The sequence below is a fragment of the Pelodiscus sinensis genome, chromosome 28, assembly GCF_052426305.1.
Source record: "Pelodiscus sinensis isolate ZL-2025 chromosome 28, ASM5242630v1, whole genome shotgun sequence".
Classification (NCBI taxonomy): Eukaryota; Metazoa; Chordata; order Testudines; family Trionychidae; genus Pelodiscus; species Pelodiscus sinensis.
Window position 1 is genome coordinate 12,916,853 of NC_143079.1, and position 274,429 is coordinate 13,191,281.

General features: G+C 62.4%; 5 protein-coding genes across 39 annotated transcripts in view; 4 read left to right on the top strand and 1 right to left on the bottom strand.

The window, feature by feature from the left end:
* Positions 1-18,453: 18,453 nt before the first annotated feature.
* On the top strand, positions 18,454-22,711 carry PGAM2 (phosphoglycerate mutase 2). Of its 2 annotated transcripts, XM_075910900.2 has the most exons (4): positions 18,454-18,477; positions 19,906-20,361; positions 21,045-21,225; positions 22,503-22,711. In XM_075910900.2, exons 2-4 carry the CDS (start codon positions 19,948-19,950, stop codon positions 22,670-22,672), a joined length of 765 nt encoding a protein of 254 aa, XP_075767015.1. In that variant the 5' UTR covers positions 18,454-18,477; positions 19,906-19,947; the 3' UTR covers positions 22,673-22,711. The 2 variants fall into 2 exon arrangements, with proteins under 2 accessions (XP_075767015.1, XP_075767014.1); XM_075910899.2 differs by lacking the exon at positions 18,454-18,477 and having other exon boundaries at positions 19,875-20,361.
* Positions 22,712-30,396: 7,685 nt separating this feature from the next.
* Positions 30,397-97,550, top strand: NUDCD3 (NudC domain containing 3). 3 transcript variants are annotated; one of them, XM_075910896.2, is made up of 7 exons: positions 30,401-30,707; positions 38,804-39,111; positions 48,118-48,171; positions 70,638-70,770; positions 78,831-78,974; positions 92,594-92,782; positions 95,105-97,550. In XM_075910896.2, the coding sequence occupies exons 1-7, from the start codon at positions 30,510-30,512 to the stop codon at positions 95,213-95,215; spliced, it is 1,137 nt and encodes a 378-aa protein (XP_075767011.1). In that variant the 5' UTR covers positions 30,401-30,509; the 3' UTR covers positions 95,216-97,550. The 3 variants fall into 3 exon arrangements, with proteins under 3 accessions (XP_075767013.1, XP_075767011.1, XP_075767012.1); XM_075910898.2 differs by lacking the exon at positions 78,831-78,974 and having other exon boundaries at positions 30,397-30,707; XM_075910897.2 differs by lacking the exon at positions 48,118-48,171 and having other exon boundaries at positions 30,405-30,707.
* Positions 97,551-108,393: 10,843 nt separating this feature from the next.
* On the top strand, positions 108,394-230,661 carry CAMK2B (calcium/calmodulin dependent protein kinase II beta). Of its 31 annotated transcripts, none has more exons than XM_089773865.1 (26): positions 108,396-108,629; positions 125,108-125,202; positions 156,169-156,228; positions 159,231-159,285; positions 162,278-162,343; positions 166,222-166,294; positions 174,036-174,108; positions 179,208-179,310; positions 179,393-179,476; positions 181,090-181,184; positions 183,019-183,140; positions 183,989-184,111; positions 184,555-184,638; positions 185,405-185,447; positions 192,223-192,297; positions 205,153-205,193; positions 206,200-206,271; positions 215,009-215,053; positions 218,580-218,628; positions 221,530-221,658; positions 222,341-222,469; positions 222,865-222,972; positions 227,233-227,308; positions 227,595-227,689; positions 228,649-228,883; positions 230,106-230,661. In XM_089773865.1, exons 1-25 carry the CDS (start codon positions 108,565-108,567, stop codon positions 228,879-228,881), a joined length of 2,193 nt encoding a protein of 730 aa, XP_089629991.1. In that variant the 5' UTR covers positions 108,396-108,564; the 3' UTR covers positions 228,882-228,883; positions 230,106-230,661. The 31 variants fall into 31 exon arrangements, with proteins under 31 accessions (XP_089629996.1, XP_089629995.1, XP_089629991.1 ...); XM_089773866.1 differs by having other exon boundaries at positions 108,398-108,629; positions 205,156-205,193; XM_089773870.1 differs by lacking the exon at positions 192,223-192,297 and having other exon boundaries at positions 108,394-108,629; positions 205,156-205,193.
* A 7,809-nt stretch (positions 230,662-238,470) lies between these two features.
* On the bottom strand, positions 238,471-253,127 carry YKT6 (YKT6 vesicular SNARE protein). Its single transcript, XM_075910653.2, has 8 exons — positions 252,969-253,127; positions 251,560-251,685; positions 244,469-244,551; positions 242,980-243,080; positions 242,018-242,122; positions 241,492-241,557; positions 240,826-240,927; positions 238,471-240,326 (listed from the first exon to the last, which is right to left on the bottom strand). The coding sequence occupies exons 2-8, from the start codon at positions 251,661-251,663 to the stop codon at positions 240,291-240,293; spliced, it is 597 nt and encodes a 198-aa protein (XP_075766768.1). The 5' UTR covers positions 251,664-251,685; positions 252,969-253,127; the 3' UTR covers positions 238,471-240,290.
* A 585-nt stretch (positions 253,128-253,712) lies between these two features.
* The window catches only part of GCK (glucokinase), a 38,065-nt gene continuing 17,348 nt past the window's right edge, over positions 253,713-274,429 (top strand). Inside the window, exons 1-2 of one of the 2 annotated variants that reach the window (XM_089773793.1) lie at positions 253,713-254,004; positions 261,066-262,353. In XM_089773793.1, the coding sequence (XP_089629919.1) occupies positions 262,309-262,353 (45 nt within the window). In that variant the 5' untranslated portion in view covers positions 253,713-254,004; positions 261,066-262,308. Of the gene's footprint in view, positions 254,005-261,065; positions 262,354-267,210; positions 267,449-274,429 lie in introns of those variants that run through there. The other variant, XM_075910755.2, reaches the window with a different exon arrangement.

The window sequence follows — 274,429 nt, forward strand, 5'->3', positions numbered from 1 at the left end:
ACTGTTTAGTTCTTGAATAGTTTCTCTAAATCTATTGGCCTTATATAGACCAATAAATCTTATGGATAACTTTGTAGCTAAATGGTAGGATCACATTGCTTTGCATCACTTCTGTTTGCTTAAGCAGGTGTTTACCTGCATCATCCTTTTGTGGTATGTCATTATAAAATGGAAACTGAGGGTTGATAGTCAAGTGACATAAATAATTTTCATGGTAAAAATAGATACTCTCTTCAGAGAGTGTCACTTCTGTTGCAGAGACAACTAGATGGTGGTCTATTTCCTCCTTTAAATCTGTTGGTAGTGTAGGTTGATTTGAAAAGGTACTAACAATGTCTGCAACAAAGCTGGTGTTCCTAGCTTTCTCTTTTTGCCATAGGCAGGATTCTCATGCCTGGTTTTAGCAACTAATGCTTGGAGGTATTCTCATCTTTGGCTTTCAGATTGCTAAACTCTTTTCAGTTACGGTTGCCCTGCATGTTGCAGTCCATTCTGTCAGCTTGCCACACTAGAAATGAGCATTACTCATGTCAGTGGCAGTAGTTGCGTAAGTGTGTTGATCCCAGGATTAGAGGCAATATCTTATGCTATCTAATGGGGTTCCATAGAATCTGTTCTTTGGGCTTTGTGCTCTATCCGTTGACTTGGAAGGGGAATTCCTGGTAAAATTTGATTGGGACAAGAGTTGGTAGAGTGCTGAATGACAGGTAAGCTTTAGAGATTTTTTTCAAATGTACCTAGCTTACCAGTGTTTTTAGTACAAAGGTATGACATCTAAGTAATGTAGGTCACACTTGCGGAATGGAGAACTGTATTTTGGAAAACTGAGCTGGGAAAAACTCGGGTCTTGGACAGCCACCTAATGTAAGCTCATAGCACCTTGCAGTGGCTAAGAGCAAATGTGATCCTTAGAATCCATTGTGTGCAGTGGCAGACCTATATTGGGTTAGCATCTGGTTCTGATCAGCTTTAAAAGGATTGCTGATTGAAAAGAATGGTTCAGACTAAAGAACTTGCCAGTGAGAGACTAGAAGCTCAAAACTATTGATCCAAGGAAGTCAACTTGATCAACATACAGATAGCTATGTAGGCAAGATACTTTGGCTAGTAGAGTGCTAGTTAATTAGCAGGCAAAAGCAGAGCAAGAGCCACTGGCTGAAGGTAAAATAGCTTAAAACTAGAAATGGAGTGCAGCTTTTTAAGAGTGGCTATCTAGGGATGTGAATTCCGTTGCAGCATGTTTCTAAACTGTTCTGCAGATCAGTTAGGAATTGTACCTGAAGCAAAAGTCTTAGTGAAAAATCTCTGGCCTTTTAGTGAGAATAGGGCCTTCATATGATCTGTGTCTACCACGGTGGAGATCTGTCCTGTGAGACTGGACATGCTTACCCAAGGAATTCCCCATCTCCCCTAGTCATACATTCCAGTGGAATCATGCAATTGATATCCATGCATGCAAGGAGACACCTCTTACCTAGGTCTGGATCTTGGGAATGCCGCTCTCCCTGCCAGAGGGGAAAACATCTTTCCCTGGATCTCTTCAGCTGTACGTAGGACATCTCCGGCGGGGTGGGGGGCCCTCCCCCTCCCCCCCCAGCAAACCAACATCCTAGTCCAAAATAGCTTTCTCCCACAGGCAGGAAAAAGTCCCTATTTTAAAATTAATGGGAGGGATTGATAGCCAGGCCCTGGTTTGCTAAACCTTCACCCATCTGTGGCCCTTCTGCAAAGCGGCTGTTGCCTGTTTGTTAGGATTTTCCTGTGCGTGGCCTGTCATGCAATATCTTTCATGGCTACATTTGCAGCACAGGGTATTGTTTTCTGGTTTGTGTTGTGACCTTTGTTCCTGTTTAATGTTGAGCGACCAGAACAAAGGGTTTTGGGTTAAGTGTTTGCTTCAGTATACTAGCTATTGTGCTTTCCTGGGATCAGCGAAGGGGGCAGCCTAGGGGAGTCCACTGATTTATTTCCTGGATAAAGCACCAGTGACCAAACTTGCATTCCCTTTGACACACTACCTGGGAGCACCAGGTTACATCTGAGCACCTGACCGTTACACTAACCCCTTCCCTAGCTGTATCCATGTAAAAGTCACACCCATTCCTCTGAGTGATTGGTCATGTGTGTTCCAATATAGGTGTGCATGCAGCATGCACGTGTCGTAGGAAGATTTTCTCATAGTATCCTTAGGGCCAGCAGGGAGCCCCGTGGAGTGGTGCCGGTATATCAGCCCATATATACCCCTGCTGGTCCCTATATCCACTCAGTTCCTTCTTACTGCCATGATGGTTGTTGGAACAACCCTCAGCTTGCCCTCGAGTTGTTTTCCTTGTTAATTCCTCTTCCTTGTTAACAGTCTTCAGTTAAGTACCTGTAAATCTGTCTGAAAAGTCTTTCCTTTGTGTTTACTCTTTCAACCTGAGGCGGTACCATGCTCCCATGGAAGGGCATGCCTGGCCCACAAGGCTTCAAGCCCTGTAGGAGGTGCAGCAAGTCTATGCCATGTAGTGTAGTGCCTGGGGGAATCTCATATAACATCCGCGTGCAAGATTTGCAAAGCGTTCATGGCCAGGATCAAAGGAGTGTGAATTGTGGCTTAAGGCGCTTCTAATGCAGGCGGCACTCTGGCTGGCACGGGGGCCCAGCAGCACATCGGGATGGGTGCGCAACACCTTGGCGCACCACGTCTCTCTGGGACCGATAGGGCCAGGTGCCATTCCCACTTGCCAGCACTGTCTAGGAAGAGGCAGCTTGATAGGGGTCAGTCCCTGCTCAGGCACATGCCCTCCATGCACTTTACAGGGGGGCATGTGGTGCCAGTCAGCCCACAACCCAGACCTTCTAGGTTGGGTGACTATCCTTGTCAACAGGGTGCCATCCCCCCAGACAACTTCCCAGACCCCTCCCGGAGACTTTAGAGGCACAAGAGTACTCATCGAGGAGTCTCCCCTCCACCCACCTTGCCACCCTCTAGACAGCACAGGGACGCTCGGCACCGCTCTCCCTCCAGGGCACCATGAGAGTCAGCACACAAGGTACGAAGCCACGTGCCCTATGCCCTGGCATCGTGGCAAGCCTGAAGCATCATGCTGCAGCACATTCGGCGTCTGCACCACCATGGTCTGCATCAGACTATTCTTCCGAATCTGAAACAGAATTGGCATGGTCATCAAGAGCTTTCAGGTCCCGCTCATGGCACCGCCCTTCTCCGCAGCGCTTCCAACAGCAGTGGGGCCGGCCGAGCCCGGTTCCAATGCTGCGACAGACTTGGCCTCCCCAACCCACCTGGGCGGTGGCCTTTTTGGACTTCCTGGGCTTACCATCAGAGCCAGGGCTCCAATCTTCCCAGACCAGCCTCCGTTGCTTCAGGCCCGTGGGTCCCTCCATTGGCTACTCCTCTGGTCTGATCTCCCACGTTGACGCACTCATTGCCTCTGGGCCAGTCGTCCTCGGGCCCAGAGGGGAGTACGGCCCCTTTAAGGGACCTACTCTGCTGCCTGGTTCAGAGTCTGGGGTCCAGGCAGACAAGATCACAGAGGACTCTCATGGAACCGTCGACAGCTTGCAGGCCGATACCTCATCCAGAGTGGCGTTGCCTATTGACAAGATGGTCGCCAAAATTTCAGCAGCCCTATGGCAGACCTCGGCTTCCATCCCGTCCACAGATAAGCATGCAGAGCGGAGGTACTCATCCCTCAGGAGGGTAACGAGCACCTCTTCTCCCACCCTCCCCTGGCTCTCTGGTCGTACGGCGATTAACCAGAGAGAGAGAGGCGGGCAACCCGTGGCTACCCCAAAAAACAGACACACCAAGACGACAGACTTATTGGGCAGGAAGGTCTACGCCTCTGGGGGCATCCAATACTGGATTGCCAACCGGCAGGTCCTTCTGTCCAGATATGGCTATAACACCTGGATGTTGATGGCCAAATTCGTGGACTTACTTCCCCGGGACTCCCGGGCTGAATATAAGACCCTTCAAGAAGAGGGGAGGGCGATTTCTCGAGCAGCATTGCAAGCAGTGCTTGATGTGGCTGATGCAGCTTCTTAGGTCATGGCCACCGGGGTTGTCCTACACCACAGTTCAGGGCTGCAGGGCTCAGCGGTGCTGCTGGAGGTCCAAAATACACTCCTAGACCTTCCTTTGGAAGGCTCCTCACTCTTCTCAGAGCAAACCGACCAGCGGCTACATGGCCTGAAGGACACGAGAGCCACATTGAAGTCCTTAGGCCTACGCATTCCTGCCACTCAGAGGCGTTCGTATGTTAACAGGAATGCTCCTAGAATGCCCCCGCAAGGCCTACACCCTGATTACACCCAACGTAGGGGCAGGGGTAATAACGGCAGGAACAACTGACACCGCTCACGCCCAGTCCAGGGTTCCAACCAGGGGCCCCCCAGCAAAGCCCCTGGACTCCGACGGGTTTTGGCGGGACCCCCTAGGGCCTTGTTCCAGTCTCCTCATTTGCCTTCCGGGACCTCTTATCCTGCTTCCTCCAGGCCTGGCAGTCAGTTACATCAGACCGCTGCATCCTGGAGATAGTGGACTCGGGCTATGCTATTCCCTTCCTCTCGCCCCCACCTTCCCAGGCCCCTACCCTCTCTCTTTTCAGGGATCCCTCTCTTGAGCCTCTGTTACAGGAGGAAGTAATTCACCTCCCCTCGTTACGGGCGGTGGAATGTGTTCCCCCGAGTTTCGGAACAGGGGCTTTTATTCCTGCTACTTCCTGGTCCCAAAAGCAAAAGAGAGTCTCCACCCTATCCTGGACCTCCGAGCCCTAAACCTTTTCATCGTCAAGAAAACATTCAATATGGTGACTCTGGTGTCCATTATCCCCTGCCTAGCACCCAGAATTGGTACGCTGCCCTCAGCTTGAAGGATGCTTACTTCCACGTTTCGATTGCGCTCTTCCACCGCAGGTTTCTACGGTTCACCGTGGGTCAGGACCACTACCAATTCACGGCCCTTCCTTTTGGCATTTCTATGGCTCCCTGGTTCTTCACCAAATGCATGGTGGTCGCCAAGTGGCCGCCAAGCTCAGAAAAAGGGGAGTCCAAATTTTCCCTTATCTGGATGATTGGATCCTCGGGGGAGTCCGATACCCAGGTGAGAGACCACATCATCATAGTCTGCGAGCTCTTTCAAGAACTCTGTCTCCTCCTGAACCTGAACAAATCCACCTTAACTCCCACCCAGACAATAGAATTTGTGGGTGCCACCCTGGATTCCCGATCCCAGAAAGCCTCTCTACCCAGCGCCTGTTTTCTCACGTTGCAGTCAGCGGTCAAGTCACTTCAGAGCTTTCCGGTGACCACCGCCCGCACTTGCATGCACCTGTTGGGCCTAATGGCCACCTGCACCTATGTAGTGCAACATGCCAGGCTGCGCATGCGCCCACTGCAGACGTGGCTATCGCAGATCCACAGGCTGACTGTCCACTCCTGGGACACGGTGTTAACCGTCCCCGCACATGTTCTCCTTGCACTGGAGTGGTGGACCCATCAAGCGGAAGTCTGCTCAGGAGTCCTGTTCTCCCGCCCAGTCCCGTTGATCCAGCTTGTAACAGATGCGTTGGACGCTGGCTGGGGAGCCCACCTCGGAGAGCTGCACACCCAAGGCAGGTGGTTCCCCCCGCGAAACCCCCTGCAGATCAACGTCAGGGAACTCAGAGCAATCCGACTGGCTTGTGCGTTTCCCTTCCCCAGTTGAGGGGCAGGTCGGTCCTAATCCTGTCGGACAGCACTACGGCAGTAGCATATTTAAACAAGCAGTGTGGGGCCCGATCGCCCCCCCCTCCCCGCCTGTGCTCCGAGGCGGTCCGCCTCTGGGAGCTCGGTATAGGGGCTGACATCCACCCGATGGCCTCGAGCCTCCCGGGCTCGCAGAACGTTCTGGCGGACAGACTGAGCAGCTCATTTGTGAGCCACGAACGGTCTCTGCGCTGGGACATCCATTTTCCGCACCTGGGGCTTTCCCCACCTGGACCTGTTCCGCCAAGTGTCCTCGCTACTGCTCCCTCATGGGTCGCGGCCAGGGTTCCCTGGGGGATGCTCTCCTCCTTCGTTGGCCTCGGCCTCATACGCATTGCCCCCAGTCCACAGGGTCCTGTTGAAAGTGCAGGAGTTCAGAGCATTATTCATCCTAATCGCCCCAGCAACATTGGTTCTCGCCACTCCTCAGCCTCTCGTGCAAAAGCCCCATAGCCCTCCCAGTAGTACTGGACCTCATATCCCAGGAGTCAGGCAGACTTCACTGCCCAGACCTTCAGTCCCTTCCCTTGAAAGCATGGAAACTCCATGGCTAACGGCTCAGGCGCTCGCTCCAGTGCTCTCAACGATTCCAGGGAGTCCTACCGGGTAGCAGGAAACCCTCTACTAGATCCACGTACCGCGCTAAGTGGAAGCAGTTCTGCTCTTGGGCGTCCCGGAAGAGGGTACACCTGAGATGGACCCCGGTCCCCTTGGTCCTGGATTACCTGCTGGACCTCAGGTTCCAGCATCAATCTTCCTCCTCCATTAAGGTCCACCTGGCGGCCATCTCGGCCTTCCACCCAGGGGAAGGGGGCAACTAACCCGATTGTTACCAGGTTCTTGAAAGGTACGGACAGGCTCTACCCCATGTCAGACAACCCATTCCCCAGTGGGACCTGAACTTGGTCCTTTCCAAGCTAATGGGGCCCCGTTTGAGCCACTGGCCATGTGCTTACTCCTTCACCTATCATACAAGATTTTCCTCCTAGTGGCAATCACTTCCGCAAGGCGGGTATCTGAGCTTAGGGCACTGATGTCAGATCCCCCTTACACGGTGTTTTTTAAGGACAAGGTTCGGCTCCGCCCCCATACGGCTTTCCTGCCAAAGGTGGTCTCTTCGTTCCACGCTTCCCAGGATATTTTTCTGCCAATCTTTTACCCGAAACCGCATGCATCTGGGAAAGAACAAGCCTTACACGCGGTAGCTGTACGTAGGGCGTTCACCTTTCATTTAGACAGGACCAGATGTGACGGCGCGTTGGGGTTCCCCCGACTCCTGCACCCCCGTAATGGCACGAACAGACTCCACTAGCCAGTAAAACAGAGGGAGTTTATTGCTTCTCCAGGATACAGCACAGCACAGATGTAATTTGGTTCCAGGGCAGGCCTAGCCTAGGATGCCTCAGCCCCCCTTGATATGGGGGATACTGGGCCCCTAAATTCCAGCCCCCTTCCCTAGGCTGTCTCCTCCATGATCCCAGCCAGAAAACTAACTCTTTTCCAGCCCTGCCCCCCAGCCAGGGGCGGCATTCCACCTTCCTTTGTTTCTCCCCATGGGGGGTAGCTGGTCAGACAGGTTGACTCACCCCCTGCCCTGCTGGGTCGTGGTTCAGACAGCAGAGGTCGCCCCCTGCCCAGCGTAGCAACAAACAAGGCACCAGACTGTTCCAAAAATCACCACAGCTTTTTGTAGCCATCGCGGAACGTATGCGAGGCCAACCTGTATCCACCCAGGGAATCACCTCATGGATAACCGCCTGTAGCAGGGAGCGCTACTCCCTAGCAGGCATATCTGCCCCTTCCCTTAGGGCACATTCCACAAGCATCCATCACCTTCACAGTACAGATCCCCATCCTGCACATCTGCAGGGCTGCCACATGGCCCTCAGTCCACACGTTGGCCAGTCGCTATGCCCTCCCACGTCAGGCCAGGGAGGATGCTACCCTAGGAAGGGCGGTCCTTAACTCCGCCTAGTTGGGTTCTGCTTTGGAGTCACCTACATGGAATGCACGTGAGCAATCACTCGAAGAGGAAAGAACGGTCACTTTCCTCGTAACTGTGATTCTTCGAGATGTGTTGCTCATGTCCATTCCAAATCCCACCCACCACCCTTTCCGGAAATATACCGGTAGAAGGAACAGAGTGAGTGAGGGGTATATATGTGCTGATACACCGGCGCCACTCCACGGGGCTCCCTGCTGGCCCTAAGGATACTGCTGAGGGAAAACCTTCCGACGCCGCGTGCATGCTGCATACGCATACCTATATTGGAATGGACATGAGCAACACATCTCAAAGAATCACAGTTACAAGGTAAGTAACCGTTCTTTGCCTTCCCCCAGGTAGTATCTTTGGAGATAGCTGTATTATATTATGTGGCATATGCATTATTGTGCTTCACGAGATGGGGGATGATTAAGAAGAGCTACTTATAGGGATGAAAACAGAAGTGGGCTATTCTCCCTGGAATTGTAAACCATTCCAGAGATGTTCCACCTCCTTGGTGGTTTGCATATGCTGATTCAGCTGGGGTTTCCCCAGGCACAAAGAACAGGCTTTTGGCATAAAAGGCTGAATTGAAACTGACAGTGGGGTTTACCTGTTGAGTCGAGACAGGCTTGGAGCGCTAAGGAGACCTCCCGCCTTGCAAGACTGACCGTTACCACAGCCCTAGGAGTTGGAGTGACCTCAGGTAAGCTTTTATGAAGTCCTTGTGTTTTTAGTTCTTTCAAGTCACCATATACGTAAACAGTGGCTTGAGTGCAGTGGAATGTACTTCGTAGGCAGTGTTTGTACCCTGACTGTCCTTCTGGGTCACGGAGCAGCATCCCCTCTGTCTGGTCATCAATTAATTTTCCTAGTAGTAGAGGATCTTGTCCCAGAACCAGGGCAAATTGGAAAGGTTCTGAATGTTTTGGCCTGTTCACAACGCAGGGAGACGTGCACAAGTGAACATCTCAGCATTTTATCTCATTTACCCCTCTGTGTGTCCACAAGAAGAGGTTTGGAACATCATGCTCTCCTAGCTGACCTGCCTTTCGTGGGCATCTGCAAGGACAAGATTTCCCATGGGACTCGCACTACGTTTATACCCAGGACGTGACGCCGTTCCATCGAAGCCAAGGACTCACCTTCTGGTGTCTTTTTTTCTTAAAACCGTGTTCTTTTCAGATGGAGGGAGCACTCCATGGTTTGGATGTGGGAGGTTCCTTGTGCTTCAGGGCTTCCCCCAGGCTTCCTGGAGCCCATATGGAGAGGATTAAGGAGCAGCTAGCATCCTCAGCTAATTGCACATAGAATTGTGACTGCATTCAGCTCCGCTCCAACCTTGCCACGGACGCCTCACTGTGAATAATGGCTCAGTCGCTGCATGTGCTTCCCTCAGCAATGTTCCGCTAGCAGGTACCTGCAAGACAGCGAGGCTCTCGTCCCTGTGTTCCTCCCCCTCCTGCCAGCCCTCATCTCTGCCAGAAGCTGGGAACAGGTGATGGTCCGGGTCATGGTTCTTCCCTGTTGTGTTCGCTCCTCCTGGGGCCCCTGGCCTTGGCCGCTGGTGGAAGGCAGGGCATCGGCCTGGACCGACCTTTGGTATGACACAGCCTGACTGTTCTTACAGCAACACCAACCTTAGCAAATGGGCGTTAGCATCTTTGTCCAGCTGATCCAAAGTCCTACTGCTTGTAACGGGCCGAGGAACAGTGCGTGGCAGGGGCCTATACAGCCTTTCAACCCCCAAACAGAAGACCACACGTTGTTGGGCAGCACTGCAGATTAATAGACCCCTTCTCTCCCCTCCCATCCCCCCGGGTTTTTATTTCTATTGGTGATGCACATTTACACATGCCTCTGTGCACATAAACATTTATTCTGCACAAGGGACAAGTTCGCAGGAGCATGGGGCAGGTAACTGACATTTTGCTGTATATACTGAACACGGGCCACTGGCTGTGATTGCCCAAAGGCCTGCGCCCTTGCCAGACGTTCTTTCAGTTGTCATGTGGCTTCTCTCTCCGGGACCCCCGGAACACCCCTTTGCGTTCTTCCTGCTGTCTCCTGGGGCTGCTGAGTGCAGCTGTGGCCACAGCTCATCAGTTCCCCTGGTTCTACAGGCATTTCAGCTCACTCCAAGATTTCAAACGCTGGGTGAATTTATCAGGCCGTAGCATGCTGCAGAAAGCAGGCCCTGAGCTGGGCCCGCCCCAGTCTTTCCGGTAATGCCGGAGTGTGTTAGTCAGATGACTCTGGTGTGATTCACATGCCCCTGCCTATGGGCTTGAAGCAACTCGCCTGCATTCCTCTCTGGATCTTCTGCCTGCTGCTTGTTTACAGCCCTGGTGGGCAGTGGTCCGCTTGGAGCATCCCAGGAAGGGGTGCTGCCCGCTTCCCCACATGCCATCCTGCTGCTAGTGCATTTCAGCCCTGCCCTGGGGGTGGAGAGAGGGCGGCTGTGAGGTTTGCCAATGACCAGAGGCCCAAAGAGGGGTCCTTCAATCCAAGCATCGGTGCTGCAGCTTCACCTCCCACTGGGGCCTCCGGGCTCAGCTGTTCTCCCTGCACCAGCCTGTGCCCCCTGTGCCAGCCTGCCCCTCCCCTGTACAGAGGTGCACGTCACCAAGAGCTGCTTGCCAGAGACTGTTCCTCCAGACGAGTCGCGCTGGGAAGGAGGCAACACTGCGATGCGGCCGTTCTGCTGCAACCCTCGCGGGCTCCCTGCTTTTTGCTCCTCGGAGGGAGCCTGGTGCACCCAGCGAGTTCTTCCCTCTTCCTGATCTCTGAGCGCAGCCCGGCCAAGCGAGGTGCGGAGCGGACCCTCAGCTGGCTCTCGTGGGCCCTGCTGGGGGAGGAAAGCCTGGGTCTGTGAAAAGTGAGTCAGCCAGAAGACCCAGCGCAAGGGCTGCAGTAGCCAGCACCTCCAGCAAACGACTCACTCCGCTACGCCCTCTCGGGCCCCTGCATGGGGAGCCGTGGTTCCCGACAGCGGTATCGGCTTGGCCAGCTGCTCCCTGCACCGAAGGTGCCGCTGCAGAGTCAGCCCAGCATTGCCCCCACCTGCGCCAGGACTGCGCATCTTCCAGCCGGGCACGTGGGGTCCACTGGCCACCTCCCCCGCTATGCCCCCCTCACAGGGCTTGGGCCCTTCACCTGTGGGGCTCTCAGCTCCCCTCAGAGCGCAGGCCCCCGGCCCATGCTGCTTCCTGCTGCTGCAGCTGTTCCTAGCCGCTGCGCTAACGGGCCCTGCCGCCCTGCTCGGGCCGCCGCGGGGCTGGAGAGGTGTGATGGGAGCTGGGCACGTGCCAAGGCCACAGGGCTGTGGGGGTGAGTCACCGCGGGCTGGGCCCCTGGCGCTGCAGCGATGGAGCCTCCCTGGCCGGCTCTGGACATTCCTCCCTGGCCGCCTGTCAGACGCGTCCACGGCTCCGGGCTCACACTCCTGCCCTGCACCCGGGCCTGGGAGTGCGGGGGCGGGGCTTTGAAATCGGGGAACTCGACTGCGCCATCCTGCCTCAGCTGTTTTACCACTTGCTGGGGGGGGAGGGGGGGCTGCAGCCAGCCCCTCCCCCCCCTTTCCCCCCCTTCCCCCCCAAGAGTCCCAGGGCGCTTTTCCCCGTTCCCTTTCCGGACTGTAGGGCCGGGGGTCAGGACCCTCCTCCCTCAGCCTCCCTGGCCAGCTGCCGGTAGCGCAGGATGGCTCCCGGCCCCGCGGTTAAATGAGAGCCGCAGGCTTGTGCTTTGCCCCCTTTTCATTTTGGGGCAAGGCCTTGCCCCCTCCCCCGACAGCGGCCTGGGCTGCTTTGGGAGCAGCCGCGCGGGTGGGGCGGGTTTGCCGGGAGGACCCTGGCACCGGCGGGGGCTCCACGGGCCCAGGGGTCGGCCAGGGCTTCCTGTGTCCTGGGCCGCCTTAGTCCGAGGAGCCACAGAGGGGACACAACTAAGCAGGCTGGCACGCTGAGGCTGGCAGGCTCTCGGGGGCACAATGCTCGGGGGGGAGGCCCTGCAGCATCCTCAGGCGCGACCGGCCCCCACGCCTCCCAGAGAGCACACCAGAGCCAGTGCCCCCCCCACGCGTGTGTGAATAAACATGGCCCCTGGGCTCCGTTCCTTCCCCCCCCAGCACACTGAGGCTGGAGCCGTCCCATGGGCGGGGCGGGGGCTTGCCGGGGTGGGGGTTGCTGCTGCCCGAGCCAGGCCCCTCCAGACGCTGGTGGCTCTCCAGGCCTGTCGGCACCAAAGACTCCGCTGAGCCGTGGGGGGGAGGGGCTCGTGGGGGGGTTCCTCCCCTCCCTGAGGGCTGCAGGCTCCCCTCTGAGGGGTTCCCCCACAGGCTGGTCCAGGCAGGCGGTCAGAGGGTGGCTGTACGGGGTCTCAGCCCCTCGGCGCTGGCCTGGCCTCCTCTCCCTCTGGACACACGGGGGTGTCTGAACAGGGAAGGGGACAGGGTCCCTGCCTCGAGGGGCAAAGACCCCCCCTTCCCCGGAGAGGGGGCAGCTCTGCGATCGCGGTGCCTGGCTCTCAGTCAGCCCCGGGAATCAGGGCCCCAGGCCCCGCTGGCAGCCTGAGCCCCAGCAGAGACTAGAGCCCCTACCACAGGGTAGCCTGGCTCCCCCTCGGCTGGGACCCTGGGAGCGGGCCGCCTGGGGAGGCTGGACTGTTGCACGGGCAGCGGGAAGCCGTGTGCTGGACCTTTACACGGCTGTAGCCCCGGCTCTGTGGCTCTTGCTCCGGGTCTGTTCGCAAACCCGCCCCGGCCCGGCCTGCCAGGGCGCCGTGAGAAATGGCTCAGCCCCAGCGCTTGGCTGGACTCCCTCGGAGCAGACGGGCCGGAGGTCCCCTTGCACCCACCTGGAACAGCCTGCTGTGCCCCGGCACCTTCTCCGGGAGCCGATGCAGGGGGAGACCGCTTTGGGGAGGGGAGGGAAGCAGCCGGGGGAGGGATTTCGCGCACCAGGGACAGCTTCCTGGCTGCTGGAATAGAACCCTGAACGGCGGAGCCGGAGCCCGGGAGGCTGTGCGGGACTGGGGGACCCCTCCCCTCTCCGGCACAGGTGTGGTGGAAAGTCACAGCTTGGCCTGACATCATCCCTCTGCTAATCTGCCGCCCCCAGGCCTGCAGACACTGAGGCAGCTCAGCTGGATTCCTTCCTGTGTCTGCAGCAGAGGCCGGCTCCCATCCCAGCAGGGCACGGCGTGCGCCGGCCCCACACCCGGATCTCTCAGCCCTGCTCCAGAACCGTGGCTGGGAGGCCAAGGGCTGTCTCAGCAGGTCATGGGACAGGCTCATGTTTCCACGGGGGCCTGGGGAGAGAGCTCCCCCATCGTTCCCCAGTTAGCCCTGGGGTGCGGGAGCCCGAAACCAGCTCTGCTCCCTTTCCCTGCCCTGTGCCCATTGCGGGGCCTGGCGGAAGGGTGGCAAATGGCACCTTTCCTGCCTTGTTCACCGAGCGGGTGGCGAAGCCACAGCTGCCCGCAGGGCTCAGCGGCTCCCCGAGGGAGGACGGGGGCGGGGGGGGGGGTGATTGAAGGGCCGACGCTGGAGGCTATTGATGATTCTAGCCCTGCCACGGTGCCGCGCCAGCCCTCGTGTGACACGTGAAACGTAAGAAACCAGCTTGCTGCAGTGCTTGGGCACAGGCCCGGAAGCTCCAAAGTTAAGGGCAGAGAGGACGGGGTAGGGGCCGGCTGGCATGAGCCTGACAGGCACATGGACCCGTAATGCCTGGTCGGCACAGAGATCCTATCCACGGAGTGGACATTTTGGGGGCCTCGCTTTCCTTGCTTGCCTGGCACTGCAGTGCCCCAGTGCTTGGCTTGCTGCCCCACACAGCCTGGCACTGCAGTGCCCCAGTGCTTGGCTTGCTGCCCCACACTGCCTGGTGCTGCAGTGCCCCAGTGCCCCACACGCTGCCTGGCACTGCAGTGCCCCAGTGCTGGGCTTGCTGCCCCACACAGCCTGGTGCTCCAGTGCCCCAGTGCTGGGCTTGCTGCCCCACACAGCCTGGTGCTGCAGTGCCCCACACTGCCTGGCACTGCAGTGCCCCAGTGCTGGGCTTGCTGCCCTAGCATCAGACATAGCCACAGAGCCGTGTTTCCCAGGCCGGGTGCGACACAGATGCGGCTGCACTCGAAGGATGACATCAGCGCCGTGCCGGAGAGCAGCCCGCCCGGCGGGAGGGTACAGTTCGTGCCGAGAGTGGCTGTCTGCGTGCGCTGGCGCGGGGGTCTCTGGCTGCGGGGGAAGCTGGGGCGGGCTGGCGGAGGAGCCGGGAGCCTGCAGTGCCTCCTGCCCCGGGGGATTTTGGCTGTTTCACGCATGGGCGCGTCTGTCCCCATTGCTGCCTGCTGGCGCTGGGGCCCGGGCAGCCCTGCGAAGCGGTTTCCAGCTCCTGCTGTTGGATCCGGCGGCTCTGTCCAGGCCTGGAGAAGCCCCTGGCAGGAGGCAGTGGTGCAGAGCAGGCGGTGCGGGAATTGGCCGGGGCGGGGCAGGACATGCAGCTGCAGCAGTGGAAAAGTACCGCTCCCCCCAGGGGCTGGCGTTCTGCGGCGCAGTGGCGGGATGGCTCCGTGTGCTGCAGCGCGGCGGCCGGTGGAGCAGCGGCGCCATCGAGTGGCCGAAGAGGGTCCGTGTCCTCAGTGGGCGAGCTGGCAGGGCCCCTCTAGCCTGACCTGCGCCGCACAGGACCCGTGTGCAGACAAGGCCGTCCAGCGGGCTCACTGCAGGCCACTCCTGCCTGCCCGGAGCCTGCAACGCGCCATCCGGCGGGGTTAGCCTAGTGGGGACACCTGGCGCCTCCCCGCCCACCGGGCTCCTGTGTCCCCAGACACCCCCGCCCCACGCTGCCTCCCCGAAGCTCCGTTCACAGCAGCCATTGGCGCTGCTGAGGCTCTACACGACATAGCTGAGGTCGCAGGCATGCCCCGGCCTAGCTGGCGCTCTAACCACTGGGCCACCCTTCCTCTCACCAGCTTCCCAGGCTGAAAGGACTGATTCTTTGAGCTGTTTCAGAGAACGGGGGCAGAGGGTTTCCGTCGCAGGCGGAGCTGACTGCCAGCGCGGCCAGATCCCAAATCCCACCCCGGAAATCTGGAAATTAGGGGAAGAACGAGGAGATTAAAACGATCCATTCTGGCTCGGTTTCCGTCTGCCGGTTTCTGCGGCTGCCGGCGCCTTCGCGCTGCCTCTGCCACCGTAAGGAAACAGGCTTTAAACGCCTCTGGGCAATTCTGGGGCTCCGGGAGGTGGGGCCTTTAGAAGAGACTCACCAAACACCCCTACGGGCGGGGGGGCATGTGGCACCTTCGGGCTGCGTTAGCCGTTGCGGGCGACGCCGTCAGTTTCCACGAGCCGTGCAAGGAACGGCCACGTGTCTCGAGCCCCCACGTGCCCCGCCAGGCCGGAGGCAGGTTGGACGGCTGCCTCCCCGGAGAACGGCAGGGAGCACGCCTGGCTTGTGGGCTAGGTTAGCCGCTCAATGGGAGCCGGTTCAGAGCGCGATTAAAGGATTAAAAACCTGCCCGGCTGGGACAGCGGCCAGGAGCTGCAGCCCTTTCGCTTAAGAGCTGCTCGCAGGGGTGACTCGGGTCTGTGGGTCTCTGCCTGGGAGCAGTTCTTTCGCAGCGAGCTCCCCAGCCTACGGAAAGCCCGGGGCTGGGACATGGAGCTGGACTAATCCGGGCTGGGAGCGTGTTTTGAACGGGGGGTGGGGAGGGGGAATTAAGCCAGTGGGGAGTGTCGGTCAGTGACACCTGGTAAATGAACACAGGGTGTTTTTCTGAGCAGGAATCGTGGCCTGTGTGGGGCGGGAGATGGCAACGGTCCCTTCCCGTCCCTTGAGTGCAGGGTCGCTGACTCCCCTGGGTTGGGGGAGGTGAGAGAGGGGCCCTGGGACATTAAACCCAGGCAGGGCAGGATTCTGCACCTCCCTCGGCGCAGGGAGCAGCTGCGTGTTGCTGGAGGGTGCGCCTGGGCCAGGCCGGCTGGAGTTTTTTCATTTCAGTCCCCTGCTCACCCAAACACACGCCCCTTGGGCTGAAATTTGCCAGACTCGGCCTCTGCTTCTCAGGTCAGTTCCCACAGAAAGCGTGAGCCACCTTCCGGAGCGGTGGGGCATGCGCTGGGCTGCCTCGGTCCGGGAGCAACACCCCTAAGGGGCAAAGCGTGGCTCAGGGCTGGGTCTAGCGTGAGAACACTGCTGTTATGTGCAGGGGGTGGGAGGGGGGTTGCACCTGGGGCCCCCTTGGGCCGGATGCTGCACAAATGCAGCAGAGACGACTCCAGCCTGTCCCACCCTGGCACCAACAAGGCACGGGGCAGCATGTTGTGCACTCGGCTGCTGCCGCAGGACTGTAGCGGCTCTGCCAGCAACGCAGGGGCCCAGCGGGCCCTCCATCACCCGTCTGACCCTGCCTGGGTGTTAGAAAAAAACCTGCCCCCCCCCTCCCCAGTGAAAAAGTTTGGCCAGGCTGCTCTTGCTATAGTGGGCTGCAATACTCCTGGGGAGAAACCGGCCGCACCCGTCCTGCACACCATTGCCTTTAGAAAAGGGAAGGTGTGAGAAGGGGAAGATAGCCTCAGACTCTCCCACCCGTCACCTTGGCGTGAGAACTGCCGGGCTTACCTGGTCGCATGAAACCTGCACAGTTTCGACCCAACCCCCGGGACACAGACCCCCACTTGGTGACCGTTGGGCCGTATATGGTAACATGCAAGCGCGGGAAAGCGATGTGCAGGCTTGAGGATAAATACCCATCGCACGGTTCAATCGAGGAGGGCCTCGCAACACACGTACCACCGTGCGTGTGCCTTCCCGTATACTCCAAAGCGCTGCCGGCCTGATCAACCGACCAGCCACCTCCCCCGACTCTCGGGCGTAACCAAGGCCTCCGCAACCGAACCGATGTCTTTGAAATGTTCCGTGTGCTGTGCACGTTGGTATGTAGGATTTGATTTCTGTGTTGTATAAGCTTAGTGTTGTAGTTGTTTTGGGGTAGTACATAGAGTTTGTAGTTATCACTGTTATTTAATTAGTGTAGCTGGATATCTTTAGGATAGAGACTATTCCCCTTGCTGTTCCCATTCTTATATTTTTGACACATTTAACTAGAAATTGTAGAATAAATCTAATAAATACTGTAAATTCATCACTCTCGTAAATAAATATCTTTTATTTACTAAAATGGTCCACCTGGTTCTGTCCTTCCCCCCTTGGGCATGCGTCATCGGCCCTGTGGTTCTCGCAGCACAGGGGACCAGCGAGACGATGGGGGTAACAAGCTGCCGTCACAACACGCCGCTTGCTGGGTCACTGTTGACCTTCTCCCACCACGTCCGGCCTTTGTCTGCTGCAGGGAAATAATAGCCCTGCGCCGCCACCCAGACCCCTTCCAGTTCTTGCCTCTTGACCTTTCCGTCAGCTGGCTGACCCGAGCTCCTTGACCTTCGCGAGCTGGCACTGCAATCCTCTTCGGCAGCCCGTCTCCCGCTGCTCAGCCTCCGCTTGGAAGTGTGGGCACGTAACTACCACCGGGCGGATTTGAACCCAGGACTCCTGGCGCTTAGGGTAGGAGCCGCTACAGCTTGAACGGGGGCTGCAGAGCTTCCTTGCTCTTATCTCTGGCTGTGAGTGGTCTACGCGCCATTCCCTGGCACAGACACCCGCCCTCAGTGTGCGGTTACAGACGCTGTCTGGAGACGGGCTCAGCTGGTCTGGCTAGTGGAACCGAACCCGGGACCTCTGGCGCTCAGTGGCTCAGACTCGTTCTCGCAGTGCTGGGACAGGCCCACGCCAGCAGCGTGAGTGACCCTGGGCACGGGGGAACCGGAACCTCCTTGCTCCGTGTCCCCCTGCTTATCCGGCCCGGGGAGCTCACAGGAAGCTGATTATCCACCGGCTCCCGGCGCCTCGAGGCCTCGTTCCACCAGGCTCGCGGCCTGAGCTTGTACTTGAATGGCTCTGACCTGCCTCCGCCCTGCTTCCCTCCCGCCAGGCCCCGTGGCCTCTGCAGCCGGGACCGATTTCCCTGCCGCTCGCTGTTCCGAATCTCCCCGTGTCCCTGGCAGCAGCCAGGGCTGGTTTCCCTACTCCGGCCCCCCAGCCAAACCGGCCCCCCAGCCAGCGGGAGGAACTCAGCTCACTGGGCGCAGGGAAACATGGACCCGCAAAGGCCTTTTCTTGGGACCCCCACACCCAAGTGGGGCTCAGGCCAGGCCAGCCCGGTGCCGACAGCACAGGGGCTGGACGAACGATTCCTCCTCTGGGGAGGCGCATTCACCGCCTGGCCGGGAGAGCCCCTCCCATCGCTCCAGGGAGCGGTCACACGACTCGGTGCGGCTGCCGTGCAGACGTACCCTGATGTGTCGGGAGCAGGGTCAACGCCCCAGCCCCAGCTGTTAATCCCCTGCTTTCCAGAGCGCCCATGGCAACCGTCCGCAGCCCCTCCCGGCACGTCCCTTACCCAGCCCCGAGCCAGGCCGGGTCTGGTCCTCTCCCGCCAGCCTCCCGGGCCGGCGCTTCTAGCCTCCAGGTGCTGGTTCTGGGCTCGCTACGGGCGGCCGTGCAGCCCCGGGTCCCTGCGTGAGCCTTGCTTGGCGTGAACGTTGCTGGGCAGCGAATTCCGGGCTGTGGCCGAGATTCCGGGCAGAAGGGACCTTCGCGGGGGCGGCGCTGGATGCGCTGCGGCAGCGTATCCCTGATACAGGACCGGACCTCAGCTCGTGTGACAACAGCCAGGTACGTTGCTGCACCAGGATCAGTGTTGGGTTACGTGAGGCCCATAAACCTCCCAGCTCTTGGGGCCAGGAATAAACTTGGCCTGGCGCTACCACCGCGGACCACGAGGGGGCGCTCCGTCATCAGTGTCAGAGGCCCGATCCTGAGCGGGAGGGAGCCAGTCCATCAGTCCTTGTGCAACACAGCGTTTGTGCCAGGGCTTTTAGTGCAAGGTTCACCACTACGGCTCTGCGTGCGGCACAGTGCTGCTGGTGCCACACGTAGCCCAGCCCTACAGGAATAGCCGTATCAGCTCGGCACCTGCCTGCTGAGCTCCCCAGAAACCACCATGCAGCCCCCACGCTGACCCCCCAGCACCAGAACCTCCCTCCATCCCATGCCCCCGCCGTACCGTCCGGCGCACGCTCCCTCGGCCCTGCCCACTGACACCGCCTGGCTACCTCCACCCCACTCGGCATCCTTCAGCCGGCCGGACCCCCTCCGTGTCGGAGAAACCAGCCTTGCCCCTTTTCCTATGGGGCCGATGCCCATGGGGGGGCAGGTGCCCATGGGGGGAGGGCCCTGCCGAGCTCCGGGTCCCTGGCAATTCGAACCAGGGCACGTGGGGGGAGCCAAGACTCGGCTCTGGCTCATCTGGGGGTGCGTCCAGATTTGTCCTCACGCTGCCCGTGGGGCAGGCCAGGGTGGCGTCTCCGGTGGCCCCGAGAGGGTAAGTGACTTGCTCAGGCTCACACTCAGTCTGTAGCAGAGCAGGGACTAGGAACCCAGGCGCCTGATGTGCAAGACGAGTGCACTCACCATTGGGCCACGCTTCCCATCTTGTCCCCTCCCTCCGACACTGCGCTGCTGGGGAAGGAAGAAACCGGCCCCCTGCTACCTGCCCCCTGGGGAGGGAGAGCTGGTCCTTCGCGGCACAAACCCGGGCAGTGCTTAGGGTCACCGGCAGGAGGAGCTGGCTCAGCGTGGGGAGAGGCCAAGGGCCTAGGAGCGTGTCAGGCCGGGGCCCACGCGGGATCTGACAGCGATTACACTGCTCAGCCCCTTCCTCCACGGCCCCCCACACTCCCGGGACCCCCCCGTGGTGCGGCAGGGGGGGTGGCGGGCACCTCTGTGCAAGGCAGGCGTCCCTCGGCTCCCCCTGCCAGCTGCCCCCCCGTTCCCCTCCAAAGAGCCCCGGGGCCAGGCTGGGGGAGCCGCGGTGCCGTGAACCTTCAGCCAGGCGGCTCCGCCATCCAAGGCCTGGAAGCTGCCCAGCTCTGGGCTATTTCTGGCCTGGCCTGGCTGTCGCTGGGGGGGGGACCTGCCCACCCAGCAGCACCATAACTGGCTGCCTGCAGCTGTCCGTCTGCCCCGGGGGGGGGCCATTGGGCGGGCGGGTATAAAAGGGCGCCCGAGGCCGTGGGGTGGAGCTGTGGCCACCGCCAGCAGGGCACGGAGCTGGGCTCGGGCGCCGCCCTCCCTACCCCCGCGATGCCGCCCCACCGGCTGGTGATCGTGCGCCATGGCGAGAGCACCTGGAACCAGGAGAACCGCTTCTGCGGCTGGTTCGACGCCGACCTGAGCGAGAAGGGGGCGGAGGAGGCGCGGCGCGGCGCCCAGGCCCTGCGGGAGGCAGGCTACGAGTTCGACATCTGCTACACCTCGGTGCTCAAGCGGGCCATCCGCACCCTCTGGGCCATCCTGGACGGCATCGACCAGATGTGGCTGCCTGTGGTGCGCACCTGGCACCTCAACGAGCGCCACTACGGGGGCCTGACCGGGCTGAACAAGGCCGAGACGGCCGCCCGGCACGGCGAGGAGCAGGTGAAGATCTGGCGCCGCTCCTACGACATCCCCCCGCCCCCCATGGACGAGCAGCACCCCTACTACCGGCTCATCAGCAAGGTGAGGCCGGCCGGGTACCGGGAGGTGTGCTGGGGGGCGTGGCACCCGCGTCCTGGCAGGGTGACTTCCTGGCGGGGGGCTGCTGAGCCGGTGCGGGGGGGGGACACCGGGCTGTTTGCTAAGCACAGAAGGAGCTGGGGGGCGAAGGAGGGGGCGGGAGGGCACACGCTGGCCTGGGACTGGGTGGAGGCCAGGTCGGGGTGCGGAGAGACACTCAAGGCCCCCCCGAGCAGCTGGACCAGTGCAGCTGCTGCCCGCCCCGGGGTCTGTGGCACGAAGCCCCCAGCCGCTGCCTGGGATGGGCACGGGGCCTTCGGGGTGAGCGGCTGCCATAGGGCCAGGCATGGGGTCCCTGCGCTCGGCCCCCGCCAGCCTGGCCCTGCGGGGTGTCTGGCTAATCGCTGGGCGGGCGGGTGCCCGTGGAGCTGCATGGGGCACTTAGCGCTGGCCGGGGGCCCTGTGCCTGGGGTTTCGGGCAGCTCTCAAGCTGCGGGAGGGGGCCGGCAAGGGCGCCCTGGGGCTCCAGCCCCCCCGGCCACAGGCTCCCGCTGGCTTTGGGGCTGGGCCCAGCTCTGGTTCCGACCCGAGCAGCCGCCTCCCCACCCCCGCCGGCTGAGCCCCCAGGGCTCCTTGATACCCCGCGGGGCCCCTAGAGCTACCAGGGTCTCTGCCCTGCCCCCCAGGAGAGGCGCTACGCAGGCATGAAGCCCGGGGAGCTGCCCACGTGCGAGAGCCTCAAGGACACCATCGCCCGGGCCCTGCCCTTCTGGAACGAGCAGATCGCCCCCCAGATCAAGGCCGGCAAGCGGGTGCTGATCGCCGCCCACGGGAACAGCCTGCGCGGGATCGTCAAACACCTGGAGGGTACGCCCCCCCCGTGTGGCCCAGCCCCCCCCAGCGTGGCCCAGCCCCCCCCGTGTGGCCCAGCCCCCCCCAGCGTGGCCCAGCCCCCCCCCGTGTGGCCCAGCCCCCCCCCCGTGTGGCCCAGCCCCCCCCCAGCGTGGGGAGCCCCCCGGGGGAGCGGAGCCGGGAAGCAGCCTGTAGCAGCAGGGCCCAGGGCACTGCCCCCAGGAGGACCCTGGCAGCCCAGGGGGCAGCTGTGAGCCCAGGCCCTGGAGTAGAGCGATTGCTGAGGAGTGGCCTTTAGCTGGGCCGGGTGCCAGGCCGCATGTCCTCCCAGCTATGTCCCCCCCCCCCCCCCGTGCAAGGGCCCCGGGGCTCGCTCCTTCCAGTCTTGGCATCTGCTCCTGGGGACACGGGGGGGGGGGGAGGGAGTGGGCCCCGTTTGCTCCTGGGGACACGGGGGGGGGAGGGAGTGGGCCCCGTCTGCTCCTGGACAGTGGCTGCAGCGAGGGCTGCCCAGGGATGAGCGGGGAGGGGAGCTCCCCCTGCGGGGCTACCTGGCTCTTGTGTCAATGCTGGGGGCGCGTCCCGAGAACTCTCCCGTGTTCAGGGCATCGGGGGGGATGGGCGGGCAGGAGACTGCTCGGCCGAGCGGGGCGTGCCCCCAACCCATCCCCTCCCCCCCCGATTAGCAGCAGGGCTTATCCACCTTGAGACCTGTCACTAGAGATGGGCAGGGGGGAGCTAGGTCTAATAATGGGCATCAACTCCTCCGCCCCGTGCCTCGGTTTCCCCTGCTGCAACATGGGGCTGCTAGCCCAGGGCGGGGAGGCCTGACCAGCTGGCAGGTGAGCACCCTGGTGCATTGATCAGCTCCTCAGCTGGGAGTGGGGGGGGGGAGGCTAGGAGCGGGGGGGGGGGGGCTAGGAGCAGGGGGGGCGGTGACCCGCTGCCACTGAAGGTTGTTGCTATTTTGAGGCTGGCGTCACATTTCCAGGCTCTGGGAGAAGCCTGGTTCTGCGCAGACCAGCCGGGATCCTGTTTCCCCGGCCTCCCCGTGCCCCGGCCCTAAAGGTCACGGCAGGAATCCAGAGCCCCGACCCCTCCCCTCACACCTACCCCCCGCAGCCAGCTCCTGCCCTCCCCCACAGCGCCCCCTGCTGGGAGAGGCTGGGGCTGTGTTTCTGTCTGCGCTGTCCCAGTGGGAAAATGCCCGGGGTCCCTGCCCGGCGGGCGGGGGGGGGGGGGGTCAGCTGGAGCCAGAGGCCTGTCTGACCCCCCCCGCCCTGCTCCCCCAGGGATGTCTGATGCCGCCATCATGGAGCTGAACCTGCCAACCGGGATCCCCATCGTGTACGAGCTGGACGAGAAGCTGAAGCCCACGAAGCCCATGCAGTTCCTGGGCGACGAGGAGACCGTGCGCAAGGCCATGGAGGCCGTGGCTGCCCAGGGCAAAGTCAAGAAGTGAGGGGGGGGGCCAACCAGCGCAATAAACCGGTGAAAACCCGCCTGAGTGAGTGAGGGGGGGCTGGGCACATCCTGGGGACCCTCACCCGGCGGCAGAGGGGAAGGGTTGGTGCTTGGCAGGCCGGGGGGCTCAGGGCTGAGCAGGCTCCAGATGCAGGAAGGGCAGCTTGGGGGTCAGGCTGTGCTCTCCCTTCCCCAGCGGGAGGGGGAAGTAGGGCTGGCCCAGAGGCCCAGTGCGGATATGAAGTGCCCTTCCCCCCAGCTGGTCCCCTCCAGGCTCCAGGCTGGAAAAAGCAGGGAGCCCTTGGATGGGGCCTGGACCTGCCTCTCCTGGTGACTCTGTTGCTGGGCAGGAAGGCGGAGCCCCTGCCGGGGCTTGGCACCGCTACCGGGCCGGGGGATCGGAGCCTGTGTCCATAGGCCGCCTGCAGGGTTTGAACTCTGGGATCAGCACAAGCACAGAGCACAGCCTGGGAGCTGAAGGAAGAACCCCTGCGCCGGCACCAGTAGTAGGCTGTTCTCCATGGACCAGCCACCATAGAGGGCCCCAGACTGCACCTGAGTGGGGACAGCGAGAAGTGCTTGTCCCAGGGCGAGCAGGCAGTGGGTGTGTGGTGCCATGTGGGCAGGGCACGGCTTGGGGCATGCCACGCAGAGGGCCCTGCCACAGGAACCTTGTGGGACTGCAGCCTGGGCCAGAAGTGCGGGGCTGTGCCGGAGCCAGGGCCCTGCTGCCAGGGGGGTGCAGGATCTCTGCTCCCATGGCACCCAGCATCCAGCCGCAGCCCCGCCCGGGTCGGGGTTTGGGGCAGGACGGACCCTCCAGCCTTTACTGTCCCTGGCCACGCGGCTGCGGTCTCCGGCCTGGCCAGCAGGCGAGGCGGCAGCTGCTCGCACAAGGAGCTAGGACACAGCACCCGCCCCGGCTGTGCCGTTTGCTCCAAGCAAGTCAGGGTCAGCACAAACCCTGCTCCAGGGTCCCTGGCAGGGAGCCGGTTGGGGAGTGGGACATGGCTGCCCTCTCAGGGACAGACCTGGGCCTGCCAAGCTCTGTGTCACTGGCCCTGGCCTGCTGACGGCTCCTCCCTCGGCTCAGGTGAAGGACGGGGGCTGATGGAGTCGGGTCCTGTCCCCTGGACCACGTGCGGGGAGCAGCAGAGAGGAACTGCTTGTCCACCCATCCTGACATCCCGCCTCCCAGCTCCGCTCTGGCCTTGCTGCTGCCCTCATACTGCTGGGCACGGGGCAGAGGGGCCCGCTGGTCCCCATAGCATCCCCCTGACAGGGACCATGACACCAGGAGAAATCAGCAGAGCGCCCCCTCTTCCCCCCCCCCCCTGCATCTGCCTGGTTCTCTCCTTTCCCTTCCACCCTTCCCCTGCCTCATGCCACCTGCACCCCCCCCGGAGCACCCGGCCAGGCCCCTGGGCCCCTTCTCTCTGTGCGGGCAGCTGCCGAGCCGGGAGAAGGTGGGAGGCAGCGGTTCCGGCCTGCCGGCAGGGGGCATGCATTGGGCATGTGGCCACGGTGCTGGAGATGCTGTTCTGGAGCAGATCATGCACCGGTGTCCAGGGTCCCAGTCCCGGCTGGTGCCTCCCCACTGCGACGCTGGCACCTCCGCCATCCCAGCCCTCGGTCCCAGCGCAGACAGGCCCCGAGTCGTCATGATACAAACAGGGCGGCCAGCTGCTGAGCCGGAATTCCCCGTGCGGATTCGCCAACGCTTTGGCTTCCCTGCCGCCTCCTGGGGGTGGCTGAGACTCCGCCCCAGGCCTGCATCTAAACCACAGGCCACTGGGGACTGGAAATGAAACTGATTCCCGGGGGCAAGGCGGCCGTCGCATGTGTGGGGGCGTCCCTCCCCCGACGGTGCGCCAGTGTGACGGAGTGGGGATTTCGTCCACTCTTGTAGCCACTCTGGTTTTGTATTCACCAGTGGCTTTGTTGTGCCGTGTGCGATTCCGACTGTCCTGTGCTGTTCTGCAGAGAGAGAGAGTGTGTGTGTGTGTGCGTGTGCGCGTGTGCGTGTGCGCGTGTGCGTGCGCTCAGTGCCCAGCGGGGGACGGGGTCTCTGGGGGAGGGCTCCTGAGGGGAGGCCCGTAGGGAATGGCCCAGGCTGGCCTGACACCTGAGCTAGGTGGAGGATTCAGTCAGCTGATGCATGTGCCAGGGCTAGGGGAGGGAAGGCTGGATAGAGAGTGTCTGGGAATGGTTGGCTGGCTGGAGGGGGTGTCTGGGGATGGATAAACGGACAGAGGGGGTGTCCAGGGACGGGTGGCTGGCTGGGGATGGATGGAAGGACAGACAGAGGGGGTCTCCAGGGACAGCTGACTGGGTCACTCTATAGCCCCACCTCTCCAGCTCCCACAACACAGTGCTCCTCTTCCTTGGATTCTGCTCCTTTCGCTCTGCCAAGGGGCGGGGTGGCAGGCCTGGGCAGAGGGGGCCAGTGAGCGGAGGCCTGGCGAGGCTGGCGAGGCTGGCAGCGCCCTGGTTTATTCCCGCGGGGTGCTGTGCGGGGAGGACAGCAGAGCAGGAGCCCGCCGCACAGTGCCGCGGAGCCGTGTGGTTTCATCGCCAACTGCCGGAGAGACAAGTGACTTGGTTCTGGTGCCCAGGTTCCCTCGGCAGGAGAGATCAGCAGGGGCAGAGGAAAGCAGGAGCTGAGCCCTGGCCAATGCAAATGGGAAACAAGGCGCCTGTATTTATCCAGCGCTGGGGTGGGTTCCCCATCACAGATCAGGCTGGCTGACTTTCAGGGAGGTGCCTTCGTTAGATGATGGAAATTACTGGGCTCTCTGCAAGGCAGGAGGGCCGGGACAGGGTGGGGCATGGGGTCACGTCCTCCCCCCCCTTACTGGCTGTAGGTTGAGCCACAGAAGGGGGTAGAGGAAGACGCAGGGATGGGCCTTGGGGAAAGGACGATGCAAGGCAGGGCCACGAGGGGCCTGCACGAGACGCAGAGAAAGGGGGGGCAACGGTGGGGCCTTAAGGGGGCAGAGTGATGCAAAGGGGGGCCATGGTTCAGGCTTCTGTGGCCCCTGTTTTTAGGGTGCACCTGTCGCTCCTGCTACTGGGGTGAGTTAAATTCTATGGCCCATGGTACAGGAGCACATAGGGGGCTGCTGGGGGTCTGGGCAGCCAGGCAGGGCTCAGGTGGTTTGGGATTGTAAAAAAAAGCGCGTTATTTGGAGACTTCTGCCTAATCGATCAGCAGGGAAACAGCAGAGTGCGGACATCGAGATGAACGGGGCAGCTCGCGCCCCTGGGACAACTGACTCCGGTTGGCTGCCGGCTCAGGGCGATGCCGCTGCCTTGCTTTGTGTGTGTGTGTGTGTGTGTGCGTGTGTGTGCGTGTGTGTGTGTGTGTGTGCGTGTGTGTGTGTTCTGGGGGGTGTGTGTGTGTGTGTGTGTGTGTTCTGGGGTGTGTGTGTGTGTGTGCGTGTGCGTGTGTGTTCTGGGGTGTGTGTGTGTGTGCGCGTGTGTGTGCGCGTGTGTGTGCGCGTGTGTGTGTGTGTTCTGGGGTGTGTGTGTGTTCTGGGGTGTGTGTGTGTGTGTGCGTGTGTGTGTGTGTTCTGGGGTGTGTGTGTGTGTGTGTGTGTGTGTGTGTGTTCTGGGGTGTGTGTGTGTGTGTGTGTATGTGTGTGTGTGTGTGTGTGTGTGTTCTGGGGTGTGTGTGTGTGTGTGTGTTAAGGCGCTGGTTCGTGTGTGTGTGTGTGTTCTCTGTCAAATTCCTGCTACGAGATAACAGAATGTGTGGGACCCTCACCCTCATCTTGAGGCTCAGGAGTGCAGGCCTTCCCCAGCGCAGCCCCAAAACCACCTGGCCTTCCCTGCAGCTGTTGCTAGGTTGCATTGCAAGCAGACGGTCATCAGCTTTCACATTTCTCAGCTGTTTCCGTTCCCAGCGGCAGTTTCCTAATGCAGTGGTCCCCAGTGTGGTGCCTGCCAGCGCCATGGCGCCCGCCGGGCCATTTCTGTGCGCCCACTGAATGATCGGGGCTGGCCCCGCCCCTAGGCGCGCGGCGCATGGGCGGTGCTAGCCCCTGGGCGCATTGGCGGCGCCGGCCCTGGGCATGCAGCACATGGTCAGTGCCAGCCCCGGGCGCACGGCGGTTAGACGGCCCCATCCCCTGGTGCGCGGCGCGAGGTCTGTGCCGGCCCCGGGCCCGGGCTTGCAGCGTATGGGCGGCCCCACCACCGGGCGCGCGGCGCATGGGCGTGTGGCACAGGCGCCAGCTCCGGGCATGCAGCACGGCCCAGCCCCCAGGCACGCGGGACATGGGCTGTTCTGGCCCCGGGCGTGCAGCGTATGGGAGGCCCCACCCCTGGGCGTGCAGCACAGTTGCGGCGCCAGCCCCGGGAGAGTGGCGCATGGGTGGCGCCAGCTCCAGGCATGCAGCGTATGGATGGCCTCGCCTCAAGGCCCGTGCGCGGCCCCGCCCCCGGCTGCCCGGCATGTGACCAGCCCTGCCCCTGGGCGCCCGGCAGCCCCAAAAGGTTGGGGACCATTGGAATGCATCCCTTGGTTCCGGAGCCCCCTTCCTCCATGCCAGGGGGGTGGGCATCTCCCAGTTGCATTTCTCCCAGAAGAATCACACGTTTCACCCCACTGGGCTTGCCTGGCATTGTTTAAGATCGACTGGCTAACTCGTCCTAGAACTAGTGTAGACAGGCACCTTCTATTGGAACGGTAGCTGGTCCTGTTAAACCTTACATTGACCAGGGAACACGTCACTAAACACCTGCTCTAGGGCTATGTCTAGACTACGGAGTTTTTCTGGGATACCAAAGGGAGCCAGGGAATGCGTCTGCTCTTCCGACATTTTTTGCGGAAGAGCAGATGCGCTCTTTCGGAAGCCCTGTATTCCTCATGTTATGAGGAAGAAGGGCTCTTCCGAAAGAGGAGGTTTTTCCGACATTTGGCCCTGTGTAGAGGGGCGACATTTCGGAAAAGCCTCTTCCGAAAAACCAACTGGAAAAAGGTGCGCAAATGTGGAGCGCAATGTGCGAAACTTTTTCCGAAAAAAGCGGCAGTCTAGATGTAGCCTAGGACTCCTACACGTTAGCAAACGTTAAAACCAGACCTTTCTCCTGGGGCACCTATGGCCTGAGGCTCGGCTCAGCTGACGCATAAAGCTAACACTGTCCCTGCTCATTTTAAGAAATGCTGGCTCACAGGTTTTCAGTATAAACTTCTTTTACCCGTGCTGAGCTCAGAATGCCTCTGCTAGACATGCTGTCAGGGTAAGGCTGGTCAGCCAAGTTCTCTCAATGGCCCAAGCCTGACAGCTCGCAAGCTAACGCCGTCAGAAACCACAGCGCACGTCGGACATGCGACAGTGTCCCATGCTGGGACAAGATGCGTTCCAGTGCAACGGGGGTGCCCCGAGGCCAGTTTGGAGACACAGGCTCACAGGTGTGGGGACATGGAACCCCAATCCACAGAAGCCTTGAAGCTTGGGCTTTGCTGTCGGTTGTCACCTCCTGTGACGGCGCGTTGGGGTCCCCTGTCTCCTGCACCCCGAAATGGCACAAACAGACTCCACCAGCCAGTAGAATTGAGGGTGGTTTATTGCTCCTCCAGGATACAGCATAGCACAGATGTAATCTGGTTACAGGAACTGGGGGCTAAGAGGCCTCAGTGCCCCCCTTGAGATAGGGGAATCCCAGCCCTCTCCCCAGTTCCTTCTCCCCTGCTTTCCAGCCAGGAACTCACTCACTCTCCTCCAGCCCTGCCCCCCAGCCAGGGCAGCATTCCACCTTCCTTTGTTCCTCTCCATGGGGGTCAGCTGGCCAAACCAGTTGGGATACCCTCTTTGCATAGTGACTCATTACTTGTCTGCTCGGTGGTGCTACAGACAGCAGCCAGAGAGTTAGCAGGTTATCCCCCACTACGTCACACCTCCCCACACAAAACCATCCACGAATGGTATCAATGCGCTGCCAGGCTCCTCTCCAGGCCGCTCACAAAGGAACCAGCGAAAGCCAGGCCTGGTCAGATGCTCTAGTTTGCAGAGCTCCAGTTCACAGCAGTTGCTGTGCCTGGCAGGAGCAAGGTCTCACAGGCTCCCGTTCACATGCTTTAGTCCAGCCCCACCCAAAGCCACCCACTAGGTTTTGTTTAGTTTCTCAGGTTTGAGTCTATGAAACACAGGTGGACCCAGCTGGCCAGGTCAGATTTACCGTCAGAAAGGTGAGTTCCCTTAGCGCTTGGCAGCCCATGGGGCTTGCAAGCGATGCCGTTGGGTGAAAAGCCCCAGTGTGTAACACCCTTTTGCTCCCAGGCACAGTCATGCTCCAGCTTCTGGCAGCGTTCACTGCCTGTGTCTCGTGTGCCCCTCCCTCTGCCTGGACAGAGGCTAGAGGGTGCCACAGAACAGCATCTGCACCAACAGCAGCGCAGTGCTCTTGGGGCTGGGTTTCTCACGCGGCAAGGGGAGCGCAGTGCCGAAGAGCCAGAGGAATGTGATGGGCTCCAGTAGGGTCTGAGGAAGCCCAGCAGATGCAGGGGTGGGTGCCGAAAGGGAGGGGGGATCAGAGGTGGGAGGCCGAGGAAGGGAGAGGGTAAGAGACCTTGCTCCCTCTTCCTGTAGTATTTTTAAACTTGCCTGTGACAAGAAACTCAAAACCAGCTGGGTTGGCTAATCAGAAAATCACAAGGCCATGGCAAGATAGCCAGCCTGCAATGCCAGGGTGCACTCCAACGTTCTCCAGCTTCAAAGAGTTGAGGTAAGGGCAGTGGGGAACACAAGGCCCTGAGAGGCATCTGTATCTGCCACCTGGGTTGTCGTCTCTTTAGACCTTTTAAAGGGCTTGAGGGAGAGGGGTCCACATGGCCCCTATGACTGGGCAGGTCAAGCTCTAAGGCTAGAGAAGTCCTCCCAGAAGGCTAGAGTGGCTGTGGAGGAACCAGCCAATCAGGAGCCAGGAGGGTCTACATAAGAGGAGCTGGTGGACTAGCGGCAGATCAGTTGCAGCCTAGAAGAGAGGAGGTTGTGGTGGGCTAGTGGAACAAACGGGACAGCTCCCTGTGGAGACTGATGGACCTGATGTCTGGTCCTCAACCTCTAGGGAAGCCCATTGGCCTCCCCCAGCTGCACCAAACCAGCCCCCTTACAATGCCCATCCCCAATCCAGTCCCTTTACTATGTCCTAGGGTTGCCCGGTGTCCTGTTTCCGCCCGGACTGTCCGTTCTACCGGACGTGTGAAATGTCCAGTATTTCCTGTTTCCCTCGGACGGAAGCCGGCGGGGACCGTTTCCCCTGCTGCGTCTGGCGGGGCGGGGGCGTGCGGGACCATTTAAAGGCACAGCGCCTTTTTTTTTTTTGCTTAACAACTTTGGTCTCCCCCTTTCTTTTTTCTCAACGGAATTTTTTCCCGTTTTTGGGGGGATGGGGTGGGGGGGGTGTTCGGTATTTTTTGTTAAACCATCTGGCAACCCTACTATGCCCTGCCCCCGCCCCCAATCCTGCCCCCTTACTATACCCTGCCCCCCTCTTTACTACGCCCCGCCCCTAGCCCCTCAATCCCCGCCCCCTCTCGGGCAGGGAATCCCGGGAACCCCGCCCCCATTCTGCATCACATGACAAAATGGCGTCTGAATCCGTCACGTGATGCTGCGACGCTCTAGCTCCCTACCTCCTCCTTCTGGCCCGCCGCAGCGTCTCCATGGCAACGGCCCCTCTTTTACGGCCTCGGTTTCCGGCCGGAGCGTTGAGCCGCGCGGGACGAGCGGAAGTAGCCGGGGCCGTTGCGGGCCCGGGCCGGAAGTGCCTGTCGGGAGGTTGCCCTGGCAGCGGGAGAGTCCCGGCCTGAGGAGCCTCCCCCGGCCGCCATGGACCTGGCCGCGGCCATGACCGACACGTACGACCAGGCGCTGCTGGGCATCCTGCAGCACGTGGGCAACGTGCAGGGCTTCCTGCGGGTCCTCTTCGGCTTCCTCTACCGCAAGACCGACTTCTACCGCCTGCTGCGGCCGCCGCGGGGCCGCCTGGGCTTCCCGCCCGGCGCGGCGCAGGCCATGGCCCTCCAGGTAGCCCGCGCGGCGCGTGGGGGGGAGGCGGGTGGTGCGCATCCGCGCGGCCCTCCGGGCAAAACTTATTCCGCACGCGGCTGAGAGTGGTTAGCCGGGGGGAGCTGCAGCGGCCTGCAGGCAGGAGCAGCCCCTCTGCACGGTGGGGAGAGGCCGAGGGGGCACTTCCGACTGGAGCGCCTGCCCCTGTGCCCTCTCGAACGGCTTAGCCAGTTCGTTAACTCTGGAACCTACTGACGACGCGACATGGGTTAAAACGAGCGGTTTCACCGATGGGTTGGGTACCGAGGTCCAGCCGAAATGCTTTATCCCAGCCCCGCGCCCTGTTGCGAGTGCTCAGTCATCTCCATCCCGGCTGGCAGAACCTCCAGCTTCCCCATGACAGCTTCTCCAAACTGGTTCTGCATTGTTAGCCCGGGAGTAGCTGGGAGACCTGAAAGGGTGGGGACAGCATTGCATTCATTACTCCCTCACACCAGCATTGAAGTGGGCCAGCATTGATCCTTGTCGGCTTCCTTCACTGAGGATCATGCTGTTACTGTTCATGACACTGTCCCCTGAGGTCTTTGGGGGCTGGATCAGGCCCTCATCAGTTGTTCGACTGATGTATGATGGCATTCTTGTACCAGGGTCTGAGTGGGGCCAACTGTGTTACACGATTGGCTTGCATGTGGCCAGTAACTCCTTAGCTAAGGGTGGAGTTACTGTCTTTTTTTATTTTTTCAAGCTCCTAGAAATGTTTGCTATGCCACAACCAAGTAAAGACCCAGGCTTTGCTCTGAGGAATGGGTGTAGCATAACAAAGTGAGCAGTATAAACACCCTCTCCTCTTTCCTTTACACTCCTTCCCCTTTGGGTAAGATTGTGAGGTTGATCAGGTCACAGCTGCTTGTTTAATTCCTTTTGTTACTTGTTGGCTGCCTTACTCTCCTGTCATGTCTCAGAGATTGCACATCAAAGATGAGGTTTCTGGAGGAATTGGAATGAGGGGAGAAAGGTGTCCTGGCATATATATCAGTGAAGAAGAGATAAAGGGTGCCAAGGCATAATCTCCACTCTGGCATGATAAATGCAGTAGGTCTGCAAAAGTACCCAAAAAGTACCTTATCTTTCCAGGCTCTGGTATAAAGCTTCCCCCAAAAATCTTAAAAACCTAGATTTTGGGGATAAAAATCCGATGCCACCACTCAAGTAATGATAAGAAAGCCAGAGGAGAGATCACTCGGGAAATCTCAGCCCTATCGTAAAACCAGGACATAAAAATTAACCAATACCAGGTTAATAAAAAGGAAAGAGAGCTTTTATCTTCACCACAATACTCCTGATATAAGCATAATCATTAGATAAGTCACCAATTAATATACTCATGGGGGATTCCACCATGGGCCAAAACTTAGTTATAAAGTAGAGGAAAACCCATTTTTAAATGCACAGACATCAGATTCCTATTCCCAAACCATAAAACAATAAAACCTAACGGATTTATAGATAGTGAAGATTCTTTTTTTGGAGAGAGACATTTTGTCTGCCCCCCCCCCCCTTAGTAGCTGGAGAGAAACTGCTCTGGGACAAAGGAGGGAAAAACCAAAAATTCCTTTGTCCCCGTTTGAAATTTCTACCTACATTTCTGTTGGCTGCCTGCTACCTGGTTAAGTAAGTGATATAGTTAACTCCTTAGTCCCCAGGCTGCTGGCTAAACCTCATGGTCATGACAGATGGTAAGAGCAGATGAGCTGAGGGTGTATGAAGGAGCACTGCAGAGATGCAGGAAAGGGCAGCATGATGTAAGAGGACGGGAACTTTGTGGAGCACAATGCAGTGGGGAGTCAGTGGATGACAAATGGTGGGCAACTTCGTGAGAGGAATGGGTGTGAGAGCGAACTCTGACAGCAACGGTTTGAACATCATGGAGGGAATACGGTTGGTGCTAAAATGCCTGACAGGAAGTGATTGCAGTAGCCAAGGCAAAAGGAGCAGTCTGTGACAACGACAGAGAAGAAGGGGGTGGTTGAGAGACTGCAGCCTGACCTTAGCTTGGCCAAGAGGGTTGGGCTGAAGACCTCTCCTCCAAGTTTCTGTTTCTAAGCTTTGCTTTTCACTCAGAGCTTCTCAGCCTCTCGTTCTGGGTTGAAGCACACACTGTTGGCCTCAGCCTGTTGACTCTGCGGGCCTATGCTGCTGGACACATTGAGATAAGACTTTCTTTGGAATGCTTACAACTCAAAAATGGTCCAGTGGGTGATGTGTGTATGGGAGATGGGAAGTCCTGGTTAGTTTTTACAGTTTAGTTCCGCGAGGGGTAAGCAAGACTAGTGAGTGGGCCACATAAACGGCCCTCCTTTGTCTTGGAATGATTGCCAGTGGTGGGCAACCTATTCCCCCTGTGGCTTGTTCACCCTCACTCTGCCCCCTCCTTCCACACCTCACGCACTGGAGCCCCACAAAACCTACTCTTCCCCTCCCTCCCAGCTCTTTCAAAGTGCCATGAATCTGCTGGTTCTTTCTCATCCCTGCTTCTGCTCTGCCTCCTTCCCAGAGCATGAACCCCACAGATCAGCTAGTCTCTCTTAGGCCTTAGGCAAGCAGCATAGAATCGACTTGCAGAGAAGAGCAGAAATGGATTTGTGCCTTATTCCTGCGTTGTGATGGACAAAGGCAGCCTGGAATTTATCTTTTTTCTTTGTTTTTAACTTTGAAGTGTTGCCTTCCTTGCCTTTTGCCAGAGGACTCCTTGGAGGACCAGAGAACTGGAGCGGGAGTTTTCTCATTCTCATGTTATGTTTATAAAAAGCACATGGGATCTTTTTCAGGGGAAAAGGCAATACACTATGTTTATTGAAAATACGACATGAAAAGCAACCCCCCCCCCCCCGGTAGACTACGTTCGTATAGTTACCAAAATCTTCAGAGGGGAGGCTGAGTTAGTCTGTAAAACGTAAACAACAAATAGTCTAGTAGCACCTTAAAGACTAACAAAACATGTAGATGGTATCGTGAGTTTTTGTGGGCACAGCCCACTTCCAGTTACCAGTCTGTCGTTCGTGACTCAGGTCAGTCTAGTGACCTGTTAGATTGAACATGAGTGAGGAGCTGAGTTTTGTCTGAGGCACTACGCAGGACTGAGCCCAGAGAACCACCATACTTATACTTGTACGTTCCCATTGGCGTATACAGGTTTTGCAATGTCGTACTGCTGCAATCATCCTCCCTTAAATGGAGTTAGCCTCAGAGTTTTCCACAATTATCCTTTGATTGTTGTCGGGCTTCCCATCATTTTCCCTTGTTTGTCGTCTCACCTTTGGGAGTGTCTGCTCGTCTCCAAAGTTCCTCAGCTCTGCTAATTCATTTAGCCTAGGGCACAATGGATATTTTCTGATCCTCTCCAAGTTTCTCCCCCTGTTTGGACCATCTGGGCATCTGAGACATTTTTCATGCTTATCCTTAACTATGCACACAATCTCCGCTCATGCTAAAGAATTTTACAGAGAATTTCAGACAAGACTACATTTTAGAAAGGGTTATATAGTTTCTAAAGAAATAACAAAAGCTCTTACACAACTTAGTTTGCAATGCAGACGAGAAGAACAATTTAATTTGTAATGTTAACAAGAAGCAAGACTTTATAGCAAACATTGTAATAAAACCAGGTCCTAAGATCTAGAACTGACCTTCCTGCTAATCCTGGCAGGGTGAAACAGAAACATACAGAACTTATACATGCAAATTACTATCTAGGACTTATTTTCATCATTATACTTAGTCTTATACCAACGCTAAAAGACTACATTTTGGCTACACTCAGTAGAATGGACTTGCTGTTGTTTTCAGTAAGAGCTTTCACATCAGGTGTCTAGCAGCAGTCTGCGTTAAATGGGTGTGAACAAAAATTGAGCCAAACTGAAGAGTTATAAACAGTCTAACCATCCCTTTCCCCCAGGTGCTCATGTTAGAGGTCTCTTGTGATGTCAGTAATCTCATGAGTTCTCCAGGAAAACCAGGAAAGGCAACGTCTGGTATTTCTCATGTTCAAAAAAGACCGTTTAAAAACCCAGATAACTCTACCGTTTTGGGTGAAAAGAAGGCTTGCCAGGGCTTTATGCAGCATAAAGAAGCAAACAAAACACACATCTATTGTTTTATTTGCAGGCCATGTTTCAATAGAAAGGGGCCTAGCCTGGGCCAGGAGCCAGGCATGTGAAGGGACCACATAAGTGGGCTGATACTAGGGTGGGTGACGGGGCACTCAAGGAAGCTGTGTGAATAGCTCTGTGTCCCTCTGCCCAGCAGCAGTAGCGACTCTCTAGCCGTCCTCCTAATGCTGCTGCTGTTGACTCTCCCACTGCAGCAGCTTCACGCAGCATCCCAGGGGCAGCCACAGTTTCCATAAAGTGGAGCGGAGTGCAGCTGCTCTTGCTTTTGCTATAGCGTTGCGGTGTTCAGAAACCCTGGGCCCCGACATTGTGCACATGATATTGCATTATGGTGCTCAGATCCTGTCCGTGCTGCTCTGATGGCAGAAAGGGGGCAAAAGCCCTGGGGAATCTTTAGCACAGCACCGGCATGGACAGCCTCATACACCCCCATGTGCAGCACCTGCCAAAGAGATGGCTGGAGAGTAGCCAGAGATGGGAGAGGTAGTCATTGCAAGAATTCTTGAGCTTCAGAGAAGCCCATCAACAACTGGTGCCAGCTTCTGTAGGTTGGAGCAGCCCTTGGGGCTGTCCTCACTCATGCTAGGAGCTGTGTGTGATGGCGTGTCGAGGAGCCCCCCCACCCTGCACCCCTGTCCGCAGCCAGATGTGACTCTGTCAGGCTGTAGAATAGAAGGTTTATTTGCTTCTCAGGGATACAGCGCCGCACAGGCTCAATGTTGCCACAGGAGCCAGGGCAGGCCGCCTTAGTTCTCTTCGGGGGAAGGGGTTCACAGGCCCCTGAACCCCCCGCTCCTGGACTTAGTCTGCTTCTAGGGTTGCCAGATGGTTTCAGGAAAAAATACCGAAAAAACCCCATGCCAGGAAAAAGTTTATTGAGCAAAAAAAAAGGACCCCGAAAGTTAAGCCAAGCCCAAAAAACTGCCATCTTGCTCCCTGCGCCAGGCCAGACAGCTCCCCTGCGGAACCTGGTAATCACTAGGGCTGCCGGGCTGCCTCCACATTGAGTCAGACAGCCCGGGATTTTCGCCTCCTGGCTGGGAAAATATCAGAAAGTACCGGACAGTTTAGGTGTCCAGTATTTTCTGAATTTTTTTACCGGACAGGACGCAAAAATACCAGACACCTGACAACCCTATCTGCTTTCTTCATGCTTCCCTCCGCCAAGACTGCCCCAACCCCCAGCAGCTCAGCCCGCAGGTAGCCACACCCCTTGCTTTGTTTCAGGTTCCACCACCTAGGCCAGCTGTCAGGCTGCTGGGACATGTCTGCGTGCCTCCCCTCAGGGACCATCCCCCGCTGGATCCCTCACACCCAGAGTCTCTGCAGACCAGCACAGGCCAGTAGGGGTCACCCACAGCACAACACAGCAACCAGTGTGGATCCAGGGCCACAAGAGGGTACAGCACACCCACTACATCACATTGTGCTGCTTGCTGAGGCACCCCAGAATCCTGTGTGTGCGAAGGTGAGGGTGCACGCCGTGGTGAGACCCAAGGCGTGGTCAGAACGTGGCCCTTGGGGGGGACGGGTGCCTGCAGACCCCACTGCAGACCTCGTTAGCCTGCACTGGGAATGAGGTAAGTTGCTGTGCATGTGCAGCAGCCAGATGAGGTGACAGACCAGTAAGTGTTAGGGCCCGCTGAGGAGGGAGTGTGTATCTTCTAAATAAGAAACTGTCATGTTTCCCCTGGGGTGTAGTTGAGGTCTAATGACTGTGTGAAAACAAACCCCTGCACAGTAGCCTAAATAATTTCCCCAGAGAGAGGCCGTGCTGGGCTCTGGCTTCAGTCGCTCGCACGACGTGCTGTTTCTTCCCCCTAGCCACGGGCATCCGGAGCTGGGGCGCTGCTCCTAATGAGAATGTGCTGCAGACCAGTTCAGGGGGCGTCACTCTCCCTTTGCAGCCCAGCATTTGGGGCCATGTCCTCAGTTAAAGGGCACTGTCTGAGTCCCGTCTCTGGGCGCTCTGCCTGGGGCTGGTTTGTGTTTCATGGGTGAAATGCAGCTGGTCTCCATGAATAGTACGGTGAGTCACTCCCTCGGATTCTCGGGAGGGGCAGTGCCTGGTGTTAGGCTGTGCCTGCATTAAGGTGCCCTTTGCCCTGACGCTTCTCCCGAGGAGCTGCTGGTGGCAATGTCACTCCTTTGGAGAGAGCTCTGCCCTTCAGATGGAGCTTGCTTCTAGCTTGGCTCTGCTGCTGACTCCTCTAGAACTTTGCTGAGGGGCTCCTTAGCTTTCTACTGGCCTGACTGGGCAGCAGGACTGGATTGAGGAAGAAGAGCCCAGTGAGCGGGTGGAACCCACTGCAATGTTAGGGTGGGGGTGAAATGGGTGCAGCTGGCGAAGTAGTCAAGCCCATGGGGGCTGGGGAGTGGAGAAATTGCAGCTGAAGAGGAAGGCAGGCCTGGTGCAGTTAATTGCCCATCCCTAGGCCCCTCTCCTGATCGCCCATCCTCAGTGTCCTCCGGTTCTGCTTTCCACATGCAAAGAGCAACCCCAAATCTTTTCTAGTTTAGTCTAGCTTTGGGCTGTGTCCTAAATTAAAGCGCACGACCCGAGCCCTTTGAAAAAAGAAGGAACTAATGTTCTGCTCTGTGTGGGAGAAGCTCAGTGTCACTATAGAGCCATGGTGAGCTCCTTTGGCGCATTGATCTCAAGGAGGCTTCCTACTTAGCTACAGGCTGCAGAAAATGGAAGAATATATTTGCCCGTTCTTGTGTCCCCTACGAATCTCAGTTCTCCCTGCTCTAGGCATGCATGCTCGCTTTCACCTGCCTTTGCATCATGTGAGCCGTTTCCTGTTCAAAGCAGAGTTCTACTGAATTGGTGTCTCTTCTAGTCTCAGTGCCTCTTAGTCTGTTCTCTCACCCTGGTGCTTTTTGGCTGAGAAGCCAATTGCTGAAGCCATCTTAGGCTTTTTTTAACCTAATGTCAGGCTGCAAAGCCTACACCATGGCTGTGTCTACACTGGCGTGATCTTGCGCAAAAGCGGCCGCTCTTGCGCAAAAACTTGCTGCCTGTCTACTCTGGCCACGTGTTCTTGCGCAAGTAAACTGATGTTTACTGATGTTTACATATGTTCTTATGCTTCTTGCACCAGAACTCTGACGCTCCCGCTCAGGAATAAGCCCTTTTGCGCAACTGTTCTTGTGCAAGAGGCCAGTGTAGACAGGCAACATGAATTTCTTGCGCAAGAAAGCCCGATGGTTAAAATGGCCATCAGAGCTTTCTTGCGTAAGAGAGCATCCACACTGGCAAGGATGCTCTTGCGCAAAAGCACATGCCAGTGTAGACGTTCTCTTGCGCAACTACTTTAATGCAAGAACTCTTGCACTAAAGAGTTTTTGTGAAAGATCACACTAGTGTAGACATAGCCCATGTGTGACTACTTGACTAGTTGCTTTCCCTCTCCCCCTTTGCTTAAAAGCTGGTTCTCCCCAGCACCATCTCTGCCAGGGGAAAGGAGGGACAGGAGAGTTAGAGGCACAGCAGGGGACCTGGCATCAGCTGGGAATCAGCCCTTGGTCCCCCACTGCGCTTCTGCCTTTTAAATGTAGTAAGAGCCAGGTAGCTGTTACGACATTTAAAAGGCAGAGCTGCGGCGGGGTTAGCTCCCGGGGCCAGGAGCTAACTCCATGCAGCTCTGCATTTCTTCTCCTTATCAACTAATCGAACGGTCAATGGAAAGTCTACCGACTACTCGATTAGCTGATTAAACAAAATGTAACATCCCTAATGTGTGCTTCTGAGCAGGGATGTGGACAGGTAACCAGGAGCAGCCTCCCTCCTCCGTGGGATCCTGCCTAATCGGTTAAAAGGGTTTAACCAGTTAACGGATTAACCGGGCTTTTGCATCCCTACTTCTGAGACACACGCATGTAAGATGTAGATTGACGGCCTGGCGGCCTGCTCGGTTGCTTGATTTACTTTGTCTCTTTCAGGCATTCAAAAGCTTTGAACAACTGGCCCGTCAGGACGACGAGAGGAGGCAGCAGGAGCTTGTGGAGGAGATGAGGAAAAGGGAGGAGGCAGCAGCGGCAGCTGAGAGGACGCAAGTGCCCGCCGTGGCTCAGGAAATTGAGATTGACTCAGCAGCAGAGCCTGCCGCTGGCCCAGATGGTGGGGCAGCTGTCAGGCCTCAGGAGTCCACCGCAGCAGAGGAGCCAGCCGAAGCGGTGGGCAGCTCTCCGGTAGCAGAGCCCCCAGGAGCTGCTGCCCCCGTGGAGTCCCAGCCACCTGCAGTGCCCAAGTAAGGGTCTCTGTTAGTCCTTCCCTTGTGTCTGTTGCAAGCCTAATGGTGCATTCTGAGTAGGGGCAGGTGACGGGGTTAGTGGAGGCTGCTCACGCTCCTCCCCACAGAGAACGCTGCTTTGTTTGGGCTCAGGGCAGCGCCAGCAGCACACCGATTCAGAGAAGCATGGCAGAAGCCTTCAGTTTGGTTACCTTTGCCCCTTTCTGGGCACTTCAGTCTCTGCTCTCTCCTCTGTAAGCAGACGTGGCTGTTAGTGTCTCCCTGTTCACAACACTGCCGTGTGGTGTTGGCTTAGCAGGATCGCACGGCCTTCGTTCACCCAGAGTCTAGGGCCACACAGCAATGTGGGCATGGTCCTGTGCTGGTGCCTCTCCACTGACTCTGGTACTAAACTGCCTTTCAGTGCATTGGGGAAAATCTGAGCAGCTATCCCATAATGCCTGGGGGGGGTCTTAGATGCCCAGCTCTGATTTGCTGTCAAACTCCCCCAGTCCGCTGTGAGCACTCTGCAGCTGTGCCCGGAGAGCAGAGACACCGGAGTGGTGCACTTTGGGAAGTTACTGCACAGAGAGCTGGGAGCAGAGAGGATCAGCCCAAGTGGTTATACCAGCACAGGTAGGGCCCAGTTACTCAGCTAAATAAATTACCTTGTCCCAGCCAAGGCTGCAGGCACAGGTACCTGAGAGCTGATTTACCCTGTGGCCTGTTGCACAAGCCACGTATAAAGCTCACAAAACCCCTTGTGGGCTGCAGTGTCAGCACCAGCACATCAAGTTGTCTTCTGTTGTTCTGGGGTTTCTAACTGCCCTGTGGCATATTCCCTGGCTCCGGGCACGGCCAGTGCGTGCACTGCAGAGCAAAGCTGGACTCTTCCCCCCTTGCCGCCTTAAAACCTCTCTACAGGTGTGTCTTACTCCTGGGTGAGTGAGCTATAGTCTCCTGGCGTGGGCTCCCCTCAAACAATGGCAAGTGACGTTTTGCAAAGCTCAGTCAAAATGTCTCCCTGTTACCAGAAATGTTGTGGGGTGGAGCTGTGTCTATTGCAGCCGGCTCTGCTCCAAGCAATACCCCCCTGTCACTCCACAGGAGCTGTTCTAAGAACGTTGAGTGATCTGAGGTTCCCAGCAGTTGCTGTGCTGCCAGGGCATGTTCTGTGGGGAGCTGGCTGCCCTGCCCAGCCCACAAAGCCCAGGGGATGGGAGTGAGGATGGTTGGGACTGCAGGGCACAGATACTGACAAGACAAAGCATTTACTTCTACATCATCCATTCACATCTACAGCGGATTGAGTGAAAGTTGTTACCAGCTGGTGGCTCTTTAACTGTCTTTTTGAAATGAAATCACGTGATAAATAATGGACAGGAGCCCACTTCATAATGGGGCCTTGTGATCCTATTAATGTCCTCCTAAGGGATGCCAAGAATTGAACGGGCCGCCGAGATTCTAGTAACGTCATGCTGGTTAGGTGGGAGCAGTTTGCACTTCTGTTGCTGGGGCTGTTCTTGTGATGGGGGCTGTCTCTCTCGCTGGTATCTGTTCAGTGACGGGGGCTGTCTCTCTCTCTCTCTGGTATCTGTTCAGTACTTTTCAGCAGCACCAAGTTAACTGTAAACAGCAAAGATAAGGCAACACCCGGCTAGTGAAGTATTAAGAGCCAAACGCAGACTCTCTGGGCTGAATGTTTCCATGTAATCCTCAGTGACAGGGATGCTCCATGCCTCCCTGAGGAGGAGACAGTACCAGAAGAAAAGGATTACCTCAGCTCAGCAGGTTTTGGCTGTTGTGCTAGGGGAAGGGGAGGGGAGGGGATGGGTCGGGTCTCTGATTCATGATGTAGCTTTCCTGTGGGTCGAGAGAAATGCTGCCTGAGGGGTGGAGCCAAAATGTTTTGCCGCCTTGGCTGCTCCCGTTACTTTATTTTGGGTGGATTAAACATTGCCGTTTGAGGGAGTGGGAGGCAAATGAACAGCTCCGTCTGCCCCATGCCTCAGCGCAGAACGTGCACAGAACATCGTTCCTGTGAGTCTGTGGGTGCTAAGAGTTCAGAACTTAGCAGGCTGGGTTCTTTTCTAACCTTCTGGCATCCCTTAGAGCAGAACTGTCACCCAGAGGCAGCCCAAGGGTTGTGTGGCATTTGCAGGACCCCGAGATGGGTCCCTTCCCCTCCTCAAAAAAGTTTCTGTCCATTCTACAATGTGTGTTTGGCAGGGCCATCCCCTCATCAGATGAGTGTTGCAGGCAAAGGATTATGGGAAGTCCTTGCATCGTTTTCTCCAAACACTGTACCAATGATGGCTAGTGCTTGGGCCACATGAGTGGCCCTCCTTCATCTCAGTGGGTTGCAAGATTGTCGTATCCAGCACGGTCTCCCAGGATACGGTAGTTTTGCTCACTGTGCTTGTGTACCTAGAATTTGCAGGGTGTGAACTATAGTGGCTCTGATTGGATGCAGAGGCAGTGCACGGCCCCCACAGTCAATGTTGTGTGCAGTCAGCATGCACCTCGCTGCGTGGGCCTTTGCTTTAAGTGGGTCTCTTTAGCAGTACGGTAGGAAAAACACTGCTTGGACAGACACCAGTGGAATCTGGCAACCCTGTGCATGGGCAGTGGCAAACAAAATGTCGCACAGGCCACCCCAGGGCCCTGATGGGCCGCAGATTGCCCACCAGGACACCTTGGAGCGAGAAAAGGCTACGTAGGCATGAAAAGTTAGGGGTGTTGCATTACAGTAAAGACTCTCTCAGTCTACCAGCCCCGTTGACTGCACCTTCAGAAGTGGCTGGCCATGCACTGGCAGTAGTAGCGACCACTCTCCAGTGCAGCTGGCTGTACTCATTCCAGTCCCTTTCACAGGTTTACAACAGGGCTGGTGTGCATGCCGCGAGGCACAAGCTGAAAGGGCTGCTTGTCTTGAGGAATGCCTGGGGTGGCTTGCCTCGAGGTGCACAGCAAATGGGTCTCCTTTTCATGCTGCGGAATAGGGCGGTTGGTACCAGATGTCTTTGCCAGCACAGTCTAACTTGCTTGCATGCTGAGCTGGTGTGTCAGCAAGTGGAAAGATGGGAAGAGGCTGGAATAGAGCAATCCCTGGACTAGGAATCAAGTGGCTGAGTGGATTGTTGACAGCCAGCGAGCCTTCCACCTCCAGATTTCCAGCCACACGTGGTGTATGTCAGGAATGAATGAGGCCCGTGGGGGAAGAGGCCAGTGGAACGAGAGGCTGGTCATACTGATTCCTGTCAGGAGTCTGACCTAGACTGTCTTTGGTCCACCCAACAGAACCACGTGGCCTTCTGCCTCCCACTTGCTAGGACAGCAGATGTGACCCTACGGGTTTCTGGGTTATTCCCATGTGGGGCCAAATGTAGCGAGTGGGAAGATTGGAAGGAACAGGAGCTTCAGGGCAGTGGAAAGCAAGCAGGAGGAAAGGCTGATGTCCCGCTGCCTGGGCTGTAGTTGTCCTGTGGGTGAAACTTCATCCTCTCTGTCAGTCTGGCACCTTTCACTAGCATGACATGTACAAAAAACCCTGATCCCTTGAGCCTCCGTCCTTCCATGTAACCACAGCCTGGGCTAGCATGGCTTACACTGACATTTTGTAAGGCTAGGGTTGAAAAAACAAAACACCCCCCCACAAACCACCAAAAAATGAACAAACCCCTGAATGCAAACTATTAGCTCCCCAGGTTTCAATTCAGATTGATTATGTTCATAGACTGGGACTAAGGTTTGACTTGTTGAGTTGTCCCCTTGCTGTAGGGATAGTAGCTGCTGGGAATAACAAGTATTTAAGTTTGGGTACGGACACAGGGCACCTGCCCCGCACTGGCCCTTTAAGGGTTAAAACCCAGCACTGTGAGAGGGGTAGTGGTGGAGCCAGCCATGTCTCTGGCCTGGCAGCCAGGCCCCTCCTGCTCCCCAGCCAGAGCAAGAGTGAGTCTGTCTGTCTCTCCCCCTCCCCCCCCCCCCCAGGAGCCTTTTCTTATACTGCTCCAGCTGGGCCCTAATCTGCTCATACTGGCCACAGCTGCTGGCTGCACAGCTCCAGCCCTCTCCCAGGGCTAAGCTTTAACCCTTAAAGGGCCAGTGCAGGGCAGCTGCCCCATCACAGGTTCTTAAATCCCCATAAACAAAAGTCCTCTGAACAGATGTCTGGACTAGGGATGTTAAATATCGGTTAATTGAATAGTCAAGTAACCTCATGAATTCTTATTGGTTAGTCAACTATTCTATAGTCCCTGGGGGTACAGGCAGGGCCGGCAGCAGTGTGGGGTGCCAGGCAGGAGCTGGTCTGTGAGGGGAGCCAGTTTAAAACCCAGCTCCCCTTACGGACTGGCTGCTTGTCACCCTGCGCTGCTGCCTCTGATAAAGAGGCAGCAGTGAGGGGTGGCAGAAGCCCCTATCTGTGCGGGGCAGGTCTGAGCCACGCTGCCTGCCCATCCAGCTCCTAATTCACTTTAAATGCAGAGTCACAGTGGTGGTAGGTCCCAGACCCAGTGTGAGCCAGGACTGAGCCGGGCTGCTGGCCAGCCTGCTAAAAAATGTACTGGTTGAGGGGGAGTAATGCGTGTAGTCTATAGCATTCACCTATAAGCTTTTGCTTATCGATTAATTGACTGCACTATTCCATCCCTGGTCCGGACTGGGGAAAATAAGTAGAATGAGAAGTGATACTAAAGGAATGAGATTAGGACACATCTCAGTATCAACAATGTGTGAGCAGATGGGGACAGTGTCTGTTGGAGAGATGAAAAGAGCAGGTACATATCTGTGTAGCAGAAAGGGTACATCTGTGTTTTGTGAGCAGTGTTGAAAAGCAGACTTTGACTCCCTCAGAGAACTGATGGGTAGGGTCCCCTGGGACACTAACATGAAGGGGAAAGGAGTCCAGGAGAGCTGGCAGTATTTTCAAGACCTCTTATTGAAGGCCCAGGAACAAACCATCCCGATGTGCAGTAAGAAAAGAAAATATGGTAGGCGACCAGATTGGCTTACCGGGGAAATCCTCGGCGAGCTTAAACACAAAAAGGAAGCTGACAAGAAGTGGAAACTTGGACAGATGACTAGGGAGGAGTATCAATATATTGCTCGAGAATGCAGGGGAGTTATCATGAAGGCGAAAGCGCAATTGGAATTGTAGCTGGCAAGGGATGTGACCGGTAACAAGAGAGGTTTCTACAGGCATGTTAGCAGTAAGAGGGTGATCAGGGGGTGTGGAGCCCTTACTGGTTGAAGGAGGTAACCTAGTTACAGATGATGTGGGGAAAGCTGAAGTACCCAATGCTTTCTTTGCTTCTGTCTTCACAGACAAGGTCAGCTCCCAGACAAATGCGCTAGGCAATGCAGTATGGGAAGGAGGTGGGCGGCCCTCTATGGAGAAAGAACAGGTTAGGAACTATTTAGAAAAGCAAGACACACACAAATCCATGGGACCAGACTTAATGCATCCGAGGGTACCGAGGGAGTTGGCAAATGTCATTGCAGAGTCTTTGGCCATTATTTTTGAAAACTCGTGGAGATCGGGAGAGGTCCTGGATGATTGGAAAAAGGCAAATGTAGTGCCCATCTGTAAAAAAGGGAAGAAGGACAATCCAGGAAACTACAGACCAGTCAGCCTCACCTCAGTCCCTGGAAAAATCGTGGAGGGGATCCTTAAGGAATCCATTTTGAAGCACTTGGAAGAGGGGAAAGTGATCAGGAATAGTCATTCCTGACTCTTGGATTCACGAAGGGCAAGTTGAGTCTGACCAATCTGATTAGCTTTTCTGATGAGGTAACTGGCTCTGTGGACGTGGGAAAGTCAGTAGATGTGATATACCTTGACTTTAGCAAGGCTTTTGATATGGTCTCCCACAATATTCTTGCCAGCAAGTTAAGGAAGTATGGATTGGATACATGGACGGTAAGATGGAAAACTGGCGAGATTGTCGGGCCCACTGGGTAGTGATCAGTGGCTCGATGTCTGGTTGGCAGTCGGTTTCAAGTGGACTGTCCGAAGGATCGGTTCTAGGGCTGGTTTTGTTCAGCATCTTTATTAATGCCCCGTCAGAGGGGAGGGATTGCACCCTCAGCAAGTTTGCAGATGACACTAAGCTAAGGGGAGAGGTGGATACACTGGAGGGCAGGGATAGGGTCCAGAGTGACCTAGACACACTGGAGGATTGAGCCCCTGCTGGAGCTCTGCATTTAAAGCCTTTAAAGGATACAAAGGATTTACATGCAGAGCTGCAGCGATGCAGCTGCCGGGACCCGTCACGAGGTGCTAATCCTAATCAATTAATCATGTAACCAGCAAAATATTTGTCGACTCCACGCTTGACCAATTACATGCTTAACGTCCTTAATGGAAGCGCCAGGCCAGCTCTTGGACACAAACTGATCAAGGCAATTAAAGTGAGAGACCCAGCTGGTCTCGGACATCGTGAAGTTGCACAGGGAGAAAACGTGTCCCTAAATCCCACACAATACAGCTTCGAGAAATTAAATCCAACAACTTCAACTGCTCTTGGAAATCCTAGAATGCCAGGTCTGGTAGAGACCTCAGGAGTCATTGAGTCCAGCCCCTCCCCAAAGCAGGACCAACCCCAACTCAGTCATCCCAGCCAGGGCTTTGTCAAGCTGGGACTTAAAACCCCCTCCCTAGGGAACCCATCCCAGTACTTCACCACCCTCCAAGGGAAATAGTTTTTCCTAATCTCCTACCTAGACCTCACCCACTGCAACTTGAGACCATTGCTCCTCATTCTGCCATCCATCACCACTGGGAACAGCCTCTCTCCATCCTCTTTGGAACTCCCCATCAGAAGTTGAAGGCTGTTCTCAAATCCCCCCTCACTTTTCTCTTTTGCAGACTAAATAAGCCCAAATCCCTCAGCCTCTCCTCGTAGGTCATGTGCTCCAGCCCCCTCATCATTTTGGTCGCCTCCGCTGGACCCTCTCCAATGCATCCATATCCATTCTGTAGTGGGGTGGGAGGTGGGGGAGGGGGAGGGGGAAGCAGAACTGGACACAGTACTCCAGATGTGGCCTCACCGGTGCTGAATAAAGGGGAATAATAATTTCTCTAGATCTGCTGACAATGCTCCTCCTAATGCACCCTAATATGCCATTAGTCTTCTTGGCTACAAGGGCACCCTGCTGACTCATATCCAGCTTCTCATCCACTAGAAGTCCCAGGTCCTTTTTTGCAGAACTGCTACTTAGCCAGTCTGTCCCCAGCCTGTAACAATGCTTGGGATTCTTCCGGCCCAAGGGCAGGACTCTGCACTTGTCCTTGTTGAGTCTCATCAGTATGCCTTGTTGAACCCTGAGCCAGGATGCCTGCCCCCCCCCCCCCCCCCCGCTCCAGCTCCAAAAATACTTTAAATGCAGAGCAGGTAGGCGGGGTGGGGGGAGCTGGGGAGGTTGCATGTAGCCGGTAGTGTTAAGTGGATGCTGATGGGCAGGGCTCGCTGAACTGCGGCAAACCCTGCTTGCCAGCCGCGCTGTCCGGCGTTCTGCGCGTGCACAGATCGCCCGAACCCGGCTCTTCCGGGTTACAATCTACTCGCCAGGGGTGAGTAGATTGTATTATTTGTCCCCTGCAGCAGGGGACAGGTAAGCGATTAACTGATAACCCATCAGCAGGGCTCGACAAATAATACCTGATTAGATTAGATTGTATTTAAACAGCATGATTGAGCTAGGTATCCCGCACACTGGCTGGGCTCCCTAGTGAGTGCTGGAGGTTCAGTGCCTGTGGATCTGGATTGAGCCTTCTTACTCTTTAGGAAATGCTGCCGCAGAGCCAGTGAATCTCTCTGCAGCGCCTGGCTGGTGTGAGGTCTGCTTGGCTAGAGTCACTGCAGTGACTGCGCGTGGTTAAGCTTGGAAGGGAGCTGATCTGGGACGGCTTCTCCAGGGCTGTTTTCTGAGACTAGCTGTGGCGGGTGATGGGTACTGTTGTCTATGCTGCAGAACAGCTCAAAGCAAGGCCATGCAGAGACGCAGCGTCTTCCAGTACAGCTGGCCCCTCCGCAGGAGCCACACTGGGGCAATTGCACCACATGGCAAAGCGCACTCCTCTAGGTGTGGGGAAAACGCCTTCATCTGAAATCCTTTTAGCAGCCTGGATCCGCTAATCCTCTGTGGCATGTGACAGGAGACCCAGGAACAAGGCTGCCTTGTCGTGAGGCCCTTATGCTGTCTCTGGTCTGTGTAACTGGCTGGCAGTCAACTCTCTGAAGAGGCTGGGCTGTCATTCTTGAGGCTTTGCTGGACTTTGCTGAGCGAGAAGGGCCGCCTGGTGATGCGACAGCCCATCTGCTAAGTAGCCCATTCTCCTCCTCTTTCCATATCGAGCCATGAGCCAGTGCTGGGCCCTGTATTGATAACCCATGTGTGAGCTCCCTCGCCAGCCGTGTCATTGCAGGGACCAGCAGGACCAGCTGGGGAACGAGGGCTGTCAGGTCCAAAGTCCTCCATCCCATTTCAGCCAGACAAGGGTGTCTGCTCTGAGAGACTCTGGGCCTGCTTTAGGGCTGCTTTGCTGAGCTGATCAGCTCAAACTACTGTAGCGAGGGCTGTCTTCCTCTGGGTGGCGCTGCAGTCACTGAAAGCATGTCAGGGCTGGAACGTGCATTTAGGGCACTCGGAGAATGGCTATTAATAATTAAAGAGTGAGTTCTTCCTGCACAGCCCCCTCTGACAAAATTCAAGGCCACCAGCCTGGTTAGTAGGAGCTTATGAATAATGCGCATCCCCACCAGCTAACTGAATGCAAAAGGGAGATAAAACCAAAATATTTTTCTCTTCTCAGGGCAGGGGGTGGGGGGAGAGAAGAAGACCAAACATGTTCATTCCCCAGACTTCAGTGCCATGTAAATGTAGGGCCCTTAGCATCCCAGCTGCATCGAGCCCCAGCAGAGGCTGGGGGAGCTCTTGGTAGCTGGGTTTGTATCCTGCTGCCTCTGTAAACAGCATCAATATGCTTGTGGCTGCAGTGGGTTTGGTTCTGCTTTCTAGATGGTGCCAGCTGGTCACCTGGAGGGACTCTGGACACAAGAGGCTTGGATTTGGGTAAGTTGCTTAGGGTAATAGCTGTGCCCTGCCCCACAGGGGTACGTGGAAATCCGTATGTTAAAGATTGTGAGGTTCAGCTACTGTGGGAATGAGGGCCAGAGAAGTACCTTGATAGACTCTGTTAGGTGAAGGCTTTGTCAGTGTAACTCTTATCCAGGCCATTGCCAGCCCCATGGCAGGGCAGAAATTTCCCAGCTCTTCTGGCTGTCTGTGCCGCTGCTCCAGCCCACGGGGTATATCTTGAGCACAACCCATGTCCATTAGCTCTCCTGAATCTCACACCACTTGGTTCTCCCACCTGCTCCCTTTCTGTGGAGCGAGGAACGACCCCGTCGCAGGGAGCGTGGGCATAGATCGCTCCTGCGCAAATGAAGCACTTAGCTATGCATGCCCTGTCCACACTGCTTGTAGCAACAGGTGGGGGGGGGGGCCCAGCTGCAGCCTTCTCTCACTGGTCAGGGTCAGGCTCCCTTGTTTCCCACAGCCTCCTCATGTTCAGCAGTGAGCAGGGCCGTCTTAGGCTAACTCAGTGCAGGTGACAAAGCATGTCCATCGCCTCAGCTTGCCCTCTGTGGGCCTGCTGACTCCTGGGAGGCTTCCTCAGGCATATGGACACTGCCCAACCCGTAACAGGGTGCCTCCAGCTCCTGTAGGAGCATAGCAAGGAACGGATGCTCAGTGTACAGCCATGTGGCTTGCACAGGGCCGTGAATTCCCCCTCCCCCTTCTTTCCCAGCAATTCCCATATGCTCCGAGAAGCCGTTCTCTGCATCATTCATGCTGCCTGAGCTCAGCTCCTAATTTTGAGCATCTCCCTTCGCACCCAGCCCCCTTCTTGGATTTTGCTCTGCATACATTTGCCACATAGCATTCAAAATAGTGCCCGGCTTCCCACATGTGCCGCAGCGCAGTCTGGCCTTTGAGTTCTATTTATGCTTCTTGACTCTGTCTCTCAGTTCATCTCCAAGCGCTTCTCGCTGCAAGGCTGAACTTTCACACGGACCTAGCAGCTATTGAGAAGAAACTGCTTCCCAGCATTTGTTGGGAGTTAGCAAATTTCCAGAGCCACATCACTGCTTGGAAAGCCAGAGAGAACTGCCAATGGCAGGCGAATGAGTGAAGCGAACAAGTGATGTAAGAATGTAACTGGTTAACTGATAAGTCGGTGCTTATCTGTTCAGTTACCAGTTAAACTCCCATGGGGGGAGGGGGGAGGAGCCCATGGCACTAAGAGCCGGTGGGAGTCTGCAGTACCAGCAGCCCACAAGTTCAGCAGTGATCGACTGGAGTGTGATCAGTTACATGGGTAGTATTTGTAATGGGAGTCTAAGCAGAGTAGGTGTCTTCTCTTCTCTCTCCAGATAGTGACAGAAGAGCTGCCCCACTGGGTCAGACCAAAGGTCCATCTAGCCCAGTGTCCTGTCAGCCAGCAGTGACCAGTGCCAGGTGCCCCACAGGGAGGGAACATGACAGGGAATCCAGTGATCCCTCCCCTGTCGCCCATTCCCAGGGGCCAGGGATCCTGCCACTGTCGCCTCCAGACAAGGCACGTCCTCACCGCTGCCTGCAGAGGGGCAGCGCCTGTGTGGATCCTGCTCAGTTTCACAGTGCTCTTGCTGGGCCTGAGCCGCAGCAGCCGGTCTTGGGCGCGATCTCCCCCTGCTCCAAGCAGCAGCGGAGCAAGAGGCTGGCACTGGCTCTGCTCTTGCAGGGAGCACGTACCTCTGGCCTGGCGCCTGCGCGGAATAGAGAGCGTGTGGCGGGCCCCCTTCGCGGCGAGGAGCAGAAGCCCAGGGAAGGAGAGCCTGAGTGACCCGTGCAGGAGAGGCGGGCGCAGTAGGTCACCAGCAGGCAGAACTCGGGGTAAGCTTGCTGCATGGCGAGGGGAAGGGTGCAGAGCACCCTGCTCTGTCTGACGAGTGGAGCAGCAGCCGTCACTCTTGGTCACTGCGGGATCCCCGGGGGCTGGAAAGGCCCCTTTTAGAAAGGAAAGCGCTTAGAGCCAGCAGCAGCAAGGAGCTGCTGGGGGGCGGTTGATGTTCTGGGGGCAGGTGGCAATCAAGTCTGTCAGCTTCTGCTGCCATGGCCAAGTGAAGCTCAGAAATCCAGTCCCTACCCCTGCAGTTTGAAAGGGGTGGGTCATGGGCCCACCCCTTCCTTCTCCTGGCAGGCAGAGAGTATCCAGCCAAACTCTCTGTGCCCCAGTGGGAGACTCACCTGGGCAACCCATGGTTCCGGGCTGGCTCTGACAAGAGCCCGGTGGGAATGGGCTAAGCCTGCGCTGCATCTTGAGAGGTATCTGCCCTGGGGAGAAGAGGGGCAGGGCTGGTGGCAGCCTGTGTGGGTCTGGCAGGGAGAAGTACCTGACTCTCATAGACATAGTGGCAGCGGCAGGGAGAGGCCCTGAGCTGAGACCGGCCGGAGCATCTAATCACCAGTGAGCAGGACTCCTCAGGGGCACAGCCCATGGTGACTCCAGCCCAGCTGTTGCCTCCCTCTGGCAGCAGGGAGCACCAGAAGCCAGTGCGCTCTCTGCGGTAGTGGGACACGTGGCAAAGACTGGAACAAACCAGGCTGTTTGGAGCAGCCGAATCTCTGCACCTGTGACCCAGTTCTCACTCACTCCCTTTTGGAAGCTCCCACGTGGCTGGAAACTTTCCAGCCCCAGAATCAGAGCAGCAGAACGGACTCCCAGCGAGACTCCTGGCCGAAGCTACGGGAACGCTCCTGGCGCCTCGTTGCTTGGGACGGTTTTCCGGCTGCGCCCCAAGCACTTGTAATTCAGTGATGTGTTAATGTCGCTGATCCAGAGCAAGCCAGCTGTGTCAAATCCCTGCTCTCACGGTCCCAGTGGCCTGGCCTTTGCCTCTCTCCTGGGGATGCCTGCAGTACCACTCCTGGGGCAGGTGAAGTTCACTGCTGTAACTTCTCAGTAACTCGGTGTGTGGGAGCGGCGGTGACCTACAAAATGGCTCGTGTGCTTTCCAATACACTGTCCCTAGCGAGAGGCGTAGTCAAATGGAACTGAAATGTGTTAATGTGCGGAGCTCTCCCAGGAGTGTGCGCTTCTATTCCTGGAGGCATCTGCGTGACATGAGCGGTTTCCAGGGCACGAGGGTTTCAGTCCTGTAGAGTTTCTACGAGGATCTAGCCTGCTTCAGCTCAGGCACAGCCTGGCCTGCCCACGCTGATTGTCACAAGGCACGTGCAGCATCAGCAGCTCTAGAGGGGAGAATTGGTCCTTGTGGAGAAGAATCTGTTTCCATTCCTCCCTGTGCTCTTAACGAAAGGGCAGTGGGCGCCAGTCCTGGGACTAGCTTCCCACCCTGGTGCTCTTGGGGGAGTAGTGCACACGAGCTGGGTGTCCCATGGTGGTGGGGAGGGGAGGGAAATGAAGAGTTTTGCCTTGACTCATTTAGGAGAGGGATTGACTGCAGCTCTTTACCATTAACCCGTTCCAAAGGGGACTGGTGGTAAAAGCAGAGGGCTGCCCAGATGCTGTGTGGCACGTCCGGTTCTTGCTGTGGCATTGCATGGCACAGAAACTTATTTATTTCCCCCTCTGAAGTCCCTTTGGTATTTCAGATTCACCACCAGGATCCAGCTTGGCTCTCAAATACCAGGCCGGTACAGCTACAAACAAGGGGATATTTCAGTGGCTTCAGCTTGACCCGACAAAGTTGGGGGCCGCAGTCAGTACTGCAGGGCAATCTTTGTTTTCTCTTTGCTCTGTTCAGGGAGCGAGTCCCCTGGCTGAGGCTTCCTCCGACCTAGCCGTGTCCCCCTCTTGTATGGGGGGGTGGGGGGACTGCTGTGCCACTCTAGCCACCTTTCCTATGTCCCCCTGCTCTGTATGTGTGTGTGGGGGGGGAATAGCTGGAGTGCTCTGTGCTGGTGCATGGACACGTGGTGACACTGTGGTGTGGCCTGGACACTGTGGGCTGTGGCAGAGAATCGGGGAGCCACTGGTTCTGAGCGTCCCGTCCCATCCCTGGGTGCGCACGGAGGAAGAGGTGTCCTCTCTTGCCCGGTGCTCCCCCCGCTCAGCCTGAGCTGGTCAAGCTCCTCTCCTGCTCCCTGCAGGGAAGTAGCCCTTCTCTCCCATAGCCAACTGGGGGAAACTGCAGGGTGCAGCTCAGGGAGCCTGTTTCCAGCTCTCGCCCAACGCTCCTTGCTGCACTCCCCCTGCAAGGTTAGAGCCTCAGGGCCACCACTTGCGCCCAGGCCCCATCTTGGGCACCGCGGCGTCCAGCGTCAGCGGGTGATTTCTGGCCAGTGTTCCGTGAAGCAGGACGCTCCAGATGGGGGTAAGTTTGGCTAGGCCCTTCAGAACAATGGATCCGCTCTTCCCCCAGGCACCCTGTGTGCGGCCGTGAGTGGAGAGAGGCCCTCTCCTGGGATGGCGAAGTTCTGCTCCTAGTGAAGGGATAAACACTTCTTTCTAAGACAAGATTCTCTGTACGTTCTGCCTTAGCTCTGACTCGGGCCGGCTCTGCAATTTGCAGCCCTTCACAACTGCTGTGAAATAACAGGCGGGGCCCAGTTTCCAAACTGTGCCCCCTGAGAGCCTCACCGGAGTGTCAATCCCCTCGTCCTGGCCAGCCACGAAGGGATTTGGGTGCTCTGTGTAGGAGTCTGGCCTTAAAAATCAGGCCCTGACACAACCCACCTCCACCCTCTCCCAAATCTGTGAAATTTCTGGTGTGGTTTTTTTTTTTCCCCCTCTTTTTTTTCCTCTTAACAAGCAGAAAATCCCTGGGCTGGAGGCAGAAGGGAGAGTTGTACCTGATTTTAATAAAACATAAGTCTCCTTCTTAAAATATCAATGCTCATCAACATAGAGAAATTCAGTGTGGAAAATCACCCAGCAGAATCCAGACTTGTTAATACAATGTTACAACTTCATCCAGATGAGGACGCCTTGTGCATGGCATGCAGGTCTGAAAAGCCACATGTCCTTGGAGTTGTTGGTTTAAACCCCATCATGAATTGTTTGGTCCCTCATCCTTCAAGGTTACTACAGCTGAATCCAGTGCAGTTGACTGAGGGGGTTCTCGAAGGAGAGCTGTAAAGCCCAAGTGTGTGAACGCTGTGTGATCGATAAATGTCTCTGGGGACTTTTCCTAAAAGTAGCATGTCCTGCTCTCCTTGACCTAAATTCCCAGCAGTAGTGAAACCCAGCTTCTTGGTGACGACCAGGTGGAGTTTTTCTGCAAGCTGGCAGTAACATTTTAACTAGTCTAATCTCAGGAAAGTTGAGACTCGGCTGAGTCACTCCATAAATAACTTGAAATCCAAGCGGGGGGGGAAGAGAGTGTTTCAAAAGAGCAAATAACCGAGCAACGGACTTTGGGGGAGAAGAGGAAGATTCCTGGCACATGGAGGAAAAATCTGTCTCCTGAATCTTTGCCGAATATAAGAACCCCGCAAGGAAAAATACGAATCGGGGACCCCAACCCTTTGGAGGGCCCAGTGGCTGCGGAACAGAGCTGACAGATACAGCGTGAATTGAAGGGAGAAGGTGTACCTCCGGGGCAAACCTGCCTTGGGTGTGGTCGATTGCCCAGAATAGTCCTTGGCTTTGTAAGGCTGCGCCTGCCCCAGCTAACGTAGCTGTAATTCCGGTGTCCTACCGCAGGCTCATTGACCTTAGTGACATGATATTTAGACGTGCCTAAGTTCTGTTCACCCTACAGCTCCCATTGCTGTTGCTGCAGTAGTGGTGAGTTACGGCTTTGAAGTTTCCTAGTGCAGACAAGGTCTCGCAGCGTGCGGGCCACTAAGGGCCTGATGCAAAGCCCACTAAAGCCAGCAGGAATGCCATTGTACGGGGAGCTGAGCCGGTTATGGACAGTTTTTTGGCTGGTTCGTGTGGCCTGTTGTCTTTGGTTGGGCAGTGGAGCATTCGCAAAATGATGCCTGTCTCGTTTGTGGTGTGCACACAGATTGCCCAGGACTGCACAGGAAGGAGCAGTTAGGGAAGATTCTTGCCTCAGGGTAAATGTTGTTTTGGTGTTGGAAGGCAATAATGTGACCCTTGCACTGCATGGTGCTGGAATGTTATAAGCTCTTAGGGCACGTCTACACTGCAGGGCGAAACGCGAAACAGGCTACATGACTGGAGCTATGCTAATTGCAGCGCTGAGGTTGAAATAGCTTATTTTGACTTTTGGTGCTGTCTACACAGCAGTGATTTTGAAATCGAGCACTCTTCCCCGCCTTCGCTTACCCCTCGTACATCGAGGGCCACGGGAGTCGGCGTAAGAAGCTCATTCTTTCGAATGTATTTTGAAATAACGAGCTTGCTGTGTAGACGCGCACTGTGGTGTTCCGAAATAACGCTGCTGTGTAGACACAGCCTTAGTAATTTAGTTCAGCCCGTCTGAGTCTCAGGCTTGGGACCACGTGTAGATAGTCTTTGTGCAGATGACGGAGAGAGATGCCACAGAAGGGTTTGTGCAGAACAGGTCTTTGAGTTGGTGTTTATCTCCCTGCTTTTTCCCTTTTTCTGTCGGAGCCTCTGGTCCTGTCTGGGCTGGAAGACTCTGGTGCTGGTGAAAAAAGGGGAGCAGCACAGCCGACCAAGTGGGAGTTGAGCTGTGAACTGAGTAACACTTGGTTGTTCAAGACCTACTGAACTTCAGTGAATTGCGGACCTTTTGTTTGCATCTCTGAGCATTGCCAGCAGATCCAGAGATGTCCTCATTCCCCTTTATTTGCTAATGCTCGCCGTCCCTAGGGTACAGGTGTTCAGAGCTCCCAGTAAGCAACTCCTGGGCCTCCCAGTACAGCCTCTTCCCTACTTACGGACCAAGCAATTGGTCGTAACTCAGTTCATTCGTAAGTCGGACCCCATTGAATTACACACGACCGTGCTGTTCGTAAGTGTGGATTGCATTCGTAACTCGGGGTCCGCCACTTACGACAGCTATGGTCGTAAGTCGACCGTTCGCAACTCGGGGACCGGCTGTAGTTCTCCAACTAAATCCGGAAGGCCAAACTTTATATCTCTGTTTCTTAAAAAAAGGGTGAGTGGGAGGAGAATCCCTTCCGGGCCTTCTTGTCATCGTCAAGAAGCACAAGGGACCCACGCTCAATATTTTCAAACCCCTTTGTTGCTCCTCGTTAAAACATTACCTTTCCAGCAGGCTGAACTTTGAGCGGTTACTTTGTGTAGCTCCCCCTGGTGGACATTTAGGCTCAGGATGGCACAGAGCTGCCATAGCCAGGTTCTGAAACGATTTGCTGAGGCCTTTTAGGCTACGTCTACTCTGCATGTTTATTTCACAATAAGCTATTCCAGAATAATTTATTTCAAAATAGCACATCTACACTGCAGGGAAGCCTCAAAATGAGTCCAGGACAGGCTTCCCTAATGTAGACGTGCTATCTCGATTTAGAGCCCAGGGGGCACTGGCGGGGCGAGGGGGAGAAGGGAGAGGAGGAATAAGTTAGAAAGGCCGTGGTGAGGGGCTATTTTGAGATAGCAGAAGTGGAGCGTCTACACAGCCCCTATTCCGAAATAGCTGTAGTCGGAAGTCGGAACAAGCCTCCCGTTATTTCAAAATAACACTATTGCTGTGTAGATGCTCACATAGTTATTCCGGAATAACTTTGCTGTGTAGACACACCCTTAGACAGCTTTCTGAGGAGCATTGCCAGCCGATCCAGAGATGTCATCATTCCCCTTTATTCAGCTCTGGTAAGGCCACATCTGGAGTGTTGTGTCCAGTTCTGGGCCCCCACTACAAAAAGGATGTGGACACATTGGAGAGGGCCCAGTGCTGGGCAACCAAAATGATGAGGGGGCTGGAGCATATGACCTATGCGGAGCGGCTGAGGGAGTTGGGTCTGTTTAGTCTGCAGAAGCGAAGAGTGAGGGGGGATTTGAGAGCAGCCTTCAACTTCCTGAAGGGAGGTTCCAGAGAGGATGGAGAGAGGCTGTTCTCAGTAGTGACAGATGCAGAACAAGGAGCAATGGTCTCAAGTTACAGTGGGAGAGGTCCAGGTTGGATATTAGGAAAAACTATTTCCCTAGGAGGGTGGTGAGGCGCTGGAATGGGTTCCCTAGGGAAGTAGAACAGGACTGTGTAGCACTTTAAAGACTAACAAGGTGGTTTATTAGGTGATGAAAGTGCTACATAGTCCTGTTTTTTGTTTCAACTAGACCAGACTAACACGGCTACATCTCTATTACTAGGGAAGTAGTGGGCTGGACTTGACGACCTCCTGAGGTCTCTTCCAGCTCTGAGTCTGATTCTATTTGCTTGCCTGCTTTCTATTTGCTTTCAGGCAGGCAAGGACTGTGGCGGAAAAGGTCCGAGAGGAGTGCTTCCCCCGAAGGGTGTATCCTAGCGCTGCTAGCAGTGCGGACGGCTAGAGCTCTGCAGATCTGCCTGTGGGGGACGCATTTGCGCATGTGGATGCGGGTACCCGCGGACCATTTTTGTCCTGGTTTTGTATCTGCGCAGGGCTCTGCAGATGGCTGCTTCTTTCCAAGGCGCCCCTCTCCCAGGAGAGGCAGGAGAACGGGTTGCCTAGTTCACAATGATTTGCCTAAAGGGGCTGTTTCGATAGCGCAACTGGCAGCTGAACAAATCCTGGCAGTAGAGCAGAGCAGAGCCAGAATCAAGCCGGGCTCCAGACAGGAAAGCCTGTTGGTGAGAATTGAGGGGATTTCCGTTGCATGTGGAAGGATCCCAGTCGCTTGAGCAGTGGTGGATCAGCTCCCGCTGTGCTGGGATCTGCTAGTACACGGCCCCCTTTTGAGCAGTGTTTCAAATGACCAGATGACTGGTCCTGTCCCACCCGTCAGTGTGATGTGCTCTTGCTTCCCCAGGGTGGCAGGCAGCAGTGTGGGGAGCGGGACAGGCTGCTGCCTGGATCCTGCTCTCCCTGCCCCTGGCAGCGTGCTGCAAAGGGGGAGCTGGATCTGGGCAGCCGGCACAGCATTGAGGTGGATGGAGCCAGCAAGTGGGCAGTTAGCAGCCTGGCTGGGGCTGTAGGAGGAGCAGGGGTAACGGTGGGTCCCCAACAGCCAAGTGCCTTAGCACCAAGGCTGGGGACTCCTGCTCCAGAGCTGGCCAGTCAGTTCAGGTAAGGGTGTATTCGGGTTTGCAGCGTTTTCCTGTTGGAAACACCCTTCTCCCTGAGCGCAGTGGGTAGTATGTGACGGAATTGCAAGGACCAGAGATGAGGCCAGCTAGTGCCAGGGGAAGCTCAGTCCCCGCGCTGACCTTGCATGCAGGCTCTGTCCCCACAGCTCCCGCTGGATGGGAATCCAAAGGTGAATTCCAAATCCCCTCTGCTCTTGGAGGCATCCAGCTAGACTTGGGGTTAGCTGGCCTGGCAGCCAAAGGGCAGGTGAAGCTGCAAGTTAGCCTCCGTCTGTTGGAGGGCAGCTCCACCGCGGTCCTAGCTGCCTCTGCAACAGGGGGCAGGCGTATTGTGATCACAGTGTTTATGTAACGATGCAAAGGACCCTGGCCTCTGTGCCCCTGGGTGCTGTCACCTGGCCTCTCCCTGAATTGCTTCCAGTCCATCTAGCCTGGGCAGTACCTTGGGGACTAGCAAGGGGGCTGAGCTTCGTGGGTTTTTGCCTTGCTCAGCAGACGTAGTCCAGGGCCTTTAGAAAAGCAGCTCAGCCCAAGCCCTTCCGGGAAGAGGCTGCACAGGATAAGTGCTGACACGCCGAGCGTGGCTGAGCATAGCACGCGCCAAAGCCTGCCTGAGACGGGAACAATTGGGCTCCTTGACATTTACGGAGAGACCGCCGGGTGTGCCAGCTCCGCGCCAGCTGCCCAAGCTGGCTGGCATCAGGAATCCGCACTGGTAAGTGTCTGACTTGCCAGCCAATAGTTGGCTGCCACCTCCGTGGGTCACACCAGCGCCCGAGCGGAGGGAGTGTTTATGTTCAGGAGAGGGTTGCTGGGGAGGATCAAACTGGATCATCCAGAAGCTTTATAAATAGCAGGGCCGTTCTGGCATTCGGAACTGCAACATCATTTCGGTCTAGTGACAGCTACATTCCTGGACAGCCCCTTGCTGATGGGGGCAGAGCAGGGTTGTTTGCAAAGACTTTAAATGAGCTAATTCACTGTCTGGTTTGCTGCCTTTGCCACTCACTTGGGTGCCAAGTGCCTTGCTTAAGCCACATGATGCTGGCTATTCAATCATGCTAGTTGATTAACCGATAAGCAAAAGCTTATAGGTTCATGCTATAGACGACACGCATTTTCCTCCCCCCTGCCTCCACCAGTAAGTGGTTTTTTTTTTTAAAGCAGGCTGGCCAGCAGCCTGACTCAGTCCTGGCTTGCGATGGGTCCAGGATCTACCCCTGCTGTGGCTCTGCATTTAAAGTGTATTAGGAGCTGGGCAGGCAGGCAGGCAGCCTGGCTCAGTCCCAACTCTCGCCCGGTCCAGGAGCTCACCTCCCCTGGCAGGGGCTGCTGCCACCCCGCACTGCTGCCTCTGAATCAGAGGCAGCAGCGCAGGGTGACAGGCAGCTGGTCCGCAAGGGGAGCTGGTTTTTAAACTGATACAGAGGCAGCAAACGCAGTGTGGCAGGTGGCTCCTCAGGAGCGGGGCTGGAGCACACTGGCTTCTGGCCCCACCCCTGGGGACTATCGAGTAACCGATAAACATTATGAGGTTAATCGACTATTCAGTTAACGGATATTTTACATAGCCTTAGCCCACTGGGCGGAGGTGCTGCCCCATCTCCCCTGCCCTCATGAGCAAGAATTATTAGAGTGGTGTGTCTGGTGCCTTCCCTCAATCCCTCCCTTCCCTGGTGACGCTCTAGCCAGAGCATCCTTTCGCTGTGCTGGGGCTCTGCCATGGGGAGGCGCCAGCTTACTGAAAAGCCGTTGGTGCAGGGAGAGTGGCTGGCTGCCTTTCCAAATGCTGGTCGAGTCAAGTGCTCGCTGGCAAAGCCAGCAGATACCAGATGAAACTGTGGCTCCTTCCGGACGTGAGCCCTCGTCCTAGAACATGCCAACATGGCGAGTCCAGCGCTAACCCGGGCGTGCCTAACAGCTTCAGGAAGTCAGTTAACTTGGGCTTGATGCACTCCAGGCCTGCCTGCCAAAATGCCCCTCTGCCAGCAGAACCATCTCCTATAAAATGTGCCACCTCCTCCCGGATTCATCCCCTTGTCACAGTTCGGTGTTTGTGAACTCACAATTAATTACTTTGATGGATGCCTCTTGCTCCAGGCTGCCGTTGGGGAGAAGTGGCCTTTATTTGAATGTCTAATCAGTGAAATAAATGCTGGTCGCTTGTGCGTGGAGACTCTCAGGAATGCCACACTTCCTGCATCCTTATTTGGTAAGGCACACGGTGCATCGGGTGCTGTTTTCCTGCTTGCTCCTTGCTGCAGCAGTTCCTGCTGAAATTGTTCTCTTGGGCTTGAGAAAAGCTTCACTTTTCAAACAGGCCGCAGTCTAGTGCTTAGCCTCAGGCTAGCATTCCCCCGCCCCTGGCTCAGCCCCTGTGTGTGTGTGACACGTGGGACGGGACGCTTCACCTTACCAGTGCAACAGGGACAGTCCCTTACTGACGAGGCTTAATTCTTTGACTGTAAAGTAGGCTGGGGGCCAGGTATGAAAACTGTCGTTGATGGCAAGTGCCCAGAGGGTGTGAAAAGTGTCCCTGAAAGGACTCGACAGGTTTTTCTCAGAGTTTCCTAAATAATTCGCCTCTTGACTAAGAACAGAAATTTCAGCCCCGGAGGAAACCTGTGGAGAAAGCCAAGTGAGCGAACATGGTGTGAGCCAGAATTGCTCGATTGAGACGCAGGACACGTTGTGTTGACAATAACCCAGTTCTCTGATCTCAGTGCAGGCTCTTTCTAGTCCCTTGGCTAGGATCGTTCTTGACCCATCTTGGGCAGGGCCAGATTAAGAAAGGGGCTTTAGGGGCTGCAGCCCAGGGCTAAGGGGGATCCGCAGCAAGATCTCGGGACTGACAAACAGCCAGAGCTTTCTGCAGGGCTCCCTTAGCCAGGAGCCCTGGTCTGCAACCCCTAAAGCCCCTGCTTGTGATCTGGCCCTGCTGGGCGGGGGCAGCTCCACGCACTGCCATTCTACCCCCTTCCCCTCCAGGCTTGAGCGGTGTCACCATTAGTCCCTGCGCTGACCTTGCATGCAGGCTCTGCCCCTGCAGTTCTGCAGAGCCACCTGCTTCCCCTCCCCCACCAAAGGTAAGGGCCCTGCGCCCTCAACCCCCTGCATCAGCCCTGAGCCCTCTCCTGCCACCCAGATCCCTTACCCCTGCCTCAGCTCGGAGCCCTCTCCTGCACCAGCTCCACCCAGATCCCTTACCCCAGCCCCCTGCCTCAGCCTGGAGCCCCCTCCTGCACCAGCTCCACCCAGATCCCACACTCCAGCCCCCTGCCCAAGCCCCCTCCTGCACTCTAAATCTCTAATTCCCTCCTACACTTGAGCCCGTTCAGCACCTAGCTATCCTACCTGACTCCACAACTTCACCCCAGTCACCTGTCCTGAGCCCACGAGCCCCCTCCTGGACCCCTAGAGTCCTTACCCCTCCCTCACCCCCTGTCCTGCCTCAATCTGCAGCCCCCTTCTGCAATGTGAAACCCCCATTTTTGGCCCCACCCTGGAGCTTAGGGGTCCCATAACATCGAACAGCCCTGGGCCCCCCAGAGGAGTAATCCAGCCCTGATCTCTGAAGAAGCAAAAGAGCCAGCCTTGTGGCTGCACGGTGTGGGTCTTGACACTCCGAAGGGAAGCAGAACCGACCCAGTCGGGGCTGTCCTTGGCTTAGCACACGGAACGAGAGCGCTGAGTCCCCATCAGGCTGATTCCTGAGAAGTTGTGTTTGTGAGCAGCTGTCACACACTGGCCAGGAGGGCTCCAAATGGAGGTTTCACAGTTATCTGGGGAGTGGGGTGCTGGCATCCAGCTCCCTTAGGGTATGTCTACACTTGCAGCCTATTTCAGAATAGAGCTGCCAATGGAGGCATTCGGAATTGCAAATCAAGCCTGTGATTTAAATGTCCCACGCATGATTTGCATCTTCCAGGCTGGGCGCCATTTTGAAATTTACAAACACGGAATAACAGCCCACGTCTACACATGGCAGTGAAACAGGCGTTTGAAATAAAGCCCTATTTCGAACTACCTGTAAAACCTCATTGCAGGAGGAATAACAGGTAGTTCAAAATAGGGCTTTATTTCGAATGCCCGTTTCACTGCTACATATAGACGCGGGCTGTTATTCCGGGCTTGTCAGTTTCAAAAATGGCGCCCGGCCGGGAAGATGCAAATCAAGCACGGGATATTTAAATCCCAGGCTTGATTTGCAATTCCGAATGCCTCCATTTGCAGCCCTATTCCGAAATAGGCTGCAAGCGTAGACATACCCTTAGGCAGCTTCGAAAATGTCACCTCCTAAGTTTGATGCAGCAAGATGGTGACCACGTCCACGTCGACCCGTTCACCACGGAAATTGCTACATGAGTCCAGAAGGGCGGAACGAAGCCTGAGCCTGCCTAGACCCATGGCAGGGGGGCCACAGCTGAAGCCTCACGGCAACTGAGCTCAGACTCGGGCTTCAGCCTGGCTCCTAGCAGTCCTGGTGACCAGCATTCCCTCCGTTTATTCCATGTGCGGAATACATTTTGTCATGTGCACCTCCAGTCGAAACACAGGCTGCGGCTGTGGGCTCTCTGCTCATCAGCTGGGCAGCATTTGAATTTCTCCTGGGTGGCTGCCCAAGTCTGACAGGGAACGCTGGTGCCCACCTGCTGGGTTAGCTCTGTGGAGCAGCGGTGCACGTACCTTTGGTGGTAGGTGTTCCAGGGGCACATTGCCGCCTCGATAGATTGGCCTTGTTTTACAACCGGCTACATAAAAAGCACTAGCGAAGTCCATGGGAACGAAAATATCACACAATCACTTATTTACACTGCTGTATCTGTCGTAGGCTGACATGAAGGAGTAATTTATGATTACATGGTGGAATGAACGGCAGGTTTTCTGCTCTAGGGTGCTGTGACACTTGTGTGCGTTCTCTCTGGTTTGTAGGCAAGGCATTTTAGGGACGCTGAACCCGGGGGAGGGCGGGGATGCATGCAAGGCAGAGTCCCCAAAAGGCGCAGTAGTCTGCAACGGTTGAGAGTTGCTACTCTAGAGAGTGGTGATGGGTAAGTAAGACTCCTCCCCTCTTCCCCTTATAGCTGGATGGGTGCCTGCGAGTCTATCGCTGTGCTGGGAGCGGGTCTAGGCACCGGTACCAGTGACAGCACTGACGTGCCTTGCAGTCCGTAGGAACAAAAACCAGATTTGCTGCTGCTTGGCGGTGCATTGTTAAAGGTTTCACCTCCCCCAAAATGACACATTGCAAGCAAAAATAGAGCAAGACAGAACACACAGACCCACCCACGCCAGCCCCATCACCGGGCAGTCAAGTGCAAGCAATCCCAACCCTTTCTTTTAAAGTTGATGCTTCTTTCACCCTCCCCCTCCTCAACCCTGCCACCATCTGCGGCCGGCCGGCCGTGGCTAGTGGGCCCCTGCACTGACCAGCACAGCTGGGGTGAGAGCTGTGGACAGTCTTCTACCTTGAGACCAACTGCAGATACTCCTGAGCCATTGTCGCCAGGAGACAGTAATTTGTAGGGACAGTAGTTTTCTCTGGGTGATGGCAGGGAAGGGTCTCTGGGGCTGCTGTAGGGGGAAGGGTCTCTGGGGGCGCTGCTGGCACAGTGGGGGGCGCTGCAGGGGGAAGGGGTGCTGCTGGTGCTGCATGGGGGCGCTGTAGGGGAAGGGTCTCTGGGGGTGCTGCTGGTGCTGCATGGGGGTGCTGTAGGGGAAGGGTCTCTGGGGGCGCTGCAGGCACAGTGGGGGGCGCTGCAGGGGGAAGGGGTGTTGCTGGCGCTGTGTGGGGCGCTGTAGGGGAAGGGTCTCTGGGGGCGCTGCTGGTGCTGCATGGGGGCGCTGTAGGGGAAGGGTCTCTGGGGGCGCTGCTGGTGCTGCATGGGGGCGCTGTAGGGGGTAGGTCTTTGGGGGTGCTGCTGGCGCTGTGTGGGGCGCTGTAGGGGAAGGGTCTCTGGGGGCGCTGCTGGTGCATGGGGGCGCTGTAGGGGAAGGGTCTCTGGGGGCGCTGCAGGCACAGTGGGGGGCGCTGTAGGGGGAAGGGGTGCTGCTGGCGCTGCGTGGGGGTGTTGTAGGGGAAGTGTCTCGGGGCACTGCTGGCGCTGCATGGGGCGCTGCAGGGGAAGGGTCTCTGAGGGCGCTGCTGGCGCTGCATGGGGGTGCTGTAGGAGAAGGGTCTCTGGGGGCGCTGCTGGTGCTGCATGGGGGCGCTGTAGGGGGAAGGGGCGCTGCTGGTGCTGCATGGGGGCGCTGTAGGGGGTAGGTCTCTGGGGGTGCTGCTGGCGCTGCGTGGGGCGCTGTAGGGGAAGGGTCTCTGGGGGCGCTGCTGGTGCTGCATGGGGGCGCTGTAGGGGGTAGGTCTCTGGGGGTGCTGCTGGCGCTGCGTGGGGCGCTGTAGGGGAAGGGTCTCTGGGGGCGCTGCTGGCACAGTGGGGGGCACTGTAAGGGGAAGGGCGCTGCTGGCGCTGCGTGGGGCGCTGTAGGGGAAGGGTCTCTGGGGGCGCTGCTGGTGCTGCATGGGGGCGCTGTAGGGGAAGGGTCTCTGGGGGCGCTGCTGGTGCTGCATGGGGGCGCTGTAGGGGAAGGGTCTCTGGGGGCGCTGCTGGTGCTGCATGGGGGTGCTGTAGGGGGTAGGTCTTTGGGGGTGCTGCTGGCGCTGCGTGGGGCGCTGTAGGGGGTAGGTCTCTGGGGGCGCTGCTGGTGCTGCATGGGGGTGCTGTAGGGGGTAGGTCTTTGGGGGCGCTGCTGGCACTGCATGGGGGTTCTGTAGGGGGTAGGTCTTTGGGGGCGCTGCTGGCGCTGTGTGGGGCGCTGTAGGGGGTAGGTCTTTGGGGGCGCTGCTGGCGCTGCGTGGGGCGCTGTAGGGGAAGGGTCTCCGGGGGCACTGCTGGCGCGGAAGGGGGGTGCCGTAGAATCAAGACTAGCAGCGTGTTTGACCAGGAGCACATAGAAGTCTCAGCGCAGCAGGAGGCAATCTTGCGTGGCTTTGGAATGGTGCAGCCCCCAGTGTCGCTACGGAGAAGGGGTCTGCTGCTTTCTAGCTTATCTTCTCCCTTCAGGGGAGCTGCTCTGGCCAGGTTACCGTTGCTGCCAAGCACAGGATCGCGTGAGCCACGCAAGGCCTGAGCAGGACGGCATTTGGATTGGTGGCCTCAGGTGGGTGCAGGGAGTGGTGCTGGTGACTTGGGCTACGTCTAGACTTCTTTTGGAAGAGATCTTCTGAAAAAACTTCTTCCAAAAGAGCGCGTCCACACTGCCAAAGTGCATGAAAACAGTGATGTGTTTTTTCGAAAGAGAGCGTCCATTCAGTAAGCTGTGATTACTACAGACGGAGTGGCCACCAGGGCACCTGTGTGTTTTCCTTTTTCCGCTTCTTCCGAAAGAACTCCCTCCTCCCCGTCCCCACACACCTTTTTGTGAAAGAACTCTCAGAAAAAGGCTTCTTCCTCGTAGAAAGAGGATTACTAATGCCGGAAAAAACCCTCCGTTCTTTTGATTTTCTTCTGAAAGAATGTGATTGCAGTGTGGACGTAATCGAAGTTTTTCTGAAAAAAACTCTGTAGTGTAGACAAACCCCCAGTGAGCCATTCCTCTAGGCCAGTGCTGAGCTCGGTGCCCTCCTGAGGGGGAAATGGGAGCTGTGTTCAAACCTGAGCTCCTGACCACTGCTTTCGCTATGCAGCCTGCCCAAGGATGGGCATTAGCCCTGCTTCACTGATAAGATTCCTCTGGCCTCTCAGAGGTGCCCACAGTTGGGTTTGATGTCCTGTCCTGACTTCCGGGGCCATTCTTTGCATTCTCTGCCTGCAGCATGACAGCTGTGTGATGTCTCTAGGAGGCAGCATGGCTTGGTGGCATGAGCACAGGAGTGGGAGGGGCTTTGGGCAAGGCACCCTGCCTCAGTTTCCCCATAGGTAAGACTGGCTTAGTTCCTAGGACTGTCATGAGGCCTAACTCATGGCTGGCTGTGAAAGTGTGCACCAGCCAGCCTGTCGTGAGTACTGTCAATATGACGTCCTTCCTGGGCACAGTCAGCTCCCTGGGAGCTGCGTTTCGATAAGCCGCAGCTTGCTTGCCCGACTTACCCGGTGCATCTCTGACGGGAGATGAGCTGCACAAAAGCCTGGAGTTACGGTCTCCTGTAGCTTCCAGACGGCGTGGCCTGTGCTGCTGGCCTGCTTCAGAGCTAGCTGCCTCCTGCCTCAGGGGATGCAGCAGCTAGAGCATGCGTTTCCTGCTTGAGTGGCGCAGCCATTCAGCTCTGCGGGAAACCCTTCCCTTCGGCTGTTTCTGGGCCTGGCTTCTTCGCTGGGCTACCCAGCATCGCACGTGCCACTTGCTCAGTCTGAAGCGCCGCAGCCTTCTCCATGTCTTGCAAGCCTTGTTAAGATTGACCTTTGAGCGCTCTCCTCCTCTGCCTTGCAAAGTGGCTGCTGCCGCCTCTGTTCCAATTAGAAATGCAGGGCAGCCCTTTAAAAAACAAACGCGGCTTGTCATGCAGATTTGGGATGCAGGAACTGAAGGTGCTAAGTGGAAGGGGATGGAGCGGCTGGAGGTTTCCTAGCAGCTCGAATAATAAAGGGAAGTCGTTTCTGTTCGGGCAGAAACAATTGGATTAAAATGAGCTGCAAGAGACCCAGGAGAGGCCTGTAAACACTCCTAAAATGTCGTCCTCCGCTTCAGTTTCTGAAATAAAAATCCTCGCCTGCCCTGTGCTAGCTGGTAGAAGCCCCAGAGGGCGGGTCCAGTAATTGTCCTGATGTCCCATCGTTCTGATGGTTCCCTTCTTTGATGTATCCGATTCAGCACATAATTCAATTAAGTAGTTTAAGTTGTTGAGAGCGGTTAAATGTAACTAAATTGACACACTGTTCACGATATAAAAACACGCTCGTGTGCACGAAACCCCCTGCTGTTGAACTAACCGTGATCAGCTGCTTCGGAGTTTTTCCATTGATATTTGTTTCCTAGATGTTCATTTGTTTTGTTGTGTGCAGGCACTCGCTAGCAGGCACTATGGCTAGTCACTGCAAGAAAAATGTAGAATTGAGAAAATTCTAGCCCTTAAACTAACTTTTCCTCTGAATTGGGAAAAGACGGCCATGCCTCGATTTCAGCGGCAGAACGCCTCGTTCCAGCTCGCGCTGTTCCGCCGGAGTATCGTTAGAGAACCACTGGTGAATGGTATTCATATGACAAGAATCCCATTGTGTTTTATGAGCTAGTACTTGAGTCCTCAAGTAGATACCCATCAGAAGAAAGCAGCATGACTTTTTCACCTTCATTCCACATGGCTGTGTAAATAATGGGACTAATCGACTTCTTCTCCACCCCCTCTTTATCCTCGCAGAGTAACAGAAACCTGAAATGTTTGTTTCCTACTTTTTTAAATTTTAGAAATATCAAGCACATCACGTGTCTGTCTCGTTTTTGTGGGAGACTTTGAGGAGGACCAGAGACCTGGAGTAGGAGCTTTCTGAGCCCTCCGTTAGTGTGGATGTATTGCATGTTTCACAGAGAGCTTTTTCTCCCAGTTGTTTTAGGGGTTTGAAGTAAATAAGCACTAACCTAAAAGGCCCCCTCAGAATTTGAAACTGCTTGACCATTTTTCAGTAGCCCTGATCCTCGTTTCTCTAGCTCTCCAGTCCTCCAAGGAGTCCTCAGCAAAGCCAGATAAATTAAGACACGAATCCCTACTTTAAAAAAACCACTCGCCTCTAGCCTGCCTTTACGTGTTGGAGGACGCAGTGCGATTCTTGCACCTTATAAAAAGGCTTGAGACTGGAGGAATTGATTGGGGTAATCCAGAGCCTGACTCTGGATACGGGGGCTCATCCCACAGATGGGTTTTGTTGGATTAGTATCCAGTGTTGTTTTCAGTAGCCTTTACGCAGCGCCCTAGATTTCTTCCCTTGTGACTGGCTGAGAATGATGAGTCTCTGTGAACCTACGAGACTTCTGTAGCCACACGTTGCCTTAGTGTCTAATGCAGGTGGAGACCTGAGGCCCAGTGAGGCTAAGAGCCTTGCCCGAGTTCTCGCACGAAGTCTGTAGCAGAGCAGAGGGATTGAACCTGGCTCTCCAGGAGCCCAAGTTTGCCTTCCATGCCATCCTGCCTCCCCACATGAAGCATGTGGATGTGTGGTGTAACCATCAAGTGCTGTTGCAGGCCGTTCTATCAAGGCATCCTGCTCACATTGCAGCATCACACTTTGGAGCTGTGTCTGCAGCCAGAGCTGACGTGAGGTCCCCGAGCAGGAATTGATGGGTGGTTTTATTCAAGCTCTGCAGGGCTGTGCGGTGGTCAGGTGGCTTGGAAATCATTTTGCCCTCCTGAGGTGACTCTGCTGGGTGTGGGCGAGGGGGTTGTGGGGTGTCTGAAATCTACCCCTGCGCTTTCATTTTCTATTTGTCCTCAAGTGCGTTCGGCTCCTGAAATCTGTAGGCGGTTTTGGAAGCTGGCAGCTGGAACCAACCAGCAAGAATGCTGGTGCTCTGCTGCCATGCCAACCCTGTCTCCATGGAAATGTAGGCCCAATGAGCGAACACCAGGCAAATCAAACTTTGACAAAGTGTTTCAATACTCTTCTTAAATCTCTGCTCTGGCCCATGTCCAGGGGGACAGGACGGAGCAACTGGCAGCTGAGCTTACAGAGCTCCGATCCATCAGCTGCTCCCCCTGCCCTTGGACCTATTACTCTCATTTGTTAATTTCAGCAAGGGGTTTCAAAACCACCTACCAGAAAGGTGCTTTAATGCGCCTGGTGAAAGCTTGTATTTTCCCCTTTGAACTCCTAAATAATAAAAGCCCCTAATTTAATTAAAATCTGTGTCGCTTATATAATCTTCAGCGTGCAGTTGTGCTGGATACCACCCACGTGTGATTGGTGGAAGGCCTGGCAGTGCGTGGGTGCACACATGGGGGATAGGTCCCTGGCGCAGGCCTGTCTTGTGGGCCCGTTACGTTACCTGTTACATAACTCACTGCAGCCCTTGTTTATATTACTGGAGATTGAAGATGAGGCACATGTCAAAACACTTTAAAATAACTCAGACTGTAGCTATGTTTAGAAATGATTTAAAAAAACCCAAAAAATACTCCCCGTGAGATTACAATGAAAGATTTTAGTCTGACAGTGATTTAAAGGGACGTTTACAAGTTAGGAATCCTATTTCCAGCTGGCAATTCTATGGATTGCTGTTAGGAATCTTATGGGGTATTTCTATAGCTGTGTAAGCAATCGGGTATTTTTCTTTAGTGTCGAGGAGTCCTGTGGCACCTTGTAGACTAACTGAAGTGTAGGAGCATAAGCTTTCGTGGGCAAAGACCCACTTCGTCAGATGCATGAGGCATCAGACATGCATCTGACGAAGTGGGTCTTTGCCCACGAAAGCTTATGCTCCTACACTTCAGTTAGTCTATAAGGTGCCACAGGACTTCTCGTCGCTTTTGCAGATTCAGACTAACACGGCTCCCCCTCTGATACTTTCTTTAGTGTGTTTCCTGTGTGTATGGGCAGTGCTTTTGCATGGAGTTACTTCCACTCTTTTGTTGCTCAGTTAGGCAAGCTCATCTCTCTGCTGTGCTTTTGGATGGGGTAGAGCGCTGGGGGTATGCACGTTGCGCCCCTCCAACTGGGTGTTGACTGGTAATAGTAACTGCAGAACCGAAACGGAGAATTTGGCAAACAGGCATGTGCCCAGAGAGAAAGGAGAGCATAGTCTGGCATATTTGGTGCTGCCACTCTTCCCTGCTGGATAGACCCTTGAAATATCACAGGGGAGCAGACAGCCCCTTTTATAAATCAAAAATTTTACCAAGGAATTGAGGTAAGTAAATGCCTGTGCATTGTTAAAAGGGGCTAGTCAGAATCTTGAACTGTTTCAATAGTGACTGAGAATGTCTTTAGTGGACCCATGTCCATTGAGACAGGGAATGCTGAGCTACAGATCCCACCCAAAATACTCCTCTAATGCACGGGATGTAAAACAAAACAAACTGTTGGATCAGACTAGGACAACTGTTCAAGCATTTTCCTAGGCAACTCTTGCCATTGTCTCTATTAGAAACCCATCAGAGTCCAGACAGTTTAATGTTTTCCTTGTAGGACCTTAGTGTTTGGCTTTGTCTTAATGCTGAATGCAAAAGAAAAATGAGATTTGATTGTAGCCCAGATTCTGATGCTGAAGCTCCTGTCTAGCCAGCCTTGAGGGTGGGGATGGGGATTGGGATCAAGCAGCACAAAATCCAGGTGAGATTAATTTAAAAAAATGTTTCTCCCTCTGTGGAATTCTCCTCCTGGTACTTCCTGGCTCAGCAAAACAATCTTGGAACACAAGACAGCAAATACCAGGTGCCTTTTTGCAATCTGTGGCATTAATTGTCACAGAGAAGCATTCTGGGATATCTTCGCCAAGCCCAGGGATAACAAGGAATGATATTAAAAAGTTAACCAGATGTTTAAAGTAGCAAGACGGTAGCCATGGCTTGGGGGGAGGTTCTACCTGTGGCCTCCAGCAGCCAAGTGTTGGATATGGCCATCTCCTCTTCCCCAGGTCCTTGTCCCCCCGCCCCGTCGACTAGCTACTTCTGGGAGTGCATCTCTGGTCTGGCCAGGGCAGGGAGGCAGGCTCTGTGGATATGGTGGCTGCTTCTACACCACTCCATAGAGGGGCGGCGGGACGGGAAGGCCGTGCTAAAGGGTAGCAGCATGTTCTCACCATTGCAGTGGTCTCTCGTGCACCGCTTCGGCACACTTTAAAGAGCAGAAGGAAATGTGGCTGCAGCTGACTGTTCCTGAGAAGGTTCCCCGCTTGCCTCAGTTCACCTGCTCCTCTCTGGGTTGCCATGTCCCCATTTGTGCTGAGGTCACTGGCTCAGGCTAGCTGAGCCTTGGCTGGCAATAGTCTTTGCCTGGGGACTCAGTGGAGGGTGGGAACAGGAGCTCAGTGTGCCTGGACACACTGAGTGTGATCCCTTTGCACGTTTGCAGTCACTTCTTCCAGGCTGGCCACAGGAACTTCTGCTCAGAGTCCAGTGGGGGAAGGCCCTGGGGTTAGAGGTACCGAGTCTACGTGGGCTATTAGCGAGCAGTGAACTGGCCACGCAGTTGAGAGCTTCGGGGAGCCTGGGGCTGTCTCAAGCCTGCTCCCTTAGCAGGTGTTCCCAGCAGAGAGGGCCCAGGGAGCGAGTCTCATCCATGGGCAGCAGAGCTCTGTGAAGTGGCTCTTTGGTGCGCCTTGCTCTGCCTCCAGGTGACTGGCATGGCACTGTCCAGCGGCCTGGCCTTTCCGTCTCTCCCCGTGCGGCGCCGCCTGACGCTCCCTGTCGCGCTCTCCCCTCAGGAGACAGGAGCAGTTCCAGACCAACCCTGACAGCTACAACGGAGCCGTGCGGGAGAACTACGCCTGGTCCCAAGACTACAGCGACCTGGAGATTAAAGTGCCGGTGCCCAAGCACATTGTGAAAGGCAGGCAGGTAATGAGCGCCAGCGCTGTCCGTCTGTGACGGGTGACGGGCTCCCTCTCCCATGGCCCCAGCCTGCCCAGGTGGTGTTTCTTAGCAGCTCTGATTGCCTGCAGAGGGATGCCGGTCTGTGGAGGGGCAGGCGTGCATATACTATGGGGGCCCAAACTTGCCCAGGGGAGGCCACGCCTGGTTACCGTTCAGTGCGGCCGAACACAGCTGCCTCTTCTCATGTAACACCCCGGCTTGGTCCGAGCGCCCCGTCCCTGCCAACCCCAGAGACTGCTTTGGCGCTTCCCTGGAGGATTCCATGACACATTTCCTCTCTTCTCCGCGCCCCCTCACTAGAAACCCAGATGCTGCCTCTGAGTGACTCTTCCCTGGCAGGATACATTACACCCCCCTGAAATCCAGGCATTGCCTCCAAGTTGCAGCTTCCTGAGGAAGCATGTTCTCCCAACTGGTGTAAGCAAAGGCCAGGCCGTCCTGCACATGGTCCCCGTTCCCCTCGCCGGTTGCCCTGTGGCTCACTGCTCTCTCTAGCTGGTGGCTCGTGCCCGCTGCTGAGGCATGCGGCAGAGCGGCCCGCGTCGGTTCACCCCAGACTTTTCCCCGCCCAGTGACTCGCGAGGGAGCAGGAGCAGAGTTTTAGCGAATGCGGCGGGTCACCTGCCCTGCTCTCTCCATATAGCCACTGCCCTGCGCTAGATCTGTAGCCTCTGCTTGGATAGTGCGTGTGGTGGGTGGGCGGCTGGAGACGATTTTTCTCCTGCCAGAGACCCCCCCGGAAAGTGACTTGTTTGTTAGCCTGCACCTGCAGGAACATCTACCGCCCGGGAGCTGCCCTTCCTGTGTTTCCTGCGGTGCCCTGTCCCGCTGCCCTGTGAGCATCTCCTATGGGACAGCCAGCGTAAATTACACCCTCTTCGCTTCGTTCCCACTCTGCAATCTCATTGGTGGGCGGGGAAAAGGGACATTGCCCTGAGGCTTGGTGAGTTAAAAGGTCCTGGGATTCTGGGCCGTCACTGCCACTACCTCAGCAGCCAGCACCTCGGGCCCTTTAAATCACCACCGGAGACCCATGCAGCACAGCCTGGGCGGCACCGAAGGGAGGCACGGCGCTATCCGGGCGGTGCCAAGGGCTGGCCGGGGGTGGAGGCACGGCGCTATCCGGGCGGTGCCAAGGGCTGGCCGGGGGGGGAGGCACGGCGCTATCCGGGCGGTGCCGAGGGCTGGCCGGGGGGGGGAGGCACGGCGCTATCCGGGCGGTGCCGAGGGCTGGCCGGAGGGAGGCACGGCGCTATCCGGGCGGTGCCGAGGGCTGGCCGGGGGGGAGGCATGGCGCTATCCGGGCGGTGCCAAGGGCTGGCTGGGGGGGAGGCACGGCGCTATCCGGGCGGTGCCGAGGGCCGGCCGGGGGGGAGGCACGGCGCTATCCGGGCGGTGCCGAGGGCCGGCCGGGGGGGAGGCACGGCGCTATCCGGGCGGTGCAGAGGGCTGGCCGGGGGGGGAGGCACGGCGCTATATGGGCGGTGCCGAGGGCCGGCCGGGGGGGGGGGGAGGCACGGCGCTATCCGGGCGGTGCCGAGGGCCGGCCGGGGGGGGGAGGCACGGCGCTATCCGGGCGGTGCCAAGGGCCAGCCGGGGGGGGGGAGGCACGGCGCTATCCAGGTGGTTCCCCGGGCTTTCCGCCCCTAACCCCATGCAGAGCTGAGCTCCCTGCCCCCGGTTGCCCAGGGCCTGGCGCAGTCTGTCGCCAGGCCTGTTGGTGAGGGTGGTTTCGGGGAGGTGCGCAGACAGACTGGCTGTTGGCGCCAGAGGTTTATTTTAACTTTCCGTTGTGCTAGAATTCTTGAGTCCCGCGCTGACTTTGTATTTTTCCATGTGGGAAATGCATTTTTTCTTCCCCTGTGTTTTCAGGGCAGCTGAAATGAGCACAGTCGGTTTTGTTCATCAGCCTCAGCCTACACTGCTCCGAATCCTGCGGAAATAGCTTTGTTTGCGCATCAGCATAATTGACAGTGGCAGCACAGACCTGGGGAGAACGTGGTCGAGTGCTGCTGCGGGGCCAGCAGGGGGCGCCCAAGGCACCCGTTTCTGCAGGGGCTATAACATGAAACCTCTCTCTAGGGCTGAGAACGAACCCGCCTCTCTGGCTTTGCGGTGAGGGGCGTTCCCCTTTGGGAGCAGCCGGGAAGCCGGTGGTTCCGGGCCCGACTCGAAAGCCCAGTGCTGTCTGCATGTAATGCCCCCAGCTTGAGGGAGCGGGGTCCTAGCGTGCGCGGTCCTGTGCTCCAGTACTGCATGGGTGCGCTGCGGAGCCACTGCCGGGGCCCCCAAGCCCTTCTTGCCTCATGAGCTGCCCCGGCAGGCAGAGAAGGGGCAGGAGAGGGCGAGAGGGAGGGTTAGTATCACTCTGGGGCCAAAACCCTTCTGGCTTGTGTCTTTTTCTTTCTCTTTCTCCCTTTTTAATGAGCATCCCAGCATGACCTTGTGGCTGACCCTGCTGTCCCCAGCAGCAGAGCTGGATGGCTGATGTAGTCACTTTGTGTTATTTTTTAGCTCAGTTTCCATTTATTCTCCTTTTCCTGCATGCAAATACACGTGCCAGATGTCTGCCTAATTCCACTGCAGAGCCTAGTCTTGGAAATCAGCAACTGAACTGGCTTCTAGATGGTCTCTCTCCCCCAGGGCAGGCTGGCGAGATTGTGAGCGGGAAACCCAGTGCCACCTGCTCCCAGATGCTCCCGTCTTGTGCTGTGTTCTCTTCAGCTCTCAGAAACTAAGCAGGGTCAAGGCACATGGGAGACCCCCTAGGATCTGTAGGAGTGGTGTTATCTAGGGTGGTTCAGAGCCAGTTCCCCAGCAGACGTAGCTGATGAGAGGTGACGTTGAGGTCCTGATGACTTGTGTTCCCAAGGCATTTACTGCGAGGGCCACTGTGGAAGCCCCAGCGTCCTGTCCAGATTCCACCTCCACTGTTGCGTTCTGCCTCGCCAAGCACCCTTGCACTTTCACCTGGATTTGCAATTTCCTCATTGATTGTGCACACAATTGTGCTGTGATGCCGCGTGCTGTTAAACGGCTGGCCTGGCCAGTGCAGAAGTGGCTGCACTTCAGTGGCGGGTGAAGTCCTCTCTGTTCTCTCCCTCCTCTATCCCACGGTGGGGTTGCTGGGTGTTGGAAGAGGCTATCGGCTGTGGCACTCGGCGCTGTGTGGACTTGCGTTTGTGCAGGCAGCTGCTTTGCAAGCTTCCCTGCTGCGCTGGGCAGAGGGCTAGATGGGAGGCAGGCATTCCTCACTCTTGCTGCTGCCTGCACAGGAGCATGTCCCTAGCTGGGCTGCTGCCCAGGCCCACGATTCCTGTCTCGCGTTTCTCTCGCCCGCGAACACAGGCAGGAAGGGTGTCCTGGAAGAGGAGTGGACACTAGCATAAGCAAATGCTTATCAGATAGTCGACTAGTTGCTTTCTACCCCCTCCTGCTGCCTCTACCAGAGAGAGGCAGCAGACGGGAGGGGCAGGATTCAGTGCTGGGGGAAGCTGGCTTAAAAGCCGGTTCGCCCCAGCGCCATCTCCATGGGGGGAAGAGGCAGGGGTGCAGTGGGGAACTGGCCTTGGAAACGTAGCAGGGCTCTTGGAACACTTCAAAAGCAGAAGCGCCGTGGGGAGCCTGGGCCGAGCTGGGGACTCAAGCAGTCCCCCGCCTCCGTGGCGCTTTGCTTTAGAAATGTACACGAGCCCTCCCGGGGGTCTTGTACGTTTCAAGAGCAGGGAGCGCAGGGGACTGCCTGAGCCCTCCGCTGGCCGCGCTCCCCGCCACGCTTCCGCCTTTGAAGTGTCGCAAGAGCCGGCAGGATCTTTGCTACGTTTCAAAGGCCTCAGGAGGCGCCCTTATCGACTGATCAACGCAAATAACATCGATTATTCGATTAGTTGATTGATCTACATTTCACACCCTTAATGGATGCTCTCAGAAAATGGGTCTTGGGCAAGCCGTTTGGGTTGTGTCCTTTCCGACCCCTCCTTAGGAGCCTCCCATTGGACGAGCAGCATTTCTCAGGGGTAAGAAGGGGGTTGGCTGGAGGGAAACAGCAGGTGAGATCATCTGTGTCGCCTCATCCAGTCCCGGTCCCCTGCACGACCAAGGGCCTGGGAGCAGTGGAGTGAGGCCACCAATCTGAGAACTGTGTGGCTGAGCGGAGCTGTGTCTGGCCCCAGCTCTTCAGAGTCAGAGATTGCTGAGACGCACGTTCCCTTGCCAGCAGCAGGAGGTGCCACATACCCTGTGGTGAAGTGGTTCCCTCCATGGGCCTGTCACCCCTTCTGTCCAGTGTCATGGAAGCTGAGGCTGCAGCGTCTCCATTGGAACCAGATCCTGACCCCTTCTAAAAGGCACACACGCCCGTGTCTGTCTGTCAGGAGGCTGGGGCTGAGATCAAAGTGGGATTTTGATTTGAAAGTAAATGGCTGTAGCATTTGTGAACGACGACATCCTGAAAATGGGAAGTGTTCTCCCATTTTCTGCAACGGTGAGGTGAGATTAATATCGGCTTCCCTGGGCTTCCTTGGCTGCAAACTAGTGCCCAGCCCCAAAGACTACTTAAAATCTCGTTTTAAACATTATTAACTTTTGAATTAGGACTGTTGCTATGACATTTTGGCTCAGGCAAGCTTAAATTTAGCTTGCAGAGTGCGCTGCGGACTGTCCCTGGAGCAGCAGTGGGAGGCTGGGAGGGTAGAGGTTTCTCTCACGCGAAGTCTGACTGCTTTCTCCCCCCCCCCCCCCCCCGGGTCTTTCTCCCTTCCCAGCCTGTCAGAGAGATAGCTGGATTAGTTCGTTGGTTTTCTGTTTGCCTGCTTGCTTGGTGTGGGGGTGTGTGGGCGTATTTGTGTGTGAGGAAATTACTGGAGCTGAAAGCGACACGGAAGAGCTGAGTTCTGCACTTCGCTCTGAACTCGGCAAGGCCCACAGTCATTTTGGTCTCTTGTGGGACCTAGCTGCATTGCCTCGGCGCAGCTCTGGTGAAAGGTCTGTCTCCTGCACTCTTGGGTCATATCTTATGTGGCGGTGGAGGGAAGTTGTGGTTGTGGGGGAGAGAACATCAGAGCGGCCACACTGGGTCAGACCAACGGCCCATCCAGCCCAGTGTCCTGCCTGCCCACAGTGGTCAATACCAGATGCCCCAGAGGAAGGGATCACAATAGATAATCCTCATGTGATTCCCTCTCCTGTCACCCACCTCCAGAGAAACAGAGGCTAGGGGCACCATTCCTACCCATCCCGGCTAATAGCCACTGATGGACCTAACCTCCATGAATCTATCTAGCTCTTTTTTTGAACCCCGTTAAAGTCCTAGCCTTCAGCACATCCTCTGGCAAGGAGTTCCACAGGTTGACTGTGCGCTGAGTGAAGAAAAACTTCCTTTTGTTTGTTTTAAACCTGCTGCTTATTCATTTCATTTGGTGACCCCTAATGAGGCGGGAAGGGCAATCCCATGGGGAACTTTGAGCATCGGGGACAGAGACCTTGAATGTAACGGGGTGCCACTGCAGTGGAGCCGTGAGGTGGTGAGATCAGTGACCTGAGTAGCTAAGCTGGGTTCTGTGTGTTGGAGCTTTCCCCGGGCTTGTAGCTTCATTTTGAGCAATGAATTTCAGTGATCAACCCTAGAAATCATGCGTCATTGTGGCCAAGAATGTGTTTGGGTGGGGCACAAAGATGGGTCTGTCTGCAGGAGGGCTGGTTGGACCTCTGTTGGCTTAGCTGTCTGAGGAGTCTTCAGACCACAACGTCTTCCCACCAACATGGCTTCAGTCTTGCCGGCTCCCGCTTCGTCAGCTGCTCTTCATCCGGGAGCTGATTTTGAACCATTGACATAGGTGGGCGGTGGGACGGCAAGCCCTCCAGGAATGTAACTTGTATTTTGTTTCCATCAAGGTAGCCTCCCTAGTAGCCATCACCTCCACCTACGGCATCAAACCTTAGGGCCTGGCCCGCTGAGGAACACTACTGCCTATTCCACGGCGCTGGGTGGTCCTGGGAACGGGTCTTGAGCTGAATCCCAAAACTTAGCCTGGCTTTTCCTTGAATCCAGAAAACTGCGCCCACTGCTTTGTCCAAAGCCCAGAGAACAGCTGGTCTGGAGTCCTCCAGCTCTGCATCCAGGAGTCCCCCAGCCAGTGCTCTATTTCTTCTTTACCATCTGACAGGAAGCAGTACCCAAGCCTACGGTTTCAGGATGGGGAAGCTAGTACATCCGTGAGGCCTACAAGTCCAAGAGTCTCTTCGGCAGCCAGCACCAAAACCGACTGTCTGAGAGTGGTAGCAACCTCTGGTGGGGATGTGGGTGGTTAACCAGCAAGCATCACCCTTGGGTTGAGGGTAGGGTCTCTTGTGGGAATGAGTCTCGTGCCCTTATTGGTGATGCTTACCGTTAACCAGCAGGGGCTGGAGCTGCCCCCACCTGCCAGGGTCTGCTGCAGGCGGGAAGTGCTGCCGCCCGGCCGGAGTGGTCAGGGGGCTGCTCCAGCCCAGCCGGGATGGAGCGTCCCCCCTGCATTTAGTCATTGATCTGGTTAACTGGGGTTTTGCATCCCTAGCCTCTGGTGCGCCATGTTAAGCAGCAGCAGGTGCTGCCTTTGGTAGGTGGGTGCTCTACATTGGGACCTCCAGGAGTAGAGAGGGATTGTATACCCTGAGGTTGGATTGGAACCCGCCCTGAAGGCATCACGCTATAACAATCCCAGGAGCTAAGGGGTCGTGGTGCTAGCAGAAGAGGGAAACACATTCTGAGTTACTGCAAGTTTCCGTTCTCTGCGTTCCGAAATCGACAGATCCGACCCCCCCTTGCTCGGAGGATGTCTCTGGCCGGTTTGGCTCAGTGGCAGTCCACGAAGGTGTGCTGTGCTGTTGGAACTCGGTCGGGGGCTCGTGTGCTAGGAGATGTCAGTTCACACAAGGTATCCCCAGCGCTTTGGAAGCAGGCTCAGCTTGTGGACACGCCATCTGTGGCTCACCTGGAGCTGCGACTAACAGCTGTGGTTCTGCCCCGTGAGTACATCCAGTTGGGAGCCCACTGGCTAATGGATCTGTGTCCTTGCAACTCGGAGAGAGGACATTTTTGATAAGTCGCAATAAATTCTGTTCTGGGATTGTGATTGTGTTGTATCAGGATCTCCCTTGCCGCAAGCCGAGCGTGCTTCTAAATCCAGCAAGTCACCTTGGGGAATCCTGCTGCCAGCTCAGCTTGGAGTGCCTCTCGTCTGCTCTGGGTCTCACCCCCTTTCCTGAGTGCTAGTGCATCCTTTGTCTTTCTAGGGGGAGAGCGAGGCTCACCCTCCACGCAGCAGGGCTCCCCCCCCCCCCCTTTCTTCAGTGACTGCAGCTTGAGGCTGGGGAGAAAGGAACAGATGGTCTCTTTGGAGACCGAAAGTAGCACCACTCCATGCACCAAGCCAGCCGTTCCCTCCACCTCCCTTGGGAAGGAGCCTGTCCCCTCCACAGCAGGTCTGATCAGGTCTCCCATATGGCAGATTGTGGTGTGAGGGGCCTGGCCTCATTCCTGTAGAGGCCATGCCAGGAATGAAACCTTCCTTGTCTCGGCCCTCAGTGCCAGCTCCTCGCTTCCGTTCCCTGCTCTGTGGCAGGGGCAGTGTGGCACAGCCTCACCCTCGGGCCTGAATGCTCCCGCCACAGATGCAGCAGGAGGTGTAGGGCCAACCCACGATCACAGCTTCGTGCTGTTCTTTGGGTGGAATCTCTGCCAGTTGCAGGTGTCGGATAAGCGCACGTCACGCAGTCTCCCCCCAAAACCCAGCAAGTACACTCTGTCATTAGCAGGAGTGAGAGAAATCCCCTTCTCGTGCCCCTGTTCTCAAAGTGGGCATGGCTAACCGCAGAGCAAGCCCCCCCCCAATACACATCCAGGGTTTTCCATCTTCTCGGAAGCTGTGGCAGGATTCCTGCCTCTGTGCTCAGCAACGGTGGGATCCCCAGTGAGTGCACTCCCCCCTCCGCCCCAGCAAGCAGAGGGGTCTGTCCCTTGTGACTTCTTGTGTGTCTGCTTCCAGGTGTCGGTGGACCTCAGCAGCAGCTCCATTCGGGTGGCTGTGCTGGAGGGGAGCTGCCAGCGTGTCCTCATGGAAGGGAGACTCACCCACAAGATCAACACGGAGAGTTCCTTGTGGAGCCTGGAGCCAGGGAAATGCATCTTGGTAAGAGCTGCCTCCTCTGCTGCCCCCTTCTCGCCGTCCTTGCGGGGGGCAGCGGCACGGTGGCTTTTGGGTCTTGGCCCTTTGACCAAGAAGCCGCAAGCTGCAAAGTCAGAGCATTAGAAGCTTGCGCCAAATCCCTGCCAGCCAAGTGGGAAACTGATCTCCTGCATCCCTCTGCCCGTGAGTCACGTTCCCAGCGCCCCGGCAGGCCCTCAGTGGCTGCATGGCTCTTCCCTCAGCAAGGTCAGGCTCCGCTCTCGCCCCGAGCTCTGCTCCGCTTGTTGCTCCCTTGCTGTGCTGGGCGGGGCTCCCTCTCCCTTTCCCACCCTGGAGCGGAGGGACGTGCGGCACAGCGCCTTGCTGCTGGGGCACCTCACCAAATCCATGTGTCGGGAGTAGGGGCAAGGGATTCTGGGGGGCAGAGATTGAGTTGTAGGCGTGTGAGGGCTCCGACTCGGGGTGCAGGCTCTGGGGTGGGGCTGGGGATTGGGTTGTGTGCTTTGGGTCCCCAGTGGGGTCAGGGCTGGGCAGGGGGTTGGGGCTTGCATTTACTTGGGTGGCTCCCTCCGGGGATGGTGAGGAGGGGCCCCTTTCCCACGGTCACAGCAGTTTGGGGTGGGGGCTAGCTGGGAGGGGTCTTGCTACATTTGGCGCCAGCTCTGGCACTGCTGCAGCTCTGCCTTCCCTCCCCATCCCCCTCGCATCACAGGCACCTTGCTGTGGGTCTCGACTTCCCCCCAACTCCAGCTCGCCCCCCTGCCTCTGATACAGCCATGTAGTGAGGCGCCTCCCCGGTGGGCCTAAGCTTGTTGAGTAATCGACCACTCGAGTCGTAGCTTCCATCCCTAGTGGGAATCGCCAAAGATGTTGCACAAAGGGACAAAGTGCCTTCCTGGAGTCTCCACGTAGCTTCTTGCAGTCTGGGGGAGGGATGTCGGAGCTGCACCTTGCCGCCAGGTCTTGGGTCAGCATCAGGGACAACCGCCCCCAAGGAGATAATGGAAAATGGTGAGCAGCCAGCTGGAGGGACAGTGCTGCTCCTATTCCCCTCTGAGGCGGCGATGGGCAGCCGTACAAACCCTACCTAGGTAGCAGAGGGACACTGACAGTCTGACCAAAGACCCGGATAACTCTTGGGTAGGTCAAACCAGCATGTCCTCTGAGAGGACCGAGTCTTCCAGCCACGCGGCTTTGGAGAAGGCTGAAATAGAGAACAGCGGCCTCATGCACTTGATAAACTTCAAAAACAACCACTGGGCTGGTAGCATTTAGACTAACAAGACACGTCGATGGGAGCGTGAGCTTTCGTGGGCACCGCCCACTTCTTCAGATGCCCACGATGCCATCTCCATGTCTCGTTAGTCTGTAAAGTGCTACCAGCCCATTGGTTGTTGAAGTTTATCCTGCACAGACTAACGTGGCTACCCCTGAAGCTTCCTCATGTGCTTGGATTGTCAAAGCGGTTTTAAGAAAGTCCCTTCTAGATGACTAAGGAAAACAGGCAACAAAGGCATTCCGTAGGCGCTTTTCCAAAGACCCTCCTCACGCTGCTGCTGTGCAGATTGTGCAAAGGTTTGTCGTGGGAGTTCCCAGGTCAGCAAGAGGACGCGTGTTTGTTAAATAAGCCTGGCTTGGAGGAGGAAGGGGACCGCGAGGTGAAGTAAGATCAAGGTGTGACGGCGCGTTGGGGGTTCCCCGTCTCCTGCACCCCGAAATGGCACAAACAGACTGCACCAGCCAGTGGAATTGAGGGTGGTTTATTGCTCCTCCAGCACAGCGCAGCACAGATGTAATCTGGTCACAGGAACTGGGCTAGGATGCCTCAGGCCCCCTTGAGATGGGGGAGACTGGGCCCCTAAACTCCAGCCCCTTCCCCTAGGCTCTCCTCCATGCTCTTCCACAGTCTAACTAAATTCCCCTCCAGCCCTGCCCCCGCAGTCAGGGCAGCATCCACCTTCCTTTGTTCCTCTCCATGGGGGGTGTCTGGCCACTGGTTCAACCAGTTTGGCCTTATCTCTGCCTAGCGAGGTTTTCCCTGCTGGGTCTTGCTCCAGACAGCAGGGGTCACCACAGCCCAGCAATTACCCCCACTACGTCACAGTTCTCCCCCCTCCGAGAGCGAACTGAGCAGGGTCACTCCGCTCGTGACCTAGGGAAGTTCGGGTCCTCTGCGTGGGAACCCGCCCCGGGGACATGGGTGCTCCCCTTGACTCGGGCCGGCCGTGGCGAGGCCCCACATGAATTGGCTTCCCTCTGTCCACTCGCCGCCCTGCTCCAGGGCGACTGGCGCAGGCCTGTCCTCGGGGGTCACACCCACCCTTCCACTGGCCTTGATCTCTGGCCAGGGTCTCTCGGGCCGGGGCCATGAGCCCAGTGAGCCTTCTCTGGACAGCCAGGGCGGCTTCCACCCCCGATGCTCCATCCAGGGAGGTCTTCCCCTCCCATAACTCTCTCAGCAAGCCCAGAGGGTCCATCTGGGGTAGAGACCCCCAAGCCGCTTTCCTCCTGTCTTGGGCCTTCCCGCCCCTCTGGCAGGAGTCACAGGACCGGCAGTACCGCTGCACAGCTGTAAAGATTCCTGGCCAATAGAAGTGCTGGAGCAGCCTCAGCCGGGTGCTCCGGATCCCTCGGTGGCCCCCAACGGGGACATCGTGGGCCAAATACAGCAGCTTGAGGCGATACTTTCGGGGGACGACCAGCTGCCGCTGGACACCCCATGCCCTCGCCTTCCTGGGGGGGAGCCACTCACGGAACAGGAGCCCACGCTCCCGCAGGAATCTCTCCTGGCCACCTCTCCCCCGGGGCTGAGCTGCATGGAGGCCAGCCTGGTCCCTCAGCCTCTGCAAGGAGGGGTCTGCCTGCACCTCAGCCTGGAATTCAGCTGCTGAGGCAGGGATCGGGATCTGTCCCCCACCTCTGCCTAGGTCCGGAGTCCCAGCCTGGCTGGACCCCGTGTCCACTGGGATGGGACCCTGAGTATGCTGCCAGGAGTCCTTCCCTGGACCCACGTTGTCAGCCCCCCGCTGGCTCTGGCTCCGGGTAGGGACTAGAGCCCGCTGGGATCCATGGGGCCACTCCTCTAGGTCATTCCCCATCAGCACCTCGGTGGGCAAGTGCGGGTGCACCCCCACTTCCTTGAGGCCCTCCTTGGCCCCCCATTTCAGATGCACCCTGGCTACAGGCACCTTAAACGGGGACCCGTCTATGCCCTTCAGGGTCAGCTGCGCGTGGGGTAGTATCCGCTCCGGGGCCACTATGTCGGATCGGGCCAGAGTCACCTCCGCCCCCGTGTCCCAGAAGCCCGTCACCTTCCTACCATCCACCTCCAGGGGTATGAGGCACTCGCTCCGCAGGGGCCGTCCTGCCCCCACCCGGTACACAGAGAAATCCGCCTCCTGAGATTCAGACTTCCCAGGGGAGGTGCACTGAGCATCCTTCCCCTCTCTCTGAGCTGAGGTTTGCCTGCCAGCCCCTGCCTCTGGGGCAGCCTGCCCTTCCTCCCGCCCCAGCCAGTTAACCCTGGAAAGTCCCCGGTCCCGGGACCTGGTGCACTGAGCCCTCTTGTGGCCTTTTTGCCCACAGCGCTGGCAAGTTAGGCTTTGGGCTGTCTCTGTCCAGGCCCTGGCTGGTTCTCTGGGGCGCAGACGACCTGTTCCTTGGTCTCGCCCCGTAGTTGACTCCCTCCGTCGCTCAGCCGAGATCCGGTCTCTGCGCGGTTCCCTTTCTCTCCGGGACTCCCGTTCACACCCGGACCGGCTCTCCGTGAACTCATCCGCCAGCCTCCCGGCCTCCTGGGGGTTCTCTGGTCTCCGGTCCTTGAGCCACAGCCTCAGTTTGGGTGGGCACGCTTCATAGAACTGCTCCATCATGACCAGCTTGAGCAGCTCCTCTGCGGTCTGGGCTCCGACTCCAGACACCCACTTGCGGCAGTATTGCGCCAGGCGGGAGGCCAGGTCCACATAGGTCTCCCGTGGCCCTTTCTGTACCCCCCGGAACTTCTTCCTGTACATCTCGGGGGTCAGCCCGAACTTGTGCAGCAGGGCCTCCTTGACTCGGTTGTAATCCCCGGGCTGTAGGTCCTCCAGCTGACTGAGCACTCCGGCCGCCTCCTGGCTCAGTGCGGGGATGAGCTCCTGCAGCCAGTCAGCTGGGGGAACCCGTTGCAGTCCACAGGCCCTCTCAAAGGCACTGAGGAACCCGTCTATGTCACCCATGTCCTTCAATTGGGCCACCACGGGCCTCTCCAAGCATCTGGCAGTCCTGGGACCCTGGGGCCCATCCGCACTTGGCGCAGCCGGTGCCCCGCCGGTTCTCCGCTCTGCCATGGCCAGCTCATGCTGCCGCTGCCTCTCTCGATCTTGGCGATCCCTCTCTCGGTCCTCTACTTCCAATTCCTTGATCCGCAGCTGGATCTCCAGCCGCCGCAGCTCTGCTTGGCTGGCCCCTGCCCTAGATGGGCTGCAGCTTGCAGGCCTCCTGGGGGAAGCTGTCTCATCTCTCCTGTGGGTTCCAGCGCTCCTCCCCCTCTCTGAGCCTGACACACTCTCAGGGGGGGTCTGGCTGCTTCCCCTGGGGACAAGATCCTGGCCCTGTGGCTGGTCGTTCTCTTCTAGCTGAGCAATCAGCTGGGCCTTGGTTGCTTTCTGCACAGGCAAGCCCCTCTCTCTGCACAGCCCCACCAGCTCTGCCTTCAAGAGTCGGGCGTAGGCCATCTGCCCGCTGGGCCCCTCGGTGCAGACTCACCAGTCTAGTGCTGCAGCGCCCCACGATTCCCAGGAACCGCTTCGCTCTGTCTCCAGCACGCCTGGCTCCAGGGCTCTTGCTTCTACTGCGCCTTGTCGCTCGCCGCTGGAAGCTTCATCCACGGGGTGCCGTGGATCCCACCCCTGACACCAGTGTGACGGCGCGTTGGGGGTTCCCCGTCTCCTGCACCCCGAAATGGCACAAACAGACTGCACCAGCCAGTGGAATTGAGGGTGGTTTATTGCTCCTCCAGCACAGCGCAGCACAGATGTAATCTGGTTACAGGAACTGGGCTAGGATGCCTCAGGCCCCCTTGAGATGGGGGAGACTGGGCCCCTAAACTCCAGCCCCTTCCCCTAGGCTCTCCTCCATGCTCTTCCACAGTCTAACTAAATTCCCCTCCAGCCCTGCCCCCGCAGTCAGGGCAGCATCCACCTTCCTTTGTTCCTCTCCATGGGGGGTGTCTGGCCACTGGTTCAACCAGTTTGGCCTTATCTCTGCCTAGCGAGGTTTTCCCTGCTGGGTCTTGCTCCAGACAGCAGGGGTCACCACAGCCCAGCAATTACCCCCACTACGTCACACAAGGACCTTCTCCAGATTCCGTTGGAATTGAAGGGAGCCAGGCCCTACCTTAGTGGAAAGGCTGGAGGGTTGGGAGACTCTCTAGCTGGCTTCTAGCACATTGATGGTGGGGGTGTGTGGTGCTGGGCAACGAGGCGGAAATGGAATCGCACGTGAAGGTAACGAGTATAGTGAGTAACTCTCAGGCAGGATTGTCTCCTTTGCCACGCACGGGATAGTCATGGGTGTTTGCTGGTGCCTCGCTCAGTGGGTGTTTGCCGTTCAGCTGTTTGTTAATGAAATGCTGTAGCCCAGCTCCCGGCAGCCTGTCCGAGCACACAGGCCCGTCGGCCTCTCGCTGGCACGTTTCAAGCATGGCGGGGGCGAATTCCCGCCAGCGCTCTGAAGTTTGCTTTCCCGCAGACACTGCTGCTGGCCAGATCGACTCTGCCCCAGGAAGCCAGGGCAGCCGAAGCAGGCTTGTACCGTGTCGAGTGACTTCGGGGGGGATCTTGGCACATGGGCCACAATAGTCCAGCCTTTCCCTTCGCGCTGCTGTGAGGGAGCGTCGTGGGGAAGGGCTCAGGAGATGCTGAGCTCAGCAGAGTGCTGGCTCGCTGCACAGCAGCAGTGAGACCCCACAGGGGTGCAGCGAGGTGAGAGCTGAGCACACAGCAGTGGAGGCCCAGGCAGAGAGCTGGGTCTGGGCCACTCAGCTCACCACAGTCGTTCCCTGCTCTCAGGCTGTCCATCTCTCAGGTGCCGGGACAAGAACCAACAGTAGCTCCTAGTTAGAGGCAGCATCGCTGGAGCCAGGTTGGCCCCAGGGGGTCCAGGAGATGAAGCGGGAAAGCGCAAATTCTCGTGTCTCTCCCCGGCAGAAGTGGGTCCGATAAAAGGTCTGACTTCACCCGGTCTCTCAGCTGTTCTGGCCAGACCACAGTGTGTCATCTGCCTGTCCAGGGCAGTGACGTCTGCTTGGGCTGGCCTGAGTGCTTTTCAGTGAGATCTGTTACTTTGTATCTTAACGTTTTTGTGGGATTTCCCCCCTCTCCTGTGATGCTCCCGCAGCCTCCGTTTCCCTGCACGGCCTTTCCCTGAGGCCCTGGGCCTCACAGTGGTACCCAGGTAAATGTACAAGCAAAGGCCATGCCCTGCAGCTCTTTGATTACACCAGGGTGTCTCCTTGGCTGCTGCGTCTCCACCTTTCCCCGCTCCCTAGTCCACATTTCCCCCCCCCCCCATTGTCTCCTGTTGGCTATTAAAACAAAGGGGGCTGATGGGGTTAATTTCCTAGTCTTGCAGCTTCCCTGTGCTCCACTGTCCCAGCGCCTTTACCCCTCCCCCCCCATGCCACTACCCTGTTGAGCCACGCTGGCCTCCTCTTTCCTCTGTGGCTCGCTCTGCATTGATCATCCTCGCGCCACCCTTTGTCCAGCTCTGCCTGAAGCGCCGGGCGCCGCACGGTCTTGTGGAATTCGATCGAAGTTGCAGGTGACCTGGGCTAGGGAGCAATGTATTTCCCAGCCCCTCCTCCAGCATGTTTGTGACAGACATTAGCGTCCTGCTCTGGCAAAGGAAGGAATCCAGTGGCTGTAATTGCCCAGCCTAATGCTCTGCCATTTCCTGATGGCCCAGAGCTCGGCCTGTCCAGTCTTAGCTAGCCTGCATCTGTCCCGTTTCCCTGTGACAGCCACGCGGCCCTGTGCAAAGTGCCAGCGCAAACTCTCCCCCTCCTCCATGTCACCGGGTAGCTTGTCAGAGTGAGATTAAAATAGATTTGCTGGAGCTGCTTTTAGAAACCTGCACTCGGAGTTGTGCACAACAACCCCCCCTCCCCCTCGAAGTTCGCAAGCCAGGCTGTTTGGATTGGTTAGAGGCCTGCCCAGGAGAGCTGTGAGTGTTTGTGTGGGGGGCACCCAGCGCCCTGCTCCTCTAGGGCTCCTCTGAGCCAGTGTCCAGTCACCCGCACCAGTGGCCTCTCCTGCCCTCTGGGAGCAGTTGGTGACGGCTCCGAGTTGCTTCCTGCCGTGTTCCCGAGCGGGTTCCTTTGAAGCCAGCTGGTTTTTGAGCAGGCTCCCCACCCTCCAAATATTCCCTCCTTGCTCTGGAACAGGTCTGTGGCTGCTCACCTCCTTCTCTGCTACCTGATTGCTCATTACTGACATTCTTCTCGAGCTGGAGCTGAAGTGAAGTTGGCATCTCGTACTTCAGCCCTGTAATTTGTTCCCCTTCCTACCTTGTTCTCTCCCTCCCCCTTAGATGTTATTTTTAAAAAGCCTTTTGCTTCCTCACTCCCGTTCGTAGCCCGGCCCAGCGTTCTTGCAGGAACTCGGCCACTGCAACACCCGGCCCAGGGTGGGCCCAGGCAGGACAGGAAGCCTCCCCACTAAGGTAACCATCCGGCTGTGACCCCAGGACAGATGCTGTGCCGCAAGGCCTGGGCGCTCTGCGCTCTGGAGTCGACACTAAACCTGTGTCCCACCCCGGGGCAGCAGGCTGGGCGTCTGCAGTCAGTGAGACTTAAACACATCCATGTCCGCATTATGCTTTGCCCTCGGCGCTGCTTCACTCCCAGCTGCCTTCAGCCAGCCTTCCATTCCTGCAGCCGAGGCCTCCTTCCTATTTCCCAAACCTGTACCTCCGCTTGGAACCTCTTCCCTGCCCCAGCTCGCCATGGCTTCCCCTCTGCTCCCTCAGAGCAACTCACGCCTCCGTCCTCTCTGCCCCCCCAGTCTGAGGTACCGAGTGCCTGCCTCCCCTAGAAACCAATGGGAGGTAGGTGTCTCGATACCCGTATCTAGCGCTTGGTCTTACTTACAGGCCTGGTCCTTTCCCTGGCCGCCTCATTGTCTGGCACAGCTCAGAGCGTGCCGTGCCGTAGCAATAACTGGGAACTGGTTACAAGACAGGAAACCAGGGGGAGGAATAAATGGTCAGTTTTCCAAATGGAGAGAGGTAACGAGTGGGGTTCCCCAAGGGTCTGTCCTGGGACCCATCCTATTGTCTTTATTTATAAACGATCCGGAGAAAGGGGTAAACAGGGAGGTGACACAATTTGCAGATGATCCCAAACTGCTCAAGGTAGTTAAGACCTAAGCAGACTGTGAAGATCTCACCAAACTAGGTGGTTGGGCAACAAAATGGCAAATGAAATTTAATGTTAATAAATGTAAAGTAATGCCCATTGGAAAACATAATCCCAACTATACGTACAATATGATGGGGGCTAATTTATCTACAACTACTCAAGAGATCTTGGAGACGTTGTGGATAGTTCTCTGAACACATCCACTCCGTGTGCAGTGGCAGTCAGAAAAACCAACTGAATGTTAGGAGTCATTAATAAAGGGATAGAGAATAAGACAGAGAATATCTTATTGTCTCTGTATAAAACCATGGGATGCCCACATCTTGAATACTGCATACAGATGTGGCCTCATCTCAGAAAAGATATATTGGCCCTGGAAAAGATTCAGAAAAGGGCATAAAAAATGATGAGGGGTTTGGAATGGGTCCCATATGAAGAGAGATTAAAAAGACTTGGACTTTTCAGCTTGGAGAAGAAGAAGCTAAGATGATAGAGGTCTATAAGCTCATGACAGTTGTGGAGAAACTAAGGAAAAGGTGATTTCTTGTTCCCATAACACAAGAACTAAGCGTCACCAAATGAAATGAAGAGGCAGCAGGTTTAAAACAAACCAAAGGAAGTTTTTCTTCACTCAGCGCAGTCAACCTGTGGAACTCCTTGCCAGGGGTTGTTAAGAAGACCAGGACTTTAACAGGGTTCAAAAAAGTGCTAGATAACCATTGATGAACCTGTCTTCCATGACTCTGTTAGCCAGGAGGGATGGGAATGGTGTCCCTAGCCTCTGTCTGTCTGGAAATGGATGACAGGAGAGGGATTATGTGAAGGTTCCCTGTTCTGTTCCCTCCCTCTGGGGCACCCGGCACTGGCCTCTGTCAGCAGGCAGGACACTGGGCTGGATGGACCTTCGGTCTGACCCCGTGTGGCGCCTCATGTTCAATAATATGCTCTAATCACGAGGGGTTCACTCCAGCGCCCTGCCCAGGGCCAGCTCTCGGGACCCTTAGGGTGACACAATGAAGCTGTTCTGGCAAGCAGCCCCACTGCTGTGTCCACCCTGTGTTCCAGCCACCTGCGAGGGACCCTCCTTCACAGCCTTAAGGGGCCCAGCTGGCTGAGCAGCATTTTACATCTGCCAGGTGCTGCCTGAGCAAGGCGCTGAGCCCCTAGCATCCACGTGGGCCTCAGTCCTGCGGAGACCCAGGATTTCTGAGGCCCGAGTGCTGAACTGAGGAGCAGCTCCAGGGAAGTGTGCTGTACCGCAGGCGGGCGGCGGGGGTCACGGTGCAGGAGCTGGGCCTTGGGGGGGAAGAATCGATGCAAGTGCTGATTGGTATGGAACTCGGCAGTGCAGTCAGGTCAGTTTCTCCTTGCGGCGCTGCTGTTCACTTGATGCTGTCCCGGCAGGTTTGCTCTGGATTTGATGATGCCTCCAGGGCAGGCTCCAAAGCCCGTCCTTTGGGCTGCGTGTATTGCAGTTTGCAGGCGGTTGGGATTGCAGGGCTCTGTGTTGCTGGATCGTCTGCTGTCTGTGTGCTTAGATCAGTCGTAGCTTGGCACCCGCCTCTCTTCGCATTATGATCGTTGACAGGATGGGACAGTGCCCTGGAAAGGAATCAGGATTGTGTAGTAATCCTGTGCCCAGTGGCAAAATCCCCCCCACCCCCCTTTGCTTAGTGGGACAGGATCACCCCCTTAACGAGGCTGTTGTCTGTAGGGCCCCTGCCTCGCTTGTGGCCGGAGTTGAAAGGTGTTGTGAGTGCAGCAAGGGACTGCAGGAATAAAGCTGGGCCAGGTGGTTTAGGCAGCTGAGTGCTGCCTTGGAGAGTTGGATTAATCCCCGCCTCTGCCGCAGATGCTGGGCAAGTCACTTCTTCCTGGCTTGCCCCATCTGCTCACTGCCTGCGGCCCTCGCGGTCCGGTGCCCAGCTAGAGACTGGGAGAGCTGATTGCTGCGCCTCTCAGCTGGAGCAGTGCCTGGCACCTAGCCAGTGCTCCGCGATGCTCATTACTCTCGTGCCATAGACCCCTCACCTTGGGCACCCAAAGCACATGGGCGTGCTTGCCTTCAGTCTCTGCCTCAGTTCCCCCGTATAATGGGGCGCGCGCCCCAGCAGACATACCAGCGTGGTGGAGTTCAGGCCAATGGGGTGGGGGAGAGTTTAGCTACTGTCGTGAAGGTGCCGTGGGAAAGCCATTGGAACGTAACCAGTCAGCCTTCAGAACAGAGCTTGATCCTGGTGCTGGAGATAAGGCCAAGGGCCAATGCTGAGCAGTGGAGATGAGACTGGATACGTGGCAGCTGCTCATTTAAATGTGGACTGACCATCCTGGGGCTGAACGAGGCAGGGGCATAGGGGAGGATGAAAGCTTGGCTTCGGGATCCCCCGGGGCCGTGCGGTTTTGAGGATGCCTGGCGAGGAAGGGAAATCGGATCTGCAGCAGGCTCCAGGCCGTGCATAGCGCCAGGCCTTCCCTGCTAATGCAGAGATCCCGAAGGGAAGGGAGAGTCCAGCCCCACCCAACTGAGTTCCCCGGGGATGCAGGAGGTTGGGATGCCCATGGCTCGCGGTTTGGTAGCCTTTCCCCTCCCCTCCAGCAGAACTGTCTGTTGCCAGGAGAAGGATGCGTCCGTTTGGCCCACGTCACCATGTTAGCTGGGTGTTGGTGTGAGGGCTTGGTCCCCCAAAGGCCCCCACCCTCCTCTCTCAGCTGGCTGCTTTTCTGTGCTCGGGAGAAAAATCTCCTGGCTTCATAACTTCAGTAGCTGCGCACTTCTGCCCGGGCTCCCTCCGGAGCTGTTGAGAGCTTTGACTAAATTGTATTGTCTGACTTTATTGATGATCTTGCAGAGGCACCAACGCAGACTGTAGATCTTCACTGCCGAGATGAGTGTTAAAACAGAAACCACTGGGCGGAAAGCCTTGGCTGTCCCCAGCACGGTGGGCGAGAGAAATCCCGATCCCCGGGAGCCAGGCGCTGTTCTCCGCATCGGATTCCCTGCTCCTGCTCCCGTGTTTGCCTAAATGGGATGATTGCACATGTACCTTTTGCCCCCCCCGCCCCCCCCCCAGCCATGACGGCAGCCCAGGACATTGCTGCAGGCCAGGCTCTGCCCCGGCTGCGCGAAGCCTTAGGATGGAAAGTCGTGGGATAGCGCAGGCTGCCCCCGCAGCACGCCTTGCTCAGTGGCTGTCAGCAGAGCCGCTCAGGTGCCTGGGCAGGGCGGTTTCCCCTCCTGCCGGCCATTCCTTCAGCTGCCCGCCTGGCCCCTTCTCCTGTCACAGAGCAGATTCCGCATCGCATGCAGGGCCGGGCGTTCCCTCCGCTAAACGCGCGTGACATTTCAGCCTCCTTCCCTCCCTCCCACGCTTGTGCAGGGGAGCTAGACTGCCGGGTGCTGAGGCAGGGCTCTTTTCTGGGTTAGTGAAATCTCCACGCTGAGGGCGCCTCCGGGCTGCGCGCGAGCAGAGTCGCTAGCTGGCTGGCAGAGGGACTTAATCCAGTGGCACCTCTGACAGGCCCCTCGGCTCTGAGCGTGGGAGGCTGGAGGCGATTCCTCCCCGCTCGCTCTGCATTGCCTGCCTGCCTTTTATCTGCCCTCCGGCCTTTGCCTGCCGTGGGGCTAGGCTGGCTGCTGACACCCCGGGGCCGGTCCAGCCTGGGGGGCGGGCGCACGCAGCAGCCCCTTCCCAGGCCAGCGGCCGCTCGCCGGCTTGGCGGAGATGGAATCTCGCCGTGCAGATAAGTCAGGGCCTGTGCGTTACTGTCCGGGGGATGACATCACCGCCAGCCAATCAGCAAGCGGCAGTTGTGCCCCCGAGTTCCCGAGCCGTTTCTCAAGTCAGATTTGATGCGTCTGCGGTTGGACTGGAGGGAGGCGCCAGGCTCTGCGGGCTCGGGGGGGGGGGGGGCAGATCCTGCGACTGAGAATCCTGCGGGAGGGGGCTGTTGAGAACTGCGGAGGCAGGACAGATGAACAGACTCCCCTGGGGGGGGGTAGGTCATTCAAACAGACTGGGCCTGTGTGTGAAGGGAGACCCCGCTGCCCCCAAGCCAGCCCCACCCCTCCCTTTCCTCCGAGTGGGGGGGACACGCAATCTAGAATGGCTAGAAAGCGCCCCCCAGCCCGCAGGGTGGGGGAGTGTTACCCAGTGGCTGGAGCCAGACTCTAGGGTTCCCCTCCCACTGGTCACTAACTCGGGGTGATGTCGGGGCGGCCTGTTCCCTGTCTGTGTCCGTTCTCTGCGGGGAGCAGGGATACTAGTGCGCCGGGGGAGAAGGGCCGAGAGGGGAACTTGGGGTAGATCCAGTGTGGAGAGAGAACCTGCCCCCCTAACAGGAGTGTGGATGTGGCAGAGCCCCCCAGCTCTTTGCATGGCAAATCCCTGTGCCCCAGTGGCGGTGGGGAGCCCGCCCTGTTCACCGCGTGTGCCCCCCGGGTGGCATGGCAGAAGGCCACAGGGCTCTGCTCCTCGCCCGCTTGGGAAACACCCCGCCCCGGGGCAGGGCTCCAGCTGGTGCTGCCACGCTTGAGCAGGGGCCGCGCCGGTGCGGAGGGTATAAAGGCTTGGGACGGGCGCGTAGCTCATGACAAGTCCCCCTCCCTCCAGCGAGTGCCCACGAAGCCTTCCTGCTCCCCACACAGCACAGCGCAGGGCCGGGGCCCACAGTCCCCTTGCAGCGACCCGGCAGCAAAGAAAACGGTGCAGATCTAAGGGCCATGGCTCCAGTCCACTGTTTGTGACCCCACCGGAAAGAGGCTCCCCTTTCTAGCTCTGTCCTGCCCCTGTCTACCCCTCGCGGACTGTCCTAAACTGCCTGGTCTCCCCCTTGGGAGCCTGGAGTCTCTGTCTTTGGTGGCCCCAAAGGGAAAGGGGGAGCCGGGGCTGAGTGGCTGGGTTGGCCTGGGGTGGTGGGCAGCGTGCTGGAGGGGCGTGACGGCACGTAGGCCGGAGGCAAGGGAGTTTAGAGCAATCGTGTAATTGTATTTCCGTGTCTGAGCGGGGTGCTCTGGCCGCAGCAGAACCTCCCTTGGCGGGGAGCTGCCAGCCTGCTGGGACACTTGGGTTAAAGCCTGGCCAGGGACATGCTGTTGGGCAGCCCACGCTGGGTCCCGGCCTGCTCCCTGCTCGCCTGCCTCGCGCTGTGACTCGGGGCTGGCCCTGGCCTCCGGGCCGGGTCTCGCTGCTGGACTGATGGGGCTTTGGCCGGCCTCTGCCCCCAGATCAGCCTGAGCAAGGTGGGGGAGTACTGGTGGAGCGCCATCCTTGAGGGCGAGGAGCAGATCGACATCGATAAGATCAACAAGGAGCGCTCCATGGCCACGGTGGACGAAGAGGAGCACGCCGTGCTGGACAGGCTGACCTTCGACTACCACCAGAAACTGCAGGGCAAGCCCCAGAGCCACGAGCGGGTAGGAGCCGGCGGGCAGCTGGGGAAGTGGGGTGTGAGCTCAGAGCCAGCACCCCGTACGCCCTCCCGCACCCAATACGCCCTCCCGCACTTCATCCCCCCCAGAGCCAGCACCCCGTACGCCCTCCCGCACCTCATCCCCCCAGAGCCCGCACCTGAACCCTCTCCCGCACCCATACCCCCCTCCCGCACCTCATCCCCCCAGAGCCCGCACCCGAACCCCCTCCCGCACCCAATACGCCCTCCCGCACCTCATCCCCCCAGAGCCCGCACCCGAACCCTCTCCCACACCCATACCCCCCTCCCGCACCTCATCCCCCCAGAGCCCGCACCCGAACCCCCTCCCGCACCCAATACGCCCTCCTGCACCTCATCCCCCCCAGAGCCCGCACCTGAACCCTCTCCCGCACCCATACCCCCCTCCCGCACCTCATCCCCCCAGAGCCCGCACCCGAACCCCCTCCCGCACCCAATACGCCCTCCCGCACCTCATCCCCCCAGAGCCCGCACCCAAACCCCCTCCCGCACCCAAACCTCCTCCCGCACCCAATACGCCCTCCCGCACCTCATCCCCCCAGAGCCCGCACCTGAACCCTCTCCCGCACCCATACCCCCCTCCCGCACCTCATCCCCCCAGAGCCCGCACCCGAACCCCCTCCCGCACCCAATACGCCCTCCCGCACCTCATCCCCCCAGAGCCCGCACCCGAACCCTCTCCCACACCCATACCCCCCTCCCGCACCTCATCCCCCCAGAGCCCGCACCCGAACCCCCTCCCGCACCCAATACGCCCTCCTGCACCTCATCCCCCCAGAGCCCGCACCTGAACCCTCTCCCGCACCCATACCCCCCTCCCGCACCTCATCCCCCCAGAGCCCGCACCCGAACCCCCTCCCGCACCCAATACGCCCTCCCGCACCTCATCCCCCCAGAGCCCGCACCCAAACCCCCTCCCGCACCCAAACCTCCTCCCGCACCCAATACGCCCTCCCGCACCTCATCCCCCCAGAGCCCGCACCTGAACCCTCTCCCGCACCCATACCCCCTCCTGCACCTCATCCCCCCAGAGCCCGCACCCGAACCCCCTCCCGCACCCAATACGCCCTCCCGCACCTCATCCCCCCAGAGCCCGCACCCGAACCCTCTCCCACACCCATACCCCCCTCCCGCACCTCATCCCCCAGAGCCCCCACCCAAACCCCCTCCCGCACCCAATACGCCCTCCCGCACCTCATCCCCCCAGAGCCCGCACCCAAACCCCCTCCCGCACCCTTACCTCATCCCCAAGCCCCTACCCTGACCCCCACACTCCCCAGGGCCGGGTCCTACACCTCCCCCTTGCACTCCAACCCCCTGTCCCAGTGCCAAACCCCCTCTGAGCCAGCACCCGAGACTCCCTCCTGTACCCCGAGCACCTCAGAACCAGCACCCTGCCCCCCCCGCCCAGCCCGGTGACAGAGAGTGGGGGGATGGCGTGCACTCAGGAGTGCATCCCTTGAGGCAGTTCTGGCTCCCCCACCCCCCTCTTCTCGCACACCTGTCCTGCGCAGGCCGGCCTCGCCCCCTGCCCTGAGTCACCAGCGCCCAGGGGTGAGTCCCGGAGCCCTGCCGGCAGCGCTGGGGAGGGGTGTGTCTGGAGGCAGGTGGGCGAGTCTCAGACGGTTCCTTCGTGTCCGGCTGAGCTGCCCCCAGAGCCTGCCGGGAACAGCCGAGTGCAGAGAGCCGGCCTGGAGCTCGTGCTTGGCCAGCCCCAGCAGCGTCCCGCTAGTGGCGCACGGCACTGCTGCTGCCCTCCCCTGTGCCTGGGGAGACCGGGCTGCCCCGGCTGACTTTGCCTCACCGGGCAGTGGAGCTGGCTCCTCCCGTTGTCCCGCGGACCAGACCCTGCCCCAATAAGCAGCCGCCGGGGCCGTAGGCTGAGCAGGGGACGGCGGCTTTCATCCGCGCCGGTGTTTGAGCGCCAGCTCGGGTCTCTGCCCGAGCAGCCTCAGCTTGGCCGGGCCCTCGAGAGGCCACCTGGGCCAGCCCCCGCCCCGTGGCAGGACGAAGGGTTCCCCGGTAGTGTCGCTTCTTTGGGGCCCCGCTGCCTGTGCCCATCGTGACCTTAGCACCGACATGCCGCCTCTCCCTGAGCTGCAGGCTGGCTCTAGGGGTGCCGGGACAGACGGGTGTGGAGCTGGCTCGGGAGGGGCCCGCGCGCCTTTCCTGGAGCTAGCGGGAGAAGCAGGAGGGCCCTGGAAGCCTTGATTGAGTGGGGGGCGGAGTGCCAGGCTGGGGGGGCAGAGCCCGGCGTGGGCGGAGCCTCAGGGCCCTGTGTTTTCAGAAAGTGCACGAGATGCTGAAGAAGGGCTGGGACGTGGAGGGCTCCCCGTTCCGGGGCCAGAAGTTCGACCCTGCCATGTTCAACATCTCCCCCGGGGCCGTGCAGTTTTGAGGACGCCCAGCGAGGAAGGGAAATCGGATCGGAGGCCAAGGCCAGCGCCCGTGTGTGTAACCTGCTAGCGTGGGGGCTTCCCCCTCTGCCGCCCCCACCCCCGCGTGGCGCCCGGCCGCCCCTTGCTCCTCGGGCGCTGTTTGCAGACAGCTGGCGGGGCGGGGGCGGGGCGGGGGAGGGCGTGTGGGTGTCTCCTTCCCCCGTGCCAGCCTGGCGTGCGAGATGCATGTGGGGGAAGCCTCGCGAATGCAGCGCTACGTCCTCCGTCACCACGGCAACCAGCGGCTGCTGGTAGCGTTTCCCTCTCTCCTGGGCGGGCGGCCGGGCGGCTGTTGTTTTTCAGGCGGAGCCGGTGCTTGTGGAGATGACGGAAGTTTGTCTGGCTGGCTTCTGGGGAGCCCCCTGCAATGGCAGCGCTGCCCCTTGGCGCTGGGCCCCGGTGGAGGCCATGTCGAGGAGAGCTGCGCTGTCGGTCCCTGGCCGCTGGCAGGGGGGTACAAGCTTCAGCGGAGGTGCCCGAAGCCCGGCACGCTCCAGGCACTGGACACCCACACAGCCTGGGCATGGGCCCGCGCCTGGCTCTGCCCTCCGGTCTCCCTGGCCTTAGCAGCTGGGTTGCTGGTTCTGGTAATAAGGCTTTGGCTGTGGCTGGGCTCGGGGGGCCAGGCCTGCCCTGCGCCAGCCTTTGCAAATGGGAGGAGCCCGTCGGGCTAACGCGGCGCCGATTCCCAGAGGCCGCAAGCCCCGGCAGCTCCTCTTGTCTGCGCCTGGCTGGGGTGTCCCCGCTTTGCTGAGCAGCCTGGCCCAGCTCCCTAACCCTCCCCTCCCCTCCCCTCCCCGGTAGGGACTCGAAGGGCCAGCGTGGTGGCAGCAGGGCTACAGCTTCTGGAGGTGTTGCTGGCTGCACCGTGCCCAGGAGCAGCGTAGCCAGACCCCCACGTGGCTAACGCTGGCTGCTCAAGCACGATGGGGTGGTGCTGGGCTGCAGGGGCCCCCCTGAGGCTCAGACTCCTCCAGGGCACCCTGTGCGCTTCACCCAGAGTCCCCTCATGCCAAGAACCCCCAGGGTGCCCTGCCCTTCTGCCAGGCGGGCCAGAGAACAGGCCCAGTGCAGCCCAGCACTGCTCCGCAGGAATCTGGGCGGGACGTCTCTACTGAGCACGTGCTGGCTGATTTCTTTTTCCATCCAAAGGAGTGTGAATTTGAGGCCTTGCCCTGACCCCAGGGCCCTGCCCAGGTTCGTCCCTGTCCCCAGCTCCAGGAGCACTAGAGCCGCTGAGAGGAAAGGGGGTGGGGCTGGCCGATGGGCAGGGCGAGGTGTATTTCCCTGGCCTCAGGCTCTGGGCCTGGACTGGGCATGGCTGGAAACTTTCCAGCCTGCCAGGTTTCTGCTGGGCAGGTGACAGCCGCTCCAGGGGAGGGGCCCTGGCAGTGCCAGCAGCCGGTCTGGAACGCAGGGTGAGATGCGACCGGGCCGGAGGCCGCCCAGCCATTCGTGCCAGAGAAGAGCATAAAGCAGCACCCCTGTGGCGGCAGGTCTGCTCTGCAGCGCGGCAGCCAGGCCCTAACGACAGACGCTGTGGGGTCTGAGAGGTGCCTGTGGGCCCCTGCAGGGCTCGATTGCAGAATGGGGGGTTGAAGCGGTCCCCTAAGCTGTTCCCAGGGCACCCCTTCCGCACCCCCGCACTGAGCTGCTGTGGCGAATGGCCCCTCGGGCTCTGGGCAGTGCCGCTCGCTCGCCGTGGCTTGCTACAGCTTTGCTACTCGTGCTAGAGCCAGCCCCGCTCAGCCTGCCCTGCCCCACAGCCTGCTCCATCCCTGCCCCTGTGCGTGGAGCAGCCTGGGCACCTGCCCCCAAAGGGCTCCGGCTGGGGGCTCTGCCTGGATCCACAGCCCCTTACCCTCAGTGCCTGAGGCCCCCACCTGGAATAATCCCTTGGCCTAGACTCTGCCCCCCATCACAGCTGGGCGCCTGCTCGTGGGCCGTTTCTCTGCTGGGTGAAATGAGCCGGCGCTCGTGGTGTGTTGGCCGGCTCCCCTCTCCCTCCCTCCCTCCTGCAGCCTCGTGGTTCCTGTGGCTTCACTCTTCCCTGGCCTGGTGGCCACAGGCCGGGCTCTCCAGCCGCCAGTGCTGCCGTGGGGGCAGCTTGCTTCATTCGCGTGTTACGGCCCAGCTGGCTCATTGAACCCCTCGCCGGCTGGCACGGAAACCGGCCACACCAGCGTCCTCCGAGCAGCACCCGGGAGCCAGTGCCCCGTGGCCGCCACATGCGGCTGCACATGCGCTGGGCTTTGTCCGCCTCCGCCTTGCTCTGCAATAAACATGTTTATCTGAGTAACTGTGTGTGCGTCTCCTTCTGGGCACAGGCATTGGGCTGGCTCCGGCCTCCTGCTTTCCTGGGCCGAGCTCGGGGAGACACCAGGCTCCAGCTTGGAACTGCTCACTGGCTCCACCCGGCAAGGGCAGCGCTTGGAGATCAAGGCACGGGGCTGCAGGAAGGAGCTGGGGTTGGATAGATCCCACGGGGGCGATTTGTCAGGTCTAAGGGGCGTGGCATTTTCAGTGCCACTGGGTTGACCTGGCCGCACCTTCCCACCACCCGCTTCCCCGGGCGAGGGGTCCAGCCGGCTGGGCGAGGGGGCAGGGCGGCGGGAGCTTGTTGGGGCTTAGAGGTGGCGTCAGGCTGTGGGGAGGGCCCCCGTTGTGGGTTGAGTCCTGGCTGCGAGTGAGTGGGAGGGGCCGGAGTGCTTTCTTCCTGGGCCGAGGGGACCTGCTGGCCAGTCCGCGGAGCGGGGAAGGGTCAGGGCTGACGGCCAGCGGGGTGCAGAGGACAGCATGTGACTGTAGGACACAGGCCCCGGGCTGTCACCCAGCCGCGGGCTGGCCACGGGCTCGTGGCCTCCGCTGCCGAAGGGGAGCCGCATTCCCATTGGAACAGGCTGGCTTTCCGCTCTGCCGCCGGCCTCTTGACTGCCTTGTGCCTCGCGGGCCGAGCCCTCCAGCACCTGGACTTTCTCCCCGCCAGGTGCTGACCTGGAGCTTCCTCCTGAGATGCTGGAGCCATCAGCCAGCCGTGGGCCTCCTCCGGCGAGGCCTGACTCACCCTGGCGCGGCGGGAGGACAGATCCTGTTCTCACCCATGTTCCCGTGCTGCCGCCGCCGCAGAGAGCGCGCTGTCTCGGTGGCGCCAGGGAGGTGAACGTCTGCAGCCAGCCCACAGCCCGGTGCAGGGGGGACAGCCGGACTCGGAGGGGGGGATAGTGCTGGTCTCCCCACTAGGCTGCCTCGCTGGCACTTTCCAGCTGGCACAAGCGAGCGCCTGGCGCATCCCCAGCGCTCCCCCTCGGCACTAGGAAGCAAGAGGAGCCCGCCCCCTCGGCGTGTGCGCGAGGGGAGGGGTGAAGCCCAGAGAGGGCACTGGGCAGGCACGGCCCGGGCGGCAGCTGTGGGGTCTCGCCCTTTCTGTGGCCGGTGGGAGGAGGGGGTGTGGGGCCGAGCCGCGTGCTTGGCTGAGGGCTCTCCCAGGCTGCTACGGGAGGAACGTGCGGGAGCCGCAGCACGTCCCGGGCCTGGGCCCTGATCCACCCTCGCAGCTTGGCTTGAAGCTTCCGCAGCCCCCCGGCAAGCTGGCGGCTTGGCCTGAAACCTGCCGGGCGAGGCCAGGGCGGGGCTGGTGCACGTGGAGGGGACGCGGCACTCACAAGCGGGACGGGCAAAGGGGTGAATTGTCTGCGCCCAGCCAAGGCTCCCCCGGCATGCCCACCGCCCAGCCCTGGCCGTGGGGGGAGCCGTGTGCCCGGGAAGGCAGCTAACGGGTCCCCAGGACCCAAGCAGGGCCCTGGAGCTGCGGGGGAGGGGGACTTTGGGTAGCAGGCGTGGTTGGCGCTGGGGGCTGTGCCGGGCTGGGGGGCTCAGGGCCGGAGCCCCCCCAGGTGGCTGCACAAGCTGTGACTGCTGCCTCGTGTCCAGCTGCCCGTTGCAGGTCCCCGCTCGTCCCCTGAGCTTTCAGGGACCAGCCCTCGGGCAGAGCCATCCGTGGGCACAGGCCGGGGGCTGTCCGAGGGAGACCGCCCTGGCCCCTTTGTCCCGGACGGGGCTTTTCCAGCAGCGCCCGTTCTCCCACCCCCGGCTCAGTCCCAGCCTCTCTGCTTTCTGCCCACTTGTTTTCCTGGCCCCCGGGAAGCGATGCCCCTTCCCCAGCCACAGCCTCGTCCCGGTGTCTCCTTGAGAGCGGGCACAGAATCCCCCGGCCCCGCCGCGCTGGCTCGGGCAGGGCTGGCACGCTCTCTCCAGCCCGCTGGCACCGGCATCCAATCTCTCATCCCAGCTGGGCGGCACCTCCTGCTGCCAGGGCCCAGCCCTGCATTGCCTGCCCGTTGGCGCTCCGAGGGGGGCAGCGGTGGGTAAGGCCTCTGCCCTGTGGAGCCAGGAGGCCAGCAGGGCTAGTGCCCACCCGCGTGCCCGGCGCCCCCTTCCCTTCCGAGGCCGGCTGGGCTGGGAAGGGCTGGCGGAGGTGACCAGGCCCTGGTCGGGGGCAGAGGTGGCTGCATCCCCAGAGATGGGCCGATGTCGGTGTGATCGTGGGGCGCTGGTCTGGCTCAGCCCCACCCACCCACGCCCCCTCTCCTGGAGCGCTGGGAGTCGGGGGTGGGATGGGGGGTACCCGTTCAGAGTGCACTGTTGGGGGGGGTCACTTTTCTGGCAGCCAGGGCGGGACCCTGGGGGCTGGTTCTTCAGCTTGCCCCCAGGCGTCAGGTGGGAGAGCCCCAGGTAGCGCAGCCCCGGGGTGACTGGCTACCTGGTTGCGGTGCCCGAGGGGGGGGCAGGGCGGGGTTCGTTCCCGGGCTGGGGCAGACGTGCTGGAGACGTGCTCCCCGGCCCGGGCTGACGGGGAGCCCTGCCAGGCAGGCAGGCAGCTGGCACCGCCGTTACCATGGGCACCGGGGGCGGCTGAGGGGGCGGCACAGAGCCCAGTTATATTTGTGCTTTCATTTGCCGGAGAGAAGCCGTCACTTGGCTCCCGGGAGGCCGAGGCAGCTGCCGCCGAGCTCAGCGCCGCCCCAGGGGTGGGGGTGGCGTGGACACCAGGTGCGGGCACCTCGGATCCTGCCCTTGGGGGCTCAGGCGGCAGCGTGAAAGAGTGGTGCCGGGGGGCCTCTCCCTGCTGGGGCAGCCCTTCAGGCCCCCCCGGTGCCACCCAGCTCTCCTCGCCTGCCCTGACCTCCGCTTTCCTCCCGTCTCCCTGCAGGGCTGGCACCCGCTCTCCATTTGGGCAGCCGTCCCAGGCGGCTTGTGCCGGTCTCCTCCTAGCCCCGAGCTGGGTCTGGCGCTGCAGCCTGCCCCCATGGTGCCCTGGGGCTGCAGTCAGGCCTGTGGTGAAGGCCAGGGGCCAGGCCAGCCCACACTCCCTGCCGCGGTGCCACCAGCCAGCCCCCGTCACGGGGTGAGCAAGCGCTGCAGAGCAGCCATCTTTTGTGCAGCGCTGGGAGGGGGGGTCACGTTTTATGCAAATGTCCAATAAGCCAATTAGCATATTTCACCAGTGATTTGCATGTGGCCACCAACTTCAGCCGACTGCGCCATGCAGCCACAGCCCATGACGCCACCCAGCTGCCCCTGAGCCTGCACCCTGCAAACCTGCGGGTGGGTGATGCCAGGGATCTGCAGGCGGCAGAGCTGGGTTCTGTCGTACGAGGGCTGGCAGAGGCCCGTGATGGTTTCTCAGTGTGGGACTTAAATCAGGGAAAAAGAAATAATATCCCATGGGCCCCTCTGCCCTGCAGCCTGCACCTCTGGTCAGCGGCAGCGCTCGAGTGCGCTGACGCCGGGTGCCAGGCAGGGAACTCGCTGGCTCTCCTGCAGCGGATCTGGCACAGGCAGGGGCCCTGGCTCTTAATGGGCGCACGGGGTAGCGGCCCGAGACAGACCCAGCCCAGGGAGCTGGCGTAGTTCGTACAGGACGGTGCCCCGGGGGGGCTGGCGGGAACCGGAGTGTAGCCAGTGATGCTGTTTGTCCCTTCCCTGGGTGGGGAAGCCCCTTTGGTTCAGCTGGCCCTGGCAGTGAGGGACGCGTATCTTGGACCCTCCTATCATACAACCATAGAGCTGGAAAAGACCTCAGAAGGCCATCAAGTCCAGCCCCCTGCTCTAGGCAGGACCAATTCCAACTAAATCAACCCGGCCAGGGCTTTGTCAAGCCGAGACTTAAACATCTCTAGGGATGGAGACTCCACTACTTCCCTAGGGAACCCATTCCAGTGCTTCCCACCCTCCTAGTGAAATAGTTTTTCCTAATATCCAACCTGGACCCCTCCCACCACAACTTGAGCCCATTGCTCCTTGTTCTGCATCTGTCACTACTGAGAACAGCCTCTCTCCATCCTCTTTGGAACCTCCCTTCAGGAAGTTGAAGGCTGCTCTCAAATCCCCCCTCACTCTTCGCTTCTGCAGACTAAACAGACCCAAGTCCCTCAGCCTCTCCTAATAGGTCATGTGCTCCAGCCTCCTAATCATTTTGGTTGCCCTCCGCTGGACCCTCTCCAATGCGTCCACATCCTTTTTGTAGTGGGGGGCCCAGAACTGGACACAATACTCCAGATGTGGCCTCACCAAAGCCGAATAAAGGGGAATGATGACATCTCTGGATCTGCTGGCAATGCTCCTCTTAATGCAACCTAATATGCCATTAGCCTTCTTGGCTACAAGGGTCCCCTGTTGACTCACATCCAGCTGCTCACCCACTGTAACCCCCAGGTCCTTTTCTGCAGAACTGCTACTTAACGGGTTGGTCCCCAGCTTGTAACTATGTTTGGGATTCTTCCGGCCCAAGGGCAGGACTCTGCACTTGTCCTTGTTGAACCTCATCAGATTTTTTGTGGCCCAATCTTCCGATTTGTCTAAGTCACTCTGGACCCAATCCCTGCCCTCAAGCATATCTACCTCTCTCCCTAGCTTAGTGTCATCCGCAAACTTGCTGAAGGTGCAAACCATCCGCTCATCCCGGTCATTAATAAAGATATTGAACAAAACCGGTTCTAGAACCGAACCTTGGGGCACTCCACTAGAAACCGACCGCCATCCTGACATCGAGCCGTTGATCACTACCCGCTGGGCCCGGCCTTCTAGCCAGCTTTCTATCCACCTTACTGTCCAGTTATCCAATCCACAATCCCTTAACTTGCTGGCAAGAATATTGTGGAAGAGTGTATCAAAAGCTCTGCCCTTCCTGGGGAGAGGCGTTGCCTAGCTGTGTGTGCAGGAGTTACTGGGGGACCTGTGTGACTGCCCACTGTCCGGTAGCCACGCCAGCCCTAGGAACGGGGCCCAAACCCCACACTGGCTGGCAGTTCTCAGACAGTCCCCGGGGGCCCGCCAAGCCGCGTTGTCACGGAGGCAAGTCTGCTCTTGCGATCAGCGGCCCCTTCCCTCGCAACCCCCGGCTCCCAAAGGAGCAGTCGCTTCCTCTGCTGCACCAAAGCCACTGGCAGCCGATCCTGTACCCCAGTGATTCCCAAACGGTGCTCCGGAACCCCGGGGTTCTGCGCAGTGACAATGCGGGTTCCGCGAGACACGTCCGTCACAATCACATTTTATGGTTTAAAACAAATATGTGATTTTTGTTTTTAAATACGTGCAATTAAACTAAGTGTTGATCTCATGACCTTGGCTAGCGTTTGTTTATTATGATCCTTACTTATCCGGGGTCTACTTTTTCAGCTCCACGTATTCGACTGTGATTAGGGATTCCACAAAATTCTTTCGAGTTTCAAAGGTTCCGTGGCCGAATAAAATTGGGAAACGCTGCTCTAACCAACTAGCTAACGGTGTGGTAACGAGGCACAGGAAACCCAAGAGCTGTTTACAAGGTGGAACCCAGGGAACAGACCGACGCAAATGAGTCCTAATCTTAAACTCCCAAAAGTAATAAAAGCTTCTCTGGAAGGCAAGTTGTCCGTCCTTTAGGACTCACCCAGGCCAAGCACGGGGGATCTGTTGCTTATGCCTGGTAACCCTCGCCCCCCAAGGGCCAAGCCGCACAGAAGGTCCCTCCTTAGTAGGTTTTTAAAATTCTTATTATTCCTTCTGCGTTGAGTTGCGAATTCAAGTCGTGGGAGGAATTCTGTTGCACACCCCTCTTCACGCCGGGGGCTGGGGGACTCACTGATCAAAGGCTTTTGCCCCCTGACATTCCACACGGGGTCGGCTGGCGCTGGCGGGTTTTCTTTCTCGGGCAGGAGCTGGGCGTATTTCACGCTCCTGCAGGCTTCTTGCCTCGCTGGTGATTGACAGTTGCTGAGCAAACACTTCATGAGTGAAATTAACACATGCAGCAATTTACGAGTATTTCATCAAGTTTTAACACGTGTATAATTCTAATGCCTAGTGAAACAATCCCAGCACGCAGGTGAGCCAGCCTGGTACCTGCTGTGTATTTTGGGGGGCTCATTTGAGTGCGAGGGGCCTTAGCATGAGCTGGCCCCTGGTCTGCCAGCATGGCACCCCTTTTTCACTGGCGTGGTTAGCCAGAAGGTGGGGCTCCATGACCGAGTCCCCTGGGAGGAGATGCTGATGATGAAGATGTGTATCCTTGACGTGTCTTTACAAAGTCCCATTTTCCTGAGCGGAGCAGCAGACTGAAGGCAATGTCTTTGCTCCCAGCTCCGAGCCCCTTTCGAGCCTGCACCCTGCCCAAAAGCTCGCTTGCTCTCTCAGCTGATTTCTTGACACCCCTTTGCTTCTGCAGCTCATGTGGCTGCCGCCCGTCCCACCAGGGAGCTAAACGTGACGTCCTTTCAGAGCGGAGAAAGTGAGTCGAGCGCACTAAATCCAGACAGCCGGCACGGCCCCGGCCTCCTCCTCCGCTTGGCATTAGCTCTCAGAGCGGGCTCCAAGCTTCTCTAGGGCTCGACCAGCGCGGCTCCAGCCATGCTCTGCCCTGGTCTGACTTCCTCCCCAGGCTGCGACTCGTGGGGCCGCAGTGCTGACCCCAGCTCTGGGGGTGGACCAGTGCCCAGTGTGGCCGACCTGGCCGGGGCTCCCCACAAACAGAGGCCATCTTGCAGTTAGAGTGCCTGGCCACGGAGCCCCGACGTCTGCACACACCTGTGCTGCAGAGCCGGACTGGCGCTTGCCTGCTGCTTTCTCCCTCCGCTTCCTGGTCTTTTCTTGCCTCGCCTTCCCAGACCCACAAACCCTGCCAGCGTCAGAGCCGGTCAGCCCCCTCGCCGGTGCTTCATTTGTGCCCGGCTGAGCCCTGGCACCTCCGGGCCTGGTGGCTCAGAGCCTGGCACCTCTGGCCTTGCTGTGTCAGTCATGACGTTTTAAAAATTGCTTGAGCTTTGGCCCTTCTTTCATGGCATCTGAAGCGTGACCCCTCTGCCCACATGCGCCTCTGCTTTGGGTGGTGACCTGGCCCTGGGTTGGCTTGGAGGCCCCCGTAGCCCCGATCCTCAGAGGCTCTGAGCAGTGTCTTACAGCCTCTTCGCATAGGGCAGCCATAGGCGGGTTAGACCAAAGCCCGGCCAACCCACCCTTCTGCATGGTCCTGGGGACTCCGAGTGCCTGTGCTGACCCACATCGGTGCAAACGCAAGGAGAGCTGCCGAGGCGCGTTCATAACCCCCAGCTCTCCCTGCACGTTTCCCAGCCGCACGGGGGAGCCCCTGGCCCTCTGGTCCCTGGGCCGGCTCTGAACAGGGTCAGAAGTCACAGCGGCTGGCAGAGGCCGGGAGTTGGGAGCTCCTGCCTCACGCTGCTGCTTGTTTCTGTGCCTGCTCCCGAGCAAGGGCTCCTGCTCTGCACCCGTCCCCCATTCACCGAGAACATCGGCGAGATGCTGCCCGAGGGCGCGCCGGGGTCCTGACGCCACACCTGAGTTTCAGCCACACTGACCTGCCCAGTCAGTGAACGGGGCACTGCCGGTCGGTCTAACCACTAGACCCCACTCCCCTCCCAGAGCCTGCTTCCCAGCCTGGTCCTGCTGCCTAGCCAACAGCTGCATCCTGCCCTCTGGTGGCTGGTCCTGACAGAGGCCCATGTAGGCCTTGTCCGCAAGGGACGGTCGCATCGCCGAACCCAGTGAAGCGACTTGCCTGGGGAGGCTGAGGCAGGATCCCGCCACAGGGAGCCCTGCGTGGCCGCGTGCTGGCGCCAGGCCTTTGGCGTTAAGTCACAGGCGCAGTGAGGCCAGGGCAGTGCTGGAGAGCGCTCCAGGCTCCTGCCGCTGCGGAGGGGAGCGGCCGGACAGCAGGCAGCCCGGCTGCTGATCCCTGGCGGCGGGCGTGAGCGTGAGAGAGCCTGAGCCCGCCCTGCACGCCAGCCCGGAGCGTTAAATCCACTCGAAGGCCCCAGCGCCCCGCACGGCAGGGCACAGGTGTCCTCTGTGTCAGCCACTTAATAGCCATCACAGGGGCCAGGCAGGAGCAGGCTCCGTGGTGCAGCACCTGCCCAGAGTAGTGCAGACCGGCCCAGGGTCAGAGCACACAGAGGCCAGCGGCCAGGCCCTGCTCCGTCCCAAATGGTCAGTTAGCTTCCCTGTGCCTCCGCTTCCCGCTTTCCAGCGCCAGGGGCTTCCCTGCGTTCCGGGGGCAGCGCTGGCGACGAAAAGGGGAGGGAAGAAATTGGCGTTTCCGATTCGTCCGCTAGGCAAGGCGGGTGCTGGGAGGGAGAACACGCCGGTCCGTGGGAATCGTGTGGCTGGAACACTCCAACGGCCTCTCTCCTGTCCGACCCCGGCGGAAGGCGGACAAGCTCCCGGAGAGAAGGCAGCCGGGCCCTGATCTTTAGGCGTTCCCCCCTCCCCCGAGACGCCCCCCGGGACACGGCCCCTGGCGCTGAGTGGCGAGGCTGCCGGGTGGCAAACCGGGAACGTGGCCTCGGAGCCTTTCGGGCGCCCCTCCTGCAGTCGCTGTAAAGCTCCCTTCCTGTGGGCCTGGGCCCCGTCTCAGCCCCTTCCAGCGCTAGGTGGCTGCGTGAGACTCCCCTTGCATGTGGAACAAGGCGAGTGTCTCCCCGCGCTGGGGAGAAGAGCTGGCAGACGTGGCCCCTCAGCACCCAGGAGCCCCCCAAAGACCCTCCTGGCTCTGACGCTGGTCTCGCACTGGGGGCTGGCCCCAAAGGGGTGAGGGAGCTGACTGGCTGTGGCTGAGCACAGCTGCTGGGCGAAAGCGCCGCTCCCAGGAGAAGGGAGGGGAGACGGGGGCGTGTGGAGCTCCCAGCTTGGGCCGACATCTGCTCTGCCTGGGGTGGGGCAGGCAGGCCAGTGGCTCTGTCTGCGGAAGTGGATCCTTGGTGTTTACCAGGGGGCTCCCTTCCTGACCCCCTGCAAGGGGAGGTTCAGGGCCCTGGTGCAAAGGGGGCGAAGGAGCACAGGTGGGGCTGAAGGCGGGGACCTGTCTGCCTCTTCGTTAGCCCAGAGGGAGGGGCCTTAGGCTCACCAGGCTGGGTTGTGAACCCGGGTTGGAGCAAGCCCAGAGAGCCGAGCTAGAGATGAAGAAGCTGCTACACCCAGCCCAGCCATGACCCCTCCTAGAGCTCCATCGCAACTGGCCCCAGCCCCCTGGCGCTCCCTGTCCTGGGTCCTCTCCCCCTGTTGCACTGGGCACATTGTGCCCTGGCTCCGTCTCCTGCCCCCCGCTGGCAGGGCGCCCCTTACGCAGCACTGCTCTCAGACGCCCCTGCTCTCCAGCGAGGTGGCCTCCCGGGGAAGCCGGCAGCAGCACCAGGGCTCTCCGGAGCGGGCTGGCGTGGCACAGGGTTGTGCTGGGCCCGGGCGCCTTGCTGGAGCTGGAGCTGGGGGCGCTGGGTGGCCCGCAGCACTGGCACTGGGTCTGAGTGGGGCTTGTCAGTGCGGCTTGGCCTCACTCCCTGGGTCGCGGGCACAGACATCTCCTAGCCCACAAGGCAGCCTGGCTCCCCGGGCTGCCGCAGGAGCGATGGCAGGAATCCGCCTCCACGCTTGGGGATGTCCGCACTCCTCTCCCCCTCCCCCGCCATTGCCACCCCTGCGCCACGGTTACTGGGTGACAGCGGGCAACTCCCCGCCCCACCAGCTCCGGGCCTCGGTTTGCCCACCCACAGGAGGGGCACAAAGCCGCTGCCCCGTTGGCAAGGCGCCCTGAGATGCCAGTGAGAGTGAGGCAGCTTCCACTGAAACTCAAGTGCAGTTGCCTATGGGCCTCGCACTGCAGCTGTGGCTCTCGCCCGCTCAGTGGGGCACAGAGGGCGCGTCGGCCCCTTTCCGGCCTAGGCGGGTGCAACCCCTGGCCCGAGCTCTGGAACGGCTGGGCTGGGCGGAGCTGGGCGCTCTGGGGGGGTTGCTCTCCAGCTCTCCTGGGGGAGGAGAGGGATGTGGCAGGGGGCGTGGCTTATTTGGGGCGCGTTGTCTCATTTACATATGCCTCTTGCGGTGCCTTTTGGCTGGAGGCCGGACATGCACCTTGCCCGTGGCCCAGAGGCGGGCGGCTGGGCGCTGGGGGCGGGTGTTGAGGGGCAGTTCGCCGCCCTGGGGAGCCCGTCCCCGGGCCGCCCTTGTCTCCCTTGCTGGTGTCCCATTGCCAGGCCATGCGCCGTGACCCGGTGAGCCCCCCTCCGGCAGGGCCTGGGTGGCACCTGGGGGTGCGGCGTGATGGGCGCCCACCCCTCTGTACTGAGCGTTGCTGGCCCTTCCGTGCCCAGCCCGGTGGCTCTGGACGGGGCGAGGGCCTGGCATGGCAGAGGGGGTGGGGGGAGGCCAGGAGGGGCTGTGTCCACGGTGCCACCTCCTTAGCAAAGGTCCTGGCCCCTTGGCAGACCCCTGCCCCCGCCTGGGGCGGGCCCTGTCATTTCTGCCTGGCTGGCCACAATAAGGAACAGACGGGTCAGGCAAAACCCAGCCCATTCACCAACTCCTCCCAACCTGCCCCCTCCCTGGCCAAGTGCCAAACGCCAAGGGGGGGGAGGGAGCTGTCATCTTGGAGCGGGGCTCTGGGGCTGGCACGTAGGGGGCGGCGGGACCCTCGGGGGGGGTGCTCCGGGCCTGGGGGGCTCTTCGCATGGCCAGTTCCTTGCCTCCAAGGATGTGGGGCTGGCACCACCCCATGGCCCGGGTGCAGGGCGGCGCTGGGGGCAGTGGCCCTCCCTTGGCTGCGGGGTCCCCCCCGCGGGGTGCGGGGCGGGGGGCTGGTGCCCTTCCCCCGGCGGGGCGCGTGTGTGCGGGGCGGGGGGGATCGCCGGGAGCCGGAGCCGCTCGCAGAGCGCCTCGGAGCGCAGCGGGCTGGGTGGCTCCTGCCCCCGCCCCTGCCAGCCCCTCCCTCCCCCGCTGCCAGGCGGAGCCGGAGCCCAGCTCAGTGCGGAGCGAAGCGGCAGCCGCGATGGCAACCACCGTGACCTGCACCCGCTTCACCGACGAGTACCAGCTGTACGAGGAAATTGGCAAGTAAGGAGCCGCGGCAGCGCCAGGGCGCACGGGGCCGGGGCGCGCGGGCCGGGGGGCTGCGCCCTGCGGGGCCGGGGTCACCCTCCCTTGCGGGCTTGGTGGGAGGAGCCGGAGGCTGCCCCCGGGTGCGGGGCACGGGGCGGCTTCCCGGGCGCGGAGGGGGCGCCCCACGGGGGCGGCTGGACGATGGGCGGGTGCCCCCCGCCGGGGGTTCCCCTGGCCCGGACCGCTGCTCTGGCTGCCCCCCCCCCCCCCCCAGCCTGCCCCTTGCTATGTGCCGGGCTGCGCGGCAGACCGGGGGGCAGGGGCCCGGGCTCGCTTGCCCGCCTGGGCTCGCAGCCGTGACGCACGTTGCGGGAGGAATGGGAACCATCTGGAGAATGGCACCAGCCCTCCAGCGGGTCCTTGTGCCAGAAACCCGAGATCCCCCGCCCCGGGCTCGCCGCGTATTTATAGGCTCTTGCAGCCGCCGGTATTTTTAGGCAGCGGCTCCGGCCGGGCTCCCCCTTCCCCCACTGCGGTGGTTTTTCTGCCCGGCTCGGCGCAGCCCCGGGAACCGCCACCCCCCCGCCCCGCTCCTCAGTTGCATTTGGAAGCGCCCCCCCCCCCGCTGATTTTTGGCTGGGGGGCTCTTGGTGATGCCCCGGGCCGGGGGAGGCTCCGCTCACCCTGGCACCCGCCCCAGGCTGGCAGCGCTCCCCCCCCCCCCCCCCCCCCGCCTACAGGTTGCTACTGCCCGGCTGGGCTGCCCCGCCTGTGCGCTCGGCCCGCGTCCTCGGCTCTCGTGCGCGGGGGAGCCCGGCTCGTCGGGGCGCAGCTCCGGGGATGCTCCCCCCGCCCCTCCCCTCCCCTCGGCGGCTGCTTCCATGTCCCCCCCGCCCCCCGGCTGCCGGAAGCGACGCGTCTTTCGGGGGGTCCCTTCGGGCGGCCTGGGTCTGGGAGCGGGGGCGCTCGGCGCTGGCCCGGACGCGGGGCCTCCGGGGTCTCCAGCTGAGCCGCGGATGCGGGGCGCCCCCGAAAACAGCCAATCCCGAGCAACCGGGGGGGGGGGGGGTTAAACTGCGGCTCCGGCAGCCCCCCCCCGCCGCGCCGCGGGGCTGTAGCGCCTGCCGGCTTCCCCGGGCACCGGCTCGCGGCCCCTTCCCTGCATCTGCCGCTTGGGCTGCGGGGCGAGGCCTCTTGGCTCGGGGCCGGGCCGGGCCACGGCGCGACCTGCGCGTGGGGGGGGGGGGACGTGACCCCTCCCGGGGGTTCCCGCCCCGCTGCAGCCCGGCCGCTGGGTTTCCCCGCTCTCGGAGGCCCGGGCTGGCTGGGGAAGGGCTGGCCCGGGGGCTGCGTGTGTCGGGTCCCGGGGGTCTCGCTGCGCGCGGCTGGCGGGTTCCACTCCCCGGGAGTCCGCGCGTGGCCCGGAGAAAGGCTCGTCCATGCGGCTCAGGGCAGAGCCGACCCGCCCACGCCAGGCCGTGGCGGTTTCCAGGGGCGCCACCTCCCCCCGGAGCTCGGGCTGGTCCCTGCCCCGCGGGCCCCCCCCAGCAGGGATCCACTGGGCTGCCCCTCCCGGGGGCAGGGAACGTGACGAGCCTCGGGGTTTCAGCCAGCCCCCGAACTGGCCCAGGAGGGGAGGGAGACACCTCCATGCCCCTTAGGCTGCCCTGAGAGCAAACGACCGCCCCCCGTAGCCATCCAACGTATGGGGAAACTGAGGCACGCCAGGTTCCCAGAAGTACTGCCGCAAACTCCCACTTTGGCCCCGCATGGCCAGTCGTGAGGTCGAAGCCGTGGGTGGGGGCTGCCTCCTGGGAATAGATCAGCAGTAGCTGCCAGGCTCCTGGGGGGGGGGGGGGGCGAGGGGCTGGGCCCAGGCTGCTGGGGGATGGCTCAGCTCAGGGTTCCCTGGGGTCAGTGGAGCAGGACTTCCTTGGGGAGGCGCCTATGTCCCGCCCCCTGGGGTGGTGTCTCCCTGGGAGCCTGCTCCCTGGCCGCCCGGCGCACTGGGCTTTGAGCCCTTTCCTGGGCCACGGGCGGAGCTGCTCCTGCAGGAAGGCCTGTGGCACGGAGGGGGCCGGGGGCCTGGGCTGTTGGGTAGCCCCCAGGTCCCTGCCCCGAGGCAGCTCACCCAGTAAATCCCCATGGCCCCTCCCCCGCTGTCTCGCCGGCTGCGGAGCCGAGTGGAAATCGCTGAATAGACGGGGGTGACTTCCAGGAACCAGGCGCCGGGCAGGATGGAGGGGCTGGAAGCCGCCAGCCTGCGGGGTCCTCTGCTTGGGCCAGGCCGGGGGCTTGGCTCCTGGGATGGGCCCTGTCTGCCTGCAGCCCTGCTCTGTGGAGGTGGGAACGGGCACTGCCAGGGTGGTGCAGAGCAGAAGCTGGGCTGGCCGGGGGCGCTTACGGGACCAGCGGCTCTGAGCCAGGCGCACGGCAAGAGGCAGCCATTCGCTGCGCTCGCCACCCGCTTCACAGATGGGGAAACTGAGGCCAGGAGCAGGGAAATGACAGACCCAGGAGGCTGGTGGCAGGACCAGTCCCCAGCTCCGTGGAGTCCCAGCTGAGTTGCTCTAGGCACTAGGCCACACTGCCTTTCTGGCATGGAGGGGGCTGGGGCAGCTGCACCCAGCTGGCCTCTTGGGCCCTTGTTGCGACGGCTCACACTGCCCCCCAGAAACCGAGGTGTGAGAAGGTCTGTGGCAATGCCCGGGAGGTGCCCATGGAGAGGGGGTGCGGCGCTGCCAGCTGAGTGCCCCATCACGTCAATGGGCAGGCGCAAGGCCAGGTACGGTGAGGACAGGCAGGCTCAGCATGGGTGCAGCAGAACCAGGAGGCGGCCGGAGGTTTGGAGAGAGGCGGCGAGGGGACTGTTGTGGTGCAGCTGTTGTTCCGGGCTCTCTAGCATCGTCCCCAGGGGATCTCAGTCCTTAGATGCTCAGTAGCCTTTTGCAGACGGGAAACAGAGGCACCGAGTGACCTGTCTGTGGCCACCCGGCAGCCAATAGCAAAGCTGGGTATAGAAACGGTGTCTGCCAAGGCCCATTCGGCTGCTCTATCCGCTAGGCAACACTGCCTCCCGTCCTACCTTTGGGGCAAAGGCGGGTGGCAGAGCCAGCGCATGGTGCAACACACTGGTTTAGAGAGAGCAGATGCACCTCCCTTTACCCTTCACCCTAACCCATGGACAAGGGCCGGGGAGTGGGGCTAAGGGGCAGCTGGCTGAGACCAGGAAGGACAAGTGTCACATCAGTGGAACTCACTGCTGGAAGATGTGGCCGCCGCAGGCATTCGGGGGCGTTTGCCAGAGGCCTGCAGGTTTGCTGGACGGAGAGCTCGCTGCGGCTCAGTCACAGGCATTAGTAGCCTGGGCTGAAGGAAAGGGGTCTCCCCTGGCTCCCCCGCTGAGCCAGTCTGGAGGGGAATGCCCGCACGGGCAGGCTTTTCCAGCACTGGGGGAGGGGGGTGCCCACAGCTGGCACTGAGCAGGGGCTGAGACAGGAGGGGGGCACCTTGGCTGATCTGGCTTGGCAGCGCCTGTGGGCTGTGAACTGTGGGCAGCCGACGAGCCTCAAACCCTCTGGTTAATCAGCGCCCCAGCCCTGGGTGCTGACGCACGCCCAGAGCCTGGCAACCCGGGCTCCTCTGGGCCCTGGCACCTGTTCACCAGCCACGCCCCCCATATCCTAGGCCCCGGGCTACAGTGCCAGTCAGGCCGGCTGGGAGGTGCCAGCCTCCCTCTCCGCCAGCTCCGGAGCAGGTGGCTGCTCCAGTCACCCTCCCGGTGCATCCGCCCTCCCTGTCTGTGGGTCCCTGCCTGGCCTCTGGCGGGGCTGCCGCGGCTCCAGGCTCAGCTCCGGGCTCCGCTCCAGGCTCGGGGAGGGGGTTTAAGGCTCGGTCGCCAGGCGGCTGGGAAGGAGCAAGGCAGCCGGCCCAGCCATGGGGGTGGGAAGCGCTCGGTGCCTGTCTGGGCAGGGCCTCTGGGGATGACAGCATGGGGGGCACTGGGGTAGGGCCTGGGGCCAGCAGCAGGTGACGTGCGACGGGGCCGGGCAGCCAGAGGGCCGGGGGCTCGGTGGGTCCTGGGGGACAGCCGAATTGCCAGGCTGCAGGGAGCAGCGAATTTGAGCCCGGGCGCTGTGGTGCGGCCCATGCTGGGGTGGGCCAGGAGTCGCGGGGGGCCGTGCCTGCGGGGGGCACCCAGCCCCTGCCCAGCAGAGCATCTGTGGCCTGGGCAGGGGGCAAACAAGCCAGACCTGCTGGAGCAGCCGGGAACCGTCAACCCCCTCCCCTGCCAATCTGCTCCTTGCATCGGCCTCGCGGGCTGTGTGCCTGGGACGGGGCATCTCGCGCCCTGTGCCAGCTGGGTGGGCAGCACCAGGACCTCTTCCTTCCCCAGCACCCCCGGGCACAGGCCGGCTCTGGAATGATGGGGGGGGGCGGCCACGTTCTCCCTTTTCCGTCCTGCTCCGGCTGCAGAGGCGGCCCTGGCCCAGCCCCTCCGTGCCCACGAGCCGGGCTGCTCCGGCCGTTCTGAGATTGCGGCTGGCTCTGGAGGCTGGTTTGAGACAAACCCCCTCGCGCTGCCGGGAGGAACGGCTTGCCCCTGCCCCCCAGCCCAGGGCTCCCCCTCCCCGCCCCCGCTCGCTTCCTCACCCCCTGCAGCAATCCTCAATGCGGGGCACCCGGCGTTTCCATGGCAACCGACTGCGCTGGCAAAAGCAGGCTCCTGACAGCGCCGGCTGCTCCTCGGCTCCGTTCCTGCCCCGGCTCTGGCTCTGGCTCTGGCTCGCCGGGTTTGCTAACGCAGCCAGCCCGGGGCACCGTGCTCCTCGCTCCCCACCTCGCTGCTTGGCTCTGACAGCACAGGCCCCGGCCACGGGAAATCTCCCCCCGCTGCTAGCAGTACAGAGACCATGACACACAGGGGCATTAATAAAGTAGCTGGCTCTCTGCAGGAGGAGGCGCTGCCCCGGGTTGTCACCAGGCTTGTCAATTGTGACCCTTCCCCCAGTGTTTTGTGTCCCAGGGCCCTGCCTTCCTCAGCGCTGGCACCGTGCGTGCTCCGACTCCGTGCCTGCGGCGAGGCGAGCGCCCTTCTCCCGCTGCCCAGAGGGGCAGCTGGGATGGCAGAGCAGGGCTGGGCTGGGCAGGGGGTGTCCAGGCTGGTCTCCATGACTGGCTGCCTGCCCCTCTCTGGTGCCAGGCCCCCTGGGCGCGCCGGTGGGACTGGTTCTGAGCTCGCGGGAGCCGGAAGAACCGGCACCATCTTTGCAGCGGGTGGGGCAGAGGTGCCAGTGGGGGCAGAGGGGGGACGTGCTCGCCAGACGGGCCCTTTCCTGCTGCTCTGGGGCTTGGGATCTGTAGGAGCGGGGGAGGGAGGGCTGCCCCACATCTGCCTTGCAGGAGCTGCTCCAGGGGATCGCCCTGTGGGCACTGGGGGCAGGGAGACCTGCGCTGAGCCAGAGCCCCGGCCGTGGGCCCTTTCCCCCAAAGGGAGGGGGATGCCAGATCTTGCCCCCGCCAGGGGGCTGCTGTTGGCCGTGGCGGTGGCCGGGCCGCCGGGTTGCGGTTCGCTCTGGGCTCCTCTCCTGTTTTCTTCTCCTCCCTGCGGGACGGGGGTGTCGGGGCTGGGTTTGTGCAGCGCCTGGCGCGATGCGGGCCCTGCTCCGAGGCTGGCATGCCTAAGTGCTACTGAGGCAGTAAGGCGCCCTGGGCGATAGTTTACTGGTGGGGGGATCAGCTTTGGGGGGGATTCCGTCCATGGGGGGAGCAGCAGGACTGGGGGGAGCAAGCCCAGGATCTGCTGCTGGGCCCCGGGGCGGGGAAGGGCAGAGAGGGAGGGCGGCCCCGTGCCCTGGCCCTGGGGGCAGTTCCCTGGCTGGACCCGCATGGACTCGCTGGGGGCTAGTCACTGAGGCCGGGGGTTTGCAGGTGTCGGGCGGAGGCGTGGAATTGACCCTCCGTGGGACTGAGGCCACTAAGTGCCTAACTCCCTTTGGCAATGAGCGGTAGGCCTCTAAACCCGTTAGGTGTCATGACACTGCGCTCAGCAATGTCTGGAAACCTTCATAACCCTGGGCCTTGGGTCTCCCCTGACTCCAGGGGGAACAACCACCCGGCCGGCAGTCGCGTGATGATCCCGACGGCAGGGCCGGGGCCGGCTCCGGAGGGCAAGGGGGCTCTGGGGCAGGCCCCTGTGCACCCGAAGGGAATTGCAGCCTGTCCCATCCCCCCAACCCACAGGGGGCCCAGCCCCCGCCCCTCCCCTGCAGCCGGGCCCAGCCCCTGCCTAGCGCAGAGGAGGCGGGGGGGGGGGTGTGCCTGAGCCGGGCAGGCGGATCGAGGCGAGGGAGGGCGAGGCCTGTGAGGCCTGGCACCCATGCCCTGTGCCAGGCAGGGGCCGGGCCTCCCCGTGGGTCTCACGCCGCGGGTCCAGGCGCATATGGCGAGCGCCACAGCTGCTCATTAGACACGTCAAACGGCCCTTCCCTGCGCTCCCTAGTGCCTGCTGCAGTGTAGATGGGACTCCGGCGTTCCACGCCGATGTCTTAGCCCCGCCCCATCTTCTAGCCCCGCCCCATCTTCTAGCCTGGACACTCAGCCCCCATCCCACCCCTGGAGACACAGCCTGGCACCCTCTGGGATCAGGCCAGGGTCCCGCGCCATGGAACCTGGGTGCTGGGTCCCTCCCTGGCCCCTTCTGGCCTGGCCTGACCCCCAGGGCACCTGGCTGATCTCCCCCCAATCCTACCTCTTGCCCCAGGCAGCCACGGGCCCAGCACAGACGGGAGGGAGCCCTTGAGGAAGGATGGTTCAGTGGTTAGAGCACGGTCCTCTCCCTGCTCTGCTACATACGTCCAGTGTGACCTTGGGTGGGTCTCAGGCTGTACAATGGGCGATGCTCCCGGGGCAGCAGGTGGATAGTGAGCACAGAGGGAGCCCCTCCCTCGCCGCCCCGAGCCGCACGCCCCACGGCAAGAAGGGCCGCTCTGAGCACAGGCCCCTCCTGAAGCCAAGGCCCTGGGAACCCGCCGACGGCCTTTCTCGGGCTGCTCCGCTCGCTTGGGACACGGGGCCCCGTGGGGAGACTGGGCTGGGGGGCAGGTGGCCTGGCAGGGCTGGATCTGCGCGGGGCTCGGTCCGGCTGCCCCTCCCGGCTGCGTGGACGCTGGCAGGGCACTAGGGCGAGGAGCGCCCGCACGGTGCCAGCGGGGCGAGGAGCCCCGGGATTCCTGCGCCTGGGCAGCCTGTGGCTGAAGGCGCCGCTCACTGCTTGGCGGGCGTTTGAGCCCCTGGCCGCTGGAGCAGGCTGGGCCTGCAGAGAGAGTGACCCTGAGCCGGGGTCTGGAGCTGGGAATGGCTCCGGAGGTCCCCGCATCCTGGCCAGGCCTCGCCTCGGCCGGGTGAGGGTGAGGGGGAGGGTGAGGGGGAGGGTGCCCACCCCTGCTTGGCATCTGGGGCCCCTCTTCCTTGACACCTCGCTCCCCGAGGAAAGGCTCGGAGGGCGGTAACTCGGGGGCTTGCCCCCCCCCCACGGTGCCCAGAGGGGTCCAGCGGGAAGTTCTCCCTCCAGTCACTGCTGGGTGTTTGTGCAGCGCCTGACCCACGCCGGGCGCTCGAGGCACTGCCAGACAATAAGTAAGGGATGGGGGGGCGGGACGCTGGGTGAACAGGCACCTGCCTTCGCTCCATGGCTCTGAGCCCCCAGCGAGTCATTTCACCGCCCTGCCAGGCTCGCTAGCTGTGGACTGGGGCAGGCAGGGGCCTGGCGGGTCTGTCTCCATCGCTTCCCAGCATGACACGGGTGCCCCTACCCGAGCTGCACCTAGAGACCGGCCCCACCTGCCTCCCCCTTCACCTCCCTCCTTTGGTTCGACCCTTCCCAGGCAGCGGATCAGTCAAAACCTGTCACCTGCCCAGGACCGAGCTAAACTGGGAGGCGGGGTCCCCCCAAAACTGACATTTTTTTGCTAGAAAAATCCAGACTCAGGTCGACTGACCAACATTGTGAATTTGTGTCATTTGGCAAGAGAGAGATCTCGGAGTCACTGTGGAGAGTTCTCTGCAAACACCCCCCGTGGGCAGCGCCGTCAGCAAGGCAAACCCAACGCTGGGAGTCATTAATAAAGGGAGAGAGAATGAGACAGAGAGCATCTTATTGCCTCTGTATAAAACCATGGGACGCCCACATCTAGAATGCTGCGTACAGAGGTGGTCGCCTCATCTCAAAAAAGATCTCTTGGCATTGGAAAAAGTTCAGAAACGGGCAACAAAAATGACGAGGGGGTTGGAACGGGTCCCATCTGAAGAGAGATTAAAAAGACTTGGAGTTTTCAGCTTAGAGAAGAGGAGACTAAGGGGGGATATGAGAGAGATCTATAAAATCATGACGGGTGTGGAGAAAGTGAATAAGGAAAAGTTATTTACTTATTCCCACAATGTAAGAATTAGGAGTCACTAAGTGAAATGAATAGGCAGCAGGTTTAAAATAAACAAAAGGAAGTTTTTCTTCACCCAGCGCACAGTTAACCCGTGGAACTCCTTGCCAGAGGATGTGCTGAAGGCTAGGACTTTAATAGGGTTCAGAAAAGAGCTAGATAGATTCATGGAGGTTTTGTCCATCAGTGGCTATTAGCCGGGATGGGTAGGAATGGGGTCCCTAGCCTCTGTTTCTCTGGAGGTAGGTGACAGGAGAGGGATCACTTGATGATTTCCTGTTGTGTCCTCTCTCCGTCTGGGGCACCTGGCATTGGCCGCTGTGGGCAGACAGGACACTGGGGTAGAGGGACCGTTGGTCTGACCCAGCCTGGCTGTTCTTATGTTCCTATTGTTTCAATTGTGGGGGACCCCCCCCCCCAGCCTGAAATGTTTTACTTTGAGATTTTCCTTGGGAAATGACCTTTCCTGGGTTTTTTTAAACAAGGCCAAAGAGAGCTCAGCACTGGAACAAAATAGTTTGTTCCCCCCTGAAATTATTAATTTGCTTTTGGCTGGAAATTCTGGCAAATTTCGGTTTTGGGTTGACCCCAAAATGATTTTTTCACCCTAATTTTTTTCCAGAATTTCCAGCAAACTGAAAAGTCCCTTGGTGGCCCAGCTCTGGGTGTGGGTGTGATGCACCAGGCCAGGCTGGAGTCAAAAGTCCACCTGTGGGGCCAGCGACAGGTTCCTGTGCTCAGCCCTGCGAGATGAGAACTGGGTTCCTTTCCCAGCCCTCCTGTCCCCCGCCAAGAGCTCGTGAATCTCGGGCGGTGGAGCTCACCCTTGTGGGGAGCTGCGGCTCTGGAAGATGCAGCCATCTCTGGGCAGTAGCTGGGCTGGGGAGAGGCGGTGGAGTGTGACGGAGTGCTGAGAGCTAACAGCCGTTCCAGCACTCCGGTCACTTAAGCTCTGATTAGTTTCCCCTAGAGAAGACTTGCGGAGGAATGGCGAATACTTAATGACCTAATCAGAGTGTGGGCTGGCTGCTTGTCCTATCAGCAGGGAGGGGTGGCTAGAAAGCCCAGGAAGGACGCGGAGCAAGGAGAAGGGTAGCGGAGCTGGGGGAGAAAGGGCTGCGGCTTGAGGGATGCTGGAGGCGGAGGCTGTGCCCAGGGACTGGTGGGGGAAAGTGGAACCCGAAACAAAGGCTCCTGGGGTTGATTGTTGCGAGGCGCCTGGCGCAGGGCGCATGGGCTGGCTGAATCCCCTTCCCGGGCTGCGTGGGGCCAGCACGTGCTGGGTGGAGCCATGGCTGATTTATTACTGCTGCCCGTAGCCACGTGGCAATGCGGCCACCTCTGGGGGGGAGGCTAGCAGCCCACACAGCGATGAACGTGGCGGCGGGGAGAACTCTGCCGGGCTAGGAGGGCCGTACCGCCCGCCCAGAGCAGCTGGCTTTTCTTAGGGGGTCCTCCCAGCTGGTCCCCGGGCAGAGCGAGAAATCCGAGAGCGAGGGGTGCGGAGGTTTTCCCCTGAGCGCAGGCTGGAGCGCGGGGGGCTCAGGGCTCGGCTGGTGCCTGCCTTGCCAGGGGCAATCCCCCTGCTGCCGCTCCCTGGCGGCACTTTCTAGACCCATCCTTGCCCCTCGTGGCCCGAGCTGCCCACGTCGGATGCTAAGAACCAGCAGGTAACGAGTAGCCCCCCCACCCGCCACCGCCGCCAGCTGCTTTTCCTGATCCAGACCAACCCTGGCAAATCCGGCATTAGCCAGTTTGGAAGTTCAGCACCTTTCGGGGGGGGGGGGGGGAGCAAGCTACCGAAACCCCAGCCAGGCGGCGGGAGCAGGGCCAGAGCCGAGCGCTCTCCCCGCACCTGGCTGCCCCGTGGGCAGGGAGGGGCCCTTTCCTGGCTGGGAATTCATAAGCGGGAGGGAAACGTGGCTCTAAAAGCTTTTGGGAAAGGCAGCTAAACCGAACCGGGCCTGGCCCAGCAGCGACGCCTCCGGCACCGTCCATACGATGTGCAAGAGACAAAAGGGCCCCGTCTGCAAAGTGACCCAGGAGCCTAACTCCTGCTCTCAGAAACCATTGGGGTCCGTCTTGTGACGTAGTGTGTGTGTGGGGGGGGGGGGGGGGGCTGTCTGCTCTGCTACCCTGCGTTCCCACCTGGCTGTGCTGTGAGGTGCGATTCCTACGGACTCAGCCACGTGGGGATTGGCCCAGACACCCAGTCCCAGCCTGAGCGGAGAACAAGGCTCTTCCCCGGGGAGAGACAAAGGGAGGAACATCAGAACATCAGAGCGGCCAGGCTGGGTCAGACCAAAGGTCCCTCCAGCCCAGTGTCCTGTCTGCCCACAGTGGCCAATGCCCGGTGCCCCAGAGGGAGTGAACTGAACAGGGAATGATCAAGCATCTCTCTCCTGCCATCCATCTCCACCCTCTGACAAACAGAGGCCAGAGACACCATTCCTCACCCAGCCTGGCTAACAGCCATTTATGGACTTAACCTGCATGAATTTATCTAGTTCTCTTTTAAACCCTGTTCAAGTCCTAACCTTCACAACCTCCTCAGGCAAGGAGTTCCACAGGTTGACTGTGCGCTGTGTGAAGAAAAACTTCCTTTTATTTATTTTAAACCTGGTGCCCATTAATTTCATTTGGTGACCTCTAGTTCTTATATTATAGGAACAAGTAAATAACTTTTCCTTATTCACTTTCTCCACACCAGTCATGATTTTATAGACCTCTAACCTATCCCCCTCAGTCTCCTCTCTTCCAAGCTGAAAAGTCCCGGTCTCTTTAATCTCTCCTCATATGGGACCCGTTCCAAACCTCTCAGCATTTTAGTTGCCCTTCTCTGAACCTTTTCCAATGCCAAGAGATCTTTTTTGAGAGGCGACCACGTCTGTACGCAGGATTCAAGATGTGGGCATCCCATGGATTTATACAGAGGCAATAAGATATTCTCTGTTATTCTCTCTCTTTTTTAATGACTCCTAACATCCTGTTTGTTTTTTTGCTGCCGCTGCGCACTGCGTGGACGTCTTCAGAGAACGATCCACGATGATGCCAAGATCTTTCCTGATTAGTTGTAGCTAAATTAGCCCCCATCATACTGTACGTATAGTTGGGTTATTGTTTCCAATGTGCGTTACTTTACACTTATCCACATTCAATTTCATTTGCCATTTTGTTGCCCTGTCACTAAGGGTATGTCTACACTACAAAGTTAGTTCGAACTAACGGACGTTAGTTCGAACTAACTTTAATAGGCGCTACACTAGCGCTCCACTAGTTCGAATTTGAATCGAACTAACGGAGCGCTTAGTTTGAACTAGGTAAACCTCATTTTACGAGGATTAACGCCTAGTTCGAACTAGCTAGTTCGAATTAAGGGCTGTGTAGCCCCTTAGTTCGAACTAGTGGGAGGCTAGCCCTCCCCAGGTTTCCCTGGTGGCCACTCTGGCCAACACCAGGGAAACTCTATGCCCCCCTCCCAGCCCCGGACCCCTTAAAGGAGCACGGGCTGGCTACGGTGCCCATGCCAGGTGCAAGCCTGCCAGCACCCAGCCAGCAGACCCTGCACCTGGCACGGCACAGAGCCACCCACCCGATGTCCCCCAGCCCACCCCCCCTTCCCAGGACCAGGCTGGCGGCTCCCGGGAGCTTGCCCTGGACCGCAAGAGGCGGGCACCTTCCTGGGCTAGTGCGGAGATCGTGGACCTCGTCCACGATCTCCGCACTAGGCACAGGAAAGTGGCCATCTAGGGCAGGAGAGCTGCCAGCCTGGCCACCCAGGACCAGGTGTGCAAGAGAATCAAGGGGGTCCACTGAGACCCCCGACACTGAGCCCTGAGCTTACAATGGCCGTCCTGGGTCAGACCAAAGGTCCATCTAGCCCAGTAGCCTGTCTGCCAACAGCGGCCAACCCTAGGGACCCTGGAGGGGATGGACCGAAGACAGTGACCAAGCCATTTGTCTCGTGCCATCCCTCTCCAGCCTTCCACAAACTTTGGGCAGGGACACCACTCCTACCCCCTGGCTAATAGGACTCCATGGACCCAACCTCCATCACTTGATCTCACTTCCCTTTAAACTCTGTTCTAGTTGTAGCCTTCACAGCCTCCTGCAGCAAGGAGTTCCACAGGTTAACTATTTGCTTTGTCAACAACAACAACAACTTTCTCTTACTAGTTTGAAGCCTGCTACCCATTCCTTTCCTTTGGTGTCCTCTAGTCCTTCTTTATGGGAACTAAGGAAGAACTTTTATGAATGCACCCTCTCCACCCAACCCCTGCTTTTAGAGACCTCTATCCTGTCCCCCCTCCGTCTCCTCTTTTCTAAGCTGAACAGTCCCAGTCTCTGTAGCCTCTCTTCTTCTGGGACCTGTTCCCAACCCCTGATCATGTTAGTTGCCCTCCCCTCTCCCAGCCTTTCTCTTCCCCTCTCCCACCTCCTTTTCCCAGTCTCCCCCAGTTTTGTTCAATAAAGACAGAGTCAATGTTGGAAGAAACGTTATCTTTATTTTGTACATCAATAAGAAGGGGGGCTAGGGAAGGGTAAGTGGAAGGAGGTGAGGGAGGAATGGGGCACGAGCCCCCGATGGGGAGGACTGGGCTGGCTCTGTGGACTTCTGGGGGTGGAAGCTCTCCTGCAGCCCCCCAATTGCTGCTTCTCCCCAGATGGCAGCCTGCGGCAAGTGCAGCCAGTCTGATGGCCGAGTGGTGTGATGTGCCCAGTGTGGGCACTCCGGGCACTCCAAGCCAGGACTGCTTTGCAAGCGGGGCACCCCTGAGAACTGTCTGTCCGGGGTGGGGGTCGGGACCCTTTAAGCACAGCCCTCGGCTGGCCTGAGACAGTATCTCCATGCTCTAAGTCCTCCTTTGATGCCCTGCCGGCACTGCTTCCGGCAGGGTCCACTCTGTGTGGACTTGCTAGTTCGAATTAGCAAAATGCTAATTCGAACTAGTTTTTAGTTCTAGATGCGTTAGTTCGAATTAGCTTAGTTCGAATTAACTAATTCAAACTAAGTTAATTCGAACTAGCGCTGTAGTGTAGACGTACCCTTAGTTTGGTGAGATCCTTTTTAAGTTCTTCACAGTCTGCTTTGGTCTTAACTATCTTGAGCAGTTTGGTATTGTCTGCAAACTTTACCACCTCACTGCTTACCCCTTTCTCCAGATCATTTATGAATAAGTTGAACAGGATTGGTCCCAGGACTGACCCTTGGGGGACACCACTAGTTACATCTCTCCAGTCTGAAAATTTACCATTTATTCCTAACCTTTGTTTCCTGTCTTTTAACCAGTTCTCAGTCGATGAAAGGACCTTCCCTCTTATCCCATGACAATGTAATTTACGTAAGAGCCTTTGGTGAGAGACCTTGTCGAAGGGTTTCTGGAAATCTAAGTACAGGCAGTCCCCGGGTTACGTACAAGATAGGGACTGTAGGTTTGTTCTTAAGTTGAATTTGTATGTAAGTCGGAACTGGCTCCAGATTCAGCCACTGCTGAAACTGATCAGAGGCTGACTACAGGAAGCTCTGCCCCCGGCTTCCTGGAATCAGCCGCTGATCAGTTTCAACAGCGGCTGAATCTGGACTCCTGGGACAGAACAGCTGGGGCACTGCTGGCTAGGTCCCCGCAGGACAAACCCGGCAGCTCCCCAGCTGCTCTACCCCAGGCGTCCCGCAACAAAAGCCTGGTCTGCTGGGGGGGGGGGGGCGCACTAGCTGCGCCCCCTTCCCCCCAGGAGACCAGGGAGACCCAAGCAAAGCCGCGGAGGCGCAGAGGTCCCGCCGCCTCTGCGGCTTTGCTCCTGTCTCCCTGCTGTGCTGGGGCGGGACCCTGCTGCCCGTGTGGCTTTCCTCCTTTGCCCCGGAGCAAAGCCGCAGAGGCGGGGGACCCCGCCGCCTGTGCGGCTTTGCTCGGGTCTCCCTGCTGTGCTGGGGAACCCCCCCCAGCACACCAGGGAGACCTGGAGCAGCTTTTCTCGCCCCGGAGGACGCGGTGGCGGGACCGCTGCGCTCTGGGTGGTCCCTCCGCCCGCGAGCTCCGGGGCGAGAAAAGCCCCGTTCGTAAGTGCGGATCCGACATAAGTCGGATCCGCGTAAGTCGGGGACTGCCCGTACACTATATCCACTAGATTCCCTTTGTCCACATGTTTGTTGACCCCCTTCCAATAACTAATAGATTAGTAAGACAGGATTTCCCTTTGCAGAAACCATGTTGCCTTTTGCCCAACAAATTATGTTCTTCTATGTGTCTGACGATTTTATTCTTTACTGTTATTTCAGCTAATTTCCTGGCTGGGGGGCAGGGCCTGGGAGCTGGGCAGTGTTCGCTGGGGGAAGCAGGAAGAAAACAGACTAAGTCCAAGATGGGGGGAGGGGGCGTTCAGGGGCCTGTGAACCGCTTCCCCCCGAGAGGAGCAGGCTCTGCCCTGGCGCCTGTGTCCGCATGAGCCGGTGCTGTGTTGTATCTCGGAGAAGCAGGAACCCTGCTCTACTGGCTGGCGGAGAGTCACCTCTGGCTGCGGACGGGGTGCAGGGTCGGGGGCGCCCCGCTGTACTGCAGTTAAAAGCCCCACGACTGGCCTGGGCCAGCCCCAGCTCAGGGGCTGTTGAATTGGGGCCTAGACGCTGGGGCCGGAGCCAAGGCTCTCGGACCCTGCGAGTGGCCGGCAGTTGGGAGGGTGAAACAGCCGCTGAGCCTTGGGAGCCCCAGAGACGCCCCGGGAGCCCTCACTCTGGGGGGTGCAGGCAGCTGCGGGCGCTGGGGCCTGAGCGGGAAAGATACAGAGGGGCACCTAGTGAGAGACCAGAGTGCCTCAGCAGGTGAGGTGCCTAAACCCCATGGGACACAGTGCTGAGGTGCACCGACAGCGCTGCCCTGCATCTAAACACCTTGGACAGTCTGGCCCCAGGCCGCTGCTGAATACAGGGCCAAAGTGTCTCAGTCGCTTCAGGTGCTTTAGAACATTTCTGCCCCGGGTGCCGACAGCTGGAGCGCTCGGCTCCTGCCGCTGTCTCTGCAGGCTGCGCTGGGCCTGCGACCCCCTACCCGCCCGTCTGCGCCTTGCGGCAGGTCCCGGCGGCATCCAGGGTGCCGTGCAGCACCGAGCACAGCAGCAGCTCATGGCAGGTTGCCCTGAAAGGAGCCGGAGGCTGCGGGGGAGCTGCGGGGAGGGGGGGGCTGCTCTGGTAGGGGCTGCTGGGCTGCAGCAGTGTGTGTGTGGGGGGGGGGGGTTGGCTTTGCAGATGCTGCCGCGTCCTGTGCTGGCTGCTGCGTGGGGGAGCCAGGCTCAGGCGCAGATTATGGTGGGGCCACAGTGGGGCAGGGAGGGAGGAAGACAGGCTGGGGGTGCACCCCCTAGCTGCATTGCACTTGGGCGGCCACCCAGGAGAGAGTCAGGTGCTGCCCAGTTGATTCGCAGGGCGCCCACAGCCGGCAGCAGGTGTTTCTATTGGTGGTGCACATCTGCCCACGGCTCAGTGCACAGAACAAAATGTATTCTGCACATGGATGCAAAAGATTAAAGGGAACATTGGCTGCGGGAGGGTGAGTCGTGCTGAGCTGCATTACGGGGAGCTGAGGGACTTGGCTTGGGCCAGGACGGATGGGCGTTTGGGGGCGATATGCTAATGTTCATTTTTTTGCAATGCATTGTGGACTGGCTCCTCCCTTTCCCCCATCCATGGGAAAGACTCCGCCCCCTGTGCAGGGAGAGGCTCCGCCCCTTCAGACCCTGCATGAAGGGATCCCCTGACAACATGCAGGTCCTGGGTCACCCCACAAAACGGAAACCCCCCCCCACAATGTGCCCTGCGAAGCCGGCAACCCCACTCTTCCATGGCTCCTGGCCCCGCTACAGCCCAACTCCCCAGCAGGGAGCCGGGTCCCAGGCGTGTCTGTCTGTGCTGGTGGCACCGTCGCGTAGCCAGCGGGAAGCAGCCGCCGGGCCGCACCTGGCTCCCGGTCGCTGCGCGGCTCCATGCCGGCCCGGCGGCGGCTGCGGGAGGTGCAGCTGCGGAGTTTGGGAAGTTATTTTCTCTCTCTCTCTCCCTCTCTCTAGGGGGGCTTTCTCGGTCGTGCGACGCTGCGTCAAACTCTGCACCGGCCATGAGTACGCCGCCAAGATCATCAACACCAAGAAACTCTCCGCCAGAGGTAGGCTCCGCGCGGCTCCCTGGCCTGGGAAATCCGCCGGCCTCCCCCCGTCGCCGGCAGCCGCGACGGGGCCAGGGGGACCCTTCGCGGGCCGTTTGCTGGGGCGCCCGCGGGGTGTGAGCTTTGCGGCCCGGTGACCCCGTTGTCTGCCTGCCTGCGCCCAGCCCAGCCTCCGGGTTGTGTGTGCGTCTGGGTCGCGGCCCCGGTGTGGGAGACACCGGCTCGTACACCGATTCCATGGCGCGACCGCTGAGATGGAGGCGGGGCGCGGGGCCGGCAGCATTTCGGGAGGCAGCGAATCACATGCCAGTCTCTCCAGCCAGTCGAGTTATCGCCAAGCCCAGGGGAGAAGGGGGCTCTGACCCCCGCAGCCCCCTTGCTGTGCTCGGGAGACGTGGGACGTTCCACAGCGGAAGCAGCTTTCACTTCTCAAAGGTGTCGCGGTTGCCAGGGGGCGGCGGGGCGACAGACTCTGGGCGACTTGGACTCTCTGCTCCCGCCTCCCCCTTCCCATCTGTGCAATGGGCGTAATTCTGGGGGCGGGGGGAGTGGAGGACAATGCATTGCAGACCGTGCGCTGCGCAGGACGTACCTGAGATCCCGTTTCCCGTGGCATGGCGTGGCCTGCCGTGGCTTGCTCAGCCTGGTCATTTTCACCTGGCTTCCTACCCCGTCTGGACTTCCCAGCCATCTCCGTGGCTGCAGACTGGGAGGTTAACAGCCGCTGGTGGGCAGGGGCTGTGCTGCGTGACACGTTTCCGGAATCCAGGCATGGAAAGGTACCGGCCCAGCAAGGCTCCCTGTGGTCCCACGTTCGCTGCTGGGGGCGTGCCCCTGTGTGGGGCCCAATCCTGAGCAAAGCTGGGCCTCTCCAGGGGGTGACTGGGACCGGCAGGGGGTGAGGGCCACGTGGCAGAGAATCTGCCGTTGCAGGCTGCGGCGGGGTGGGGACGCTGTTGGCCTCTTAGAGCCGTGGGCGTCTTTTGCGCTTGCTGGTGTTTGTGGTGCCTGTCTGGAAGCTGCAGAAATTCCAGCCATTCGCTGAGCGTTGCTCGCCTCTTCGCGGCTTTCTGTCCCCCCCCAGGTATTCCCCTGACCGGGCCCCGGGCTATTAACCCTGTTTTACAAGTGGGAAGCGGAGGCATGGAGAGGCTAAGTGACCTGCCAGAGGTGTCACAGGAATGATGTGGCAGGGCAGGGAATCAACTCTTGGTCTTCCAGCTGCCAGGCCCCCTTCCTAGCCACTGGGTTAGCCTGGCTCTTGTTTTAGGAGCTGAAATTAGCGCGGCGTTCACCCTTTGGAGGGCGGTGCTGCCCCCATGCTATGGGCACAGCTCCAGCAGCGGGACTGGGGGATTAGACCAGGCCCGTAGCCGAAGGCCCCTGTGCTCCGCCAGGGTTTGTATTCGCGTCCGTTTTGCAGGGAGCGGGTGCGAATGTGGCCGGGGAGATGCTGAGTACGTTTGTGTCTGGCTGTGGCAGATTCCCTGTCCTGGTCCCAGCTGGTGGCTGGGGAGCAGGGACCTGACGGCGAGGGCTCTTGCTCCCTGAGGCTCTTGCCTGAGCTGAATCCTAGAAGCAGCCAGGCCCTCGAGAGGCCAGTCCCGTCCCCGACAGGGCCCAGCACTGTCCAGACCATCCCTGACAGCGTCTGTCCAGCCTGCTCGGAAACGTCTCCAGCGATGGGGATTCCACAACCCCGGCGACTTCTTCCAGCGTTTAGCCCCCGACAGGCCGGGAGTGTTTCCTAATGTCCAACCTAAACCTCCCTGGCTGCAGTTCAAGCCCCTTGCAGCTTGTCCTGGCCTCAGAGGCCGAGGGGAGCGGTTTGTCTCCCTCCTCCCCCTGACACCCTGTTAGACTCATGTCCCCTCTCGGTCTTCTCCTTTCTGAGCGAAACAAGCCCGGTTCTTCCAGCCTCCCCGCACAGGGCGCGTTCTCCAGCCCTTTCCTCGTTCTTGTGGCTCTTCTCTGGATCTCCTCCCATTTCTCCACTTCTGCCCCGAAATGTGGGGCCCAGCTCTGGACCCAACGCTCCAGCTGGGGCCCAGTGAGCGCGGAGCCGAGGGAGCAGTGACTCGTCGGGTCTTGCTCACCACCTGCCTTTTAGTGCAGCCCAGAACACGGTGCAGCAGGGTCGGGCGGGTTTCGGGCTCAGCAGGCCCAGCCGGGCCGGAGCAGCGCAGAACGGGCCGGGCCGGGGCTGTGAGGCGCAGGCAGTAGCCGGTGACTGGGACATGGTTCTCCTTTAGCTTTAGGGGGCCCTGGGGCTCCGCAGCAGCACGGGAGCCAGGTCTGGAGTCGGCGCGACACAAGCTCCGGGCAGCTCTTAGCACGTGGATTAAAAACCTCCCAGTGGAGAGATCTTAAAACCCGCCCGTCCCGGGGCGTCCCCACCCGCGGGGCTGTTTCCAAGGGGCCTCCGGGGCAGGCTGGGGTGGGTCTTGCGGGTTTCCCGCAGTGTTTCTGTCCTGGCTCCGCAGGGTCAGGGCTACGCCCCCAGCCTTGGGCCGGCTCTCGGAGGACCCCTCCCGCCTGTCAGCCTCCCGGGGCTCCCTCTTCTGTATGGCCACAGACCGGAGACCCGGGGTTCCCACGCCCTGCTCCATAGGCTGAGCGGGCCCGGCCGAGGGCTCCGGCACAGGCCCGTGGGGCTCATGCCTCCCCCCGGCGAGTGCAGCGACAGGCAGGCAGGCGGGTTTCCCCGTCCCCTGGAACGCAGCGCGGGCAGCGGGGCCTGAGACGAGCCAGGAGAGGGGCCGCGAGCCGGGCTGGGCTGCATGGGGGGTACGGAGCAGGAGGGGGGCCGGGGCCCTTGCCACTGGGGAGAGCGTACAGCGAGAGACAGCAGCCGCTCCGTCTGGCTGGGGGCAGCGTGGCCGCAGCCAGTGGCCCTGTGGGCATTCCAGCCTGGCAGAGCACGGCAGAGCGCGGCTGTAATATACCAGGTGGTCTGGGGCAACGCTCAGAGGGCAAACCAGGGAAACTGCTCAGAACCAGGGCCGGGCCTGCCCGATAAGGCACCAAACCTGCCACACCGAGCACTTCAGCTGGCCCGGAGGGGTCGGCGCAGACCCGGGGGGATGTGGGGCTCAGAGGCCGTGGGGAGAGGCAGCGGGTCTGTGCGGGGAGATGCTATGGGGAGTTGAACCGGCCCTGAGGGGGAGGCTGCGGGAGCTTGTGGTGTCCAGCATGAAAAATTCTGTGCCTGGGGGCAGCAGCACGGAGGAAGGGTGACAGGCCGGCGCGTATTAGACGCCGCGCTCGTTGGGACCCAGGACAGGCGCTGTGTCGTTGCCGGGTGCCGGGCCGGTGCCGTGGACTCGGAGGGCGGGTGGGGGCGACGGAGGCCGAGCGGCCGGTGGATTCGCGGGGCTCAAGGCCAAGGCGAGAGGCTGGTTCCGAGGCTCAGGGGACGGAGCTGCCCGGCGCTAGCTCTGGGTGCCACCGGCGGCCGGAGCACGGTGCTGGGAGAAGGGCGCGCGGACGGGCTTCTAGTGAGAGGGGCGGGCTCCCGGAGCTTCCAGGCGAGGCAGCGCTGGGAGTAATGGGGGGGGCAGCTGGCTCTGAGGTGACAAGCCCCTGCCCCAAGCCCAAGAGCAGTGACACAGTTGAGGGGATGGCGGAGGGGACCCGCCAGCCCCGCCTCGCGCTGCCCCGTACGGCCGGCCCGCCCTGCTGGAATCCAGGCTCTCAGCCGCCTGGGTTTGATTACAGCTCTACGGGGTCTGGCTCCCCCGAGCCCTGCGGGACTGGCTGGGCCGTGGACACGGACACGCCGCTGCGGGCTGGCCCTGGAGCCGGCCTGGAGCGCTCTCCTGTGTCCTGGCGAGAGGGCGACGTGCCCGGTGAACCTCAGTCTCCGGAGGGCTGGCAACTCAGGAGCCTGCTGCCGGAGGCCGAGCCGGCCGTGCTCCCCGGTCCTGGCACTTGATCTCATTGACCCCGGGTTCCGACGGTGGCAGCGGGCTGCAGTGTCCCGCGGGGGCCCGCCCCAGGCTGGGGGTCTGGCACAGATCGTCCAAGAAGGAGCCGGAGGTAGCGGAGGTGGGTTTTGTGGCGTGGCTCCCACTAGGGGTGCCAGGGGTCCGGTGCTGAACCGCACAGTCCGGTACTGGAGCTTTCTGTCCGGGAAACACACGGAGACAATAGAGCGGAGACAATAGAGCGGAGACAATAGAGCGGAGACAATAGAACTGTCCGGGATTTTCTCACTAGGACGGAATGTCGATTGTGCTGTCATGTCACGTGTGTTTGTTGAAACCATTGGCCACCCCAGCTCCCACCCGTCTCCTGGGGGCTGGAGCAGGCGCAGGACCCGTGGCAGCCGGGTGGCCCGTGGCTCAGGGAGGAGGCTTGTGCAGGTCTCAGGTCTGGCAGTTATAAAACGCCGAGTGCAGCTTGTCAGAGGCCGGCTGCTAAAATGGGTCCTGTCCGTTCGCACCGAGCGCGCTCCAGCGCCTCCCCAGCTGTCGGAGGGGCGGCGTCCGGGACAGCCTCCTGGGGAGCAGGGGGGGCAAAGCCTGCCTGGTTTCACTGCTGAGCTGAGCAGATAGAGGGGATGGTCTGAGCAGCCCCCACCCCTGACCCCGTCTGCGCCCCCCGAGCTGGGGCCAGGAGCAGAGCGCCGGGGCTGGCAGCCAGGACACGGGGGGGGCGGCTGCTGCACTGGCTGAAACCTGGAGGTGCTGCTGTGCTCCCTGCACCCCTCGTTCCCGCCGAGGCTGCTACGGGGACAGGTAGCTGGCCTGCAGCTGCTCCTAGCAGCTCTCCCAGTGGCTGGGGTGAGACCCGGGCTGGGAGGGCCCAGGCCTGGCCCATGTGCTCAGGGTCAAACCGGTCCCCTGCTTTGGGCTTGAAGGAACTTTTCCCGGGTCGGGTTGGCAGACAAACCTTGGGGGGAGGGGTGTTCGCCTCCCCCTGTGGCGGCTCCTCTGCCACGTGGGGTCTGACGTGGGGGGGTCTGTCGCTGAGCCCGGGGTCCGGGGTGTGTCCCGGGGCGGGCCAGGTCCTGGGGCCCGCGACGTCGGGGCTCAGACTGGAGGAACACGATGGTCCCTCCTGGCCCGAGCAGGCTGGCCGAGGCAGAGCGCTGGAGCTCACTGGGCGGTTGCTGGCGCTAGGGCCGTGCGGGGAGCCAGCCGGGCGTGTCCATGCTTAGACTTGGGCTCTGTGTGTCCGGGCCCTTCTGCTGCTCAAAGGGTGGCACTTAGCTGCGGCCACGTCTTCCCTTCCCAGAGGAGCCGCGCTGCGGTGGTCGATCTTCCGGAGCTCAATTCAGCGGGTCTAGTAAAGACCCTCTAAATCAAATACCGAGGGCTCCCCGGCCGCGCTGGCGCTCGTCCACTGGCGAGGAGTAAAGGCGGGGGGGGGGGCTTGGTTCCCGTTGGCCTCCCCCAGTGCGGACGGATGAAGGTCCATCGACTCCAGCTCTGCAATGAGCGTCTCTTCCGTCCGACTCCCACGTCGGTGCAGGCGGCCTGAGCGGAGCCGATCCACTTTGGTCTCCACTAGTGGCCCCTTGTCCCGGCTCACAGCTCGTGCCCACGCTCGGCCCGTTCGGCCCCGGGCAGGACCCCCCCTCCAGCGCAGTGGGACAGCCCTTTCCCAGGGCCCACTCCCCTGCGGCGACCCTCTCTTGGGGGCCCCCTCACCCGGGGGGCTGCTCCTCCGCCTCCGGGACGGAGCCTCTCAGGGCCTCCGGCGTGAGCCCCTCGGGGGTCCCCCCCTCTGGCCCCCAGGGCCTCCCCTCCCCGAGGGGGCAGCGCAGCCTGTTCCCAGCCCAGGGCGACCCCCAGCCAGCGCCCAGCAGGAGGGGCTATGGAGCTTTGAACCCAGCCACGGATCCCTCAGGCCAGTCGGCCTGGGCCCCCCGGCCCCCACGTCAGTCTCCCCTGCAGCCGGCTGAGTCCTGCCTGCTCCGCTCTCAGCCCCCAACACAGCCCCCGTCTCCCAGCAGAGCCCCCAACACCCCAGCCACAGCCCCTCCCCCGCCAGTGTCTTCTCCCCAGGTAACAGGGGCACCTGGGCCCCTCCTCGCTGCCCCCCTCCCTGTCCCATGTTCCCCCCTCGCTGGGACCCGCTGGGCCGGGCGCCGGGGTCCCCTCTGCAACCCCTTGTCTGGCCTCTGGCCGGACCGGCCGTGTCCTCTGAGCAGGGCCGGGGGCACCAGACGCTGGCTCCAGTTCTGGGCCGTTCCCTGCAACGACAAACTCCCCCCCCCCCCCCCGTCACATTAAACCAGTAACATCCGGCACTGAGCCCCCTGCATGTAACCCCCTTTGAACCCCAAAGCTCCCCACTTCTCACGGGGCAGCGGCTCAAGAGGTGGTGACCGTCCATCCTGGGTGCTGAATGAGGCAGGGGTCACGCGCTCGTGAGGAGAGACGGGCTCGTAGTGCACTCGCACGAGGAGCAGAGGCCAGCTCGGCTCTGGCTCTGTCTAACCTCGGGGTGCGCGGCCGGGCTCCGACGGGGACCTCACGAGGCGCCCGCCTGGGTCAGGGCGCATGGAGGAGTTCGGGACTCGGCCTGTTCAGACACGCCGAGATTTCCAGTCCATGGGCGAGGGAGGGGTCACTGCTGACACCTGCCAGCCAGAGCTGCCAATGGAGGGGCTCGTGCGTCAAATCCCGGAGCAGTGAAACGATCCTGTCCAGAGGGACGCCGGGGTTTTCTTCCCGGCTCTGTGACCGTGAGCGTGCGGCTGGGTGCCTCGGTTTCCCTGGCTCTAGCACGGCGGTAACACAGTCCTCTCTGCCCCACGGCTCGCTGGGCTGCCAGCCACACGGCCTGGAGACGGGCCACGTTTTACTGTTCGTATAAACTCTGCTGGACCTCAGCCCCCCTCGGGGCTCCTGCCCCCGTGTCGGTGCCAAGCGGCGCGGCTCTGGGCTAGCCAGGCCTGGCCGGAGCACTGCACACTCACTCCAGGCGGCTTGGAGCGCTGAGGGGCTGCAGCGATAGGCCCGAGCAGCGCCCGAGACAGCTGGGACGGGGCGAGCCGAGGGGGTGAGCTGGAGGGAGTGAGCCAGTGGGGTGTGAGTCAGGGGGCGGGGGGGGTGAGCCGGGGGTGTGTGAGCTGGGACAGGGTGAGCTGGCGGGGGTGTGAGCCAGGAGGTGGGGGGGCAAGCTGGGGTGGTGTTAGCTGGGATGGGGTGAGCCGGTGGGGTGCGAGCCGGGGGTGAGGGTTAGCCAGAACAGGGCGAGCCGGGGGGGCCGAGCCGAGGGGGAGGGTGAGCCGGGGGGGCGGTTAGCCAGAACAGGGCGAGCCGGGGGGCGGTGAGCCAGAACAGGATGAGCCGGGGGGGCCAGCCAAGGGGGAGGGTGAGCCGGGGGGCGGTGAGCCAGAACAGGGCGAGCCGGGGGGGGGGGGGCGAGCCGAGGGGGAGGGTGAGCCGGGGGGCGGTGAGCCAGAACAGGACGAGCCGGGGGGGCCAGCCAAGGGGGAGGGTGAGCCGGGGGGCGGTGAGCCAGAACAGGGCGAGCCGGGGGGGGGGGCGAGCCGAGGGGGAGGGTGAGCTGGGGGCAGTGAGCCAGAACAGAGCGAGCTGAAGGGGAGGGTGAGCCGGGGGGGTGATGAGCCAGAACAGGGCGAGCCGAAGGGGAGGGTGAGCTGGGGGGCGGTGAGCCAGAACAGGGCGAGCCGGGGGGGGCGAGCCGAGGGGGAGGGTGTCCCGGGGCCTGCCCCCAGCAATGGAGTCCGGGAGGCTCTGGGATGGTTCTTGGGGCACCCAGGACTGATTCTCCTTGTGCCCCGGCCTGTAGGGGGGGGTCCGACTGTCAGGTTCTCTCTCTCCTCTGGGCCCCGCCAGCCACGTCTTCACCTTGCCGGCTATGGCACACAGCAGCCCCTGCGCGTCCCCCGGCCCCCACCCTGGCTGGTGCAGAAATCCCGGAGCCCCCTCGCCCAGGGCAGGGAGACCCGGCTGGACGCTGGCGAGCAGCCCAGGGGGCAGAGTTAAGGTGAGCGGAGATTCTGTGCGGAAGCAGCGAGCGAGGGAGGGAAACGGTCCCACGGGGACCAAGCCAGGAGCTGCCCTCGGGCTGGCGGGCCCCAACTGTTCCCTTGCAGGGCTAATAAAGCAGCCGCCCTCCTCCCCACCCCGCCTGGCGTGCCCCTGGCCAGGCCTCCCCGGGAACGTCCCCCCTCCTGCCTCCTTTCACCCGGGAAGAGCTTCCAGGGCACTTGTGCCATTCCCTGGGCGTGGCCGGGCGCCATCCCGTGACCCTTGTGGCCTGGCTGCCGGCCTGCCGCGCGTCTGACGCGGGGAGTTTGTCTGGCCTGCGCCGGGGGGTGCAGCTAAGGGCCGGGACCCTTTTCCCCGGGCCGCGTGGCACGGGGCAGCGGTGGGCGCCTTAGGGAGGGTGCTCCCCTGTCTCTGGAGGGCCCAGGGGTGCTGCGTTTGCTCCGCGGTGCCCAGGGCGGGCGGAGTTCAGTGGGGCGTTGGCCGTGCCCTTGGCCGGATGCTCTGCGACGGCTGCAGAGGGCGGGGGCCTGGGCTGTGACGACGCGTTGGGGTTCCCCCGCCTCCTGCACCTCTGAAATGGCACGAACAGACTCCACCAGCCAGTAGAATAGAGGTGGGTTATTCCTTCTCCAGCATACAGCACAGCACAGATGTCACCAGGTTACAGGGCAGGCCTAGGATGCCTCAGCCCCCCCTGGTATGGGGCAGGGGTCTGGCTTCTAAACCCCCCAGCCTGTTGCTGAGGCTGCTTCCTCCATGCTCCCAGACAGAAACTAACTCCCTCTCCTCCAGCCCTGCCCCCAGCCAGGGCAGCATCCACCTCCCTTTGTTCCTCTCCATGGGGGGTGGCTGGTCAGACAGGTTGAGACCCTCTTTGCATAGTGACTCATCGCCTGTCTTGCTCGGTGGTGCTACAGACAGTAGCCAGAGAGTTAGCAAGTTCCCCCCCACTACGTCACATGGGCGCTCTGGGCGCTGCGGGCAGAGGGGCTAAGTTTTGCCTGGCGCTGGGGGGGGGGGGGCGCCCGAACAGGCGCGTGTCCCCTGCGATTGCCACTCGGGCTCTGGGACTCTGTGGTGCCGGCGGGTCTCAGTGTCGCTTCGACATTCGTCCCGTTCAGCCCCTTGGTGCTTCCCTGCAAGCGAGACGACCCTGTACAGCCGCGCCAGGGACTGGGGCCATGCCCGCCCGCTGCCTCTCCCAGCCATCCCCTGGCATCCCTGGGGTGGGGTGGGGTCTCGCTAGCCCCCTCTCCAGCACGTCCAGCTCTGCCGGGGCCGGGGGCCGAGCCCCATGGCTGGGACATCTTTAGGGTAAGAGGGGCGCAGAATCAGCCCCTGCCAGGAGCCCCCCAGACCTCCTATCCCTGACTCCTGCACCCCCATTCCCCCAGCCCCCCCAGCCTGACTCCTGCACCCCCCAGCCCTCCAGCCTGACTCCTGCACCCCCCATACCCCCAGCCCCCTCACCCTGACTCCTGCACCCCCCATGCTCCCAGCTCCCCCAGCCTGACTCCTGCACCCCCATGCCCCCAGCCCCCTCACCCTGACTCCTGCACCCCCCATGCTCCCAGCTCCCCCAGCCTGACTCCTGCACCCCCCATGGCCCCAGCCCCCCCAGCCTGACTCCTGCACCCCCCTCCCACAAATACGGCTGGTCCCAGTGGGGGCCAAAGGCAGGAATTTGGACTCTGGTGACAGCAGGGCGTGCCGCACCCTCTAGGAGGTTTGGGGTGACTTCTGAACCCTCTTGAGGGCATGTCTGCCTGGGAGCAGGTGTGGATTTACACTGCTAGCGTGGCCCGGGGGTAGGCGTGTCCACGTGGGCAGTAATTCTGGGCTGTCGAGTGTGATGGGCCGGCTGTAGCAGGCCTGCAGCTGCAGAGTCGCACTGAGCTGGCTGAGAAGTGGCGTCGGGGTTCGGGCGGCGCTTTGCCAGGGGCTGGAAGCCAGCCCGTGCGGTTTGGGGGCCTGCGCTCGCTTCCCTCCGGTAGCCCCACGCTTGCCCCGGGCGTCTTTGGAGCGTGTCCCTCGGTGGCGGTGGCTTGGTTCTGTCCACACGGCAATTAGAAATCCGCATGGCGTGGGGGAGGGTCCCAGAGCCTGAACCCCAGTTAAACAAGCCCTGCGATTAGTGCCCCGTGAGCCCGGGCCAGCTGTGTGTGTCTGTGCACGGCAGACGCACGGTTGCACAAGGGAAAACCCTAGTGAAGACACTGGCATTTTACCTTGGCCGGGGCCTCTGTCGCGCTCAGATGAGTTGCAGGCCAAGGTAGCGCCTGGAGGGGCCCTCATCTGAAACTCCACCTGCTAACTCATGGGAAGCCCCCGGCCGTGTCTTCACTAGGGCCCCCCGCCCCCGTGCGAGCTCACTGGAGTTACCAACACGCCCTCTTGTGAGCCGGGTCTGCACTACCGCTTGTGTCGGCACCACTTTTGCCGCTTGGGGCGTGTGAAAGAACCATCCCCGCGGGACGTGAGTTTTGCCAGCGTAAGCAGCCATGTCCGCGGCGCCCTGGCAGCGGGAGACGCCCCCCCATCCCGCTCGTGGGGGTTATGCTGACAGGTGAGCTCTCTCCCTGGCACAGAGTGGCTGCCCCTCGAAGGGGACGTGTGCACGGCAGCGTTACTCCGGACTAGCCGGCGCATCCGCACCACCAGCTGCTGCTTCGACATGCTGTGGAGCCGGACGAGCCGCACTCCGACTCCTGCAACCCGCAGTGCCCGAGGGGCAGGGGGAGGCGGAGGGAGAGGGCGAGGGCGAGGGCGGGGGCGAGGTTGAGGGCGAGGGCGAGGGCGGGGGCGGGGGCGGGGGTGAGGGCGGGGGCGGGGGCGGGGGAGAGGGCGAGGGAGGGGGCGAGGGCGAGGGAGAGGGCGAGGGAGAGGGAGAAGGAGAGGGCGAGGGAGAGGGCGAGGGAGAAGGAGAGGGAGAGGGAGAGGGAGAGGGAGAGGGAGAGGGAGAGGGAGAGGGCGAGGGAGAGGGAGAGGCAGAGGGCGAGGGAGAGGGAGAGGGAGAGGGCGAGGGAGAGGGAGAGGCAGAGGGCGAGGGAGAGGGAGAGGCAGAGGTCGAGGGCGAGGGCGAGGGCGAGGGTGAGGGTGAGGGAGAAGGAGAGGGCGAGGGAGAGGGCGAGGGCGAGGGAGGGGGCGAGGGAGGGGGCGAGGGAGAGGGAGAGGGAGGGGGCGGCGGCGAGGGAGAGGGAGAGGGAGAGGGAGGGGGCGAGGGCGAGGGCGAGGGAGAGGGAGAGGGAGGTGGCGGGGGCGAGGGAGAGGGAGAGGGAGAGGGAGGGGGCGAGGGCGAGGGCGAGGGCGAGGGAGGGGGCGAGGGAGAGGGAGAGGGAGGGGGCGAGGGCGAGGGAGAGGGCGAGGGCGAGGGCGAGGGTGAGGGCTCTTCCTTCCGCTTCCTGCTGTGCAGACGGCGCCAAGAGCCGAGTCAAGCTGCTTGGACTGCAGGTGCTCCATTGTGGTAGCTGAAGTTGCGTCGCTTAGTACGTGAGCCTGCGGCGTGGACGGGCCCGGGGCCGAGCGCTGCCCTGGGGCGTTGCTGAGTTCTCCGAAGGCCCCGGCGGCTCATGTCTTTGCACTTGGAGCTTGTGTCTCCGTGCGATGCGTCTCGCACGGGGTGTAATTCCTCGTGCTGGCGGTTGCGTGACCCTCGGGGGAGGAAGGACAGCAGCTCCGCTCGGCGGCTCAGCGACTCTGCGTCTGTGGCTGGGGGGGGCAGCGGAGATTTCCTCCGCCTCTGCCTGGAAACGCGGCGCCAGCCTGGGATCATCCCTCTCCTGAGCAGAGCCTGTGCCCAGCGGGCGTCAGGCTTTCCGGAGCCCACCCGCGCGGCGAGCAGGGCACGGAGACGGGAGGGGGCGCGGTGCGTGGGCCGGCGCAGCTGTCGCTGGCCGCGAGTCGCTGGAGATCTGCTGTCCTGGCGCGAGACACGGACTCCCGCGGGTGGCTTAGGAACCTGTGCCAGGGCTGGGCCGGAACCCCGCCGCGCTCGGGACAGCGGGGGCTGGATTTCACATTCCTTGCAGCTGCGTGTGCACCTCTGTGGGCCAAGCATGGACGTGCCCGAGGGAGCGAGCAGCAGCACGGCCATGCCACGCATCCAGCCGCCAGGCTGCCCCCAAAGCCAGCTCAGGGGCACCTGGGCGTGGGCAGCTGCCCCCATTGCCACGTAGGCGCCGGGGCAGCTGGACTCGCCGGCTGCGGTGTGCCCTGCGGGGGCGCGGGGGCGCAGGGCAGTGTCTGGAGGGGTGGGGGTGCCGGCTGCGGTGTGCCCTGCGGGGGCGCGGGGGCGCAGGGCAGTGTCTGGAGGGGTGGGGGTGCCGGCTGCGGTGTGCCCTGCGGGGGCGTGGGGGCGCAGGGCAGTGTCTGGAGGGGTGGGGGTGCCGGCTGCGGTGTGCCCTGCGGGGGCGCGGGGCCGCAGGGCAGTGTCTGGAGGGGTGGGGGTGCCGGCTGCGGTGTGCCCTGCGGGGGCGTGGGGGCGCAGGGCAGTGTCTGGAGGGGTGGGGGTGCCGGCTGCGGTGTGCCCTGCGGGGGCGTGGGGGCGCAGGGCAGTGTCTGGAGGGGTGGGGGTGCCGGCTGCGGTGTGCCCTGCGGGGGCGTGGGGACGCAGGGCAGTGTCTGGAGGGGTGGGGGTGCTGGCTGCGGTGTGCCCTGCGGGGGCGTGGGGGCGTAGGGCAGTGTCTGGAGGGGTGGGGGTGCCGGCTGCGGTGTGCCCTGCGGGGGCGTGGGGACGCAGGGCAGTGTCTGGAGGGGTGGGGGTGCCGGCTGCGGTGTGCCCTGCGGGGGCGTGGGGACGCAGGGCAGTGTCTGGAGGGGTGGGGGTGCTGGCTGCGGTGTGCCCTGCGGGGGCGTGGGGGCGCAGGGCAGTGTCTGGAGGGGTGGGGGTGCCGGCTGCGGTGTGCCCTGCGGGGGCGTGGGGGCGCAGGGCAGTGTCTGGAGGGGTGGGGGTGCTGGCTGCGGTGTGCCCTGCGGGGGCGTGGGGACGCAGGGCAGTGTCTGGAGGGGTGGGGGTGCCGGCTGGGGCGGGGGGGGGGGGGGGACAGATGGGGCTTGCGTGCGCCTGCCATGGGGGGGGGAGGAACGTGCTCTCTGGAGAGCCCAAGGGCCGGTCTTGCAGCAGCCCCTGGCCCAGATTAGCCAGCTAGAGTCACCCCACAAAGAACGGAGGGGACGACAGTGGCTCCCTCTCACCCCCCAACCCAGCGCTCAGCCTGGCCAGCCCCTCCCCGGGATTTCTGTTCATCCCCCTCCTCTGGGCCTGGGGCTAAGGGCTGCCTCTGCTCTCCCTGGGCACCGCTGGAGCCCTCTGACCTCTGCCGCTTGCCCTGGGACGGGGAGCTCCCGGATCTCTCTCTCGGCCCCCTGATCTCCCGGGTCTCTCCCCTCTGCCCCCCGAATCCCCAGATCTCTCCCCTCAGCCCTCCCACCCCCAGATCTCTCCACTCTGCCCCCCAATCTCCCGGGTCTCTCCCCTCTGCCCCCCGAATCCCCAGATCTCTCCACTCTGCCCCCCAACCCCTGGGTCTCTCCCCTCTGCCCCCCGAATCCCCAGATCTCTCCCCTCAGCCCTCCCACCCCCAGATCTCTCCACTCTGCCCCCCAATCTCCCGGGTCTCTCCCCTCTGCCCCCCGAATCCCCAGATCTCTCCGCTCTGCCCCCCAACCCCTGGGTCTCTCCCCTCTGCCCCCCGAATCCCCAGATCTCTCCGCTCTGCCCCCCAAATCCCCAGCTCTCTCCCCTCAGCTCTCCCACCCCCAGAACTCTCCCCTCTGCCCCCCTACCCCTGGGTCTCTCTCCTCTGCCCCCTGAATCCCCAGATCTCTCCCCTCTGCCCCCCCCACCCGAATCCCCAGGTCTCTCTGCTCTGCCCCCCAATCCCTGGATCTCTCCCCTCAGCCCTCCCACCCCCAGATCTCTCCCCTCTGCCCCCCGAATCCCCAGATCTCTCCCCTCTGCCCCCCCACCCGAATCCCCAGGTCTCTCTGCTCTGCCCCCGAATTCCTGCTGTCAGGGGCATGAGCATTAAAGTGCCACTTGGCATTTGCCACCGGGGGCTGCTCCTTCTCGGGCTCAGGGTTCAGCAGCCAGCCTGCCCGGCTCGTGGGCCTGGGAGCCCTGGGAGCAGCCTGGATCTGCCGGCGGGGAGTGGGGCTGGGCTTTGCAGCCCTGCCTCGTTAGGAAGAGCCGCTTCCCCTTGCGCCCCCGTTCCCGACGAACGCCCCCCCGCCCGGCTGCTGCGCTAATCAGTGTCCTGGACGCCACGGCGGGATTAGCATACAGCTGGGTTAATAGAGGACACGGAGCCACTGCATTGCAGGTAGAACGGAGCATGCTCAGTCGCTCGGCTCCTTCCCTGCCAGCGCCAGCTCCTGTGATTGGCAGCCCGGAGCCCCGGAGGGCTGCTCGGGTCTGGGCTGACTCCAGCGCTGCAGCCGCTGGCTCGGGGCTCTGCCCGCCAGGCCGGCTCCTGTGGGGCTGGGCGGGATGCAGGTTCCAGGGGCTGGCCAGCTGGACGTGACCCAGCGGGAGGGGGTGTCCGGGTGCAGAGGGGAGCGTGGGCGCTGTCCAGCCGGGCTGGGCTTCTCCGGGTCCCCGCGAAGGCAACCAGCAAGGGGACTCGCTGGCCTCCAAACGCCAGCCCAGGGGGCAGGCTCCGGGGAGCGGTCACCCCGATACCTGCCCCGGGCCGGCTGCGTCACAGGAGGGGCTGAAAGCCACCGTAGCCCCAGCCCAGGGAAAGCTGCCGCTTGTGGTGTTGGTGACTCTCTCCCAGGGGCGCGTGTTGCTGGGTCTTGCCCCCCTGAGCCGGGGGGTCGCCCCTTTGGGGACGGCAGCCTGGTGGGGCACATGCACCGGGCACCGTTGCACGACGTGCCCGCTCCCTGCCTTGATGCTCTCATTGATGTTTTGGAACCAGTTTCTCCGCTGTAGGGGCCGATTGGTTCCAACGACACTTTAGTGCAGATCGACCTAGCACTGCCACGCTAATTGCCGGCACTCTCCCCATGCGCCACGTGGGTGGCCAATTTGCGGCGCTCCCGGGGCCGGCGCTCACCGTGCACCATGCATGCACCATGTACCCGGGGCCAGGCCAGCCCCGAGCACTTGGCAGGTGCACACAAATGCCCCTGCGGGTGCCAGGGCACCCGCGGGCACCATGTTGGGGACCACTGCTCCAGGTCTTTAGTACAGAACCTCTTGCACCCTCTTGCTCGGGAACAGGGACTGAAAAGGTGGCCGCGTGGACGCACCCTGCTGTCGGGGATGGTAGGGCGCATCTCCTCCCCCGCTGGTGCCCATTCACACGGAGGATGCCAACCTACTACTGCTGTCAGTTGCTCACTGAAGTCAGGGTCCAGGTGCCGACCCAGCTGATGAATCCCGTGGGTGTTAGTGCGATGCCCCATGAGGACACATGCCTGTGGGTTGATCTTTTTAAGTTTGCTCTCTGAAGAACCTAGGAAAGGAGACCTGGGCCCCCACAAACCGCCCGTCGGAAAGCTCAGGGCTGCGAGCCCAGCTGGAATCCTGGGTCCGGTTCTGGTGCCCCCGGTTCCAGGAGGAGGTGGATCAACCAGGGAAGGCTCAGAGAAGAGCCAGGAGAGAGATGGAAGGACTGGGAAGCCGGCTGCCGCTGGCGATGGATGTAGCTTAGCCGAGAGAAGGCCGGGGGGGGGAGGGGGAGGGGCCGTGCTCACAGTCTAGAAGAGCTTCCCCAGAGAGCCACGATCTAACACGGGGCTTCCGGCCGCGCAGAGGAAGGGGGAACAAGCCAGTGGCTGGGAGCTGGAGCCGGACCAATCCAGGCTGGAGATGGTGGAAATGATTAGCTGGGAGAGCAATGACCCAGGGGCCCGGAGCAACGGCGGAGTCTCTGTTGGGGACGATTTTTAAAGCCAGACCGGCTCTGCCCTCGGCCCCGGGCCCTGGCCTGCGAGGCGGGGGTCCGGCCGGGCGATCCCAGCGGGGCCTTCTGGTCTTGGCCTTGTGTGACGTCGTGGGGGTACCTTGCTGGTTGCTATGCTGGGTGGTGGGCTGTGGGTGACCCCCATTGGCTGCTGGCTGCAGCACGGCCAAGCAGGGCAGGGGATGAGTCATTATGCAAAGGGGGCTCCAAACCTGTCCGACCAGTTACCTCCCAGGGAGCGGAACAATGGGAAGAAGGGGAGTGGAGCCCTGGCTGGGGGGCAGGGCGGGAAGAGAGTTAATTTCTGTCTGGGAGCATGGAGGAGACAGCCTAGGGAAAGGGGCTGGGATTTAGGGGCCCAGTCTCCCCCATATCAAGGGGGGCTGAGGCATCCTAGGCCTGCCCTGGAACCAGATGACATCTGTGCTGTGCTGTATCCTGGAGAAGCAATAAACTCCCTCTATTCGACTGGCTGGTGGAGTCTGTTCCTGCCACTACGGGGGTGCAGGAGTCGGGAAAACCCCAACGCGCCGTCACACTGGTGTCAGGGGTGGGATGCACTGCACCCCGTGGATGGAGCTTCCAGGGGTGAGCGACAAGGCGCTGTAGAAGCAGGGGGCCCCCCACTATGTCACACCTTGGCCGTCAGGACTCTGTGGGGCTGTGCAGACAGCGCAAAGGCGAGGAAGGGCCAGAGGGAAGCGGCTCCCGCAGGCGCCTGCAACCGGCCTGGGGTCACCGACGAGGGGCTGGCGGCCACGCTGCCCTCTCCCCTTCAGCACCTTGGGGTTCACCAGTGACCCAAGTCAGCAGGATCCCCCTCATGGCCCCCTACCCCCTGCGTGCAGGGCTGCTACTGCCGCGCCCCCCACTGGCTTCTGCTACTGCCGCGCCCCCCACTGGCTTCTGCTACTGCCGCGCCCCCCACTGGCTTCTGCTACTGCCGCACCCCCCACTGGCTTCTGCTACTGCCGCGCCCCCCACTGGCTTCTGCTACTGCCGCGCCCCCCACTGGCTTCTGCTACTGCCGCACCCCCCACTGGCTTCTGCTACTGCCGCGCCCCCCACTGGCTTCTGCTACTGCCGCGCCCCCCCACTGGCTTCTGCTACTGCCGCGCCCCCCACTGGCTTCTGCTACTGCCGCGCCCCCCACTGGCTTCTGCTACTGCCGCGCCCCCCCACTGGCTTCTGCTACTGCCGCACCCCCCACTGGCTTCTGCTACTGCCGCGCCCCCCACTGGCTTCTGCTACTGCCGCGCCCCCCACTGGCTTCTGCTACTGCCGCACCCCCCACTGGCTTCTGCTACTGCCGCGCCCCCCACTGGCTTCTGCTACTGCCGCGCCCCCCCACTGGCTTCTGCTACTGCCGCGCCCCCCACTGGCTTCTGCTACTGCCGCGCCCCCCACTGGCTTCTGCTACTGCCGCACCCCCCACTGGCTTCTGCTACTGCCGCGCCCCCCACTGGCTTCTGCTACTGCCGCGCCCCCCACTGGCTTCTGCTACTGCCGCGCCCCCCACTTGCTGCTGCTACTGCCGCGCCCCCCCACTGGCTTCTGCTACTGCCGCACCCCCTGGCTTCTGCTACTGCCGCGCCCCCCCACTGGCTTCTGCTACTGCCGCACCCCCCACTGGCTTCTGCTACTGCCGCGCCCCCCCACTGGCTTCTGCTACTGCCGCGCCCCCCCACTGGCTTCTGCTACTGCCGCGCCCCCCACTGGCTTCTGCTACTGCCGCGCCCCCCCACTGGCTTCTGCTACTGCCGCGCCCCCCACTGGCTTCTGCTACTGCCGCGCCCCCCACTTGCTGCTGATACTGCCGCACCCCCCACTTTCTGCTGCTGGTTGCGGCTGCCACCCCCCCCCCACACACAGGGGGGCTAGCAGCAGAAGCCTGCAGCCCCAAGCACGGGGGAGGGGGTGTTTCTCCCCCCCCCCCGGCTGGAGAAGCCCTCCACCTGTGGTGGGCCATGGGTGGGGGCTGCTTACCAGCTACCCAGTCACATCCCTCTTGGAAAAGGAGGCGTTTTCCCTTCTTACTGGGCCGGCTGGGTTTGAACCTCCCTTGGGCCACGCCGCCATGCCCGGCCTGGCCAGGGTGCCCTGCGGCCCCGGGGCAAAGTGCTCTCAGGGCTCAGTTTCGTGTGTGCTGGGGATGCCGCGGGAAAAGCCAAAGGAGCCTAATGGGGCTGCGCAGACCTTGCCCTAGAAAGCCGCGGGAGCTGATCTCCGGCCAGGCAGCTGGTGTCGTCGTCTGTAAAACCTCCCCCTCCGGGGCTGACCCGCTTTGCCGTGGCGGCCCCAGAGCTCCGCGGGCCGCTAGAAAGGGCTCTACGGTGTCTCTGCCTCGGCCGGGGGGCGCCAGAACCCCCCCTTCTGCAAGGATGGGCTTGCAGGGAGCTGCAGGGACGGGCAGGGGTCTTTCTGGAGGCAGCGTGGCCTACTAGCTAGAGCTCTGGCTCCTGCTTCCACCATTGGCCTGCTGGGTGGGTCACTTCACTGCCTCAGTTTCCCCATCTGATCCCAGCTCAGTTGCCGTGATGACGTGACCCCCTGCTGGGTGGGGCCGGCTAAGCTTTGGAGCCCTCTGGCTTCCTGCCCGGTGCCTGCAGCCTCCTGCCCCCTTCCACGTGGGGCTGCCTTTGCCGTGGCAGGGGAAGGGAAGGGCGCTGGAACCGGCTGGGACCAGAGCTGAGCTGACCCGGGAGCGTCCCGATGGGGCAGGAGGAATTTCCAAGGGGGTCGGTTGGCTGCACAAGTCCAGCTTCCCTCTCCCGCTGCTCTGCTGCTATTTGGTCTTTTCCCTGCTCCGGGCCCTGGCTGCTCCTTGTACCATCAGCCGAGCCGGCGCAATTCCCTCCTCTGATTTGCACGCTGCCTCCGAGGTGTTTGCAGACACGGGCCACGTCCCCCGCGCCTCAGCCTCCTCCGCCGCCCCGGGCCCGGCTTCGCTTCCGCTCCGTGCACCGCGTGTGTGGCAGCCGGGTTTGAAGAGGGACGTGCCTCGCGGGCGGCTGGGTGTTGGGTGAGCGGCCTCCCCCGCTCTGAGGCCAGGCCCTGCAGCAAGGGAGGGGCAGGCTGGACATTCGGAAGAACGTCCGGCCTGTCGGGGGTTGAACGCTGGGAGAGATTCCCCGGGGACGCTGCGGAGTCTCCATCGCTGGAGACGAGTGAGAGCAGCTGGACAGACGCTCAGGGATGAGCGAGACGGGGCCGGGTCCTGCCGCGAGGGCCGGGGACCCGACTCCACCTCTGGAGGGCCCTGCCGCGTCTCGATTCTGGGAGTGCGTGATTCAGCCTCCTGTAATCGCCCCATTCCGCCCCGCGATACGCTGCAACCCCCCCCCTGCCCTCAGTGCTCCCAGTGGGACTGGCCAGGGATGCGGCTGCGGATCTCAGGAAGCCGCCCTGGAAAGCTGAGCCAGGCCCCTCGGTATCGGGCATTGGCCTCGGGGCGCGGTTCCTGCTCGGCCCCCCGCCAGGCCTGGCAGCCTCCGGGCGACGTTCGGTCCCGTGGGGCCGGTTGTGCCGGTTCTGCTCACAGGGCTCCCTGAACGGTGACTCATCGCACGTGGGTCCTTGCAGCCCCGGGGGGCAGACGGCCCGTGTGCTCCCCAGGCCCAGGCGGGGCAGGGCTAGTCCACGCTGGCTTGGCGCCCCTGGGAGCCAGGCTCCTGGGCCCCCCGGCGGGTGTCACGGCCTTTGGGAGCTGTGGAAGCCCACGGAGGGGTGGGTGTCAGTGCCTGCGGGACCGGCAGTAACTCAGGGTAGTTCGAACTAGGGTGGTAGCGTAGACATACCCTACCGCTGGCGGGAGATGGCTGGATTCTAAGGCTGGGGAGGACCACAGCCATCGCCTCGTCGGCCCCGTGGGGAGCACAGAGAGCGTCCCACAGCGATCCCTGAGGACAGGGGCCTGGACCCGATGGCCTCTCGAGTCACTTCACTGCCTCAGTTTCCCCATCTGATCCCAGCTCACTTGCCGTGATGACGTGACCCCCTGCTGGGTGGGGCTGGATGTTTGCTTTGGAAAGCCCCCGACCTGAGTTACAAATGGCTGGGGGTGGAGACTCTCCCACCGCCCTAGGCCCCCCGAGGTGGCTCTGGGGCAGTGCAGTGTCGGGATGAGGGGTGCCCAAAGCGATCCGAACTGACACCCTATTTCCCAGAACGGGCAGAGCAGAATTCTTCGGTTCCGTTAACGTCGGCCGACGGCCGCTTGCCTTCCCGCGGGGCCCTTAGCAGTGGGGTCCGGGGGCCAAGGACACACTCCGGAAGGGGGGTGCGACGGGATTTCCTCGGGGGGCAGCCTGAGTGTAGCACCTCTGTGCCCCCCGTGCTCTCTCCAGCCTGGGCTGCCTCTCCCATGGCCTTGCCAGAGACCCACGGTGAACCCCTCCAGCGCGGTTCTCACTCAGCCCCGCACCATGTGGAGCCCCCGGCCCAGCTGGACAGCAGGAATGATCCCCAAACCCCCGCACATCACGCAGAGACAGCCTCAGACACGCCCAGCGTGGCACTCGGGGACATACCGGGTGAGTCCGTATGGGGGGGCCAAGGGGGTGAGGGATGCGCTCCGTATGGGGGGGCCAAGGGGGCGAGGGACGCGCTCCGTATGGGGGGGCCAAGGGGGCGAGGGATGCGCTCCATATGGGGGGGCCAAGGGGGCGAGGGACGCGCTCCGTATGGGGGGGCCAAGGGGGCGAGGGACGCGCTCCATATGGGGGGGCCAAGGGGGCGAGGGACGCGCTCTGTATGGGGGGCCAAAGGGATGAGGGACATGCTTTGTATGAGGGGGGCAAGGGACGTGCTCCGTATGAGGGGGTGAGGGGCGTGCTCTGTATGGGGGGGCCAAGGGGGCGAGGGACATGCTTCGTATGGGGGGGCGAGGGGGCGAGGGACACGCTTCGTATGGGAGGGGCGAGGGACACGCTTCGTATGGGGGGGCGAGGGGGCGAGGGACGTTCTCTGTATGGGGGGGCGAGGGACGAGGGATACGCTCCGTATGAGGGGGGGCAAGGGACGTGCTCCATATGGGGGGGGGCCGAGGTATGTGCTCCATATGGGGGGGCCGAGGGGGCGAGAGATACGCTCCATATGGGGGGGGTGAGGGGGTGAGGGACGTGCTCTGCATGGGGGGGCGAGGGACGAGGGATACGCTCCGTATGGGGGTGAGGGGGCGAGGGACGTGCTCCGTATGGGGGGGTGAGGGGGCGAGGGACGTGCTCCGTATGGGGGGCGAGGGACGTGCTCTGTATGGGGGGGCGAGGGACGAGGGATACGCTCCGTATGGGGGGTTGAGGGAGCGAGGGACGTGCTCCGTATAGGGGGGGGCGAGGGACGTGCTCTGTATGGGGGGGCGAGGGACGAGGGATACGCTCCGTATGGGGGGGCGAGGGACATGCTCCGTATGGGGGGGCGAGGGACGAGGGATACGCTCCGTATGGGGGGCGAGGGACGTGCTCTGTATGGGGGGGCGAGGGACGAGGGATACGCTCCGTATGGGGGGGCGAGGGACGTGCTCCGTATGGGGGGCGAGGGACGAGGGATACGCTCCGTATGGGGGGCGAGGGACGTGCTCCGTATGGGGGGGCGAGGGACGAGGGATACGCTCCGTATGGGGGGCGAGGGACGTGCTCCGTATGGGGGGGCGAGGGACGAGGGATATGCTCCGTATGGGGGGGCGAGGGACGTGCTCCGTATGGGGGGCGAGGGACGTGCTCTGTATGGGGGGGCGAGGGACGAGGGATACGCTCCGTATGGGGGCGAGGGACGAGGGATACGCTCCGTATGGGGGGGCGAGGGACGAGGGATACGCGCCGTATGGGGGGGCGAGGGACGTGCTCCGTATGGGGGGGCGAGGGACGAGGGATACGCGCTGTATGGGGGGGCGAGGGACGAGGGATACGCGCCGTATGGGGGGGCGAGGGACGAGGGATACGCTCCGTATGGGAGGGGGCGAGGGACGTGCTCCGTATGGGGGGGGGCGAGTGACGAGGGATACGCTCCGTATGGGGGGGCGAGGGACGAGGGATACGCGCCGTATGGGGGGGCGAGGGACGAGGGATACGCTCCGTATGGGAGGGGGCGAGGGACGTGCTCCGTATGGGGGGCGAGTGACGAGGGATACGCTCCGTATGGGGGGGCGAGGGACGAGGGATACGCGCCGTATGGGGGGGCGAGGGACGTGCTCCGTATGGGGGGGCGAGGGACGAGGGATACGCGCCGTATGGGGGGGCGAGGGACGTGCTCCGTATGGGGGGGCGAGGGACGAGGGATACGCTCCGTATGGGAGGGGGCGAGGGACGTGCTCCGTATGGGGGGCGAGGGACGAGGGATACGCGCCGTATGGGGGGGCGAGGGACGAGGGATACGCGCCGTATGGGGGGGCGAGGGACGTGCTCCGTATGGGGGGGCGAGGGACGAGGGATACGCGCCGTATGGGGGGGCGAGGGACGTGCTCCGTATGGGGGGGCGAGGGACGAGGGATACGCTCCGTATGGGAGGGGGCGAGGGACGTGGGCGAGGGACGAGGGATACGCGCCGTATGGGGGGGCGAGGGACGAGGGATACGCGCCGTATGGGGGGGCGAGGGACGTGCTCCGTATGGGGGGCTCTGATCTGCTTTCTGTGTCCTGTCCCCTTGCGGCTGCATCGCTTCCCCATGCCTGGCCCCCTCTCACGTGTCCCTCCCGCGGCTGGCTCCAGGGGCCAGGACCGGGCGTGCAGGCTAGTCGGGTATCGGAGGGGGCTCCAGGCTTGGCTGGGAGGGTGGGAGGAGGCTCAGGGCTGTGTCGGGGCACCCCATAGCCTTCATGTGGGGCGGGGGGGCAGCCCCGGGAGCAGGGCTGCAGTGGTGCCGCGGGGGGCAGAGATCTGGGGCTCCCACGTGGCCGGCCGGGCGGTGCCAGGGTCGCCCTGCCCAGCCACTCAGCCCCTTTGGCACGGAGCCGCGGGCGTTTTCCTGTCCGTGGGTCCCTCGCACCCCCCTGCCGGCAGCCCCCGGGAGCGGGTGCAGATCAGGGAACCCCCAGAAAGAGGCCGCTGGCCGGGCCCATGCCGGAGGGCTGGTGTCTCCTCGCATCTCACTCAGGTTGCAGCCGTATCTCCGGCCCGGGGTAACTGCGGGGGCAGGGCCGGGGAGGGACCCGTCAGCAGCAGAGCCCGGTGCCCGGGAAGCCTGGCCAGTGGCAAAGGGCAGCCGCTGGGGCGGGCAGAGGGGGGCAGCCTGCCCCTGCAGCTGTGCACCGTGGGGAAGGCTTCTCCGGGGATCCTGTGGCCTCTCCAAAGGCCCATGGGCAGGTGGCTCCCGGGGCGCGCCCGGCCTGGCTCACTCCAACACGCCCAGGGGGCCAGGAGCCTTTCCGGAGGTGGCCCGTGTGGCAGGGCGGCGGGTCGGAGTCTCGTTGCGCCTGTGGCCTGGTGCGGCGAGCCGCTGCGTTCCGCCCCAGAGCAGGTTGCATCTCGGCAGGGCGAAGCGCGCGGGGCTCCTCGGCGTGTGACAGCAGCGTCGCCAACCCTGCCTGTGACGCGGCCCGGCCGTTTGCAGCCTGCTGTGGCTTTTCGGGCAGAGGGACCGGTGCCTGGGAGGGGGAGGAGGGTGGGGAGGGCCACCCAGAGGAGGGGGCATGCGGGAGCAGCCCATTTAGCCACCAGGACTTTGGCAGGGGCATGGCGGGGGGGGGGAGAGGCAGCCGCGAGTCTCCCCCGCATTAGAGACGGGCCTGCTCCCGTTCCTGGAGCCCGCGGGCCGCCCAGGGGAGACCCCAGCTGCCCTAGCAAGTGGCCCCGGCCCGGCTGGCCCAGGGACAGGGCTGGGCGGGAAGGCGCGGGGCGTGCCTGTGCGGCAAGGGGGGAGGCCGCTGGCTCTGAGGGTGGCGGCGCAGCTGCCTCGGCGTGAGCTCCTCTCTCCCCCTTCTGTCGGGTCCCTCTCCCGCCCGCCCCCCTCGCTCTCGCAGCTGCCACCTGACCACGCGGGCTGGCTGGGCGGCCGAGCAGCTGGCGCAGGACGGGGGAGGAGGGTGAGGAGCGAGATGCCAGGGGGAGCCGCCCCCAGGGAGGGGGGAAGGTGCCGGGATGCCCCGGGGGGCAGGCGGGCGGGTCTTAGGCAGTGAGCAGGAGGTCGAGGGCAGCCCTGGGGCAGTGGAAAAGGCTCGTGTCCTGGCCCCGCTGCTCTGGGGGCCCTACGTGCCGGGGTGTGTGACTGGCAGGTCTCTGTGGGGCTCAGACCAACCAGCCACAGTGCTGGGGGGCACAGTGGAGAGGGGCCTGGCCCCACAGCTCCCCTGGGGCCCGGCTGCCCTGCACTCCACCCTGACCCCCACCCCTGGATGTTCCTCAGTGCCATCCCGGGCGCGTCTCGGCACAGCATGCTGCTGGTCCCCGCGTGGCAGGCAGGGAGGCCACGGGCTCGACGTGGCTGGGCCCCAGCGCTCGTCTCTTCTGTGGCTCTGCGTGGGCTTGGAGAGAGCCCCTAGGGCCTAAGGGCCGAAGCCCCGTGCCCAGCGCTGCCCTTTGGGTCCCCAGCTCTTGGCGTCGCTGGCCCTGCGCCGTCGGCGCCGCCAGCCTCTCGCGCCGGGAACAGAAGTGGATCGGACTCTGCGCCCGGGTGGCAGGGGCTGCAGTGCATGCTGGGACGGGGGGCAGTGGGGTGCAGTGCATGCTGGGACAGGGGGCAGGGGCTGCAGTGCATGCTGGGACGGGGGGCAGTGGGGTGCAGTGCATGCTGGGACGGGGGCAGTGGGGTGCAGTCTGACGGAGGCCGGGGAGGGTTGCCTGGCCTGGCCAGTGGGTGATAAAAAGGCTCTAGGGGTGGAATGGGGGGGCTGCCCAGGGACGGGCACGCGAGAGTCCCGGCACCCGTGGCCGTCTGACTGGAGAAGGGCTGTTGGGACGACAGGCAGCAGCTCCGTGCCCCGGAGGGGTGGCTCTGGCGCTCTTCCCTCCCTCGCAGCTCAGGGTCCTCGGGGACCACGGCAGGAGAGCAGGGCAGGTCTGATCCTAGCTAGAGGCGACCGCAGGCCCTGAGCCTGCCTGTGGCTACCCTTAGGAAGCCTTTTGGTGACCATGAGTGAGCATTTGGTGCTGAGAAGCCTGGACAGCCGTGGGGAGACCCGCCCTGCTGGGTCCGGCTCTCGCTCCCGAGCCGTTGGCCTCTCCGTGTGCGGCCTTTCCCCCAGCGGGCGGGCAGGGGCAGGCCTCGGAGAAACCCGGGGGCAGGGCTGTGCCCCTCGGCCTGGGAGCAATAGCAGCCCCACCGCACGGCTCTCCGCGGAGAGCTCTCCCTCGCCCAGTGGGGAGGGTGGTGCCCCCGTGGTCTCCGGCCTGCTCGTCACAGAGCCCCTTGGCAGCCGACTTCCCTTCTGATGGCAGGGCCCGGGGCAGAGCCGCCCTGTAGATCTTGTGTGACGTGGGGGGGCCGTCTGCTTTGCCACCCGGGTTCCCTCCTGGCTGGGTTGTGTGAGTCACTCCACAGGGGATGGGCCCAGATCCCTCGTCCCAGCCGGAGCAGAGAAGAAGGGAGGGAGGCACAGACAGCCACAGGGCCTGGGAGCTGGGTCTGGGTTTAGCTGGGGGAAGCATGAAGAGAGGAGACTAAGTCCAGGCCAGGGGGGGATCAGGGGCCTGGGAATCCCGTCCCCCCAGGAGGCCGTGTGGGGCCCGCGCTGCGCGGTGTCTCTGAGAAGCAAGAACCCTTCTACTCTACTGGCCGGCGGAGAGTCACCGCTGGCTGTGGATGGGGGTGCAGGGTCGGGGGCCCCCCGCCGCGCTGTCACATCTCGCATTCCCCAGCATCCTCATTGCAGGAGGAGTATCGGTCGTGCGAATTCGAACTACCTAGCCCGTGCCGCGTGTAGCCGCGGGCAGCTAGTTCGAACTACGGGGCATTTAAAAATGGCGGCGCCCAGGAACATGCAAATGAAGCCTGGGATATTTAAATCCCAGGCTTCATTTGCAAGTTCGAATGCCGACATTAGCCACCCTAGTTTGAACCAGGGTGGCAGTGCAGACATGCCCACACATCCCCGCCGTGTGCTGAGCGGCAAGATGCAGCCACCTCTGGAGTGGAGCGCAATAGCTGGTTAGCACAGAGGGGAGGCTGGGTGGAGCCTCCTCTCCTGTTAAAGTGGCAGGGGCACGCAGGGAGGCAGAGGTGAATTCTGCACCCCTTGCTGGGTGGAGCCGTGGCCGGGCCCCCCGTGCACAGCGTGTCTGGGGGAGGCAGTGCAGCTGGCCGGGCCCCGCCCTGTGTTGCTGGCTCTGTGTCCGCAGGTCTGGGAGCTCCCCGCCAGCCTCCCCCTGCCGAGTGGTGTGTGATGAACGTGCTCTGTAGCGGCTCCATCCTGCAGGGGCTGGGCTGCGGGAGCCCCTAGCTCTGGGGCAGGCAGTGCCCACAGCCCCCCCTCCAGTTCTGCTCCTTGGAGGCTGGCCAGCTGCCTGGGTCGGGTTCCTGCCCCTTCCTCTGCACTAGCCCAAGATCCTACCCCTCTAGGGACGGGCTGTCTCCCCTGCCCCTCTGCATGCCCTGGGCTCCGTGCCTTCTTCCCAGAGAGACCCCGACCCTGCGTGGGGGCAGCGAGAGGCCTTGTGTGACATAGTGGGGGTACCGTGCCGGTTGCTATGCTGGGCGGTGGGCTGTGGGTGACCCCCACTGGCTGCTGTCTGTAGCACGGCCCAGCAGGGCAGGGGATGAGTCACTATGCAAAGGGTCTCTCAACCTGTCCGACCAGCTACCCCCCAGGGAGAGAAACAAAGGAAGGTGGATGCTGCCCTAGCTGGGGGGCAGGGCTGGAGGAGAGTTAGTTTCTGTCTGGGATCATGGAGGAGACAGCCTAGGGAAGGGGCTGGAATTTAGGGGCCCAGTCTCCCCCATCTCAAGGGGGACTGAGGCATCCTAGCCCCAGTTCCTGTAACCGGATTACATCTGTGCTGTGCTGTATCCTGGAGAAGCAATAAACTCCCTCTGTTCTACTGGCTGGAGGAGTCTGTCCGTGCCATTACGGGGCTGCAGGAGACGGGAAAACCCCAACGCGCTGTCACACCTTGCTACGACAGAGCTCAGCCCTGCCAGCCTCTGCCCCAAGGGAGGGTGCAGCAGGTGGCCCCGGCATGCTGGCAGGCTCCATGGCTCTGGAAGGAGCTTGCCCTCCCGGGTGCGGCACTGGGAATTACCGGGGCCTTTCACCTCCTTCCGGACCACGCAGTGCAGGCCTCTGCTCTCCCCAAGGCTGGGGCCGACCCAAAGCCTGTCTCACCCAGTGTCCTGTCTCTGAGGGTGGGCAGTGCCAGGTGCATGAACTTTGGGTAATCTAACCCCTCATTCGTTTCTTCCTGATACCTAACAGCTAGAGGCGACTGTGAGCCCTGGAGCCTGCGCGTTAATATCCGTAGGAAGGCCTTTTGGTTACCATGAATGATTCTATCACTGCGTATTGTTACCAATGCTCTCTCTCATTTTTTCCATCCATGTGCAGAATAAATTTTGTTTTGTGCACCAAGGCGTGTGGGGATGGGCACCACCAATAGAAACACATCCTGCCAGCTATGGGTGGCTGTGGGTGCTGTGCTAATCTGCTGCGCGGCATTTGAATCTCTCCTGGGTAACCGCACAAGCGCTCACCTTACAGGGAACATTGGTTGTTTCTCCATCCCTCTTTGACTCTTTGCTTTGTCCCAGTGATACCTTGTGGTGAGGAGTTCCACAGTCCGCCTGTTTGTAACCCGCACACGTGGGCTGTGTCTACACTGGCAAGTTATTCCGGAAAATCAGCCGCTTTTCTGGAAAAACTTGCCAGCTGTCTACACTGGCCGCTTGAATTTCCGGAAAAGCACTGACAATCTAATGTAAAATCATCAGTGCTTTTCCAGAAAAACTATGCTGCTCCCGTTCGGGCAAAAATCTTTTTCCAGAAAACTGTTCCGGAAAAGGGCCAGTGTAGACAGCTCAGATTTGTTTTCCGCAAAAAAGCCCCGATCGCGAAAATGACGATTGGGGCTTTTTTGCAGAAAAGCGCATCTAGATTGGCCACGAACGCTTTTCCGGAAAAAGTGCTTTTGCAGAAAAGGGTCCTGCCAATCTAGACGTGCTTTTCCAAAAATGCTTTTAACAGAAAACTTTTCCGTTAAAAGCATTTCCGGAAAATCATGCCAGTGTAGACGTAGCCTAGTGTGGTTACTGAGCAATGCAAGTGGTACCGAGACCACAGCAACAGCTAAGATCAAGAGACCACTACAGCACGGAGTGGGAGCCAGCTGGCTTTTAGCTCAGCTCCAGAGGTCCCAGGTTCAAATGCGCCCGGTCGGCGGTTACATGTGCATTGTGGGAAAAGGTGTTTCCTTGCACCCGCTCTGAGTGAGGCTCCCACTAATGTTGGTGACTGTCCTTTGTCCTTGGGTTCGGCACGAGGGAGAAATGGTGCCCTGACCTCCCTAGACCAGTCACTATTTGGTCTGATTTTACTCTGGCCCATCCTGTTTGCCCCCTGTCTCCCCCGCGGAGAGCTGCGCCGGCCCTTGGTCATTCTCAGGGCCCTTGCCTGAAGCCGGCTTTAATTTGGCAGCGCCCGTCCTGAGACCCTGCACACAGGGACTGGACAGGGGCCGCCCCGGCATCTCCTGCACTGATTCTGCATTGAACCAAGGTGGCTCTGTGAGCCCGGCATTCCCCCAGCACACGGGACGGGCTTCCCCGGGCATCCCCCCCCCCCCCGCCCTCGTCAGCCACGTGCCTTGCTGCACATCCCTCCGTCCAGCTGAGTTCCCACGGGCGCCACGGGTCAGGGGACCCCTGCTCCCGTCCTCGCACGGTCGGCCCCGCACCCTGAGGCAGCTTTGCCAGCCCGCGCGGTCAGCATTGGACCCTCCCCAGCTTTTCAGCCTCCGTGTCGACGCGTGACGCCCGGAGACCGCATCCCCGCGGCACGGCGCTAATTCGACTCGTCCGCGACATCCCGGTTCCACCTCCGACGAGCAACGGCCCCTGTTGAGACATGGGTCTGCCCTGGCCCCCAAAACCTTGTCAGAGGCAGCGCTTCCCCGCCCCTTCAGTAAGCAGGCCCTGCAGTCCGTGTTCCCAGACCCCCGGCCCTGCTTTGCAACCCACGGTGGACTAGTCTGGCTTTCTCAGCTCTGTAGAAGAGACCTCCCCCTCCCCTTTGGCCTCCCCCAGGTTCTGTGTCACCTGTTATGCTGGCCAGCAAGGAGGCTGCATTTTCTTTCAGATCAGACAAGAGTCGGGCCCCATGGGTGGGTGTGACGGCGCGTTGGGGGTTCCCCGTCTCCTGCACCCCGAAATGGCACAAACAGACTGCACCAGCCAGTGGAATTGAGGGTGGTTTATTGCTCCTCCAGCACAGCGCAGCACAGATGTAATCTGGTTACAGGAACTGGGCTAGGATGCCTCAGGCCCCCTTGAGATGGGGGAGACTGGGCCCCTAAACTCCAGCCCCTTCCCCTAGGCTCTCCTCCATGCTCTTCCACAGTCTAACTCAATTCCCCCCCAGCCCTGCCCCCGCAGTCAGGGCAGCATCCACCTTCCTTTGTTCCTCTCCATGGGGGGTGTCTGGCCACTGGTTCAACCAGTTTGGCCTTATCTCTGCCTAGCCAGGTTTTCCCTGCTGGGTCTTGCTCCAGACAGCAGGGGTCACCACAGCCCAGCAAGTACCCCCACTACGTCACAGTGGGATAGCCCGTTAACAGGCCAGTTTGGAGATATAGCTGCTAGGCAGTTTGGGGATTGAACCTCTAGGCAGTTTGGGTGGACTTGATTGCGTGTGTTTTTTGGAAGCAGGGCCGGGGGCCGGATGGGCGTCCATTGTAAACCGTGCGGCTGGTTGTTCTCTTGGGTGTGAACAAAGCCCGTCTCTGGCCCCGAGAGCCGGCAATGAGAATGCCGGTCCTGGCCCCTCCCTTGCCATTTTTCCGGCTACGTCTATACTGCAGGCCTCTTTCGAAAGAGAGCGTCTAGACGCCAGCCAGTACTTTGGGAAAGTGAGCCGCCTCTTGGAGATAGAGCACCCCGGCAGTCTGGCTGGCTCTTTCCCAAAAGCACAGTGTGCATGGCCTAGCGCCTTGGTTCGAAAGAGCACTTCTCGAAAAGAGGCGTTCTTCCTTTAAAAGAAGGTTTTCCGCGGTCGAAAAACCTGCCGTGTTCGTTCGATTTCCTTTCAAAAGATGGCGGCAGCAGTCTAGCCGCAGGGGAAGTTTTTAGAAAACCCCCTGTAGTCTAAACACCCTCTATCCACCAGTTTCACGTCCGGGCTCCTGGTCACAGCTCCATGGGGCCTTGCCGAGGGGCAGCATTAATACGGGGAAGCAACAGTCGCTCTCCTCCCAGCCTGTGGTGCAACAGTCGCTCTCCTCCCAGCCTTTGCCCCGTCCGGCTCTCAGGACGGGTGGCTCTTCCCGCTAGCGCTGGCCTGGATAAGTGGATGGGAGACGAGCCCCTCCCCCCGGTGTAGTAGTGGGGACTCTAGTCACTCGGTTTGTTGTGTGTCATTCTATTGTCCTGTCCTGCAGTAACTCTGTGTGTGTGCGTGCCTCAGTTTCCCCGGGCACTGCAGCACTGGCTGGCTAAGGAAGGGGAGAGACCAGGCATGACTCACTGGGGAAGTATGTTCAGTCTCTCATGTTCTGAGGACCAGGTGGCAGCAGGTAACACCTTACCCCCCCCCCAAACAGGACAAAGGAGGGGGTGGGGCTGCCTGGGGGGCTGGGGCCAGTTGCAGGGGGTGTGCGTTAGTTTTTGGCTGCTTAGGGAGAGGGGAGTCTAGCTGGCTTGGGGGCCGGGCAGTGGCCCAGAGCCCTGGCTGTGCCCCCCCCCCCCCCAAGCTGGATTGTACTGACGGCTCCTGGTTCCTATAACACGAAGTCTGGGCTACACGGTGTCCCTGTCTATGAATAACCCTTCTGTTCCACCTGCCACCTGAGGGTCACGACTGGCTGCAGATGGGGGTGCAGGCCGGGGCCTCCCCCACACTCCGTGGCACCCCCTCCCCCCCTCTGCCCCAGCCCGCCAGGGCTTGCTGAGCACACAGAGTGGCTGCCTCGCACGATACCGTTAACCAGACTCCTTTTCTGTCTGTCTCCAGATCATCAGAAGTTGGAGCGCGAAGCCCGGATTTGCCGTCTCCTGAAGCATTCCAACATTGGTGAGTGCCCGCCGTGGGGGGGGCTAGGGGTGCGGGGAAGGGCTGGGGGTGCCTGCCGTGGGGAGGGGCCGGGGTGCCCTCCGTGGGGGGGGCTGGGGGTGCGGGGAAGGGCTGGGGGTGCCTGCCATGGGGAGGGCCCGGGGGTGCCCGCCGTGGGGGGGGCTGAGGGTGCGGGGAAGGGCTGGGGGTGCCCGCCGTGGGGGGGGCTGAGGGTGCGGGGAAGGGCTCGGGGTGCCCGCCATGGGGAGGGGCTGGGGGTGAGAGGAAGGGCTGGGGATACTCGCCGTGGGGAGGGGCCGGGGGTGCCTGCCGTGGGGAGGGGTTGGGGGTGAGAGGAAGGGCTGGGGATACTCGCCGTGGGGAAGGGCCGGGGGTGCCCGCCATGGGAAGGGGCTGGGGGTGAGAGGAAGGGCTGGGGATACTCGCCGTGGGGAGGGGCTGGGGGTGTGGGGAGGGGCTGGGGGTGCAGGGAAGGGCTGGGGGAGCCCGCCATGGGGAGGGGCTGGGGGTGAGAGGAAGGGCTGGGGATACTCGCCATGGGGAGGGGCTGGGGGTGCCCGTCCTTGGGGGAGGGGTTGGGAGGTGCTGGCTGGGGGGACAGTGACCCCCCCACAGAAGGGCCAGAGGAGGGGGATGGAGGAAGGATGCATTTCCCTGAGAGTTTGGTTGATCCAACACGACCTGAATTTGGCCCGGTTTTGCCGAGGGTACTGGCACCCCGAAAATGCCTGTCCCGGTGAATTCACTGTGCACCCTAAAAGCGTCTCCCCGCTCTGCGGGGCAGGGTGGCCACGTCCCTGGGGAGCTGGGCAGGGGCCCATTCCCAGAGGGCCCCCCCGGGCATTGTGAATGCGCCCTGCTGCCCTGCCCTCTCCAGGGGCCGGGGCGCCAGCCTCTGCCATTCTAGACCCCCCCCCCAGAACTGACTCATCCCACCCAGCCACCGCTGGGCCCTTCGGCAGCCCCCGGCTCAGGGCCGGGCGCAGCGGCTGGCCGGGCGCAGCGGGGGCTTCGTGCTTATGTAACGCACCTGGATCCGGGGCCCAGCCCTGCCGGGTTGGTGGGCAGGAGAAGGCTGCGGTCGGCGAGGGGCCCCCAGCCCCAGGGCGCGCAGGCGATGCCGCTGGTCCATGTTCCCCTCTTCCCCTTTGACGTGCATCGGTTGCTATGGAAACGGTGTGTCTGGGCCGCAGATGGGGATGGCCACGAGTCTGTTTATGTGATGGGCTGAGAGGGCGACATGGAGACCCGGGAATGGGGGGCACCGGGTGCGGGGGGTGCACAAGCGTGCGTGTGTGCATACGTGTGTGTGTGTCTACATATGCCTGTGTATGTGTGCGTGCATGTATGTGTGTGTATGTGTGCACATGTGCATGTGCGTTTGTGCACGTATGGCACGTGTGTGCAGGTGCGTGTGTGCACGTGTGCACACATGCAGCTCCTGGCAGCGCTCCGCCTGGCTTTCACGCATAGATGTTAAGGTCAGAGGGGACCATAATGGTCCAAGTCTGGTCTGCCCCCCTGCCGGCCTGGCCCACCCGCCCTGTAACAGACTCTGGCCTCCCTGCTCTGCAGAGGGGAAAAGCCCCCCTCCTCCCAAATTGGCCCGTCTGACCCAGGGACAATTCCTTCTCCAGCCCCGGTCAGGGCCTCGTTAGCCTAGGGGCACGCGGGCCAGACCCCCGGCCAGACAACTCTCCCTAGTAACTCCCCGGCCAGCGCCCGTCTCCCCCCACGGTGCTGATTGCCCCGAGCTAGCCGCCAGCGACCCTCTGTGCAGACAAGCAGCTTGGGGCAGACACTAGAGGCCCTGGCGCCCCAGCCCAGCGTAGGCAATCGGCCCATTGGATGCCCCCCACCGTGGCTACCTTTTATTCCCAGGTATCTAAAGGGGCGTCACAAGGAGGAGGGAGAAGAATTGTTCTCCTTGGGCTCTGAGGACGGGACAAGGAGCAAGGGGCTTAAACCGCAGCCAGGGAGGGTTAGGTTGGACATTAGGAAAAACTTCCTGCCTGTCGGGGGCGTGAAACACTGGAATAAATTGCCGGGGGGGGGGGGGGGGGTGGAATCTCCATCGCTGGAGACATTTCAGAGCAGACATGTAGACAGACACTGTCAGGGATGGTCCAGATGGGGCTGGGTCCTGTTGTGAGGGCAGGGGGCTGGACTCGAAGACCTCTCAAGATCCCCTCCAATTCTAGTGTTCTATGATTCTTTGGCTCCCTGCCCCCCATGGCTCCCTGCCCCCCCTGCAGCCCTGCCCGCAGAGGTGGACCCAGAGGGAAGCTGACGCTAGTGCGGAACGGGGGTTGCTTTGGGCGTGGGGCGTGGGCAGAGGGTGCGGCAGACCCCTGTGCTCTGAGATGGCGCCTGGGTGCGGCTTAGCTTCGGGGGGGCAGATGGGGGCTCCCTGGGCCATGTCTCTGGAGTGCCATTGTCAGATGTGTCCTGGAGCATCTGGACCTCAGGGCCCCAGAGCCTGGATTCACTAAGCTTTTGGGCCCCTGCTGAGCTCCTCTCCTCCCGGGGCCGGGCTGGGAGCCACCTTGGCAGATAGCTGGGTTGATCGAGTCGGGGTGGGTCCTGCCTTGGCCCAGGGGCTGGACTCGATGGCTCCTGAGGTCTCTTCCCTCCCTACGATTCTATGATAGCTCCTTGGTCCTCTGCCCCCATAAAGCGCCGTGGGCCTAGGGCGGAGACCTGCCTCTGACCCGCGCCAGCCCTGGGCTTGCGGAGAGACGAGCCAGGCTCGCTCCGTCCCGGGGCAGCGAGGGCTGGGCAGGCTGGAGGCAGAACCCCTGGGGGAGGCGGCCGTAGGGGACTCTCCGTGCCGAGCGCCCGGCCCCAGACTGGAGTCCCGGTTTCGGTGTGCACGCATCCTCAGGCGAGTGCCCGATTCCGGAGGAGAGTCCCGCTGGCTCCGTGGGAGGGAGGGGGGGGTCCCGTGAATGATCGAGAGGCGGGTGCCCAGGCGCCCTGACGTCTCCATGTCTCCTTTGCAGTTCGTCTCCACGACAGCATATCGGAGGAAGGCTTCCACTACCTCGTCTTTGATCTGTAAGTAGCCGAAGGGCCCCCCTGGGGCGGGGGTGGCTTCTGCGGCGTGCGGGTCTCTGAATCCCCCGGCCCAAGGGCCACCACGTGGTTCGGTCACTGCGAGGGGGTCGGGGCCGCCGTGTCCGGCCGCGTTCCCTGGGGGTGGACTCAGTCCCTGCGTGGCGACGTGGAAGCGGCATGCCGGGGCGGGGAGGAGCCGTGGCCTGTGGGGGAAGGGCTTTGGGAGCTGCTGCCTCTCTGGGTGGGAAGAATTCCCCCCCCCCCCCCGGGGGGTTGTGTCTGCTTCTCCTGGGCAGGGGAGGGAAGCCGCAGTCCGCTGGACCTTGCCGTGGCGAGCCCAGGCGGGAGGCTGCTGGCAGCCCAGAGGCGGCCGGTGGCGTGATCTTGGTAGCCCTTCCGCCAGTGGGAGTTTGGAGGCGAGGTCGGAAGGTGGCTCTGGGGGATCCGTGGGGGCGTCTGTCTCCCAAGCAGGGGCAGCTGCCCAGAGAGCGGGTGGGGTTCGTGGGAGTGGTGCCCGCTGGCCGGACTGGCAGAGCAGAGGCCGGTCTCGCTGGCGAGCGATGTGTGACTGGCAGGACCTGGAACGGAGCTTCTGTGGGATGCCTGTGAGCAAAGGCCCCCGGGCCCAACGCTAGAAGGGGCCTGGCCAGGTGGCCAGGCTTGTGGCATTGCTGTGGTGCCCACGGGCGCCAGTCAGGATCGGACGCAGCCCTCTCACTCCAAAGCAGGGCCCCTGGGGAGCTCCAAGCCACCAGTGCACAGGGGACCCCGTCCCTCTTCCCTCCCTCTGCCTCCCGAGGGCGCAGGTAGCCTCGTGTCCACTGGTGACGGGGAATGTGTGGCCAGGGCGAGAGGCGTCTCTTGCAACCTCGGCTCCCAGCGGGCAAGGCTGGCGAGGATGAGGCTACGGGCCGTGCTCTTGGAAGACGTGTATGCCCGAGCTAGGAATCCAGGGAGACCCGCAGCGGCAGAGGCTGGCCAGAGAAGCCCCCGACTCTCCGAGTAACCACACTGGCCTCTCCGAACCCCACCGGCCTGCTCTCACGCAGCCCCGGCAGGCAGCTCGTCGCTGAGCCGGGGCTCTCTGAGGCCGGTTTGTGCGGGGCGGCGCGGCTGGGGGCGGCGGCGGAGACCCGGTTGCTGCGCTCAGCTGCCTCTCGCCTGGTTCCAGATATAGCCGCCGTGAGCTCCCCCCTCCCCGACAGCTCCTGCGCCGCGGCAGGTTATATTTAGCTCGCCTCTGAGTCACGGCAGCTCCAGGTTCCCTGTGCAGGAGCCGCGCAGACCTCGGCGTGTCCCCGGCCTGCAGCCGGCGGGGAGCCGAAAGACACGGGTGTCCCCCAGTCACCTGCCCCCCCTGCCCAACCCGGAGAGTGAAACGGGGCGGCTGGGGGGAAGGCAGTGAACAGCGCTCCCCGCTTACTGAGCTCTCGCCTAAGAGCCGGGCTCCGGGTCAGCCCAGCAGCTCCCCCCAGCCTGCGCATCTGCCCCTCTCCCCAACCCCTGCTGGGGCTCCTGCCCTGGTCCCCGCAGCACCCCCTGCTGGCAGGAGCTGGGACTGGTGCCCCCTGCTGGGGCTCCTGCCCCACTCCCCGCAGCGCCCCCTGCTGGCAGGAGCTGGGACTGGCGCCCCCTGCTGGGGCTCCTTCCCTGCTCCCCGCAGCGCCCCCTGCTGGGAGGGGCTGGGACTGGCGCCCCCTGCTGGGGCTCCTGCCCCGCTCCCCGCAGCGCCCCCTGCTGGCAGGGGCTGGGACTGGCGCCCCCTGCTGGGGCTCCTGCCCTGCTCCCCGCAGCGCCCCCTGCTGGCACAGGCCAGAACTGTCCCTGAGATTGCTGCTGTGCTGATGTTCCGCCATCTGTTCCATCCAGGATCTTTGGTGTTCTCAGCCCCCCCCAGCTGACCACAGCCACAGGCTGACACTGCGTTGGCTTCCCTGGGGCTTGATTATCAGGCAGGCAAACTTCCACCAGCCCCGAGGACTGGCAGGTGCCTGGCCCCCTGGGAATCCCGTCAGCTGCCCTGCCCACGCAAGGCCAGAGGAAAGTTGTGTCACGGGGGAGGGGAAGACAAATGGCCGTGGCTCCGTGTTGCAGAGGCGGGGGCTGGGCGCGGAGATGGCGGAGAGACATGGAGCCGTCTCCCTTCCTGCCACACGGAGCCGAGGTCTCTGCCGGTTGGGGCTGGCGATGGGCAGGGGGGCGCCCGGTGGGCGGGAGCAGACAGCCTACGCGGGTGGGAGCACAGTGCCAGGAAACGCAGGGCTTAGCGATCGGAGAGGCGCAAAGAGCCACGGGGCGAGTCCAGCCTACCCGGAAGTGAGGGCGTCCTGGTAGCCAGATCCTGGGGCAGCCCCATGGGCATCCCTGGCTTGCTTTGGTCAGGCTCCCCCCAAGGGTCTGGAACCGGGCATGGCCCTGCGCCAGGCGGCTCGGTCTCTCTGTCAGCGTCTCCGGGGCGGGGGCAGCCACTGGGGTTTCCAGCCAGGGGGACTGGACTTGGTGGCCCAGTAGGTCCCTTGCTGCCCGATGGCCTCTGGGTGTGTCCCCCGGGAGAGAGCAGGGCTGGCTTGGCGCGCTGGGACAGACGATGGGGGCCCTGTTTGCTTTCCCAGCCCTATGCTGGGGTGTGGGTCGCAGAGGGGCAGGAAGCAGCAGGGCTCCCCCTCCAGCCTGCGCGGCACCTGGTGCCCCCCACCTCCCCGGAGAGGCCCTGGGCTTTGGCTCGCCCGCCCTGGGGGGCTTCCCCATGCGTGGCGGGGCGTGGTGCGTGGCAGGGCGGGGGTGGGCGTGGGGCAGGGGCGTGGCGGGGCAGTGCAGCGTAGAAGCGCTGCTGTTTGGGCTCCCCATGCTCGGCAGCCCCTGCTCCGTGCCTTGGCCATGCTGGCGCGTGGGCACCGCTCGCCCCCCCAGGGGGAGGGACCTGGGGCCTGGCTGCAGGCGCCCCAGGAGCATGGGGGGAGCCGGGCGCTGACCCTGCCGCTCTGTGTTTCAGGGTCACTGGCGGGGAGCTCTTTGAAGACATCGTGGCCCGGGAATATTACAGCGAGGCCGATGCCAGGTGAGGGAAGACTCCCCCCCCTTCCCTCCGCCCGCCTCCCCCCCCCTCCCGCTTCTCTCTGCTCCCTGCCCCCATGCCAGCTGTCCCGTCAACATTAACCCATCCATGCAGGCACAACGGGGGGCCCCGAGAGACCGCGAGGCGACGCCCAGTGGGGGCTGCCGAAGGGCGGAGCAGGCGGGGCAGAAACGCTTCCCCGGGGCGCAGGAGAGGCAGGGGGGTAGGGGGACCCGCGGGGTTCGTGCTTCCTCCTCGGCGAGCTGTTCCCACCAAGCCCCGCACAGGTGGGTCCCACGGGCCAGCCGTGCCCCAGGCCAGGGCTCCCCTAGGGCAGGGCGGGGGGCGTTGGCACGGCGACGGGGGGCAGGCGCCCTGGGCTTCGGCCAGGGTGAGCGACCGACAGGGCACGGGGACCTGAGCTGAGCTCTGCGGAGGTTCGGTGGGTGTCTGTGGGACGGTGCCGGGCGTGCGGCCGCAGGGCATGGAGCAGTGGGGGGCCAGGGCGTGGGGGGCAGGGCCGGAGGTGCAGGCGTCCTGCTGACCGGCCGCACGTGAGCTCGCACGGCCCCTTCCTTCCCAGCATCGCTCTCCAGCCCCCAGCGAATGGGCCAGGCGAAGGCCGGGGCCCAGGCCAGAGGAGCTCCCTGGGCTCCTGACCCTCCTCACGCCCATCGGGGTCCTGGGGGTCTGAGGCTTCCCTCCAGCCTCGCCGGCATCTCCACACAGGGGTGCTGGGGGCTGAGCAGCCGGAGAGGGGCCAGGGCCAAGAACGAGGCACATTGGCCGAGCCATGAGGAGAGCCCAGGACTGGCCCACGTCTGAAGGGGCGTGGGGCAGGGCCTGAGGGCAGGGGCAGAGCTGCCAACCCCACACTGGCATGGCAGGGGCTGTGGGTCAGAGTGGAGGGGCAGTGACAGGGTGGGGGGCAGGAGGAGGGGCAGTGACAGGGTGGGGGCAGGGCTGGGGGCAGGGTGGAGGGGCAGTGACAGGGCGGGGGGCAGGGCTGGGGGCAGAGAGAAGAGCAGTGACGGGGGGGCAGGGCTGGGGGCGGGGGGAGTGGCAGTGACAGGGTGGGGGGCAGAGAGAAGAGCAGTGACAGGGTGGGGGGCAGGAGGAGAGGCAGTGACAGGGCAGGGGGCAGAGCTGGGGGCGGGGGGAGTGGCAGTGACAGGGTGGGGGGCAGGGTGGAGTGGACAGTGACAGGGCGGGGGGGCAGAGCTGGGGGCGGGGGGAGTGGCAGTCACAGGGTGGGGGGGCAGGGCTGGGGGTGGGGGGAGTGGCAGTGACAGGGCGGGGGGCAGGGCTGGGGGCGGGGGGAGTGGCAGTGACAGGGCGGGGGACAGGGCTGGGGGCGGGAGGAGTGGCAGTGACAGGGTGGGGGGCAGGGCTGGGGGTGGGGGGCATGGCAGTGACAGGGCGGGGGGCAGGGCTGGGGGCGGGGGGAGTGGCAGTGACAGGGTGGGGGTCAGGAGGAGGGGCAGTGACAGGGCGGGGGGGCAGGGCTGGGGGTGGGAGGAGGGGCAGTGACAGGGCGGGGGGGGCTGGTGGCAGGTTCTAATCAGTTTCTCCCTCTGCGCAGCTGCCCATCTACCCCCCCCTGGACTGTCAGTGCTGAGAGCCCCCGCCCCCGGGTTAGCTGTCCCAGGGCACACAGCTCGGCAGGTCTGTCCCTGCTGCTGTGGCTGATGACGAGGGGCAGGGGAGGGGGTTTTGGCTCTGGAGCTCTACCCACTAGTCCATGCTGCCTCTCTGCAGGCTCCTCGCAGCCCGGCGTGCCTTGTGGGGGGCAGGGGAGCAGGTTCGGGGTTGCTTTGTGATCTGGCGGGGGGGGGAGCTGCAGAGTCACTTCCCCACCCATCGCCCTGGTCCCCAGAGAGCTCCCAAGGCCTGAGAGCCCCCCCACATGGCCCCCCCCTCAGCCCGTGGGGCCTGCTCCACGCGGAGGAGGCAGGGCGCCCGAGGCCCAGCTAGCTCCGTGCCGGCTCGGCCTCCGCCCGCTGCTGCTGCACCGGGGCCGCCAGGCCCCTCCAGCCACGGCCGGGGTGGAGCCGTGGGACTCTCACCGTGGAGCCCAGGCTCCTCCGGGAGGGTCCGCAGCCGGGGCCTCTCCCATCCGCTGTCGCGGCTCCGTGGGCGGCGCCTGCCCACGGCTGAGATCCACAGAGCCCCACGCAGGTAGGTCGGAGCCGGGGGCACTGGGGACATGAGCAGAGCTGCTGGGCCCAAAGCTAGGAATAGCTGCAGGGGCTGCCGGTTGGGGCGAGGGGCACTGGCAGGGTGGGGGGTGCCCAGGGCTGGGCTGGCAGGGGCTGTGGGTTGGGGCGAGGGGCACTGGCAGGGCTGGGAGGGGGGGTGCCCAGGGCTGCAGGGGCTGTGGGTCGGGGCGAGGGGCACTGGCAGGGCTGGGGGGGGTGCCCAGGGCTGCAGGGACTGTGGGTCGGGGCGAGGGGCACTGGCAGGGCTGGGGGGGGGGTGCCCAGGGCTGCAGGGGCTGCGGGTCGGGGCGAGGGGCACTGGCAGGGCTGGGGGGGTGCCCAGGGCTGGCAGGGGCTGTGGGTCGGGGCGAGGGGCACTGGCAGGGCTGGGGGGGGGCGTGCTCAGGGCTGGCAGGGGCTGCGGGTCGGGGGCGAGGGGCACTGGCAGGGCTGGGGGGGGTGCCCAGGGCTGGCAGGGGCTGCGGGTCGGGGCGAGGGCAGGGCAGGGCCGGGGGGCGGTGCTCAGGGCTGGCAGGGGCTGCGGGTCGGGGCGAGGTGCACTGGCAGGGCTGGGGGGGGGGGTGCCCAGGGCTGGCAGGGGCTGCGGGTCGGGGCGAGGGCAGGGCAGGGCCGGGGGGGGGGGGGGGGGGGGGGGGGGGTGCTCAGGGCTGGCAGGGGCTGCGGGTCGGGACGAGGGCAGGGCAGTGCCGGGGGGCGGTGCTCAGGGCTGGCAGGGGCTGCGGGTCGGGGCGAGGGCAGGGCAGGGCCGGGGGGACGCTCAGGGCTGGCAGGGGCTGCGGGTCGGGGGCGAGGGCAGGGCAGGGCCGGGGGGACGCTCAGGGCTGGCAGGGGCTGCGGGCGGGGCGAGGGCAGGGCAGGGCCGGGGGGACGCTCAGGGCTGGCAGGGGCTGTGGGTCGGGGCGAGGGCAGGGCAGGGCAGGGCTGGGGGGGGGGGTGCCCAGCTGGCAGGGGCTGCGGGCGGGGCGAGGGCAGGGCAGGGCCGGGGGACGCTCAGGGCTGGCAGGGGCTGCGGGCGGGGCGAGGGCAGGGCAGGGCCGGGGGACGCTCAGGGCTGGCAGGGGCTGCGGGCGGGGCGAGGGCAGGGCAGGGCCGGGGGGACGCTCAGGGACCCCCTGGCAGAGGGCGCTGGAGGGGCTGGAGGGCGCCGAGGGAGCTGCTGTTCGCAAGGGGCTCGCCCGCCCTGGACTAGGTAGCAGGGCCCCTCTGCCCAGTCAGCAGTTCCCAGACCCCCAGACGCGACCCCCCCCACCGGCCCTTTCCCCGCCCCGCACTTGCTGGAGCTGGACTGGCCCCGCCATCCCCGCCCTGCCCCTCGCCTCTGGGGCCTGCCCCCCGGCCCTGGCCGCACGCGGCCCCTGGCGCCATGGCCCGCGCCCCCCCCGCCGTGATACCCCTGTGGTCTCTGAGCTTTCACAACATTGTTTCTCTCCTTCTCTCGTCCCCGTCTCCACCCCGTCCCCCGTCCCTCTGTCTGTCTGTCCCTCTGCTCCCGCCTCGCCCCCTCCGCACGTCGGCTCCTGCCCGCCCCCTTTGGGTTTCCTCCTGTGCCTTCGACCCTCCCGCCCGCCCCTCGGGACCTGCCCGGCCCGTCTCCCGCGTCTGCCCCTCTCCCGCCCCCCTCACCCGCTCTCTCTCTCCCTTCCTCCCCGTTTTGTTTTGCAGTCACTGTATCCATCAGCTCTTAGAAAGCGTAACTTACATGCACCACTATGCCATTGTGCACAGGGACTTGAAGGTCAGTATCGCCTCTCGCCCCCAGGCCTCCCCCAGAAGCTGTGAGTCTCGGGGTGGGGCGGGGCAGGGCGGGAGCTGCTGTCCAGGGCCGAGGGGTTAGAGCCGCGCTCAGGGCGCCTGGACACCGCGCTGCGGCCGGGCAGGGCAGGCAGGGCTAAGGCTGGACAGGAGACGCCCCGGGACCAGCCCCCCTTCCGACAAAGACTCGCCCCCTCAGCCGGGCAGCTCGATTCGATTCGCATTTCACTGTCTCATCCCCCCCGCCCCCTCCCTTCCCCCCCTTGCGTCTCTTGTCTTGTTTGCCGCCCTCCCCTGTGCCCGCATGGCTGCCACTCCTGTCTCCCGGACCGGCGAGGACCGCGTGCGCCCGGGGGCGCCTTCTTCCCGGCACGGCACGGGTGCCCTGGCCCAGGGCAGTGGCAGGCGCCCTGCTCAGCCAGGGGCAGGGCTGGGGGCTCGTTGGTGTTGGCTGAGGGGGGGCGGAAGCTGGGCCTAAGCACCAGTGCCCCATGGGACTTGTGGGGCTGGACTTCCCTTCACGTAGCCCCACGGCCACGCCCCACCCACCCCTCTGCCCGGATCAGACTTCTGCCCACACTGGTGTCTCCTCCGACGTCACCCTGCTGCTGGGGATTGCTCAGGCGCCCTGCCCGCCCCATGGCCCCGGCCTCCCCCCGCTGGGCAGCGACCCCAGCTCTTCCCTTCGGGCCTGGCAGCCCCCCAAGCCGGGGGCCCCAGCGCAGCTGGGGGGCGGTGCCCACTCCTCCGCCGGCTGCCCCCTTGGCCCCTCGGCGGGGCGTGCGAACAAGCCAGGGTGTCCGTGCGGGGCCAGGGGTTGGCAGCGTATTCGGCAGGGCGTGCGCAGCTCCCCCTGCCCAGGCGGGCCCAGACCCTGTGGCTCCCGGGCTGGAGAGGGCCGGGGGAAGGTCCCAGCGTGTGGCAGGCGGGCGGCCCAGGGCCCTTCTGGGCTCTATGCTGAGGGTGGCTCGGGAGCAGGTGCCCACCAGCTCCTGGGTGTGGTCCTGCTCACGTGCCGGGGAACCAGCGTGGGGTGCCCTGCAACACAGACAGTCCCAGCCTCTGCCCGGCTGGCACCCTGGCGGCAGCTGTGCTGCTCAACAGGGAGACGGGGCTGGAGATCCTGCCTGTGCAAGCGTGCGAGGGTGGCACAGGGAGCCCTGCCGTGCGAGGGGGCCTGGACAGGTGGTGTGGGAGCCCAGCCGAGTGAGAGAATCAGGGTAGGCGGTGCAGGGAGCCCAGCTGTGCGAGGGGGCCCAGGCTGGGGCAGGTGGTGTGAGGAGCCTGGCCGTGCGAGGGGGCCAGGGTAGGCAGTGAGGGGAGCCTGGCCGTGCGAGTGGGCCAGGGTAGGCAGTGAGGGGAGCCTGGCCGTGCGAGTGGGCCAGGGTAGGCAGTGAGGGGAGCCTGGCCGTGCGAGGGGGCCAGGGCAGGTGGTGCGGGAAGGCCAGCCGTGAAAGGGGGCCTGGACAGGCAGGCAGTGTTGGGAGCCCGGCTGTGCGAGGGGTCCCAGGATGGGGCAGGTGGTGTGAGGAGCTCAGCAGTGCGCGGGGACCAGGGTAGGAGGTGCAGGGAGTCTGGCCGTGTGAGGGGGCCCGAGCATGTGGTGTGGGGTGCCCGGCGGTGCGAGGGGGCCAGGGCAGGCGGTGTGGGGAGCCCAGCCGTGCGAGGGGGCCAGGGCAGGCGGTGTGGGGAGCCCAGCCGTGTGAGGGGGCCAGGGCAGGCGGTGTGGGGAGCCCAGCCGTGCGAGGGGGCCAGGGCAGGCAGTGTGGGGAGCCCAGCCGTGCGAGGGGGCCAGGGCAGGCGGTGTGGGGAGCCCAGCCGTGTGAGGGGGCCAGGGCAGGCGGTGTGGGGAGCCCAGCCGTGCGAGGGAGCAAGGGCAGGCGGTGTGGGGAGCCCAGCCGTGCGAGGGGGCCAGGGCAGGCGGTGTGGGGAGCCCAGCCGTGCGAGGGGGCCAGGGCAGGCAGTGCGAGGGGGCCAGGGCAGGTGGTGTGGGGAGCCCAGCCGTGCGAGGGGGCCAGGGCAGGCAGTGTGGGGAGCCCAGCCGTGCGAGGGGGCCAGGGCAGGCAGTGTGGGGAGCCCAGCCGTGCGAGGGGGCCAGGGCAGGCGGTGTGGGGAGCCCAGCCGTGCGAGGGGGCCAGGGCAGGCGGTGTGGGGAGCCCAGCCGTGTGAGGGGGCCAGGGCAGGCGGTGTGGGGTGCCCGGCGGTGCGAGGGGGCCAGGGCAGGCGGTGTGGGGAGCCCAGCCGTGCGAGGGGGCCAGGGCAGGCGGTGTGGGGAGCCCAGCCGTGCGAGGGGGCCAGGGCAGGCAGTGTGGGGAGCCCAGCCGTGCGAGGGGGCCAGGGCAGGCGGTGTGGGGAGCCCAGCCGTGCGAGGGGGCCAGGGCAGGCAGTGTGGGGAGCCCAGCCGTGCGAGGGGGTCAGGGCAGGCGGTGTGGGGAGCCCAGCCGTGCGAGGGGGCCAGGGTAGGCGGTGTGGGGAGCCCAGCCGTGCGAGGGGGCCAGGGCAGGCGGTATGGGGTGCCTGGCGGTGCGAGGGGGCCAGGGCAGGCGGTGTGGGGAGCCCAGCCGTGCGAGGGGGCCAGGGCAGGCAGTGTGGGGAGCCCGGCGGTGCGAGGGGGCCAGGGCAGGCGGTGTGGGGAAGCCGGCCGTGCGAGGGGGCCAGGGCAGGCGGTGTGGGGAAGCCGGCCGTGAAAGGAGGCCTGGACAGGCAGGCGGTGTTGGGAGCTGAGCTGTGTGAAAGGTCCAGAGTAGGAGGTGCGGGGACCCTGGCCGTGCGAGGGGGCCCGAGCATGTGGTGCGGGGAACCTGGCCGTGCGAGGGGGCCCGGGCATGTGGTGCGGGGACCCTGGCCGTGCGAGGGGGCTCGGGCATGTGGTGCGGGGACCCTGGCCGTGCGAGGGGGCCCGAGCATGTGGTGCGGGGACCCTGGCCGTGCGAGGGGGCTCGGGCATGTGGTGCGGGGAACCTGGCCGTGCGAGGGGGCCCGGGCATGTGGTGCGGGGACCCTGGCCGTGCGAGGGGGCTCGGGCATGTGGTGCGGGGACCCTGGCCGTGCGAGGGGGCTCGGGCATGTGGTGCGGGGACCCTGGCCGTGCGAGGGGGCCCGGGCATGTGGTGCGGGGACCCTGGCCGTGCGAGGGGGCTCAGGCATGTGGTGCGGGGACCCTGGCCGTGCGAGGGGGCTCGGGCATGTGGTGCGGGGACCCTGGCCGTGCGAGGGGGCTCGGGCATGTGGTGCGGGGACCCTGGCCGTGCGAGGGGGCTCAGGCAGGCAGCTGGGCCGGTGCAGCCGCAGTGAGCTGAGCAGGGACTCAGTGGCTCTCCCAGTCTCTGCTGGTTTTTGGCCTGCTGCACTAACCCAGGGGCATTCAGGGACGGCATCCTAGCAGAAGGAAGACCTGGGGGCAGGGCAGCCTGTTCCTGTGATCAGGCAGGCAGGAGTGCTCCGACCATTGAGCACCACTTCCCTGCAGTACCCGCAAGCACAGGACCCAGGGCCAGGGCCGCCTGCCCTGTGCTGACACTGGGGCCCTGTGCTCCCTGGAGCTCCAAGGGCCTGGGGTCCTGCCCCTCTCCCGCAGAGAGTCAAATGCACGGCCCCGGCGCCTCCCGGCCCGTCCGTTCACACCCCGCCCACGCGCCACGGTGGAACACGGAGTCCGGGAGCAGGCGCCTGCTCAGCCGAGCAGCCAGAACAACTTAGCAACCGTGCCGGAGCCTGGCAACGTGAGCAGCTGCACCAGGAAACCTTCAAACTACTGAGCAGGGCTGGAGCTCTGCGGCAAGAGGGCCCCTCCATGGGCCGCCCGCCGCCCGCACAGCAGCAATCTCCCTTCTCCGGGGCCTGGCGCTTCGCTCTCTCCCTCCTGGGCGTCCGGCCCCTGCAAACGGCCACGCTTCGCATTGGGGTTTCCACCTCATTGATAAAAACGTGAGCTTAGTGCAAAGCCAGGCCCGGCCCCCGCGGGGGGCTTTGGAAATGCACCCGCCTGGCCACTCAGCAGCGTGAGCCTGGGCACGTGGCCGCTTTCCGATCCGTTCCACGTGCGCCGTGCCCACTCTGGGCGTCGCGGCCGGCAGTGCAAGCGTGGCTGGTACCAGATCCAATGCCGTCGCCGGTCCAAGCTATTACCCGCCTCCAGAAAGATGTCCAAGTCATTCGGCCAGGGCGTCTTCATAAACCGGTGTTGGCTGCCTTTGCAGTGCATGCTGCTCCTGCAGATCTTGATGGTCACCTTCTGTGTCAGCCACTTCATTATCTTGCCGGATTGATACCTATGAGTACCCAGGTCGTCCCATTTACCATTTCTGAAAACTGGCACAACAGGAGCATTTTTCTAGTCTTCTGGAGCATGCGTATGGAAAATCGGCAGTAATGGTCCAGTGAGCTTCTCGGCCAGCCCTTTTACAACTCTTGCATGCAAAGGATCTGAACTTGCTGATTTTTAAAACGTCTCGCTTCAGTAGCTGCAGCTTAATGTCTTCCTGAAATACTAGCAGAATGGGAAGAGATGACATCATCTATTTTTTCCTCCAAATGCAGAGCAGAAATATTTCCTGAACACTTCTGCCTTTTCTATATTATTATTCATAGTTCTATCATTTCCATCTAACAATGGACTGATTCCATTGTCAGGATGCTGTGACCATGCGTTGGGGTTTTCCCGTCTCCTGCACCCCCGAAATGGCACAAACAGACTCCCCCAGCCGGTAGAATAGGGGGAGTTTATTGCTTCTCCAGGATACAGCACAGCACAGATGTCATCTGGTTACAGGAACTGGGGCTAAGAGGCCTCAGTGCCCCCCCTTGAGATGGGGGGGCTGGGCCCTACAATCCCAGCCCCCTCCCCAGCTCCTTCTCCCCTGCTTCCCAGACAGAAACTAACCAACCCTCTTCCAGCCCTGCCCCCCAGCCAGGGCAGCATTCCACCTTCCTCTGTTTCTCTCCCTGGGGGGTAGCTGGTCAGACAGGTTTGGAGCCCCCTTTGCATAATGACTCACCCCCTGCCCTGCTGGGTCGTGCTACAGACAGCAGAGGTTGCCCAGAGCCCCAGCAAGGTACCCCCCACTACGTCACAGATGCTTTTTGTTCCTAATATATTTTAAAAGACCTCCTTATTGTCCTTAACTTTGCTGGCCAGAGTTCGCCTTGTGTCTTTGGCTTCCCTTATCAATTTTCTACAATTCCTAACTTACTATCAACTTCCCCTTTCTTCCATGTGCTATTTATTATTTTTTATTGGTTCCTACAATTGATTCACCTGGGCTTCTTCCAGGTTGTTTTTAAAATGTCTCAAATGAGGGTCTTCGCAGGAAAGACTTTTCCCCAGCCTAAGAGATCTCATTGCAGGAAGCATTTTCTGAGTTCATCCCTGTATTGTTCATCCAATTCAAGCCCCTGGCCGTCCCGGGAACGTCCCCCCTTCTTGCCCCGTGCTTGCTTGTGTTGTGTAACTGCTAGCCATCTTCTGGACCATCTCTTCTCCAGGCAAGGCATTCTTCACTCTTTCCGTGTGAGTCAGTTGCCCCAGGCCTGGGGTCTTTGTGTTTGGGACTCAGTGCGAGGCCCTGACTGAACCCCGTGGCTGACGGGGGCATTCCCTTTACCCCCGTGGTCAGTGGGATGCCCTTGGCTTGGCTTGGAAGAGGCGGCCATGTGCGGGCGGGGGTCAATCCCTCCTAGCCCTCGAGCGCTTTCCCACCATCCGCCCTCTCCTGCCTCGGGCCCCCGCGCAGACAGAGGGCTCGGCTCTGCTTTCGGAGTCCAGCAAGCGCCACCTCTGCAAAGCACAGGCCCCCCTCCCCCCCGCGGAGATTCTCCCGCACCCAGGGGTGCCCAGCCTGGAGCTGCCCTTCCTTTCCAAGGCAATGGGCGACGAGCATTGTCTCCAAGAACAGGGACCCACAAAGACGCCGGGAAGGGGCCCCAGAAGAGACCTGGGAGCCCGGGGTGGTCAGGGCTTAGGACTGCGTACGGGCCGGGGGGAGGGAGAGGGACACAAAGAGGTCCGAGGCCCCCCCAGCCCACTGCCTTGCAAGGACAGGGCCCGTGCCGGGGCCGGGGGCAGGCGGCCTCGCTCTTCGCTCTTGCAGCTGCCTGGCCCGTGGGGTCGGAGGCGGGGGGGCCAGGCTGTCAGGAAAGGAGTTGGCAGGGGCATTGTTATCATGGGGCAGGCCCGGGACAAGGATCAGTGATGGGAGGGGGAGGTTTGCAGGACCAGACGAGATACTCAGTCTGTGCCACCGCGCCCTTCCTCCCGGGGCCTCAGTTTCCTCTCTGTGTCATGCGGACGGCCCTGCCCCATAGCTCAGGAGTGTGAGAGTGGAGGGGTGCTGCAGGTTGGCACCTTCCGGGAGAGTCCAGGGCCAAAGCTTTCCAGTGCGGGATGCCCTGCTGGGCCGGAGGCGATGCCACGAAAGCCTGGCTCCCTAGGGCCGAACACGCCACCGCAGCGTTTCTGTAGGGCCTACTCAAACCATGTGCCTGGGCTCCCTGTCTGCTCCCCAGGAGCTGTGAGCTGAGCCCCAAGGGCGCAGGCCATGCATCGCAATCTGTGTGCCCAGCGTGTGGCCAGCCAGGTGCCCCTGGGCACCGTCGCCCGCTGGGGTGTGGAATGCCAGGCGCCTGCCCCTCTGCGCTGGGCCGGAGCCGGGACCGCCTGGGGGCTGCCGGTGGGGGCGGCGGGGGTGAGACTCATGGCAGACGAGGGTTGGGAGAGACGCCAGGAGGTCACAGAGTGAGGGGGAGGGGGCAGACGGATGCACAGAGCCCCCTGCCCAAGGCAGGACCAACCTCAATGAAATCAACCCAGCCAGGGCTCGGTCCTGCCGAGACTTAAACCCCTCTAGGGACGGAGATTCCACCCCCTGCCTCGGGAACCCAGCCCAGGGCTTCCCCACCCGCCTAGGGAAATAGGTTTTCCTAATATCCCACCTAGCCCACCCCCACCGCAACGTGAGCCCGTTGCTCCTCGTTCTGCATCCGCCCCACTGGGAACAGCCTCTCGCCAGCCTCCTTGGGCCCCCTTCGGGGAGGCGAAGAGGATTGCTCAGGGCCCTGCTTGTGATCCGGGACCCGGCTGGGTTGTGTGGACAGGCCTGGTGGAGGAACGGGGCTCGGCAGGGTGCGGTATTGGGTCTACGGTGGCCCCCCGGGAGCCCCGGGGCCAGGCAGGGGAGGAGGAGTGGGCAGCCACGTCGGGCGCGGCTGTCCGTGCTCTTTCGGAGGGGCGTGGCGGGGTGGCTCTCTGCTGGTTCCTTTGCCACATCTGGCACCGCCCCTTCCTGCTGGCAGGGTTGTTTGGAGAGGGGGATTTGCGGGTTCCCGGCATGGCGCACGTCCCCTGCCCGCAGCTCCTCCCCAGGGGCCCAGAGCAGGGGGGAAAGAGATGTCGGAGGAGGGCGGATGACGGACCCGCTCCATCAACGCCAGCCCCGAACGCTCTGCTCCCCTCCGCCCTTCGTGTCTTCCCTCCTGGCTCCTGGGCCCCTGGCCCTGGCACAGGGCTGCTCTTCTAGAGACGCCCCCCGCGCCCTGGAGCCTCGGCTCCAGATCTCAGGGCAGCGCCTTTGCAGGTAGATACCGAGAGGGAGCCCGACTCCTTGAGTGTCCCTCTCCCCTCCTCCCCCTGCCCCCCAGCATCCTCCCCTCCCCCTCCCGCGCCCCGCCAGCCCCTGTGGTTGTACCACGCACCATGAACTAACACGCCCCCTGGTGTTTGCATGCAGTCATTGCATCCAGCAGATCCTGGAGGCTGTTCTCCATTGCCATCAAATGGGGGTCGTCCACAGAGACCTCAAGGTGAGTTTTCGACCCCGCTGCTCTGTCCGTCCGTCCGTCCGTCTTTGTACCTGTGTGTGTTTCCCAGCGAGCTCCGGCGCGGCCAGGCCCAAGGCTGCTGCAGGGGCCTGTGGGCAAGAGGCCGGAACCACCTGGGCAGGGCGCCCCGATCCCGCAGCCGGGGGGCAGTGAGAACGCCATGGAGCACTGGCTGGGATCCAGCCCCCTGCCCGCCCCAGCAGCTGGGATCCGCCATCTGCCCCCCCCCCACAGTGCTGGGATCCACCCCCCCTCACAGCAGCTGCGATCCGCCATACGCCCCCCCCCCACAGTGCTGGGATCCACCTCCCCTCACAGCAGCTGGGATCTGCCATCCGCCCCCCCCCCCACAGTGCTGGGATCCACCCCCCCTCACAGCAGCTGGGATCTGCCATCCGCCCCCCCCCCACAGTGCTGGGATCCACCCCCCCTCACAGCAGCTGGGATCTGCCATCCGCCCCCCCCCACAGTGCTGGGATCCACCCCCCCTCACAGCAGCTGCGATCCGCCATACGCCCCCCCCCCCACAGTGCTGGGATCCACCTCCCCTCACAGCAGCTGGGATCTGCCATACGCCCCCCCCACAGTGCTGGGATCCACCCCCCCTCACAGCAGCTGGGATCCGCCATCCGCCCCCCCCCACAGTGCTGGGCAGCTGGGATCCACCCCCCCTCACAGCAGCTGGGATCTGCCATATGCCCCCCAGTGCTGGGATCCACCCCCCCTCACAGCAGCTGGGATCTGCCATACGCCCCCCCCCCACAGTGCTGGGATCCACCCCCCCTCACAGCAGCTGGGATCCGCCATCCGCCCCCCCCACAGTGCTGGGATCCACCCCCCCTCACAGCAGCTGGGATCCACCATCCGCCCCCCCCCCACAGTGCTGGGATCCACCCCCCCTCACAGCAGCTGGGATCCGCCATCCGCCCCCCCCACAGTGCTGGGATCCACCCCCCCTCACAGCAGCTGGGATCCACCCCCTTCCGCCCCCACAGCATCTTGGATCCGCCGTCCACCCCCTTCCCCCCCGTAGGGGCTGGAGTTTGTTGCCACCCAGAAGCGACAGCCGGAGCTGCCCCTCTCGCCGCTGGCAGGGTAGGGCGACTGGAGAATTCCTGGGAGCTGGCCAAGGGGGCAGTCGTGTGGCAAGAGGGGAGCTGGCCCGTTAGCGGGGGGAATGGCTCTGGCCTCCCACCTCCGAAATCAGGGAGGGCTCTTTTACCCCCTCCTGGCACCCACCCTCTGCGTGGTCAGTGCCGTGGCTCCCCCGCGGGGTGCCCCGTGGCTCACACTGCCCCGGGCATTGGCCGGGCGCCCAGCCCCATGGCCAGGAAGGATCCGCTGTGCGCAGCAGGGGCAGGCGAGCGTGAGCGGATTGCTGTGGCCGCTGCCTGGGACGGGGTCCTGGGAGCCGATGGATGAAAAGTTCAGTTCCTAGCCAGGCCTTTTCCTCCCTCTTTCCTTCCCCTTTGCCACATGCAACCCCTGCTCCCACTCCCCCCCCCCCCCCCGTGGGCAGGCCGCCTGCGGAGAAACACCCTGGCCAGCTGCCTGCTCGCCCTGTGCCTGGTTTACCTGCTGCCTGTTCTCTGTGACCCCCTCCCGAGTGGTGAACTGGAGCAGGGGCGGTTCGGGCGGGGGCGGGGGCGTGTCCAAGAGAGCTGGAAATAGGCTGCCGAACTGGTGGCGGGGTTCCCTCGGGCCTGGATTCCACCCAAGGCTTCTGCCGCTGCCCGTCTTTCCCTCCCAGGCTTTGGGGAGATGCGGAGCAGTTCCCCTTCGGTGGCACCCAGGGTGAGGCCCCAGCCCCCAGCCCTACGGAACAGCCCCTCAAACCCAGGAGATGTTACAGGCAAAGGGGACGTTCCCTGGGAGACCACGGCTGTGTGTGTCCCGCCTGGGGAAAGTAGGACTTTTTCATGTCTGGGCTCCGGTTGTGCCATAAGGTGGTAGCTGAACCAAAGTCTGGCACTTGGAGTCCTGCTGGAATGGGGCTACTGAGTCGAGCCCTCGGCTCACTGTAATAAAGTGATGGAGCCAGGCTCTCATCTGCAGCGGAGTTGTGGTTGGGTGACGGAGCCGGGCTCTTGTGTGTGAAGCGGTGCTGTGCTGGGGTGATGGAGCCGGGTTCTTGCGTGTGGAGTGATCGTGTGCTGGGGTGACGGAGCCGGGCTCTCGCGTGTGGAGTGATCCTGTGCTGTGGTGATGGAGCCAGGCTCTCACATGTGGAGCGGTGCTGTGCTGGGGTGATGGAGCTCAGTTCTGATTCCTGGAGATGTGCCATAGTAGGTTGATAGAGCTGGGCTCTCCCGTGAGGAGTTGGACTGTAGGAGTCGGACTGCTCTCAAAGGCAGAGTCATGTTAGGAAGTGATGGAGCTGGGCTCTAGGACATCACTTTGTGCTGTGATGGGATGATGGGGCTTGATTCTGGCCCCTGGAGTCCTGCTGCACGGGGGAGCTAGAGCGAGGCTTGTGAACATGGAATCAAACTGTAGCAGTTTGGAGCGTGGAGGCTGGTACCTTGAGTCATTTGCAGAGGGATGCTGGAGCAGGTCTCTGGTGCTTGACACTGGGCTGGTGCACGTGGTGTCCTGTCATAGTGGGAGCGTGCAGCTCGGTGCTTTCACCTGGAGTCCTGCTGAAAGAGGATGATGGAGCTAGCTCTGGGGCCTTGAGTCCTGCTGTAACAAGGTGATGGAGCTGGTCTATGGCTCCTGTTGTAACAGGATGATAGAGCTAGGCTCTGGTGTTTGGAGCCCTGCTGTAATAGCTGACGGAGCTGGGGCGACGGGCCTGGGCTCTCGGGCACGGAGCTGTGCTGCCGTGGGACAATGGGGCACAGTGCCCGGGGCTGCCCGCGTGGCGGGAGAGCGTGGAACCTTCACGGAGGGGAGGGATGCAGCCGGGCTCCTGGGCACGTGCGGAGGGACCGTGCCGCAGCAAGGCCAGGGAGCTGGGCTCTAGCACGTGCTACTGTTTGGGGGGAGCTGGAACCAGTGCGGGGGCGGTGCCGACGCTGCGGAGGTGGGCTCTGCGTGGGGGAGGGGTGCTGCCGGTGCTGGAGTGGTGCCCGGTGCCAGGAGAACGGGCGCTGCCGGTGCTGCAGTGGTGCCAGTGTTGGGGGGATGGGTGCGGTGTGGGGGAGAGGCACTGCCAGTGCTGCAGTGGGGCCAGTATTGGGGGATGGGCGCTGCCAGTACCAGAGTGGCACTGGTGCCAAGAGGATGGGCACTGCGTGGGGGAGAGGCACTTTTGGTGCTGCAATGGCACCAGTGCCAGGGGAGGGGCGCTGCCAGTGCTGCAGTGGCGCCAGTGCTGGGGGAGGGGCGCTGCCAGTGCTGCAGTGGCGCCAGTGCCGGGGGAGGGGTGCTGCCAGTGCTGCAGTGGTGCCAGTGCCGGGGGAGGGGCGCTGCCAGTGCTGCAGTGGTGCCAGTGCCGGGGGAAGGGCACTGACAGTGCTGCAGTGGCGCCAGTGCCAGGGGAGGGGCGCTACCAGTGCTGCAGTGGTGCCAGTGCCGGGGGAGGGGCGCTGCCGTTGCTGCAATGGCGCCAGTGTCGGGGGAGGGGCACTGCCAGTGCTGCAGTGGCGCCAGTGTCGGGGGAGGGGCCCTGCCGGTGCTGCAGTGACACTAGTGTCGGGGGAGGGGCGCTGCTGGTGCTGCAGTGGCGCCAGTGCCGGGGGAGGGGCGCTGCCGGTGCTGCAGTGGTGCCAGTGCCGGGGGAGGGGCGCTGCCGGTGCTGCAGTGGTGCCGGTGCTGCAGTGGTGCCAGTGCCGGGGGAGGGGCCCTGCCGGTGCTGCAGTGACGCCAGTGCCGGGGGAGGGGCCCTGCCGGTGCTGCAGTGGTGCCAGTGCCGGGGGAGGGGCCCTGCTGGTGCTGCAGTCGCGCCCCGGGAGCTGGTTTCTTGCCCGTTGTGCCCTGGGGCGGTGGCAGGACAGGGGCTGTGCGGCGCCCAGTGGCATGGAGCCAATGGGTGCCTGGCTCCGGGTGCAGTGCGGTGGTGATGCAGGGCTGGGCAGGGGAGGGGAGGGGAAGGCCGGGCACTGGGGAATGGCAGCAGCCTCCTTCATCACCCAGCCTAAGGCATCTGCACCCCGGAAATGGCTGTATCTGGGGGGCCGCTGGCCCCCGGGGGTCCCTTGCACTCTGGCCCAGGGCATGGACCCCCGGGCCTCTCCCCTGCTCAGGACGCTGGTGCAGGAATGGGCTGTGGGAGGGGCGCTGGCCCCAGGGGGCGCAGGGTGGGGGTCCAGGGCCCAAGCTCCGTGGCTCGCATCTGCCCGCAGGCCACCACCCTCCGCTCATGGGGATGTTCTGAGACCCCCCGGCGTGTGCAGGGCCCGGTCCCGGCAGGGCGGGGGCAGGGCTCCTTGGCACAGTCACTGGGGGCGACGCCCTGGCCGGGGGTGCACGACCCCGCTATTGTGCCGGTTCGGAGCCGGCATTCCCGGCCCATTTCCAGAGCTCCCCGGGGGCTGTTCTGAGCCCTCCGGCTCCGCCGCGCTCCGGCACATTGATCAGGGGCACCAGCAGAGCCGTGCCCCCAACCCGGCGCGCCAGCCGGTCATGCCTGTGCCCCAGGAGGGTGGCCGAGGGGGACGCCCGTTCTGTGTGTGGCGGAGAGAGGCCTTGGCGTTTGTGTTGCATGGGTGGGCCTGGCGGGGCCGGGGCGCTCTGGGAATCCCCCACACTGTAGCCGAAGGGGGGGGTGTTCCAGGTCCCTGCCACCCTGTTCTCTTGTGAGCCCAGGGCCGAGGGCTTTGGCCCCAAGCCCAGAGGCTGCGTGGAACGTGCCCAGAGACCACGCCCGATGGACTTGCCCATGGGTCAGGCAGCTGGAGGCCTTGCGGGCCAGGAATGCGCCCGAAGTGGGTTTCCCGCTGTGGTGGGGGGAGCGGGTCTGGGTCACCGAGAGCAACGGGGCAGAGAGGGGCCGGCCGGGCCGCGTGGACGCACCGACTGCCTCGTGGCTCCGTTCGCGCCGCTCCTCGGGCTGCTCGCCAGCGTCTGCAAACCCGCTCTCGTCCTTCTTCTCTTTCCCCCTCCCCTGCCCCTCGCACCCGGACCTGCTCCCACGGCAGCCGGAGAACCTGCTCCTCGCCAGCAAGTGCAAAGGGGCGGCCGTGAAGCTGGCAGATTTCGGCCTGGCCATCGAGGTGCAGGGGGACCAGCAGGCTTGGTTTGGTGAGTGGCCGAGCCCCCGCCCTCGCCCCTCTGCCCGCGGCAGCCGCGCCGACACGGCCTTAGCTCTGTGGTTTCTCCCCAGGCTTCGCTGGCACCCCCGGCTACCTCTCGCCCGAAGTGCTGCGCAAAGAGGCCTACGGCAAACCCGTGGACATCTGGGCGTGCGGTAAGGGCGCGTGCGCGGGGCCCGGGGTGTTTTCTCGTGGTCATTCTCGTGGCTCCTCTCAGCCCTTCCCCGTTAGTGACGGGTCCGTGTCTGCCGGGCGCCTGCCCCCTGCTCTGGGCTGAGCCCCCGGCTCCTGCCTCCTAAGGTGGGCTCAAACCCCAGCTCTGCCAAGCTCTCCTTGGGCATCAATTAAGGACAGATTGCCCAAGGGGTTTAGGCACCTAAGGATGCAGAAAGGCAGCTTGTGGGTTTTACAGCAGTGCCCAAGCAGGCTAGGTGCTCAGCTCCAACCGGCATCCGTTGGCTGAGTGTCTAGAGGCGTGGACAGGCGTCCGTGGGGGGTGTCTAGAGGCACAGACAGGCGTCGGTGGGGGAGTGTTTAGAGGCACAGACAGGCGTCTGTTGGGGAGTGTTTAGAGGCACAGACAGGTGTCCGTGGGGGAGTGTTTAGAGGCACAGACAGGCGTCCGTGGGGGGCGTCTAGAGGCACAGACAGGTGTCCGTGGGGGAGTGTTTAGAGGCACAGACAGGCGTCGGTGGGGGAGTGTTTAGAGGCACAGACAGGCGTCTGTGGGGGAGTGTTTAGAGGCACAGACAGGCGTCCGTGGGGGAGTGTTTAGAGGCACAGACAGGCGTCTGTGGGGGAGTGTTTAGAGGCACAGACAGGCGTCTGTGAGAGGTGTTTACAGGCACAGACAGGCGTCCGTGGGGGGTGTTTAGAGGCACAGACAGGCGGCCATGGGGGGTGTTTAGAGGCACAGACAGGCGTCCGTGGGGGGTGTTTAGAGGCGCAGACAGGCGTCCATGGGGGGTGTTTAGAAGCACAGACAGGCGGCCATGGGGGGTGTTTAGAGGCGCAGACAGGCGGCCATGGGGGGTGTTTAGAGGGCAGACAGGCGTCCATGGGGGGTGTTTAGAGGCGCAGACAGGCGGCCATGGGGAGTGTTTAGAGGCACAGACAGGCGTCCGTGGGGGGTGTTTAGAGGCGCAGACAGGCGGCCATGGGGGGTGTTTAGAGGCACAGACAGGCGGCCATGGGGGGTGTTTAGAGGCGCAGACAGGCGGCCATGGGGAGTGTTTAGAGGCACAGACAGGCGTCCGTGGGGGGTGTTTAGAGGCACAGACAGGCGGCCATGGGGGGTGTTTAGAGGCACAGACAGGCGTCCGTGGGGGGTGTTTAGAGGCGCAGACAGGCGTCCATGGGGGGTGTTTAGAGGCGCAGACAGGCGGCCATGGGGGGTGTTTAGAGGCGCAGACAGGCGGCCATGGGGGGTGTTTAGAGGCACAGACAGGCGGCCATGGGGGGTGTTTAGAGGCGCAGACAGGCGGCCATGGGGAGTGTTTAGAGGCACAGACAGGCGTCCGTGGGGGGTGTTTAGAGGCACAGACAGGCGGCCATGGGGGGTGTTTAGAGGCACAGACAGGTGTCCGTGGGGGGTGTTTAGAGGCCAGCTGTGGGGTGCGGACAGGGCAGCTAAGCAGCTGCAGGCTGGGGCTAGCCGTTGCGCCCCGATCCCGTGGCTGCCTGGGGCAGGAGAGCGCGCGAGCTGGGCCTGGCAGCGGGGTGAGCAGACCCCCCATGTCCCCACGTAACCCGACTCTGCTCTCGCCAGGCGTGATCCTTTACATCCTGCTCGTGGGCTACCCTCCCTTCTGGGACGAGGACCAGCACAAACTGTACCAACAGATCAAGGCGGGTGCCTACGACGTGAGTACCTCCCCGCCCTGCCCCACCCCCGGTCCCAGCCCCCGCTGCCGGGCAGGGGCCACGGGCCTGGAGTCCCACGTGCCACGGGCTTCGTGTCCAGCGTGTGGGCCGCCCCCTCGGGGCTCGTGTGCCCACCTGTAGTGGGACCTCAAGTTGCTGGCCCTTCCAGCACAGGCATGTTCCTCCTCGGGGCGGGGGCTGGCCAGCCTGCCCCTCAGCCCCCCGCCCCGTGGCTTACCCCGTGGCGGTGCCACTGCCTGTGTGTGGTCTCCCTGCCCCATGCTGTGAGGGACCTGGACCGAGCCTGCTGGGGGCATGGAGGCTGCTCCGTGGGGCCACACCCACAGGGCGTGTTCGAAGCCGTGCTGGGCAGGACGTGTTCCCCGGGTGGGCAGGGCCAGCGGGTTTAGGGGCCTGTGAGCAGGTGGGCTCAGGCTGCGTCCCTGTGGCAGGGCCTGTGTGGACGGGGCTGGGCCGGAGGGAGAAGGGCTAGGGCAGGTCCATCTCCTTGGGCTGGAACCAGCAGTGGCTGTACCTGGGGGGAGCGACCAGCTCGCCAGCTCCCACAACTCCTGTAATGCCACGGCGTTGCTCCCTCCTGCTGAGCCCGGGCACTGCCCCGTGGCAGGCAGCTGGCACCGCCTGTGTCACCTCCTGCCAGGGGGCTGCTCCGTTGTGAACCGTGGCTGCTCCATGGCAGGCGGTGGCACTGCCCGTGTCACCTCCTGCTGGGGGGCTGCTCCGTGGTGGGCAGTGGCACCGCCCGTGTCACTTCCTGCCGGGGGGCTGCTCCGTGGCGGGCAGTGGCACCGCCCGTGTCACCTCCTGCCGGGGGGCTGCTCCGTGGCGGGCAGTGGCACCGCCCGTGTCACCTCCTGCCGGGGGGTTGCTCCGTGGCGGGCAGTGGCACCGCCCGTGTCACCTCCTGCCGGGGGGCTGCTCCGTGGCAGGCAGTGGCACCGCCCGTGTCACCTCCTGCCGGGGGGCTGCTCCGTGGCGGGCAGTGGCACCGCCTGTGTTACCTCCTGCCGGGGGGCTGCTCCGTGGCGGGCAGTGGCACCGCCTGTGTTACCTCCTGCCGGGGGGCTGCTCCGTGGCAGGCAGTGGCACCGCCCGTGTCACCTCCTGCCGGGGGGTTGCTCCGTGGCGGGCAGTGGCACCGCCCGTGTCACCTCCTGCCGGGGGGCTGCTCCGTGGCGGGCAGTGGCACCGCCCGTGTCACCTCCTGCCGGGGGGCTGCTCCGTGGCGGGCAGTGGCACCGCCCGTGTCACCTCCCGCTGGGGGGTGCTGCAGCCCAGCTCCTGGATGCTCGTCCCCTGGCGTCCGGGGGAGATCTGGCTGCCGCGTAGCAGCCCGGGCGCGGGTCCCAGAGACAGCTGGGCCTTGGCGTTCGGTGCTGAGCCCCTTTGCTCCCCCTGCCCCGGGACGGCGTTGGATAAGGGCTGGGGGCTTGAGGAAGCTGCTTTCCGTGGCCCCCAGAGATGGAGGAGTGCCGGGGCCTCGGTTCTTTGCCTGGAGGGGCTGTGGCAGGGCCACGTGCCCGGTGGACCCTGCGGTTCCGCGAGCCCAGAGCCACGTGCCCCGATGCTGCCACGCAGGGGCCCAGGAACGCCCCCTGCCCTGTTCCTAGCGCTCCAGGCTGCCCCCCTTGGTCGCAGGCTGAGGCTGAGCTGCAGTGGTAGCCGGTGGCCACCCAGCAGAAGCCCAGCTGTCCCCGCCCCGGCGTGGCAGGCCCAGGGCGCTGCCCGGGCTGGGGGTGCCAGCACCTGCCGCTCCCCTGCCCCCTCTCGCCCGGGGCTGCTGACAAGTGTGGTAACCCTGGCTCCCTTGCAGACACTGGGCAGGGCACCGGCAAGATTTCTGCCTTGGCGCGACTCATTCTCCACGCCCCTAGCAGCACGGAGGGACCCCGGAGCGTCCGGACGCCCCATGCGACTGCCCAGAGCGCAGGGCCAGTGGGTATCTCTCTGCTCCACCTAGCTCGCTGGAATTCGGCAGCCTCCCTCCTCTCTCCCCTGCTGGCGCTTCCCTCGCCCCTCTGAGCTTGGCCTCTTCCGCACGCACCCAGGCTCCGCGGGCAGGGACGGAGCGACGGCTGGCTCTTCTCCTGCTCCTGCGGCGCCTCCTCTCCCCTCTCGCTTGTACGGACCCGAGCGGGCTCCTCTGGGCCGTGCAGCGTCGCACCCGGCCGCTGGCTCCCCCTCTCGCGCCGTCTCTTTCCCTTCCGAAGCCGGGGGCTTGTGGGGAACCCTCTGGTGACAGCCTGCAGCAAGGGATTGCAGAGACGTGAACAACCCCTGTTGCGCTCACTCCGGCCGTTAACTCTGGAACCTAGTGACCAACACCCGTACGGTTCGCTGCCCACCTGCTAGCAGCAACAGCCAGCCAATGCGCTTATCCCACAACCCCCCCACTTTTTCCCAGGGGGCAGCAGCCCCCGCTGTCCCCACTCCTATGGCCAGCACCTCCAACTTCCCACAAAACCTGCAGTCCAGCCCCGCGTGGCCAGCCCCAGCGTCTGCGGCACAAGGAAACCGCAGGGGACGAGGCGTTGAACCGGGATTAACTCAGCGAGGGTGGGACCCGCGGCCAGGCTCAAGGCAGGAACTCAAGTGTGCTCTAGGCCAGGCAGAAGGCAGGGACCACTCGCCTTGGAGCAGACGGGGTAAGGCAGCATTGGCTGGGCAGACTCTGGCGCTGGCTTTGGGCTGCCCTCGGGTTCCGGGGGAAACGCTGGTCCCCACCCCCCAACGGCTGCGATTCCCAGCCTGTAACCCTGCTGGCCCTTGTGTCTTGTCTGCAGTTCCCTTCCCCGGAGTGGGACACAGTCACCCCCGAAGCCAAAAACCTCATCAACCAGATGTTAACCATCAACCCGGCCAAAAGAATCACAGCCCACGAAGCCCTGAAACACCCGTGGGTCTGCGTAAGTGTCGCCGCCACCCCTGCGCAGCCCGGGACGGGACCGCCGGGTTCTCCCGCGCTCTGGCTCCGTGGGGGAGGGAGGGCGAGGGGCCGGCCGGCCGCGCTGACGGTGCTGGCAGAGGGTGGCTGGCCCGGCTGAGCCGATTGGGGCCGCAGGCCTCGGGCTGCAGGGCTAACCAGCTGGGGGAGCCCGAGCGCAGAGACCCCAAGGCCTCGCCACTGTGCAAAGGGGCTTGGTGCCTTTGCCGCTGATCCCAGCGCCGGTGGCCTGCCGGGCCCGCCGGGGGGTTGTCGCCCGTGGCCCCAAGACCTCACCGTCTCTCCAGGGGCTTCTCTGGGTGGGCAGGACCCTGCTGGCGGAGCCGTTTCGGCAGCCCCCGCCCTGCCCCCTCGCCTGCCCACCTGGTGCCGAGCGACTGACTTCTCTGCCCTCCTCTCCTGCAGCAACGCTCCACCGTGGCCTCCATGATGCACCGGCAGGAGACCGTCGAGTGTCTGAAGAAGTTCAACGCCAGGAGAAAGCTCAAGGTAAACGCTGCTGCGGCGCCTGGGGCCGGCTCTCCCGGAGCCGCGGCAAGCAGGCGGTGGGATCCCTGCAAAGGGGCCCGCGCCCTGTCGCATGGCACATCCAGGGCCTAGTGCCCCTGGCATCCCCGCAGGCAACGAGAGTCCCTGGGCCCGCAGAGCTCAGCGCCCAGCATGCACGACGGGCGCTGGAGACGGGCGCTGGAGAACAGCTCCCCCGCCCCCGGCAGGGACCGCCAACCGGTCCCCAGCTCCTGCGCTGTCCCTGGGGGGTGGATTGCCCCCCTGCCTTGCGCATCCCCCGTTGGGCTCCCAGGAGCAGGCACTTGCATGCTGCTGGACGGCTCTGCAATGAACCCAACTCCCACTGCGGCCCGTGGGGCCAGGATTTCACCCGGCGTCTCCCGCCACCCCCGGGCCCTTGGGGCCAGCGCCCCCGCTAGAGCCGGGGGGGGCCCAAGGTGCCGGGCTGTGGGAGGAGGGGGCCATGCCGCAGCCAGGGCGGCCAGGCAGCGTCTGTGGCTCCCTCGGGCAGCGCGCTGGCAGGGAGGGACCCAGCCTCGCCCCGGGGAGCTGCAGCGGGGCCGTGCGTGGCTCCCCAGCACCCAGTGCCAGCCCAGGGTCGCGGGAGGGAAGCCAGGGCTGAGCCACACGCGCCCCCAGCAGCGAACCCAGCGTCCCGTGCGCTCGGTCGCCTTCCCCACTTGGCCACCCCCTCCCCGTGGCTCAGGGCCCCGGGCTGTGCCGACCCCCGTCTCTTCTCTTGCAGGGGGCCATTCTCACCACTATGCTGGCCACGCGGAACTTCTCAGGTGAGCGCTCGGCGTGGCTCGGGGTGGCAGCGCCGCGTGGCCCAGTGCTGCGGACGCGGGCGCGGCTGGGCTGGCAGGGCTGTGCCTGTCCGTCTCGCCTGGATCCCCCGGCCCCCCGCGCTGAGCCTCGGGAGCCCTGGCTGGTCCCAGCTGGCCTCTGCCTCCGGCCTGGGACCCTGGGGAGCAGGGCTCTCAGGCTCCCCAGGCCCCTGCCTTCCACCCTGGCAGGTCGCCAAGCCAGCCTGCCCACCGGCCAGCCCCGGGCGTTGTTTTCTCTCCAACGGTAGCCAGGAACAAGTGCCCACTTGGAAGTGAGCCCCTTTGCTCTCAAGGCAAAACCCCCCAGGGAGAGCCAGGGCACCGTTTTATAGGCCAAGATGTGCCAGGCGTCCCCCTGAGGCTGGGGGCTGTCTCCAGGGGGTGCCCTGCCACAGGAGGGCCTGTCCATCAGCTGGATCAGAAAGGAGGCCCCAGTCTAAACACAGCCTGTGTACCCCCAAGCCCTGTCATCGGTCTCTGGAAAACCCAGCCCACGCCAGCCTCCCGAACCAGGGCACCTCAGCAGGGGCTCACAGCCTGGCTGGCCTTAATCCCCCCCCGCTCCTCCTCCACACAGTGGTTCTGGTTCCTGGAGGACCCAGGGGAACCTCTCTCCTGGCAGTTCCCCACAACCCTTGTGACGGACCGAGCCGGTCTGGGTACAGCTGAGGGCGTCCGCTCAGGGCGAATTGCTCAACTTCGGGGCTCCTTACAGCCCCCAGACTGGAGACCTCTCCAAACAGGCCACAAACCAGTCACACCGAGCGCTCCCGCAGCCTGCCTGAAGCCTCACGAGCAAAACCCCTCCGACACCCCAGCAATATCCGTGCCCCAGATGGCCCCGGGCCTCATACACCGGTGGGGGATCTTAGAACCCAATCCCACCTACCCCGAACAAGTCCTGTCCGGTTCCAAGAAACCAGCCACAGATCCCTGGTCAATTTACCCTCTGGACCTTACCCACAAATCACGCTGGGCCAATCCTTTAGAATCTAACAACTAAAGGTTTATTACTACAATATAGAAAAGCATGAGAGTAAGGTTGTTAAAGGATAGTACATTATATGCATCGAATCTCCCAGTCCTCGATGCAGGCTCTAGCAGAGATGTTACAGCTGCTGGCTTAAAAGTCCTTGTTGTGCATCCTAGGATCAGGATGGGTCCACAGGTCTTCCTGGCTCTTCAATCCCTGCACTGCTGCCTCTGGGATGAAGTGCTGAGCTGAGTACCAAAAAATGGAGTCCACCACATGGCCTCTTTATACATCCTTCCTGGTCTCTTCTTGGCTGCAGCAGGTCACCTGGCCAGCGGCCTATCCCTGTGCTCCCTGCTGGCAGCCCTCAGTCTTTAGGTGTGTCCTTGGCCCATCGAGTGTCATTGTCCCACAGGGCCTCGCTAATTAGCATGTCCATAGGCTGGGCTCTGCCCAATGCTCAACCACATGCAGAGAAATGTTCAGTATCCACACAGATTACAGATTCCTAACTACACACAGACATCACACAATCACACAAATAGCGTACACAGGATCAGCAGACAGTGAGCTTCTATTCAACACCTCACATGGCCCCCTTTTATACCATTTGTGGGGCCAACACCCCCACCTATGGGTGCAGCAGTGACCTGGCTGCTTCCCTCAAATTCAGTAACGTGACACCCCCAATGCAAAATTGATGCAGGAGGTGATGCCAGTAACATCACTGAGGGCATCATAGGCCTCCCCATGTTTTGGCTCTGTGTCATCACATGTTCTAACCCAATGTTAGAAACAACAGTACAGAGCTGGATCAGTGTATGAGAACCCAGTTCGCCTAAAATAGGCTTAATTACTGCAAGGTCTGTCATAGCGACAACCACTTCCTTGCATTGTCTTAGAATCCCACGGTAAAACTTGGTAAGACCCAGAACTAATTGGATCTGCCTTTGTAGCATGATCCCCATGTGTGTCAGGTGCTTTTGCCCAGAGCTGAAGAAAGTAGTGAATTTATCCCGGCCAGCTCTGGCAACTCTCTGAACAACAATTAACATTGTGTGAATGCAGGTATTCCCATCCCAAATAGTGTAGGCATTTTTGCACTTAGCCACAAAAACAAAATGGTGGCGTGCCTCAGTTTCCCTTTTCACACAGGACCTTCTGGCTGGAACCCTTTTTGTCCTGTAAGAAGTTCCAAGACCAGTTACAAGCATTAACCATGCACTAGCAACATCACAATGACCCCTTACAGACCGTCTGTCGTTTGGTACATCTCCAGACAGATTACATGGTATTTCCATAAGATCATGCACATTGTATATCTTTACATTTCTCTGCAACAATAACACATTGGTTACAAGAATTAACATCAGTAACAAGAACAATCCTATATCAGGTGTATACTGACATTCTCCGTCAGGCCCCTTCTCTGGCCCCACACCATTGCAGTTTTGGCCCTTCAGGTTTAACCTGCAAATTTTCTTGGCCAAAGCAAGTCCTGCCCCTCCCCCTTGTCCTCTGGGCTCCAGGCCTGAAACCTCTGGCCTGACCAAGTCAATGGGCTGGCTGGGCGTGACTCCCTGGCTCACAATGGCCCTGGAATTCTCCCCCTTCCCCCACTCAGTGGGGTAACAGCAGTAAGCTGTAGACTCCCAAGTCTCTCCTCTGTCCCTCTCTAACCTCTGTTTCCACATGGAACCAGATATCAACCTCCCTGATTGATTATGAGTGTCCACCGTGTCCAGAGATGGGAGCATAACTGCCATCTCCTGCATCCTAGGGAGAGTGACCACACAGCTGTTCTGCTCTGCATACTTAGCTACCCAGCCCTTCTCCTGAATCTGAGACACTAACTTCCCACTCTCCTCATTCACCTGGGAACAATCCTGTCCCCCACACACTGACTTCCCAGCAAGCTGGTCACCCACAGTCACTGGGTTAGCAGCCTGCTCCAGTTCTCTGGATGTTCCTGCCTCCTCTGGAACAACCCTCAGTCCCTCTGAGACCTCTCCACCACCATCCACACTGGGCTTCTCTGAACCCGATTCAGTGGAGTCACTGCTAACAGACAAATTCTGCCCATAAGGCACTGAAACAAGTGCCTCACACACCAAGCTGCTGCCTTTTACAGGCAGAGCTTTCTCCTGAATGCCTTCTCCAAGCCAGGCATCGTCACCTCTCTCAGTTACTGCAACCTGCTTGCTACAAGCACTGCCAGGACTCTCCTCCCTATGAGCTTCCTTAAGCAACAGTTCACTCTTCTCTGGCTTTGCAGCAGCATTGCCCTGCTGAGCCCCAACCAACTCCTCCTGCAATTCCCTTACTCCCTGAGTCATCCCTGGCCCCTCCGGTGGATTCACAGACAATCCCCTCTCAGGCACACAGACAGACTCACAAGAGACAAGGTCAGAGGCACCTTTTCTCCCTTTGAAGCTCTCTAGATGGCTGTAAACTTCCACACCATCATTAGGCTCCAGAGTTAACATGCCCTCATTCTCTCCTTGGGCCCGGACTAAGGGCTCACCCTGGTTCCACAGAGTCACTCCTCCCTCTTCCAGCAACACAGCAGCATCAGGCACAATATCAGGGTCACCACTGTCTGATCTCTGGGGCTCTGGCAAAACACTGACTGACTCTACCTGAGTCACCTCATCCCTCTCCCCAGCAGACACAAACCTTGGGCCACCCCCTTCCTGGGCCGTAGCCGTATCCAGACCCAACTCTGGGACAACAGCCCTGCTCTCAGCCTTCACAGGCTGTGGGGCACCTTCCTCAGACACAGGAAGAAACTCTTCCCCCCACACAGACAGACAACCAGAGACAGTTTCTCCCTTGTCCCAACACCCCTGGCTAATTTCAGGCATACAGCTAGACTCTGAGACAGCTTCCTTCACTGCCCCACTGCTACTTCCACCAGCCAAATTGCCAGCTTGCACACACTGTGCTTCTCCACACAACTCACTTTCAGCTTGTGCAGGTTTAATTTCACAAAGCTCACCAGCCAACTGCTCTTCAACTAAAACTTCGCTCTGGCCAGCCACTCCAGACTGCCCCAGAGAAACATTTCCCTGATTTCTGGGCTCTTCCTGCCCTGTTTCTGATTCCAACCTCACCTCTGAGGCATCAGACAGGCCCTTGGGTCCCACACTCACAGGCTCTCTGCCCCCCTGCACAGACACCCAGCCATCTGCCACAGACACACATGTAGAGACACTTTCCCCTTGGTTACAGTAAGACTGACCAGCTCCAGGAAACTTTCCATAGCCACATGCACCCCCTTCCCAAACCTCCCTGCTAGCTACAGGTAACACAAAAGGTTTGCATCCACACATGCTTTGGGGTTGGGTCATCACATCAGCTGGGCAAAACACGTCTGCCATATCATAAGCACACCGCATACCCACAGAGTTATACATTGAACCTTCAGGAGGATACAGTCTCTCTTGTTCTTTTAGTCTCTTAAGTTGGAGGTCAAGTCTAGCATTTTCCTCCTTGGCTAGGGCCATCTTCTCTGCATGCTCTGCCATTCTCTCTGCATGTTCTGCTTTTCTCATCTCAAGTTCCCGATCCATATCCTGCTTTCTCTTAGCAATTTCTTCATCTGCCTTCTTTCAGCAGCTTCCTTGGCTCGCTTCTGCTCCCTTTCAGCCACATCTCTGGCTAGTAACAACACTTCCAGTTCTAGCTTAGAGGCCCTCTTCCTAAAGACAATGCCTCTCCCCGAGCACAAATCCTTCAGAGAACTTTTGCCCAGACTCTCATATAGTCCCTGGCTCATCGCAGCGGCTCTTTAACCAACCAAACTCTCAACACCAAAAATAAAATTTAGACAGTGTGGGGTCCTGATCCAAACCACAGTTGACCAAGATCTGTGGATCCTGCCGACTACGCCACTGTGACGGACCGGGCCGGTCTGGACACAGCTGAGGGTGTCTGCTCAGGGCGAATTGTTCAAATCTGGGGCTCCTTACAGCCCCCAGACTGGTGACCTCTCCAAACAGGCCACAAACCAGTCACACCGAGCGCTCCAGCAGCCTGCCTGAAGCCTCACGAGTAAAACCCCTCCGACACCCCAGCAATATCCGTGCCCCAGATGGCCCCGGGCCTCATACACCGGCGGGGGGATCTTAGAACCCAATCCCACCTACCCCGAACAAGTTCTGTCCGGTTCCAAGAAACCAGCCACAGATCCCTGGTCAATTTACCCTCTGGACCTTACCCACAAATCACGCTGAGCCAATCCTTTAGAATCTAACAACTAAAGGTTTATTACTACAATATAGAAAAGCATGAGAGTAAGGTTGTTAAAGGATAGTACATTACATGCATCGAATCTCCCAGTCCTCGATGCAGGCTCTAGCAGAGATGTTACAGCTGCTGGCTTAAAAGTCCTTGTTGTGCATCCTAGGATCAGGATGGGTTCACAGTTCTTCCTGGCTCTTCAATCCCTGCACTGCTTTGCCCGCCCAGCTCTGCCATCAGGGCGCCCGGCGGAGCAGCGAGCCCCATCGCGTGGCCCCGGTGTGAGGTGCGCGGCCCATCCCATGTGCGTGGCTCCTTCCCTGCCAGCCCCCTTGGCTTCCGAGGGCAACAGCTGCTCCTGAGCCGCTGGCTGGGCCACGGGGGGCTGAGAACGACGCAGCTCATCTCACCGGTGCCAGGCCAGCCGTGTGCCCTGCCGCCTGGCGCAGGAATGCCTGGTGCCCCGGCCAGCTCTGCGCAAGGGACCCCTCGCTCTCACTGGGAACACCGGCCAGGAGCTGCCTGGGCGCGGGGCTGGAGGCCTTGGGCAGCTGTGGAAACGCAGGTGCCTGGTGTGGGGCAGGCTGGGTCCGTGTCTGTTACCGCCCTTGCAATCCTGCTTTCGTCAGTTTCACAGCCAGGCGATTTGCTCCAGATCTCCTGCTAGCAGGGAAGGGGGCTGGCAGGCGAGGCCCTGCTCTCCCGGTCTTGGCTGGCACCCAGCTCAGCTGAAGCAGGCAGCCTTGGGCCAGCGCTCCTGCCTGGAGGCGGGAGGGGCGATAGCTACGAGGGAATGGGCGGGAGCCAGCAGTGCCGATCCTCCCGCGGGACCCTTTGCAACCCCCAGGGGCCGTGGCTCACCGGCACCGTGCTCAGTGGCACCCAGACCCAGAACTCCGCTTTCCAGGCTCGTGGCCAAATGCCACTGAGCCAGTGGGGCAAGAAAGAGACGAGGAGACAAGCAGCCACGGACTGTCCCATGGGGGTCCAGAGTCCCTGGCGGGCTGGGGGAGCTCAGCCTTGGCCCCTAGCCCCCATCCATTCCAGAATGCGCCCTGATGTCCCAGCGATGCTCCCAGGCCGGGGGGGATGGGAGGACCCTGCACCCCCTGCCGACGTAGCTTCCTCGTGGGCACAAGGGAACGTCTCCGGCGGTTCGCCCCCGTGGCCGGCCTGTGCGGGGCCAGACAACTGCACTGTAGAAGTTCAGGCTCAGAAATCCAGCCAGGGGGAGAGGATAACACCAGCTCAGGGGTTCCCACAAGCTGCGGCTGCCCTGGGGTTGCAGTGCGGGCGTGCCCCCAGCCGAGGCTCTAGACCGGCCGCCCCGTGGGGCGTGTGGAACGGGGCTCCGCTCCCAGCAATCTCACCTCTCCATCTCAACTTCTAACTCGGATCTTTTTTCTGCTTCCTTTGTCTTCTCTTTCCCTTTCTCTCCTGCCCTCCGTCTGTCTCGCTCCCTCTCACTGTCTTTCTCTGTCCCCCCTCCTGTCCCTTTGGTTCCTACCCCGGTGCTGACAGTCGGCAGACAGACCACCGCTCCCGCCACAATGTCTGCAGCCGCCTCCGGTGCCACCATGGGGTTGGTGGAACAAGGTAGACGTGTCCTGAAGGGACCCTCCCCGCTTCCCCTCCCCACCCAGCAAACTGAGCGCATGCAACTTCGTCCTCATTCACACCCCGAAACCGGCAGAGATTTTAAATGTCAGGGAGGGGAAGAGAGTTAAAAAGGAGCCTTGGGAAAGGTGCCAAAACTGGTTAGGACCCTGGAGCAGCTTCTGCTGAAGGCGAGTTTCAAAAGATTGGGACTGTTCCGCTAGGGAGAGAAATGCCTGCGATGGGGGTGTAAAATCAGGCCCATGTGGCGGGAGGGAGCAGGAAGTGGTGTTGACCCCTTCACATCACATGAGCACAAGGGGGCCCCTGCGGACATGAAAGGACAGCGGGTTTCAGGCTAGCAGCGGGCAGGACTACAACCTGTGGAACTCCTGGCTGAGGGATGTTGTCAGGCCAAACGTGTACGGGGTTCACAAAAGAATTCACTGAGCTCCTGGCGGACGGGCCAGACGGGGACCCCGTGCTCCGGCTGTCCCTACCCTCTGACCGTCTGCAGCAGGGACTGGACCCGGGGGTGGCTCACTCAGGGAGTTCCCTGTGCTGCTCATTTCTTCGCAAGTGTAGGGGCGGGCTGCTGCCAGGGACCTGGTCTGATGTGACCCCGCGGGGCCCTTCTCAGTTCCTGAACTTGGGCCTCACGTCCCTGCGAACTCAGACCCTGGGTCGTAGTCGCAGACGGCGACGGGGATCGGAGGGGGAGAAACCCAGGGCCCATCTACACTGGAAATGCCCCCCAGCCGACCGTGCCGGGGGGGCGAGGAGGGCGAATGGCTCTGGAGCCCATGTCATGGCCGCCCGGCCGTGTTTATGTGCAGTGCAGGGCGCCAGGGCAGCACGGGCACTGTAAGCCAGGCGTGGAAGGATTCCTATGGGGCCTACTTCATTAGAGTTTTGGAGTAACATCTTAGCAGGCCCTAAGTGATTGAGACGCCGGTGTCCTATTCTCAGAAGTGGCGTAGGCATTCAAAGGAGACCAGCTTTCGTTGAAAGCCCTTTGGGGTATAGGCTCCCAAGTGACACAGGGCCAGGTTTGCAAAGGAGTTTAGGTTCTTAGGCCTACTGAGAGGTGCCTAAATCCCTTTGGCTTTCACTCTTTTGAAAACGTTACTGGTAACGTCTCCTCATGAGTTTAGGCAGCCCTCCGTGCCTCAGTTTCCTCATTAGTCAGCCAGGTGGCCTGGAGCCTCGGCGTCTGGGTTCCTGGCTGCAGTCCGAGCCAGCTCCTGTGGCGTTAAAGGCAGCGATGGGGAGGTGACGTCCTCGCCGTGTCCTGGTCAAGCCGCGCTCAGCGCTGGCTTCTAGGTTCCCATTGGCCCGAGCTGGAGCCCTGCCCTGGTCTCACACAGCACGGAGCAGCTCTCGTGAAATCGGGGAGGGGGGAGTCTGAACTCGGGGCTTGGCGGGGGAGGTGGGCTCCGGACTCAATCCTGCGCGGATTGCATTGGGGGATGGTCAGTGCGGTGCCAATCCCCTTAGACAAGCCCGTCCCAGCTGTGCGCCTGGCGCCCCAGGAGCTATAACCACTGCCCTGCCCTTGCTCTGCCGTACTGTACGCTCCGGGGGAGCACGCTTCCCCTCCCCCCACGGCAGCCACGCCGCCGGCCTGCATGGGCCCTGCAGGCACTCGCGATCGGTCCCTGAAGGCAAGGAGGCGAGGGCCGGGCCTGCCTGGAGCTGAAGAAAGTGCCTTTCAGGGATCCCACTGTGCTGGGGTCCAGGGGCAGCCCCTGCCTGGCTGTCGGGGGGCTAGTTACAGGGGCGATGGCACAAGGAACACCCCAGTGTGACTAAGTGAGTCTGGTGCACACCCACCCCACCCCCCACTTCCCGGTCATGGCTTAATGGAGCCTCTGGATAATCTCTAGCAAGGCTCCTAAGTCACTTAGGTCTCTGATTCTCCAAGGGGTGTAGGAGCCTGTCTCCCACTGTTTGCAATGGGCATTAGGCTTTGAGATTCTGGGCTGTGGGGGCCGTTCAGTTTCAGCAAGACTCGGCACTTTTGAAAATGGGGCTCAATGAAATTGACCAAAGTGGCCAAGTGATTTAGGAGCCTCTCTCGTTTTCAAAAGCCCTGCCGAGTTAGCCAGGTTCTGCCTTCTGCGCCACTCAGAGGGGCTTGTGGGGCCCCCCCGTCTGTTTCCGCAAGGGGCTTGCAAGGGGGGTGTGATGGGGGGTTGGGGTTTTCCCGTCTTCTGCACCCCCGAAATGGCACGAACAGACTCCACCAGCCCGTAGAACAGAGGGAGTTTATTGCTTCTCCAGGATACAGCCCAGCACAGATGTCAGCCGGTTACAGGAACTGGGGCTAAGAGGCCTCAGAGCCCCCTTGAGATGGGGGTGCCTGGACCCTTCAGTCCCAGCCTCCCTCCCCAGCTCCCTCTCCCCTGCTTTCCAGACTGAAAACTAACTCACTCTCCTCCAGCCCTGCCCCCTGGCCAGGGCAGCATCCACCTTCCTTTGTTTCTCTCCATGGGGGGTAGCTGGTCGGACAGGTTGAGACCCTCCTTGCATAATGTCTCACTCCCTGTCCTTCTGGGCCGTGGTACCGGCAGCAGCCAGTGGGGTTACCCCAGAGCCAGCATAGAAAGCAGCCCAATACCCCCACTACGTCACAGTTCTCCCCCCTCCGAGAGCGAACTGAGCAGGGTCACTCCGCTCGTGACCTAGGGAAGTTCGGGTCCTCTGCGTGGGAACCCGCCCTGGGGACATGGGTGCTCCCCTTGACTCAGGCCGGCCGTGGTGAGGCCCCACATGAGCTGGCTTCCCTCTGTCCACTCGCCGCACCGCTCCAGGGTGACTGGCACAGGCCTGTCCTCGGGGGTCACACCCACCCTTCTGGCCAGGGTTTCTCGGGCTGGGGCCATGAGCCCAGTGAGCCTTCTCTGGACAGCCAGGGCGGCTTCCATCCCCGATGCTCCATCCAGGGAGGTCTTCCCCTCCCATAACTCTCTCAGCAAGCCCAGAGGCTCCTCCATACGGGGTAGGGACCCCCAAGCCGCTTTCCTCCTGTCTTAGGCCTTCCCGCCCCTCTGGCAGGAGTCGCAGGACCGGCAGTACCACTGCATGGCCACAAATATCCCCGGCCAATAGAAGTGCTGGAGCAGCCTCCGCCGGGTGATCCGGATCCCCCGGTGGCCCCCAACGGGGACGTCGTGGGCCAAATAAAGCAGTTTGAGGTGATGCTTTTGGGGGACGACCAGCTGCCACTGGACCCCCCATGCCCTCACCTTCCTGGGGGGAAGCCATTCCTGGAACAGGAATCCCCGCTCCCACAGGAATCTCTCCTGGTCACCTCTCCCCCGGGGCTGAGCTGCACGGAGGCCAGCCTGGTCCCTCAGCCTCTGCAAGGAGGGGTCTGCCTGCATCTCAGCCTGGAATTCAGCCGCTGAGGCAGGGATCGGGACCCATGTTTGCCTAGGTCCGGAGTCCCAGACTGGCTGGACCCCGTGTCCACCGTGATGATACCTCGAGGACCCTGTCGGGAGGCCTCTCCTGGATCCAGGTTGCCAGCCCCTCGTTGGCTCTGGCTCCAGGTGGTGACTAGAGCCCGCTGGGATTCATGGGGCCACTCCTCTAGGTCATTCCCCATCAGCACCTCGGTGGGCAAGTGCGGGTGCACCCCCACTTCCTTGAGACCTTCCTTGGCCCCCCATTTCAGATGCACCCTGGCTACAGGCACCTTAAACGGGGACCCGTCTATGCCCTTCAGGGTCAGCTGCGCGTGGGGTAGTATCCGCTCTGGGGCCACTATGTCGGATCGGGCCAGCGTCACCTCCGCCCCCGTGTCCCAGAAGCCCGTCACCTTCCTACCATCCACCTCCAGGGGTATGAGGCACTCGCTCCGCAGGAGCCGTCCTGCCCCCACCCGGTACATGGAGAAATCCGCCTCCTGAGAATCAGACCTCCCAGGGGAGGTGCACTGAGCATCCTTCCCCTCTCTCTGAGCTGAGGTTTGCCTGCCAGCCCCTGCCTCTGGGGCAGCCTGCCCTTCCTCCCGCCCCAGCCAGTTAACCCTGGACAGTCCCCGGTCCTGGGACCTGGTGCACTGAGCCCTCTTGTGGCCTTTTTGCCCACAGCGATGGCAAGTTAGGCTTTGGGCTGTCTCTGTCCAGGCCCTGGCTGGTTCTCTGGGGCACAGACGACCTGTTCCTTGGGCTCGCCTCGTAGTTGACTCCCTCCGTCGCTCAGCCGAGATCCGGTCTCTGCGCGGTTCCCTTTCTCTCCGGGACTCCCGTTCACACCCGGACCGGCTCTCTGTGAACTCATCTGCCAGTGTCCCGGCCTCCTGGGGGGGGTCTCCGGTCTTCGGTCCTTGAGCCACAGCCTCAGTTTGGGTGGGCACGCTTTGTAGAACTGCTCCATCATGAACACCCTGAGCAGCTCCTCTGCGGTCTGGGCTCCAACTCCAGACACCCACTTGCGGCCGTATTGCGCCAGGCAGGAGGCCAGATCCACATGGGTCTCCCGTGGCTCCTTCTGCATCCCCCGGAACTTCTTCCTGTACATCTCGGGGGTCAGCCCGAACTTGTGCAGCAGGGCCTCCTTGACTCGGTTGTAATCCCCTGGCTGTAGGTCCTCCAGCTGACTGAGCACTCCGGCCGCCTCCTGGTTCAGTGCGGGGATGAGCTCCTGCAGCCAGTCAGCTGGGGGAACCCGTTGCAGTCCACAGGCCCCCTCAAAGGCACTGAGGAACCCGTCTATGTCGCCCATGTCCTTCAATTGGGCCACCACGAGCCTCTCCAAGCGCCTGGCAGCCCCGGGACCCTGGGGCCCATCCGCATTCAGCGCAGCCAGGGCCCTGCTGGTTCTCCGCTCTGCCATGGCCAACTCATGCTGTCGCTGCCTCTCTCGGTCTTGGCACTCCTTCTCTCGATCCTGGCGGTCCCTCTCTCGGTCTTGGCGCTCCTTCTCTCGATCCTGGCGGTCCCTCTCTCGGTCTTGGCGCTCCTTCTCTCGATCCTGGCGGTCCCTCTCTCGGTCTTGGCGCTCCTTCTCTCGGTCCTGGCGGTCCCTCTCTCGATCCTCTACTTCCAATTCTTTGATCCACAGCTGGATCTCCAGCCGCCACAGCTCCGCTGGGCTGGCCCCTGCCCTAGATAGGCTACAGCTTGCAGGCCTCCTGGGGGAAGCTGCCTCATCTCTCCGGTGGGTTCCAGAGCTCCCCCCCCTCTCTGAGCCTGACACACCCTCAGGGGGGGTCTGGCTGCTCCCCCTGGGGACAAGATCCTGGCCCTGTGGCTGGTCATTCTCTTCCAGCCGGGCAATCAACTGGGCCTTGGTTGCTTTCTGCACAGGCAAGCCCCTCTCTCTGCACAGCCCCACCAGCTCTGCCTTCAAGAGTCGGGCGTAGGCCATCTGCCCGCTGGTCCCCTCGGTGCAGACTCACCAGTCTAGTGCTGCGGCGCCCCACGATTCCCAGGAACCGCTTCGCTCTGTCTCCAGCACGCCTGGCTCCAGGGCTCTTGCTTCTACTGCGCCTTGTCGCTCACCACTGGAAGCTCCATCCACGGGGTGCAGTGCATCCCACCCCTGACACCAGTGTGACGGCGCATTGGGGTCCCCCGTCTCCTGCACCCCTGAAAGGGCACGAACAGACTGCACCAGCCCGTAGAACAGAGGGAGTTTATTGCCTCTCCAGGATACAGCACAGCACAGATGTCAGCCGGTTACAGGAACTGGGGCTAAGAGGCCTCAGAGCCCCCCTTGAGATGGGGGTAGCTGGACCCTTCAGTCCCGGCCCCCCTCCCCAGCTCCCTCTCCCCTGCTTTCCAGACCAAAAACTAACTCACTCTCCTCCAGCCCTGCCCCCCGGCCAGGGCAGCATCCACCTTCCTTTGTTTCCTTGGGGGGTAGCTGGTCGGACAGGTTGAGACCCTCTTTGCATAATGTCTCACTCCCTGTCCTTCTGGGCCGTGGTACCGGCAGCAGCCAGTGGGGTTACCACAGAGCCAGCATAAAAGCAGCCCAATACCCCCACTACGTCACAGGGGGCGGGACCCTTTCTTGGTGCACGTGAGACCTGGAGCTTGGCTCTGCCCCTGGTCCTTCCTGCAGGAGGCGCCCTGTGTCCAGGGGCCAAGGGGCGGCCGGGCCGGCCAGGCAGTCTCCGTGCTTTGTGCCCAGAGCAGCCACCAGGGGGCGCAGGTTTGACACACAGAGAATCCCAGGGCAGGCAGGGACCTCGGGGGCCTTCGTGTCCAGCCCCCTCCCCCCCCCAAGCAGGACCAGCCCCAGTTCATCCTCCCAGCCAGGGCTTGGTCCAGCCGGGGCTTAAACCCCTCTAGGGATGGAGATTCCACCCCCTCCCTTGGGAACCCAGCCCAGCGCTTCCCCACCGCCTAGGCTTTCCTAATATCCCACCGAGACCTCCCCCCCGCACCTGGAGCCCATTGCTCCTCGTTCTGCCATCTGCCCCCCCTGAAAACAGCCTCTCGCCAGCCTCTTTGGATCCCCCTTCGGGGAGTTGCAGGCTGCTCTCAAATCCCCCCTCGCTCTGCTCTTCTGCAGACTGAACAAGTCCAAATCCCTCAGCCTCTCCTTGTAGGTCATGCTCCAGCCCCCTCATCATTTTGGTTGCCCCCCGCTGGGCCCTCTCCAATGCGTCCACATCCTTCCTATAGTGGGGGGCCCAGAACTGGACACAATACTCCAGATGTGGACTCCCCACAGCCGAATAAAGGGGAATAATCACTTCTCTGGATCTGCTGGCCATGCTCCTCCTAATGCCCCTAATATGCCATTAGCCCTCTTGGCTACAAGGGCGCCCTGGTGACTCATCTCCAGCTTCTCGTCCACTGGAACCCCCAGGGCCTTTTCTGCCGAATTGCTGCTTAGCCAGTGGGTCCCCAGCCTGGAACAGTTCTTGGGATTCTTCCGTCCCAAGGGCAGGACTCTGCACTTGGCCTTGTTGAACCTCATCCGATTTCTTTGGGCCCAATCCTCCAATGGGTCTAGGTCACCCAGGACCCGATCCCTGCCCTCCAGCGTGTCCACCTCTCCCCCTAGCTTAGCGTCATTGAACATGCCGAGGGTGCAACCCCTCCCCTCCGCTGGGGCATTAATAAAGATCTTGAACAAAACTGGCCCCAGCACCGACCCCAGGACACTCCGCTTGATCAGCCAGACATCCAGCCGTTGATCACGGCCCATTGGGCCCGTCCATCCGGGCAGCTTTCTGTCCCGACAGGCCATTTATCCAACCCAGACTTCCTCAGCTGGCAGTGCCCTGGCCTCGCGAGCAGGCCTCCCCCATTGCCCTGAAACCCCTTTAGCTCTGCTCTACTGGCATGTCTGTCCCGCCGCTGCTGGTCCGGCGAGTCGCTGCCCTGCCCATCCGGCCTCCCTCCTTGGGCGAAGTCTCAGGGCAGCTGAGCGTAGGGCGGATGGAGATTGACGGCTCTGGCACAGGCTGGCCAGGGCTGTCCTTGGGGGTGAGGGGCTCTCGGCAGTGCTATTAACCTGATCCCCTGCACCCAGTGGCAGCCCAGGGGGGGCAATAGATTTTGCAGAGCTGGGATTTTATCATCCTCAGCAACACCCGGATGAAATAGCTTTAAAGCAGAAGGTCCGGTCGACTGACCCCGGAGAGTCGGACGCCGACAGGCTAGACCTGGAGTGGCCAATGCCTGTTAAGTGGCTTCATTCCCACTCGCCAGGCTCGCTTGCAGGTGCCATGGTCTGCTCACAGCTCGGGCCGCCTTTGGGAAGTTACGAGCTCCTCTCTGGAGGAGGCAGAACCGCAGGCCAGGGATGGGAAGAGGCGGGTGGGTGGACATTGAGACCTAGCGGTGCTCCGGATTGTTGGATGCCGTACGCAGCTGCATGGTCTGTGTCAGTAAGGCCGGGCCTGGCGGCCGAGGGAAGAGGTGGCTTTGGCAGCCGTGTGCGCTAGGGGCTGCCCTTAGTCTGAGGGCCCCGGTCTGTCTCCATAGGGAGGGTAAAGGGACGCGGACTGATCTCGGCAGCGCCCTAGCAGGCGGTTGGGGGGAGGCTCGATGAAGAGCCGTGGGCCAGCCCCCTGCCTGGCGTGTAGTGGCTTGTCCTGACTTCCGCAGTCTGGGAGCAGGCGGGTCGCGGGAACCGAAGCCCGGCAGGAGGCGCCGGTCAAACTCCGGTGCCTGGGGGCTCAGCAGTGCTGGGGAAGGAACCTGGGGGGCGTTGGAGGCGCTGATGGGGCAAGGCACCGGAGCGGGCTGGGGCTGTCAGGCTAGAGAGAGGAGACAGGCTCCCCCCACGCCACCGCCGTCCCTGTGGTGTGTCCTGGTGAGTGCTGGTGCTCTGCTTGCCCCGCCCCCAGCCCCTGCCTGCAGGCTGAACTGGCGAACGATGCATGTGGTTGTGTGGCCCGTGCATGCTCCGGCCCTGCCCAGTGTCTCGGAGACGGGCGCCGTGCTGTGTGTGCTGGCGCTGGCCCTGCATGCGGCATACTGACCGGCCCGGCCTGCGCCAGCTCCCCTTGCAGGCCTGGGGCCCACGCTGCCCACCTCTCTGCAGACCGGGCCCCAGGGCTGGCAGGGCGCAGGGGGGCCCGTGGGAGCAGCCGGGGGCAGTGGGAGGGGCCTGGGTGACGGGGGGGCGGGACAGGGGCTACAATGAAATGATCCCGAATTGCCCCCATGACACGGCGAGCGGAGATGCCCCGAGGTCGCTGGCGCGTGCCCGTCGGTGACTTCTCGCGGCAAGTTGCTGTGATGCTCCTGCCCTGCCGGCACGGAGGTTTTCCAAAGAAATTCCTGGCTGGCTGGCCTAGCCCTCACCCACCGGCAGCGTCCTCTCTGGACGCTCCTCCCTTCCCTCCTGCCTGCCAGCCGTGGCTCCAAGCTCCCCGCCCGGCCCCCGAAAGCTGGCACCTCGGCCCTGCGGAGGGACGCACCGGGGCTGGGCAGTGGAGAAGGGCCCAGAGTTTGGAAGGCGTCGGCCTGGAGCGGCCCGGTTCTGCCTGGCAGATAACGGTCCCCAGCCTTCGACAGCGCGGCCAGGGCCGTAGAGCGCCACCTCCGCCCAGGACGGCAATTGGATGAGATACAGACAGGCCCGAGCCCGCCACAGCAGAGACCCCCCCCCCGGGCCGCGTGGGGCTGGGTCGCCGCTCCCCCTTTGCAGCCCTGCACCGCGCGGCGGAGCTATGCTTGTAAACAGGGTCCCACCAGCCCCTCTTCTCCAGGGGGCCCACAGCCTCCCCCCCATGCCTGCCTGGCGCCGCGCCCCCCCCCCCAGCCGCTCCGGCTCTGAGGCAGCAGCTTGTCATAGGCCTGGCTGCCGCTGGCTCTACGCCAGGCCGGTTTCTGATTCGGGGTCCCTCTGCCCTGGCCTGACACCCTCCGAGGCACAGGGAGCCGCTGCAAGGGGTGTCTGGCCCCTGCGGCCACAAGGGGCATCTCTGCCCTGTCCCTGCTCCATCCCCCCATCCCCGGCGACGCCGTGACCCTGCTGGGCTGGCAGCCTCCTCGGCCGGAGACTATGGGCTCACGGCCCGGCCCGCCCCCTTTCTCCACAGCGCCCCATTGTCTGTGGCCGCCCAAGCGCTGGGTCTGAGGTGTGGCCGTCCCGTGACTCCCCCTCCTCCCTTAGGGACCCACGGTGTCACCTCCCCCAAGCTGAACCCCCTGCCAAGCCAGAGCCTCCGGAAACTAACTCCAGTCCTGGGCCAGCTGGAGGGAAGGGGCCTTGGGAAATCTGTCGGCCGAGGGTGCTGGGGGGCCAGAGGGGCACTGTGCTCTGGGCCGGCCGCACTGGGCCCGGTTCTGAGCTCCCGGGTGAGACCAGGCCCCTCACTCTACGTGTGCTGTGTGGGGGGATGGGCGTGTCCGCTGGGGCACGAGCTTTGGAGACCCCAGAGTCCGGCTGGGCTGGGGGGACCTCGCCCCGCTCTCAGGCGGGGTTACCCTCAGAAGAGCGTCAAGGGTCCAAGCAAGACCCCTTGGCACGGCCACTTCCTCCCCCGCGGGGGTGGGAGCTCACTGCACACAGGCCTGCAGGAGGCCCCAGGATTGCCAGACCGGCCCCCCCAGCTGCAGGCAGGGCTCCCGCGGGGGCTGAGGCAGCCCCCCGGCCCCATTTGCAAGGCTCTGCCTGGCCGAGCTCCCGGCGAGGCGCCAGCCCTGGAGAGCTGCTGTCCCGTGTGCTGGGGGAGCACGATGGCTGCGGGGGGCTGGCCCCTGTTCCCTGCTACGGTCCCAGCGCTCTGGGGAGCTTGGGCAGGCCATGCCTCTGCCCCCTTCCTGCAGCGGCGAGGGGCGCTCACCAGCGCCGGGGCCTTTCTAGCAACAGGGGGGCTCATTGGCCTGGCGTGGGGCTACGCCAGACAGAGCCTCGCCCGGCCCCCGGCCCCTGGCCACGCCGGGCTGCGGGTTCCCGCCTGGTGCCTTCTGCCAGCAGCACCAGAGCGCTCCGGAGCCACCGCGGTCGGGCTCATGCCCCTGGGACAGGGCGCGGCCCAGGGACCGACGCTGCCGAGCCTGGGAGGAGCAAGCTGGGTTCTCTGGGTTCAGCGACGAGCTGCCTCCTGCCCGCCGACGGGAGGCCGAAGGAGCCCGGATCGGCTGGGGCCGGAAGGGACCCTGGGATCCTTCAGGCCGATGTGCCTGGCGCGGGCCAGCGGCTGCCACCCCCAGTGCCGCGGGGCTGGAGCGTTGGCCTGTCCCTTGCCAGTCCGGCCAGGGGCCGGTAGCCCCAGCAGTGTGAACGTGGCAAGAGCCCGGGCACGGCAGAGTGACAGGAGACCCCGCCGGGCTGGCCCGTGGCCAGCTGTCCGGACATGGGCTGCTGGGCAAAGCCAGACTGAACGCCAGCTGTGAGCGAGGGGCGCCCGGGGGCACGGCCCTGCGGGGGCGGCCGAGGGGCTGGAATGAGGAGGGGGCTGGCTGGGGGCCCAGGAGACGGGCTGTCTTTCGACACTGGCACTTGTCTGACGGCTGTGGCATCGTCCCCCCCCCGTGTGACTGTGCAAGGCCTCCCCCGGCGTGAGTGAGCCCTTCCTTCTCGGAGCCCCGGGTCTGCTCCCCGCCTCAACCAACCTCTGTCTCTTCTCTCCTCTGCCCCGCCTGTCTCTCTCGCTTTCCTCTACCTTTCTGTCAGGTAAGCAACCCGCCCGGGCGCGCCTCAGAGCTGGCTGGGCGAGGGGCAGGGCAGCAGCACCCGCTGGGACCCCCCGGAGCCTCTGGGCCGGCGAGGGCCGATGGGCGGCTGGCAGGGGCTTGTGCCTGTGAGCGCGTGCGGGTCCATCTCGCCCCGCCACAGCCCTGCCCCTGCACCCCAGCCGTGGCCAGGGAACCCCCCGGCTTCAGCCCTGGGCTCACCGCAAGCACCTCCGCCCGGGCCCCTGGAGGCCAACGCACAACCCCTGTTGTATCCCCCGCCTGCCCCCGGTCTGCCCAGACCCCTCGATCCCAGCCCACCTGCCCTGCTATCCCCATCCTGCCCCCCAGCCCTGCCCGTGCCCCTCGATCCCAGCCCACCTCCCCCTGCTATCCCCGTCCTGCCCCCCCGCCCTGCCCGTACCTCTCGATCCCAGCCCACCTCCCCCTGCTATCCCCCACCCGCCCCCGGTCTGCCTGTGCCCCTCGATCCCAGCCCACCTCCCCCTGCTATCCCCGTCCTGCCCCCCCAGCCCTGCCCGTGCCCCTCGATCCCAGCCCACCTCCCCCTGCTATCCCCGTCCTGCCCCCCCGCCCTGCCCGTACCTCTCGATCCCAGCCCACCTCCCCCTGCTATCCCCATCCTGCCCCCCAGCCCTGCCTGTGCCCCTCGATCCACCTCCCCTGCTATCCCCCACCCGCCCCCGGTCTGCCCGTGCCCCTCGATCCCAGCCCACCTGCCCTGCTATCCCCGTCCTGCCCCCCAACCCTGCCTGTGCCCCTCGATCCACCTCCCCTGCTATCCCCCCCCACCCCCCAACCCTGCCCGTGCCCCTCGATCCCGACTCACAACCCTGGCGTGTCCCACCCTCAGTTCCCCCCGCCCTGCCAGGCCCCCCCCCCGTCAGACGGCGGCTCCTCTGCTCTCAGAGACGGGCCCATTGTTGGCGGCCGGCATGCGGGCTGGGAGCCGGGAGGGAGGCGAAGGGGGAGCAGCAGAGCACAGAGAACATGCCCTGGAGGAAGGGTCCGGAGCAGGGGGCCAAGGCCGGGGCATGGGGGAGGATCAGGAAGCCAGGGGCAGGGCGATCCCGCCAGCTTGGATCCCAGCTGGGGCAGAGCCATCGATGCCAAGACTGTGACTGACACTGAGGGGCTTGGAGCCTGGGCAGTGCAGGCTAGTGGTTAGAGCCGGGTCCGCCCATCACCCTAGAGTTCCGGTCCCAGCGCACCCTCTGCTTGCAGGAGTAGCCTTGGGCTAGTCCCTTAAACCCGCTGGCAGCAAGGCTGAGCCCCTGGCCCGGGGAGGGTGAGCAGAAGGGGGTCGTGCTGAGCTGCGGGATGCCCAGGTGCAGCCTGGCTGGGCAGCTCCTGGCTGGCGGGGGGCAGCTGCCGGAGGGACCCTGCGTGGGACGGCTCGGCCGTGGCCTGGCCTGCTGGAGGCGGGGACGTGCGGAGCCCGGCTGGTGTCAGGGCAGGGGCGGCTCACGCTGGTACCGAGTGCGAGAACAGGCCGTGGGCAGCTGGCTCCTCCGCCCAGTGTCTGCGCTTGGCACCCAGGGGCTGAGCCACGGGGCCGCCTGCCTGTTCGGGAGCCCCGGCACCTCGTCTGCTCAAGGCAGCCAAGGGGGGCTCCCGGGGCGCGGAGGCGGCCTGGCGGCGGGTGAAGGGGAGCTGGCGCTCTCCCTTTGGGTGCAGGCTTCCGGCCGGGCGCTGGTGAGGGGGGACCCCACTAACCCGTCCTTTCCCTCCCCCACAGCAGCTAAGAGCTTACTGAACAAGAAGGCCGACGGCACCAAGGTGAGCAGTGCTGGGCTGGCGGCTCGACCCTGAGGGGGCCGGGAAATGCCGGGCTGGGCTGTGGGGGGCTGGGCTGTGGGGGGCTGGGGCGTGGGCAGTTCCTGCTGGGCCGGGCTGTGGGGGGCTGGGGCGTGGGCAGTTCCTGCTGGGCCGGGCTGTGGGGGGCTGGGGCGTGGGCAGTTCCTGCTGGGCCGGGCTGTAGGGGGCTGGGATGTGGGGGGCTGGGGCGTGGGCAGTTCCTGCTGGGCCGGGCTGTAGGGGGCTGGGCTGTGGGGGGCTGGGGCGTGGGCAGTTCCTGCTGGGCCGGGCTGTAGGGGGCTGGGATGTGGGGGGCTGGGGCGTGGGCAGTTCCTGCTGGGCCGGGCTGTAGGGGGCTGGGATGTGGGGGCCTGGGGCGTGGGCAGTTCCTGCTGGGCCGGGCTGTGGGGGGCTGGGGCGCGGGCGGTTCCTGCTGGGCCGGGCTGTGGGGGGCTGGGGTGCAGGCGGTTCCTGCTGGGCCGGGCTGTGGGGGGGCCGGGCTGTGGGGGGCTGGGGTGCGGGCGGTTCCTGCTGGGCCGTGCTGTGGGGGGCCGGGCTGTGGGGGGCTGGGACGTGGGCAGTTCCTGCTGGGCCGGGCTGTGGGGGGCTGGGCTGTGGGGGGCTGGGGCGTGGGCAGTTCCTGCTGGGCTGGGCTGTGGGGGGGGGCTGGGGCGCGGGCGGTTCCTGCTGGGCTGGGCTGTGGGGGGGCCGGGCTGTGTGGGGCTGGGCTGTGGGGGGCTGGGGCACCGCTCAGAGGGCCTGGAGCCACAGTTCAACCCTCCGGCTGAGCTTTGCAGAGCTGCCCGTGAGCTCCCCAGCTCCCTGTGCCCAACCCGTGGCCGAGAGAGGCCCTTGGCGCTCCTGCCCTTGCCCCACGGCCTGGCCACGTCGCGCAGCGTCCCGGCTTGCCCCGGGGCCGGGGGCGGAGGCGCGAGGGCGGCTTGCATGGGGCAGGCTGTGGCAGCTCCGGTGTGTTTCTCCTTTCCAGCCGCAGACGAACAGCAGCAAAGGCAGCGCCGGGGTCACGAGCCCGAAGGGAACCCTGCCTCCAGCGGCTCTGGTAGGGCTCCCTCTGTCCCTGCCCCACAGCTCTCCCTGAGCCCCCCGCCCCAGGGACTGAGCGGTGCCCCCCAGCGCCCGCATGCCCAAGGGGCACTGCCTCCCTGCTCAGCCACTGCCGGCGGGCGCTTGGGGGGCTGTCCGGCCTGCGCAGGGCCCGTGGGCACACACGGGGGGCTGAATGGCCCAGCCCCGGTCCAGGCACCGCCCTTCCCGTGCCTGGTGACCGGCTCCCAAAGACGCCACTAGCCTGTCTCATGGCCGGCACCAGGGCCTGCCCCCTGCTGTCTGAGCCTGTGTGCGTCTTGCCCCCCCGGCCCGGCTGTGGTAAGTGTGGAGCCAGCGCCACGCCCAGCCCCGGGTCGGGGAACAAGCTGTTCCTGAGCCCGGACTTGGCCCGGGACCTGCCCCAGCCCGGGCCGAGTGGCAGGAGAGCCGGGGTCACGTCTGTCCGTCCAGAGCCAGTGCTGCTGGCCAGGGCTTTGCCAGGAGCTGGGGGGCGCTGGGGGCAATTGCTGGAGAGCAGGGCCGGGCCGGGCTGCCATTGGGCCTCTGGCGCCCTGGGCTGCAGCCCCACTCCCTTGTGCCTGGGAGTCTCGCTAGGGCTGGTGCCAGAGGCGCTCCGGGCTCCACCGAGCTGTGTGAGGCAGGGAGAGGAGCAGAGAGCTCCCTGGCACCCGCCCGCCCTGGCCCGAAGTGGGGGCTCAGAGCCGGGGCGGGGAGGCCACGTGGCAGGCCTGGCTCTCCCTCATGCGGTGTTGGGACCAGCCCCCGGGGCGTTAAACGTGCCCGGTGGCTCCGGCGGCATCGTACACCGAGCTTGGCATCTGCCCCGGGAGCCGTGGTATCCTCGGAGAGCGCCAGGCCCCTAGCAAGCAGCGGATTTCCCACACGGCAGCCTGTGCATTTCGGCCGCCCCACATCTCCCGGAGCAGCCTAGAACTGCTCCCTCCATGGGCCCAGGCTTGCGGCCGTCTCCCTGGGCTCCCTTCTGCTCCCCTTCTCCATCTCCCCAGGCTCGCCTGCCCACACGCCGGCCTGCCTCCTTCTGGTCTCGCTCCTCCTCCGGTGCTGGGCCGCAGCAGCCTCAGCGGCGCGCCGGGAAGTGCCCATCTCAGCACAACCCCGGGTCCTTCGGGAGGCCGAGTGCTGCTGTTTTATCGCTGCCCGGCGCTGTCTCGCGGCCTCGCCCGTGCTGGGGAGACTCGTTCTGGCTGCGACCGTCCCTGCCGTACTCCAGCAGCGGCACGGCCGGCCCTTGCGCGTCACAGGGCACGGCGTGTGCAGGGCACGGTGCACCTCGCTGTGCGTGGTGGGCTGAGAGCCCTCTTGTCCTCACGCGGGGAGCACGCTTCCCCCGCTTCCTCGTGGGACCAGAGTGTGACGGGCTGAACCGCCGGCATCCCGGGGGGCGCCCCCCCTGCGCTGGGCACCAAGAACTTTGGAGAAGTTGGTGGCCCCGGGCCAGCGTAAAGATCGACTCTGATTCCAAGCGCCGTGCCGGAGATCAGAGCAGCGGGCTGGGGAAGAAGCCGCGGGAAGGAGTTTCGTAGCGGATTGGAACTAGCTACGGGGGGTTGTTCATTTTAACTTAGTAGCTGTGACGGCGCGTCGGGGACCCCTGACCCTGCACCCCCATCCGCAGCCAGGTGGGACTCTGCCAGCCATGCGCCATGCGCCCGGGGCCGGCGCCGCACATGTCCCCACGGGCACCGCGTTGGGGACCACTGACGTAGACAGTATCCCAGCTGGTCCTCCCGGTCGAGGGCAGAGACTGAACAAAGGAAGTGAAGTGAGTGTTCGGGGAAAGGTCAGTTTCGGCTGGGAAACCATGAAGGGGGCAGATTAAGCAGAGGGTTGGGAGTTTAGGGGTCTAGGCCCCCCATCCCAGGGGGTCTGAGGCATCCTGGCCCTCACTCCTGTAGCCACCTTACGTCTGTGCTGTGCTGCATCCTGGAGGAGCAATAAACCCCCGTTCTACTGGCGGGCAGAGTCTGTTCTTGCTGCTACGGGGGTGCAGGATCGGAGGGTCCCCAACGCACCGCCACAGGGCCGACCTGGCCTTCTGAGCTTGCACTGTGTAAAAGTGTTCCACCGAGTGAGAGGGATTGGTTTGGGGTTCGGTCCCTTGGGGGGCTGCTTTCGTGGGTGCAGAGCCCCCCAGAGCGGAGCTGGCTCAGTGTCGGTGTGGCTCTGCAAGGGGGCAGTAACCCCGAGTCCGTGGTCTGGCTGGGGGAGACCCAGGGTCTGGCCCAGCAGGACAGGTGGCAGGGAGCCCCAGAGAGCAAGAGGGGGGGTGTCAGTGCACTGGACAACCCGCAGAACATCTGTGATCCAACCCGCCGCACACAGCGCTGCCGTTCCTCCTCTCTCCGTCGCGCTCGTTCTGTAAGGCAGGTGTTGCTGCTTGGGCAACCGTCTCATTGCTGCGACTCCCAGCGTGGCCCGAGCACTCCCTGCTCCTTGTCATCGACCCAGCGGTGGGGTCTCCGGTGTGACGAGCAGCATGTCATGGAACAAATCCTTCCTGCTCTCCAAGGCTTCCTGCTCATCGCCGTCAGACAGAGCCAGGCTAGCAGCCACAGCTGGCCGGACAGCCTGTGTCCACGCCCATCCACTGACCCAAAAGTCGTCTCGCGCCTCTGGGGGCTGCCTGCAGAGCGAGGCTACGTGTACGCTGCGATCTTTTTCCGGAACAAGAAATGCAAATTGCAGAGCGCGGTTTACGTACCTTTTTCCGCTTTTTTGTTTGTTTCAGAAGAGGCTTTTCTGACTTTTGGCCCTTCTGCATGAGGCCAAATGTGGGGAAAACCTCCTCTTTCGGAAGAGCCTTTATTCCTCATCAAATGAGGAATCTAGGGCTTCGGAAAGAATGCGCCTGCTTTTTCAGAAACTGTTCCGAAAAAATGGATGCATTCCCTGGATGCGGCAGAGTTTTTCTGGGATGGTATCCCGGAAAAACCCTGCAGTGTAGACATAGCCTGAGTCAATGGGCTTGGGCTTGGCTGTCCTCTGCGTTTTTTGAGGGTTGATTTCGAAGCAGAATTCAAGTCTTGGCATCCATCATCTATAACTGGTCCTGTCCGTGCCTTGTTACAGCCACGCTGACGGGTTCTTCTCTGCCCCTGGGCGTTCCCAGCAGCTCTAGGAACCAGCTTCATCCTAGCTTGACATGTAATCTTGATATGACCTAGATGGTCCTTCCTGGTGAGTTTGCTGTTGACCAGATCTCCCAAGAATGTCAAATGTTGAACTCCCTGTACTTTTTCCAATACGGATAAATCCCTGGCTACGTCTACACTGGCATGATTTTGCGCAAATACTTTTAACGCAAGAGTTTTTGCCATAAAAGTATTTGTGCAAGAGAGCGTCTACACTGGCTTGTGCTTCTGCGCAAAAGCATCCATGCCAGTGTAGACGCTGTCTTCCGCAAGAAAGCTCTGATGGCCATTTTAAACATCGGGCTTTTTTGTGCAAGAAATTGATGTTGCCTGTCTACACTGGCCTCTTGTGTAAGAGGAAAAACTATTTCACTAGGGCTACGTCTAGACTGGCATGATTTTCCGCAAATGCTTTTAACGGAAAAGTTTTTCCGTTAAAAGCATTTGTGGAAAAGAGTGTCTAGATTGGCACGGACACTTTTCCGCAAAAGCACTTTTTGCGAAAAAGCGTCCGTGCCAATCTAGACACGGTTTTGCGCAAGAAAGCCCTGATCGCCATTTTTGCGATCGGGGCTTTTTTGCACAAAACAATACCACGTTGTCTACACTGGCCCTCTTGCGCAAAAGCATTTGTTCAAGAGGGCTTTTGCTTGAACGGGAGCAGCATAGTATTCCCTCAAGAACACAGAGGGTATGTCTACACTACCCCGCTAGTTCGAACTAGGAGGGTAATGTAGGCATACCGCACTTGCAAATGAAGCCCGGGATTTGAATTTCCCGGGCTTCATTTGCATAAGCGGGGCGCTGCCATTTTTAAATCCCCGCTCGTTCGAACCCCGTGCCGCGTGGCTACACGCGGCACAAACTAGTGGAATGAGGAGTAACGGTAGTTCGAACTAGGAAGCCTAGTTCGAACTACCTAGTTCGTGCCGCATGTAGCCGCGTGGCACGGGGTTCGAACCAGCCGGGATTTAAAAATGGCGGCGCCCGGCTTATGCAAATGAAGCCCGGGAAATTCAAATCCCGGGCTTCATTTGCAAGTGCGGTATGCCTACATTACCCTCCTAGTTCGAACTAGCGGGGTAGTGTAGACATACCCTGACAATCTTACATGAGATCGTCAGTGTTCTTGCAGAAATTCAAGCGGCCAGTATAGACAGCTGGCAAGTTTTTCCGCAAAAGCATGCACTTTTGCGGAAAAACTTGCCAGTCTAGACGCAGCCTAGGAAGGTGGGGAAGCGCTGGAATGGGTTCCCTAGGGCAGTAGTGGAGTCTCCATCCCTAGAGGTGTTTAAGTCTCGGCTTGACAAAGCCCTGGCCGGGTTGGTTTAGTTGGGATTGGTCCTGCCTAGAGCAGGGGGCTGGACTTGATGACTCCTGAGGTCTCTTCCAGCTCTATGGTTCTATGGTTCTAAGAACAGTTGTGCGAGAGGGCTTATCCCTGAGCGGGAGCGTCAGAATATTTGCACAAGAAGCCCTGATTTTATACATTAGAACATCAGTGTTCTTGCGCAAGGCCTGGCGGCCAGTGTAGACAGGTGGCAAGATTTTGTGCAAAATGTTGCCAATGTAGACACAGCCAGGTGTTTTCAGTTTAACCCTATTTTTACTGAAAAATTCCCAAGTTTTACACAAAATATTTTTTTTCTGATTTTCACCCTACTTTTGTATCATTCAACTATATAAAAATGACGTGCTTTATTAGGAAAATACAATACATTCGATGAGCTATATTGTCTTCCTCTACTCAGAGATGGTGTTGTGTTTTGAGTTCTGCAGCAAAGACCAACGAACAAAATTCAAAGCACTAATCTATTGAACACTCCCCCCATGTCTTTCTGTCCACTAAAATAAACCCCGATATTTACCCAGAAAAATTGCTATTTTTTTGCAATTATTTTCACCTGCTTGTGTTATCATGGTAATACTCACAGATACATTCCCAGGAAGAATTAAATGAAAACTACAATCGAAGGGCCCTGTGTATAGAGAGCGGTTTCATTCTCCCTCAAAATTGTTCCCTTATGTTTTAGGGTATGTCTACACTAGCTCGTTAGCTCAAGCTAGGTAGGCAAATGAGGGCAACCGGAGTTGCAAATGAAGCCCGGGATTTAAATATCCCGGGCTTCATTTGCATGTTCCCGGGTGCTGCCATTTTTAAATCCCCCTTAGTCTGAACTAACTGCCCGCGGCTACACGTGGCAGTTAAACGTTAATTCGAACTAACTCCTTAATTCAAATTAACTGTTACTCCTTGTGGAAAGAGCCATTAGTACATTCATAAATATTTGACAAAACCATCCCCCACCCTTACTTCTGTGGTTCTGTCATGTTCGTTACCCCTGAGCCTTCTGCTCATTCCAACGGTGGGTGGTTTTCATGGCGGGCCTTCCCTCCGCGATACGTCATGTGCTTCTTCTGTGTCCAAGAAGGAAGCTGCCATAACGTCTGTTTCTCACAGGGTTTAGGGTTTCTGTTACTAATCTTGCAATATGACCGGCCGGGTATCTTCCTTGCCTGAGCCCGGCTTGTGCTGAGCTGGCAATTTCACTGGTTCCCGAGCGCGCTACTAATCTCGCGCTTATCTCTCTTGCTGCCGTTTTGCCGGCGCACAATGTACCGGATCGGTGTGCATCGGTTCTTAGGTGCAACTTGCCGGGTTTCCCGTCAGTAGAGCCATTGCTTGCTTCCAAATCACCTGCTAAGTTTCTCTTTCTCAAAAGTCAGTAGCGATACGAAGCCCGCACCTCCCTTCCCGGGCCCTGGCTCTACGTGCGCGTCACTATAATCCCGGTAGGAAAAGGCTCTGGGGTTGGAAACCAATGGGATGGGGCGACCCTGTGCGCTAAGGCCCGCGCGGAACCCCACGTGCTGCGGGGGCCTGCAGGCTGCGGGTGGGCCCCCCGGTTTACGTCTCTCTGAGTGCTTGGAACCTGCGTTCATTTCCCTCCCGCTGCTTTCTCCGAATCTCCCGGTGCCGTCGGAATAGTTCCTTGGGCCGCAGCTTGGGCAGTTTGTCAGGTCCCTGTGGGGCCGGCTCGCTTGTGGGCCCTGCTTCTCTCCCCAGCGGCTGCTTGGCAACCTTGGTTCCACCAGGGTCTGAGTCTGTGGCAAGCTAGACCCGCTGCTGCTACAGCTCCTGTTCCATGCGCATGACGCTCCGGTGGGTTATCGCTGACACAGCTGGTCCTTAGGTGCTCAGCACGCTGACTTGGAGAGCGTCTCCCATTTGCTTTGCCAAGCCTCCAGGTAGGAATTCCATCCCTGTGTTCCCCACTCCCTGGGCCTTGCTGTGTACTTAGCAGAGCCAGGCGATCGCTTCCCAGCCCGTCTTCTCTGTCCATTTGGCAGCTGCGTTTACGTGCTCCAGCTGTCAAATTCAACCGGCAGAATTGAGCAATACCAGGTTCTGTCTTGTCCTCACCGTTTTCCTGCGTCTCCATAATCCAGTGTGGCCAGGAAGGTCTCTAGAAATAATACACCGGCGGGCGCTTGACGCCCTTAATGCTGCCAGTTCTAGGCTGCCTGGGTTTTTTAATCGGGGTTTTAAATGGCAGAGTTGCAGAGAGGTGTTAGAATTCTGCGGGGGAACCTCGACCGGATTGTAAACAAAATGTCAGTTTGGCAGCTCAGTGGGGCAGGCGGGAGAGGCGGGAGCCTGCGGGTTCCGATTGCTTTGGGCTTAGACTCCGCACGAGGCCTCCCCTTCGCTGCGGCGAGTTTCCTCTGTCCTCAGCGCATGCCAGCTGCCTTCCCATTGCACCAGGGCCAGGCCTGCCCCCGGGGGCCTGCGAGCAGGGGCCAACCCCAAAGCACCCGGCTTGAGGCTCCTGCTCTGCAGCGACCCCCCTGCCCAGTGGCTGCCGCGGCCCCTTTAAAAACGCTGCTACTCCGGACCCATGGAAACCCATCCCCTCGTGTGCCCGGGCCTCCTGCTCCAGCACATGGGGGACCCCGCGCCCCCCAGGCCCTTTTCCCCAGCCGGCAGCCTCGCCCCAGCCCTTTCCCGGGCCGGGATGTGAGCCAGGCGTCAGGGTGTCCCGCTCGGCTCCGCTCCGGCCAGCCGGGGTAAGAGGCAGCGCTCAGCCCCGTGCCGGCGCTTTGATCTTGCTGCGCTCAGTGGCGTGGACGGGACAGCTCCCTGGCGGCTTCCCGGCCGGCAGCTGGTCTTACCAGCTGCGTCACCTGCCCACCCCGGCTCTCCGCCGCGTCCCTGGCAGCCAGGCAGACCTCACGCTGACCGTCCGGGCAGACCCACCGTAGCCCCGTGTGATGGGTCCCTCCAACCTCCCTGTCTGCAGGCAGCTCAGGCCGCACCTGCCTTGCCTCCGTTTTCAGTGGGGGCGGGGTCGGTTAAAGGACCAGCCTGAGCCCAGGAAATAAAAGCGCCAGGGCCTGGCGCTAAGCAGGATGGGCACCTCTGCGGCTGGCGGTGCTGGCCAGGCCGGCGCTCCGCTTGGACGGTCTCTGGGCAGCAAGCAAACGGCTTCCCTGCCTGCGCACACCCAGTCAGCACCACGGGGTCTCGGATTCGCAGTGGGCGTGGGTGAAATCTCTGAGGCCGGTGGGGGGCGAGGCACCGCGGAGATGCCTGGGGAATGGATTTCAGGCACGGCAAACAGGAGGCAGGATGGTGCAGTGGTTAGTTGCTAGAGATCTGAGGTCAATGCACTGCCCTGCCACCGACTTCCTGTGCAACGCTGGGCCTGTCACTTAGCCGCTTGCTGCCTCGGTTTCCCCTCTGTCCCCTGGGCCCTGCCACATGGGAGGGAGTGAGGATCACACACAGGCGAGCAGGTAAACCCCAGAGCTAGGATGCCTGAGGCAGGGCCTGTGACTGCTTCCCTGGCTCCGGCATGGGGGCGGAGGTTGGCGCTGGGCTGTGCCGGAAGCCCCTTGCGCCCAGGTAAGCGCATGGTAAAGTTCCCAGGCACAAGCCTGCCATGTTCCAGCCAAGGTGAGAGCCCAGGTCAGGCAGCCTGGGGGCGAGAGGTGGGGGCTGCACCCCCGGACGCAGGGCTGCTGGGGCCGTTCCCCTGGGTGGCACTGGGCAGGCGGGGGGTCGGTGCGGGCGCAGCCCCAGACGGACTCCTTCAAAGGGCCGTCCACCTGCGCCTGGGCCATCTGGCTGCCTGTCCCTGGGGGGCCGCTGGCCTAGCTCCAGGGCCCTGCTGGGCTCCCCGGTGCAGGTAGACAGGTCCAGCGCCCCCCCCCCCCAGCTCAGAGGGCTCCGATCCAATTTCAGCTTCCCGCTCTCCATTCCCCGCCCTTCACCGCGCCGCTCACGCCGCCCCCGCCATGGCTTGGGGGGTGGGTTCCATGCACGGAGCTCCAGGCCCCCACCCCCGTTTCTCTCTTCCTGGTTTACTCTGCCACACTCTGTTTTTTTAAACATTGGCCTTTTGCTGAACTAATTACTTTTTGCTTTTCTCCCTCCATCCTCCCCCCTCCCTGCTCTCTTCTGGGTCTGTCCCCCCGTCTTCCCCCCCACGGTCTTCTCACCGTTTTCTGCTCCATCTCTCCCTCTCTTCCACCGACTACCGTGTTGTTTTTCCTCCCTCTGTCTCTCTCCTGTAGGAACCTCAAACCACTGTTATCCATAACCCCGTGGACGGCGTTAAGGTACTGCTGCCTGCCTTTCCTTCGCACGCCGCCCCGCCAGCCTGGAGCCAGCTGGGCGCCTCCCCTCTGGCCCTGGCTTTTCCGCCTTCTCCACGCCGGTCTCCCTGGAGCGTCCCGGCTGCCTGCCGGAGTTGGGGGCCCTTAGGGACCTGTCCAGGGGAGCGGGCTGGCCCTCACCTGGCCTCAGGGCTGCTCGGGGGAGTCTGGCCCCAGGGCAGTGGGCGTTTTGCTGCCCCGGGGCCAGGCTCTCCCCCTCGGCGCCGGCTGGACCGCTGCTCCCGGCGAGCGGAGCCCCCTCCTCTGCCCCGCTGCCACAGCTGGGTTGCAGGTGCCCCCAAGGCTCCAGGGTTCAGAGCTGCGTGAGGCATGGGTGCCCCCGCTCGGCGCCTGGCCCTAGGCCACCCCCCGCCACAGCCGCCAAGCCACCCTGCAGTCACCCAGCCGGGGAGCAGAGGGTCTGGCCAGCCAGCTGGGGGCAGGGCGTCGCTTGAGCCCAGAGAGCCAGCCCCAGAGCAGAGATCCCGAGCTGGCTCCGCCGCTGCCAGGGAGAGGGCAGGGAGCAGGCACCCCGGGGCGGGGGCTGGCTGAGGACAGGCCAGCTCCCTCCATGTCACATCCATCCATTGCTCCGACCCGGCCCCCCTCCACCCGCGCCTGCATCTCAGCCCCACCCACCCTGCACCGCAGGGACGTTGCATCCCCCCACCTCCGGCATCGCTGCTCCCTGGCTCAACCCGCCCTGCAATTCCCTGGCTCCCGGCCGCCCCGAACCCCGCGCTGGCACCCGGCCTCCTGCTTCGCGGCGCGGCACCTGCCTCCGGGTCCCTCGCCCGCCCAGTGTGGCCAGCGCCCCACCGTTAGACCCGTGGGGCAGGCAGTGCTCCAGGGAACCCCGCGGGCCGTTGGCTCGTCTCCGGCAGAGCTGCGCAGGGGAGCTGTGCGGGGGGCCGGGGAGCAGGGCCGAGGGCGACCACCAGGGCCTGGGATGTCCCCCGCGGGGGCCCAGCAGTTCCTCCCCGCCCTGTGCCCGCCGGAGCAGGCCCTAACGTCTGCGCGGTGCCCAGCGGCACCGGGGGCCTGGCCGAGAGGTGCCCTGCCACAGCCGGGGCTGCGCCTCGGTTGCATTCGCTGGGCGGAATGAACGGCTGCAAACGGCGGGTCCGGGGCTCCCCAGCCTTGTTTTTACCACTCGCAAGTGAGCTCTCCCCTGGGGCTGGCAGACGCCTCCCAGGGGGTTCAGGAGCCAGTGCGGACCTGCCAGCGGCGCGGCGCGTTCCCTCGCGCACGTCCGGTCGCTTCCGTCCCCGGCCAGGAACCAGCCCGAGGCCACGAGTCGAGGCCGCCCCCGTGGCTGAGCGCGCTCCGGGCGGTGGTGGTCTGGGCGGCGCAGCCCGGGGGCGAGGGCACTGCGGAGCCATGCTGAGCGGGGGGGGGAGAGAGCACGCGGAGGTGGAACGGGCGGGTCTGGCCCGATGGACGCCCAGGAGGCCTGGCCGGGCCAGGGGCAGTGTGGTGCGGAGGCAGGCGAGGGCTCCGTGCGGGGGTTAAGGGCCGAGCTGCAGCCTGACCATCGTTCAATGTCACTGATGGGAAATGGCCTTTGTCCAGCCTGGCCCCCGCTCAGTCGTGCTAAGGGAGGGCAGCGGCACCAGGGCGGGTACGGGGCTTGGGTCTGATTGCCCAGCTCCTGCCCATGGTACTGGCTGCCTAGTGCCCAGGCTGGCTAGTGCCCAGGGTGCTTAGTGCCTGGGCTGGCTAGTGCCCGGGGTGCCTAGTGCCTGGGCTGGCTAGTGCCCGGGGTGCCTAGTACCCGGGCTGGCTAGTGCCCAGGGTGCCTAGTACCCGGGCTGGCTAGTGCCCAGGGTGCTTAGTGCCTGGGCTGGCTAGTGCCTGGGCTGGCTAGTGCCCGGGATGCCTAGTGCCTGGGCTGGCTAGTGCCCAGGGTGCCTAGTACCCGGGCTGGCTAGTGCCCAGGGTGCTTAGTGCCTGGGCTGGCTAGTGCCTGGGCTGGCTAGTGCCCGGGATGCCTAGTGCCTGGGCTGGCTAGTGCCCGGGATGCCTAGTGCCCGGGCTGGCTAGTGCCCAGGGTGCCTAGTGCCTGGGGTGCCTAGTGCCCAGGCTGGCTAGTGCCCAGGGTGCCTAGTGCCCGGGCTGGCTAGTGCCCAGGGTGCCTAGTGCCCAGGCTGGCTAGTGCCCAGGGTGCCTAGTGCCCTGGCTGGCTAGTGCCCAGGGTGCCTAGTGCCCGGGCTGGCTAGTGCCCGGGGTGCCTAGTGCCCGGGCTGGCTAGTGCCCAGGCTGGCTAGTGCCCGGGGTGCCTAGTACCCGGGCTGGCTAGTGCCCGGGCTGGCTAGTGCCCGGGGTGCCTAGTGCCCGGGCTGGCTAGTGCCCAGGCTGGCTAGTGCCCGGGGTGCCTAGTGCCCTGGCTGGCTAGTGCCCAGGCTGGCTAGTGCCCGGGGTGCCTAGTGCCCGGGCTGGCTAGTGCCCGGGGTGCCTAGTGCCCGGGCTGGCTAGTGCCCAGGCTGGCTAGTGCCCGGGGTGCCTAGTGCCCGGGGTGCCTAGTGCCCAGGCTGGCTAGTGCCCGGGGTGCCTAGTGCCCGGGGCTGACAACTCCCTGGTTTGAATCCAGGTGCCTGCCTTGCTGGGCGACCACGTCCCAAGTCCCATCACCAGATGCACCTTCCTGGAGCCGGGAAGCCCAACGCTCGGCTGCGTCCTGCCCGCTCCCGTTGGCCGGTGGCGTCCGCTGCTCCCCAGGGGCCAGGGAACCCGTTTCCCTCCGGCCTGGTTGCTGTCCCTGAGCAGGGCTGGCACATTCCCCGCTTGCAGGGCTGGTCAGGGCAGGTCCTATTTGCGGGCCCAGGACTGAGCCGGCCAGGCCCTGGGGTCCAGCAAACCCCCTTCCCCGCTGTCCCTCGGCCCCAGGGCCTGGCCGTGCTTTACTCGCGCCTGGAGGGGCCGTGACTGACGTGGGGCCTCCCCCGTGCTCCGTGCTGGCCCAGCTGTCCGCACGGCCCCGCCCCGTCGGAGCTGGGACTCTCCTGGGGGCCGAGGCGTGATGGGGTTTGCCAGCCCGCCCTGATACCACGGTGAGGGGCACAGGGCAGATTGTGCCTGGCTGCCTCCCCAGGGCAGCTCAGGCCAACATGGGCCCGGCTTCTCAGGGGGACTAAGCCCCGTGGGGGGGAGAGGGGGAGGATACATCTTGCTAAAGGCCGTGGCAGGAAGGTCTGAAGGGCCAGGGGAGGGGGGGTCGGGGCTTGGATCTGCAGGGCCTGGGGGGAGTGGGGCGGGGGGGCAGGCCCCAGCCAGAGGCTGGTGACGGTGAGGGGGGAGGGTTGCCTTGTGAAACTGCCCAGCCTTTGGCACCTCAGGGTGCTGCAGCCTGTCCCAGGCGTCGCCCCCGGCTCCGGTGCCTGGGCAGCAGCGGGAGCCTGAGGGGCCGTTCCCGAGGGGCTGGTGCGGGGGCCTGGCCCAGCCCTGCCTAACGCCTTGTGCGGTCTCTCTCCCTCCCCGCCTGTCTCCACAGGAGTCCTCCGACAGCACCAACACCACCATCGAGGACGAGGACACGAAAGGTACCCGGCCTCTGGGGGGCATCCGAGCGGCCTGGCGCGGGGGTGGGGGGCTGGGCCAGGATGCCCCAGCCAAAGATCCTTGGATCCAACTCGCGGGGGGCAGGCTGGGTGCGGTGCCGCGCCGCCGAATGGGCCGGAGCCGGGGGAGAGGGCGAGGAGCGGGGCCCTGTGGGTCTCTCATGCACTTCTCAGGGGCAGAGAGGGGGTATAAATGAGCGGCTGCCTCTTGGATCCTGGAGTCCCCGGCGGGTTCTCCGGACCCAGCCACCGCACGTGCAGCCGCTGCCAAGCCAGCGCTGGGAAAGGGAGAGTGACTAGGTAGGCCCCGCGTAAACCCAGGGGCCGGCCGGCTCGTGAACGGTGGAACTCCTCGCCGGAGGAAGTTGTGAAGACTAGGACCTTAACAGGGCTTGAGAAGGCGCTAGAGAGATTCATGGAGGACCATCGATGGCCGTTAGCCAGGCTGGGGAGGGAGGGTGCCCCTGGCCTCTGTCAGGGACTGGGAATGGGCGACGGGAGGGATCACGGGATGGTTCCCGGTTCTGTTCCTGCCTGGCTTGTGGCTCCCTTCCCAGTGCAGATGGGCCAGCGAGGAGCCTGCCAGCCCCAGGCCCCCGCTGCCTGCAGCCCAGTGGCAGAGGGGAGGGGAGGGGCGGGGGGGAGCCCGGAGCTGAGAATGGATGAAATGCGGCATTGCTTGCCCCGGGGGTGGGGGGACAGAGGCCAGAGCTGGGAGGGGTTGGGGGCATGACTGGGATGGGGCTCGCTCTGTGTGTGCTAGGGGGGCACTCTGCGTGTGCCGGGGGGGTGCGCTCTGCGTGTGCCGGGGGGGCACGCTCTGCGTGTGCAGGGGGGGGTTAACACACTCTGCGTGTACCGGGGGGTGTGCTCTGTGTGTGCCGGGGGGTACTCTGTGTGTGCCGGGGGGGTGCGCTCTGCGTGTGTCAGGGGCGCGCTGTGCGTGTGCAGGGGGGGCTAACACACTCTGCGTGTACCAGGCGGTGCGTTCTGCGTGTGCCACGGGGTGCGCTCTGCACGTGCCAGGGGGTTAATGCGCTCTGCGTGTGCCGGGGGGGGGGCACGCTGTGTGTGTGCAGGGGGGGAATAACACACTCTGTGTGTACCGGGGGGGTGCGCTCTGCGTGTGCCGTGGGGGGTGCGCTCTGCGTGTGTCAGGGGCGGCGCGCTGTGCGTGTGCGGGGGGGGGGGGGGCTAACACACTCTGCGTGCACCAGGCGGTGCGCTCTACGTGTGCCAGGGAGGCGCTCTGCGTATGCCCGGGGGTGCTCTGTGTGTGCCGGGGGGTGCGCTCTGTGTGTGCCGGGGGGGTGTGCTCTGCGTGTGCCGGGGGGGTGCGCTCTGCGTGTGCCAGGGGGTGCTCTGCGTGTGCCAGGGGGTGTGTGCTCTGCGTGTGCCGGGGGGGGGTGTGCTCTGCGTGTGCCAGGGGGTGTGTGCTCTGCGTGTGCCGGGGGTGCTCTGCGTGTGCCGGGGGGTGCTCTGTGTGTGCCAGTGGGCGTGCTCTGTGTGTGCCGGGGGGGGGGGGGGGGGCGTGCTCTGCGTGTGCCGGGGGGTGCTCTGTGTGTGCCGGGGGGTGCGCTCTGCGTGTGCCGGGGGGTGCTCTGTGTATGCCGGGGGGGCGCTCTGTGTGTGCAGGGGGGGCGTGCTCTGTGTGTGCCGGGGGGCGCTCTGCGTGTGCAGGGGGGGCATGCTCTGTGTATGCCGGGGGTGCGCTCTGCGTGTGCTGGGGGGCGCTCTGTGTGTGCCGGGGGGGCATGCTCTGTGTATGCCGGGGGTGTGCTCTGCGTGTGCCGGGGGGCGCTCTGCGTGTGCCGGGGGGGCATGCTCTGTGTATGCCGGGGGTGCGCTCTGCGTGTGCCGGGGGGGCGCTCTGTGTGTGCAGGGGGGCGCTCTGTGTGTGCAGGGGGGGGCGTGCTCTGTGTGTGCAGGGGGGCGCTCTGCGTGTGCCGGGGTTAACGTGCTCTGCATGCCCTCCACTAGCTCTCCATACCTGCGTGCTGTGCGGGGCGAGGGCACCGTCTTGTGCCTGGTGGACTGGGGGGGACTGGCCCGAGCTGGGGCTCCCCCAGGGATCCAGGCCCACCCCCTTTCCCTGCAGGCTTTTGGGGCTTGGGTCCAAACGGTTCTTGGCCGTTCCCCGCCCCTGGGGTGCAGCTCCCGGCCGGTCCCCTCAGCCTGCCCCCGCCCCGTGCCAGAGAGCCAGGAACAGAGCCCAGGAGTCCGGGGACCCCCTCAGACCTCCCCCCCAGCGCTGGGCGCTAACTGCACCATCCTCCCCAGGGACCCCGCGGCTCCCCCCTCGGGCGCCTCTCCCACTCCCCAGCCCGCTGGAGTCAGGCTCCACTATGGGCTGGCCCCCGCCCCGGCCCTGGCCTGCTGGGCCCGCCTCAAGGCCTGGCTCCGGCCGCTCTCTCCGGGGACCGGAGGGTGCCACAGGGTCCCGGCAGCACTGAGCCCCGTGGGGGACGACCCTGCCTTGGCCCCGGAGAGCTGGGGGGCTTTGCCATGTCGTGCGGGGCGACGCGCAGGCCCACGGTCAGCACCCCCGGAGGCAGAATCGGCAGCGGCTGGCATGTGCCGGGAGCAGGGGAGGCGTTCATCAGGCATACCCACCTGTCTGTCTGTCCCCGCCCACCACATCTGTCTGTCTGTCTCCGCCCACCACATCTGTCTGTCTGTCCCCGCCCACCACATCTGTCTGTCTGTCTCCGCCCACTATATCTGCTCCCACACCCTCTCCGCCCACTCCCCTCTCCCCTTACACCGTCTGCTCCCTCCCCCTCTCTGCCCACACCCTCCGCTCCTATACCCTCTCCTCCCCATGTGCCTCCATTTCATTTGCTTTCTCAGGCCTCTCTCCATTCTCTCATCTGTCCCACCCAGCTGCCAGGTTCTCTGACATTTTGTGCACGGTGAGGAGGGGCTCCGGGCCCCCTGACGCGGAGGGGCTGCCACTTGCCGCCAGCCAGCCCTGCCCATCTGCAGCTGGCACAAGCCCGCTGCCTCCCCAGCGTAAGTAGCGGCTCTGACTGGTGCCTCGGTTGCAGAGCAGTCTGCCAGGCCAGGTGTGACTGGCGCTCACAGCTGGGCTTTGTTTCCATGGGGGGTGCACGCTGGCACATGCCTTGGTGCATATAAAATTTATTCCGCACGTGGCTGGGAAGGATTGGAGGGACCAGGGGTCCCATTTCGTTGCTGCCCGATTTCCAAGCTCGGGTTCCTTGGCTCACGAGGGCGGGGCAGGGGACCCTACTGGTAACCACCTGCCTCCAGGCCCGGGGCCTCCTCCCAGTCCACACCCGCTGGCGTTTCCCTTTCCCCGAGCCCGGGGGGGCAGAGCTGAGCTGCTCTCTGCCCGCTGGCTGGCTTAGCCCAGTGCTGCCCCGGCCCAGCACCTCCCGCCTCTCCCGAGAGCGGCGTTTGCCTTCCTGACCGGCGTCGTCCCCTTGGGCTGGCCGGCCCGGGGCCCAGCCTGCCAGGCGCGGGCGGGCGCCGCAAAGCGAGCAGGCTGGCGGGTCCCCATCCCGCGGGCCCGGCTGCAGGGCTCAGACCGGACGCTGGTTCTTGGCTGCCAGCCCCCGAGGAGCCACAAGCCAGCTCGGGGGGGAGTCCCCGCGGCGCTCCCACCGCTCCAGGCGCCTCTGCGTCTCCGTCCCTGCCCTGCCGCCTCACCCCCCTCTCTGTCCCACCCCAGCCACCAAGTTCGCTGACATTTTAAGCTCGGTGAGGAAGGGCCCCGGGCCCCTGGACGCTGAGGGGCCGCGGCCTGCCCCGAGCCAGCCCTGCCCGTCTCCAGGCGCGGCGACCCCTCTTGCTCCCCAGCGTAAGTAGGGCGTCGGGGGCTGGGCTCGGTTTCTCCCCGCCGCCGGGGGCCGTCGCCTGGCGGGGGCAGCAGCGGGACCGGGGCACGGCTGCCCCTTGGCTGGCTTCTGGGGCCAGCGGCCAGAGCTGGTGCCCACGTGGGACGCGCCTGCCCGTGGATCCTAGGGCAAGTCGAGAGCTTTCAGCCGCCTGCCCTGCCGGAGCCCTTTGGCCCCACCTGCGTGTGCTGCGCCCCAGAGCCCGCGGGGCTTCGGGAGCCGTGCTGGGGGGAGACGCTGCCCGAGGGCCCCACCCCGCAGTGCGGCCAGGCCCAGAGCCGGGTGTGGGGGGGGCCCAGGCCGGCTGAATCCTGCCCAGCCCCTCGGCTCCATGCGTTTCTCCCCCTCTCCCTGCCAGCCGCCGGGCTCTCTGAGCTTCTGAACTCGGTGAGGAGGGGCACTGGGCCCCCGGCCGCCAGCCCGCCCGGCCCACCTGCCGCTCTCACCAGCCCCCTGACTCCCCAGCGTAAGTAGCAGGGCGGGGGGCAGGGGGTCTGCAGCTGGCCCGGAGCCCGAACCGGCCAGGGGGCTGGCACGGAAGCACTGGGAGCAGAGCGAGGACATCAGAGGGGGCTTCAGGTCGGGCGGGATGGGCACCGCGGAGGGGGGGCCCTGGGCCGGGCTGGCAGGGGCTGCGGGGGGGCGGGATGGGCACCGCGGAGGGGGGGCCCTGGGCCGGGCTGGTAGGGGCTGCGTGGGGGTGGGAGGGGCACTGTGGGGGGGCCCTGGGCCAGGCTGGCAGGGGTTGTGGGGGGGCGGGAGGGGCACTGTGGGGGCCCCTGGGCCGGGCTGGCAGGGGTTGCGGGGGGGCGGGAGGGGCACTGTGGGGGGCCCCTGGGCCGGGCTGGCAGGGGTCGTGGGGGGGCGGGAGGGGCACTGTGGGGGGCCCCTGGGCCGGGCTGGCAGGGGTTGCGGGGGGGCGGGAGGGGCACTGTGGGGGGGCCCGTGGCCGGGCTGGCAGGGGTTGCGGGGGGGGGGGGCCCTGGGCCGGGCTGGCAGGGGCTGCGGGGGAGAGCGGGAAGGGCACTGCGGAGGGGGGGCCCTGGGCCGGGCTGGCAGGGGCTGCGGGGGGGCGAGAGGGGCACTGCGGAGGGGGGGCCCTGGGCCGGGCTGGCAGGGGTTGCGGGGGGGCGGGAGGGGCACTGTGGAGGGGGGCCCTGGGCCGGGCTGGCAGGGGCTGCGGGGGGGCGGGAGGGGCCCTGTGGAGGGGGGGCCCTGGGCCGGGCTGGCAGGGGCTGCGGGGGGGCGGGAGGGGCCCTGGCAGGGGCTGGGGGGGGCGGGAGGGGGGGAGGGGGCGGGGGCGGGGGGGCCCTGGGCCGGGCTGGGGGGGGCGGGAGGGGCTGCGGGGGGGGGCGGGAGGGGCCGGGGGGGCGGGAGGGGCACTGCGGAGGGGGGGCCCTGGGCCGGGCTGGCAGGGGCTGCGGGGGGGCGGGGAGGGGGGGCCTGGGCCGGGCTGGAGGGGGCGGGGGGGCCCCTGGGCCGGGCTGGCAGGGGCTGCGGGGGGGCGGGAGGGGCACAGCACAGCTGCCTTGGCACAGGCGTATGCCGGAGGAAGGGGAGCTGCGGAAAGGGGGGGGCTGAGCGCCGGGGGCTGGGCTCCGTCGCTGCGGCGGGAGACTCAGGTGTCCTGGCCCAGGTGCCCCGGCGGATCGGTTACCGGGCTGGATGACAGCTGGGGCGCCGGCGTGGGGAATGGGAGCTGCCGGGCCGGGGGTGGGGAGCTGAGCGGGGCGGGGGTCTGCGTGGCGCAGGCATGACCAGCAGGCTCAGCGGTAAGGGGCCGGGGAGGGGGCAGCCCGGGCGGGGGGGGCTGGGGCGGGGTCCTGGGCACCGGGCTTGGGGCCGGCCGGTCCCTCCCGCGGGGCAGGGCTGAGGGTCTGGCCTTGCAGGGTGGAATTGGGGGTGGGGGGTTTGCACTGGAGTGACCTGACCCCTCGTGTCCAGTCGGCCCGGGTGCGGCGTGTTCCACGTGGTGCTGAGCGGGGGGGGGGCCGTGTGGTGCTGAGTGGGGGAGGGGCTGTGTGGCACTGAGCCATGGGGGGGCATGTGATGCTGAGGGGGGGCGTGTGGGGACACGTGGCACTGAGCGGGGGGCAGGGCGCGCTGAGCGGGGGCCACATGGCACTGAAGAGGGGCATGTGGTGCTGAGCAGGGGGCAGGGTGCGCTGAGCGGGGGGCATATGGTGCTGGAGGGGCATGTGGTGCTGAGGGGGGGCCACGTGGTGCTGAGCAGGGGGCACGTGGCACTGGGGGGGGACGTGGCACTGGGGGGCCACGTGGTGCTGAGTGGGGGGCAGGGCGCGCTGAGCAGGGGCCACGTGGCACAGGGGGGCAGGGCGCGGTGCCACTGGCAATGGGGGCAGAGGTGCAGGGCGGCTGCGGGGGGGAAGGCTCTTGTGCCAAGGGGCCGGTGCCAGAGCGGGGGAGGGAGCGAGGGGTTGCCGGAGGCAGCAGAGCAGTAGCCAGGGAGTGAGCAGCAGCCCCATAGGCAGGGAGGGAGGAGGAGTGGGGGATTCATTAGTGGGGCTGTGGCCCCCAGCCAAGCCTGCAGGTGATGGAGGGGGAGCCTGCCAGGCAAAGCGGGGGAGGGGCTTGCCCCCGGGACGCCCCTTCTGGGCCAGGAGGAGGGGTAAGTTCCTGCTGGATTTGCCCCCGGGCGCTGCTCACACAGCCCCCGGCTCCACTGGGCATGGCGGCCACGGGAGGTTTGCTTAACCCCTTGTGACAAGTTGTTCTCAAGCCCTTCTCGAAATCAGCGGAGTGGCCCCATGCAGAGCTGGAGGGCCCGGCTCCGGCAGCTGCTGGCAATGGGCGCGATCCTGGGGACACGCTCCTGGGAAGAGCCTTTGGAAAGACCTGGCTTGTTTCTCTTTGCGGGGTGACAAATCGGAGGGGGGGGCTAAAAGCATCTCAGACCCTGCGAGCTAGAGCCGGGGGGTCTGTTCCCGTCTCAAAGCACAAGGAGACGGTGACATTCGGGGACACTGAAGTGCACGGCCGAGAAAGGGCGATGCCTTGTCTCGCGGCCGGCGGAACTCCCTGCCACTGGAAGTGAGCGAGGCCAAGAACGAGTCAAAGGGGCTCGTGTGGATCGCGAGACTAGCCAGAATTAGCACACCCCAGCCTCGGCAGGACTTGCGGGAGACCGAGGCGGGCCATGGGTTGCCCCCCCCCCACCATGGCTGGACCCCCGGGCCTTGCCCATGCGGTGACTCAGCGGAGGGCACGCTCAGAGCCGGGAGCAGATGTCGCCCACATGCAGAGGCCCTGGCCGGGCAGCGAGAGGACGGGGAACTGGGGGTGACACTGGGACAGCCCCCCCACTGGATGGACGTGTCTCTGGGCCTGCATCTGCCCTCTCCAGGGGAGACTTGATAGCAGCCTTCAACTTCCTGAAGGGGGGTTCCAAAGAGGATGGAGAGAGGCTGTTCTCAGTGGGGACAGATGCAGAACAAGGAGCAATGGGCTCAAGTTGTGGTGGTCCAGGTTGGATATTAGGAAAAACTATTTTACTAGGAGGGAGGAGAAACACTGGAATGGGTTCCCTAGGGAAGTAGTGGAGTCTCCATCCCTAGAGGTGTTTAAGTCTCGGCTTGACAAAGCCCTGGCCGGGTTGATTTAGATGGGATTGGTCCTGCCTAGAGCAGGGGGCTGGACTTGACCTTCTGAGGTCTCTTCCAGCTCTATGGTTCTATGATAAGGGGATGGTTGGATGAAATAACATGATCTTGGTATCTAATTGACCATTCATTACCAGTTGGAAATAGGTCAATGGAGAGATGATAGGAGTTACTATAGGGAACTTTCTGGGTGTCTGGCTGGTGAGTCTTGCCCACATGCTCAGGGTTTAGCTGATCGCCATATTTGGGGTCAGGAAGGAATTTTCCTCCAGGGTAGATTGGCAGGGGCCCTGGAGGTTTTTCGCCTTCCTCTGTAGCATTGGGCACAGATCACAGCTGAAGGATTCTCTGCATGTTGGGGCCTTCAAAGTATTGGAAGGCTTCAATATCTGAGACAAAGGTGAGAGGATTATTCTAGGAGGGGTGGGTGAGATTCTGTGGCCTGCACTGTGCAGGGGGTCAGACTAGATGATCATAATGGTCCCTTCTGACCTTAAAGTCTATGAGTCTATGAGTCTCCCGTCCCGCGGCGGCTGGGCGCGGTGTCAGGCCGGGGCCGCGCCCTGTGCCCCCTCCCCGGAGCGCGGCTCTGTCCTGCTGCCAGGCCTGGGAAGGGAGGGGGTCCCAGCAGGGCCGGGCAGGCAAGGGAGGGTTTCCAAGGAGCCAGCCGTGGCAGGGAGCGGAGGCGCAGCCGCATAATGTATGGAGACCGGGCTAAGCGGGTCACTGGGCTTCTCCCCGCCCCCGGGCCGGCTTCGCACGGGCAGCAGCAGGCGATGGGTGTCACTGGGCTGTGGCCCCCGGCTGGCCATGGGGCAGGGGAGGGTTGTGGGGCTGGGCCTGGTGGGTGAGGGGAAGGGGCTCCGCCTGGCTGGGTTTTCAGGACATGCTGCTCTGGGGGGAGGTGCCAGGTTGCCCCGGTGGCAGAAGCCCTGGGGGGTGCCCACAAGGCGCTGCCCAGGTGGTGCCAGAGCGGGCTCCCCCCCAGCCCCACAGAAGGGGGCTTGTGTGCTGGGCTCTGCCCCGGGGCTGTGGGTCGCTGTGAGCAGGGCGCAGGCTGCCCCCAGGGCCCACCCTCTCTGACGCGCCCGCTCTCTGCCCGGCAGCCCGCAAGCAGGAAATCATCAAGATCACGGAGCAGCTGATCGAGGCCGTGAACAACGGGGACTTCGAGGCCTACGCGTGAGTCCCGGGGCGAAGTGGCGGCGGGCGCGGGGCTCTGCCGAGGCTGCCACAGGGACAGAGGGGCCAGCCTGGCTCGGGCGCTGTGCCCTCAGCCGGGCGGGGCCTCGGGGACTCAGCCTGCAGGAGGGAGACGGGCACTGACGCTGGCCCTGCGGGGCAACTAGCCTCCTTCCGGACCAGCTTTGGGAGGCAGTGCCAGCCACGGGGCCGTGGGCTCTCGAAGGGGGGGGGGCGTGGCTAGGCCTCCTGCCCGGCCTCTCATCACCCCGCCCGCCCCTTCTAGGAAGATCTGCGACCCCGGCCTGACCTCGTTTGAACCCGAAGCCCTGGGCAACCTGGTCGAGGGGATGGATTTCCACAGATTCTACTTCGAAAACTGTGAGTGAGGCCACTGCCCCAGGCACCCAGCGGCCCAGCCAGCTGGCCCCGCGTGGCACCCAAGGTCACAGGGGCGGCCCAGCGTGGCACCCAAGGTCACAGGGGTCGGCCCAGCGTGGCACCCAAGGTCACAGGGGCGGCCCAGCGTGGCACCCAAGGTCACAGGGGTCGGCCCAGCGTGGCACCCAAGGTCACAGGGATCGGCACAGCGTGGCACCCAGGGTCACAGGGTCGGCCCAGCGTGGCACCCAAGGTCACAGGGGTCGGCCCAGCGTGGCACCCAGGGTCACAGGGTCGGCCCAGCGTGGCACCCAAGGTCACAGGGGTCGGCACAGCGTGGCACCCAGGGTCACAGGGGCGGCCCAGCGTGGCACCCAAGGTCACAGGGGTTGGCCCAGCGTGGCACCCAGGGTTACAGGGGCGGCCCAGCGTGGCACCCAAGGTCACAGGGGTCGGCACAGCGTGGCACCCAGGGTCACAGGGGCGGCCCAGCGTGGCACCCAAGGTCACAGGGGTTGGCCCAGCGTGGCACCCAGGGTTACAGGGGTGGCCCAGCGTGGCACCCAGGGTTACAGGGGTGGCCCAGCGTGGCACCCAAAGTCACAGGGGTCAGCCCAGCGTGGCACCCAAGGTCACAGGGGTCAGCCCAGCGTGGCACCCAGGGTCAGATGGGTCGGCCCAGCACAGTGGTTAAAGTCCTGCCTACCAACACCCAGGTTACATCTGTCAGCCCAGCACAAGGCCAGGGACCCTGCTGGCTCACCCAGCTCCACGTCCAGGCTCCTCCCTGGGCCACGGCTCAGAGCAAGACGCCTCCCACGACCCCTCACCCCAGGGCTCCCACCCAGTAGGGCTCACCGGAGCTCTGCCCCCAAAGCCCACCTCCCCCTGCTACCTCCCGAGAGCGTCCCCGGCTCAGGGCGGCAGCGCCCGGCTCACAGCAGCTCTCTGCCCCACAGTGCTAGCCAAAAACAACAAGCCCATCCACACGACCATCCTGAACCCCCACGTGCACGTGATCGGGGAGGACGCGGCCTGCATCGCCTACATCCGCCTGACGCAGTACATGGACGGGCAGGGCCGGCCCCGCACCAGCCAGTCCGAGGAGACCCGCGTCTGGCACCGCCGCGACGGCAAGTGGCAGAACGTGCACTTCCACTGCTCGGGGGCGCCCGTAGCACCGCTGCAGTGAAGGTAAGTCCCGCCCCCTCTGGCGCCGCCCACCCCCTCTGGCGCTGCCCAACCCTTCTGGCGCTGCCCAACCCCTCAGGCACCTCCCAGCCCTTCTGGCGCCGCCCACCCCCTCTGGCGCCACCCACCCCCTCTGGCGCTGCCCAACCCCTCTGGCGCTGCCCAACCCTTCTGGCGCTGCCCAACCCCTCAGGCACCTCCCAACTCCTCTGGCCCCGCGCACCCCCTCTGGCGCCACCCACCCCCTCTGGTGCCTCCCACCCCCTCTGGCGCTGCCCAACCCCTCTGGCGCCGCCCACCCCCTCTGGCGCCGCCCACCCCCTCTGCTGCCTCCCACCCCCTCTGGCGCTGCCCAACCCCTCAGGCACCTCCCAGCTCCTCTGGCCCCGCCCACCCCCTCTGGCACCACCCACCCCCTCTGGTGCCTCCCACCCCCTCTGGCGCTGCCTAACCCCTCAGGCACCTCCCAGTTCCTCTGGCCCCGCCCAACCCTTCTGGCGCTGCCCACCCGCTCTGGCGCCGCCCACCCCCTCAGGCACCTCCCAGCTCCTCTGGCGCCTCCCACCCCTCTTCTGCCCCCACCCCCTGGGCGCCAATCCAGGGAGGGTGAGATCGGAGCTGGAACCTCCCTCACTGGAGAAGACGGACCCACGCCCACGCCCTGCTGCACACCCTCTACTGGGGCTGTCAGAACCAGCCCCCTCAGGCCCCTTGCCTCCGGCCGGCAGTGCCACTGCTAGGGCTCCCTGGCTGTGGGGGGAGGAAGCCCCTCGGCCCCGCCCCCAGTCCTGCCCCTTCTGCCCAGGCCCCGCCCCTCAGCACCACAGTGGGGAGGATGGGGAATGTGGGTACACGGAGAGGGCGGGGGTGGGAGGGGCGTGTCCTGGCAGGCCTAGCAGACCGGCTGCCCCTGCAGGGACCCTTGTGTCCGGGGCTGGAGGAGCCGCCCAGGCCGCGCTGTATGACCAGGCTCTGCTGGGGGAGCCGTCGGCTAGGAAAGTGCGAAAAACTCCCTTCTGGCCTGACCCAGTGCTAGGCCAGATGTGGCTGCGGCTCGGCGGCCAGCAGGGGGCGTGGCTCTGCCGGCAGCGTGGCTCCTGGTGCCACGGCTCGGCTGGGGGCTGCCCTCTGCGGGCAGGCCCAGCCACGGGCCACGTGTGTCCGTGTCTTGCAGCGCGAGCCCGGGGGCTGCCCCAGCCACGGCCTGTGCGTTTGTGTCTTGCAGAGCGACCGCTGGCTGATTTGGTTCCATCCCGAAGGAGACGGTGATTTGCGCTGAGCCGCTAGCCGGGAGCAGCGGTGCCAAGCACGCGCCCGCATGCACGTGTCCCCTCCCCCGCCCGTTTCCAGTGCCTGTGTTTGCAGAAAAAAACCAACAAAAAAAGCCAACAAAAAAAAAAAAACCAAACCAAACCACCAAGCGCCCCGCGCCCAGCCCGGCCGCGCCTCCTCCAGCCCCGCCCCCGTGTCCGTCCCGCCAGGTGAGCAGGTGTTGCGATGAAAACGTCCCGACTCCGACCCAACCCTCCTTCCGAGGCCCCGCGCCCGCCCCGCCCCGAGCGGCGCCGCGCCGAGGCCACTTGCATTCTCTGTCGAAGCATGGACCTTCCCGTGGTCGTGTCCCGTGGTCGTGTTTGCGCTTGGACATCTGTGACCTGTTTTTCGAACCGCTCCTTCGGCGGCGGACTCTGCTCCCGAGCGCTCGGGCTCCCCCGGACCTTCCCCTTCTAGTTGTGCTTGTGGATTGTTCTGATGACGATGACGATGATATTACTATTCTTTGGACGCCTCTTTCGTCTCTTCTTTGGCGGGGTTGGCGCTGGAGCCGTGGCCTCCCCCCCCCACCGGCCAGGGGCTGGCTTGCCCCACGCCGCACGGGGTGGGCAGCGTGAAGGGGAGGAAGCTGCATTCTTGCAAGGGTCAGCGCTCGTGAGAGGATCCCGCTCCCCAGCCCCCTCGGCCAGGGCTGCTGGTGGTGGCGTGGCTGAGCCAGGATCCGCGCGGGGCCTGGGCTGGCGGAGCGGGCAGGCCTGGCGCAGGGGGGACATGCCTCTCGTGGCAAGGGCTGGATTTCCTGAGGCTGGGCAGGGCGAGCTGAGAGCAGGAGGGCGAATCCTGCTAGTGCCCCAGGGTCCCCAGAGAATCCCCCCTCCGCTCAGGCCTCGGTCACAGGGAGCGCTGGGACGGTTCCTCGGAGGGGAGAGGAAATCGAACGGATCAGAGCAGAGCCGGCTCCGCCAGGGCTCGGCGGGATGGGCAGCGGCACGCCCCGAGCGCAGCGTGTGCAGGGCCCAAGCCGGCCGACTGGACGCCTCGGAGGAGCCAGTCGGATCCCCCCGCGCAAGGGCCGAGCCACGATTCCTAGTTCCCGCGGCGCCCACAGGGGCGTGGGGCGGGGCTGGGGCACGTCCCCTCCCTGCCCTGTCCATGGGCGCCTGCTCAGGGAGACGGTGCCCCCCCAAACAGCTCAGCCCCTTGTCCCTGGGACGGTTGGCCGGCCCCTCAGCCAGGGCGGGCCAAGTCACAGCTGGGGATGGGATGCTGAACGGGCACAAGGGGCACACGGTGGCTTCACCCCATGGCCAGCGCCTGAGCTCTGCTCTGAGCAGCCCCTCGGCGGGTCCCGTTTGCTGCCATGGCTGCCTCCTGTCCGTGGGCGTGTGGTGGGGGCCCGCCAGGCCCAGGGGCCATGGCAGCACTGCGAGTGCTCTGGGGCTGGTCCAGGGGGCTGTTGGCAAAGGCCTGGGCGCTCTGGCCTTCGGGGTCGGGCTGGGGGAAGTGGCTGGCGTCACCCAGGTTGTGGGCTCGTGCGTGGAGCCCGGCAGCCTCCCTCCCAGCGGGCAGCGTCGGGGGCCGGGCACGTGCCCAGGGAGCCAGCGGCAAGGGGCCACCAATGGGGAAACCTGCCCCCTTAGCCCAGGCCTTCCCGTCGGCCGGGGTGAGGGAACTAGGCCTGCTCCTGGCTGACCTGCCAATGCCGCGAAGGGGGCTCCCTCCCTTCCCCCCACATTCAACCCCCACCCACCCTGGGAGCCACCCGCCAGCCCGCATGGGCTAAGGGAGGGGGAGTGGGGCCTTGCGTGGACTGGGGGATACGGCCTGTGCCAGGGGGGTGGGTTCGAGTCCAACACGGCTGCCCCGGGGATGGAGCTGGCTCCCCTGTTCGGAAGGCAGGCGAGGGGGGCTGGGTTCACAGCATCCCCCCAGCCACAAGCCTCCAGTGTGGGGGACGAGCTGGTGGCTCCGGCTACTGGCAAAGAGCAGACGTCCCCAGCCCTGGTCGCTGGTGCAGAGCGGCCGGGACAGGACGGGCCAGCTGCTCAGAGACTCCCCGGGCTCCCGGGCAGGGCTAGTGCCGGCGAGGGGCTCGGCTCGGCGGGGGGTGCACGGGGCACGGCCGAAGGGCCCAGGTGGCTCAGCAGAGAGCAGGCCCTGCATGGAGCCCATGGCTCCAGGGCACGAGTACCAGGGGCCTGCACCTCACCACCTGCCCCTCTCCCGCTGGGGGCACTGGGGCTGCCAGGGGAAGGGGGAGCCCCGGAGCACTGAGCTCAGACCAGGAGCAATGGCCCTGGCTGGAGCTGGGCTGGGCTCTGCAGGCGGGAGCAGAGGTTCTGCGGGGGCCCTGGGCAGTGTAGAGCCCTGCCCTTGGGCCCGGGCGGGACATCAGCCTTGGCAGCCCCAGCACCGCAGCAGGGCACGCGGGCCACACAAGGCTGCTGCAGCCTGCGAGGGGGGGGGGGGGATTGCTAGTGGGTGGGGCTGGCACCACGGAGGCTGAGTGCCGGGGGGGGGGCGGATTGCTAGTGGGTGGGGCTGGCACCGCGGGGGCTGAGTGCCGGGGGGGGGGGGGCGGGATTGCTAGTGGGTGGGGCTGGCACCGCGGGGGCTGAGTGCGGGGGGGGGGCGGGATTGCTAGTGGGTGGGGCTGGCACCGCGGGGGCTGAGTGCCGGGGGGGGGGGCGGGATTGCTAGTGGGTGGGGCTGGCACCGCGGGGGCTGAGTGCGGGGGGGGGGCGGGATTGCTAGTGGGTGGGGCTGGCACCGCGGGGGCTGAGTGCCGGGGGGGGGGGGGGGGGGGGCGCGATTGCTAGTGGGTGGGGCTGGCACCGCGGGGGCTGAGTGCCGGGGGGGGGCGGGATTGCTAGTGGGTGGGGCTGGCACCACGGGGGCTGAGTGCCGGGGGGGGGGGCGGATTGCTAGTGGGTGGGGCTGGCACCGCGGGGGCTGAGTGCCGGGGTGGGGGGGCGGATTGCTAGTGGGTGGGGCTGGCACCGCGGGGGCTGAGTGCCGGGGGGGGGGGCGGGATTGCTAGTGGGTGGGGCTGGCACCGCGGGGGCTGAGTGCCGGGGGGGGGGGCGGGATTGCTAGTGGGTGGGGCTGGCACCGCGAGGGCTGAGTGCCGGGGGGGGCGGATTGCTAGTGGGTGGGGCTGGCACCGCGGGGGCTGAGTGCCGGGGGGGGCGGATTGCTAGTGGGTGGGGCTGGCACTGCGGGGGCTGAGTGCCGGGGGGGGGATTGCTAGTGGGTGGGGCTGGCACCGCGGGGGCTGAGTGCCGGGGGGGGCGGATTGCTAGTGGGTGGGGCTGGCACTGCGGGGGCTGAGTGGGGGGGGGGGATTGCTAGTGGGTGGGGCTGGCACTGCGGGGGCTGAGTGCGGGGGGGGGGCGGATTGCTAGTGGGTGGGGCTGGCACCGCGGGGGCTGAGTGCCGGGGGGGGGGCGGGATTGCTAGTGGGTGGGGCTGGCACTGCAGGGGCTGAGTGCCGGGGGGGGCGGGATTGCTAGTGGGTGGGGCTGGCACCGCGGGGGCTGAGTGCCGGGGGGGGGGCGGGATTGCTAGTGGATGGGGCTGGCACCGCGGGGGCTGAGTGCCGGGGGGGGGCGGGATTGCTAGTGGGTGGGGCTGGCACCGCGGGGGCTGAGTGCCGGGGGGGGGGGGGCGGATTGCTAGTGGGTGGGGCTGGCACTGCGGGGGCTGAGTGCCGGGGGGGGGGCGGGATTGCTAGTGGGTGGGGCTGGCACCGCGGGGGCTGAGTGCCGGGGGGGGGGGGCGGATTGCTAGTGGGTGGGGCTGGCACCGCGGGGGCTGAGTGCCGGGGGGGGGGGCGGGATTGCTAGTGGGTGGGGCTGGCACCGCGGGGGCTGAGTGCCGGGGGGGGGGGCGGGATTGCTAGTGGGTGGGGCTGGCACCGCGAGGGCTGAGTGCCGGGGGGGGGGGGCGGATTGCTAGTGGGTGGGGCTGGCACTGCGGGGGCTGAGTGCCGGGGGGGGGGGGGCGGATTGCTAGTGGGTGGGGCTGGCACCGCGGGGGCTGAGTGCCGGGGGGGGCGGATTGCTAGTGGGTGGGGCTGGCACTGCGGGGGCTGAGTGCCGGGGGGGGGGATTGCTAGTGGGTGGGGCTGGCACTGCGGGGGCTGAGTGCGGGGGGGGGCGGATTGCTAGTGGGTGGGGCTGGCACCGCGGGGGCTGAGTGCCGGGGGGGGGGGGCGGGATTGCTAGTGGGTGGGGCTGGCACTGCAGGGGCTGAGTGCCGGGGGGGGCGGGATTGCTAGTGGGTGGGGCTGGCACCGCGGGGGCTGAGTGCCGGGGGGGGCGGGATTGCTAGTGGATGGGGCTGGCACCGCGGGGGCTGAGTGCCGGGGGGGGCGGGATTGCTAGTGGGTGGGGCTGGCACCGCGGGGGCTGAGTGCCGGGGGGGGGGGGCGGATTGCTAGTGGGTGGGGCTGGCACTGCGGGGGCTGAGTGCCGGGGGGGGGGGGCGGGATTGCTAGTGGGTGGGGCTGGCACCGCGGGGGCTGAGTGCCGGGGGGGGGGGGCGGATTGCTAGTGGGTGGGGCTGGCACCGCGGGGGCTGAGTGCCGGGGGGGGGGCGGGATTGCTAGTGGGTGGGGCTGGCACCGCGGGGGCTGAGTGCCGGGGGGGGGGGCGGATTGCTAGTGGGTGGGGCTGGCACCGCGAGGGCTGAGTGCCGGGGGGGGGCGGATTGCTAGTGGGTGGGGCTGGCACTGCGGGGGCTGAGTGCCGGGGGGGGGCGGATTGCTAGTGGGTGGGGCTGGCACCGCGGGGGCTGAGTGCCGGGGGGGGCGGATTGCTAGTGGGTGGGGCTGGCACTGCGGGGGCTGAGTGCCGGGGGGGGGGATTGCTAGTGGGTGGGGCTGGCACTGCGGGGGCTGAGTGCCGGGGGGGGGGGGATTGCTAGTGGGTGGGGCTGGCACTGCGGGGGCTGAGTGCGGGGGGGGGCGGATTGCTAGTGGGTGGGGCTGGCACCGCGGGGGCTGAGTGCCGGGGGGGGGGCGGGATTGCTAGTGGGTGGGGCTGGCACTGCAGGGGCTGAGTGCCGGGGGGGGCGGGATTGCTAGTGGGTGGGGCTGGCACCGCGGGGGCTGAGTGCCGGGGGGGGGGCGGGATTGCTAGTGGATGGGGCTGGCACCGCGGGGGCTGAGTGCCGGGGGGGGCGGGATTGCTAGTGGGTGGGGCTGGCACCGCGGGGGCTGAGTGCCGGGGGGGGGGGCGGATTGCTAGTGGGTGGGGCTGGCACTGCGGGGGCTGAGTGCCGGGGGGGGGGCGGGATTGCTAGTGGGTGGGGCTGGCACCGCGGGGGCTGAGTGCCGGGGGGGGGGGCGGGATTGCTAGTGGGTGGGGCTGGCACCGCGAGGGCTGAGTGCCGGGGGGGGGCGGATTGCTAGTGGGTGGGGCTGGCACTGCGGGGGCTGAGTGCCGGGGGGGGGCGGATTGCTAGTGGGTGGGGCTGGCACTGCGGGGGCTGAGTGCCGGGGGGGGGGGCGGATTGCTAGTGGGTGGGGCTGGCACCGCGGGGGCTGAGTGCCGGGGGGGGGGGCGGATTGCTAGTGGGTGGGGCTGGCACCGCGGGGGCTGAGTGCCGGGGGGGGGGCGGGATTGCTAGTGGATGGGGCTGGCACCGCGGGGGCTGAGTGCCGGGGGGGGCGGGATTGCTAGTGGGTGGGGCTGGCACCGCGGGGGCTGAGTGCCGGGGGGGGGGGCGGATTGCTAGTGGGTGGGGCTGGCACCGCGGGGGGGGGGCGCCTCCGCAGAGTGAGGACAGAGCCGACAGAGCAATGGCAAGTTCTAGGGTCGCGCCTGGGGAGCCCGTGGTGTTGTACAGTCTTGCCCAGGGACCCCGGCATGGCCCAGGCCTGCATGGTACAAGGGGGTGCGCATTATTAGGTATATTATGGTTCGTGTGTGTGTGTGGGGGGGGTGAGTGACATGGTCCGGATCCTTATGGTGCGACGCACTGTCCACTGGTAGGTGTATTACAGGCGTTAGGAGGGGAGAAGGGAGCCAGGTGCCTAAACCCAAGGCTGTGGTGTCAGGTGCTCATTTATTAGGAGTATTACAGTAGCATGGTGCCAGGCACTGTTATTAGGAGTATTACGGTGCCCTGGTGCCAGGTACAGAACAGGGAGTTTACACCTGACATCGGTTTTGCAAAATAACCCCCCCCCCCACCCCCTTTAAAACTGCTCCTGAGACGTGTTTGCGTGTCCCTGCGCCCGGCCACACGGCTCAGCCGCTCGCTGGGCTCTGGGCAGGGGCCCTGCCCCACCACTAGCCGAGAGGGTGCAGGGCCTGGTGGGCAGGCCCAGGACCCAGTGTGGGAATGACACGGGCTGGGGGGGAGGGCAGGAGGGAGCTGGTGGTGTGGCTGGGCAGGGAGTGACAGAGGGCAGGTGGGCAGGGCAGGAGGGGGCGGGGCACAAGTGAAGGAGGCTCTTGCCCCAGCTGCCTGTGCTGAGGTCCCACCCCAGGGACTTGGCCGGGTGGGCTCAGCCTGGACAGCGCAGGCACCGTAGCCTGCATGAGCCCTGGGGCAGGTGAACCCCCCTGGTCAAGAGCCTGGGCATTAGCCCCACGGTGGGCACTGAGCCAGGCACGGGCAGGCGAGCGGGGGAGCGCTGGGTCCCGGTGGGCGAGCTGGCTGACCCCAGAGAGCTGGCATCGCTGGGCAGGCTGGGGCAGGGCTGCAGTGCCAGGGCCCCTGCTGCATACAAGCCCCAGTGCAGAGGCCATGGCCCCTCCCGCCTGTCCCCACGGACCCACGCCCACCACACTGGGGCAGGAGAGCAGCTCCCTGGGCAGGCCCCTACCATCAAGGGGTGCAGAGGAGGGGAGCCCAGAGGGCCAGTGGTGTCTGTGCCAGGAACAAACGGACACCTGGAGCATCCTGCACTGCAGGGTGCTGGGACCCAGCCTGTGCCCACACCTTGGTGGGAGGGGTGCTACTCTGTGGGGGGGGGGGGGAGGGCGCGTCCCTGACTGCCTGGGGCACAGAGCAGGGCCTGTGACAGGACAGGCTGAGCCAAGTACCGGGCTGGGGCACAGAACATGGGGGGAGGGGGCCAGACCCACACGACCACCCCCTCCAAACCTACAGGAGCCCTCGCCCGCCTGTACCTGCAGGCACCAGCCACCGCCCTAGGGGGGTTCAGAGGCCTGGGGCTTCCCCCATGGCTTGTGCACCAAACCGGGGCGGGGAGGGGAGGGGGAGAGCACTGCAGCTTGTCCCAACCTGCCAGGGGGGAGGGGGCTGCCAGGGGATCTGCTGCCACCCATCCGGGAGCTGCCCTCTGGCAAAGCTGCTGGCCCAGCTGAGCGCCCCACCCCCCCTGCTCCAGACCACTTGCTGGCTCTTCCCAGGCCAGGTCAGGCTCCTTTCGGGGCTGGGGGGTTTTGGGAAATTGCTCATCAATGCAAAAAGCCAAAGGGCTGCTGGGAAATGCCCTGGGGCCCCTGAGCTCTGCTTCAGCCCCTCACCGCAGCATCTGGCCCCTGCTGCATACAAACCCCAGGGCAGCCCAGTGCAGAAGCCATGGCCCCTCCCGCCTGTCTCGCCCCATGCGTGTTGGGAGTGGGCACCGTGGACCCACCCCCACCAAGCTGGGGCAGGAGAGCAGCTCCCTGGGCAGGCCCCTACCATCAAGGGGTGCAGAGGAAGGGGGCCCAGGGCAGGAGTGACCCGCAGGGAGGGGCAGGGTCTCTAAGGGCTAGCAGGAAGGGCCTGGCACCTGGCAGAGCCAGCAGCTCACTGCAAGTGCTCCTCCAACCAGGGCAGCACTCACCACCCCCAGGGCCGGCCTCACCATGAGCCAGACTGGGGGGGGGGGCACCCCTAGGACCCAGAGAATCGAGACCTTTCGAAGTCTTGGCCCAAGAGGAGGCGTCATTCGCGCTCCCCACCTCAGGTGCCAGAATGTTGTGGGCCAACCCTTAGCACCCCCCCCAGCTGCTGTCCAAGTAGTGCCTGGCGCCAGGCCTGGGGAGGGAGCAGACTCCGGGGCCAAGGAGCCCTGTTGCCCCCGTGCTCAGGCTGCTTAAGGCCCAGAGGCAGCTGGGCCAGAGCTTGCCCCTCGAAGCAGCAAGGGGCTGCAGCTGCCTGGGCCCTGTGGGAATTCCCCCCCCCCCCCAGACCAGCTGTGGCTCCACCCTGGCAGAGGCATCCACTGCTCCCCCCCCTCGCACAAGAGAGATGCTGCTGCCCTGCAGGGGGCTGAGTGTGGCAGGAGGGCAGAGGGAGGGGGCGGGAGACCCAAGCCGACTTTAGCCCAGGGGCAGGCCAGCTGCAGCACAGAGAAGTCAGGCAACGTTTATTCAGCCACACACCCACGACCGAAGCTTGGCCATTGGACACAGGAGGGGTGGCGGGGCACGGAGCCAGCGGGGCCCCCACATCGCAGCTGGGAGCCAGGCATCTTCCCTCTCTTCCTCCCACAGGCTCCCGCCTGCCAGCTCCCGCCCCAGGAGCCAGGCGCGAGGGGGAGGCGATGGCAGGGGGCTGGGACCAGGGCCAGGAGACAGCTCGGCCAGCCCATGAGTACAGGCCGTGCTACGCAGGTTCCGTGGGGGGGGGAAGCTAAGCAGGGAACCCCCCAGGAGAGGGCGGCTCTGCCATCCCCGGGTCTCTTGCCAGCAGCCCCCAGACCCCGTGTGCCCAAGCCGTGGCCTTCGCCCTGCTCCTAGCCTGGAAGCACGACCCAGCCTTGCCGCCAGCCTCCTGCCCCACCCCGGCCGGGCAAGGGGGGACAGAGCATCGCACGGCACCGCACCGCTGGCTTTGCTGGGGGCCCAAAGCAGAGACTCCGCAGGAGGGCTCGGGGGCCCAGGAGCGGTGTCCACATGCCGGCAAAGCCCCATGGCCCGTGCTGGAATCCCCACGCGCTGCACAGGGGCATGCCCCGAGGACAGGCATTCACTGCCCCCCCCACTGGAGCCAGGCATCCTACTGGCACGTCCTCCACAGGGAGCTGGTGGCCGGCCTCTGCCTCGTCTCCCTGCGCTCCCTTCCACAGCCCCGCCCCGAAGCAAGTCAGGCCCAGCGCAGGAGGAAACGGGACGTGAACAGCGCGTGCGAGTGAGTATCCCACCGCCAGCTGGGCAGCCCGCACAGCAGGGGGATCAGTGACCCTGCCCTGGCGAGAGGGCAGCGCCCAGGGCTGAGTAGGCCCCTGGGGCGGGGAGGCCGCAGAGCCCGGGAGGGGCTGGGCCTGGCACTAAACAAGGGGGATGCTGCTCTGCCCAGAAGCCGGAAGCGGCCCCTGCTCTGGGGCTCTCTGTGCTCTCTGATCCCCTGCGGCAGGCTCGCTGGCTCCTGCCCTGCACACGGCGAGTAACCGGCTCCTTCTGGCCACCAAGACCCCAGTCAAAGCGCCGCCCCCCGCCAGCAGCAAGGCCACTTCCCAGACCTGCCCCCAAAGCTCCTCAGTGTAAAATCCCATTTAACAAGTTAACCGGGGGGAGGGGAGGCTCTCCAGTGCAGCACCCGCCGGCCAGGCTGGGAAGGGGGCTGCACCGGCAAGGCTGCGCCCCCAGCACCTTCACCAAGCAGGAGCATCCCCCTGCCCACGTCTGCAGAGGCTGCCCCAACCCCCACTGGGTATTTACCAGTGAACTGGTTAACCCTCACCCCTCCTTCACTCCCACCACGTCTGGAAAGCATTCCCACCCTGCCTCAGAGTGGCACAGGCCCCGTGGCAGCCGGGAACGGGCTGAGCTCTGCCCAGGTGCACCAAAAGGGAAGCGCCCAGTCCCCCTCTGGCCGTGGGGATGAAGGGGCCCGCGCCCAGGCAGTGGCACTGCCCGGACGGTTCCAGGAGAGCCCCGCGAGCGTCCTGCTGTGCCCCGCGCCGTCCGCAGGTCTCTGGAGAGGAGAGGACGAGTCCCAGGCCAGGCCAGTGCCACGTCAAAGCAACACACCCTGCGGGGCCGGCTGTCTCTTCAACCCCCGGGGCAGCCAGCAGGAGGGCTGGCCTGGCTGCCTTGCCGAGGGTGGCCCCGAGTGCTGACAAACCTGGCTCAGCCCCACCCCCCGCAGCAGCGCAGCCCCCGGCAGGCTCCGTTCCTCCCAGGTGCTCTGAAGGGCTGAGCGGGAGCAGCGGGCGCCGCTGGCTGGGTCACATGATCTCGCAGCATGAGTTCTGCTTCCGCGCCTGGAAAGGAAAGAGGCGTCAGAGGGCCCCAGATGGGCCCAGCCGTGTCCTGGGCTCAGCTCTGCCCACGAGCCCACAGTTCTCCCAACGGCCAGCGGGGGCGCCTGCCGCTGACAGCACGGCCATGGCCTGCTCCGGTACAGCTCCGGGAGGGGACGCCCATGGCTCCTGCCCTCCACGGGCGCTGTGACATGCTAGCTGAGGGCACAGCTGCCAGGCCACAGCTTTACAGGGGGCACGGACATGAGGCAGGCAGCACCCTCCACTCCGAGTCCCCGGCCCCCACGACAGGGAACTGCCCTCCCGGCCCACAGCACCTCTGCAATGCACCGCGGCTGCCCTGGGCCGGGCACTGGGACAGCGCTGCCCGGACAGTGCCCGCCAGCAGCTCAGACGCCCACTCACACACCAGGCTCACTCAGGGCCCTTGCTCCAGCTAGTGGCTGGGCTTTGGTGGTGGTGGCCAGGCCTGGCCCTTTGCCCTCCCTCCCCCACGTACCGTTTTGTAGAAGTGCTTCGAGTGCAGCCCCAGCACCTCCGACTTGGCCACCAAGTCGTCCAGCTTCTCCCCGCGCTCCAGCAGAGACTCCATGGTGTTGTGCTGCGGAGAGACCCCACAATCCCGGCCAGCTGCTGTTACGGCAGCAGAGCCAAGCAGCTTTGCTTTGCCCCAGCTTAGCGACTGGTGCCCATCCCCAGAGCCCTCGGGGCTGCCCTCGCCAGCCAGCAGGCCCAGGAAGCACCAGGCCAGCTTGCACTCAGGACACAGGCAGAGCCGTGTCAGGCCAGGGCTGGCCCAAGGAAATCCACCGTCAGGAGCACGGGAGGCCTCACATCAGTTAGTTTTATGGGCTCGAGACTCCCTGGGAGCCGGGCTTCCCCGCCTCGCCGCCGTTACGGGACATGGAGCCCGGGCCTGGCACTTGTGACCCAGCCCGCTCTACGTCACTAGTGTCAGATTCCAGCACGTCTCTCCTTGGCTCCCCGCTCACCAAGGGATGGCTGGGAACCCGCCCGGCTCACGACAGTCGGGCTGTCCCAAGAGCGCTGGGCAGCGCGGAGCTGGGCGCAGCTGTCCTCAGGAAGGGACACAGGGAGCACGCAACAGTCCCCAGGCCCGCTCTAGGCCAGCGCCCGGTCCCACCGCACCTCCTCGCGGCCTTACCAGAATGATTTTGGTCTCGTCCAGCTCCGCTTGCACCTTCGTCATGGCATCCGCCTCCCGGGGATTCTGGGAGAGCAAGAGCACAGCACGTTACCGGGCGCCCAGCGTCGGCGGGCCCATGAGCCCAGAGGCTCTGAGCCGGAAGCGAGACTCCCCCGCCAAGCGCTCCAAGGCCTACACGGGCAGGGCCCTTGCACCGCGACAGGGCTCTGGGGAGCCCGAGGGGCGCTGGCGTTGGCCAGAGCGAAGGCTCCAGCCAAAGGCCTCGCGCACCAGCCCAGCCCTCGGAGCTGGTCTGGACAGTGCACACCCGGGTGTGAGGGAAAGATTATTCAGGGCTGCAGTGGCTGAGCGCCTGGGCGCCCCGAGACGCCGGGCAGAGCCAGGGCCCTGCTTTACAGACGGGCTACTCAAGCCCAATGAAGCCATCTGCTCCAGGTCACACCGACGCCACACTCCCCACTGGGACACCCTTCTCCTGCTGCTTCTCTGTCCCCCCCGGGGCTGGCTGCTGGGCGCGTCGTACCTGGTATTTACTCAGGTAGCCGTCCAAGGCTGCGTAGCTAATCGTCGACGGCGACCCCGAGGGCCAGTCTATGCTGCTGACCTGCCTGGAGAATTCATCCAGCACCTGCAAGGCAAAGCGGCCGTGGAGCTGAGCACCGCCTGTCCCCGCACAGACACTCACAAGGGGGCTCGTCTCCAAGGGTCGCCGTGTTCGTCCGTATGCACAAAGCCAGCCGTGAGCCCTGCGCTCCCTTAGAGGCAGAGATTTATTTGGGGATCAGCTGCCACGGGCAAAGCCCACGGTGTGAGCAGCATCTGACGACTGGGCCTTGGCTCACAAAGCTTAGGCCCAAGTAAACGTGTGTCTGGAGAAGGCAGCGAGCTCGAGACTTGGTAAGGAAGAATCATTCCTGAACACCCTGTTCTCGGCCAGCAGAGCGAAGGGGGTGGACCCCAGCACGCCACGAAGGAACACAGGCTGGCAGCATGTCACGTGGCTCCCGAGGAGACCGTACGTCCCCTCTCCCAACAACCCCCGGGCTTCGGGGACATTCCGGACATCCTGGCATGCAACCAGCAGCAACGACCACGGCCAAGAGCACAGGCAGAGCTCAAGCAAGTCTGTGATCCGAGCTGGACGGAGCTGTGACCCCCTCGGCCCCAGTTCTGACCAAGCCTGGGCCAGATGGTGAGAACAGACCCTTTTTTCTTGGGGCCCAACCAGGCCTGACCCCAGGCTGGCCAAGGCAGAATACACAGATGCACTGCATCACCTAGCCCATGAAGACACATTAGGCCTGCACAGTTCCTGCCCCACTCACAGCCATCAGCACAGGGTGAGCTTGGGACACTGGTGTCAGCAGAGTCTCAATTGCCCAAGCAGCAACAAGGGAAGCGAGTTCAGCCAAGCCCCTCCTGCCATGCACTGTCCCAGCACACAGCTGGTCTCCTGAGACCCCTGACCAGCGCCTCAGGCCTTACCTTCTCCAGCAAGGTGAAACACACGCGCGGGGGGTACTCGCTGTCTGCGATCACCACTCCTGCCAGCCGGTCATTTCGCACAAACACGTGGCAGAGGTATTCTGAGCCAAAGAGCAAGGACAAAGGGTCACGGAGAAGTGCCCAGCGCGGCTTCTCCAAGCAGCATGCACAGCAACCCACATGTAACAGCTGGCCAGCTGTCCGGACTAGCCTGCTGCAGACCAGTCTACGGGCTGGGGGCTCATTTCGGCAGCATTTGGCTCCGAGGCAGCTAGAGGGTTTCAGTCCGAAGGCGGGAGAAGGGGATGCAACACGTCCCTCCCCGGGGGAGATGAGAGGCAGCACACAAGAGTGCCAAGCGAGTCAAAGGGCGTCCATGCCATCATGGTGCATGACCAGGAGTAGCCAAGACAGCGCGCACAATCTAAGTTAAACAAAGGTGGGGAAGGGAGGCAACATACAACCAGGCCAGTCGAGTAGTTTAAGCTGCATGTTCCATTGGCCCTGGGGGTTAATAGCTAATGACTCCCTAGAGCACACGGTTAGTAGCTAAGGGTAAGGGGAGCTTGGAGCAAGCAGATGTGTTGCAGGGCTAGCGGTGTGCTGGAAGAGGCCAGGAGTCTGGGGAGGCAGGCGCTAGCCGAGAAAAAAGCACAGCTCACAGGGCAGGGAGACACTATGGCAGAGCATCACAGGACTAAACCCTGGAGCACAGTGACAAGAGAAGCCAGTGGAGGGATTCGGGGGGAGGGAGCAACAGCTGCAGCCCGGGAAGATGTGGGCTGGCGAGGGGAGGCCAAGCACAGGCACTGCAAACGCACAGCTCGGCTCAGCCTGACTCCACACAAGACCTGCGCTAAGGGGAGCGATGAAGCTGGTTGTCAGGCAGGTTCCTGGGTTTACTTTTCTACGTGGCGCAGCAGAAGGGCCCCCGGGCCCAGTATGAACTGCAACCAGCTCAATTTTTTGCGCACCTCCTGGCCCGGAGTTGATGCCACACCAAAGAGGCCATTCCCAAGCACTCTAGAGGAAGGAGAGGCACGGTAACCCTTGGGTGGCAGGGCCTATCATGCCTGTGTCAGGCCAACAGGGGAGACCAGAGGAGGGGACATGACAGCAGCAGCCAGGTATGCTCAGGACATGTGGGCATGGTAGAAATTCCTAGTCAGGCCACACTTCAGCGTGGATCTGTCGAGAGCCAGCCAGGACTCCAGACATCCATCCACCAGTGGGCATGCGGTGCTTTGCCATTTAACCAAGCAATGGAGGCCAGACACACGACTTGCACAGCTGGAGAAACAGCGCCTTCCGACTGGCTATGAAAGGAGGGGACAGCAGCCAGCAACGGATTCTCAGGAGGGGCAGATGCCAGGGAAAAGAATTAAACTCTCCCAGGCTCACAACTGTGCTCTCTCTCAAGCTGGAGAAATCGGCATTCCAGGGCGTTACCCGCCATAGTCCTGCACGATCACGGCCCTCACGTCCTTACCTTGCTCCTTCACGGACGCTCTGCTGCCCGGCACTGAGCGCTCTACAATCAGCTGGCTCGTGAAGGTCATGAATTCCTGCACACTGCAAACACACAGCACCGCGTTACTCGGAATGCTCTACGCCACCATCTCCTCACACCCAGCCCCATCACCACCCCGATGCCAAGAGCACAGCCCCTTCACCACCCCGATGCCAAGAGCACAGCCCCATCACCACCCCGATGCCAAGAGCACAGCCCCTTCACCACCCCGATGCCAAGAGCACAGCCCCATCACCACCCCGATGCCAAGAGCACAGCCCCATCACCACCCCGATGCCAAGAGCACAGCCCCATCACCACCCCGATGCCAAGAGCACAGCCCCATCACCACCCCGATGCCAAGAGCACAGCCATTTCACCAGCAGTTGCTCAATTAGCTCCCTGCAGAGCAAGTGCTTATGGAACAAATAATGGGAAAGCCCATCAAGAGATTTCCTTCAAATCTTGCATTCCAAGTAGCATTTAAGATCCTGCCCTGGCTTCAGGGAGAACAGGGCCAACTCGCAGGAGGCTACCTACAGACCCAGCTTTGCCAATAATACAAGCTTACCCACAAGTCATTGCTGCTACCCACCCTCAGCACGAGGAACTGAAGGGTAGCGGCTCAGCTGGCCAATAATGCACCTTCACTGCCTGGCATTAAAAGGTGCGGGTGTAATTAGAAGCCTGGATTCTCATCCTGGTCTAGACTCTTAGGAACGTCACTGACCAGCCTGTGCAGCAAAAGGGGTGTGTCTCCGCAAACAGGGGCTTTTCACCCACCTCTAAGGCTTTCTGCTTTTGTACGGTGCTTTTTCCATCAAGCCCCAGTGCCTGACAACGGTTCCCTGCAAGTCCTGCACTCGTGCAGTGGTTCCTGTTGGGAACATGGGCAGTACTTCGGTGTGATTTTAGAGTAGGCGAACTACAGGTGCAGTGGCAGGGAGAGGCCCGCTGGGCCAACCAGTCCAGCAGGAAGGACTCTACAATATCCTGTCCTTAAGTGCTGCACTGTGACACCTCTGACTGCCGAGATTCCTGTCAGTCGTCCCCAGGAGCAGTGTGAAACCATGAGCACAGGCAGGCACCGGAGTTCACAACAGAGAAACACCATATTTCAGCTAGCAGAAAACTGCACTCCAGACAGCTGTCAGGTTTTGGAGGGCAGAGTCTTTTCCCTTTCAGCTACTGGTCTGCACGGAAGGAAGGAGTAGGATGCAGACGGTCACGCTTATCAGACATCCACCAGTCAGCCATAGGAAAGAAAGATGGTTCTTAGCGGTTCCCAAACTCTTCCAGATGGGGACCCATTTTGACAATGCAGGAAGACTTGGTGACTCAAGGCAATTCAAAAACGGAGGAAGGAAGGAAGGAGGGCAGAGCCAGCTGGGGAGACACCTGATGACCCTTTTGAAATGTAAAGGCGACCCATATTTGGGTCCCAACCCATAGGCTGGGGAACCCTTTTCTAAACAGAATCCACCAGGCCAAAATCCGAGCTACCTTCCTCCTCCTTGGGGCTTCAGGTGCAAGGATCAGCAGGCTTCTAGTCCAAGCATGAGCCTGGATCCCCCTGGTAACATCAAGCCCCACAACTGGTGTCCACGGGACTGGTCTCCAGGAGCAAGGCGCCCAGACTGGAACAGACTAGTAAGCATGGTCTTTCTGCTATCCGCTCCTCCCACCAGCAGCCCAGAGCCCCATACCTCATTTTCAGGGATTCTACTCGACCTTTTAAAATCAGTTACCAAAAGCGAGTTCAAAAAGAGCTTCTGCAAGGAAAACTTCCACCCTCTTCTGCTGTCCTATTCAGCTAACCCCCATCCCACAATAACTCTACTTCCTGCTTTCAAGCTCCAGGGCCCAGCAAGCTGCCTTTACAACAGACTGTTCTCGGCACAAGCACATTCAAGGATGTAAGAACGGCCACACTGAGTCACACCGAGGGTCCATCTCGCCCAGTGGCCTGGCTGCCGACAGGGGCCAATGCCAGGTGCCGCAGAGGGAACGAACAGCGTTCCCTCCCAGCTGCCCATCCTGGCTAATATTCGTTGATGGACCTGTCCTCCATGAATGTAGCCGTTCTTTTTTGAACCCTGTTATATCCTCAGCCTTCACAGCATTCTCTGACAAAAGAGTTCCGCAGCTTGACTGTGCACTGTGTGAAGAAAAACTGCCTCGTGTTTGTTTTAAACCTGCTGCCTATTAATTCAATTCGGTGACCCCTAGTTCTTGAGTTGTGAGAGGAGTAAACAGCACTTCCTTATCTACTTTCCATATACAAGTCATCATTGTATAGATTCAAACTTAACCTTCCCCCTTAGTTGTCTCTTTTCTAAGCTGAAAAGCCCCAGTCTTATTAATCTCTCCTCATACGAAAGCCATTCCCCACCTCAGTCATTTTTGTTGTCCTTTTCTGAACCTTTTCCAAGTCCAATATATCTTTTTTTAAGATGAGGCGAGGCATGCAGTATTCAAGATGTGGGCATCCCATGGACTTCTATAGGGGCAATATGACATTTTCTGTCTTATTATCTATCCCTTTCTTAACTATGTCCAATGTTCTGTTTATTTTTTTTGACTGCTGCTGCACATCAAGTGGATGTTTTCAGTGGATGATCCACAATGACTCCAAGATCTCTTTCTTGAGAGGTAATAGCTAATTTAGATCCAACATTTTATACATATAAACTGACCCACATGTTTTGTCTGCATTCCAACAGTTTGGATTTATTCAACACTTGGGCAGTTTCTACATTTCCCTTTCTACAATATACAAGTTAGGTGATCTATATGGATTAATGCAATAATATACTATTATAGTGATAATATACAATAAGCAGCTTGTTTTATCCATCTTCAGTTATTGAAAGTGAACGTTTTTAAATAGTCAATTCACTTGTTACTATTTAGTTTTGCATTACTCCCAGTCTGAAAAATGGGGAATAAAAAGTCAACTTCAAATTTCACTTTCAGATTCTCAGTACAGGCAGTCCCCGGGTTACATCAATCCAACTTACAAATGGGGGGGGCGCAGCTAGTGCGGGGTGCCTCCCCCACTGTCGCCGCCTCTGGCGGCGCGGGGGGCACTTCCCCCCAGCAGACCAGGGAGACGCGGAGCTAGAGTCCCCCTCCCCCCAGCAGACCAGGGAGACGCGGAGCTAGAGTCCCCCTCCCCCCAGCAGACCAGGGAGACGCGGAGCTAGAGTCCCCCTCCCCCCAGCAGACCAGGGAGACGCGGAGCGGCTTTTCTCGCCGCGGAGGACGTGGGTCTGCTAGGGGGAACAAGACACCAGCCAAAAGGGGGCACCCCAGAGCAGAAAAATTAATTTCCTAGGGAACAGCAGGAGCAGCAGGCAGTGAGACCCATTGTGTTACAGTCCCCAACTTGGGAGCAACAGCTCTTTCCCTCTTCAGCACTAGAGCTGCAAGTATCTTGTTAGCGTCATGTGAAATTAACAAGTCCTTTCCAGCCTGGCAGAGGTGAAGCTGAAAAATTACCCAGTGGTGTGGGTGGGCAAGAATGGGGAGGAGCAGGACAGAAGGGAAGAGGGGATAAGCCCCAACCCCACACCCTGGCTGGAGCAGAGCAGGGTAAGCCCCGAGGAGATGGGTCTGGTGAGTGGACAATGAGGACCCACCTGTGGCTAAACTCCTGTTCAACACAGAATTTTTCTTTAAAATTAATCCTGTGGATAAATTCACACACACACACTTCACAGGAAGGGATTTCCATTTTCTGCTCAGCAGAATACAACAACAGCTTTGATTGTATCAATATTTCACTGTGCTCTCCAATGACTATTGATTACACTTAATACCCATTTCACTGAACCATCTGTAGCAAATTCTATTTGGAACAGTAATATGCATTGAATAAACTTTTTTTAGTTATAAAAACAAAGATTCTGACTATTAAATGAATAACTGGGATCTTTCAGGTACCCCAAAAGGAAGATTTGGATATAGCATGAAACACTGAAACTTATGATCAATTTTTAATTAAAATATCAACCAAAAAAAGCCTTCATATCAAAACAGTATGTGTTTTTCTTAGAATAAGGAAGTTGTATGAGAATCAGGGTCTTTTCCACCTAACTCCAGCTCCCCGTCCCCCCCCATAATATGTACCAGTTCCAACTTACATACAAATTCAACTTAAGAACAAACCTACAGTCCCTATCTTGTATGTAACCCGGGGACTGCCTGTACTACAACATAAGGCTTCCAAAAGCCCCAGAGGAAGATTAGTTCAAGAAAGTATTCTGTTGGAGCTTGAAAAGAAAAAAGATTGTCAAGTCAGTCCTTTTGGTCTCAGGTTTTGTAATCCAGGCTGCCAGTAGAAGTATGAATTTGGAATCCTAAGTGTGGGGGTTTTAAGGAATAAGTCCAAAGTCTGATTATAATACTACACAAAACAAACCTAAATTCGAGTGACAATCAGTTCTGAAAAATACTTACATTACAATGTGATAAAAAGGTGCACATGGGGAGGTTCAATTAGGTATCCTGTGAGGTACCTGCCCTCTCCATTTTTAATTATGACATTTCAAGCTCATGAAAGACAATCGGACAAGATTGCCAGGAATTTTAAAAAACAACACACACACATTTAAACATCCACTTTAAAATCCCAGTACCTTTCCAGAATTCAGAGTCACTAAAAACTTAAGACAAAATGTAAATTTTAGGCCAGATTTGTTATCCTTAATAATGCTTGCCAGCATTTATGCACTAATTCAAAGGGTCTACTTGTCCACATAAAATTAAACGTGTCAATTTGTGGGACGGGGGACCAACTAGGAAAAATAAATAGAAGATTATACATATACAACGCAGTCAAGTTAATGATGGTAGGGAAATCATTCTCCCCCACTGAGGTTTTATTAAATGAGTAAGAGAAAACTGCCTGTAGTTTGAGCCACCTCTTTACCTGAATAGGTCAGAACTAGGGGAGATAAAAGCATGACTTCCTGCCGGGGATTCTACTAGTGTTGATCAATTTATACTGAGGCGACTGTATTTTTTGAAAATAAGAAGAAACTAATTTTCTTTAAATTCTGATAAGCAGCCTGATGTAGAATGCAGTAATAATTACGGACCAATTGTACGATCTGTGACATTTTCCTGCACCTGTGATTTTCTTTCATTTCTGATGTTAAAGTCTTTTTGTAAAATTGCTTTAACAACTTTATTTCAGTTAGCTAACTGTAGTTTCCCCTTGTGCAGACTGGCCCAGCATCAGCTCTCATACATGCAGGCCTTCTGCTCATACAAAACAGGGAAATGGGCATAGGTAAAAAATATAGCAGGTGCACAGAAGTATGTTTGTTTCATGCTTATCTTTTAAAAAAGTCCCCTAGGACAATCAACCATCAAGTGAAAGCCCCAGCAGTGTAAGTGGCAAGCAATAGCTAAGCTTCAAAACTCACCTATTTTTGCTGTAACCTTGGCAAAGGAAGTAAAAATCTCTAATTGTGGTATTTCCCTGACCCCGACCCCTCCCTCATACACACATCAGAATGACAGAGAAGAACATTTACTAATGCTTTAAAAGTCACTGTTGGTCGCACAGCAAGCATGGAACATTTCAGTGCAGAAGGCAAATATTTCTTAAAATCATGAGCCTTTGAAACCAGGAGGGTAGAAGGGAAGTTGTATTGCAGTTAGGCACTTGCTAATACAACTACTTCTTTCTAAAAGCTTTATGGGTATTACCCCATCTTAATGGTTAGGGGGCTGTGCTCGTAGTGCGGCAAGGCTAACTGATGTAAGGACTATGTGGGCAACTCTTCTGAAAGCACAGATCACACCTTAGCGCTGAGAGAGCTGTGACTCACCAGGATGACAAGAAGCTGAGATTAGCATTTAGCTTTGTACACTCTGGCCTGACCTGTCAGCAGCATTCTCTGCACAACCACTCACCCTAAGCAAAGGGGACATACCAGGCATAGTATGTTATCACAAGTGGGAAGATACTATTGCTAAATACAAATACATGGATCACTACAGCTGTCACAGAAACCTAGCTGGATTGGTAAAGCAAAACCCACAAGTCATTTCCTATTTGTTTTTCAGGTCTCTGCATGAGCTGAGATGCTTGCATGCCTAACAGATCTTTTCACATCATCTACTGTATGGATTTCAGTACACATCAATACACAATCTCTTGTTTTGTATAACTCACTACACCAGCCTTACAAAAGTTCCAGCTCAGGCACGGATCTATTCCCAGACCTTTTGCTGTGATAATATTTATCTTATTTATTTAAGTTAAAAGGTCACTCGGATGCTGGAAAGCTGTATTACAGGACTGAAAATTCAATGAGGCTTTATTCTACCCATCTTAGGTACTTCTATGGGCCCCATTACTGTAGTATTTGTACACCAGAATACCTTATAAATACTTAATTAGCCATTGGGTGAGAAAAAGAGACTCTTCGCATCTCAGTGCTTAGAATAATCACTGGGGAGGCAAGAAATCTGGGATGCAGATCCCCTGCTCCAATCGCTCTTTCACTATTTAGCCACAGAAAAACAGCTGTCTCAACCAGAAGGCCTGAGGGAGCTCCACAGCAGCCCAGCTCAGCGATTATAGCACCCTCCTAAGAAGAGGGAAGCCTCTGTTCAAATCCCTTTTCTTCATCTGACAGAGGGGACTGAAATCAGGACTCCCAAACCTCAAGTGAGTGCTCTGACCACTGGGCCAATTGTATAAGGTGGGTGATATGAAGATCACCTCCTCCTCTTTTCAGGTGGGTGGGATTTTGAATGGGATCTAATATAATAGGCAGACTCTGAGTATGCTTACTAGATTGGTTCCTGTACTCAAGATAGATGTTCATTTGCTTGTTTGTCCCCAGTCAGTGAAACCAAAACTGAGATTTAGGCAACCAAGACCTTTGTGAATCCACCTAAGGGACTTGCCTGGGGTCAATCTGTGGCAGAGCAGGGAGTTGAATCCTTGTCTCCCAAACCAGCCCACCAAGCCCAGGCCGCCCTTATTGTGCTGTTTGTCCCAGGCAGGGGATGGAATCCCCCAGGCCGGTGCCAACACCCCAGGGACCCACCTGGTTTTCTGGAAGAAGCTGAATGAGGACAGGTCGTAGGCGGCTTTCAGCAAGTGCACTTTGGGGTCGCCTTTGTAAAGGACACTTAGGCTGTAAAGCTTCATCCTGGCGCCTCCCAGCCGCCGCCTGAGCGAGAGGGGCAGGAAGGAGTCAGGGCTGGGACAAGAGACAAGATCCGACCCCTCCTTCCACCTCCCCAGCCCCTGCCCGAACCCCCCCCAGCCCCATCGCTCCCTCTGCCAACAAGAGAACAGGGCCGGGCTGCAGCCCCTCCCCCCGCACAGCCTCCCCCCCCCCGCATTCCCTTCCCCCTGCAGAGCCACCCCCCCGCGCAACTCCCTCGTTCCCACCCCTCCCCCAGACAGCTCCCCGACCGCCCCCCCCGCGCAACTCCCTCGTTCCCACCCCTCCCCCAGACAGCTCCCGACCGCCCCCCCCCGCGCAACTCCCTCGTTCCCACCCCTCCCCCAGACAGCTCCCAACCGCCCCCCCGCGCAACTCCCTCGTTCCCACCCCTCCCCCAGACAGCTCCCAACCGCCCCCCCGCGCAACTCCCTCGTTCCCACCCCTCCCCCAGACAGCTCCCAACCGCCCCCCCGCGCAACTCCCTCGTTCCCACCCCTCCCCCCAGACAGCTCCCAACCGCCCCCCCGCGCAACTCCCTCGTTCCCACCCCTCCCCCAGACAGCTCCCAACCGCCCCCCCCCCGCGCAACTCCCTCGTTCCCACCCCTCCCCCAGACAGCTCCCAACCGCCCCCCCGCGCAACTCCCTCGTTCCCACCCCTCCCCCCAGACAGCTCCCAACCGCCCCCCCCCGCGCAACTCCCTCGTTCCCACCCCTCCCCCCAGACAGCTCCCAACCGCCCCCCCCGCGCAACTCCCTCGTTCCCACCCCTCCCCCAGACAGCTCCCAACCGCCCCCCCGCACAACTCCCTCGTTCCCACCCCTCCCCCCAGACAGCTCCCAACCGCCCCCCCCGCGCAACTCCCTCGTTCCCACCCCTCCCCCCAGACAGCTCCCAACCGCCCCCCCGCGCAACTCCCTCGTTCCCACCCCTCCCCCAGACAGCTCCCAACCGCCCCCCCGCGCAACTCCCTCGTTCCCACCCCTCCCCCCAGACAGCTCCCAACCGCCCCCCCGCGCAACTCCCTCGTTCCCACCCCTCCCCCCAGACAGCTCCCAACCGCCCCCCCGCGCAACTCCCTCGTTCCCACCCCTCCCCCCAGACAGCTCCCAACCGCCCCCCCGCGCAACTCCCTCGTTCCCACCCCTCCCCCCAGACAGCTCCCAACCGCCCCCCCGCGCAACTCCCTCGTTCCCACCCCTCCCCCCAAACAGCTCCCCCCCCTCCCCGCGGCCGCCTCAGCGCTCGTTCGCGCGAACGGGGGGAGGGGGGAGGCCGGTTACCGAGCGGGTCCCGCCTCCCTCCTGCGGCTGCGGCGGTTGCGGAGACTGACGGGGCGGGCGGCGCCGGTTGGAAGGAGCCGCCGACCCGGAAACAAAACGCAGCGGCCGGAAGTCCCCGCTGCGGATCGGTGCCACGGGGCGCTGTGGCACTGCGCATGCGCTCGCCTGCTCCGGGACCCAGCCACTGAGCGTCCGCCTGACAGGGCCGTTTCGCACCGCCCCCACGGGCCGGACAGCCAATCAGCATCGCCCTGACAGGGGCCTCTCCTCCACCCCACCTCCCCGGGCCGGGCCGTGGGGGGGCCGTTCCCCAGGGGGTGGGGCAGGTTGGGGAGGCAGTCCCCCAGGGGGCGGGGCAGGTTTGGGGGGGGCAGTCCCCCAGGGGGTGGGGCAGGTTGGGGAGGCAGTCCCCCAGGGGGCGGGGCAGGTTTGGGGGGGGCAGTCCCCCAGGGGGTTAGGCAGGTTGGGGAGGCAGTCCCCCAGGGGGCGGGGCAGGTTTGGGGGGGGCAGTCCCCCAGGGGGTGGGGCAGGTTGGGGAGGCAGTCCCCCAGGGGGTGGGGCAGGTTGGGGAGGCAGTTCCCCGGGGGGGGGCAGGTCCCCCAGAGGGCGGGGCAGGTTGGGGAGGCAGTTCCCCGGGGGGGGCAGCCCCCAGGGGGCGGGGCAGGTTTGGGGGGGGCGTTCCCCAGGGGGCGGGGCAGGTTGGGGGGCCGTTGGGGGGGGCAGTCCCCCAGGGGGTGGGGCAGGTTCAGAGGGCGGGGCAGGTTGGGGAGGCAGTTCCCCGGGGGGGGGGGCAGTTCCCCAGGGAATGAGGCAGATTCTGGGGAGCTGACCCAGCGTGCGCACACATACATACACACACACTGTCTCTCTCTCTTTGCAGCCAGAGGCCTGGCTCGCACCCAGATTTTGTACACATGCGGTGCCCCCCGGGGTAGGTGATCAAGGTGTGCAGGCGCCCGAGCCTGTGTGGTAGAGTTAAGGTATGCCCCCTATGGGGTGAGCACCACTAACCTGGAGTCCGCCCTGCCTTACCAGGGTGAGCATTTGGGATGGAAAATCCTGTTTAAAATGTTAACTGGTTAAATGTATAAATTTAATTGGTTAAATTGCCCGTGGTTTGCTGCGGGAGGGAAGATGTTCCAGCCAGGCCGGGTGCCAGTTAATCCATTACCCTGGTAAGCACATGGGGAAGGCAATGCTTACCCGGTAATCAATTACCCCTTTAAATCCCTAGTGAGCATCAGCATGCCAGGGTTGGCCCTGCTACATGGGAATTGGCCCTACTAGCAAGCACCAGTGCATCAGCATGGGCCCTGCTTTATGGGGTCAGCACCTATAGTTCAGGATCCCATGGGAAGGCAATCTAAGGGGAAAAGCTGTTCAGGAGAGTTGACAGTTTTTCAGAGATGTTATTAAGGGCATAGGAGCAAACTGTGTAGGACTGATAAGTGCAGTGTGGCAAGAGGCCACCCTGGCTTAACCAGGAGATCTTCAATGATCTGAAACTCAGAAAAGAGTCATACAAAAGTAGAAACCAGGTCACATGAAAAAGGATGAATATAAGCAAATAACACATATATATAAGGGTGAAAGGCCAAGGCACTAAGCAAGATTAAGCTAGTCAGAAATGTAAAGAGACCGGTCTACAAATACATTAGAAGTAAGAGGGAGGCCAAGGACAGATTATGTCCCTTACTCAATGGGGTAGGAAGAACAAAATGTGAAGATGGAACAAAATGTTTAGTAGCAATTGAACATCTATCTTAATGTCAATGAAAATTAAGTAGGATCAGGGCTAAAATAGGGAGAAAATGTTAGATATTGCATAGATAAGTTAGACGATTTCAAGTCAGCAGGGCCTGATGAAATACATCAGGAGATATCTGAGCCATTAGCAGTTATCTTCAAAAGCTCATGAAAGACAGGTGAAATTCCAGGACTGAAAACGACAAAAATAGCACCCCTCTGTAAAAAAGGGAAGACGGCCAACACAGGGAATTCCAGATCGCTACTGAGTAAACAATAAAGCCCTCAAGTTGCAGACATCTGAAAGATAATAAGGTGATAAGTAACCACATGGATTTATAATGAACAAACCATGTCAAACCAACGTAGTAGCTTGCTTTGACAGAGTAACCAGCCTTGTGATAGGGGAATGATAGCTGTGGCACATCTTGACTTAAGTAAAGCTTTTGATACTCTTTCACACGGCCTCATAAGCAAATTAGGGAAATCCAATCTTGGCTTAGCTACTATAAGGTGAGTGCAGAACTAGCTGGAAAACTATTTCCCGAAAAAACTTAACAACAAAGAGTCTAGTAGCACCTTAAAGTCTAACAAAATGTGTAGATGGCATCATGAGCTTTCATGGGCAAAACCTATTTCTTCAGTTGACTGGAGTATAGTAAGTCCAGATCCAAGAATAAATAAGGAAAGGAGGGAGGGGGTGGGAAGAAGGAAAAAGGGGAGGAGAGGAAGAAGAAAAGAGACAATGAGTAGATAGTTCAGATAGTTACAAGAGGCTGTTAAGACCCAACCACGAGGGGAGTTACAGCAAGGGAGGTTAACAGCCAAGGTGGAAAGGCTGGTCCCACAATGATCAGTGCTGGGTCCAGTTCTGTGCAGCGCCTTCATCAATGATTAGAGCAGGGGTGGCCGACCTAAACCTGAGAAGGAGCCAGAATTGGCCAATGCACCTTGCCAAAGAGCAACAGCAGCATGTCACCAGCCCTGCTCATCTCCCCACCACCACCCGCAGCACATCCAGCCCACCAGCAGCCCCACGGGTCAGTGCTGCCTCCTCCTTTTCCTCCCGCCCACTGGGATCAGCTCTGTCTCGGTGGGAGACACTGGAGGGGGGGAAGCAGGCTCGGTGGGTGTGACAGGCTCGGTGGAGAGGGTGGGAAGTGGCAGGATCCTAAGGGAAGGGCCTTGGGCAGAGCTGGGGGTTGGGCAGTGAGCACCCTCCTGGCCCAGTGGAAAGTTGGCACCTGTAGCTCCAGCCCTGGATTTGGTACCTATGCAAGGAGCCGCATATTAACTTCTGAAGAGCCACCCCTGATTCAGAGAATGGCAAAGAGACTGCACTTAACCCAGTTTGTGGACGATACCAAGCTGGGAGGGGTTGCAGGTGCTTTGGCGGACAGGGTTAAAATTCAAAACGATTTGGACAAATTGGAGACGTGAGCTGAAGTCAATTGGAGGACATTCAATAAGGACAAATGCAAAGCACGCCACTTAGGAAGGAGCCGCGATCTGCACACATGCAGAATGGGAAGTGGCTGCCCAGGAAGGAGCACGGGGAAGAGATAACAAGCTAGATGTCAGCAGTGTAACACTGCTGCCACACAATCATTCTGGGATGTATTAGCAGGAGTGTTGTAAACAAGGCGCAAGAGGTAATTGTTCCGCTCCATTATGTGCTAAGTAGGCGTTAACTGACGCATCCTGTCCCATTCTGGATGCCACATTTCAGACAAGTTGTGATCAAATTGGGGAATGTCCAGAAAAGAGCAACAAAAATTAGTAATGCTGCATTGGCAAAGTGGGCCCCAGCCCAGAAAAAGCTTTTGCCCAAATGAAACTGAGTCTCTAAGGTGTCACTCATTGTTTTTTGCTGAAACAGACTAACATGGCTACTCCACTGAAAATGATTAATGGTCTAGAACAGGGGTTCCCAAACTTTTTGACATGGGGACCAGTAAATCCATTCACAAGCTTTTGGAGGACCGATAACATTCATTTGCATATTTGCATATTCATTAAGTAATGGTGAATATTCAAATAAGTGGTTTCTGGTCCTCCCAAAGCCCCCAGTGCCAGCTTTGGCAAAGCTTTTGATACAGTCACCCACAATATTCTTGCCAGCAAGTTAAGGGAATATGGATTGGATAAATGGACTGTGAGATGGATAGAAAGCTGGCTAGACCAGAGTTTCCCAAACTTTTTACTTTAGTTGGAACCCATTGTTTTTCAGTAATGTTTTTTGCAGCCCAATAATATAAACGCATATAAAAAGAATGAAAAATGAATACATTTTCAGTGTTTCACCCAGCTGCATCCTCCGCCCAGCCTGGGCCAGGGCCTGGGGGACCTGGTGCCACATGGGCACTCCAGGAGGCGGGGGCAGGAGCAGATTGGGGGTAGGATATCTGGCTAGGAGGGAGGGTGCAAGGAGAGGTAGGGTTGCCAAGTGTCCAGTTTTGTACCAGACAATCTGGTATTTGAGGCTTCTGTCTGGGAAACAAATTGAGAAAATACCAGACATATAAAATGTCCTGTATTTTCTAATTAGGTAAGTTTTATTATTATTAGGTGTATCAGTCCGTAGCTGCGAACTGCCTGGCTGGTAGATGTGCTCATGCTGCGAGTGTGTCTACCAGCCAGGCAGTTCGCAGCTACTCGAGGGAGGGTATGGTGGGAAAGGGGGCAGAATGGAATCCCCGGGGCCGGACTCACTCGTGTGCCCAGGTCTGCATGTGCCCGGTTCAGTCCCGCTTCCCGCCAGCTGATTTGCTCCCCCTCCCCTGCCAGTTTCTCCTCCTGAACTAGCCCCGCTGCCCCTGTCCAGCCCTGCTTCCGGTGGCTGGTTCTCTTGTCCTCCTCTTCATGATCTCCCCCATCAAGCCCCCCCGCCTGCCGCCCCGTCCCCTGGCCAGCCCGCTGCCCCCATCCAGCCCTGCTTCCAGACGCTGGTTCTACAGTCCTCCTTCTCCCGATCTCCCCTGGCCAGCCACCCTGTCCCCCGTCCAGCCCTGCTTCCACTGCCCGCCCGCCCCGATCTCCGCCGGACAGCCCCCCTGCCCCCAACCTTGCTTCCACCCGCCGCCCGCCCACCCCGATCTCCGCCGGACAGCCCCGCTGCCCCCAACCTTGCTTCCACTGCCCGCCCGCCGCCTCCCCCCGATCTCCGCCGGACAGCCCCCCTGCCCCCAACCTTGCTTCCACTGCCCGCCCGCCGCCTCCCCCCGATCTCCGCCGGACAGCCCCCCTGCCCCCAACCTTGCTTCCACTGCCCGCCCGCCGCCTCCCCCCGATCTCCGCCGGACAGCCCCCCTGCCCCCAACCTTGCTTCCACTGCCCGCCCGCCGCCTCCCCCCGATCTCCGCCGGACAGCCCCGCTGCCCCCAACCTTGCTTCCGCCCGCCGGCCGCCTCCCCCCGATCTCCGCCGGACAGCCCCGCTGCCCCCAACCTTGCTTCCGCCCGCCAGCCGCCTCCCCCCGATCTCCGCCGGACAGCCCCCCTGCCCCCAACCTTGCTTCCACCCGCCGCCCGCCCGCCCCGATCTCCGCCGGACAGCCCCCCTGCCCCCAACCTTGCTTCCACCCGCCGCCCGCCCGCCCCGATCTCCGCCGGACAGCCCCCCTGCCCCCAACCTTGCTTCCACCCGCCGCCCGCCCGCCCCGATCTCCGCCGGACAGCCCCCCTGCCCCCAACCTTGCTTCCACCCGCCAGCCGCCTCCCCCCGATCTCCGCCGGACAGCCCCCCTGCCCCCAACCTTGCTTCCACCCGCCGCCCGCCCGCCCCGATCTCCGCCGGACAGCCCCCCTGCCCCCAACCTTGCTTCCACCCGCCAGCCGCCCACCCCGATCTCCGCCAGACAGCCCCCCTGCCCCCAACCTTGCTTCCACCCGCCAGCCGCCTCCCCCCGATCTCCGCCGGACAGCCCCCCTGCCCCCAACCTTGCTTCCACCCGCCAGCCGCCTCCCCCCGATCTCCGCCGGACAGCCCCCCTGCCCCCAACCTTGCTTCCACCCGCCAGCCGCCTCCCCCCGATCTCCGCCGGACAGCCCCCCTGCCCCCAACCTTGCTTCCACCCGCCAGCCGCCCACCCCGATCTCCGCCAGACAGCCCCCCTGCCCCCAACCTTGCTTCCACCCGCCAGCCGCCTCCCCCCGATCTCCGCCGGACAGCCCCCCTGCCCCCAACCTTGCTTCCACCCGCCAGCCGCCTCCCCCCGATCTCCGCCGGACAGCCCCCCTGCCCCCAACCTTGCTTCCGCCCGCCAGCCGCCCACCCCCAATCTCCGCCGGACAGCCCCCCTGCCCCCAACCTTGCTTCCACCCGCCAGCCGCCTCCCCCCGATCTCCGCCGGACAGCCCCCCTGCCCCCAACCTTGCTTCCGCCCGCCAGCCGCCTCCCCCCGATCTCCGCCGGACAGCCCCACTGCCCCCAACCTTGCTTCCGCCCGCCAGCCGCCCACCCCCAATCTCCGCCGGACAGCCCCCCTGCCCCCAACCTTGCTTCCGCCCGCCAGCCGCCTCCCCCCGATCTCCGCCGGACAGCCCCCCTGCCCCCAACCTTGCTTCCGCCCGCCAGCCGCCTCCCCCCGATCTCCGCCGGACAGCCCCACTGCCCCCAACCTTGCTTCCGCCCGCCAGCCGCCCACCCCCGATCTCCACCGGACAGCCCCACTGCCCCCAACCTTGCTTCCTCCCGCCAGCCGCCTCCCCCCGATCTCCGCCGGACAGCCCCCCTGCCCCCAACCTTGCTTCCGCCCGCCAGCCGCCTCCCCCCGATCTCCGCCGGACAGCCCCCCTGCCCCCAACCTTGCTTCCGCCCGCCGCCCGCCCACCCCGATCTCCGCCGGACAGCCCCCCTGCCCCCAACCTTGCTTCCGCCCGCCAGCCGCCCACCCCGATCTCCGCCGGACAGCCCCCCTGCCCCCAACCTTGCTTCCACCCGCCGCCCGCCCGCCCCGATCTCCGCCGGACAGCCCCCCTGCCCCCAACCTTGCTTCCACCCGCCGCCCGCCCGCCCCGATCTCCGCCGGACAGCCCCCCTGCCCCCAACCTTGCTTCCGCCCGCCGCCCGCCCGCCCCGATCTCCGCCGGACAGCCCCCCTGCCCCCAACCTTGCTTCCGCCCGCCAGCCGCCTCCCCCCGATCTCCGCCGGACAGCCCCCCTGCCCCCAACCTTGCTTCCGCCCGCCAGCCGCCCACCCCGATCTCCGCCGGACAGCCCCGCTGCCCCCAACCTTGCTTCCTGGTGGCCATTTCCCCCCCCCCCACACACACCTCCTCCCAGCCCGCCCCACCCCGCTCCCCTCCCCTCCCAGCAGCCACGCTGGGGCCCTGTATTTTTTTCCCGTGGCCTGGCACCAGGCTGCAGCCTATAGTTTGGGAGACGCTGGTCTAGAAGACATGATCTTTGAGGGAAGACTGAAAAAGTGAGGTTTGTTTAGTCTGGGGAGGGGACAAAACAGTTTTCAAGTACATAAAAGGTTATTACAAGGAGGAGAAAAATTGTTCTTAACCGCTGAGACTAGGACAAGGAGCAAGGGGTTTAAACTGCAGCAAGGGAGGTTTAGGTTGGACATTAGGGAAAACTTTGTAACTGTCAGGGGGGTTAAACCCTGGAATAAGTTGCCTAGGGAGACGGTGGAATCTCCATCATTTGAGATTTTTAAGAGCCAGTTAGACAGACACCTGTCAGGGATGGTCTAGGCGGTGTTTGGTCCTCCGTGAGGACCATCTCGAGGTCCCTTCCAGTCCTCCGACTCTATGGGCCCCATTATACCAAGGTCGGTTCCAATCTATTAGAATGGGTCCTGCTGTACTAGGGTCAGGACAGGGTGCGCCCCGCTAGACAGGGGTCAGCACTGTTACACTGGGTCAGCCCTAATGTACTGGGCTGGGCCCTGCTATGCAGGGGTTGGTCCCAGTGTGTCAGTGCGACTAACCTGCTGGGGTGGGCACACCGGACAGGGATTGGCCCCAACATGTAGGGTTGCCAGCTTCCTGACTGCAGAAAGCTGAACACCCTTGCCCCATCCCACCCTTCGCCGAGGCTCCAGCCCTGCTCACTCCATGCCCCCCTCCCTCACCCTTGCTCGCGCTCTCAGAGGTAAGGGCGACCCAGCATGGTGTTGCAACCCTTATCTCTGTGCTGCTGGTGGCACGGCCCTGCCTTCAGAGCTGGGTGCCCGGCCAGCAGCTGCTGCTCTCTGACCACCCAGCTGTGAAGGCAGCACAGAAGTAAACGTGACACCGTGACCCTCCTTAAAATAACCTTGTGACCTCCCTGCAACTCCCTTTTGCTCAGGGCCCCCCTGTCTGGGAAATGCTGGTCTCACCTGTGACATTTCTATCCTAGAGCGTAAAAGGACAGAAAAGACCAAATTCCACGGGGGAGCCCCAATGTGACGCATTGGCCGTGGCTGGGCGTTTGACAGGAGCCTAATGAGCTCTACCTCCAGGCTTGATTCAAAGACGTCTAGTGATGGAGAAGCCACCACCTCTTCTGCAAAGCCTCCTCGGGCTCCAGGCTGTGCTCTGAATTAGACTGGAAGCTTTTGGGGGCAGCAGCCCTGGTGTCGTCTTCGCGCTGGCCATGCTCACCTAAGAATGACGTAACCATCTGGGCTTCACCTGTGAGCCCTGGACTGTGGCTGAGCCGGATTGCTGGGCCATGCAGCTCCTTGCCTCGTCCATACCTCGCTGGGTTGCAAGGGGAGCAATGCAGACCTGGACCCTGGTTTCATTCCTGCCACGGCAGGTGTTTCCCACTTCCCCTTGCCTTTGCTCAGCCCGCTCGGCTCTTTGTTAACCTTTGTCACTTGGTGGTGGGTCTCTGTGACCCAGCACGGTCACCATGGGAGCAGAACAGGTTGCTAAGTCTCGCACTGGAGTGGTTCCCGCAGTAACAAGGAGATAAAGTGGTTGTTATGACAATTGGAAGGAAGACGGATCACCATGGCGGTGGCTTTCTGCGTGACAGCACTAATAGTCAGATCGGGGGGGAGCCATACGACTGCGGGATTTCCCGGCTACACTAATACAAAGTTAGTCTTGAGATCCCAGGATGCACCTTGGGACCACATCGAGGGCCAAAATGGGAGGGCGTCTCCGGCATAGAAGTAAATAGACGTACTGGCATGTTGGGAACCGTGCCGGGAGGAAGCTGAGCCCCCGGGCTCCGTTACCCCCGAGGGTACCTCAGTCTCCACAGAAGGATTTGCTGCTTCTCTTCCGACCTGATGCAGGATCCCAAGGTGAGGTACGTCGCTTCACCCCATCCCCTTGCGTGAACCCCTGAACTAGAGGGAGGCTGAGGCCCCAGGCCTGGGACTGGACAAAGTCCTGGGAGAGGAGGAGACCCAGAAGGATTGCTTGGCGTTTGCGTGTGCACGCCAGAAAAGAGGAAAGTAACCAGCTAGCCTCCGGACGCAATAGACCGGTGGGGAACGTGGCCAGACCTGTGCTCTCAGCCCGGGACCAGCTACTCCAGGGCCCAGCGGGGGAATATTTCCGGGGCAAGGAGCCAAGTGGCGGTGTGTGTTGTGACTCCGTGGGCGAGGGGGTTGCCAGCAGCCCGCCCTTCGCAGACAGCTGCCCCAATGCTGGAGCGCAGAACCAGGATGGACAGCTCCAAGAAGGAGAAGGTAAGGCCTAGTTCTGGCACGTTCCCCTTAGCTTTGGGAGTGCAGCCTGGGTGAATGGCAGCTCAGCAGCTGGTTAGTCACTAGGCCCCATCCTAAGGCCGTGGGGCCCATCTGTGCACCTCTGCAGAAGGCAGATCTTTCCGGGGCGCCTGGGCTCATTTAGGGAAGTCCTTGGCCATCATCACCCCCTCCAAATCCAGCTGACGTGGAAGTTGGCAGCCAGTTTTCCAAGGATGGCTCAACTTCTGCTGCCCGGCTCAAGACCGGCCACCCAGCATTTGGGGCATCCCGACTCAGACGGGGCCTTTGAACCGTCAGGCTTTAATTCCCTGGTCTGCTTGCGGAGCGGCGCAGGGGGCAAGAACCGGCAGTGCCCGGGCAGGCGGCAGGTCTGCTCCACCGGAGCCTTCGGCGCCCAGAGCGCAGGCGGGGGGTGCCCATGGCGAAGGCTGGGCAGCTGGGTTCTGCGTTTCCCCGGCCCCTGGCCTTGCCAAAGCTGCCGAAATGGTCCCTTGGTGCCGGGGAATGAAGAAGTGCGTGGGGAGGGCGAGCAGGCGGGGGCGGGGGACAGAGGGGAGAGAAGGGCCCCAGCAGCTGGCTTGTTTGCGCTGTCCAGATGTTAAGCTGTTAATAGCCCCTTTCTCTGTGGCACCTCGTTTTGCAAAGGCTGGGCGTGTGTCAGGGCTGGCACTGACCCAGAGGGCAGGGCACCCCCTACCGAGCCCCACGCCCACCCAGCAGTGCAGCGCCCCTAGCACTGCGCTGGGGTAACGCTGACTCAGAGAGGAGTCCCCCACACTGCTCCTGATATTACTGTGCCCCCCGGCCCCCGATCGGAGCCGGCACCGACTCAGGAAAGAGAGCGCCCCAAGGGACACGCCCCTGACAGCCGCCGCAGGCTCGGTCCTCTGCCCAGCATCCCGCTTCCTTTCAGTTGGCAAGATCACAGCTGCTCCCAGGCGTGTCCTGTGTCCGAGGGCTCAGGGGCTCGGCAGGGCGGAAGGTTCTGTTCCTAGGATGGTTAATCCCCGGGAAGCGACACGCAGCTCCCTTTGAATCGCTGACAGGGTACTGCTTGGCTGTCCACTGTCCATCGTTCCTAGCCCCGGCGACAGCTGCCTCCTGCCCCGCCTGTTCCCTGGGCAGCGTTCCCTGCAAGCTCAGGAGGGATTCCAATGCTGCCCAGCTGATTAGCAGAGCGTCCTCTGCTAGGCTAGTGTTTACATGGGGTGGTGCACAGCCACATGCGCCTTGGTGCACATAAAATTTATTCTGCACATGGATGAAAATGGTTCCAGGCACTATTGCCCCTGGGGCTCATTCTGAGCAGCCTGTCTGCGATGTGCGGGGATGTCTCTCAGCGCCAGCGCTCGCTTAGCAAGCCGCTTGGGTTTCAAACCCTGTCCGTGGCTGCCCTAGACTGGGGATAGCCGGGAGGAGATGTGTCTCGTAGCGCTCCCTGAATGCTTGGCCCACTGACCTCATGCTATTGGCATCTGCTGAGGCACCATACGCAGCGCTTGCTCACCGTGTGACCTACTTAGAGCCTGAGAACTAGAGCAAATATCTACCCCCTCCCACCCACGGCCACGTGCGCCCCCCCTGTGCGCTAGAGGGAGCAGTCGGCGTGTGCTGGGCTCCCCTGGGTGGCGAGCAGGGGGAAAGGGGGGACCCCAAGCCCCCAGGCTGCCATGCTGATTGGGGGCATGGTCTTCCCACCCCAAGGATTGCAACCCCCTTTCTCCTGGCCATGGGGCAGCCAGTCGCTGTGCGTGGAGTGGGCAGAGCCACCGATACCCTGCACTCGCCCAACATGTGATCTGTGAAATATTAACTGGGTGGCAGCAGGCACCTGGCTGGGGGGATCCCAGCTACTCAGGGCCTAGAGCACGGCTGGGCAAAATACAGCCCAAGGGCCGGATCCGGCCCGCCAAGCCCGTGGACTCCCCTGCCGGGACCCTCAGGCACACAGCTGCTGTGGTTTTAAGCTCGGCTGGGGGGCGGGGGGGGGGGAGTCATGTGATCTCCCTGCCCCCAGCCCAATCCTCAGCTCCTATTGGCTGGAAACAACCAGCCAATAGGAGCTGTGAGATTGGCTTGGGGGATGGGGGCAGCGCAAGCCTCTTCCCCCTCCCTGAGCTGGGAGCTGCGTGGAGGGAGTAGCCTGCAGTTTAAAGTGATCTGGGGCTGCCGTGGGCAGGGAGCCCAGTCTGCCTGGGGTGCTGCAGGGCTGCTGGCCAGGAGGCACTTAGGTAAGCGCCTCCCAGCCACAGCCTGCCTCTGGCATCCCTTCCCCCCAACTTCCTCCCCCAGGTCACCATCCAAACCCTCTGCACACCCCCCCCCCCCAGGCCAGAATCCTCTTCTGCACCCATACCCCCTCCCTGACCCTACACCCCAATCCCCTGCCCCAGGTCACCCGCCAAACCCTCTGCAGTCTGCACCCCCTTTTCCCCTTCTCCCAGGTCACTGCTCCCTCCCAGACCTTGTACCCCCTCCTGTACCCCCCCACCCCCCAGGCCAGAATCCTTTCCTGCACCCATACCCCCTCCCTGACCCTACACCCCAATCCCCTGCCCCAGGTCACAACCCCCTCCTTCCCCCCAAAGAGACCTCATACCGTTTTCTGCACCCCAGTCCCTTACCCCATGTGCCCTTCTGCACCCAACCTCCACAGAAAAGTGTGGCCCTTGAGCACTTTCCAAAATCTTGGAGTGGCCCCCCTCCAGAAATTATTGCCCACCCCTGGCCTAGAGCCATAGGGGATTCCTGGCTTGGCTCAGTCTGCATCTACAGTTTGCAGGGAGCCAGGCTCTCCCAAATTCCCATCCATACAGCGCCCCCTGCTGGCCAGGGCACGGATTGGACTGTGCCACGTGTGCAATGCCCCCTGCTGGTTGGGGCCCAGATTGGTCTGTGCCACGTGTGCATTGCCCCCTGCTGGCCAGGGCCTGGATTGGTCTGTGCCACGTGTGCAATGCCCCCTGATAGCTGGGGCACGGATTGGTCTGTGCCACGTGTGCATTGCCCCCTGCTGGCCAGGGCCTGGATTGGTCTGTGCCAAGTGTGCAATGCCCCCTGATAGCTGGGGCACAGATTGGTCTGTGCCACGTGTGCGGTGCCCCCTGCTGGCCAGGGCATGGATTGGTCTGTGCTACGTGTGCAATGCCCCCTGATAGCTGGGGCACAGATTGGTCTGTGCCACGTGTGCGGTGCCCCCTGCTGGCCAGGGCATGGATTGGTCTGTGCTACGTGTGCGGTGCCCCCTGGTGGCCAGGGCATAGATTGGTCTGTGCCACTTGTGCGGTGCCCCCTGCTGGCCAGGGCCTGGATTGGTCTGTGCCACGTGTGCGGTGTCCCCTGGTGGCCAGGGCATAGATTGGTCTGTGCCACTTGTGCGGTGCCCCCTGGTGGCCAGGGCGTGGATTGGTCTGTGCCACGTGTGCGGTGCCCCCTGGTGGCCAGGGCACGGATTGGTCTGTGCTACGTGTGTGGTGCCCCCAGCTGGCCAGGGCACGGATTGGTCTGTGCCACGTGTGCGGTGCCTCCTACTGGCCGGGGCACGGATTGGTCTGTGCCCTGGCAGAGCCCTCGGGCATTGGTGGCCCCTTGGTCTCTCCCACTCTCTGCCCATCCTATGCAGCGTCTAGCAGCCAGGTGGCTGTGGTGGCACTTCCTTATTTTGTCATTTCCCTTTGGGACCCCTCTCGCCTGGCTCCGTGGGGCCATGAGCTGGGCGCAGCTGAAGGTGCCCCCTTGCCATCAGGAGGGCAGGTGGAATTGCATCTGGGGAGCCCAGCGCTGCAGGAAGCCCCCTCCCCAAGGGTCCAGGGTGGCGGAAGCTGGTAGCCCTTTGATTGGCCACGTGCACAGTTTATCCAGGAGACCGACTCAGGAAGTTGTCTGGCCCCTCTGACTCCTGCTTGCGCCCTCTCCTCTGCTCTGCCCTGGCCCTCGCTCACTGCACCTGGCTCTCGCAGGTCCTCTGAGCCCAGGCTGGAGGCGAACGTTGATGTGACTGCTAGGCCAGACAGCCCAGGAGGTGCCATCCAGGAAGCTGTGGTAAAGGCGCGCGGCGTTGCAAGGTGGGGCGCTCTGAGGTCGGGACGGGAGAGCCAGCACCCCAGGGCTTGGCTCGCCTTGGCGCTGAACATACGATCTGTCACAGGAAGGGGGCAGAAAAGCTGCTGCCCTTGGGGAGCGGGGCAGGCCTGGTCCCTCCAGTGAATTGCCCCCTCCCAAGTCTCGTGTGCTTCGGGAAGCGGGCAATGCGAGGCGAGGGGGCACTGCTGGGTGCAGCCTGCCCAGATGTCAGGAGCTCCCCCACCTTGCTCTTGCCCATCACTTTACATTAGTCGATTCAAAGCACGTTACACGGCAGCGCAATCCCAGTGCCCCCATTTTACAGATGGGGAAACTGAGGCACGCAATGGCATGGTGCCTTGGTCAAGGTCACTCCGCAGGCCAGTAGCAGAGCTGGGAATTAGAACAAGGTCTCATGGATCCCCATCCGTGGCTCTGTCCACTAGGCCGTCTTGCCTCCCCAATCCACCCTGCCCCCCAAGCCCATATTCGGGGTGGTTGATCCCAGAGACTCCGCTTTGATCAGTTCACTTAGGAGGGGCGCGAGGCAGGTCGCCATGCTCTGGTTTGTATCCTGGAAAGGGCTGTAACCCCCGACAGCAGCCCCAGCGTCGGCTCTGTGTGTGACCCTGGCCTGCGAGAGCGAGAGCTGCGGAAACTCTGCCGAGAGTCCTGGAGGCACAAGGTCCGTCAGCGACCCAGTGACGGGCTGGGCCGGCCCCCCTGCCCACGCCCCGGGGCTAGGTGTATTTCAGCAGCTCCAGAGCCTCTAGTCTCTCTGGGTGGGAAGAGCTGCCGTTGCTATCAGCAGCCCTCAGCCTTGGACTTCAGCAGCGGCTCAGCGCCCAGAAACAGGGCTCAGCTGGCCTGCTCAGCTCCGCAGCGGGCCCCCAAAAGACGCCTTTGGGCCACGCAGAGCAAGGGGATCCCGCCTGGCCCCGCCGATCCCTCGGGGCAGAAGGACCGGAGCAGTGCAGCAATGAAACCAAGACGGATTGAGACCTTGCACCTGGTAAGAGCTATGACCTGCCCAGAAAAGCCTCCCCCACCTCCCTCCCGCCGTGTGAGGTTAGGGGTAGCGCGGCTAAGCAGGTGAGCTCTTCCCTGCCTGCCAGATGGGGTGGGGGGTGGCTCGTGCCCAGCCCTGGCCGTGCTGCTTTGCAGCAGCAGACGGCTTTCCAAAGGCGGCTGGTCTCATTCCTTCCGTTTTCCAGATGGGGAAACTGAGGCACGGAGCCAGCCGCAGCAAAACCAAGTCTCGTGAGTTGCAGGCCAGGGCTCACGCCTCGGTGCAGGGTAGACCGAGCACAGCAAGGCTGCGTCCACACGGCAGCACTGCTCCGGGATGCCCGCAGTGTCACAGCAAGCCAGCTATTTGGGGCTTGCCGCTCCGCCGTCCCTGCGGACCTCAGGGCAGGCGGAGTCGGGGTGTTTGGAAGAGCGGGTTCTCTCCCCAGCAGTGCTGTGGAGACAGCGCCAAATTACATCCAACGAAGATACGCCATGTGCGTTGCTCCGGTTGCGTAGCGTATTTCGGGCTACAGTGCAGTGTAGACACAGCCCTAGATCCGCCCCCCCCCCCCGAGGGAGTGAGTCCTGCCACCTCTCGTCCTGACGTGCTGGCCCAGGGCCAGCGTGTGTAGCCTCCCTGTGCTTGAGGAGCGGCCTGCGGCCACGTGGGGTGCAGTAATCCCCCCTCAGGCACAGGGCTGCTGTGCTGAATGATGCCCGGCAAGGCCTCTGCGGCTCGCAGCCCTGCTTGGCCACTCCCAGGGCCCGCCTGGGGTCCCGGCGGTCCCACGAGCTCCAGGAAAGGCTCCGGGGCTGGCCGGCACCTCCCTCGTGGTGGCTGCTGGGGTCGCACCTGCACCCGCAGGACCCAGGTCCTGCTCTGAGGCAGGAAACCAGCGTGGGGACCTCCTGCCTTTGCCTTTGCATGGAGCCCCGGGGGAGCAGCTGCTGGGCAGAGGTCCAGGGCGGGTGGGGCACTGTGCGGCCTCCAGGGACCAGCATGTGCCTGTCTGAGGGGCTGGGCTGGCCCCCCGCGGCGCCAGGCGCACACAGTGGGGGTGGAGTTTCCCTGTGGCCACCCATGGGCCATGCCAGGAGCATGGTATGGTGGAAGGCAGCATGGCCTAGTGCCCTGGTCCCCAACGCGGTGCCCACGGGCGCCATAGCACCCGCCGGGCCATTTATGTGCATCCACGGAGCAACCTGGGCTGGCCCCGCCCCCGGGCGCGCAGCAGTCCCAAAATGTTGGGGACCACTGGCCTAGTGGTTAGAGCACCAGCCTGGGCCCTAGGAGCCCTCGGTTCAAATCCAACTTCGGCTGCTACTTGGCCAGGCGATTTTGGGCAGGTGATTGCTTGCTCCATGCCTCAGTTTCCCCAGTTGTAAGTGTAAGCATTGGAGCAATTACCCTGGCGACCCCCACTCAGGGCCTTCTGCTCTCCCCGCGCGTGCTCCGGCGCGCCAATCCCAGGGAGCCAAAGGAGTTCTCGAAGGTGTGCGTGCTCTTAATTGGATGGGAGAGAAGCGGCCATCCCTCTTGTCACTATGGTTACTGCAGCGCTGTCTGGACGCTGGGCATGGGCTGCGCGTTGCTGACCCCCAATCTGCACCGACAGCAGCCGCGGGGTTGCCTGTCCGTTACCCCTGTGCCCAGGACCACCCTGCTCTCGCAGCGGACGGCCCCTCTTCCAAAACGGGTGTCTGGATTTTGTACCCTGCGCTCACGCCAGCGAGCTGAGTCCCCGCGATCACGCCTCCGGCTCCTCGCCCAGCTGCGGGGTGTCCCCAGGGGGGCCCAAGGACGGGGAAGTTCAGAGTCACAGATGCACAGAACGGCAGGGCAGACGGCCAGAGAATCAGTCAGCTCAGCCACTCCCCTGTAGTCAGCCCCGCCCGTACCAAGTGGGGGAAAGCCACGGCCCCTTCTGCTCTCGTTGGGGGCCCCCCCTCACGTTTCCTGGTCCGTCAGCCAGGCGGCCCTAGCGCTGAGCTCTCCAAAACCTCAGTTCTCTGGCTCTCTGGTTTGGCGACCCGGGAGGTCACGGTGCCCGCTGGGCTCCGCCAGCCGCCACAGCGCATGTCAAATCAGAGTCCACACGTGGCCCTGCTAGGTGATGGCTCCACAGCAACACCGTTTTGAAATAACAGGCCGCATCTGCACAGCCAGCAGTCACTGTGACCGTGTCGAAATGCCGTCGAGCCGGAGGACTGCTCGCTCTGACTCCTGTAGCCCTCCTTGCACGAGGAGCAAGGGGAGTCGGGGGAAGAGCGCCGACTCAAAATCGCTGCTGTGTAGACAGCACCAAAACTCAAAATAAGCTGGAACGGAGGGTTGGGGTGTGAGGTTGGAGGGCAGTGTTAGGGTGAGGGGGTCGGAAGGGGGGTATTGGGGTGCAGGGGTTGGAGGACGGTGTGAGGGTGAAGGGCAGTGTTAGGGTGGGGGGTCGGAAGGGGGTATTCGGGTGTGGGGGTGAGGTGGTTGGAAGGGGGTATTCGGGTGTGGGGGTGAGGTTGAAGGGCAGTGTTAGGGTGAGGGGGGTATTTGGGTGTGGGGGTGAGGGTGAAGGGCAGTGTTAGGGTGAGGGGGTCGGAAGGGGGTATTGAGGGCGGGGGTTGGAGGATGTGTGAGGGTGAAGGGCAGTGTTAGGGTGGGGGGTCGGAAGGGGGGTATTCGGGTGTGGGGGTGAGGGTGAAGGGCAGTGTTAGGGTGAGGGGGTCGGAAGGGGGGAGGTGCGGGGGTTGGAGGATGTGTAAGGGTGAAGGGCAGTGGGGGGGGGTCGGAAGGGGGTATTCGGGTGTGGGGGTGAGGGGGGCAGGAAGGGGGGGGGGGGTATTTGGGTGTGGGGGTGAGGGGGTCGGAAGGGGGGTATTCGGGTGTGGGGGTGAGGGTGAAGGGCAGTGTTAGGGTGAGGGGGTCGGAAAGGGGGTATTCGGGTGCGGGGGTTGGAGGGCGGTGTGAGGGTGAAGGGCAGTGTTAGGGTGGGGGGTCGGAAGGGGGGTATTTGGGTGCGGGGGTTGGAGGACGGTGTGAGGGTGAAGGGCAGTGTTAGGGTGGGGGGTCGGAAGAGGGGTATTCGGGTGTGGGGGTGAGGGGGTCGGAAGGGGGGTATTCGGGTGTGGGGGTGAGGGTGAAGGGCAGTGTTAGGGTGAGGGGGTCAGAAGGGGGTATTCGGGTGTGGGGGTGAGGGTGAAGGGCAGTGTTAGGGTGAGGGGGTTGGAAGGGGAGTATTCGGGTGTGGGGGTGAGGGGGTCGGAAAGGGGGGTATGCGGGTGTGGGGGTGAGGGTGAAGGGCAGTGTTAGGGTGAGGGGGTTGGAAGGCTGAGTCAGTGTTGTCAGTTGTATGGTGCAAATACCCTTGTCATTGTAGGGCGCCCTCTTGTGTCATGTGCTCACTTACTTGGCCCCCGTCACTTACCATTTGAGCAGCTCACTGTAGGCAGCACATCCCTTGAGCACATCTCACACCTCCCTGAGGGGCAGGTCCAGGCTGAAATCCCCGTGTAAGCTCACGGCCTGGCTTACATCCCAGAGAGGATAAGGGACTTGCCCAAGGCCACCCAGGAAGTCTGTGGCAGAGCAGGAACTAAACCTGGGTCTCTTAAGTCTTAGCTGAGCACCATGACCATTGGCTCATCCTTCCTCTTTCCACCTGGCACAGCTTGCTGAATAATGGGAAAAATATAATTTCTTTGTCCATCAACAAAAAAAAACCCTCATTGAAAAAATTCTTCAGTCTTGCTCTGTTCACCTCTGCTCCCAGGCTGAAAGAGACATTGCCGGATAGTTCTCACCCCTTGATCCAGCCCAAATGCTCCAGCACTTGAAATGCCAGCGAGGCGTTCAGCTGCTGCCGGGAGCTGAGCGCTGGCCTCCGTAGGCTCCACAGAAGGCATTTACTCGCAGACACTTCCGTTTGACACAGGTCGCGGGCGCTGCCGTGGCGCTGTGACGTCCGGCCTGGACTCCCTTTCTCAGTGGCTCCTAACTCACCCCGGTCTTTGCTTTGGCGCCGATATCTCCCAGACTCCCCCAACGAGCAGGCAAAGTGTGAGCAAAATCTGGTCAATCAATATTCCCCCCCGCCCCGCTCCGGCCCAGCTCGGTGTTTGTCTCAGAGAGGGCAGGGTGGAGGGGCCGCCAGGCGCGTGGTCAGCAGCGGACGTTGGGGATAGCCCACCATGTGAGCCCAGCCCAGGAGCCGCCTTGGCTCAGAGCGGGGTGAGCTGCACAGCTTGGGCTGACGAGCCAGGCTCAGTCCAGCTGGCTGGAAAGCAGAGAGGGGTGAGAGGCCTGGCCGGTGGGGCGGGAGAGGAGGACGGTGCCGTGGCCCCACCTAAAGAGGAGAAGGTCGGGGAGAGGCAGAAGAGAAGGGCCCGTGCCCTGTAAACACTGATGAGCTGAGGGAGCCCCTGGCTCAAAGACTCAGAACACTGGAACGAAGGGCCCTCGAGAGGCATGAAGCCCAGTCCCCGGCCCTCCCGGCAGGACCCAGCACCGTCTAGCTCAGCGTCTGTCCAGGCTGCTCTGAAATGTCTCCCGCGATGGAGATTCCACAGCGTCCCCGGGGAATCTCTCCTGGTGTTAACCCCGACAGGCTGGACGTTCTTCCGAATGTCCGACCTGAGCCACCCTTGCTGCTCGTCCTGTTTAGGGCCAGGCAGTGGGAGTTAGTCCAGGGCCTGCCGGAGACGGAGTGTCGGGGATAGGATGTTACTCGGAATGGGGGGGGTCCTGACTGATGGATCAGAGCGCTGGGACACTGCCTCACATTCCTTCCTGAAATGGGACCTAAAACTCACCTGGGAGGTCTGCCTGCCGAGGGAGCAGGGAGGGGTGCTGGCCATCCCCTTCCCCATTTCCCACCCCTCCTGAGGTTGTGGAGTTTCCTCAGTGAGGTGGCCCTGGAGTTAGGGAGCCGTGCCCTGTGCGCGCAAGGGGAGAGGGAGGCTGGGGAGCATGTGAGGTAGGGCGGCTGCCAGACGGGGCATTGCTCAGGGACTGCAAACACCCGGGTGATGCAAAGCTTCTATATTTAGGAACTGGCAGGAACCTGAGCTAAATATAGCACGAAATCCAGGGCGCTGACCTCTGTGCCATCCGGTGCCTTGAGTTACGCAAGAGCCGCTCCATGTAGGTGCGATGTGGAAGTTCCCAAGGCCCCTTCCCAGCCTTTCCTGGGGACGATGACAAGTCCTTCCTGGGGGCACTTTTCCAGTGTTTTCCCCAGGCTCGGTTGAAATGCCCTGAGCGTCACACTCCAGGCACTGCCCTTTGGAAGGGTCGGCGTTCGTCCGGAGGGGGCGTGTTTCCATCGTGCGCAGGGGCTGGGAACTCCCTGAGCGCCGGGGGGTCCGCGCCGTGTTCCCTGACCCACGCTGGGGATCGTCAGTGAACCCGGTCGCCTGGCCCTCCCCATGTGTATGTGGGTCCTTCAAAGTACTGCTGGCCGGGTTCTACCCATGAGACCGGCTGGGAGGGGGTCGGAGACACAAAACCAGCCCCGGCGAGATTCATCGCGGGGGCGGAGCCCTGGTCTGCAAGGTTCTTGGGACAGTCAGAGCCCATCAGTCTGGTTGGCTTGACGACCGGCGCACGGGGGGCTAGGGAGACCCAGCAGGAGGCCCATGAGCTCGGGCTATTGCCCGTCTGTGCCGCGGGGCAAGAGATGTTGCTGTGCTGGGACTGAGTGATCCCGGAGGGAAGTAGGATTGGTGATTTAAGAACCCAGCCGCCAGGAGACTCAGCCGGACTCGGACATGGAGAAGGTGGGACCAGCGGCGCTAAGGAAGCAGCGGATGGTTTCAGGCTCCCCTCTGGGTGGAGAGAGAACTCCGCAGCCTCGAATGGGCCTGATGCGGCTCTCACAGGCAGGTGCAAATCAGGAGTAACGTCGCCGAAAGCAGCTGGGTGGCCCCGGCATGAAGCTGCCATGAGATCAAAATCAGGCCCCGTGTCTTTAACACTGGTCCTAAGCAGCATTTACTGCCGGCCTGCAGCGGCGCCTTGTGGCTTTGCGATCCGAGCCCCCCGCCCGCATCCTCCCCGGCCTTCCTACACAGCACGCCCCCTGGCCTCAGTCATTCAAAAACCTGCAGCCTAGCGTGAGCCCCCTGCAGAAGCCAGGCAGCCGTCACTGGAGGGAAGAGGGAGCTAGTCCATCCCCCGGAGGGTTCTTCCCAAGGAAAACAAGACACCCCGGGAGAAAGCGAGGCTGAGTGGGAGCATGACTTCCCAGAGAGGTGACCCCAGCCTCCAGCCGCCTGGTCCGGTCGCTGCCCCGCATGGGACAGATACGCTGTTGGCTGCAGTCTGTGTGGAGTGGCTGGCACCAGGCTGCTGGCTAAACGCCGACAGATCACTGGTTTCTGTGCAAACAGCTAGTGAAGGTCGGCAGAGCTGGTCTGGCCGGTCAGGGACCCTGGGCTGAGGACTAGCCAGGAGATCTTGGCCCTCTGGACAAGGACACGTTGGGACAGGACCTCCGGGAAACATTGCAGCCAGCCAGACTGGTGCCAATTCCAACATTACAAAAGACAGATCAGCCCAGGGGGCTTGTTAATTCAGAGCCCAGACTGCCAGATAAATGTTATCATGTGCTCGTTATCACACCGCGTGCTGGGAGGTAAACACTCGGGGGGGGGGGGGGGATTACAGTGCCAGCCGTGAAGGCCACAGCACACGGGGCACTGAGCATCCACATGAATTGGCTGGACAGGATTTGTCGCACCTTTACCTTTACGGTCGTCGGATTTTCGAGTCGCTTTCAAAGCAGCCGCCGCTCGCGCAGGGGCTCAGATTTCCAGACAGGGAACCGTTGTGTCATTTGTGAGTGAAGACCCCACGGAGCCCTTTTGTGGGTTAGCAAGGGGCTAGGGGCTCTGACCGGACGCGGCCAGACCCCAATGGCCAAGAACCCTCTGAGAAGCTCTGGTTGTTGACCGTAACGGGATTCAAAACAGAGCTAGGTACATTCCTGGCGGT

Excerpts from the sequence above, each read along its gene's own strand:
- PGAM2 (XM_075910900.2), top strand. The coding sequence starts at position 19,948 with ATGCCGCCCCACCGGCTGGTGATCGTGCGCCATGGCGAGAGCACCTGG. Across the intron at positions 20,362-21,044 it reads ACTACCGGCTCATCAGCAAG|GAGAGGCGCTACGCAGGCAT; the intron begins GTGAGGCCGGCC and ends CCTGCCCCCCAG. Across the intron at positions 21,226-22,502 it reads GATCGTCAAACACCTGGAGG|GGATGTCTGATGCCGCCATC; the intron begins GTACGCCCCCCC and ends CTGCTCCCCCAG.
- NUDCD3 (XM_075910896.2), top strand. The coding sequence starts at position 30,510 with ATGGACCTGGCCGCGGCCATGACCGACACGTACGACCAGGCGCTGCTG. Across the intron at positions 48,172-70,637 it reads CACAAGAGGCTTGGATTTGG|GAGACAGGAGCAGTTCCAGA; the intron begins GTAAGTTGCTTA and ends CTCTCCCCTCAG. Across the intron at positions 92,783-95,104 it reads AGCCCCAGAGCCACGAGCGG|AAAGTGCACGAGATGCTGAA; the intron begins GTAGGAGCCGGC and ends CTGTGTTTTCAG.
- CAMK2B (XM_089773865.1), top strand. The coding sequence starts at position 108,565 with ATGGCAACCACCGTGACCTGCACCCGCTTCACCGACGAGTACCAGCTG. Across the intron at positions 108,630-125,107 it reads CTGTACGAGGAAATTGGCAA|GGGGGCTTTCTCGGTCGTGC; the intron begins GTAAGGAGCCGC and ends CCCTCTCTCTAG. Across the intron at positions 215,054-218,579 it reads ACCCCGTGGACGGCGTTAAG|GAGTCCTCCGACAGCACCAA; the intron begins GTACTGCTGCCT and ends CTGTCTCCACAG.
- YKT6 (XM_075910653.2), bottom strand. The coding sequence starts at position 251,663 with ATGAAGCTTTACAGCCTAAGTGTCCTTTACAAAGGCGACCCCAAAGTG. Across the intron at positions 241,558-242,017 it reads GCTACCTGAGTAAATACCAG|AATCCCCGGGAGGCGGATGC; the intron begins GTACGACGCGCC and ends TTGCTCTCCCAG. Across the intron at positions 240,327-240,825 it reads CGAAGCACTTCTACAAAACG|GCGCGGAAGCAGAACTCATG; the intron begins GTACGTGGGGGA and ends TTTCCTTTCCAG.